At 38.8% G+C, this 270,226-nt stretch overlaps 2 protein-coding genes across 8 annotated transcripts; both read right to left on the bottom strand.

Annotated features, from left to right (window-relative positions):
* Nucleotides 1-15,141: 15,141 nt before the first annotated feature.
* LOC131686182 (transmembrane protein 87A) lies at nucleotides 15,142-18,214 on the bottom strand. The gene is made up of 9 exons (XM_058970407.1): nucleotides 18,028-18,214; nucleotides 17,711-17,771; nucleotides 17,554-17,651; nucleotides 17,309-17,491; nucleotides 17,082-17,240; nucleotides 16,741-17,024; nucleotides 16,473-16,682; nucleotides 16,144-16,415; nucleotides 15,142-16,088 (listed from the first exon to the last, which is right to left on the bottom strand). Exons 1-9 carry the CDS (start codon nucleotides 18,127-18,129, stop codon nucleotides 15,868-15,870), a joined length of 1,590 nt encoding a protein of 529 aa, XP_058826390.1. The 5' UTR covers nucleotides 18,130-18,214; the 3' UTR covers nucleotides 15,142-15,867.
* A 27,661-nt stretch (nucleotides 18,215-45,875) lies between these two features.
* LOC131686181 (dachshund homolog 2) lies at nucleotides 45,876-235,133 on the bottom strand. 7 transcript variants are annotated; one of them, XM_058970399.1, is made up of 11 exons: nucleotides 233,415-235,133; nucleotides 135,642-135,668; nucleotides 119,163-119,326; nucleotides 98,745-98,979; nucleotides 98,562-98,674; nucleotides 98,297-98,491; nucleotides 97,844-98,104; nucleotides 67,079-67,162; nucleotides 66,532-66,678; nucleotides 66,075-66,458; nucleotides 45,876-46,623 (listed from the first exon to the last, which is right to left on the bottom strand). In XM_058970399.1, the coding sequence occupies exons 1-11, from the start codon at nucleotides 234,197-234,199 to the stop codon at nucleotides 46,493-46,495; spliced, it is 2,526 nt and encodes an 841-aa protein (XP_058826382.1). In that variant the 5' UTR covers nucleotides 234,200-235,133; the 3' UTR covers nucleotides 45,876-46,492. The 7 variants fall into 7 exon arrangements, with proteins under 7 accessions (XP_058826382.1, XP_058826384.1, XP_058826383.1 ...); XM_058970401.1 differs by having other exon boundaries at nucleotides 98,745-98,955; XM_058970400.1 differs by having other exon boundaries at nucleotides 119,163-119,305.
* Nucleotides 235,134-270,226: the final 35,093 nt, after the last annotated feature.

Below are 270,226 nucleotides of genomic sequence, written 5' to 3'. Positions count from 1 at the left end.
AAATCTCTGAATTATCTATAACCCAATCAATATGAATATTTCTATTTGATATTCCAACTTGTTTGTATTGTATTTGTTAACTAATTACTGATGGAGAAACGCAAAGAACTTACAAACAATGTTCTAGTGATTTTTTTTTGTTGGAAATCCAAAAACAATTCTGAAAAGGACAAAATTTGGTTTATCTTCTCCATGATGTAATCTTCCCTTATTTGACTTTTACTAATAAAAAATAAAAGAAAGAAATATTTGGGGTCCCCTGTATTTTTTTTATTTAAAAAAAATGCATTTTTAATGTTTATGTTTTAACTAAGAAAGATTAATTATATGCTACTAATTTAAAAAAGTTTTGCTGCATGTTCGATGGTTTTTGTACTTTTTTACATCTATCTATCTATCTATCTATCTATATCTATATTATTATTTATATATTTATTTTATCTATATATATATATATATATATATATATATATATATATATATATATATATATATATATATATATATATATATATATATATATATATATATATATATATATATATATATATATATATATATATATATATATATATATATATATATATATATATATATATATATATATATATATATATATATATATATATATATATATATATATATATATATATATATATATATATATATATATATATATATATATATATATAAAGTCAAAATTTGTATGTATATGATTTATAGACTCCCAAACGGCTTAACCGATTGCCGTCAAAATTTATACGTAGTAGACATTTGTTATGGAGCGTGGTTGTGTGCTATTGGCTGGGGATTATTTGCCCGCCAGATGGCGCTTCGGAACAAATTGTGTTTTACTCCTATTTCGTTGAATGTCACTGCAACGCGCGATGGGTAGTAGCTAGTTTCCTATAAAAGAAATGTCTGGAATTCACTCAAACTTTCAGTATGTTTTGTGAGGCCCGGAGAGCGGAATCTTATACATCAACCGACTCAACTCGACGATTGGGGACAATGTATGTGTGTGTATGTATGTAACAAATTCTCATTTGTGTTTCTCCGTAATGGCTGAACCTATTTTATCTAAACAAAATTCAAATGAAAGGCCTGATACTCGAATAGAAAGTTAATAATTTGTTTTGATTCTGATGTTTAGTATCCATGATATGTATATTTGTATGTGTAAAAAGAGTTTTTTTGCAGTTTTTTTAGATTAACTGTCAAAACTCACAACATGGACAAATAGTCTATATATCGCCAGGAAACTTATACAAATATCTTTCGAGTGAACTATAGTTTGTTGAATTCGGACTGCTATCAAAAAAAAATTAACATTTAATACGAACGAAGGATTTTTATTATTTTCCAATATCTCGAAAGAAGACTAAAAACATACAATCAATTATTTACGCCACCAGGGTTAATTTTAGGCCAATAGCATCTACGGACAATTTAATGGGTGCAATATAGTTTTTCTTTTGATATTGTATTTTCTCAGATTATAAACAAATATTAGACTATAGCATTTTGTACGCATGCGCTTCAGAGGTCCAAGAGTTACAATTTCTGTTCTAGTTCTCGGATCGCCAACACACTGGGCCAAAAAGGCTCAGTTCTCAAGGGAAATCCAGTTTTCAACTTTTTGCATACATATTGCATTGAATGAAGAACTTAGATAATGTATTCATAAAGTATTAGTAATAATTCAATTGTCCGTTCATTTTAAAAGGCCATTTTCTATAACTTTACAACTGATTTAATTTCACTTTCAAAATTTCTCGAAATATCATGTTCTAAAAGTTCTCAACCGATATAATATTCAAAAACAGTTATAAAAAATGTCTCATCACACTGGTAGATGGATTCAACGCGTTTTTTTAAATAAGTGTACGAAAAAACATGCGCCCTTCTAAAACATACTTCTAAATCAAAATGGTTTTACGGTTAGTTGAAAACAAGATTTACAAAACGACCAGAACTGTCAAATATGAATCGGGAATGGTCGAGTTTATTGACATTCCCTATTTATTTCTAGGATTCATCATACACATCATAACGTTATTTATTTAACTGATAATCGATTTTTTCCTTTGAATGGATATCGATATCTTTATCCTCAAGAAACTGACATAACTGGTAGGTGACTATAGGAACATGACTAACATAAGCGACCCACTCAATACGCCGTGTACATTGTGTTTAACTTCATTTTCTAGCCCTAATTTAGTTCATTTGAAAATTTATCCCCGCCCTGTCACGAAATCTTGATTTTATCCGTACTGGTAATATATCAGTAGGGTATCTTAAATAAATTTGTTACGTCACTGTTCAGTTAACCCCAGCATCCATAAGCTACACATTGTCACAATTATTTTTCACCTATTCCACCCTTAATACAAGGCCTCTGTCTAGAATATACTTTTTTGCATAACTAGTAGAATAAAGAAAACTAATATCGTCCGGCGAACATGTTAGCGATGGCCCTCGCGATGCTAAATTGATATAATCTTTCGGTGTTCATGATTCTGAAATACTTCGAGGTAATCTTTTTTCTGTGTTCGCGAACTTCGTTTCGAAGCTCCGTGTAACTGTTTCAAAATATCGATCACACGAACCAAGAGCTTAGCTCGTGTTTGTCGAAAACTACGCAAAAGCTTTTACATATCTTTCCGAACATCAATGAAATGAACAAGAAGCTTCATTTGTCCTCGCCGAAGAGCATGCAAAAGTATCGCCCAAATGTTCGCAATTACGATGGTAAGCGATTGTGATGCGAAGCTTGTGTATACGAACCAGTAACGCAAAGCTTCGCGCTTTGAAAGTATTCGAACATAGGTTCGGTTCGAATATTTCCTGTCCTGCAGTCAGGTCGTGCTGATGCCGTTCTCGGCAGTTGCACAGTAGTTGTTCGACGGTGAGCCGGGTGTTGCAGGAGGCACATTCTAGGACGGGCTCGCTGGACACGGTGTGCGTGGGTTACTCGGGTGTGCTCCACGCGGAGTTGGGAGAGTATTTCTTGTTCACTCTGACTGTCTCGGTTGGTCCAGGTATCGGTTGAGCCTTTGATTTTTTGGTCGTGATTTCGAAATTTCCACCAGTGGTTAGTGAATCCGTTTTGGAAGCTGGTATTGAACTTCCTGATGATGTCAATCTGAACCGGGATCGGGCCCGTCTGTCGATGAAGGTAAATCGTTCGGCGTCTGTATTACTCTTGACGGCGCTGAGGCCCGGACCTCGCAGATGGTAATCAGAGTGTCACGATGGCCTGAACGAAGAGATGTTTGGAGGTCCCGCTAGCGACGCCCCTCAGGACCGAGAGCGAGTCTGTGAAGATGACCGTCGGTGTATCGGTGCGTCTGAGCAGGAGGGAGGTAAGCGGAAGTAGAGCCCGCTCCCTAAACCGCTGATCCCCTCTTCTACACAGTCATCCGTTTTGGAGCCATCGGTGAAGATTTGATTGTGATGTATCTTCAGTGAACTAGCTGTCTTTGCATCACCCGTATGCTGCTGGTGAGGTCGCCGACTTTTATCGTGCGAGTAAGGCTATCGTTTTGGGTCCAGGGTCGTACAAGGCCCGCGGTCTCACCCAGTGCAGACGAGCGATGGTTGGGAGGTCGTTGCTGATGAATTCTTGGTGCAGGTTGAAAGCAATAGCGAGAAGGGGACATTCGTCGCCCAAAGTTTTCTCCAGGTAGCATAGTGCCCGTTTGAAGGCCACCCTAGCTGCTTTCAAGCCGCAGGGTAGTGCTCCGGGCTCAACACAGGTAGCTTCGGCCCGGGTACTCAGTAGTAGACTGGAGTCTAGCCACACGCTGTGGTATAGGAACCCGAGGATGGTGGAGAGTCTGTCTAGGTTTCGGCAAGTCAGCTCGATCCCGTAGAAGATTCTGCTGTGGATAAGGGATCGACCGACGCTCAGCGCTGTTCAATAATTGTTTGTGGGATTGTAGGAGCAACTGGTCCGGACCAGTTCTTCTTTCACAGTCTTTCTTCATTCGCTGAAAGTGTGGTATCATTGTTAGTTTCCGGTCGAGGGTCAAGGAAGACTGGTTCCTTCCGGAACATAACCACTATACCGTTGAGGCGGATTGAACGAGCGTCACCAAGATGATGTCGTTCGCTTACACGAAGACACGAAGAGCAAATTCATCCTAACTAAGAAGAGGGTTACGGCAGTATCGATCCTTGCGGCATTCCGCTGGTCTCGCGGAATTCGTCGGAGAGTGTGCCGCACATGCCTATCCGAAAACGACGGTTGGTTCGGAAGTTTAGGATGAAGACGCCTAGGTTCCCATGTATACCCCATCGTAGAAGTTGTTAGAGGATGCCTTCGCGCCAAACTGTGTTGTACGCTTTTGCAATGTCGGGTATGACAATATCAGCGTGGAGGCCTTTGGGCCTTGCACTGTCTGGTACTTGTCCGAAGGAACCAAGGTGGGCTCCAGTGCCGAATCCCTTCCGGCAAGCGAATTGGCGTGGGTCGAGTAGTTTCTCGTTTTCCAGTCACTGGTTTACCATCCTCTCCAGTGTCTTAGCGGTGCATGACAGCAGGTTGATTGGCCTTAAATTGCTCTAGCTACGGGTACCCTATCATTTTTTGAGAATGGGAACTACGTGGACCAGTGTATCTTCTGAGAAGATCGTGTTGAACGAGTCTAGAAGGGCTCTTCTGCCTAGATTCCCTGACTCATTTCTTTCAAAATGCATCTAACCGATTGTTTATAGACCAAATGAAGCCAAAAATATGAATAAAAGTTCATAATTGGTGATTTTTTTCTTTGGAAAATTTTCCATGCACGATTATGACACGTCATACAAATTTTTTCATCAATACACACCTATGACACGTGTGAGTGCGACTTTTGTTTACATTTTTAGTGAAAACTCGCGACATAGCCAACCGATCTTCGTAATATTTGAGAGATTAGTACAGAATAGGTAGAAGCATCAATTGTCTTCTCTGAATTGTTTCTACCATTTATAATTTTCATGATATTCAATTTCAAACTCGTTTTTCTCGAAATGTGCAAAATGGCGCTTGTCAAAAGATAGCACAACAGCGACGATATGCCGTTTTGTCTGGCAAATTGCTCCCTGGTCGGTAAAATAATGCAAAATGCATCAGCGTCAACTTGGAAGCTGGAAAAAATGCTTGTTAGAGTGATTTAAATGTACGAGGAAATACTCACAGCTTCCCATTACCCGTTTACTGCCAACTGCTGTCGTAGGTCATTCGAAAATCCAAGGCCGATCCCAGTATCTCAGATTACGATTTGATGAAAAAACTAAATGCTACACAAGTTACCGAGCAAGTAAACAACCCAGTCTCAAATAATAAGTAGCGTTCACAACACGGGTTCGTAGGCTGTACGACCACGTGCTGATGAAACTCGATGTATTTGACGATGAAATATGTAATACTTTCTAGCAAATCCCTGGCCTTAAATTCTACAAGGCTCACAGAAATGTTCTTAGAAGATTCGAGTTTGTTTTCGTGAATAAGGTCACGAAAAAAATATGATTTGGCAAGAGATCTATTCTTGTGGCAAGAAAACCAGATTTTTGCGACGGATAAGCCCATGCACTTGGAAGAATTTTATTTAGTCCTTTGACGGTTTAGCTACGTTTTAGCCATATTTAGTCATCTGGCATAGTAGCAAGAAAGGTGCAACGACAATGGAGTTAGCTCATCCCAAAAGAGCTGATTCCGCCAAATTGTTACCAGTTCCATCTAATACAGAAATCTTGAGTGACAACTTAAGGATCTAAAAAAGTGTGTGTCTGACAATTATGCGTTAAGTAAAATTTTGGCTTTTAGAAACTACAATACTATTAAGAACTTAAGCAAATATTTTTGAAATGGCTCCTAGTTTAAATGTTCGACTCATTTTGATTACTTGCTGTATGAAGTCACACCGTGGCAGTTGATGTTAATTACACTAATTTACAGCATTTCTGAACTAAATAAGCTGGTGATCATTTTCAATGTAAAATCGTGTGCGGAATCCGAAAGTGAAGTCCAAAAAATTTACAGTAGAACAGTTTTCGAGGGTCAGCAAAAAAATGAATTTCACCTTTATAATTAAAAGTACAGCCACTTTTTCAAAAGCACCATTCCGCTTGGTCAATTGTTTTTTCACCAATTATTTTGCATAATTTGAATCGTTATAACCTAATGAATCGACTGATATTCTTCTTTTGAAAAGTTTTTATATGGATAATCAACTATTGTAAAAAATCCTTTCTTGAACTGTTCAATAGATGGTAAATCCTGTTGCACTTAGAAACCGGACACTTTATTAATCCAGTAGCGTGTTGTTACAAGATGAGAACAGAGAATTTATCCTGCACACACTCATGTCGAAACCCCGTTTTTTCTGGTTCCCAGACAAAAGTTTTACCTGGCTACAGCACGAGATACCCAACAAATTCAAGCCCGTTTTCACCAAAAAATTTACAGGGACACTGATGATCTGGGAAGGAATTTGCAGCTGCGGATTCAAAACCAAGCTTTTCTTTCCCAAGTTAACGACAGACTTCAAGCTATATAAGCAATAGTGCATGGAGAAAAGTATACTACCTTTCATTAAGGCTCACAAAGGTCCAATGAAGTTCTTGTTGGATTTGGCAAGCTGCCACTACACTGCCGGTTGATGCTACAGTGGTAGGTGACAATAAAGTGAATTCGAGCTTTACCGCAACGCTAATCAAAATCCATGGGGCGATGCCTATAGAGTTGCCATGGCGAAAATAAGGAGACTGGCAGCACTTCCAGCGAGGTGCCCGGTGAGGATGAGAGTCATTGTAGAACACAACATGAACCGACGGCTTGACCGCCCACGCAATGCAGAACTCAATATGACTACAACAAAGAAGCTCGGGTAACCAACGAGGAACTGATAGTGGTGGCAAAAGCCTTGAGAACCAAGAAGGTTTCGGAACCAGACGGTATCCCCAACGTGGCTCTGAAAACAGCAATACTAACGAGCCCGGACATGTTTAGGACCGCGTTGCAAAAGCGTATCGAAGATGGTAACTTCGCCGCTATCTGGAAGCGATAAAAGCCCCAGACATCTTTCAGAATACAAGCTAATATGCCTGTTGAGTACAGTTGCAAAATGCTTGAAAGAGTAATCCTTAGCAGGCTTACAACATATACGGAGGGATAAAGTGGCCTATCCAGTTTGTAGTTCGACCTCCGGAAAAGTAGATGACAACATTTTCACTTTTATCGCATTCCGCGTCCTGTTGAAGTCAAAGGCCGTCGCCACACTGTTAAAAATTCGTTGGAGTCCGGTAACAGCGCTCTGGCAACCATAGTTGGTTCTCCTGAACGGAACTCGCAGAAGGGAGTTATTGCGTAGAGTTCGAACGTGGGCTTGAAGATCCAGACGTCCGAGGATTGTAGGGCAATCCACTCTGGCAGAGAGTAAGTCCGAGACGAACAGGGCTCGAGAGCAGTCCCTCCGAATGCTGAATTAATCGAGGTGTATTAGCTGGCAACGGTTTTCATAGCTCGGCAGCTGAAATCTGTTTCGCCATGGGAGATGACGAAGGGCGAAGCGTATGAACCTGCGTTGGACAGCCTCGATTCTGTCAATCCCGTTCTGGTAGTACGGATTCCAAACAGCTGAACAACATTCTAACGTTGAGCGGACCAACGCGCAGTAAAGCGATTTAAGACAATATATGTCCCTGAAGTTTTTCGCTATTCGGAAGATGAACCCAAGCTGCCGTGATGCCTTATCCACGATGTATGACGTATGTGGTTTGAATGTTAATGCCGAATCCATGATGACTCCGAGATCTTTGATATGAGAGTGTCTTGGAATGCTCGAGCCGAAGAAATGGTAGTTAAACTGAGTCGGTTGGCATTTCCGCGTGAACGTAACGATTGAGCATTTGCTCGGGTTTAAAACCATTCTGTTTAGATCACACCACGTACTAAAGCTGTCCAGTTCCCTCTGAAGAAGCTCGGCATCGGTTTTATCCCGTATTTGTTGAAAAATTTTCATGTCGTCGGCGAAAGAAAGGCGGGGTCCTTGTAATGTGAAATTGACGTCATTAAAGTAGAGGAGGAATATTACTGGACCGAGATGGCTTCCTTGTGGTATGCCGGATGTAGCGTAGAATGGTGCAGATAGACAGTCCTTAATGCTGATTTAGAGTTGCCTTCCATCGAGGTAGGAACGAAACCAGCGCAGAAGTTGTCCATGAATGCCGAGTTTGTCCAGCTTCGCTATTGCAATATCATGGTTGATCTTGTCGAAGGCCGCAGATAGATCCATATAAATAGCATCGGTTTGCAATCCGTCAGCGAATCCATCCATTACATATGTTGTGAACGAGAGCAGGTTTGTCGTTGTCGATCGTTTAGGCATGAAACCGTGTTGGTCATCTGCAATGTAGTGTTTGCAGTGAAAGAAAATAGGATCTAACACAACCAGCTCGAACAGTATTGATACAGCACTTAAACACGAGATTCCCCGATAATTGTCAATGTTCGATTTGTTTCCTTTTTTATGAACTGGAAACATGTGCGCTGCTTTCCAGCAGGAAGGGAATGTACCAGTAGTGAGTGATAGCTCGAAGACTCGCCGAAGTGGTTCAAGAAGCCCGCTGATGCACTTTTTGACAAAAATCGAGGTAGCACCATCTGGACCCGGGGAACAAGATGCTTTCAGTTTGGCATTTGCTGCAAGAATGGCAGCATTATCGACACAAATTCGGTTGATGGTTCGTCCTAGAGAAGGAGTTAAATTAGCGGCGGCAGCGACTTGTTGTGGTGGCAGGCGCTCGTTGGAAAAAACGCTTGAAAATTTGTCGGAGAAAAGTTGGCAAATTTCCTTAGTGTCAGTGCCTAAAACTCCATTAAACGACATACAAGATGGCAAACCGGATTCTTTTCGCTGCTCGTTAACATACTTCCAGAACGACTTGGGCTTGGATTTCAGTTGACGCTCGACGTTTCGCTGGTGTGTGTGTGTGTTAACCTTCCTATCTCCCACTAGCTGGTAGTGATTTACAGAAAAAAGATGTTTGCATGTATTTAAACATTCATGCAAATAACTTGGTTCACGGATTTAGGAAGGTGTTAGCTCAATTGACTTTCCGATGACCCATTTCGTGTACAGTGCCAGACATGTTCCGAGGTCATCGTTCCATCAACTAGCCCCGCCTTACTGTAATGTTTGTATCAATTGGATTGTAACATTACAGTAAAACTTTCGATTCCATTTAAGCAGGAAATCGACGCGTATTTATTATAATGGTTCAATTTGTATATATATAACATAACACATGTGTACTAGAACTTACCATTTTTTCAGTTTTCTACCTTCATTCATATCTTCCATTTATGTCTCCTATAACTCTCATCCACATTTCTTGAATTCCTGCTTATTTAAGAAAGAAAAGGGGAAATAATAAAAAAGAACCGATAGACTCCGTGTTTTCCTCAGCGCTTCCGTTTCTCCTAGTCTGGTGTCACTGCCTGTTGGACTTGTGTAAGTTTTTCCATTGGAGATCTCCAAGAAAGATCTGACTTCTATCCAGAAGTGTCAGTTTTTCACATTAATAGATTATATATGTACACTACAAAACAATCCCGTGTATAATGCAACCATTTTTTAAACATTTATATGTACATATACACACATAAACACATACACATATATACACACATGTATACATAAAACCGATTTAATCCACCCATCAGTGGGATGAGACACCTCTCATACATATAACTGTTGTATTATTCATTAATTTGCCAAACGCACGCAAAGCTGGCAAGCAACTATATGTAAGACAAGCACAGCCTCGAGTCCTGCACGTATAACACGTATAATAAACTGAATAAATTAAAAAAAACAATAAAACAAACCAAAAATCAAAACAATTAGGAAACAAAAAAAAGTTATTCATAAAATGGATAGAATGATCCATATAAATCAAATTAATAAAACAAATCAAATTAGCTCAAATGAAAATCAGACAATATTAAAAAAGTTATGAAATTAAGAGAGTAAACTAAATTGTTGCAAGCTAACTAACTGTCATCCAATAACTAAAAGAACTGACTAAACCGAATTAATAAAATGAAGAAACTGAACAATATATGAACTGGGAAAAACTAACAATTTAATAAAATGATTAAAACAAATGAAACAAATAACATGAATAAAACAAAAAAATTATTGAATTAATAAGATAAATAATATGAATAATGTGGATAACACTAATCGCCATGTTTGAAAAATGCAAAAACAACCAAGTCCATTGCAGCCGCCAGAAAATTTGTCGTCTAAGTATTGAAATTGCCTTTAAATCGCATTCGCAAATAGCATTTGTTCCTAGGGGCAATTAGCACAGGCGAGTTGAGTCAAACATCAAACTATTAAAATCGCCTGACGATCTTAGTCCGCATTTTTTTTTGACCGGGTACTGACTCCATTCAGATATTCGAACCGGTTCCGGAATGAGTTTAACTGGGAATCAGTGAAATCGTTGCATCAACTAGTCAAGTTCAGATGGCGCTGTCGATGCTAAGTGGGAACATTTTTTTGGTAGCTCGCGCACATACATAGTAAAATAATTGTGATGTGACGATAAAATCACTACGTCAAATTACACTATTCCAACGATACTTTTGCCTACCAACACATAACACAACAGGAGAAACGACCTACCGAGCGATTAACTTCGATTTCCTATCAAATATATTACATTTCACTGCAAAATTTTGCAAACTATGGGAGGAACACAAAATCACTTCCGAGAGATTCGACAGTGCTGCCACTTCCTTGACGCTCGACGTTTCGCTGGTGTCTAAAAAAGGCGCGTCTGCTTTGTTGTTTGTATTCGTGATTGAGTTGAAAGTAGTGATTTCGTAATGCAAGTGTCTTATGCTTCGAGAATTTTCTAAATGCAGCTCGTTTGGCAGATTTTAAACGTCTAAGGACGGTTGATTGCCAGGGAGGGTGTTCATCGGTACTAATTGTTCGTTTTGGTACATGGCGGTCGATAAGGTAGTTAAGAATACTAGAAAACGTCATCGCTGCTTCGTTCGCGTCGTCATTGTTAATTAATTGTTGTTAATTTTCGTCCCAGTTTATATCCAACAGCGTGCTAACGATGCTGTCGTAGTCAGCGTTTTTAAAATCGTAGACGATAGAGCTTGAGACGTCTTCAAAATTCACTCCTAGGTTACCAGCGAATACAAGATGTAGTGGGGGATGATGACGCACCTGCTTGACTAAAGGAATCGGTGCAGTGCAGCAGTACAGAGCGCAGTCCCGGGCACTTACAAAGCAGAGGTCCAATGTACGTCCATTCTCGTTGGTGACATTATTAATTTGCCGAAGAGTTGCGCTGCTGTAGTTGTCCAAAATACAACTGGCATTGTTTATAAGCGCAGATTTTTCGATATCCAATCGTAGAAAACCATTACTTGCTTGGCACCACGTCAAGCCAGGTAAGTTGAAGTCGCCCAGTATAACGATATCATCGGACAGGGCGGCGATCGAGGCGATAAAAGAAACGGAGGAAAGATGTACATCGATCAGGCTGGAATCACGAATTCTGTCAGGTTGAAAACACACAACACACAGGAACAGATTGCGATCGGCAAGTTTCACTGATATCCACACTTGCTAGCAGCTCGCCCACTGGTCATTGTTGATCACTCGGGATTTTATACCAAGGCGAACGGCGATAAGCACACCACCGCCTTATGGCTGTTGAGGGCATTGCGGTCACAGCGGTAGACATCAAATGTTGAACCAAAGACCTGGCGAGACAGAGTACGGTTGTCGAGCCACGTCTCGGTCAAGGCGATAACGTCATAACAGCAACCCGTGGTCGCGAGCAAATAGCTGTCCGTTGATGAATTTAAGCCACCAACATTCTGGTAGTAAACCTCGATGTTGTTGGAGGACGGATCGGGTACAGCAGGGAGCGAAGCCATGTTGCCGTGTAGGAAGATCCTTTCGTCAATCCTACGAACAGTATCGGAACGGTTCACGGTCGCCTGGTCGACTGTGGTGAGGGATTCGAGGCATCCCGAATCAACTGCGTTGCGCCCCAAAATATCGTCGTCGTCGAGAGAAATGGTTGGCATCTGATAACAAGATGTCGGAGCAAAAGGCAAAAAACTGGAAGCGAAGAATACATCAGCGCTTGAAGTGTTCGGAGCAGATGTATACTTGCCATTTGCGGCAGGGTGGAAGACCCTTTCACCCATCCCACACACAGGACCGGGACGACTGATGATCGCTGGCTGCTCGACTGTGGCGGGGGGATCAAGGGCTTCCATAGTGCCAACTGCGGTGCGTCCCAGTATGCGTTGGAACCCGATGGCGGAATGTGGAGAGCAGGAACGGGGTGGTAGCAGCTTGCGGTGAGAGTCGTACGATGAGCTAGAAGCGTGAATCGGTTCAACCGTTGTATCGTTACAATTTTTATAATACTTGCCGAGAAAGGCGGCTTGGAAGACCCTTTCTCCACCCACACATACAGGACCGGGACGACTGATGAACGCTGGTGGCAAGGGCTCGACTGTAGCAGGGAGATCGAGGGCTTCCATAGTACCAACGGCGTTGCATCCCAGTATGCGATCGGCATCGATACTCCTTCACAAGGGCGGTGTGGCTTGGTATAGTGGCATGGCCAATCGTTGCGGAGTCCTCTGCAGGACCATTGATGGGCCGGGTTGCATTAGAGAGGTACATGCTTCTTCTGGAGGCGGTGGAAAATCAGTCGGCGGGCTCCAAATGTTCTGGGTACGGTTGTCTTCAAATTCCCTGAACAGTATGCCTTGCGGCCATGTGTCAGGATTAAGAGCTGCATCACGGTACTTTGGGTGAACTCCAACTTTGAAGGATATGAAGTTCAACGTACTGACGCCTATGCCTTTTTTAACAAGCGGAATAACCTTTATCTCCTCGTTACAATTTAGTCCTTCTTTAGACATTTTTTCGACAGTCTCTTTGCTAACGCTAGGATGAAAGCGGGAAAGATACATCCAGAGCAACGGCGCGGGAGGTGGAACCGTAACAATGTTGCTATTATCGACTAGCTTTCGACCACCAACAAGAATATTGCTCGGATCAGGGCTATCCTCGCGACGACGTTTCTGAGGTGGTCGAGAGGTACCGGAGTTTGGCTGGACTGGAGTAGCTGTTGAAGCCTTTCTAGCCAGGCGCGAAATTTCCTGGTTATTTTTAGATAACTCGGCCTTTAGTTCAGCACAGACGTCATCCGTTTTCCCAGCGATAGCAGCGATAACGCATCCAAGTGAAGAAACGGAGTCGCGAAAGCGAGAAAACTTCATCAGCTTGACACATTCATTGCACATCCAAAATAAGTTTGGGTTTTCCGCAAGTTTTTTTTTTTTCAAAAACGGCTTGTTAAGTTGTTTCCCACATTGCATATGTACCACATTTTTGCAAAAACCCATGCATTTAATAAAGTCGTCATCCGATTTGACGGTTTTCGCGCAGTGATCGCATGTACTTGCCATAATGCGTGCCGATCTGAGAATGCGAACAATGAAATATAGATGGCGCTGCGTTCGGTGGAAAGTTTTGGTGGTTAAGTCACAGAAGTTCACTCAGTTACGTTCTTCGCTGATTTTTTCGCAACACAAAAGCAAACAGGAGACACTTTCACACTGCACAATAACAATGTTAAAAACAAAATACTGAGTCGATTAACACGACAAACAACGATAAAAACTTCACAAATCTCGTCAAAAAGTAAAAATAGTTGGAGCGATTTATGTAAACAACTAATCGGTAGGAATACACTGAACCAAAAAAAGCATAGAAACAAAACCATTGCTGCGGAAAGGTTACTATGGACGTAAAAACACCTTTCACAGTGCTAGTTGGGCTGCCGATTGTCGCCGATTCGCTGCACAGACTGAGAGTTCCCAAGGATTCTGAGGAGCTAGTTTCAGAATCGGCAACTGATCTACGAAACTAACGCTAGAAAAGGATGTGGAACCGTAACAGCCTGCATTCCACATGGTTCCATCTATGAACAGACATTCAGATCATGTCAGCGTTGCAGCGCTGGGTGACGAGAGAAGCAATGACTAGCAAGGTAGCAGTAAAGGGTTTCGGCTCGTCGAGACACCTGTGAACCGGAGGTCACTCTTCAACTGGAATCGCCGCACCGACCTTGGCATTCGACAAGTCAGTCTAATGAAGAGATAAGACCTGCGGGCACGAACGGGACGTAGGCTAGATCCAGCGCCGGTAACTAGACTGAGTGTCATGTTTTTTTAAGGGTCATCGAGGTACCTGAGAACCGGAAGTCATACTTCACCTAGAATGGCAGGCCGACCTGGGCATCTGTCCGGGTAGCATTGGTTTCAGATGATCAGCGAATCACCAGCTTGAATCGTCGGGGTACCAGTAAACCTGGAGTGATGTGGCGGTGCGGTAATGAGAGCAGCGAATTAGCATGACCAGTAAGACCTGGAATTAAGCGAAGTGCACGAACAAACCTTTTATGAGTGTTTTGTACAATATGCGTATATGGTGGTGGAGCTAAATCCTTGAAATCAGAGACTTATCCAGAACGTCTGATCACTTCAATACTTTTGTCAATACTCTGTAGTATTAACAAAAATATTCAACTTGTAACTTATGGCACACAGGACCAAGGCTAAAAAAGGGAACAATCAAAACGCAAAAATTTCCCCCTCCCCTATCATGAACAAATTCTTTGAATTTCTTTTTTCTTCAGTAAAATCATGTTACGTAACGTTCTAGTTTACTCCTCAATTTGTTGGAGCCCCTAAAAGCGTTCCGTAATCTATGAATGGTCCCAAAGGCGTTTTTCAACTCAATTTCAATATTTATCCTTCTATTGAGAAAGGTAAAAATATGGAAACATTCTCCATATTGTGTTTACGCCATTATTATGTAGATGTCGCTTTATGTTATAATTGAGCTTTGCAGCATAACGCTAAATGTTAGTTAGTTTAAAATAGCGTGTATTCACCAGACTTTAAAGCTTTATTCGATTAATATTTCCATTACACCTTGCATACAAGTTTGCTCGGATTGCATCAAGGACCATGCTTGCGTGTTTTGATGGTTTTGATAAGAGGGCATGTGAGAGACGAAAAAATGTAAATATTTCATAAATACCGCTTTATTTCTATTTTTGAAAACTTCCAGTAATTTTGCGTATTTTTATTCATTCGGATTAGGTATAATTTAGGATTGATTTATTTTAAATTAAAAAATGGATAATGCAATAGGTGTCTATTTACAAAAAAAAAATATTTGCTACTGTTTCAAATATACTGCTCTAAAACTCCAAGCACAATAGTGGCCTGTCCAATAAAGTTCAACGTTTATGCTTGAGTTGTTAAGTTATTTTTCATTCAACTTAAATTCATCACAATTACAAGAATTTGTAATCTTACTATTTCACCTTCTCGCTTTACCACTAGTACTGTCGTTAAATTATCAAGAGATGGACAGAAAGTCTTCCCCGTAAAGAAATGTGCACATGGAAAGTTCATTAAATTAGTTTTACTATTGCGTTCGTTCGGCAAGTAAGTGGTAATGAACGAAGATAGGAGAAATGCACATTCATAGGCTAATCGTATATCAGATAGAAAAAGCAGCTGGAATACAAAAAAAAATAAACTTCAATCTAATAACATTTACCCACACTTTTGACTAGCGCGATTACTATTGATCTGTTCCATCTATAAAAAAAAAGTCACTAAACCTACTTAGAAAAAAGAAAGAGAAGTTTCGGTCCAACTCTAGCAGTCTCTGCGGAAGAAAATTTACATTTCTTCTAAAATCGTTCGCTAGTTTTCGCCGATGACACCGAACCGGTATCCGTTCACTGCATCTTCGACACCTCAAACTTAGTGTTGACAATCTCCTCGTCGGAATCAAGCACCGGTAGCGCAGCTTCCGCAATCGCGGCCGGTATGTTATCCTCAACCCACTTCAAATCGTCCTCCTCCGTGGTCGGACTTCGGGCGTTCGGTTTCGGCGAGGTACTGCGAGCACCGCGCATTTTCACCCCGTACGCATCCGACACAAATTGCTCCTCTTCGTCTGAAAAGATGGGTGTTTAGTGTTTTAGTTCGAATCTTACGCTTCGGAGACTTACCATCATCCTCATCCTCCGGATTATCCAACAGGGGAGTGAATGCGTACCGCTGGTTGTTGTTAGTCGGACGCCACAAAATCATGATCACTAACAGAAGCGTGGAAAATAGGACGTGCCAGAAAGCGTCATCAACCCACAGTTCCTTCCAATCGGTTAGACACTCGGCAAACCGGTGCGTTTTGATCGAGTATAACATAAACACCACGGAAGCTAACACCGCGAAGATTAACGTGTTGGTGAAGTGTCGGTACAGCGTTAATTTGACCATGTTTCTATAGAAAAAGGAAATTTATAGAAAAGATGGTTTTACATTATGCAAATAGAATTACCTTCGCAACCGTAGTGTTCTTGTAGTTTGAACGAGAGAGGTGAATATCCACCAGCAAATAGCTGAATCCAGCACAGCTAACGGAATGCTAGCTACCAGCAGCTGATCGTTCTTCGTGTGCATTATTCGAAGGAAACTTTCGACGCATGCTAATACCAAATACAGAGCACCCGTACCGACCACACGGTGCAGCATCGGTCCTAATCTGGGTCTAAAAAATCAAAATCGTGATCATTCACAAACACATTCGACGGCGCATAAAAACTCACTTGACAATCCCAAATCCAAGAGAAACAATGATCACCAACATTCTAGCCAGGGTACGCTTGCCACAGGACACCCACTCGGCAAATAGGACCATCCCTTTGACAGATACTCCCGTCGAGTTAATGCTCTGATATTCCCCGTAAAACATAGCCTTCTCCAGCATACCTAGCAGAATAACACCTCCAATCCAGAACTGTATCCGTAGCAGATCTCTCCACTGAAGGAATGACACGGTCAGCCAGATGATACCGAGGACTACATATACCAAGCACATCGCGCCATAGAACTGTCAATAGCGAAGATTAATTACTCTATCAAAACTGCAATCAGATGAAGATCTCACCGGTAAAAGTGGCCAATCCACGGCAGACAGGTACCCACTGGAGCTCTTTATTTCGACATGGACATTAGCAATGAATTCCTCTTCGGAGTCGACCCTCAGTATGAAGATGTACAGTCCATCTTTGGTGATGGTGAAAATAGATTGCGGTTCATTTTGTCCCTGGAAAAAAGCGAAACCAACTCAATTGTTACTTAATCAATAAGCAATAAGCGTTGAATTCGACATACCGTCTCACGCCGAGATTTACTTTTCTGCTCAACTGGTAACTTCGACTTGGCGCTAGGTTCCTTCAGCTTCAGTTCCGGTAAACTGATGTGACCTCCTCGAGTGCACCTTTCCTCGATTGGATCGGAACTGACTTTCGATTGATTTGGTGAGGCAAAAAATGCTTCGTACTGTGGATTGTATGACTGAAAATAAATCAGATTAGATTTGATTAGTTCCTTATTTATGTGATTGTTCACAAACTTACATTTCGAACATATTCTTCCCAACATTTCAGTTCCAGAAGATCCCACGAAATTTTCACCGCAATGGAAGATTTTGCAGGGTCCGCTGGCTCACAATTCACTGAAATTACGATAACTATGTAGCATATGGTTTCCTGCCGAATTCAAGCTTCAACTTACTTTGAGTATATATCTTAAAACCAGCATAAACTGATTTGGGAATCGGCATGTACCGTCCATCCTGGAAGCGACAAAATTATCGATTTATTTAAACAATCAAACAACCCTATCGAGATAAGACGACCACAAATGAGTCACAACCATAACTGAACGCAAACAAACCGTTCAGGTAGTTATGAATTAGATACACTCAGCTCTTCAGATGATGAGCCGCACCAGTGCTAAGGCTAAACGACACCACTGGCTAGCAATATTTGCAAACGTAGCATCATTACCAACATCGTCAAGGCCACACCAGTATTAAACCCGGTACTTACCGTCGCTAATGTGAAATCCCATTTGCCCTGCTCGGGGAAGGCCACCAGTAGACCGAAAAAGGAACAGAAGCAGCCAATAAATACGACTTTGGTGTTCTTCATTGCATCAGCAGATTTTTTTTTCACGGGGACGAAAATCCTGGAAAAAGTTCTAACTCTCCATCACATCACCCACAAACATAACTGACGTTTGACAGCTAGCAAAACATGTTCGATTTTTGTGTTGTCCAGCTGAGGGGTGCGCGGATTGAGATAACATATTCGATGAGTGATTCCATAAATATAATTTGAAAGTCCTAATTCATTGTGAACTGCAAATATCCAAATAAATTGAGCAATCAAAACTGTTGGAATATCAAGAGTCTATCACAATACAGTGCACAAATCCCTCCAGAAAGCAAATTAAAGTAAAATTCAATATATATTCCAAAATATTGTACCAACATTTACGTTGCTAGTTTACAAACCCTTCGTCAGTGCAAGATTTTGGTGGGCGCAATTATAACGATTATACAATCTTGCATGCAATTGGTGGGCGCAAAATGGATCGCGATGCACCGCGCATTATGCAAGGTGCGCACATTTATTCTGGTTTCGGTTGAAAACTGGAAAATCAAATCAGCGACAACCGTATTTTCTCTTTTGTGCTAAACAAGTGAATCAGGGTGGAAGTAGTGCGCATTATTCGTACAATGATCCGCTATAATGCGCACTACTTCCTGCGTAAACAATTAGCACTGAACAAAAGAAAAAGCGATAGCCACTGGTTGAATTTTTCTGTTGTCAACTTTAACGGTAATATTTTCGTTGACAAACACAGGTAAGGGCACGTTCAGGAGCGTTTTATTTCATATACACAGAAAATAATCGACACGATAAAACCATATGCAATTAAACATCACTTTCATGTGATTTCTCACCTTAAAAAGCGAAAGAAATGATTTCCCTTTGAATTTAACATGAAAATCCATTAAAAAACATTTCATGTGGTGTTTCAATTTAAATTCAAACAAATTTCTCGTGAATACGACATATTTATCCATAGAATGTTCATTGCCATGCTATTGAGTCGTAAAGTATGAACTTCCCACATGAATTTCGCATGAAAAACATATAGTGCATTTCTACATGTAAAATAATTGATTTCAACGATTCTTCTGCCAATGAAATCTATAAGTAAAACCAAGTGATATTCAGTGTAATTCATTTGGAAATTTTAGTCAATAGTATTTCTTATGATGTTGATGTGCTTTTCACACCATGTTCGAATGCATTTCATTTGAAAACCATATTTTCCACAATCGAATGGATATACAAGTGGCAACTGTGTGCATTTCATGTGTTTGTGGATTGAAATAATTCAATAGATTTCCACATGATGTTAACGTGTTAAGTTTTTTCAGTGTAGGAATAGGAGTTCTAAAGTAGAACTGGAACTGAAGCATTCACATACCCATCGGAGCGTTTTGTTTTATAGTTTCGAACAGCTTTATTTTAAAATTTAAAACTTTTACAACGCCATTCTGAAACACGTTTAAAGCTGTGTTTTAAATACATGGAGAGTACTCTGTTGAACTGTATTGATTTTGTAGTGTACACTGTATACACTTTGTTGTTAGTTTAACTTTAGTGTGCACAAGCCGGAGAGTAAAATACTTTTCAGTATGAATTAAATAATACGCGGTAATAAATGTGTTCTCGAATCGTTTGCGTGATCTACTTTTCTTTCGACATCACGCGATTTACGACAATCCCGGTGTTACCCCATTAGTCGGGATGTCCGCTGCATAACCTGTTTGCCGTTTCCAACAGGTCATGGGCCCAGAAAATTAGAAGGAAAAGTGTTTTCGGCGAGGTGCAAAGAAAAGTGCATTTCGGAACGTGTTCGTTCATTTGGCTTGGTGATTAGGCTGTGTACGACTCGTTCAGCGGATCTGCTGTTAGCGGTAAAAGCGATATTAGGTTTGTTCCAGTACACGGAAGTCACTCCCTGTTGCTCCGGAGCAAAAAATTCTTCCTCCTTTTCACTCCGATTTGCTACCAGAAGAAGAAATAGAAAAGAAGATAATACAGGAACGATTTTCTCCCTGTTTGCTCCGGAGTACTTCCAGTTTCTCCTGGTACTGGAACAAACCTATTGTTTTCTTTTGGAGTAGCTGTTGGCGATCTGAAATTGGGCTTGTCTGCTGCTGATGCACCTGAAGAACGCCGTGGAATATCCTGTTTGTTTTCTCGTACCTTACCGGAATCGCACATCAAAATTGATTGGAACCAGAGAGGAATTTTGTTTGTGCAGGTGCAGTAGCTGAAATTTTGCGATTTGTTTTGTGATTTCGCGCTATAGTCTGAGAAAATGGCTGATGCAAAAATCACGTTCGAGCGACTGAATAATTTCAACTTGGCGAGTTGGAAATTCCGACTAGAGTTGCTGTTACTTCGAGAGGGTTGGTGGTCAGTTGTGAGCGAGCCGAAACCGGAAGAACCATCTGTGGATTGGATCAGAAAGGACGGAAAAGCTCGCGCGACTATTGGGCTGGCACTTGATGACACGCAGCTATGTCATGTAATGGGTGCGGAAAGTGCGAACGAGATGTGGACTAAGTTGAAAGGTTATCATGAACGAGGATCTTTGACGAACAAGATCCATGTCCTTCGGAAACTGTGTTCAATGGGGCTGGGAGAAGGAGGAGATATATCGGATCATCTGATGCAAGTTTCGAAGTTAACCCATCGATTGGTAGCTATGGAAGAAGGCTTGCAAAAACATTTGGTGATTGCGATAATCTTGTCAAGTCTACCGGAATCGTACAGTTCTTTGATTACGGCTCTCGAAGGGCGTCCGGAAGATGAGCTAAAGTTGGAGTATGTCAAAGGTAAGCTCTTGGATGAGTGGCGACGAAAGAGCGAAAATTGTGACATAGATAAGACTTTGAGAGCGACGGTCCAACGGGTTGATGGAATCAATGTGAAGCGATCCTGTTATAACTGCCAGCAAGAAGGGCACTTCCGGAGAAAATGTCCTAAGCTAGCAGCGGATAGACAGACACGAGATATCGAAGCAGAGAGTCAAGTGAAAGTATCTGTAACGAAGGAAAACTCACCAGTATGTTTTACGGCAGTCCGCGAGTGCGAAGCAGGTTTTGGAGGTTGGATGATCGACACTGGATGTACACGGCATATGACTGGAAGAGCAGATTATGTGAAACATGCATTTAAGCCAACCGAAAGTGTACTTTTGGCTAACGGAACCAAGATTGCTGCAAAAGGATTGGACGAGGGGAAACTGATCGGGCTGAGTTGCAAGTTATAAGCAGAGGCTGGTAAAATTGAAAAATTTGTTATACGTGCCTGCGTTGACAGGTAACGTACTATCTATAAGTCAGATGACCGAAGAAGGCTGCGATATTCATTTTTATCACGGAGGTTGCAAAATTTTAAAGGAAGGTCAGCTTGTGTTGATAGGTGAACGACGAGGTGGTTTATGTTTTCTGAAGGAGCCGAAATCAAACACATTAGAGAAATTTCAAGGCGTGAATTGATAGGAGGAGCTTAATGACGGGATTTTTTTTGTAATCAGATAATGTTAAATTTTGATTGATGAAGTAGAACGTTCCAGTACTAGTAAGTGTACACAAAGGAGGAGTGTTGAACTGTATTGATTTTGTAGTGTACACTGTATACACTTTGTTGTTAGTTTAGCTTTAGTGTGTACGAGCCGGAGAGTAACATACTTTTCAGTGTGAATTAAATAATACGCGGTAATAAATTTGTTCTCGAATCGTCTGCGCGACTTACGACAATCCCGGTGTTACCCCATTAGTCTGGATGTCCGCTGCATAACCTGTTTGCCGTTTCCAACATACTCAATACAGACACTTAGACCCAATAGACTGGGGGAAAATAAATTTGAATGTAGTACTGCTGAAGGCATGGCAAGACATGAATTTTAAACTGAAGAGAACACCCGTCAAAAATGCTACTGGTGGCAGCAAGTTCTAGTTTTAATATTTACGGGTTTCTATTATACATCTGTCAAAATTATGAATTTAGAACTGAAGCACTCCTGAACATGCTCTAAATAGAATGCCTACAGGCCAAAATAAAATAACCTACAGAATAAGTAAATTTAGGTACTTTTGAGCTGTGCGTTGCCGTAATTAAATGGAAACTACCTTTAACACGGTTTACCTAATTTTACCTTCCTGCACGATACCACGAGATTGAGTCAATTGTACTTAATTTTAGGTAGTTTTTCGGTGGCGTGTACACGCAGAATTTTATTTATGCATCGATAGCATACTTTTCTATCTGCCTCTCGTTTCTTCTGCTTTAAATTTTATGCATTGGACATATTAGGTCTATCCACTCATTGAACTGACTAGAAATATATGAATGAAAATGCATAAAAATCACAGTAGAAGAAAAGAAACGGGAATAGAAGGTATACTAACTATGCATCTTTTTGTTTCTCAGTGTAAGTACTTTTTGTAGGTATTTTTTTGGGTAATCCACAAATGATATATTCAAAGCTGACGTAAAAATCCATGACCCCATTTTTTGTTTTTTTCCACCACTAAGGGGCTTTTTTACAATCTATTAACAATATGTATGAATAATTTTCATTGTTCAATTTTCAAATGTCTGGCTGAAAACTAATTCTTCCGGAAACTTCCTCAGTCAACTGAATCAGCCGCGGAAATTCGACCAAACGGCATATTTGGTGCTGCGCACCTTATTCCACGAATTTTCAAAATGTAACTTTAAAAAAAATCAAGAATTAGAAAAAGAAAAATTGAAAATAAAAGAATCGAAAAATCACAATCAAAAACCTAATTAATTTCAAAAATAAAAAACAATTAAAATTAAAAACTAAATGCATCGAAAATTTTAAAAAAAAACATGGACTGAAAAAATAATAAAAACAACACAAAAATTTAAGGATGCATCAATCAAATTCAAATGGGCAGGCATCGCGTAGTTGATAAATCGTTTGCCTTTCTAGAGAGATTTTTCTAACCCGAAAAATAGGCGAATGACCCCAAGGCTAAAACCTCTATAATGAAAATAAAAAAATCAAATTCAAGAACTCACGAAATTTAAAATCGAAGTGTTTCAAAATTTCAAGTTTAATGATTTAAAATCTTAAAATTTGAGAGATTTAAAAAAAATGTTATTTAAAACATTTCAAAATCCAAAAGTTTAAAAATTTAAAGATATGAAAAATTTAAAATTTGAGAATGCAAAAATTACAAAAAATAATAAATTCTAAGGATTTAAAAAGTTAAAAATTTGAAATAAAAAAATTCTAAGCATCGAATACAGTCCTGATTTGCTGATTGGACACATTTTAACTGGACCGCTTTTCAGTTTAGTTGTCCAACTGAAATGCATCTGAGCGTCAAAATCTGATGTCAAATTGACTTTAACAATCTCTTACACTACGAATGTCTTCTTTGGAGGGTTTACAGACATACGCACCTGACCCAAATCGGATCGTCCGGTTATATATTGGTGCGAGTGTTTGTAGGACCGTATCGTTTGCTCTACTAACGAGTACGATGTCGTAGAGAAGACGTGATGTAATGATTGCTGAACCAATACGCAGTAGCGAAGTCCGTTGCCCGCGAGGGGTTCTACCACCGATCAATTTCATAATTCGCAGCCTTGAATCACAGATAGATTTAACCAGCTTGCAGTGTTGTTTGAACGTCAGTCTCCGATCGAGGGTGACACCGACTATTTTAAGCTGTCTCGTTTTCGGTATTAGGCTGTGCACGTAAACACGGCTCACAGTAAAAGTCAAATTTATGTCGACTTTGTCAGCGTGCACAGCCTAATTGTTACCCGGTCAATGCAAATATTTTTACTGGGCTCCCGGCGGGCATTAGGGTTACCGTAGAAGATGCTAGATTTTGCTGCTGAAATTCGGAATCCAACACGTTTCGCCCACTTGTCCACTGCTTTCACCGCGACTTGCAGAGTACGATATAAGGATTGCAATTTGTTCCTTCGTACTACGAGTAGGATATCGTCCGCGTGTACGAGCACAGCGACGGTTTTCGGAACTACTTTAAATATTGGCTGCATTGCTATAAGGAAGAGCGTTACTGAGAGCACTGACCCTTTGGGGACGCCGTTCTCCAGGGGCATTTCCCGAGACAGATGTCCTCCGACGTTAACTCGGAATTTTCTGTCGGCAAGAAATCTGTTTAGTATATTGTACATCCGCCCACCGATCTTCCATTTCAGGAGGCTACGCAATATACCAAATCTCCAGGTGGTGTCGTAAGCTTTCGAAAGATCGAGCGATGCTATCATGCAGTGTTCGTCGTTGTTGGGTAACGACCTATCCATCTCTGCCAAGTACGTGTCGATGCCGCAGCCAGCTCTGAAAGCATGTTATCTTGTGTCAAAGCGTCCTTTTGCTTCAAACTCAGTGGTTAATCTCCAGTTCACGATACGCTCGAACACTTTCGCTATGCAGTTGACTAGCGTGATGGGGCGGAATGCAGCACAATCGGACTCCGATGGATTTGGTTTGGTTCCGCTTTGTCTGTATAACCGTCAGATCGTTTGATTACAGCCGTGTGGTGCTGTCGCTTTCCCCTCAGAGCATTTACTGTCCGCCACATTTCACACAGATGAATTCCTCCCACAATCGATATATGGCATCTTTCACAGTTTTCTTTGCTGCTGCTCTGGCTTCTTGGAATTTTTCTAGTGCGTCAGTTGTATCTAATCGCGCTGCTCTGATTCGTTTCAGTGATCTGAACAATTTTCGACGCTGCTTGACCGCCGTTTCCACTTCAGGACACCACCATGGTACCGATTTAGGACCGACTCGGCCGGATGTTCGAGGTATGTTAATTGTTGCTGCTGACAATAGCCGCTCCACAAACTCATCTACTTCGATTTCGTCGTCTGGTTTGATGCTAGCAGCCGTTAACCGTTCATATGTTGTCCAGTCTTTCTTGGTCATAGAGCCATCTTCTCTGTTTGGTTGTAGCCTGAGAGGGTCCAGGTGGGGAGACGGTGATCGGAAAGTAATCGCTATTGTGGGTATCCGGGAGTATTCTCCAAATAAGTCTGGGTGCTAGCGTCTCGGAACATATCGAGAGGTCTATCGCTGAGGTGGATCCAGTTGCTGGGTCAATCCGAGTGTGCGATCTATTGTTCAAAATAATCATTTGTTTGGCCAACGTTTTCTCGGCGATGAAGCGACCGAGCATGTTCGTTTTTGTGGAACCCCAGGCAAGATGATGCGCGTTAAAGTCACCAAGTAATAACAATGGTGTTGGTAGTAGCTCAAGTAAGTCGTCTAGTTCTGATTGGTACTGCTGAGTTTTTGCCAACGAAGTTTGCTGGAATTGCTCAGTGGTCCGCTTTTGTTTCTTGCAGAGCTATCACACGCGGTTCGTACTGGCTGATTAAGAGTTTGAGCTCGCTGATGTTGGCACGTAAACCACGCACATTCCACTGTAATGCAAAGCACTTAGTGGTTTCATGGTGAAGTGTCGCAGATGACGATGCTGTTGATGATTTGTGCGTTTTTGATGAGAAGTCGACCGGGTTCCAGGAGGAAACAGAGGGTGCAAGCCACTTGGTCCCAATCTCATCCCCCCGGTAACCCACTCCCGCCCAAGGAAGGGGGGAGGTTACTTCATGCTCTCCCTCCCCTCGCCGATTGTGGAACACTGGTCTAGCTCTCACATGGGAAACGAGTGCTGACTGTTGATGACGATGAGGCAGCTAGAACCTTTTCTTGTTGTTGATGAGGCTCACCGGCGGAAGGCCGGGAGAAGAATTGCGAGAGCTGTATATCCGAATGGTAGGGACAGTCGTCTTCCCCCCGGTCGATCCCTTCATGATGAAGTGGGGAAGCTACTTTCTTCTCTTCTTCCCCAAGCCAGCTGTTTGAGCTGTTGGCGATGTTACGATGACGAGCGTGTGACGACGACGGTAATTGTAAAAGCGAATCATTTTCGGGTGGTGGTTGTTGGATGTACGTGTCTGGTCCTGTATATGTGTTTGTGTTAGGAAGTGCTTTAGCAGTATGTAAGTGATTGGTAGGCAGGGGACTGTTTTTGTTATAATCGACCGCAGAGAGAGATTCACTATCAGCGGGTTGGGGTAAGACTTCCCGGATAGATCCTCTCGCCTGCTGCGCTACCACTTCTGAGAGTGGAGGGGGTACTACACTTTCCCTCCCTCCAAATCGATCGTCGTAGTAATCCGTATCGCTGGTTCGGTTGGTGTTGTTCGTCGCTAGTCGTGCACATGAATCAAGATCGTCGAACAGGTTGGCTAGGTGGCGCTTCCTCAATCTTAACATCTTCGTCGGTATATACAACCTCTTTTTTAGAGTATTCTGAATCCTAGTGATGGTGATTTTCTTCAGTGGCGGACTTCGTGGTTCAGGTAAAGTGTCAGGCTTCTGATTCTCTAATATAATTTGCCGTTTCTTTTTTTGGTACTATCTCTTCGTTTTGAATCCGGTATAGCTGGTGATCTGGTGCGGAGTTGCATAGTCGATGGTGCTATTAGGCTGTGCACGCTGACAAAGTCGACATAAATTTGACTTTTACTGTGAGCCGTGTTTACCAACATTGCTTCACAGCTAAATGGCAGTGTCGGTAAACACGGCTCACAGTAAAAGTCAAATTTATGTCGACTTCGCCAGCGTGCACAGCCTAATTTGCAGCGTCGTTCGTGGTTCTCTCGTTGTTTGAGGTTTGGTTCGAGATTACTCGATTTCTGCTCTGACTTTTTGAATGTACGCTGTCATTTTGTCAATTTGTTCATCTTTTTTTTTAGTCGCTTCCAAAAGATGGTTAACCTGCGCTTCTTTTTCTTTAGGCTTTTTCTTTAGCTCGATAAATTTCAGCCGATCGGTAGTTGGTTGTGCTGTGACTGTCGCGTAGCTTCCTCTGCCTTCTCCGACTCGTTTACGTGCTTCCGGGTATGTAATGTTATGATCCATCTTGACTCTTATTACTTGCATTTCCTGTTTGTAGATAGGACATTGACGGCTATTTGGACGATGAGGTCCCTCACAGTTTAGGCAGTATGCTGCTTCCTTGCACTCCTCGATCTGGTGTTCAGCGGAGCAGTTAAAACAGCGCTGCGGACCAGGAAAACGAGCACGAGCATGACCGTAGCTGAAACAACCAAAACATAGCAGCGGGTTTGGGTAATACGGAAGGATCGCAGTACGCAGAAGGCCAATTTTGACGTGGGTGGGATACGTGCACTTGTTGAAGGTTATAATAAGGGCGGGCGTGTTGACACGGTTACCATTCTCATTACGAGTAATCCGTTGGACACGAATCACTCCTTGACCAGTTAAACCATTCAAAATATCCTTCTCCTCGAGGTGTATCAGATCGAAGCAAGAGATAACACATCGGCTGACATTCAAGTTGGGGTGCGGTTGGACGACTACTTCAGTACCATCAATTAAAGCAGACATTGTTAAAAGCTTATGTACTTGAGCGGGATTACGGACTCTGAGCGTATAGCGTGTACCTTGCGCTTCCGTTGCTGCACCTTCGATAGGTCCACCTGCAACTCTTTCGACCGATGTACCAATAATGATCGGGTTTTTGGGTAATGGCGTGTCACCTTTTCCGGTTAACTGCAAAAACGTTAGTTCGCCGTAATGGTTCGTAGGATCCATGAACTGTGGTAACCTTCTTCCTGACGATCCTCCAGGATCGCCGCTGCTGGCGGCCGCCATAGCCACCCTACTCTACCTGTTATACCACTCTAACACCTCGATGGACGTTGGATTTAGATGCGATATATAGTATTTTATAGTGTTTTTAGCACTTTCGAGTATCGCTTTCCACTCGGGTTTCACTAAGCGCACACACAAAACTCGCCGTATAGAGTGCATATGTATTGGTGAGCCGTTGGGCAGGCAAAAATGACAGTTGCATATAATGTATATGGAGCGGATAGATTGATTTATTTTAAATAATTAATTCACAATATTAAGAGCAAATATGAAAAAAATGTAATGTATTATAGGAATCACAATTAAACATTCATTGCGTAACATAATGTTTTCTATCGTTTGAACCGGATACGCGGACAAAATAAGTAAAGCATTGCCAAAGCTATGCTTCATACCCATGGAAACAACGAGCATTCCAAAAGATTTTTGCAGAAAAAATGATTTTTATTTCAAACTTGTGAAATATCTTGTGCATTGAGAGTTTATGCATACAAAAAAGCTTCTAGATTTGAAAGGTTTTAAGGCCTATACGACTCAAGAGGGGGGGGGGGGTTTCAGTATAAAGAAAACACCTTTTGCGATTTTTTAGAAATTTGAGTGAAGCGAATTAATCAAAACTTGTACATTATAATATTTCATTTCATTAACATGCTGTAATTTTTCTATGCAAAAACATCAACAAGCGAGTCGGAGGTGAAGCTTTTCGTAGAACGTCTTTGAAAAAACAAGACTTGCAGTGTTAACTGCCATTCAAAGACTACTGAACCGATTTATTTCAATCTTTGCATATACATTCTATGTAAAAAATACCTAATCCTTACGTTGAGTCTTCGAGATAATTTTTCGAGAGTTTTGCTCGATTCGCTTCAGTTAAATTGCTAAAAAAATCGCAAAGAAAGTGTTTTTTTCATTCTGAAACCCTTTACCCGTACTCCCACCCCCTGATTCAAGTTTTAAACATGTTGAATTTGGCATTCTTATCATAAATAGTAGGATGAAATTTTATGCTATTTCAATGCATATTTGAAAAATGTAATTTGTAAAAAATATAAGTTTTATTTTTATAGGTGAACAAATATGATATCTGAAGTGTCAGTAGATTCCACAGAAGCAAACCAAATGTTTGGAAAATTTGGTTTGATACTAAGTCGGTCTACTTCAGTGCATTTAGTATTGTACATTTCCCTACGATTGAACCGAGCAGTTCTGGACAATTATCCGCCAGCGATAAGCGAAACCATACTTCCTCATCACGATTGTCCTTTTTGCAACCATCAACTACACACGTTCTAAACGCGAGTTTATATGTAAAAATCTTCAAATAATCCTTTGTGTTCATTGCCATATAATCACAGATTATTATTATGAAACTGGGTGGATTTATTGTTGAGAAGAATATCATTTTGCTCGAACTTTTAGCTTGCTGCATGGAACGTAAACATGCAATGTGTGCCCAACAGATGTTTTGACTGTGTGTGTAGCAAGAGCCCTTATCAATGGGTCACACACAGCAAAATAGAGCAGCGGCAAAATAGGTCCGCGTGATTGCGATGAAAATACGTTTTTCGGCCCTAATTCACCGATTTTGATCAAACTTTCACTGTCTCCTCGTTCTTATAGTAGCCAACTAGCGAACGATTGGCTTTGATAAGCGAAGCGACCGCGAAAATCACCCAAATCACAAACGTTATTTTTCGATGCGCGCGCGACTGTTGCTGCTGCTACAGTATCCCGAACTCGAATGGCAGTTAGAAATATTTTTAAGGACAATATAAACAATTTGTAATTTTTTAACACGAGTAATCACTTGATTAAAAATTGAAGCAAGGAGAAACAATCACTAGACAATCAGCAGACTTTGTATAAGAAAGGTAAAAGATTGTTGATCCCAACATCAGTAGCAGAGACCGTATCAGAGAAAAATCAGAGAAAAATGACAAGGAAAAAGGAAATTAAACTTGTAGCCTTGTGGCAAATGGGAGATTACTATCAGGACATCATGAACCGGATCGTCAACTGGCCTCCTTGGATCCGCTTGAAACTCTTGGGATCATATTTGCAGGTACCTGTTAGCAAGTCAACCAAAAGAGTAGATATAAATAAATTTGGAGGATAGCCAGCATATCTCGGACTAGAACCAGGCCGAAGGGATTCGTTTAACGCAGATCTGGCACTACACAACTAGAAAAGATCGTGTAAATTTAAGTCTTTTGACCATGACTATACGAGCATCAAAAATGAAATAGTTTTACATTTGATTTTAATTTAACATGTCGTTGAATTTTGCGAGTCACGTAATTTTACTCTACATATGGCTTTTGTTTAAAATGTGTAATTTTATGGCACTGCGCTTGGAAAGTACATCTTTCATCTAAAACACGGTCATATTTCGTCATTTCGTCAATTACGGTTTGTTAGATTGTGGTAAGTTTCGAAATATCTCAACGGTAGAATTTAGTTTTTTTTGGTGTGTAGAACACTAGGCGCACGACCAGACAACATGTTTAATGTCGCGACAGCCGTCACCGCAAGCGCAGAGAACGCACTTTACGACCCCAATACGCTGGAGATGCGCATTCAACGTATAATGATTGGACATGACCCGAGATGCCACCCGAAGGAAGTCACGACGTTCATCCATCCTTTATAACCAAGGTTGGTTGATGCCTTTGGGATTCCTAAACTTTCATTATCCCAAAAAATTTGCCAATTTTTGAGCGCTCTCAAACTCTAGATCTAACTGAAAAATTCGTTAAAGCTGCGCGATGTTTCACAAATATACCTTCTAATGCCTAAGTGTCCGCCTTCTCATTACCATTCTAATCTAAGTGTCACTTTTCTTATTACCCGGTACAGATCAATGCGAATGAACTCAAACTAATATTTGTATCAGGCAATCCGGAACGATTTCAATATAAAGAATCTAGGATCGTACATATTCTCTCCGGGAAAATTAGGAGTGCTTTGTGGGGAAAATGCTTAGCGCGAGTATCTTTACTGTCAGATAAATTTGTGTGTTTGAAGAACAATTATTACGTTTATATACATTATTATAATTTCATCGCGAAACGTCTATCATTTGAATGTGAATCAACGTGGAATGCTGTTGTCGCCGATAAAGGATTCTTAGTACCATTTATTCCGATCAAAGGTCGAATCGAGTACACAACGTAGAGCCCTGCTGCTGGACGAAATATTATTTCTCTCAATAATCCGTTCACGAACCGGTGCCAATAACCGCGTTTTTCAGTTTCCATCAAATTTTTTATTTGCGTTGCTAACGTCGCGTATATTCGGAAAAATTTCGGCGATCTGAAGTTCAAAAAATCCTCATAGGACCTTTTCGCATACAATTCTGAGCACTCTCTGCCCACTACGGAGTGGGAAATCGTCCACGATTGTTCGCGCCAGGTATTCGTTTCGTCTGACCTTTAATCTCAGTGTAGAAAAAGAAGCCAGTCAAAACGTTGCACACTGCCACCGGAGAAATTTCTCATTTTGATTCGATTGTTTCGGATATAGTGGACGCGTAGCTCTTTCAATCAATGGGCACACTAATGAGGCAGAGTACAACAATAAATCTAACGCGCTTGGCCGCGCTGGTAGGCATTCGTGTCATTCCCACTATATTCTGAATACTGAAATTGTCGCGAATATCATGCAGTAAGATAGATCGGTTATCAGCATGACATGCCGTGGGAGTTGAAATCTTTTCGAACCAGTTGAGGTGCGGAGGTATATGGAAAGAATATCAATAAATCTTTGCCTATGATTCGGATTTAACAAGCGACAACTTCAATACCTGGTACCGAGGAAAGGCTAATCCGATTGAAATAATGGCACGTTTGGATCCCCAAAACGCTCCTCAATATTGTTTTCGGCCATGGCGAATAATGCTAGACGAGCCCCGCCAAAAGAACAAATTTTGGAAGAACAAATCCGGCGAAAGGCTCGAAATGAGGCTGATTGAAAATAAGTTTTCTAATACTCCTCGATTTTTACAGAACACTATGCTTGCATACCCAAATTTACACTGACTGAAGCACAGGCATCTGGAAGGAGTCACCCTCTATTTCGCAATCAAGGCCCTTCTCGGAGACTACACCATCAACCTCTACTTCCCGGGCAGGTACGCAGACAAAATACTTTTTCGTACACGGTCGAGTGTTGTTTAGTTAGATTACGCTATTTATCGATGACGTTAAATGGCTTGTCTTTGGTCCGGAAATAGACCATCCGGGAGCCGGTTGTGTTAGATATAAATTGTATCGAAAATGAGACTTATTGGTATAATTTTTGCCATCGGAGAAATATTCCAATCGACCTCCACTAAGCCTGAAAAGATGTCGGTCGTCGGAGACACCCATCGGCTCACACTCAGCTAGCTTCAAAGCACGGTCAGAAAAAAGCCGACTCGGAATAGTGGTGGAGTATTTCGGTCGTAGTTAGATTGATTTTTTTTTCTATCACGAACGTCAACAGCAAGGTAGCGACTGCACAAAACATAACCAGTCCGTCCCGTCATGTACAGAAAGCAGTGTCAACACTGACCACTGTTTGTGAAAGTTTAGTTTGTTTTCCGCGCTCTTCAATGTTTGTTTATATCATTGTAATTTTTGCCTCGATATCCTGCAAAACCGGTCAAACTTGTTATCCAACCTCCGTGTTCACTTGCCGAATGACGGTGTTTTGCTCACACGCAAGGTAGGACCGCAATATCAAAATATTCTGGACAAGCTGAAGCAGTTTGCTGATTTGTCATACCACCGCTACATCGCCACCTCGCCACTCCGTCACCTCGCCACTCCACCACCATCACTTCCACTCGCAGTTTACAAAAGTGTCACCATCCTGAACAAAATATCAACATAACACACGACCACATACCGCCCATCAATTTGTTTAATTCATCACCCAGCAGAAATAAACATCATCGCCGCTACTGTGTTTTATTTCTGCCAACCGAAAGAACTTATACATCCATCAGTTGTCGTCCGCCTTCCTGAACTCCAGGTGCCAGAACGAGAAAGGTGAGAAGTAATTCGTAGTTGTCTTGGTTAGCTCTTTCTTGCGCTTCTTTGATCTTGGACCTAAGTGAATTTCGTACCCAAAAACATACCTGTCATCATCTTGTAGAGTGTAAGTGGCGCCATCTGTTACTGAGCATTTCAACTAGTAACCCTTATACTACCGCATATCGTAAAATGCCTGGATTTTGTGAGAGTTGCACTGATAAATTTTCCGATGGTCGTAATCCTGTAAAATGTGGCGGTTTTTGCTCTTTGTCATTTTGCGCAAAATGCTGCGGACTAAATGACGAATTGTTTGCCGCTGTTGTTAACAAGTCTAACTTATTTTGGATCTGTAACACCTGCAAAAATATCATGGACAAAGCACGTTTTCGTAACGCATTAGTGTCCGTTGAGTCCACAAACCAAATGGTGATCGAGGAGCTTAAAAATTCAATTCGCAACGACATACTGGAGGAATTAAGGGTAGAAATTCGGACCAACTTCAAAACGTTGATCGACGCTGTACCAAAAACGCCGATTCCTGGACCGCGACAATTTTCCTTTAATTCTGCTAAAAGAAAGAGAGACAACGACGATACAGGCTCCAATCCTTCTAAGCTGCTACGTGGTACTGATGCCGCTGGTTCATTGACATCATCCATTGGTGTGAATCGTGAAGATAAAAAGTTTTGGTTGTACCTGTCAGGAATTTCGCCCGATGTCCCTGATGAAAGCGTTACCAAGCTAGCTGCGGATAAACTCGGAAATTCGAACATCACTGTCGTCAAGTTGGTCCCTCGTGGCAAAGATCCTAAAACGCTGAATTTTGTTTCCTACAAAGTTGGCATGCCCACGGATCTCAAAAAAAAGGCTACGACGGCGTCTACATGGCCAGTTGACATTGCTTATCGTGAGTTTGAAGAGAAGTCGGATTCCAGAAAGGTTTTTTGGAAACCGAATGCGCCCGACTCAGCAACAATGACTGCTTCCACTGCTCTTCGCCCACCTCCCAACTAGTTACATCGCCTGTTTCACATCCTGTACTGCCTGTTTCCGAAGTTGCCGTACATTCCAAGCAGTTTCTTTCCGTTTACTACCAGAACGTGCGAGGAATGAGAACGAAATCACAAGAATTCCATCTAGCGCTTTCTTCTAGTGACACGACGTCATCGTCCTTACGGAAACCTGGCTGCGCGAAGACATATTAAACGCTGAGCTCTCGTCGAACTACGTAATATATCGCTGCGACCGCAACTCAACAACTCTGCGTCGAGGCGGTGGCGTCCTAATAGCGGTAAAGAACAACCTCGTAGGCTCGCAGCTAAGCTTGTCTGGAATTGAACGCCTGGAGCAAATCGCCCTCCCGAATCAATTTGTATATATTAGCTGTGTTTATCTAGTGATCCGGATTTATATCACGCGCACGCTAATGCCGTTCAAACAATTCTAGACAATGCTGGCAGCACCGACACTGTTCTCATCTTTGGAGACTACAATCTTCCACGCCTTCAGTGGTCGCTCGATAATGATCTAAAATGTTACCTACCTATTAATGCCTCCTCGGAACAAGAAATAGCTGTAACGGAGTCCATGGTTGCAGGTGGTCTGTACCTGATCTGCTCATTGACGAATGTGAACGGGAGGATCCTCGATCTTGCATTCGTAAACAACACGGATATCGTAGAGCTGTTTGAACCTCCGACTGCTATTCTCAAAGTCGATCCTCACCACAAACCGTTTGTCCTGCGGCTAGATGTACGTACCAACACTGGAGATGATTCATTTCATTGGATTGACGAGCTTGATTTTGACTTTAACCGTTGCAACTTTGACGAAATCTCCGCACTGATTGCCACTGTCGACTGGACCGACTTAATGTGTTGTAATGAGCTGGACGAAGCAGTCGCGCTGTTTTATGGCAAAGTATTTGACATACTCTGCCTAAAGGTTCCACTGAAACGAGTCAACAGGAGGATGGATTTCAAATTTCCATGGTGGAACGCTGAGATTCGCCGTTTGCGTAATGCCGTGCGAAAACAACGCAAGCGTTATTTCCGCTATAAATCAGACGAAAACAAAGTTACTCTTCGACGGATAGAACTGCAATACGAAACGGCCCGGAATTCCGCTTTTCGTATTTGAATCATGTGCAAAATAGCCTTCGCGATCACCCTGCAACATTTTGGAAATTCGTTAGCAGCAGAAAACGATCTGGTAGTACTCCCACTGACGTTTTCCTTGGAAACGCAAGCGCGCAATCTCCAGCTGATACCGTAAATTTGTTTGCTGATTTCTTTCGCGGAGTGTTCAGAAGCGACTATACCGTCCCTTCGGAAGAGTATTTGGAAACATTACCATCGTACAACATAAATCTCCCCCGTCACACTTGTGACCCGTCAGGGTAACAATTTAGCACTGGGTGGAAATATACCATTTATTGGGTATACACTCCGTAGAGTGTATTGTTTACATAAAATTAGACTCACCGCTGTTCAATATGTTCGTTCATGTTTTGATGTAAATTTCATTTGTTTTTTTTATCCATGAACGTTTTTGTTGACATAGCTAGATTAGATAATTTTTGTTGCATGTTTGTGTATTAACAGTAGGGTTTAGATAGGCTTCAATTTTCCACTTGCTGGCAAAAACGATTGCTGAATACGCTACTCAGCGGGTGACAGCGACGGTGGTGGTGGAAGGTGGAGTGGCATATTGACATCGAGCAAGAGGTACCCATCGGAAAAAGGAGAGTTAGCTTCGAACCACGTTTGTGGACAGTCGTTTTGTGTCTCGATCGAGATAGTTTTTCGAGGAGTCACGGCAGTCCGTGTGTGGTGAGCAGAAATATCTGCAAAAGTATCTGCCTGTGGTTCGAGTGCTCTTGTGTGGTGCTAGATCGCCGTTTGTGGGAAGCTAAGTGTAAAGGAGCTTTCGCTTCCCCGGCTAACCGTGAAGGATCTAGAAGCACCGATCCGCCCTCGCTGGGAAGGATAAGCCGAACGAGCCTTGCTCTCCTTCCCAGCTAACAGCCAAGGAGGGCGAAGCAGGTAGGACAACGGATCCGCCTGGGAAGAACACTGCGGTGTCTTCCGGGATTCTTTGCGGGGAGCAAACGAATCCGGTGATTCGTCACCATCGTCGCTAGGGAGGTTCCAACAAACGAGCCACGCTCACCTCCCTAGCTAATTGCAAAGGACCGCTGCAGGAGCAGCAAACAATACTCCAAGGAGAACTCGGCCGTTGCTGTCCCGGCCGGTCGGACGAGACCACCCACCTTTCCACCCAGCAGTAGCAGCTCAACAGCAGCAGCAGTGGAGATAATCAGAAGGAATAAACACGGTAAAATTTAGTTTATTTGTTTTTCCCTTTTTGTTTGTTGTTACGAAAATCCGAAATTCTGTAGAGGCACCTAGGCCGCCCTGAAAAGAAGGGTACGCCGGGCAAACAAGAACCCGAGTAGTGGGCAACCCCCTACTTACACACTGTAAGTCGAGCTGACGTCTTGAAGGCTCTGACTGCTGTTGATTCGTCGAAAGGGCCTGGCCCCGATCATCTCTGGCCCCAATTTATAAAAAGCTGCGCCCACGTGCTGTCTCTTCCGGTGTGTACCATTTTCAATCGCTCTCTCGCTGAAGGCATGTTTCCTATCGCCTGGAAAGAAGCTGCTATCGTTCCCATCCATAAAGCTGGAAATATTCACAACGTCGAAAATTACAGAGATATCTCATTATTAAACTGTCTCTCCAAAGTTCTCGAAAAGCTGGTCTACAACGTCACGTATGCAGTTGCATCCCACATTATCTCGGAGTATCAACACGGGTTTGTCACAAAACCATCAACAACCTGATAGCTTACACTTCTAAGTTGTTTCCCGCCGTCGAGAAGCGTCATCAGGTGGACGCAATTTACGTCGATTTCTCAAAAGCTTGCGACAAAGTACCGCACAACATCGCAATCTTGAAATTAAAGCGTTTGGGATTTCCTACCTGGCTGACTAACTGGTTGCAGTCGTATCTTTCCGATCGCCCGGCATTCGTGAGTATAAAAAACACGCGCTTAAGCACATTCAGAACACTCACAGGTGTCCCGCAAGGCAGTCATCTGGGCCCGCTTATTTTTATTCTGTTTATTAACGATATCTGTAGTCGGATCAAGTCTGGGAAATTGCTGTACGCGGACGATCTCAAAATCTTCCGAACTATCGCTTCTGCGCTGCCGTATCTTCCTGCAAAGAGTTTTTGTTTTCGACTTGCTGTCAGGTAATATCGACAATCCCGATCTTCTCTCGGGCGTTAATTTGTATGTCCAGACTCTTGTCTGGATCTAAGCACCAAATCTAGGCCTGGTTCAAGTTCTGACCTTGTATGTTTGTTTGTTTGTTTATTAATGATACTTTACATCATTTGAATGATGCATTCGTGTCAAAAGGAAATTTGTAGTTTACAATCTTTTATACAATTCAGTTTTTCGTAAAAATTCCAAAATTTTCTTTTCGTTTTCGTCCTGGTTGATCATTGCATTTCGTAAGCTGGTTGAATCAATGTTGAGTTCTTGTCTTTCTGTGTCGTACTTCCTGCAGTGTAGGATAAGGTGTCGCACATCTAGATTCGTACCACAGCATTCGCAGATTGGGGGGGCATCTCTTGTCAAAAGGAAACTGTGTGTTAGACGAGTATGGCCGATCCTAAGTCGGGTTAGTACTATAGATACTATATTCATAGTTAGGCGGACTCAAAAACCGGAAAACTGGCAGCTCTTATTTCAGGAAGAAAACACTGGCATCCCATGCAAATGTTCAAGCTCTAGCTTAACAGTTTTATTGTTGACGATGTTAGTAAGAACTTTGCATGTACGAATAGCAATACGAATTTGAAGATATGATGTGGTTTCATATTTTTGCGAACATCTCCTGGTGATACACAAAAAATATTGTTTATTTTTGTTTCTCTACGCTCGATAACACAAGGAAAGAGTAAAATAATCATCACCATAATCACAATACCTTTTCCATATACATCCGAAAAGAACATGTTATGTGACGTCATGCTCGATTGGCTCCGGCATTTGACATGTTCGATTGGCTCCGCTCAGTGTCTCCGCCTAACTATGAATATAGTAACTATAGTTAGTACATGTTGGTCAGCTGCATTGTCTCTGTCTCTCCAACGTGTCGTGTCAAATTTAACTTCTCTCAATTTACTATCCCGTGAAGCAAACCACTGCTCCTCCCAATGTCGACGCATTGATGATTTTAGCTGTCTCCACGCATCTTCCGCGGGAATAGGTGCGTTAACTGCCGGTTGACTTCTCGCCTCATTAGCAAGTCGATCGGCTTCATTGTTGCCGCGAATACTGGCATGACCGGGAATCCAGCAAAATTTAACATTTCTACCACGTGCCATATTTTCCACCTCCTGTATCAGTGGATGTTTAGATTTGCCTGATTCTAGGGCCAAAAGGCAGCTCGCCGAGTCCGTAAGAATTAGTATTTTTTTATATTTGGCACGAAGAGGGCCATTCGGATGGCATACGCTTCGGCGGAGAAAACGCTGTACTGCTTTGGAAGACTGCGCGATTGTGCCAATGCAGCTGCGTAGAGACCGGCACCCACTGTATCGTCGCTTTTGGAGCCATCCGTGTAGAATACGGACGTTTGCTGAAATTGGCTGGTTAGCATGTTTTGGATGACGGGTCGAACTTTTTCTGGAGGGTCGCCTGCTTTCACGACTTTCTTCACATCCCATACAACAGACGGTTTTGATATGTGCCATGGTCGATGCCCTTGCCTCACAATTTGTGCTACCGTGCTCAGTGGTTCTCCAGTTAGTTCCTGGATACGAGAAGACGCGCGGGTTACCAGAGGAAGGTTAATACTGTTACGGTCATTTGCTAATAGTCAAATGGCCACTCGCGCAATGGACTGTACAGCCAGCACTTCGAAGGGTAGAGTACCCGCTTCGGCCATGATTGACGATATGGGGCTGGTAACGAAAGCACCGGAAGCAAAACGGATAATCCGATTATATGCAGGAGCAAGTGTCTGCAGGCTAGCTTCACCTCCTCTGCTAACTAGTCCTACTCCGTATAAAAGTTTTGATGTCACAATCGCAGAACCAACTTGTAATAGTGTTGATCGTTGGCCACGCGGAAGTTGAGCACCAATCGCTCTCATTACCCGTAGCCTCGATGCGCATGCTGCCTTCACCATCTTGCAGTGTGCCTTGAAGCTTAGTGTCCGGTCCAGAGTAACACCGAGAATTCGTAGCCGGTTTGTGTAAAGAATGGCGACCCGGTCGATGGTGATGTTGCGCGAAGTATTGCGTCACGCATTGGGGCTACAATAAAAGATAAATGATTTTGTGGCGGAGATCGCGAAGTCAACACTTTTCGCCCACTTGTCGACAGCTTTAACAGCAGCCTGTACCTTACGATGCAGCGCATCCGATTTTCTACCTCGCAGAATTAGAAGGATGTCGTCTGCGTACAACAGAATCTCCACTCTATTTGACACAACTTTGAAGATTGGCTGCATCGCGACGAGAAACAGCGTTACTGACAAAACAGAACCTTGGGGGACTCCATTTTCTAGGCTATGAACGCGCGAGAGTTTTCCTCCTACACAAACTTGAAACATCCGCTCAGACAGGAAACTTTGTAGTATGTTCATCATACGGCCACGTATTCGCCACTTTTTCAACGTTCGTAGGATTCCATATCGCCATGTCGTGTCGTACGCTTTCGATAAGTCCAAAGACGCTATTAGACTGTGTTCATCTACTATTGGCAATGATTTCTCTAGTTCAGCGAAATACGTTTCCGTGCCACGCCCGGAACGAAAGGCGTGTTGTCGCTTATCGAGTCGCCCGCTTGACTCTAATTCGGTAATCAGACGTCGATTGATGATCCGTTCAAGCAGCTTTGCCATACAGCTAGTTAGCGATATAGGTCGGAAGGCTGCAGGTCCGGATTCGTTACAGTTTGGTTTTGGGATAGGGACGATAAGAGCATTCCGCCAGCAAGTTGGGAATACGCCGCTACGCCAGACATTGTTCAGCAGCTCGAGGAGGATCGTTTTCACGGATAGCGGAAGTCGCTGAAGCATGGGATATCCTACCATATCGGGTCCCGTAGAAAGACTCGTTCCTTTATCTAGTGCCCACAATAGTTCATCAATGGTGATATCGATATTATACATGTCATTGGAGTCAGGTGATCGGTCTATACGTTGTCGTTCGGTGTTTCGTTTTCGTTTTTGAAAGTTTGGTGGATAACTGGCTGTTGCTGATCTCTCCTTGTAATATTTCGCTAATTCTTCCGCTACTTCTTCGGGGTCATTCGTAAATCCATCCGCTTGCTTGAGTACCAAAGTGTGCTGACGTCGACCGCCACGCAGGGTATTCACTGTGCGCCATAGTTCAGTAGTCGTGCTGTTCGGTGAGATTTTCTCCACAAAATTCTCCCAGGACTGCCGTTTGGCTGTTTTAACCGCTTTCTGTGCTGTTGCCTTCGCCTCCTGGAACCTTTTCAAGGCTGCGGGTTTTTCAGGATCGGTGGTCTGCATACGACGTAGGGCTCGAAGATGTTTGCGTCGCTGTTTGATAGTTTCTTTCACCTCGGGACACCACCATGGAACCGCTTTTGGACCAACTCGACCGCTGGATCGTGGTATACACTTGATGGCTGCTTCAATGATTTTCTCCGTGAAATTTTCGATATCCCACTCGACGTCTGCGCGGATTGAAGTGATTGTGGTTTGTTCGTATAGAGGCCAGTCTGCTTGGTCAAAAAGCCACTTGCGTCGTGTTGTCGTGGCTAATGACCATCCTGGGATGGAGATTGTTATCGGAAAATGATCACTGTTACATGTATCCGGTAGTGTTCGCCAAGTAAGCCTTCTGGCCAGATGTTCAGAGCAGAATGAGATATCGATGGCCGACGTGTTGCCTGAGACCGGATCGATACGAGTGGGTGAACCATTGTTTAGAATTACACATTTTCTTGTTAGAGTGGTCTCTGCGATGAACCGACCGAGCGCGTTAGTTGACTGTGACCCCCACGCTAAGTGGTGGGCATTGAAATCGCCTAGGAATATTATTGGTCCGTCCAACTCTTCGAAGAGGTCATTAAAAGCAGATTGGCATTGTTGGGCACTTGGGGGAACGTATACACACACAACCGTTGCCAGGATCGGTTTGTGAATTCGCACAGCGATAAGATGCAAACTCGTGGTAATTTGCACTCGTTCAAACGGTATCCCCTCTCGTATCGCTAGTCCAACACCGTGTTGCCAGTAATGATCGCTTTTGGACTCCAAAAGCAAACTGTAGTTTCTGCCCAGGAAGTCCGGTGCTATAACTGCTTTGATAGCTTTGGTCTCTTGGAGTGCAACTATGTACGGATTATGTTCCGCAACCAGCTGCTTTAGTTCATCGATGTTCGCTCGCAGTCCACGCAGATTCCACTGTAGCGCGAAACAAGAGGAGTTGTTTGAAGCAGATGACGATGCCGATTCTACTGACTTGTTACGTGTTGGTGCTCTTCGACTCGATGATGGTTTACCGGCGGAAAGTCGGGAGGAGAATTGCAAAGACTGTGTATCTGAGAGGTAGGGACAGTCCTTTTCCGCCCGATCAGTCCCTTCCATGATTGGAAGTGGGGAAGCTACTTTCATCTCTTCTTCCCCAAACCGGTTATTCGTTTGATGCGTGCTGGTCACATCTGTAACGGGATAAACCGCAACAGAATCCGTTCGTAAGTGGACTGGAATGGAACTGACCTGTGGGACGTCTAGCCCCACAGTGCCAGCCGCTGTCGTAAAAACTACACTATTATTTCCAGAACTACCGACAGCAACCGGCACTGGGGAAAGACTTTGTGTAGTTTTCGTTGGATGCTTCTTTGGCCATGATCTTGTTGATGGGCCTTCTCCGGATGAGGGCGGCGAGTGGTGCCAGGAATCCATGTGAAGAGTATTGTCAATTATATCTGAAAAAACGTTTAGCGCAGCAGTACCTGTGAGTGGGTTGGCAAACATAAAACTGACCTGAGAGAGGTCCGGCCCCACAGTGCCAACCGCTGTCGTACTAACTACACTACTATGCTCAAGAACACCGACTGCGGTCGGCACTGGGGATAGACTTTGTGTAGTTTTGTTGATCTCCTTTTGTTCGTCGATTGGGATTTTTTTGTTGGCTGGTTCGCATGTTGTAGTGGTGAAATCGGTGTTCCTATCGGCCACAGAGGTGAATTGACTATCAACGGGTTGGGGTATGACGGCCCGGATAGTTCCTTCATCCTGCTGTGCTTGCGTTGGAAGGAGTACTACACTTTCCTCTCTTCCAAACCGATTTATCTCGTAGTCAGTATTCGTGCGTGGGTTGTCGTTGGTATCCAAACGTTGATGAAAATGAGAATTATCGAAGAGGCTGGCTAGGAGGCGTCTCGGTAATCTCAATTTCATCGTCTGAATATTCCATCGTTTCGTTGGTGGTAGTGGGAGCGGTTCTTTTTGGTGGCGGGCTAAAGTTATCCGGTGAGGTTGTCGTTGGTTTGCTGGACTGGGTGTGTTGCTTCTGCGATCTTCCTCGTTTCGAATCCGTATTTATCGCTGGTGAATTATTCCTGGATCTCGTTACGGGCCCGATTGCCTGGTTCATTTGCTTCTGTTCTTTGCTGTGCTGCGGTTTTTCTTGACTGGCGGACTGTTGTTTCATCTGATGGATGTACGCCAACATTTGTTCGATTTTTTCGTCTTTTCGTTTGGTCTCCGCCAGAAGTTTTGCGATCGTTTCGTCCTTCTTCTTCATTGCCAGTTCCAACTCTTTCAGCTTGCTAAGGATTTCATTCGGTTGTGCTGTGGCCTGAGCATAGCTGCCTTTACTTAGATGTTCCGCTCGTTTACGTGCTTCCGGGAATGTTAGATTGTCGCGGATTTTTATTTTTATGACCTCCATTTCTTTTTTATAAACAGGACATTCGCGGCTTGTTGGTTGGTGATCGCCTTCACAATTCCGACAGTACGCAGTTTCTTTACATTTTTCTTCGCCGTGTTGTTCTTTCGAGCAATTAAAGCATCGCTGAGGACCAGGACATCGAACGCGTGTATGGCCGTAGTTGAAGCATCCGTAACAAAGCATCGGGTTCGGGAAGTATGGGCGAGTAGGAACGTGAAGCAAACCGATCTTTATGTATTCCGGGTATGTGGTTTTACAGAAGGTCAAGATTAGCGCTGGCGTGTTCACTCTCTTCTCAGCTTCCTTTCTTGTAATTCGCTGTACACGAATCACTCCCTGGCTTATAATTTCTTGTAAAACATCCTTCTCTTCCATCTGAATCAGATCGTAGCAGGAAATTACGCATCTGCTTACGTTCAGATTCGGATGAGCTTCGACCACTACTTCAGTGCCGTCAATGAGCTGGGTCATTTTCTGCAACTTAGCAACTTGGGCAGGATTCCGAACTCGAAGGGTATACCGTGTCCCTTGAGCTTCGGTATTCGCACCTTCGATTGGACCTCCAGCGACAACCTCTACCGATTTACCGATGATGAACGGGTTTCTAGGCAATGGTACACCGTCTTTGCCGGTTAACTGCAGGAACGTCAATTCGCCGAATTTGTTCGTAGGGTCCATGTACTCTGGTAGTCTTCTCGTTCGCGACCCTCCCGGTTCACCGCTACTAGCGGCCGCCATTTTGAATCACACCACCAGACGTTGGAGAATACGCTGTGGCACGGTCACCCGATACCAACCCCAAATGGACAATAAAGGTGAAGAAAAGGAAAGATCTTACCTTATTTGCCCCTTCAACGTCGACTTTTTCGAAATGTTCCCACACTTTTGGGACACACTGTAGGTAAGCAGAATCGCAACTACCTTTTTTTCGCTTCTACGTTTCCTTTAATGAATTAAACGCGCAAAAAAACACTTTGCAATTTATTCCTTTTTTCGCCGTTCCAATACTTTTGGCACGCACTGTGGTGTCCAATTCACACTGTACCACTCTCTTCGGCAGATCACAGCAAGAAAAAAATATTTTTTTGTTAACAAAGACTGTTTCCAAATAGCCACCAGATATTATCAGGGAATTTTCATTTTCACTTAAACACGCCATATCTGAACTTTCGTCAGTACGAGGAGAAATCACTTCGAGTCTTACTACCGACTCGGGAAAAAGGTGTTTCGCTGGCCCTGTAATCGCCTTCTTCATCTTCATAATCATCTTCATAATCATCTTCATTCCAGTCACTTTCAAGAACCTCCTCCTCCGATACATCAGAAAATTAAGACAAATCTTCATTGATTAGAACTTGTGAATCAGAACCAGTTAGGGAAGTGTCCGAACCTAAATATAGATTAAATCATAAAAATAGTAATGCTTCAGGGCTTTCCTCACTTCAATAGTACCCAGGGACATCGAGTGGTCTTAAGACGACCCTGGCCCCATGTTCCTTCGTCGACAAATCGTTAGTCAAATGAGATTGGTATTACCTGACTGGGTTTTGAGCTTAAATGCTAAACCCGGCGGGTACGTGCTGTACCTTCGAAGAACAATGAATTTTTGAACTTGAAACGAATGAAACTCAACCAGCAGTGTGATAAATGTGATCTGTGATATCAGTAACTACCAACCAATCCCAGCATATATTTTTTGGTATTTTATTTTACCTTTCTAATAGCACAGGAGCATCCCATTATTACAGCAGTTTTTTTTTGTTTCTGTTATGTGTATTTCATTATACCATAAATTGTTACCTTTAGAAAACGTCTTCTTCTTTTTAAATGCATCGATCGATTAATTTTTTTTTTCTTTCAAGTCAGATTTTGATCGAATGCGTGTTGTTTTCTCACCATTAACAATAAGCCCTTAAGTACATAGAAAAACAGAAATTATTCGTTGCGAATAATTTAACGTATCTACCGGTCCACAGTGGTTTTTTTTGCCAAAGCCTGATTCGCTAGCCAATAATTTTGCCCCCCCCCCCTTGTTTTATTTCGCCGTGGTTTATTAGCTGTTTAGATGATTTCACTTATGCTTAGTTATTTATAATAGATACAATGTGTATAGTTTCTTTTGATAAATAGCGATTGTTTATTCTGTGATTCGGTTTATTTAGTATTTTAAAAAATACATTTACGGATAAATAAATAAGTCACGTTCTGTTTGCCTTCTATTTGGGTTCACATATAAATGCGGAAGAGAAATTCAAAAAAGTGTGTTGCGTTTGTGCTTCTGTGTTGGCGCGGTTGAATATCCTATGCTTGGTTTTGTACACAATAAAAAAAAAACAAACGAAGGATTAAAATCCAACTATCATCTCGCTGTAGGAGAGTGGAAATAATCGTATAAAGTTGCGCGTAAAAATAAGTTTACTTCCCGAGGTGAGTTTATGCTAACAATCACTATCACTGGTTTGCTGTCTAATACTCGATCGTAAACATATGGATGTTAATCTGGAAGAAATCAACCCGGAAAAAATACTAGGTACTTTTTCATGTGTGTTTGCTGCGTTCAGTAATCTGTGCTTACAACTTACGTGTCTAATTCACCTTTTTTTTTGCTTTCAAAAAACCACGAAACTATGAATATATTCACATTTCTACGCTGATTTAAATATGTTTATCATTCAGTAATACGACTTTTATCAACTACTTATTACAGTACGGTCTCGTTCGAAAGATTGATTTGTTGTTAACGAAGAAAGTTTAACTTTTACAAATAATTTAATAAAAATATGGCTGATTAAAAATGTTTGAAACATCCACTCTGTTTTCTTTTCTTATTTTTTTTGCGTGGGCTTCCTATTTTACAAACAGCGTGGGTTCCATTCACAGAAACTGTACAACGATTCGACAACATAAGGAGACCAAAGGGTGTGTATTTTTTTACTTTCGTTAAATAAACATTTGTGCTAAGTTACAGTTTTACTAAAAATACTTTTAATGTGGGTTTTTACCATCATTATTTCAGCTGCTTCACAATTTTATCTACTTAACATCGAGCGACCACAAATAAATTACATTCCGTTGATCCGTTTGTGTTTGTGTGTGATGAGAGTCATTATTTTGAAAGTTATTGGTTTTGCATTATACGTGTGTGTGTTTGTATTTGAGATCTATTTTCAATGGGCTTTTCCGTCGACTGATTTTGTTTCTCAGCTTTGATTATTTTCTGCAATTTATGTTTTTTTTTGTTTATCTTTTTGTTTTCAATAATCATTATGTTTGGTTAGCGTTAGATAAATACAGTTTTTTTTTCTATCATTAAAATCTTAGTTTCAGTTCATTTTCACTTTCGTAAACTGTGTTCGTATTATTCGTCTTCTTCTATGATCAAAAGTATAAATCCAAGCTGGGTGTGAGTTGTGTTTGTGAATAGTACGGGCAAAGTTCTCCGGAAATGATTTGCTGCACGTGATCCAATTTGTCCGGTGTATCATTTTCTCGTTCTCTTTTTTTTCTCCATGGTGTGATATCAAATCGCTCGGACGTTGCTTTGCCCTTAGTATAATTGCACATTCGATTAACCAGTCCGCACTACCGAATGACTGAGAGTTGGTAGGTGGTAGCACCAGTAGTAGTAGTAGTAGTAGTAGTGGTAGCAGGACTGGAAATAGCAGCGACTGCCAGCTCACCACCAGCAGCGAAGGGAGAAGAAAAAGTAGAACAAGAGCTACTACTGTTGAGAGCGATGAAAAGATTAACCATAATTGCTGGAACTAAGTGGCACTGGTGTACAGTACGGAGTTTTTGTAGTAATTGGATCGGTCCTGGAGAGGCCCTTTGACTTCGCCTTCGGCGGCCTGTTGTCGTACTTTGCGCTCGAGTTCCAGCTCTTGAGCCAAGGATTCTAGAAACGGGAAGAAAAAAAATGGGAAATATTAAAACAACACACATTAAGTTGGAATCTCCAAGGAGTCAGCACTTCAAACGAAAAAAGGATTCCTTCAAAACTTTTCCACTCATTTCGCCCGAGGACATCCGTGTTTTTTTTTTTCATTCGACCGCGAATGCGAATGACACCTGGCATTTGCTCAAATGGAAAGAAAAAAATCAGCTTCTGGCAGTTAAAAAATCAAATTTTCTTCTACAACAGGAAACATTGTTCTCAGGGCGGTAATCTGATTTAAATATTCATTTTTTATCTAGGATGGCAACGGCACTTTCTGGTTTGATGGCACTGGGAAGGGGAGCAGTAAAGTGCTAAGGGAATTCGGCCGAGTAAAACAACAAACGATTATATCTTGCAAACAACTCAAATCGGTGTGGGTATAACCGTCACGAGACAGCGAAGAATTCAGGATGGATTGACTTGGATTTGTGACGAAAGAGAGACTTCCACCCCACAGTTTGGTGTAGCTGCTAGTGAAGCGGGTTCACTTTCTATTGTTCTAAGCGCGAGGGTGGGTGTTAGGCGTTTAAGGAAAAGGGAGAAAAAGTGGGAGATTGGGTAATGCATGGAGGTAATGTACCTACATCTAATTTTGTTTCATTGGGTCCCAAATAATTTCGTAGCTAGTTAATGGGAAAATAAGGACAAAATTTCAAATACAAAAATTTCTAACATCACCTTCTAAATTAAATTTTTTATTGTTCTTTATACCGAGTTGAGTTTGGCGCCATATTACTCATTTTATGCAAAGATTTGCAAATAAACCGAAATCCAAGTTAGCGGCGCTAATTTGGATCGAAAAAGTTGACAGATAGCTACACATCGAGTGTTGTCAATGTTTCAGATGTAGCTGAAGGATCTATATTCGGGGCAAGTAAGATATTTTATTTCATTTTATTTTTTGCTTCATTCCAGATTATTATATGGCTGTTTCTGAACAGCCTACTTGAGTGAATTCAACTTTGTGAGGATCATTTATGAAAGTTTTAAAATTCGTCGGTTGATTTTGCTGAGGCGATAAAAATACGCAAGCTACAGTGGACTTACTACGCGCTTGCTACGGAAGTAACGAAGAAACTGGCTAATCAACAAACAGCAACATTGATGGGGGTTATGGGTGTAGAAGGCGTGATTCTAGTAGAGGAACTACAACTGATCAGTGGCGGCGCGAGGTGTTTTGCCGCTCGGGGCCAAAAATTAAATTTGCCGCCTTTTCAATAATCAATTTTTAAGAGTTCGATTATTTTCCACCTATTCATATGAAACAAATATGATAAAAGTATTAGAAAATGTCTGCATAAAAATCTTCACACTTCTTCACATTTCATTGTCAATATTTTGTTATTAATATTCATTGTGAAGCCATCACTTGTTTATATATTATTAAATTTTTAAATCGTATCTTTCTTACTTTGGCTTCATGCACAAGTTTTACCCTTCTTGTCTATGATTGTTGAAAAATTGAGTTTGTTGCCGTTTTTCAGTTGATATTTTTCGGTGATAAATAATCAAAACCACAGTTTACCGTATACGTTTCGATTTCCCCCCAGCGACGGCAAGACGCGTGAGTGAATAATTCTGAGGATGGCTGAAATTGAATAGGGAAGTAAGCTGAAACGTAAACGGTATCAAGGATCAGAATATACTGGCTTAAATGGCACGTTCCCCGTATGTAGTCGCAAAATTCTTCTTCACAAACCGAGTAATCGATAACCTTCTTCCTTCAACATCCAAGCTTCATGGTTGTATAGAGCAACAGGGAGTATCAGTGATTTGAATAAATCAAGTTTTGCGCGCATTCTTAGGCTATTGGTTTTTAGCTGACTACGCAAACCAACGTGCTTTTTTCCTTTGTGGCTAAAATCGTTATCATATGTAACTAGTATTTGAAGAAGCAGCAGAGGACGAAGGCGGTATGGCAACGGATCTTGGAGAATGCGTACAAGACGATAGGATGCCGGCTCTTCATCTCCAAGAAGTCAAAGAGGAGATCGGTCGGCTGAAAAACAACAAACCTGCCGGTATAGATCAACTACCCAGCGAGCTATTAAAATACGGTGGTGAAACACTGGCTAGAGCGCTGCACTGGGTAATCGCCAATATTTGGGAGGAGGAGATTCTTCCGGAGGAGTGGATGCAGGGTGTTGTTTGCCCCATCTGCAAAAAGGGTGACAAGTTGGATTGCTGCAACTGCCGCGCGATCACACTACTTAGCGCCGCCTACAAGGTCCTGCCCCAAATTCTTTGCCGCCGATTGTCACAATTCGCAAGGGAGTTCGTGGTGCACTCTCAAGTGGGATTCATGGGTTCCCGTGCCACCACGGACCAAATATTCGCAATTCGGCAGGTTCTGCAGAAGTGCCGCGAATACAACGTCCCCACACATCATTTGTTCATTGATTTCAAATCGGTGTATAACACCATCGATCGAGATGAGCTATGGCAGATAATGCACGAGTACGGTTTTCCGGATAAGCTAACAGGATTAGTCAAAACGACGATGGATCGGGTGAGGTGCGTTGTTCGAGTATCAGGGACACTCTCGAGTCTCTTTGAATCTCGAAGAGGGTTAAGGCAAGGTGATGGTCTATCGTATCTGCTGTTCAACATTGCGTTAGAAGGTGTAATAAGGAGAGCGGGGATAGACACGAGTGGCACGATATTCAGGAAGTGCGTCCAGCTTCTTGGCTTCCCCAACGACATTGACATAATGGTACGGAAATTTGAGGCGATGTCGGAAACGTACATCAAACTGAAAGCTGAAACCAGCAGGATTGGACTTGCCATCAACGTTTCGAAGACAAAATACATGAGAGGAAGAGGCTCTAGAGACGACACTGTGAACCTCCCATCCCGAATTTGGTTGACGGTCGACGTGATGGTCGACGAATTCGTGTATTTGGGCTTTAACTGGTAACCACCGACAATGATACCAGCAGAGAAATTCAGAGATAGATCTTGGCGGGAAATCGTGCCTACTTTGGACTCCGGAGGACACTCCGGTCGACCAAATCTACAAGACGCTGATTAGACCGGTGGTTCTCTACGGCCACGAGACCTGGACTATGCTCGTGGGGGACCCACGCGCCCTTGGAGTTTTCGAACGAAATGTATTGCGTACCATCTATGGTGGCGTACAGATGGAAGACGGAACGTAACGCAGGCGAATGAACCATGAGTTGCATCAGCTGCTGGAAGAACCATCCGTCGCGCATACCGCAAAAATAGGACGTTTTCGGTGGGCTGAACACATCGTAAGAATGTCGGACGACGATCCGGTGAAGATAGTTCTTGAAGGCGACGCTACAAGAACAAGAAAACGGGGCGCACAGCGAGCACGGTGGATCGACCAGATAGAGGACGACCTGCGGACCCTTCGAAGACTGTGAGGCTGGCGACAAGCAGCAATGGACCGAGTGAAGTGGAGACGGCTTCTGCATACAGCAAGAGACAACAAGGCCTGAACGGTAAGGTAAGTATTTGAAGATATGTATATGAATTCGTTGTACCGCACCCCACCGATTTCCACCTCGAAACCAAAATGACTACTACGTTCTCTACCAGCTACCATGTACCTTGTCTTGTCAGAGTTTATTGTCAGTCCGATTCTTACAGCTGCCCTTTTAAAAGGTAACAATATTTCTTGCAATGCTCTGCGATCAATACCAATGATTTCGAAATCGTTCGCGAAGTCAAGAAGCATGTGAGATCTCGTGATGACGGTTCCGTTCCTATGCACATCAGATCTTTGTAACGCTTGATTTTATCCTATCCAGCATCATACGAATCAGCTTAATCAGTTTTGTCGGGATACCACGCTCAAGCATTATCTGCCACAGTTCGTTTTGTTTTACTGTGTCATATGCCGCCTTGAATACACAGATGGTGAGTCCGCAAATTGTTTTCCCGGAATATATCCAGAATTTGTCGCTGGGTAAACATTTTGTCCGTCGTCTACTATCCTTCTCGAAACCCGCTTTGATATTCGTCGACAAAGCATTCAGCCAACGGGCGCAGTCCAAACAGAACACGAGAAACTACCTTATAGGCAGCATTGAGGATCATTATGCCTCGGAAGTTTACAACCCTTCTCCAAGATTGAGCATATGAGGCCATTCAACCAATACGAAAGCATTTTTTTCTTCCACGCATATCATCCCAATCACGCAGTGGATTGCTTCGCACAGCCAGTCACTCCTAATTTTTAGAAGTTCAGCCGGGATTCTGCCCTTCCCAACGACCTTATCGTTTTTAAGCTTTCGCATAACCTCCCGTCTAGAAATCACTGAACAAAAAGAAATTGCAGGTTTGTTTACTGCCCATGATCGCATACCAGTCCCATAAAGATAGGAAATCCCATAGAAAACGGGACAAATATGCGATCATGGGTAGTTTACCCCTCGCTAATCGCCGGGTCTACTTACTCAAAAAAATCTTCGGTCGAACAACGTTCGCTACCGCACGAAGCTAAACTTCTATAGAACACTTATTAGACCGGTTTTTTTGTCTACTATGCTGGTACCGTACCCGCAATTTAATAGGAAAGAAAACACCTCTCCAATGGAATTAAAAAAAATGAAAATACAATGTATTCTTTATGAGTTAGAGGCATTAAAAGAAAAACAAATAGTTCACAGAAAAGTTCAATAATTCCGTAACAATTGAAATTTGATTATTCGTGTAGAATGAGAGATTCTTAGTCATGGACCAAGCCACCTGTATATGATAATGCTCCCTGGTTTAATCCCAACAAATTAGTCTGCATACTCCCACTACTACCCTGCAATAAGTATATAGTTTTGTTCTATCGCATTCATCATCCCGATCCCCAACCTTTTTAATCGTCAATAGTTGCCAAAATGAAATAAATTGATTTTTATCGTGATTAATGAAACTTGAACAATTACTAAAAACACTAAAGAAATTTATTGAGTAGGAAATGCCGCCCCCTGATTTTGCCGCTCGGGGCGGTTGCCCCATTCGCCCCCCCCCCCCCCTTAGCGCCGCCACTGCAATTGATTGAAGCAGATCGTGCGACATCGGATGCGATTTTGAGGTGAATCGAGGAGCATCTGACTCCACAGCGAGACAAACGTATGAAAAGAGCAGAGTTTAATACAATGTGCCAAAACGATGAAGAAAGCATAGAAGAGTTCGTGAAACGACTTAAGGTGAAGATATGTGGAAGCCTTGTTGCTAGGCACCGACGCGCTTGTTTACATTGAGAAAAAATGGAATTCGAAGTGAAAATTCAAACGCACAAATAAGAGTTTTCGGACATTTTCCTTCGGTCATAGTCATAGTAAACGATTAAAGTTTCGCGGGTGTTTTTTCATTAGTGTGTGATTAAAGTGCATTTGAAAAAGTGTTCTGAAAACGGGAAGAAGAAAAATAAAAGCGTTTTGAAAAGAAACCCCAAGTGAAGAGGGGTGATATTTTCGCACAAAATAAGAGCAATAGATGGAATCCCGTCTAAAACTCGGGTTGATTGTATAGGAAAATGTTCTAGCTTCCTCAAGTAGCAGCTTCGTGGTACACCGGCAAGGTTAGTGCATTGAAAAACGTATTTTTATATTTGCTCATGTCAGATACATGGTTAGGCAGGGGAGAGGGGTGTGTGCGGCGTAGAAGCTATATTGTGGCTCGCATGTATAATGTCCTTAAGAAGAAAGCGACAGTGGTGTGGCTGTGGTTTTTCAGTGAAGGAACAAAAGGAAGTAATGAAAAGATCGGTTTAATGCGGGAGTTCCAGATCACCAGATAAGAAAAGAGTTACTCAAAGCTGTGGCGGGGCCGTCTCAAGACCACTCGGTGCTCCTGGGCACTATTGAAATAAATTTATATTACCATGGTTCACCATGCCACTCTAAGACTTCCAAATTTGACCCAAGCAGACCAACAGACCATCAAAATAAATGAAGAAAATACATAGTTATAGATTCCGAAACCGAAAACCCCGGACACCCTAATCGTGAAGAATCGTGTGTCAATCTAAGAATTCTAAAATGAGACATTGTAGAAGCCATTGGAAGGATAAAAGGATTTTTGAAAGTTAGAAATAAAGAAACATTGTGTGACGATTCTCTGAATAACAGTTGCCTAATATAACAGAAACCTGACAGAAATAACATGTGGTAATCTGACCTTCATAGTTGCATGACGTTGTTTGAGAATGAAGAGTGCTTTAGGCAAGGGGAATGCTGAAGTATGGCGAGTTTACCGTGCACCATTTGAACGATGGCTTGACCAGTAAAAAAAAATCTTTTGTATCATGAGTTTTGGTGGCTTTCCTAAACAAAGCGCCAAATTTCCTATTTATTAGGTATTTTTAATTGGCCGGTTTGCACATGTTCAATCTGGACATTTTAACATCGAGATTATAGTTGTCAAACGTCGTATATCGGCGAACTTTGATATTTTAGGAGATTAGGTAAAGTAAATTATCAAACATTCTAATTCTCACAATGCTGACAAATTCTTTGTTCTTTTTTTATTGGTTTTTTTTTGTTATTTTTCGGAGTTCTTCGGAGCTTTGGTCAGGCTGTGGTTGTCAAATCACATATATTTTGCGCGTACCCAACATCTCGCCTCGGTCCAGCGCTTTGGACCCCGTTTTTTGGTTACTTCACCCCAAAAAGAGAATATAGGGTAAGCGGTTTCACCTGTCTCGTATCCCGAGCAAACGAAAAGCCCATAATACCCCCATGCTCATGGGGTTTGTCATGGGTGTTTGAAATGGGTTCAACCCATGAAAACACCATCACCATGGTCCGGTAAATCCCATATAAAACACCATATGTTGGTGTATTTATGGGTTATTGAGACCATTTTACGGTGTCTTGATGGTTGTGAATTTTGGTACGGACCATGTTCAAGTTCTTTTCAAGGGGCTATGTGGTGTTTGAACCCATGAATATTTGCTCGGGATACTAGTCGTTGACATATTTGTAAAAGGTATTATTTATTGCTGTTTAACCGTGATAAACAGGTTCGGTCCAGCTGATGTTGGGTACGAAATACTTGCTAGACAGCGTTTCCCTGGCGTTGCTTCGAACTGAACTAACTGAAATTGGGAATGCATTTGCCAAGAAATAATAGTCAAGTACTTCATTCGACCGAGCATGATAAATAGGGTTTTGTAGCGGATATATAGATGTAATTAAGGAGAAGTAAAATTACTGAAAAAGAGCTGGACGAAAATTGTAATAAGACTACCGCTGTACAAGTCTCCTAAAATTGACTCGGTCTTGGATGAGTGAAGGCAAAGGTGAACAATTCTGCTCAATCGATAAACAACCCTAAGAAGCAAGGTAAGATACCAAATGTGATACTACGGTATTTCGTGATACGACGGCTGCCATGGATGTGAGTGTTACATGAGAGCGTGCGAACAGAATAAAAGTGAGAGAAACTCTAGGAGAGAGAGAGCGCGTGGGTAAAACGGGAAGAACGGAAAAACTCACCTGTAAAAGTAGGCTTTGGAAATATTTTCGTTCTTTTGGAAAATAATTCATTTGCGAACGGACGCGTTTAAAAATTCGTGTAAGCGAAAACAGACGTTCTTAAAAAAGAATGGCGTCAAAAAGGAAGTTGCAAAGCATACCCTCATATTTTGAATTCTTCTGATTGGCATATGATAGCCATTTTGATCGCGATGTTAGGTCCAATAATGGAAACAATGAACTTGAATGTTAAGATAACTAGTTTTTAGTTTTGAAACTACGAGAGTTGAAATAACATTAGCAGTAACATTGTCCCGTTTAGATTTTTTTAGAACATCTTAATTGTGAGCAATACAACATTCCTGATGTGCTGAAACTGGTCAGAGTCGACATTCAACTTCGGAAAAAGCCACATATTCTCTTCCATTGAACATTCCACCTCGACAAGTTTTGCCACCTTCGAAATCAATCGATATAATATTGATTCTAAGTGCGCATATCGCCTTGAGGTTTGTTCATGTTCCTTCCTCGCTGTGGGAATAGAAATAACGGCTCCTTTCAAAATCGCTTTGTGTACGAATTTTTTGTCGAGGCAGGTTTTTTATTGTTAAATAATTCAATAGACGTCTTGTTTATTATGACCGACTTGGGCAGACGTATATATAAAGTCTACTAAATGATACATTTTTAATAATAACAAAATTCCAACTCACATTTTATAGACAGCGACAGTGGTTAACTAATAGATCTAACTGCTGTTTACCAAAGCGTGTCTAAGTTTAATTGAAGCCAAGCCAAGTTGAAGAAATCTGCAATCCTCAATGGAGCGGATGACATGAAATATTTTAAGTTGGGCCGACGAGAAGCAACTCGCTTCAATTATTTGGCTCGAGGCACAGTGGCACGGCGTGTGACAAAACCCCAAAAATCAAATATTTTTGATAAACATTTATTTATTTAATATTTCTTATGGTTTCAATTTATTTAATATTTCTTATGGTTTCAATAATCTTTTCTCCAAGTTTTGTGATAATCGAATGAAAATTTTTACATGGTCTTGAAGTATGCAAGGTCGCCAATTTCTGTTCAATTCAATATGATCGAATATTGAAAACCTTCAATATTTAAACGTTAATATTTCCAGAAACGCACATCCGATTGGTGTATTTTTGAGTTCATTGTATAGAAGAATGATATTAGAAAAAATCTTGTTTCGCTTCCTCATTAATAAATAACATTTCAAAGAAAAAAAGATGGGTTGGTAATGTATATGACATAACAGGGGTGTCGTGACCACACTTCGAAGTTATTTCAAACCTTGCAAAGCATAAATTAACATAATTTCAATGATTGTTGCTATATGAATTAAATGACAAATTTTCAGGTTAACACGGCAATAACTTTGCAATTTATAGAACAATTTTATATTTTTAGTTATCATATAATAACTGTCATCTCTTCCAAACAACTTAACCCTCTGCTGCCAACCCCGTGGTTTTGCGGGGTTAAGGAGAATCATTATAAAATGTCCAATATACGATTTTATGCTGTTACCTCCACTAAAACCGCTTCAAAACACTTCCACCTGTCATACAAGTACATTGTCTGCTTGTTGAAATCATTATATGAAATGATATTTGCGTTTAAAATTGAAACTTTGAAAGAAATGAGAAAAATTAGGGGTATGTAATGTCCGGAACATGACCGGGGTGTTGACGTAGGACAATTATTTTGTGTGAAAGTTTTCTGTATAACCTTAAAAGATCTTGACTAAAACGTGCATTCCCTAGCTTTTATCGACATAAATTTACCGCAAAATACTAACTCTTAGTGAGTATTGACAGATGCTTATTGACCTGTATTCAATGCGGAGAACTCGGTAATAAAATTGTTGTACTGAATAGATTAACGAACGGGATCCCCAGGAAAATTTCGCTGAGCCCGGTGAATCGAACTTAATGCGTAAAATTTATTATGTCAGTACATATGTCCCGGACATTACCCGCCCCTAGTTTTTCGCTAAGCGTGATTCATTTCTGTACGCTAGGAAAAAGATTCCGATGGTTGTTTCGAGAGATTTTAACATTGATATTCCAAAACAAGAAAATGTTAAATTTGTTCATTTCTAAAATGAATGTCTTAACGAGCTTAGAATCCAGCGCATCCCCTATCAACGCAAACGCCAACAACAATGGTTATTTTCCGATCCACCATAATTATTATAAAGAATAACTTGAAACATTCCCACATATTTCATTGAGTATCATTCGATTTGAATTACAAGTCACGACACTCCGGTTATTTCCTAGACATTACCCACCCATCTTTTTCCATTATGCATTCGTCCTAATAAGAACGGTTTGTAGATAACTGTGGTGGTACAAGACGAGAATCTTTTGAAACGATTCAAACCTTGCCGACGGTTTGTTTCTACTGCGTACACACATACGAACATTCCCCTTTCGCAGTTCATACCGAATGAGCACCCTTTGCATCAAGGCGATCGCTTTTATTAACTTTTCGGTGCAGATGGATTTTGTGTGATAAATGAAAATATTTTCATCATTCGTTTTGGTGTAGCTGTCACTTAATGGCAGAGTTGCCACATTCACTGATTTTCTTGGAAGGATTTGCAAAAACCTTCGGGTTGGTAAATTAATTTGGAAAATATTTTCTTATAAGATAATTATTTTTAATTATACAAATTAATAAATGGAACTTCCTAATAAAATTCTTTTTCCATTATATATTCATCCTAAGGACGGTTTGCATATAACTATGACACAAATCCATCTACAATTAACAGCGCTAACGGAAAATAAGCACCACTAATTCTTTACAATTATTTTGTTAGTCCTGAAAAGGACTGTTGGCAACATTGGAGACGCGTGAATTTACTTATCTTCTTCGGGCAGCTTTCTTGGTAGGTTTGGCGGCCTTCTTTGGCTTAGGAGTCTTCGGCTTGTGCGCTGCAGCCTTCGATGTTTTGGTGGCATTTTTAGTGACAGTTGCTACCGCCTTTTCAGTGACTGCGTTTCTTAGCTTTTGGTTTTTCGGTCTTCTCACCGCCACCACCTCCACCTACGTTTTTCTTCTTCTCTCCGGTGGTAACCGATTTGATTGGTCGTCCGATGCAGTTTTTCAATGGACGACCCAACACCTAGCACGCACGTCCGTTATGCACTGCGTCTTACACGCTTTGAGAAAAGCTGCGACACCCCTATTCATTAGTTTTGTCATTAATGTTGATTCTCATTTAAAGTAGTTTTTGAACTATTTAAACGAATTTTATATAGCAAACAACGTATCGGTAGCAAGCGTTGAACGTTTTCCTTCCGATTTATGAAACAAGATTAGCAACCCGTTTAGTGGAAGGCTATTATTAAGGTTCAAAATGTACGTAACGCTTTCGCTAATATGCACTACTATCGCTTTCTCGCTTGTTCTCGTGCCGTGTATGAGCCTTTCCTTTTTGTCCGGCTTCTAATGGCATAACCAAAACTTATATGCCGGCTTTCCCCCACCAACTACTCTCGTCAAGCAACCCAATACGAATAGTCATAGGAACAAACATGTAGTGGACCTATATTTAAAACTTTTAATCATTTTATTGTTCGGTTGGTGCACCATATTGACGGCTCTGTGCGGGATTCCAAAATTTAATACAACATTGGTACAAATATTTTTGACAAAATACCGAAGAAATTGATTAAATTCATTCAGTACAACAAAAGATATAAACGTTCTAAACCTGTAAGGTTATTTTTCTTCCGAAATTTTGAAAAGGGACCCCTATATTGAAAGGTAAGTCGTTAGTCACGACACAAAATTATGAGTTATTTATACTATCACGTTTTACAATTTTCGAGATGGGCTCCCATGGATCACGTGGTATGAATTTTACTCAAAATTTAATCTAGTTTCAAGATATCTAGGCCACATATTGCGCGTTTTTGCGTCGAAGGCGCCACTAAACAGGTTTTGAAAAAATACCGTACAATGGTGGCGCGCGGTAGTTTTTAAATTTCGGTAAAAATAGGATACGAAAATAGGTTTACAATGATGATAATTTAATATTTTACTAATTTTTGGTGAAGTACATATATTTATGCTATGAGATTTGATGATTTACTATTATCGATGAGTATATAAAAAATTTAGTTACGCTTTTCATTTTTCTGTTGAAATGAACTAATTAGGAAAACAAGAATTTGTTTTGTTATTTTCTTCATCGAATGGTTTTCAGTGTACCAACACAGTATGCACCAGTGACATATTTCTTGCTTCAAATGTAATCAAAATTTAGAAGAAAAAAAAATACATCCAGCAGCACTGTTCCTCGGAGCGTGCCCACAACCAATCCGTTGCATTTTCCAACACACTTCTTAATGTCAAAACTATCAATATGGACCAGGTTCAGTTTTGAGGTTAGGAATAAGTTAGTTATGAGTCATTTCCGCTTTGACAAATACAAACGGAAGTAATTTACTGGATATTATTCGATAGGATGTGAAAAATGTCATCTCAAAAGAACGGTTAGTATTTCGGTATGATATATTCATAATCAATAATAGTTTTTTTTTACAATTTAGCGATGAATATAACATACATGATTGGAACGAAAAACGTCTGGCTATTCAGAATTACATCAATTCTGTTGTTGAATGCGACGATGAAGATAGCCGAGGTATAATCGATGTTTTTTGTCGCCAATTTCTCCATCGCTGGAATAAGGCACAGCGAAAGCAGGATAGGTTTCAGGAGGAGAATCACCCACGAGTTTGGTTAGGACCAAACTCGTGGGTGATGATAGGTCATTATAAACAAAAAAATATTTGTCTACTTATTTGGTACTTGGCATTCGAAAAATATGGTAATAAAGTATATCCGCTGCAAGTTTGACAATATTTCAATGACGGAATCGAAAGTTATAACGATTTGAATGCGGTATGCGGTCATAGATGGGTTTTCTACCAGATTTCAAGCATGAAGCCATGTCTGTCCATTGACTATTTAAATCGTTTATACGTGTCGCTGTTTTAAAGAAAACCCTTCCCATTGAATTATACATATATAATGCATAAAACGTGTTATTTATATGCTGCGTTGAAAAAAATATTAAATTAGGGTTGTCTACCTAACGTTAACTACAACGTACAAATTAAAAAAAAATGAATAAAAGTTGGAATGTTTACTTAAAAAATCTATATCTCAGTAGTTTGTTGACTGACTCTAATTGTTTTATCATTACTTAACTGGTAAACGTTTCATCAACAATTTTCCTGCAGAAGACTATAAGTTGGTCCATTGTCGAACTAAAAAGCATCTGAATGTCAAATTCTCTTGTTAAATTCTTTTAGACAATAAAACCGACAATAGTTAGAGATGTGAACAGATGCATTTGTATTGATAACATCCCTTTTGACCAGTTTATAATATCTGTCAACCCAACCAGCGAATCACGAATGTACAAAATTTTCAACAAAAACCTTACCATAACATAAATTGATCTCAATCAGCGAATACCTTCATATTTTTATATCTATCTATTGAATTTATGATTTTATTTTCCATGATTTTTAGTTTGCGTTCGCTGCATTGGACCAATGTATAGAAATCGACATGACTATTTTATATTCTTCTGCAGGAAAATTGTTGATAGAACGTCTACCATTTAAGTATTGAAAAAATAATTAGAGTCAGTCAACAAACCACTGATATATGGCCTTTTTAAGTAAGCATACCAACTTGTATTCAATTTTTTTAATTTAATTTTTTATTTAAATGGTAAGGTTTTTCTTCAAAACAGCGACACGTATAAATGATTTAATTAATCAATGGACACACATGGCTTCATGCTTGAAATCTGGTAGAAACCCCATCTATGACCGCATACCGCATTCAAATCGTTATAACTTTCGATTCCGTTAATGACATATTTTCAAACATTCAGCGGATATACTTGATTACTATATCTCTCGAATGCCATGTACTAAATAAGTAGACAAATATTTTTTGTTTATAGAGATAGGACCAAACCCGTGGGTGTTTGCTGGTAGTCTTATGAAACGTGTCATAAAACTTCAAATCGCCATTTCCCTCGAATCTCTCGATGAATCATTTTGATATTCACTGAGAAGATGCTTGGATACTGTATCTTTCGAATGCCGTATGACAAATTTATGGCAAGCTTCGATCAATACCTGGGGATGTGTAGATCCTTGAAAACGATTGGTCCAATATATTTTGATTTATGATGTACACCACAAAGCAAGTTTTCAACGAGATTCCTCCAGAGATTCTGTCACTGGCTCAATTTTCAGTATTCTGCTATCATATTTGAAGAAATATTGTTAAATTGTGCAGTGTTTATATAGAAAGTGAATGAATATACCAACACTCTCTGTACCACCAATTTTTTTTTTAATGTGCCATTTTTTATGAATTAACTTTACCCACGTCCACCAACACTCCGTTATGTCTTCGTATCATTGGAAATATGTTTCAAAAACAGAACTTTTCACTATATGTGCATACTTTTATTGAATTGAATTTTTTGTTAATAACGATTTTAGGAACACCGTGGTTCTACAACAGATTTTGAATCATACTACTTCAAGATTGATCCAGCTATTGATTCCAGCTATCAAGCTATTTGCTCAATACACTTTATTCACCACCATGGTCAATACACATAGTTCTGCGTATGATCAGCAAATATGGACTAGATGGTACAACTTTAAAGGAGTACAATCAAAAATTCAGTGATCCTAACAACTCTGATGCACATGTACTTCTCACGTCTTTTGTGCCGCTACGAATTGTGGATGAAGGCAGAATTATTTGGGAGAACCCACGTCCCCCGATCAGAAACACATAGCAGAAATATTTCAAAACTATATCTCGCATTGTTACTTATTATAATTTTTTGTTATTTTAACAACTAACGAGACCTAATTTATAACACAATATGACACAAAAATTGTGTTCTGTAATAATCTTGTTATTTCATTCTGATCGGGCCCTCGTCAACTCGTTTTTGTCGGCAAATAGCTATTAAACTATTGAAGGAAACGAAACAAACAATTGTTGATGAATACGACCGGGCGGAGGAGGCGATCACCAATCTTCAACCCTTCAAATTGACGATTGAAGAAATCGAAATAACCATGTTGTACAAAGTAACGATGACGATGGTTGACGGCAAAACTGTTAATGCGGTTACAGACACTGCTTCTGCTCAACGTTGCCATTTATGCGAAACATCTTCGCAAGTTAATAATATTGACAACATGCTAAAGAGAAGTATCGATTCAAATTTTTTGAAGTTCGGGATAAGCAGTTTACATTTATGGATTCGCTCATTTGAATGCCTTTTGCACATATCGTACAGACTCGGTTTAAAATATGGGTTAAAACAGCAAACATCGAGCAATGCGAGTACGAAAAACGAAGAATACAGACTGAGTTTGTTACTAAGCTCGGTCTACATGTTGATTAACCTCGAACCGGTTTTGGAATACTGGAAATACAGCTAGGATTCTTTTTAATTCCGCTGAAATATCTGCTGAAATATCCGGGATAGATTTGAACTTAATTCTGAAATTTAAAACATTGTTGATTGCTATATCCAGTGGAGAATCGATTGACACCAACAAATTCAAAGCCCATGCAGTAGCAACAGCTCGTCTCTTCGTGGAATTGTACGGTTGGTATTATATGCCAACGTCAATTCACAAACTGCTGTATCACGGTTATGAAATAATCGATGAATCGTCCATTCCGATTGGTAAAATGAGTGAGGAAGCACAAGAGAGCATGAACAAGGAGCTCCGACGACTACGTGACTGCCACGCTTGGAAAGGTTCACGTGAATCTACGTTGCGGGCGTACTTCATGGTCTTCTTGTTGGATCTGATCCTGTTGTATCCAGTTTCCGGAAGAGCTATACGACTGTGAGCAAAGCAATACCGAAGGAGCTTAAGGATCTGTTGCAAAACGAGAATCAAAAATACGATACGGGCAATAGCTCGGATGACGAATAAATGATTAGAAACGCACAAAACCTCGTATACGTTATTTTCAGTCAATCCTTCCGAAAATAAGAATAAAAATATCTCTTAATAGTTATAATTTAAATTTTTATAATAAAATATATACATCGGTCTTCAAAATCCTGTTAATGCCAGTTAAAGGATTAATATACTTGTAAATTGTAGTGGATTCTAAAAACTAATATCGGAGATGGATTCAGCATCACAAAATTAGTAAAATACCCAATTTTCAGCGATCTGATCCATTTTATATAATTTTGTCACAACTTTGTATGGAGAGGTGTGCGAGGTAACGATCGCGATCTTTACAGTGCATGCAAAAAACGTGGTGGTAGTGTGCTCATTGCAGTCTAACCGACTCTCATTCAAACACAACACATGACACAATTTCTAACAACTGTGGGTAAATATTCGTGGTCCCGATACTAATATCTGTGTGGGTGTAGTATATATTCCCCCGATTCCACAAGTGATGTAGAAGATATTCAGATGTAATTAGACTCCTAACTAGACATCGCAACTTCTATTGAACCTAACACGGCAAATCTATTGTTTGATGTTTATAACCAGCCTGGACATTTTTAGAACGGTGCCCCCTCCGGATATGCTTTCCCAGACCCTTCTGAATCAATCTTTTCGAGGGCAAGTACTATTTTACTGAACGGAATGTCTTTACTGAACATGCGACTAATGTGTACAGTGAATAACAGGTGGAATCGTACCCTGAACCTCCTGTTAATAAATGAAGAAGCTTCGATAAACTGTACCGTTTCAGAAGCACTTGAGCTACAGACGCACATCACCCTCCACTTCTAGTAACGCAGATGTAACGCTGGTTCTTTACGAAAAGCTGGAGGATGTCAGGGGGTAAAATTTTTCCAAAACTGATTTCTCTAGACTTCCAAACTCAATACAGGCAATCGACTGGAAAACTTTCTTGAATTTCGCGGATATTGCCGTTGAAAAACATTTACAGGTGCCGAAACAGTTTTGCTGGACACATGTACCTGCACCGCGTCCATGACCGAAACCAGCATGGTCAAACCGCTAGCTGCGTCAACTGAAGAAATTGCGAGCAGCTGCGCTTCGACATTACACCAGGCAACAAAACCCCATTACAGAAAGAGAGTTCACTTTAACCAGTTCTCGCCAATGAAACGTCCAATACTCCCAGCAGCATCTGTAACTTGTTTGCGAAATACTTCTCGAGTTTATTTAGACATGAATCGACTAACTCAACTCAGATGGATTGTGTCCTTCCCTCGTAATATAATCAATTTTGAAAACATTCAATTTACTGACGAAGACGTTCTAGATGTCATACGAAAGTTAAAGTTCTCAATATCTGTGGGGCCAGCTGAGACTTCTTCCATTATACTGAAAAGATGTGTAAACGCATTGTATACACTAGTCTACGACTAGTTTTCAACCGATCGCTGTCACACTCAGTGTTTCCCGTGTGTTGGAAAAAAATCAGTAATGTCTCCTGTTTTTAATAAAGGTGATATGCAAGATGATGGGAACTATCGTGGAACAAATCTGCGCTAAATCAAAGTTGTTTGAGATCATAGTAGGAAATATGGTTTTATCAACTTGTTAGGTGTACCTCAAGGGAACCATCTCGGACCGTTGCTTTTTTTCTTTATGCTTTAATGGCGTATGCTATATTACACCCCCAGAGTGCAACCAGAGTGTGGTGAATATTGGACCGTATTAAACCTCAGCAGTTTTTCAATATTTCAATAAGTTGTACATGCTTTCAAAATACATCTTTTGCAGAATCCACTAACTCGGTATCTCTTCAGTTTTCGAAAGTATGACTGTTTTCTAGGTTTTTTCTTTGCTCCAAGGGGCTACTGTTTGTAAAATAGCTAGCAGGTTGAAGCAGCTAATTTTCATTTCGTTTTGTTTAGCAATATGTACGTTTAACAAAATAAAGTTTCCACTATAATGCTATCATGGTAAAAGTTTTTCCAGTTTCCATATTTCAAAGGTTTTTTTTCTTACCCTTCTTCACCAATTTCATACAAAAAATTACACCCACTAAATGGCTCCACCTCGTGCCGTTGCGTGAAATTAAATCAACTTTGTTCATTCTTTTCGCGTTTATGATGTCTCACTTGGCATATCAAAGCCCGCATCCCGGGACCCACGCCGTAAAATCTTCCCCCGTACCAGACACGTACCTTTCGACATGATACCGCAAACATTTTTAGCATACCTTTCTCCATCCCACCAAGCACCATCGAAGCAACCCGCGAGCAATAGTAGCAACCTCGCAAGAAACGGGCCAGCAAAGAAAGAAAAAAAAAGTTACTCTTCATAATACATCTCTGTTTGCTTTGTTGGGCTCTGAATGTGCTGCTCCGCGAAAGACCCTGCGGCGTACAGACGCACGGCCGCGCTGTGTCAAGGCAACCGCATGTGATTTTCGGCTTTCTTAACAGTGGATTTTCACCGACAAAAAGGAAAATCTAGTTGCGACCGTACTTGGAAATGTATCAACTTCCTCTTACTACTTACTATATACACGTCAAACGGCTTTTCACTCTCTTTCATCGTTCTGGCTGGACGAGTTTTTGTTACTTCCCGCGTGAGGGGGAGAATTTATACGCCCCCGAAAGGGACGAATGGGAAAAAAATCTGCCACCAACTCCAACCAACAAACGGTCGATCGTCGTTGAAAAAAAATAATAATAACAACATAAACAGCAGCAGTCACATGATGACGAAATGGAACGCATCCCCAGCTTCAGAATAGAACAGAAAAAAAATGTAGAAGGAACAAAATGAATAAATTGGATTATGTTTATGAAAAAACATTTAATACAAATATAGGAACAAGTCGAATAAAACGCTCTGCATGCCTGGCTTTCACTGTACTTAAACATTGTCTGCTGGGGGGAACAAGGAGGTTGTGCGATAAGAAAAGTGGCATCGTTTTACATTTTCTTTTACCACGGGGCAAACAACAGAAAAGAAATTTCGCTTTCCTCACTTTTAATATAAATTCAAATTTGTGCAGAAAGTGCTCATTTGTATCGACATTGCGACGCAAATGTAGCGAAAAGTCCCAGCAGTAGTAGGCTGTTGTTTTTCGCCGATTCACCGAGTTGTGGCAGAAAATTACCCAAGAAGCGAGCAGGAAAAGCGGAAATAAAATGGATTGATGTAAAATTGCAAAATGATTATGAAAATGGATCTAACTTCGTTACGTTACGATTGACATCATTATTGTCATCATTTGTTTTATTCCACTGCTGCTTCGCCTGCTTGGATCGAGGGGTGGCGGCGACGGCGAAAAAGAATCTTATTGCTTACTGTCTACTTGAGTTGACAGTGTACAGGGAAGTGACGACAAATAATTTCTCGTTGAGAGGGTGCATTTGAAAAAAAAAAAACGTCGAAGAGCATCACTGATATTGAGTGCAAAGCCAGAAAATAATAGCAAGCTTCAGCGGTTTTCAATAGCGCTGATAACGCGATTTGCGATGAAAAGTTTTCCATTGCATGCGACGACATTTGCATATCGTACCTAGGCCAAGCGGTGGGTTGTTGCTGGTGCGGGGAATTAAATTGGGTCGCCACAGTTTGTGTTCAACTGTGACATTCTGAAGTAACTGGAAATGTTTTTTTGATATCGATGAAATTAGGGGGAGAGGACGACCGTCGACCGGAACTAATAAAATTATGGAGAAATTATGCCTTACGGTGAAATGGGGTCGTGTACACCGGATGATTTCGTTTTATTTATGGTTTGGAGTGTACTTAGAATGCATTGTTCCTTTTTGAATAGATATTTAACAGATGGATTTCAGAATTTGAAAATTGGTCCAGGAAAAATTGTTGCCAGGATATTTTTACATTCAAGTTCTGAAGGAATCTTTTTTCAGCAAAAACAAACGCAACTTACCGGAATAATTCTGCCAGAACGCCCCGGTAGCCATGATGTCCAACCCCGGGTAGTTCCAGGTCTTCCCCTCGGGGATGTGTGGCTGCGGTGGCGAAACCCCCTGACTAACACCCCTCGAAATTATTGGACTGTCCTCCTTGGAGAACCGTTCGACCGAGGATCCTCTCTCTCGATCGCGATCCCGCTCGTGTTCCCGACTTCGATCCCTGTCCGAGTCCCGTTCCCGCATCCGATCCGACTCGCCGAGTCGTTCCCGTTCTTCGCGAGCCTTGTCGCGATGCTTTTCCCGCTCGCGTTCCGCCTCGCGCTCCTTTTCACGCTCCCGTTCCGCTTCCCGTTCGCGTTCCCGTTCCTTCTCGCGCTGCTGGTCGTTGTTGATGTTTTCTGTCGAATAGAGATCAGAGGGAAGCAAATCGGTTAGAAAATCACGTTTCGCGACTTATCGACAGCGCCTTACCTGCTATAATCCGTAAAGCTTCCGCGGGTGCTCCCGAAGCCTTGATAATCTCTTCCAGCTGAGTGCGACGCTTCCGTTCTGCGTCTAATCGTTCCTTCAGCTGCACCCGCAATCGACGCTCCTTTTTGAATCGTTTCTGATAGAGACCTGCGGAAAATAAGACTCTTCTGTAGATTACTGCTCCCAATTTAATCAAGTTCCGTAGAAAGAACATTTTAATGGTCTTCCTCCCAAAATAAAAAAAAGGTACTGTGATTTATGACGCTAAATCGTTGACGAATTTCATCAATCATTCGAGAATTATATTCCCTTCCTCTATACTCCCGACTCAATCAAACCATAACTCTTAACAAAAGCGAGACGAAATAAACTCAGGTTATCTTCATTTCTGATATGCTTTCTTCGAGGTATAATTTGCTAATCCAATTTAAAATATATTTATTTATTCACTCGGTTCGATGCGACCGCTTTCAACACGGAGAAAGAGATCGAAAAACAGAATATAGGCAACAAACAGCTAACTATAATAAGCAATGATGAAACTTACCTCGGAGTCGCTTTTCATCGGCCAACTGGCGTTCCAGGGAATCTTTGACTTCGCGCTCTCGGATGACGTCCATCTTCAGCTCGGCTGTATTTTGTTGTTGTTGTTGTGGTGGTGTTCGATCGGAGCAGAATATACAATGGCAAACCAAAAAAAAGAGGGCAAGATTTTATTAAAACTAATTACAAATTGAGGCACAGTTTGGAACGACGAATCGATCCAGTGTTTAATGAGTGATTGGGAGATCGATGTAATGAGAATTGTGTTCCCGCCCCAGCGTTATGAGTTTTAAACAAAAGCATATCAAACAAGGAATGACTGATTTGATCTGTTTCTGATAGAAAGAATGAATTTATGACGATGTTACATAAAACAAATCAATTTTATGTAATTCAAATCAGTGTTCATAAACGCTAATCAATCTGTTTCTAAAAAAACAACAAATCTAAAATAGTAAATTCAGTAAAACCTGATTGGTAATAACGTGTTTGCTATTTCCAACTCCCTCGGAATGGTATCCATTTGAATACGAACGATAAATACATTTTTTGACAATGACAAATATAATTCTTACTGTTTTGATTCAAGTGAGAAATGCGCCATGGCGACATGCACTCAACGTGTTTTCTTTTCCCACTGTTTGTGCACCTTAGCAAGTTTGAGTAATTTTAATGTTCCTTTTTGAAAACAATTTTAAACAAACTTTCACGTATCGGTTAAGTTATTGGGCACTCTTACTTTCGAATGGTTAAAATGCTAAGTCTGCACTGAGTGTCTACCACCAAAACCAGAGAGGCAACTCCACCATCCGAATTCTAAGTATCACATGGATTTACTTCCCTCACGAGGGAAGATGTGACCAGAAATTTTTCAACCCAGAAGATCCTAATGATCTTTAATGGGAATGAATTCAAACCCACAGAACTTGGTCAGGTTTGCTCCCAACCACTGGCGCCCGCCGTCTTCGAAATGTCAAATTTGTTGAATAAAGAAACTGTTGTTATTACTTGAATTGTTCAAGTTAGCTTTGTACATCAATTTTGGGTAATTTTTACGTTATGTAATTTATGAAAGGTCCTTAGTGTGTTAGGCCTTTTACCACAATCAGTCAGGTCGTTCAAAAAAAAATTATATCTTTTGAGGTTTACTCAGATCGTCTTGTATTCTGGCGATATTTACAATGACCCCTAGTGGTGGAAATTTGAAATCCTTTTTTCCCAATAAATATTTTTATAACCCATAGGAACCATTCATAAATTATGTAATGCGGGGTTCGAGAAGTTGTGACATGTGGGGGAGGGGGAGGAAGCTAAACCGTAACGTAACATGTTTTTACTGAACTTTTTTTTCGGAGAATTTGTAACGTAATAAGGGAGCGGAGATAGAGAAATTTGTGACAATTTGTTACATGGGGGGAGGGGGAGTCAAATTTGAAAAAGAGTCTTAGACTGGCGTCGAGTAGAAATGGAGCATGCTAGGGATCATTTTCGTCACCCTACTCTAAAGTTTTTATTACCTGGTTAATATATGGAGCCCCTCAGCTCAACAGTACCCAGGAACTTGAGTTCTCGGTTATTTTGAACCATTTGAGCTCTTAAAATGATGACAGGAAAGTGTCAAGGGGGCTCAAAGAATCTCGCATCAAAAGATTTGGAGAGCTTTACTTGTAAAACCGGATTTTTCATACTAGAAAAATGTTATTTATGTCAAAATCATAACTTTCATAAAAAAAATCTCAAAATTACTCCGACGGTGTATGGACGAAATCATAGACTTTCTTTGGAAGTCCTTCCAGCGAGCAGCATCTGCCGCTTACTGGATTGGTCATTAACATTTTTCCAATCAAGACCGACGGATTAAATCGATGATATGGACAATACTACCCACTTGAGAATTTTCAAGTAGGCCCATTCAAAACTTTGGAACAAACCTAAAATTTGTGGGTAAGCTGTTGAATAAAACGCGATCTCGGTAATTTTTATCATCATTTTCAAGAATATTGCATATTTCAATAATAATAACGATTTTGTTGAACATTTAGAACTTTCAAAAAATTTTGGCAAAAAAGGTGTCAAGGAAAAAAAGATTTTTGGTACTTTCTCAAATAACATTCTATACCTCAAAGGCTATTGAAGATTAAAAGTAACAACTTTTGCCAAATTTTCTTGTGGAGGAATTCGAATATACTATAACTTTGATTTTGATTTTTTTTTTATAAGGCGGGCTGGTTAACCATAATAGAGCCGAAAATCTTAAATTATTATATTTTACAACGACATATTGATATTGAGGGAAGATTTGTGTTTCATAATCAGGAAGAGAAAGAACAGGGGAGAAAAGGAGCGAGTAATTATAGGAGTCATAAACCTAACAACTATAACATCATTTTTGATCTAATAATGAATTCATTGAGTAGCTTCATGTATGGCACATCCATGGTGCCTAAAATGTCTCTTATGGGCGTATTCGGTTGCTTTCGTAATCGTATTAGTTCGGAGGCCATCCATATTCGAGTATCTTCATAGCAATTGCAAGCCCAAGTAAGATGATCAATGTGCGCAATGTCCATTCCGCATTGGCATAGATTGGAGTCTACAATGTTGATTCTGTAAAGATGACAATTCTGAGTATAGTGGTTTGATACTAATCTGGACATGTTTTTTATAAACATTCTATTGCAGTCTATATGAGCGAACCAGGGATTTAGCTTCACGGTTGGCAGTATACTGTAACAGTATCTGCCCAATTGACTTTCAGACCATGCTTGTTGCCAAGATTCGAGAGCGAGGTTTTTAAGCATTGGATCAAAATCTTGCGATTCAAGATTTCTATGGTAAAAGTCTCCCCGCAACCCGATCAGAATGAAATAACAAGATTATAACAGAATGCAATTTTCGTAACATATTGTGTTATAAATTTAGTCTCGTTAGTAGTTAAAATAACAGAAAATTATAACAAGTAACAACGAGAGATATAGTTTTGAAATATTCTTGTTATGTGTTTCTGATCGGGAATGCTTCCCTTTTCGCTAGGGTGTCCGCTAGCTCATTGCCGATTATTCCAGAATGAGACGGAACCCATAGAAATGACATTTCATAGTTCAGGCTATTTAGATATGATACAGTATTTAATATCTTGAGAATTGTCGGACTCGTTTTACTGGAAAGTCTGATATTGCTTGAAGCTTCAAGGTTTTTCCTGATGGGCGTGATTTAATGTAGTCGCAGGCGTAACAAATACCGATCATTTCGGCCATATATACGGAACAAGGGCTTAATAATTTGAAAAATGCTTCGTGGTAAATGTTGTATGCTCCGAAACCGACTGAGTTATTTATTTGGGATCCATCAGAGAAAAATATATTCGCTGCTCGATATTCAGCTGATTTTTCTCTGAACAGAGATCTAGCTAGAGTTGCAGCGCTTGGTTTTGAGATGTTTCTCGTGCATAGTAGTAAGGATGTATCTATTGAGATCTTTGTTTCGATCGGTCGTTCGAGAGAATAATAATTGTCTGTAGACACACTGGCTGATGGAATCGTCAAACATTTTCTATAAGATTTTAGTAAGCTAGCCTCTGGGTTCAATTCGAATAAACTATCCAATCTTTTCAATACGTGCGTAGAGTGGATGTGCTGGTTCACTAGATATCTGCAATTTTGCATATAGAATCGCGAGTTGAGTGGAAGAATGCCGCCAAGTACTTCAACCGCCATTGTGTGGGTTGACGTCATTAGGCCCAAACAAATTCTGATACACCTGAACTGAATGCATTCCAGTTTGATAGTTCTTGCCATACCATGAAATACGAAGCATCCAAACTCAATAACGGATAGAATGGTTGTTTTATATAATATCAGCATGTCGGATGGATGAGCACCCCACCAAGTACCCGCAATAGTTCGCAAAAAAAATTATACGTCTGTGGCATTTCCGAATAACGTAATCAACATGAACTTTCCATGTAAGCTTGAAATCATACCATACTCCCAGATATTTAAAGTTGTTAGATTGTAAAATGGCCGTGTCGTAGAGCATTAGTTTCATAGGCGATGGAGGGCGTTTGTTTGAAAAGACTACCATCTCTGTTTTAGTCATAGAGAATTCTAGGCCAAGGTTAGCTGCCCAGTTCGAAAGATTGTCGATGGATTTTTGTAATCGTACCTTCACCTCTTTACTATCTTTGCCCGAAGACCACAGACAGGCATCGTCTGCATATTGAACCAGCACGCATTCATTTTCTATGCCCTCATCGATGTCGTTTGTGTATAAATTATACAATAACGGACTAAGAGACGAGCCTTGTGTTAGACCACCATAACCTGTACGAATGAATTTTATCTCGTTATTTTGGGAGAAATGCATGACTTTTGAAGATAGCAAAGTATACAAAAATGAAGCTAGTTGGACAGGAGCTCCGAACCTGTTTAGTTTCTTACAAAGCAAATCAATCAAGATCGAATCGTAGGCACCTTTAATGTCGAGAAACACAGCGGTGAACTCTTCTTTCGATTTCAGAGCTATTTCTATATCTGTTGCAAGGAGCGTTTGGCAATCCCGAGTACCTCGACGTTGTCGGAACCCATAGATGGCAGATCAGATTTTTCAACCCAGAATTAGAGTCGGGTTAGGATCATTTTTTCAAGAGTTTTACGCATGCAAGAGAGCAAACCAATAGGGCGATATGAGTCAGAGTTATCAGTTTGTTTCCCTGGTTTGACGATAGGGACTACCTTAACGTCTTTCCAAGTTTCTGGAACAGCGTTCTTGTTAAACATCCAGTTAAACGATTTGATAAGGAGATGTTTAGCATTTTCAGGAAGATTTTTGATAAGCGCAAATCTACTGTTGTCCAAGCCGGGGGATGAGTTGTTGCAGACTGAAAGAGCACTTTCTAATTCCCATGTTGAAAACTCCTGGGAGAGAGAATGGTTGCAGTTTGGTAGATCAGTGAACGATGGTGCTTCCACTGGTACAAATGTCGGGCATATTTTCGTGGAGAGTTGGTCTATCTAATCAGCATTGTACTCTACCATGTTCGGGGTACTGGGGTAAAAATTACGTAGCCTTCGTGCTGTGGACCATAGAGTAGACATAGCAGTATCCTTTGTTAAGGATTCGACGTATGTTTTCCAATAGTTTCTTTTCTTTGTTTTGAGAATACTCTTGCTTCTTGCTTCGATTTCTTTGTATTGTAGGTAGAGATCGAACCGCCCTAGCTTATAATACTCCTTCAATGCTGCACTGCGCTGTTTGACTATTTCCGAACATTCTTGATCCCACCATATAGTAGGACGCTTACTGTGACAGAGTAAGAGCATAACAAGGGACGTTAATACCCTCAGAACTTATTTGAAGATTATTATAAGATTAGGTATGTTCGCAGGTTCCCACAAATTGTATAATTTGGGAAATATAATAAGAAGACTGCTGAGTGAAATAAAGTCCAGATATGTTATAATATCTGACATAGCTGAAACTAAAACTTTCGTGTTAGTTTGTGAAGTTATCACGGGACTAGTGCTATTCTGCTTAGATAACTTAGCAACTTTTAATAATTTTGACAAGCAAGAGTTAGTTAAAAGTACACTCGTTCTTTCCGCTTGACATCGACAGCGTCATCTGTATATGACTGGCTGAACCAGCGCTTTGGTTGATCGATGATTGGTATTTTGCTGCAAAGCTCAATTACCTGCTGCGACATCTACAGATTAATAGCACAAACAAGAAAAGGTGGATGTTTGTGCGTTTAATTTTTTAATGTTTTTCCGTAAATACGCGTCAATTATAGTAAATAATGGACTCAGAGGGGAAGAAAAACAAGTTAATGATAATAGTTTTTAGTTTTAGTTAATGATAATAGTTTTTAGTAGATACACTCAAGTTAAACAGAAGAAATCTTCGAAAATGTGTATATAGTGCTTCTAAGTTAGGGTTCACAACCGCCCGATTTAAGAATATTTAAACAACCAATCAAAGCATAATCAGTATTAATTCACTTTTAGCAAGAATTAGCTCTCATTTCGTACATCCGCAACTTTATACGAAGTGGTTTTATACCGGTTCAGAAAGAAAAAAATTAAAAATATGCTATATTATCCCTGTTTTGCATAATAAACCTTTTACCATCTTGAATTAGTTTTCTTCCACTTCATTTTCATTTTTTTATACAACTAAGGCCAATTTTCTTAAAAATGTAAAAATTACGTAAACTTTTAAAGATTAGCTACGGATCTGACAGTTTATTCGCAAAACATCCACCCCAAGCACGTAGCGCCCCGTACATATATTATCTGCGTAAAGATGCCAATAGAGGACAAATGTTACCAATAGAGATCGTGAATCGAGAATCGATCAAAAGAATCGATGCTTGAAAAAGAGAAAGTGAACCACGATTCTTTTTTAAAAATTCTTTTAAAAAACCTGCGGTTGAGCAACTTAGGGGAATATATAATTACAACATTTATAACGAAATACTTTTTGTAAAAACTGCCTATTTCTGCGTGCATTTGGGGGAAAGTCGGCTAATACGGACACGGTGGGCAAGACGAACACTGCGTTTCTCACAAACTGCAAAATTAAATAAAAATATAATGATACGGTAACATTTCTAAAAGATTTCAAATGCTTCTGAAAGATACTGCAATAATCAAGTATGAGAAATATAAGATATACGAGCAAAACAATTTGTTTTTTCGACAGCGTGGTAATGGACATCATTTTTTGCTAGTAGAAAATAGCGATTGAAACCTGAAAATCGTTTATTTCGGGAAATATTTCTAAGTGGGCATGAGGTACTTGGTATTTAACACTTGATTGGCGAAAAACAGATACTGTACATAATCATGCTGAATGTAGACATATTTTTCAAAATTTGTGTCATGTATGACGGAAACAGTACGGTAGGGAAAGATGGACATATTGTTTACGCCAATTTAAAGCAGAATGCCGTCAAATGGCATACCCTTGGGCTATTTTTTGTTATCGCTACATTGTGATGTACTGACAGAAAACAAAATTTATTGGTCGAGAAGCGTCTCACTCTGCCCTTAAGGTTCAAGTTACCTTTTTTAAGCATGTGTTAGAATTGAACGCTTGGTAGTGTGCGTAGGAAAATTTGTGTTCAGCTTTGCCACCGGATTATCCATTTAAACCTTTTTAAAACTCTAAAAGAAGAATATCAGTCGATTTATTAGATCATCACGATTCAATTCATGCAAAATACCTGCTGGAAAAACCATCGGCTTAGCTAAATGGTGCTTTTGAAAAAGTGGCTGTGGTTTTTTCATTGCGCAGTTGTGTTGCGTACCCCAGCTCGGTGTGGTAGTGTGATAAAAAATCACAGCCACTTTTTCAAAAGCACCATCCAGCTAAGCCGATGGTTTTTCCAGCAGGTATTTTGCATGAATTGAATCGTGATGATCTAATAAATCGACTGATATTCTTCTTTTAGAGTTTTGAAAAGGTTTAAATGGATAATCTGGTGGCAAAGCTGAACACAATTTTTCTTACGCATACTACCAAGCCTTGAGGTAACTTGAGCCTTAATTTATGTCCATCTTTACCACTTCTGCATGTTTATCTTACCCACCCCAGGTGTCCATCTTTCCCATACCACTTTTGAAATGACGATTTTGGGCCTCTTTTTCAAAACCATTTTAGACATATTTCTGTTTGAAATTTTAGTGGTATAAATTCTTATATTGATGCAACATAATCTCAAATCATGGTTTATGTGCAATTTGCGCAAAGCATCCATGGATAAGTCGAATTTGCTATGTATCCTTAATCCACCGTTTACTACCGAAACCAGCATTCAGTTTCAACGCCTCCCTCATTCATTAACTTCCAAGGTTACTAACGTTTCACACAGAATCGAATGCCTTCAGTTCAGAGGAAATATGCAATAATTCACACACAAAAGTATTAAATTGTTATATGTAAAAGGCAGAACGTAGCATCTTTTAACTTTTAGAGCATAAGTGAACAGCGTAATCTGTGTCTCCTGCATTTTTGCTAGATAATCTTATTTAGATCCAGCACCGAACCAAAATTCACTGAAATTGAATTTGTACCGAAAATAACTGAATGAATGCACTACACCGAACTAAAGAAGGACGATGGTCCTGAAACAATGCTAGCAAAGCTAGAGTTAGCTGTGGACATGAATCACATAAACAAGCGCAATCAACAAAGGCACACTTATTTGTCTATATGGAATTAATATATCTACTCGAAATCAAAATCAATCAGCTATTTCTTGAAACTTCCCAAAGGAATCGCTGAATCGATCAAGAGTCGATTCATTTTTTTCGAGTGAACCGGGCACGATTCGTTCACTAAACTGAATCGGTTAGCCCATCTCTAGTTATCAATTCAATCGATATAGAGCCAATTGATAAAGAGCCGGATTTTTATGAGATTGTTTTATGTTGTTTTTCGACTAATTTATATAATTTATTTAAATATTTATGTTAAACTAAATGCATGTCAGAATTAAAAATGGTATCTATCATTCTGGAAGTATGTTTATATTTTACATATCCAAATGTAACGTAAATATAATCGTGCGGGCTTATTATACATGAAGACGATCTGAAAATGTTCGCGTGAGACCTCTTGAAATGGATCGTTGGATGCATAATAAACTTACATTTCCAGGGATAAAAATCTTTGGATCTTGGATTTCAAATTTTCCTTCACCATTGGATAGGTATATCTTTCGCAAAAACGGTGATCAATTAATAATGAAAACAAATATGTCCAAGTCTGAAGATGTCTCTCATAATATGGGATAAGAGTGAAAACGACATCAGAGTTACCATTTTTTTTTCGCAATTTTTGATCACAGATTCTTTTTTACAGATGACAGATTTTTGGCATTTTGATGAAAATTTCCCAGATTTCCGCGAAATTTTGTAAATATTGTGATTTTTCAGATCTTTACATTTCTTACAAAAGAAATGTATAGGATTCGCTCAAAATTTGAAAACTTTTTCTCATATGCCAATCGATTCAGCTCGACAAATTGAGACAATGTCTGTATGTGTGTGTATGTGTGTATGTATGTATGTACAAAATGTTATGTGATTATCTCAGCAATGGCTGAACCGATCTTAACAAAACTAGTTTCAAATGAAAGGCCTAACGTTACCATTTGACACTATTATTTTTGTTTTTCGATATGTTGTTTACTTTCTGAAATATGGGTGATCTTGTCAAAACAAGACAGGTTCTAAGCAAATAACTATCAAACAAAGCGATCACGTCGCGCAAACTAGATAGAAGTAAAAAGCCTTTGAATACCTTTCTAACAAGCTATAGATTATCAAAATCCGTTCACGAGCGGTGGAGATATTAAACATTTTGTATTTTCATTCCTTCTTTACTAATTTCCACTAACTAAAAATGAGATTGTTTCATACAGAGTATTGCTTTACTGGTTTTTTAGGGGCAAAACTAAACCGATTTTGAATATCGGGGTATGAAAACACATCTACGTGATTCAAGGAATTCGATATTGAAAAAAAAATTGTGAATTACCTCTATAATAAACGAACTATTTCTCAAAAATTAATATGTAAGTTTATTTCAAAGACAAAATAATGTGTTCATAGTGAAATTTTTTCTAGAGTTCATGTATTTATCCCTTGGATTAAGCGTTGCATTCAATCGTGAGGTAAATATTGATGGTATCTTAATACATAGATCATCAAGTAAGTCACTTAGTAGTGAGATAAAAGATTTCTCATATAATTATACTCGCGGCATCACCGAAAGCAACTGTATTTTTGAATCCCAAAACTCTAGCGAACATTTAGCTCTTTTGCAAGATTTTGGTTATTTATACTGGTCATGGCGTAAAAATTACTACTTGCATTATTTATAATAAGGATGTAAGGAATCTATATATCGCATAATATACCTTTATATATAAGGTCACGGCACTAAACATCATTTTCCATTTTTCACACGCCCCCGCTCCCTTTCACACTCTCACTCACTCTCTCTCTCCCTTCTTTCGTGTTCCTGGCAACTGTCACGACTCACACATTTCTTGCTGTTTCTCAATCCATTTCTAAGTTGTGTGATAATATCTTCTGATAACCTGAAACATTTATTAATGTCCAATCATGTGTGCGATGTAATTGTGGAGGTTTGAGAAGAAAATGCCATTTTTCTGCCGTTACTCTGTAAATAGATTTTTGCAATTTAGTGTATGAAAAAAGTTTATTACCTACTTGATAAGTAAATTATTTTATAGTCCTGAGAAAATTTGCAAAATGTTTGTATTATGAGAAAACTACAACTATTTTCAAATGTTCACACCCTCAAGATGAAACGTTGAACTATGGGTTGGTAGGCGACCAAAATTCGAAAACTACATCAACTCCAATTCAATTCAGTTCTATTCAGAGCTTTTATATAGGATAAGGTAGGGCAAATCCGACCTAGTAAATAGTTTTGGCTGTAAAATGCTCATCTTACATCGGAACAAGTCGTTTTATATACCAAATTAAAGTCGTTTTATATACCAAATTCTGGGCAACTTTCTATGTATAGCATTTTAGTCGCATTTTGGAAAAACTTTGAGATGCAAGCGTTTTACGAAAACGTTCATTTTTGCTGTTTTCAAAAATGGTGGGGTAAACCCGACCGCCTATGTTTTTGGTTGATTTAGTACAGATATTACCCAAATTTTATGGCTTTTTTAATGATAAATCAATGAATGTTATGTTATTGAATTGTAACATGAAGAAAATGGAATTCAATGTCAATCTTGGAATGTCAAAATCACGAGCAGTAGCACGAAAAGATATTCCCATTTGTATCGGAGCAATGGCTCGACGGATACTAAATAATAAAATATAACAATAAAAATATGCTTCAATTTGATAAATAATCATTTTCTTAGCAAAAAAGCGGTCGGATTTATCCCACTGTTTAGAGGTCGGATTTGCCCCACCGCGTCATTTTTCATTAAGATGCAATTAAAAAAATTAGAAAAAATTGGACTAAATTCATCTATGCACTTTGTAGGACTTTAATCAAAAAAATTAAATCCGCTTTCATTTTTTATGCTGTCACTTTAACAATCAGAAATATCCTGTAGTCAATGATGCGCAAAAATCAAATCAAAAGTTGTAAAAACACACTTATTGTCGTTTGAGCATCTCAATGTAGACTAAAGAAATGCTGTCATGTCACCATTATGATTATTTTCGATGCTCTACACTACAACATTAATATTAGTTCGCGTAGTGCTTCCGATTTTCGATAACAGAGGGGGGTCGTTTTTACCCAACGGTCGGATTTGCCCCACCTTACCCTACACTATAATTAAGGAAGTTTATGGCTCTCTAGAATTTTTTTTATTTAACTAGGTAATATGAATGTTTGAAGATGAAAATTTTAATAAGACACATTCCACATGCGTTATTTTAACTTTTCGTATCTGAATTGCATTTTAAAATGCTCAAATATGTCATGTGAAAAGTAAGAATATCTTTTTTGTGATAATATTATTGAAAATATATCATTGCATTGGTATGAACTATTATGAAGAATAACGGATCAAAGCCCAAAAATATCCACGAATTAGATCCGGGAAAAAAATCTCCTGAAGACCCCATTCTCGATGGGGGATAAAAGTGCAATGTTTCTTCTAACTTATCGTTGTCCATTTTTGCTCTATACTAAGTAAAATTCAATTGATGTTTCAATGGCAGTCACAATTAGTAGAGAGGCATTGGATGTACTGTGTACTGAAACGTTTGATCTACATTTTTGTCATACATATTACTGTGTAACAACAAATGAACACAAAGAAACTTATTTATTCGCAGAAAATTAAGGCTTGTAATGTCAAGCATGCCTATCCATCTAGAGCAATTTTATATCAAGTGACACTTTCAATGGCGCTTGCGTTTCCAACAAATTAAATACTTATCCTGAAAATTTGAACCATTTCTTTTTCGTAGTATTGGTTTGTGTAGGACTCATTTATCCATATTTCCTGAACGAGAATTCCGAACGAAACAATATACACGCTATAAGGATGACTGGAAAGAGTACATTATTATCTACTGAATGCACGGCTTTTGTGCTATCGACATAGCCAAGAAACTTCACACTATTTATATCAATGCAAATGAAAATTCTACTTGTCTCATTCACGAATCGCATTCTTTCTCTGTCGTTCTCTGTTTAAGGGGTTTGAAAGCATATGTGACCTTGTCTTACTTTACTATTTCCAATTGCGCATATTTACGTATTCTGCAGATAAATCTTTTTTTTGGGAATATGTAACCAAAATGATAACTTTGAATTCCAAAACAAATTGAACGTTCCAGGTTCCTGATAACTAATTAAGGTCCATCAATAAAGTAGAAATACCAGATAATCGTAAACGACGCCGCCAAGAAAAGAACAACGAAAACAAAAAGGTTAAAACAAAAAAGAATGAAAACTTTAGAAAGTTTATTGCACATTAGCCATTTTTCAGATGATGGGATTATCAAAAACAATGTATAACTTTCCGATACAATAGTTCTTAAATTCGTACAATCCAGTTTATTCATTTATTTTATTCAAAAATGGTTTTTAATTTCATTCTAAATAGTCATTTTTTCAGTTTCTTCATTTCATGGATTTATTCGTCTTGTTTATTTTATTCATTTTTAATATTTGACTAGTTTTAAGTATATGGTTTTTGCATTTTAATAATTTATTTCATTCTGCATTCTTTTTATTCAATTTGTTCATTTGGGTTCATTTAAACCGTTTCATTCATTTCATTCTTTGGACTCACTCTGATCAGTTGATTTTTTTGTACATTTTATTCATATAATTCATTTAACTTATTTTATTCATTGTTTTCCTTCTATGCATTCTCTTTGTTTTTTTCAGTTCTTAGTTTTTTCATTTTAAAAATTTGACTATTTATCAGATTTATTCATTTCATCCAAATTATTTATTTGACACATTTTTTTAACTTTTTAGCATCGCCTTATTTTTCATTTTAATCAATTCGTTTTCTTCTTCTTTTTATTCATTTAATCAATCCTGTTCGTTTCGTTTATTTGATTCGTTTGTTTTATTTTTTCATTTTATTCAATTCATTTACCCTTTTATTAATCTTATTCTTTTCATTCATTCCAACCATTTTAATTATTTTATACATTTCATTCATTTGATTTGATTTTCATTTCACTGGATTCATTAAATTCGTTCTATCCATTGGATTAATTTGTTTCATTTGATTTATTTGATTTAATTGATTCATTTTGTTCATTTCTTTTATTTTAATAATTTCATAATCAGTCATTCCACTTATGCATTTCATTCAATTTGTTAGTTTGAGTCAATTTAATTTATTCAATTAATTTTATAACTATTTATAAATATTTTCATTTATTGAGCTAATCCAATTAGATTTATGTATTTTATTAATTTGATTTATACAAATCATTGTACTCATTTTATGAATTTGAAAACATTTTGTTTTGCATTTTTTTCTTTATTTTTTTATTTGGTTCGTTTTATTGATTTTCTATATTCTATTCAGTTTATTTGAGGTTTTATTCGTGCAAGACCAGAAACTGCAAACTAATAAAGGAGTTCTGCAAATTAATAAATGATCCAACAGTGACATGTGTAAGAAATGTCTCATCTCACTGCTAGGTGGATTAAGTTGGTTTTTTTAAATTAAACACAGTTTTTTTGCTGTTTTTGTCATCACATATGGAAAATAGATTTTTTTGACCGAAACACAAATTTCAACATGGTAACCCTTGGCCACATATCAAGAAGACAGTTCAGTTCAGAATCTGGAGACAGTAACAGCAACATCTCTTTTAGGTAAGGGTGGTACTGTCTATATCTACTTTTATTTAGCTTCCTATCTTCGTACAATAGACAGCGTATAGCGATTCCGAAATTTCTCCTCAAAGTGAATTATGACGGTAAACTTTGATACCTTTTCCCTAAGTTATGTAAAATTGGTTCCTTTCCTCCTTGTTTTTTTCATTTGAGTAGAAGAAAACCCTTGCAGCTAAATAATTCGATTCAGAGAAGAGCTCGAGCTTATCCAAAAAGTTAAAAAACTTGAACCTAAACCTCATCCAACTATTTTTCTAATCATCTTCTCTATATTAATATTGAAATGGTCAATAAGGAATCTCAATCGGAATCAAGTCAAACGACTAAATATCTGAATAAGTTCAATCAAATATAAAGGTTGAAATTGAAGCCAAATGTATGTTACAAGAAAGGAGATTGATTCAAGATCACATCAATCATATTTCAGAATGAGTGAAGACATGGAAATGAATAAACTAGCATATTTGTGACAGAAAAAAAGGTTACTTTCCATTATATTATTCAGTATATTTTTTATGTTTTAACGAAATTAAATTAACAAGGGACTGAAAGGTACGAAAAAAATTTCAACATTAAGAGCTTAATAGCAGAGCAGGGAGTTGAAAAAAGAAAGTTTAGGAAAAAGCTTAGAGTTTCCCGGCGACTTTACTTTTTGTCTGCTACCGCTGGAGACAGGAAATTTTGTCATTTGAAATGCGAATCACCTGAGTCTACAACATGTTCTGGTCGAGTGTAAAATAACTTTGTACTTTATGCTATCGGAACCGAGAGTATCTTTGAAAAGAGTACCAATTTCGTACAAATTTTATCTACACTTCTCTATATCTTCATGTTCATAAAATATAATTGGAGCACATAAAACGGTGGATTCTGGAATTATTTTTTTTCCGCTTAAAAGTGGAACTTTCTTGGCACTTTTTCTGTACACACTGTTAAAATAAGACAATCTATTTTTACAAATGAAAATGATTTTGGAAATCGGTTTCTTAACCAGTAAGCCCTGTGCGAATATAGAAATGCTGATACAATTTTAATAGCATTCTCGGGCGATTTTTGATCACCCTGTTGTTTTCTACGAAGTTGTAGATAGTGAAATTGTCTATCATATTCTCACTTTTGATAATATTTGAATGTCTATAGTACATAGGGACAAAAATGTAAAACACGTTTCATTGTAAAACCTATTTTCAAACAAAAATCTTTAAAATAAAAAGTTGTTCTGGAGCCCCCCTACAAAATATTTTACTTTGGCTTGCAAATAAAAGATCAATCTTAGATCAATCCAAGATCAATCCTATCACATACTGAAGTTATAGAGATGCCGTTTTTTTAATAAAATTGTTCTATCGTGATATAGTTAAATGGAGAATGAAGGTCATAAATTTTGTGGAAAATATGAAAACCTATTGCCTTTATCAAGACTTTTTGATGACTGCCAGAATGAATCAAGCGGAATTGGTATTTAACTTCGATCAACTGCTCCTCAAGTCTACCCAAGTCTCAGAAATAATCAACGAAAACCACATGCCTACAAAATATCCACCCAGCAATAGATCTTTGATAACATTGAACACAATTTGACTGCGCCTAAATTCGACATAAAAACAGTAAATCGTCGATCGATCCTACCAATCATGTTCTCTAATCAACCCGAGGCAAATTAACCGAAAAAACCACATCACATATGATGCGATTCAAATCCCAGACAGCAGACACCATTCCAACTAATATCGTATATACATATATTGTAATTCAAAATGTTCCCCAAGCTATTATTCGGCACTCAGTGGAATGCACAAAAACAGCCCCCCTCTTAAATCGACTCAGACTCCAGACCATGGTGATCTATAGTTTTCACAATAATTTCGATCATTTTCCACCACCCACCTCCTGTGCCTTTGCCCACCACATTAAAATTTTCGTTCAACATTGCTCGAAGCGTGTTACATTGAGTGGCTATATTTTTGTTTCGATATATTTTGTTTTTTTCGTTCGTTTATTGCCATCCAAACACACTCCACCAGGCATCACTGATTTCGTTCGGGGTGATGATCCATTTGTGTTTAATATAAAAAAAAACCTAAGCAGGAAAATTGAGAATCCAGTAATCCATCACACAGCGTCAAACAAGTGAGTGAGAAGCAGACGGACGGACGGACGGACGGACGGACGAACGGATGATGGAACGAAAGGGGATTCGATTTGTTGGCATCACATTTTTCTGCGAGTGTTTAGTTCACTATCAAACCGCAGGATCGCAACTTGAGCGCTTGCTTCGATCGAGCGCGAAGGAGACAACGAAAAATGAATTAATATAAACGTAGATAAACGTTTTCACTTTATGGGTCCATAATTAAAGATAATTTTTATCGATTTTGTGCAGTTTTTGCTCCGTCTTCGCTCTCGCTTTCCGGTGCATTTTTCCGAACCAACCGAACGGTGTGAGGAATGAGTGACTGGTTGGCTGGCTGGCTGGCTGACTGACTGACTGATCGGGTTCGTCGCTTGTTGTTGTTGTTGTTGTTGTTGCTGATCCGTCATTTGTTCGGTTATCATTTCTCTGGTTTCAATTCGCGACCGCACATTTCCAAAGCAGACAACGACGGAAACTGCATCGTCCCGTCCCAACAATGAATGTTTAGATGACCCCGGAGGGGGGACCCCAAATACGGAGAAGGAATGCATAATGATCATGTTTTGGCAGCGGGGCTTCTATTTCATAAAAGCAATGTTTAGTTCGATTAACCTATCCTTTAATATTTTTTCGATTATATTTTCGCTTTGATTTCGGCATGTGGTTATTGTTTTTTTTATTCTTTGTCTCTCTCTCAGACTCACTATCGGCTATCTTTCACAATGTAGACAATTCTTGGACGGCGGGGAGGAGGAGCATTTGATGATGATTCGATATGCGATCGATCAATTTATTAAATCGATCAGGTTTGCCGTGAGCCGTTTGAGCTTGCAGCTTGCTTGCTAAACGAATCGAAATGGATTCTCGCTAAATAGCAAACAGATCGACTGGTTGGTTGACTTACTAACTGACTGACTGTCGGCACCGTCTGTAATTAGATCGTTTATCGCCCTAGTGACACCGTTTTTGAGACGAGGAGCAACGCTGGTTCTTCCCATTGCTGGTTTGTAATGTCAGCTTGGATATCTAACCAGCCTGTGCATATTTTTCCCGCAAACAAACTTCTGTATTGGTTGTAGATATACAGAGTGTTGCTGAACTTATTGATGCATAAGTTTTAGAATGAATTCATTTATTCTTTAAAGTTCAATATTTAAGGATTCTTAATTGTTTTAGGTTTACCAATTTTCAAAATAGTGAATCATATATACCAGATTTAAGGATTTCTGAGTTTTTAAAACTTTCACAAATCGCCATTTTCTAGAATATGAATTAATAAAATACCTCATATCTGAATTGAAGTTGAGAAAGCACTTAATTTCTGATGAATTTCATTAAGGCTATGGAACTTTTTGAATCAGAATTTGCGACTACAGTCTAAAGGAGTAAATGAATCATACACCTGGTGCATTATTTTTCAATGACTTTTATCAATTTTATTTTGAGCTTTGCAACATTTCGTCTATTCACCCTTTCAACACTGCTACCAGTCGACTTTGCATGCTTTTGATGAAGTTTTGGAGATATTTCGGATCAATTTCTTCTCATACTTTATTATATTTCAAAATATCTTATCATCGTGTCCCCTTGTCCACAGGCCCACAAATTTACGATTGGATTCAGGTCAAGTGGCTGTGGAGGCCATTGAAGCATTTTAATCTGATTCGATTTGAAGAATGCAGTAGTTTTCTTCGCAGTATGCTTGTCTTGTTGAAAAGTAATGTTGGTTTCTAAAATAGTTCTCCGACTCTAAATGCTCACACAGCATCATCCTCTTGATGTGTTAATATGACGTTCTTTTCCAGATAAATTAATCACTAATCTTTACGTCTTATATTGTTCCATGCTGTATGCTTAGCATTCCCCGAAATAAAAGATCTTTTTCACGGTTGCGTATCACCAAATTTCACCAAGTGAAATCTACTTTTCAGACATTTTTGATGTTTAAAACATATTATGCCGAGTAAAAACTAAATCTATCCCGTTACTGTTAAATGTTACAGTGATACCAAAATTGCAGAATTGGTGAAATCGGTTTTATTGTAAAATGTGATTTTGTGTGCAATGTGATAGGATTCCATGAGCCCTTCGTTCTTAGATTTGAACGACGCGTACTATCGTCAGCACTACAACTATTGACGATCTCAATTTTGACGTTAGTCAATCTCCACGGCGATCAACGTTATAGTGCATGAGATAAATATTTCAACCAAGCTCTACGAGGCGTTCGAAATGATCCTTCGATGTTTGACGATAAGAGTCAAAGTTCCGGAGGATTGTTTGTCCTCCATCCACAATTCACAATCAGTAAAATCGTGGCATCAACTACTCAAGTTCAGATGCGGGATCCTAAGAGTAAAAGTTCCGGAGGTATTCCAAAAATGTGTATATGAGAGATACCAGTTCACTATCCACAGTCGAGTCATTGGATACTTTTGCAGATCACTTCCACGATGTATTTATTAGTTCTCCTGTTCTCGTCGCTAGATTATCTTGAAACACTTCCACAGTGCCACCTTACATCGCCAGTCTACCCCACCTCAACGTAAATAATTCCGATGTCTGGCGTTGGCCTGTTGAATAAACCAGGTTTGTTTAGAAAATAATGAACCCGAGTGCTCTATCTAGAGATGATTACATAGAGATGCGCGAAGACGGAAGCCAAAAGTTCCAATCGAACCCAAAACAACGGTTCCAAACAAGCAATGTAAACAAATATGGCGGATTTAGGAAGTAACTTGTGGGGAGTATTGAGATTTAAATAAAAAGAAATGCATGTAATTATGTTTACATGCGAAGAGTGTAAACTTTATATACATACATACTAGATAAATTTTATGATACAAATAAAGTACGAATAAATTCAAAAATATTTTAAATTGTCGATTATCTAGTCCCTCATTTTAAATAACTGGTAGTTGCAAAATCTGAACATTATAAACTTATCGACCGAATGTTAATTTTCATAAATACAGGTCGGACTCGATTATCCGGGGATTTCAAAAATCTCACCCCGGATAATCGAATCAAACTTTTTTTGCGTTATTTTATGAATTTAAATTTCATTCGTGGAGAAAATGGAAACAAAATGGTCAGGTTCAATTTTCCTATTATGGTATATGTAGATGTACCTATTTCGGCCCTAGTCGATTTTTCAAACTTTCAGGGTGTGATTTGTATTTTCAGTTGGTTTTCATTTATTATTCATATTGGTAACGAGTTAACGGTATGTATCAGTTGTTTATAGCTATTTGTGTAAGAATTCCAAGATAAACTTTTTAATAAGGCGTCGCTTTTGCAATGCAGGTCAAACTCGATTACCCGGGGCTTCGATTTTCCAAAGTAAATGATTCGATTACTCGAATTCCAGAAAAAATAAAGTTAGTAAGTAAACTGGGGGTCGTCTGTTTCTTGGCTCCAGTTTAATTTACGTGGTGGTGTTACATATCATAGCTAACATGTCCTTTAACCCTCATTCTAGTTAGAAGAGTGCGTGTTGCGCCCCCACAGATCCTTGTCCTTGTAGCACCAATATCGTACCGGATTGTCAGATAATAACAACGCGTGTAGTCTTCGCAAACTCTCCCACTCATACTTATCACTAGCGAAGGACTGCCAGGTTACGTAGATGATGGGTTCCCGGCCGCCTCAGCGAGAATTACTGCTGGCGACCTCTTTACATAGCCTATCCATCTTTGCCTGAGCTACACAAGAATTGAAATCACCTCCAGTGACGGCCTGGTCTCTTTTCAGAATCACGTTAACCATTTCTTAACCTTTTTTTCTACCCAAAACTCTTTTTCCTTAGAACTGTTAGCGACAAGAAACACGAAAAACCTGGTTTAATATAGATAGGTGCTTCTTTTGCAGTGCTAGAAGTTGCTCAATATTTATGTTCCGCTCTAGTCCAGTGGCACGAAAAGGTAATTGAGGGAAATCTAAATTGGAAAATTTTAGCAGTTTTCAATAATGTTGTCAGGCTAAGAAAATATTCCAAAATTTCATTTTCACCATTAACAGAAACTATCCCTGGCAGCACTGCTTCAGCGGAACCCAATCAGATTGGTTGTAATAACTTCTGTTCTACTGATAATATTTATAACTTTTAGTGCTCAAATAAAAGATCTTAGTCGCTTATTAGCCTTACTTGTCATTGTGTAAACCAAAAGTTATAATCATTTTGAGACGTGGTTGTTTATCAACAAGAAGGGCACGAGGGGGTTAAAGATACCATTGGAATTCTGAGCAGGAATCAACTGTTGAAGGAGATAATGGGAGAAGAGCATTGTGTCAAAATCCACTGGAACTTAGAGCAGAATATTTACACCGGATTTCAATGAAAATAGGACCACGATTCTATCAGTACTTGGAATAAATCATAATCTTCAGCGAAATTCTATCTAGAGAAGGATTCCATCAGACATTTAAGAAGCTTTTCGCTAGAATCCTGCATCAAAATTCAGAGAAAACCCAAAGAAATACGGATAAATATTCAATCGAAATTCTGAAATAGATTCCATTGGAATGCTAAGAAAACTTCGATCAGAATCCTGGAAAGCATCATTATCCCAAAAGATAGCCAGAAACCAACCGAGCAATGTAGGTATAATGACATTTTATGTGGCCTGCAGTAACCGATATGTGTATTACGATAAAAATGAACTCTTAGTGTAAAATTAAAAAGTTACATATCTGGCAACACTGGTGTATCTTTGAAAAAAATATCTTGCTGATTAATTCTAATGCAAACAGTACCAGAGCTATAATCCGAAAAACAACAATTTTTTAAACAATTTGTTAAAATTAAGACTGTTCCAATGGATTGAGGGAGGGGCTGTTCAAACGTCACAACAATTTAGGTTATTATATATTGACTCTAAATGAATAATTTCTTCAAAACTGGTTCCGATCCATGAAGGTCGATTACAAGTTTTGGTTTTTTAGGGCATTTTGCGCTGAATAACCCGTATATAAACTATTTTTGGCGTAGGTCAAAATTAGAGAGGAGGTTAATCCTAAACCCCTCAATTATCCGAAAAACTAGAATTGACTGCAATAATCGAATTAGCACTATAATAAGACTTTATAGTTGAAATTTGATTTTTTTTTTCAAAACACCCGGATAATCGAATCATTTTCCCCGGATAATCGAATCACGGATAATCGAATCCCCATATAATCGAATCCCCGGATAATCGAGTCCGACCTGTATTATTTGTGAATTGCATCAGCAATTGTGCCAATTTTGCGATTTTTTTTTTTTTGTTATTACTTATCAACTGTATTTATTATATATCCTCTCTACTGCAACGAAAAATATTTAAAAAGTTTTCAAAAATGCCTTGCAAACTGCATTTGGTTTTTTACCCCGGAATATATATCAATTTCATTTTCTTCTAAATGTTTTAAAACTAATGCAGGAGTTGTTTCATCAAGAATTGGTTAGAAACGACCTTCATATTGAACATCATATGAGCTTGACACCAAATGGCCAGTTCCTGGGAGCGTTCCCAAAAATGTGCATACGTGAGCGTTCTATGGACATGCCCTGGTTACATCAGAATTGCTCATTTACTTCAACAAATCATGACAAATCGTCGATTTTGAGAGTAAAAAAAATCATCGCATGGATTTTAAGTACAAATTTGCCCATTTCTGACCAGTGCGGGAATTCCGAAATTTGGTTCCCAGTACCCAACATAATATTTTTGGATTAAATTTTGAACATCAGCTCGATGATGTACCGAGGAATGTAATTAACAAATATGATGTCATCTAGATACATGCAGACACATAATGACCGGTTGCTGGGACTCCGGAACATGGTTCCCAGGACCGAAGTTAATTTTTTTGGATTTTCATATCATGCATGTATTTCAAAAATCTTCTACTCGATGATCTACGAAAAATTCAGTCACAGTAGAAGTTATCCGAAGGCATGCAGGCATTCAACGGCCGGTTCCGGGTATTACGGTTTCCGGTTCCCATAATACATTTTGAAAGCCCTGATTAAGTAGCGAATCCCGAAATATCAACCGAAGAACCTATTAAGAATCATATAATATGATGATGATAGCCGAACACACGTGGACCGGTTTTAGGTATTCAACAATTATGATCTCCGGGCCGACGGATGATTTTTAATATTTATGTACGAGTAGGTGCTTTTTCATATTTGGTCTAAAAACGAAACTAATTCTATTGTTCCAACAGAATTTGCGGTCGATCTCTTTTTGTACATAATAATTGTAACATTTTATTATACATAATGGTCAAGAACAATCAGGATTGCTTAGCTTCACAACAGTTATTAGTGTTGCCACCTCTAGTGAGGCTTTCATCCGAAGATTTCCACTGACCTAGGATAGGATTCAAAAAACCTGAGTATATGCTGAAATCAGACACGAATATGAATCAAAGCGAATTTTTGACAATTTAAAGAAGTTTAATCGGTTATTATTACCTACTGAAATTTAACTTTATAAACTTTTTCATTCCATCTGTAATTCGTCATGGTATCAATTTAGCACTGGTTGAAAAACTTCCAAATTGACATTCACCGTTGAGTGTTTTGTATTAGCAAAGCATAATGCGTACCACTGCTCTGTTCCGTTCACATTAAGTTTTGTGAACACACATTTTTCGCGTTAGTGAACAGTTTTGTTGGTTTAGATGGGTGTAGAATTTCACTTCCCCGGCTAACCGAAAAGAATTCAAGAGCACCAACCACTTTCGCTGTAGTGGATAAGCCGAACGTGCATTGCCCTCTGCCACAGCGGAAGAGAAAACACTGCAGTGTCTTCTAGATTTATTTGTGGATTATTCGCCGCGAGGGAGGGACGTTTCATGAGGGAGGTTCCAACAAAGAAGTCAATCTCTCCTTACTGAGTTTAGAACCGCTGCAGAAGCAGGCAGCATAATACAAGAAGAATTCGCTTGAAATAAATACATTCAGTGCTATAAAAATTTAAAAATGTGTCATCTCACCGGACCCAGAAAAATTGAGATGAAACTCGGGGGCATGGAGATCATTCCCAAAAACCGGAGTCTCCGGGTTAAAGCTGAAGTGTTTCAATGACTGATGCTCAGTATTCTAATATATTGTTGTATCGTGTTAAAAGTATGTGACATTGTATTCTAGAATCACGCTTCGACCGTCTATATCATTATCATTAACAGAGAGAAGCAAGGTCATCTGTAATTCATGTTTAAAATCTGTAATAAATTAACGACCATTTCTGTCTTTGTTCATTCTAGTGTGCATTGGTACGATCCAACCAAGAATCCAACTCAATAGTATGGTATCCGTATCCATGTGAATAACCAGAATTGAAGCATTATAGAGCAGAATTGGAAACATTCATCTTCAATATCCAGTGACGCTACCGAAAATCATGAAGCTGCCCATCCATTTATTGCAGGTTTTAAATTGTCTCCGAATATTGCGCAAAGCGATCGTGCAAGAACGAACTAGGCCCTGTTTTATAAGCTTTACCAACTTTTGAAAACATTTCCCAGATATTTGGAGAAATTAATATTATTGTGCAATGTTCAATTGAATGAATAACACGGATTTTTAAATGAATATTTTTTCTATTCATCACCTGTCACATCAGGTTAATTTTCAGCCATCAAAAAAGCTTCGATTATATTACAGAGTGAATACATTTGCCACGCAATCGTGGTAAGATTTTTTCAATCTTCCGCCGTACAAAGAGCGCTGTAGATTCCCTAGTAACAACTGGGCTTTTATGGTAGTTTTTAGTCACTTATAAAACATAAATTGCACTTGCAGCATACTATAAAACTTCAATTGTTATTTGCGTTATTAGGCCTGCTCACGCTTGTAAGAAAGAGAAGAGAAACTCTGGCTATTATTCGTCGCCATAGGCGGCTTTAGCCTTTTTAGAATTTAGAAAATTTAGAAAATTAAATTAAATTAAAAAAAATAAATTAATATTTACGGAATCTTGAATTTCAATTTTGAAAACAAATACTGATAATTATATTGTCTTTCGAATTCAGTTCAAGTTAAATTTTCCGTTCAGAATTCGATGAATACTCTGATCGGGTTTAACAATGCAAAACAGTATTTTTCAGTAGTGCTAGTGTCAACGAGCAATCTTACGGCTTTGGCGATTGTATTTGTACGATGTAGATTGAAAGTGCGCACCATGGGAAAAAATTATAACTTAGCATTTCGCAATGCGACACTAGCTAAAGAATGTGCAACTTCAAATCATCAATGTAAACTAGTTTATATACACGACTATGGCAGCAGCCTTGAATAGTAGCCTTAACGGTAATGTTCCTGTAGTGCTTCCTTGTGGAATAGATTTGTTGCCAAATTTTCAAGATTATTTGTTTAGATAAGAAGAAACGTAAAAGTCGAGGTGTTCATGTAGAACTCTTCTATTTACACAATTTTAATTTGTTCAATCACATCAAGAAGATTTAAATTGTAGTATGAAATACTAATTATTAAGAACTTAGAGATTGAAAATTGACGAAATTTGTGTATGTATAAATAATTAATTCGAAAATTTCCGAAAAATAAGAGAGATTCTTGAAATGTCGGTCAGATAAAACATTTCCGGAATTTTGTTCTGTTATATAATTTTGGATCATTTAGACCTATTTTGCGTAACGGGCAAATTTGGCCAATGCCAGCGCCAGGGACGCCACATTGAAATCTGTGTTTCGGCCAAAAAAAATCTTTTTACCATCTGTGATGACTAAAACAGGAAAAAAGCTGTGAAAATCTGTAATAAATTTCCAAAAAATCTATGAATAATCACAATATTTCCAAAAATCTGAGAAATTTTTATCAAAATGCCAAAAATCTGTCATCTGTGAAAAAGAATCTGTGATCAAAAATTGTGAAACAAAATCTGTGACATTACAGAAAAATCTGTGAATATGGTAACCCTGGCCAGCGCATAGACGTTAATAATTGTTTTGGCTTTTGCCAATTAATTTGTATCAATCAGGTATTTTTGTAGTTCCTGGATTATACCGAATCAGACATTCCGGAAATAAGTCGGTATTCAAAATTAACAATTCACTCTGCTCTAGATCGTTCTGATGAGGTTTGTGCACATCAAAAGCATAGCATAGCCGTGACTCCTGCTCCTGCAGTTGGAGTAGTCTAAAATATAGCCCTACTTCAGAACATCGTCCGGGGTGGTTGACTTTAACCCTTGTGAAGGCAAGCTAAAATCCTAACATTAAAGGGCAAGCCGGGCCTCTAAGGCCCGTCTAAATTCAAGCTCCTTTTTTGCCGTTCTCATATAGAAAGGTTATGCAATCGGTCGAAATTTCGACTTTTTAACCGAGACCCGCAGGGCCAAATCTCTTATACCATTCGACTCAGTTCATCGAGATCGTAAAATGTCTGTATGTGTGTGTATGTATGTATGTATGTATGGATGTATGTATGTGGCAAACAATCTCACCGATTTTTCTCTGAGGTAGCTGGACCGATTTGTACAAATTTAGTCTCAAATGAAAGGTGCAGCCTTCCCATCGGTCGCTATTGATTTTTTTTTATTGATCCGACTTTTGGTTCTGGAGTTAGGTGTTGAAGAGTACAATCACACAGCAAATTTCCATAGAAACTGATACCACCATGATGTCCAAATGATGCAATATATATTAAAATATGTGCAACATTACTTGGCTTTGCATGTCTAGATCATTAATGACCCACCGAGGGTACTTCGACCACATTGGCCAGCTATGGCGGTTCTTGATGCCCCGGGGGAACTTACCAAGTTCCTAAGATAATGTCATACCTATCTCTCAGCGAATTCTTTTCCGATTTTTACAAACTTGGTTTCAAATGAAAGGTACAGCATTCCCATTGGCTGCTGTTGAATTTCTAATTGATCCGACTTCCGGTTCCGGAATTACAGGATGATGAGTACGAACACGCAGTAAATCCCGATTTCAGCGTATAAGGCGATGAATGTAAAAAGCTCAATTTTTTTCCAAAAGGGTAGTACTCGGAAGATCACGTCGACTGTCGATTGGTTCTAAGCTCCATTTCGTTTGAACACGACCAATAAATGTTTCTGGGTTGCTATCAATTTCTTCTGATGCATAACCGGAGTACATATTCATATTTTTCTACATCAGATTCATCATCGGAAGCAATATCATTCACATCTTCTTCCTCGCTTTGCAAATCAATTTCGGAATCGTCTGCTGTTGAATTTGCTCGAATTTCTTCCATTACTTCAGATTCTTTGAGACGATTGAAAACATGGGCATATCGTCTTATAGCCATTTCAATTTTTTGTTGTTTTTAGATCCTACAATTTGAATTATTACGAAAACTATAACAGAAAGAATAGACAACAAATAGACAATAACGACAGAGTTAGGTTATGTTGTATCCAAATAATTGTCAAGTAGACCACAGTGAGTGAAATAAAAGTATTTACCCAAAAAAATATGACACACGTCATTATCGTATGCTATTTCTACATTTCTTATAAAAGAAATGTATAGAATTCGCTTAAACTTTCAAGATTTTTTTCTTAAAAGAAAAGGTAAAAAGATAAAATCAATCAAAACATGAAAAAATTCCTGCTAATATGACGATGAACTCATCCAAATGTTTTTTTCAGATAAATATTAATGTATAAAACCCGTGGTATTCCTAGTAGTAGTAGTAGCCTAGTATTGCATGCACACCGGGCCTGCCAGACCCGGCTTGCCTTTTTGTGCATGTAAAAAATTCAAACATAGCTGCGCATCACTCCATAGATGAAAATTTCACAATTCTTTATTTTTGTTATAGATTTCAAAGCTACTTATCAAAATTTCCATGCCCAAGCTTATACTGCATACACATTTTTTTGTAACTAAAAAATTGTAACGTACCGGGCCTCTTAGACCCGGTTGCCTTTTTGAGGGTTAAAGAATGTCCTGTTCGGCCATCTGTTCGTGAAGTAGAATATTTGATGGAGGTCATATTTATCTCTAGTAGTAGTAATATCGTTCCAGAGTTTGGACAAGACAGAAGGTTTTACTATACGTATAATGACCTCATCGTCGGGTACGATGGTGTTAGGGTCAAGATTTCCTACCTACGATAAATACCTATCAAATTCAGATCTTCATGACAAGTTCTGCAAACAGACGACACACATTAGTATTTTAATTGGGCTCAACTCCAAATCAAAAAGTTGATGTTGATTGTATTATATATTTTTCCGTTTTTTTGGGAGATTCCTTCGCCGAATTTCTGCCATTTTCCTGACATTTTATCGTTTGAAGTGAATACTACCTGTCAAAGACCAAAATAAATTTGTTTGGTTGATTTTCATAGATCAAAAACTATGATGTTCCCAAACCAACACAGAAAAAATTACATTTTCTGCCAAACCACGATAAGACAACAGAGCCTACAAAACAATTTGCGATGACTTACGTCTTTTAAAAATTGAGGTACTTGAGAAAGTATTATTCATGAGAATACGAAATATTCTACTTCAAAAGGAAGATTTGTTTTTTCAAAGAGATTATTTGCGTTCTATTAAATTAATTTGAGTGATGTTTGCAAGAAACTTGAATAAATTCCTTTGAGATTAGTTTTTCTTATAAAATTATTTCGGTTAAATTCTCATTACATCAATGAAAGTTTTGCGCATGCTTTTAGGGAAGTGTCGCCCACCAAAATTACACCAACCCAACAGTTTTCAACTTTACGGTTACTCAATCCGGAATGTCTGTTCAGGCAGCAACAAGTGCTCATTCAATTACAACTTTGCCTAATATCCCGAAATCATACATCCTACACTCTCAGCGAAGCAGCAAATGCTAAACAAATCAAATACACAATCAAAGTCCTTGATAAGAACATCCGACCTTTAGCAAGAAGACAGCGACTGGACATATATGAAAAAGTGGGCTAACGCAGACTGAACGAGCCACAAGTGGCAGTAGGCGATGCTTCATATCAGTTCATTAAGGTGAAGATATGTGTAAGCCAGGAACGCACGCTTGTTGCTAGGCACTGAGTCGCTTGTTTACATTGAGAAAAATGGAATTCCAAGTGCAAATTCAAGCACACAAATGAGAGTTTTCGGACAGTTTCCTTCGGTTATCTATACAGTGGCAGAAAATTTGAAGTGTTGTTAGTAAACGATTAAAGTTTCGCGGGTGTTTTTGCTGTGGTGTGTGATTAAAGTACATTTGAAAAAGTGCAATGAAAATGAGAAGAAGAAAAATAAGAGTGTTTCGAAAAGAAACCACAAGTGAAGAGGGGTGATATTTTCGCACAAAATAAGAACTACAGATTGCATTCCGTTAAAAACTCGGGTTGATTGTATAGGGAAATGTTCTAGCTTCTTCAAGTAGCAGTTTCGTGGCACACCGGAAGGTTAGTGTATTGAAAAACGTATTTTTTATATTTGCTCATGTCAGATACATGGTTAGTCAGGGGAGAGGGGTGTGTGTAGCGTAGGAGCTATGTTGTGGCTCGCTTGTATAATGTCCTTAATAAGCAGATCCACACAGCAAGCATAGCACGAACACCTGCACAAATCGTAGATGGAGTTGCAGAATTGAGCATATCCATTGTCATATCAGACTTCGCCACGATCGACAATGACATAGACCCGCTCAACTCCAAACACCTGGCCACGTCCTTACAAGCGTTTTTATTTCACAATAGTCCTATCATCCGCTCACGGAAAAGGCCCGGAACCGAAAGAGTCTTCAGAGATGACGGATATATCAAAAGGGGAAAAACGTGAGCTGTGGATTACATAATTCTGCTAAAATTTAGTAATGTTATTTAAAAAAGCAAAGAAAATATTAGAAACGATATCGCCGGTGTCCAAAATGTGAAATTTGTCCCTGCCTAAAGGCTTTTGATGCCACTTCTTAGGGATGAACGTTGTCGATTCGTTGAGTAACTGCACAAAACACTAGAGGTTTTTTATTCCGTTCATTATACACGATTGGCTTTGAATGAGTTGCACTGCTTATATCTATACATTCGAGTTATTCTGATGTTTCACGGAGAAAGCAATTTTGACCAAACTTCACCAAAGAAAGGTAGTGATTAGGCATCTTTCGATTGGTGAAAATGTAAAATAGCCAATTGTGGAATGTTATTCATTGAAGGGCTCATTTTGGTTTAATACATCTGCGTTAAGTAGTTACAAAAATGTTCCCGTCATGCAGAAATACTTAAAACAAGTAGAACAGTTTTCGAGTTAGAGTGAAAAAGTGGATTTCACCTTTAAAGAAAAAGTACGTTTTGTCAAATCCATATATCTTCTGTTATAGCGCATCAATATGAGATATAATTATGTTAAATTAAAGGTAAATGCATGTACTTTCGGTCGTCTGAACATTTTGTTTTTATTCGACAAATAGTTCAGCGTTATTTAAGAGTTTGTTGAATTTTTTTATTTTTTTCTCATTTTTTTAAAGAAAATTGAGCGTTTGGTCAAGATGTTGGGCTAAATAAAGCTATTCTAAAAATTATATATAGCCTGCTAATAACCAATGAAAATAAGCACTTTTTAGTTTAAATTAGATGAAAATTGTGAAAGTTATTGAACTGTCCCAAACCGATTTTTTACTAAACGTACTTTTTATTTCAAAGGTGAAATTATTTTTTTAGCTTAACTAAATTTGTTGGACTTCAGTTTCTGATTTAGCACACGATTTTACATTGAAAATGACCACCTGGCTTACTGAGTTCAGAAATGCTGTAAACTAGTGTAATTATTGCGGATTGCAGATTTAACATATGGAAATCATACTACTTGAAATAATTACACAAACACAAATAACAGAAAACGAAAACAACCCCATACACGTTACGGAGTATGAAAAATTCAACCAGTCCAGCTTCTTAATTTTGATTTGGGAAAATGCATAGTTCACTACTCAAGCAACGCTCCGTAACAACGTAGATCAGATTGCCGTGTGTTAATTCTGTCAGCATCCTGCTAACTGTGGATTACGTTCTGCGGATGAATTTAAGAGAAATGTATGCAAATGTGGGAAAATATTTTTATTTTTTTTTCGTTTGAAATTTTCTCTATATTTGGCAAACTTTTTAATGCTGCCAGCCATTTGCTTTAGGAGTTCACATATGTTGTGTGAACTGTTTGGATTTAGTGTCTAACTGGCGCCAATTTGGTGTTAGTTGTGCCCTCATGCGCAAATTGGTTCATAATTTTTTTCCTCTGGGAAAAATATATGCTGCATTCCCAATACTGTCGAGTAATCTACGCATAAATAAAGAGATCTATAAAAGGAAGAAGTATGGATTGTCATCTCTGAAAGGATTCGAAAATTATTATGGTATTGCATCATAAGCTTTAAACAACATGAAGAACGAATGATGTGTGTCATCAGATGACACGGCAGTGAACGAACAGGTCAATATTAAAAATACCATTTTCATGTACCACTTTGATAATATTCTTAAACAATAAGCATGGTAAAATTTCCTACATTCAACTTACAGTGCAGGAATGAAATTTCATAAATAATTTTGGAAGTTTTTCTTTCCTTTTGGATATGAGTAAATATCAGTCCCAATTTTAGAAAGTTATTGAGTCCTGTCAAAAAATTCAGATCATATCCATAAAATAGTTGTTTCAGATACTTTCCCCAAACTGATGATCCTGTCTAAGTACAACTTCTTATATGGGAAAAGATTCAGAGACGAAATCATAAAAATTCATACTGACCCCCAACAAATGTGAAAAAATATAAACTCACCCTTCTCGTAGCTAGTCTGTCGCTCCTGCTGCCGAGCGTTGTCGGCGGCCACCTTCAGCAGCCCCTGGATGTTCCGCAGGAGCGTTTCCGTCGACGAGTGCGTCGGATCCTGGGCCGTCGGAACATTTCCCACGGCCACAGCGGCTGCCGTGGCCGCCAGGCTGGAGTAGTTTAGTGCCTGCTGGCGGCTTTCCATTTCCTGCGAAACCGGAACCGTTGCCGGCACAGGTGATGAAATGTCCCTCTCGCAATCGCTGATGTCTGATGTGGTTGAGGATCAACGGTGTAGGAATGTAGCAATGGAGAACGAGAAAGCAACGGACACGATAATGGCACACATTCATATGTTTTCACTGTTCTTTCGATGGGGGATATATAGTATTGGGGTAGGATCGGCCGGGATCAGCGGCAGACATGAGAGATGATCATTGACCTTTGGCTGTTGCTGCTTACCTTCTTCCTTCTCGTTCGGTTCCTCGGTGTCCGATATGTTGGCTTCGCTGATATTTTCGTCCTCTTCGTGCACCGAGGGTTCGGGTGAGTTTTGATTGCTACGCTCACTGGGGGCGCCACCGCTGGTCTGGTCACCACCGGACTTGGACAGGTTCAGCACCGGACTGGCCCCGTTTGGTGATTCGGGAAGAGGAGCTGGAACAGAAAGCGTTAAAAACTTATTCTCAGCGATCACAACAAAAAGGTTAAATTTTAACAAACGTACCACCGCTCTGGGAACTCAGGTCTCGTGGCTTCTGTTCTAAACTGACAGTGCGATCCTCGCCTCGTTCCTCACGCAATCGTTCCAAATGCTTGACAATGTCCTCGTAAGCAGCTCTGTTTCGGGGTTACAAGAATCGTTATTGTTTTTGAAACATTTTGTCGCAATAGGGAAATTAGTTTTTACCTAGCGATAGCTTCCATGCCGGGAATATTCTGCCCCTTGATGATGGACCCATCTGGTCGCGGGATACCATGCGGGTTCACGCCAGGGCTCATCAGGGGGTGACCACCGCCGGGATGCGGGTTCATCTGCATGAACGGAATGTGGTTGAGGTGCGTCGGGGGTGCGTTGTAGCCATTCGCCAGCAGTGGTGACTTATCCAACCGCGGAAGATCTGTAATGGCAGTGAGCCATGAGGCTGCAAACCGTTGTAACGAATGAAATGCTTACTTGAGAAATGTCACAAGCATTTGTTTTTTCTATTGATTCTACTCTGGTAACTTGTGGTGTTTCTCAAATAATTGCTTTGAATGTAATACGACTGGAACAGACTGGCATTGCAATATACCTATGTATGGCGCATGAATCGATTTAACTGGAACCAATGATTTGCTGGGTATAATCACACAACCCACGAGAAATAATGGCAACTAGTCATTAAACTAAATTTGTTCCAACGTCCTAGTAGGCCGTTTTTTCATACAACCAACAATTGCAGTGCTCACAGTGGAACTATATGGGAACAAAAAGCACGCCGAGACTGTGAAATTACACCTCTTTCAAAGTTAATGGATTACTACCCCGAAAAATCCTCAAAAAAAAACATAAATGAGAAAATCAAACAACGTCGTCAGCAGTGTGCAGTCACCGTGGAGTATCGGCTCAGATAAGGCACATCGACCGCTCGCCCGTCAGCCAGATTATGTTGCATCGCGTGAAATTCAAATCGATTCGGGCGCCGCCTCCTACACATTCATCAAAATCCACCAGCCTGCTGCTGCCAGTATCGGTAACTATTGGTACCGCTGACTGGCTGACAGCGAGAGTGAGGGAATGATCTCTATAAAGCTGTCAGTCTCGAGTTGGTAGTATTTCAGACCCGTACGCAAGCTATTGTCTATAATATTTATGCGTGCCATACTTATAATTTGCATAATCGTAAATGCGGTTGGATTCTGAGCAAATCGTTCATCGAGACTGGCGGGGATCCGCCGGGGGACGGGTCGTTATCAAAAATAACGCTCAACGGCGCTGGTTATCCCGAGTCCCGAAGAAGGTATTTATGCTAATCGCGTCAAATAAATGGCAGGTCTGCTGCAATCTCGGCCCCGCGGCCTGCTGGCATCTGCGGCGGGGGAAAGATTCCTAAATTCTAAACTACGGCCCCAGACCGCCATACGCCAGACCAGACGGCCGACTGACCGAAATGCATCACAGGGGCGCACATTCCAGTGAAAATTCATATTGATCAAAAATGCATAAAAGAGCTCCGACCAGGAAGATCCACAACTACTACTATAGAGATTGCGCTTTTTTTAAACATGGAAATTAAAGTTGGGGAGAAAAAAATGTTGGGGGAATTTCGAAGATGTTCCCGAGAGGGGCGATCGAATCAATAGGTAGAGGAGTATAATAATAAATAACAGCTGAAATCGTTTAAAATGATTATATGGAAGAGAAATGTGGTTCAGCAGTCCGTGGCGTGGCGATAAGATACGAGAAAGAAAATCGACGGAAAGTGAAAAAGTGTGTTTGCGTAAACGGCTTTGTATCGAAATGGTTGATCAGTACTAAGTTTTTTGGAATATTTACAATTCATTATGCGTGAGGTATTTTTTGTAATACTAATACAGAATCTTTTAAAACATAACAGGGTTTTAGAAAACATTAAGCTTTGTTGACATTACTCTTCCCATTATCATGATCCTAAAATATAGAAACTCAGTAGAATCATTGTCACTAATGCCATCTAGTGGACGGTTCCGTATACTTCTTTGTATTGACGTATTGACGCCTTCGAACACTCAATAATCTTAATCCCAGGATTCTAATAGCATTGTTATCCTCTCTTGATTGATATCCTTCGCAGAATTGGGGTGAAATCCTGTTTAGGATTTTGTTTGAATCTTAGCAGGTTTTTGAAGTAAAGTTTCTTAGGGTTTTTATGGAATCATTCCTAACAAGAGGGTTGCCAGTATTTTTCATAGAACATCTGGCCGTTCACCTAAAAATCTTCAAGGGAAGATTTTAGAAAGTGACTCAAGTGCGGGCAAACTTTCGTCATATCCTGTACACATTCTGCGTGGGTTTTTCCTAGGCGTTCCCGAAGGGAAGGCTCGAAGTATTTCCCGTGCAAATATACTGAAGAATGCCTAGCGGCTCGTACTTTCATAAAATCCTTTTGCTTGCTTGTTTTCTGTTGAGTCTGATTCTTACATATCTTTTGTAATTTCGAAAGCGTCTTAGAAAGTGAGGGAGCGCAAACTCCCGTAACGTAATCAATGGAAGTGCTGTTATAAAACCTAAGCAAGTTGTTCCTAGATTTGAAAATTTGAGATCCAACCAGGAATCCCATTTATCTTCTATGACATTGTGGGTTAGAATCGCTTTGCTTTCAAAATCGACTGATAACTTTCGTCTTTACAGTTCGAAAATGTTTGAAGCAGTTGACTATTAAATGTCCTTGTAGCAATCGTATCCGTCGGTGAAATGCTTATAGATCGTAGTATCATTGATTCTTTATTCTTGATAATCTGCATTCTGTGATGCTTGTAACACTAGCCACGCAATTGTCCTGTGCGCCAAAAATCGGCTGTGATACCTGTTTAAACAGAAGACGAATATTCCACAAAGAGATTTTAGTACCATGGCTTTGCTTTACCTTGGCAGGGTACCGAAGGCTTAGTGATATCTTGGAATACCTATTCCCACCGCGGACAATTGTAGGAAACGGCAACTCCCACGACGTAGCATACTACTGGAAAAGAAACATTTGAAATTCTGGATCGTGAACACCTGAAACAAAGTTTGAGATATCCACTGTGATAACGTGTTTGACACGGATCGAATAGATATTAACGAGAATGGAATTATCACCGTTTCATTCGAGCTCAATTACCTTCCTTCAGTTTGCTTCAAAAACCAATTGCTATTCCGTATATTCTTGGAGACAGTTCTATGAAGGACCACCACTCGGTGAAGTCTTCAAAGCAGTTTTCGTACTTCCTGGGAAAAATACTGAAGTATCTGAGCACTTCAATGTTGAATGCGGATCGGAATTGCATTCGTATAATGTCCCGGTTTATTCCCAACAACTTCGTGTTGGATACAGCATGTTGGAGTTGTAGAAAACAATCACTGCGTTTGTAGTAACAGTTATTACAACATCGAGCATGTTGGTTGGTCATGCGCTTGGTATCGTGACGCTAGTTAATGAGGTAAAGAAAAAAAACATTCAGAAAAGAACGAGTTCAGGAAGACCATTTCAATCAGGTTATACCGTGATGCAACAATCTCCTTTACATCTCTCTTGTTAAGCTTTCTTTAAAATATTTGAAAATCAAAATTCATTTCTCTTTTCTCTCGTTTCAATAATTCTAAGAAGACTCTGTACGTCAGCCACTGTTCCAAGTTAATTATTTCTAGTAAAAAATCCAAGAAAACCCAATCGAAAGAGCCAGGCAGCCAGTTGACCTCACCGTTTTTCGATTTGCATATTACTTATGACGTATTCTCTGGCTGCTTATCACACTAAACAGGTATTTTGGTTATTTACATACACCAAAAGTTAGCTTTCACGAAAAAGATGATATTTTGGCACCAAATTGCGAAAAGTTTGCTTAACCAAACCGTTAGTATTGATCGAAAACTCTATTCTTGTTTTAAGAGTACTAAAAGCGATTCTTTCTTTATTTGAAAAATCTAATGTTCGGCCACATGGTGGCGCCAATGAGTAAAACTAAGGTAATACGCCTATCTGTAAAATGGTAAGAGGTTGCGCAATCTAATGTTCAGCTATTGGAGACACTTCGTTGATGACTTGTCTAGAAAAGCATCAATAAGTACTTTTTGTACCACAACCGGAAGAGTACGGAATCGCGACGTGGTAGGCACAAGCTCTCGAATCGTGGGATTTTTAATTTTATCAGAAAGTTGGCCCAGATTCTACGAAGATCCCACAACTAACGTTTTCTACCGACTCACCCCTGACAATGATGAAATTTCTGGTAAACTCCTACTATGTCACAAGAATGCTCCAGGTCCGAACAGAATTAAAATCAACTTAATAAAAAATCTACCTGAGCTTGCGAAAAAACGTGTTTCATTCAACAGGTTTTTTGAACCGAATATTGTCTCGTGTGACTGAAGACAAGTGAAAGTCATCACTATTTCAAAACCGGAGAACAACCATCGATTATAATTAGTAACTCAACTAAAATTGTTGGAGAAAATTGGGTTGAGGCAAACGGCTTGTTATTAGATAACCCCTTTACGCAAGAAATAGCCTGTGGGTTATTAGGCATAAAAGGGGCATTCGACTCAGATTCCATTGATGTTCTTTCGGAGAAGATACGTCAATGTGATATTTTGCCAATATTGAAGTGAATCATATTGATAATTGTATTGTCAACCCATGAGCTCTAAGCCAACTTGCGGAAAATAGTGTGGTTTCTGTTATAGGACCCAGCACTACAAACTTGTAAAGACCATGACTCGGACACTATATCAATTTGAGATTTGAAGCTGGGCACTGATTTCTTTACGGATAAAACAGATTTAATCGAAGAAGCGTGATCTAGCTCAGCTTAAGCTTCAGTTGGTTGATAGAATATCGATATACCAAAATAACTCGAAGTTTGGCTCGAATCATGAGGATACGACAGTATATATGTGACAATATGCCAACGAAGGATCAATTTTCTTTGTACAATTACTGGGGCTTTGTCGGGTACATATCCACGTGACCTGAAAAGATTGTACCACAAACGATGTTTTCGGTAGTGGGCTGGGAACACTTACATCATTCGATAGGAACGAATACAATACAGTTGAATACGTATCGCCTTAGGTTGTACACATTCGACCCATAAGATGAGTCTTGAAGTGCTAGCGGGTGTTCTTCCGATTAAAGACAAACTTCCAATCACATGACACAATAAATGACACGATCTAGTTCTGATATATCAGTATACTAGATACCATCGATTGCACGTGGAACTCGCGGAATCGCTTACCGCCTACGCTCGTTGGATATCCTTAACTGGCTACTAAATGTCCTACACAACGGGTATGGCTATGCGGAGAAATTCCGCCACCGAGAAACTCTCAGTCTCAGAATTGGGTTGAATTACCAGCGAGTACTACCTGCCGAGCAGATCGCGAAATCTTCCTCCACCTAAATGGCTTGCGGAAATTGGAGCTAAGTGGCTCATTGAAACGGGAGCTAAACGGCTACAAACACTACGGAAGTTTTCAGATCTAGACTAACTGACTTGAATGGTAAATGACACTCGGTACTCCGGGTCTCGGTCGAAAAGTCGGGTTTCAGAGTGATCTCATAGACTTTCTTTGTATGAGAAAGACGGAAATGCTATACATTTCATGCATTTGTTCGACAATCAGATGAAATTTTAGTTCTCTGATGTGGATACATATTCCGCAACCAGATGGGAAAATACACGGATTTTGAAGATGTGCATGAAACAGAATAAAATGAGCCAAGCAAGCAAACCAGTAAGTCTTCAGGTGCAAACAATCAACCAAAGCCGCTGATATAGATGAGATCGATAAATACATAGACGAAAACTGTCGTGGCCTGATTTAAGGGCACTCACCACATCGAGCGTGTGACTGTAAACACTATTATGGAAATTGTACCACTTCATTCTATATGTACACATATAAATTGTTTTGCACTTGTATTGAATTATATAAAAGGGGAAGGGAAATATAAATCGCTCTCTTAGTAAAACAAAACCCATCGTTGTACGTTAACCGATATTTCCATACCGAAACGCGCCCTTTTTTCGACGGTTCGCTATCGCTTTGGACCTCACAGAATCAAAAACCTTATCTTTGAAGTGCATAACTCTCTTTTCAGATAAAGCTGATTTTTGGTTAAATAGGTATGCAAAAAAACTGGGCTTTGAAATAGTATTAGAGGACACTACATCGACGAGGAATGTGAAACAAATCTTGTATAACCGGAAAATCTTCAAATTTGAACGATATAATATTTGTACATATTCGAAGAAGTTGTTAAGATATCTTCATGAGTGTTTGACACTCTTGAAATTTAAAGTAAAGTGATGTTTGAAGTGCTAATAAATGTAACTAACTGAAAATTCAACAGTGCTGGGTTTTCTGCTATTTTCACACGGAACTTGATGTCAATATTTGCTCCTTAGAAGACAAACTTTGGATCCGGAAATCACAATTTACGATCTCATCATCTGTTTGTGGATTTCAAGGCAGTGTACAATTCAGTGCAACGAAACTAAGAATACCAAAAAAATGCTTGAACATGGCTTTCCGACAAACTGAATAGGTTGATTCGTATGTCGTTGCATGGGTCAGGAAAGTCAAAGAGACATTGGACTCTTTTTTGACTTTAGATGTATTGAAGCAGAGCAATGCGTTTGCTGATTTTATGGTCCGGAGTGCTCAAAAGTGCGCTACTAATAGCTGGTGTGCTAACAAACGGCACTATCATTACGAGATCTCACATGCTTCTTGGCTTCCGAGTGAAATAGATACTATTGGAGTCGATCGTAGAGTAGTTGAAGAGGCTTTTGTGCCTTTTCAAATAGAGGCTGCCAAAATCGGAATGATTATAAGCTAGCCGATAGAAACCAGGCAGCCCACATATCGTTGGTTCCGACGTAGGAATGGATGCGGTACTTTATTGTCAACGAGTTCATATATCTTGGAACACAAGTGACATTAGTGACATGTGATAACGCAGATATCCTTGAGAAAAAAATCGGTTTGTAGTTGTACATGGGATCTTCCACGGTTGAAGTATTCCACTTAAAGCTCTTAGATTAAGAACGCGCAAAAAATACTTCTCTAACAGAGACAGATTATAATCGACTGGTTGGTGTGTACAAACAAACAGTTCAAGTGTACAAACGTGCTGCTATCGCAATGCTTATAAAACACGGCAGACTACAGTTGGCCGGATATGTAACTAGAATGCGGAAGAGAGGAACAACTAAAACTATGTTCAGCAGTGAACCTGGAGGCTGTTGACAGTGGTTAAGATCCCGCACTAGAAGAACAAATGAGGAATATTCGACTTTGCAAGAAAGGTATGTCCGCGCACGACGTGTCGTCGGTGAAGTAAACAATTCACTCACATTTACTGATAAATTCTCAGGTGCACTAGTGACACGCAAAAACAATGGTCTTGGGTCAGACAGAATAAACTCATTTTTTAAAGAATCTGCCGTATCCAGCAAAGAGTCGATAATCGAAGACGAGTAACAGTGATTGTTATTCTAAACTGGAATAACCAGCTTTCGACCACAATTCGCGTTGGCCGATTGCAATACTATTCTACTGCGGCTAGACAATACGGTTAAGGCATAAGATTCATTATCAAATATCAATTTGCATTTCACGTGAGAAAGGTTACGAACGAATTACTTACGCTGCTTTCAACAAAAACGCAACTAGCATACTTTCTAAACAGCAAATGGCTTCTAATTGTTATCTAGACTAAACTTCACCCTTAATTCTAAGCAACTATTAGCAAAATTTGTTGTCAGAAAAGCTCTTTCCTTTTCGTATACCGATATGGTAACGCCATGAAGCGGCTACATGGGTTTTCCACGAGGTCCCTATTTATCCTCTTCCTTATAAATTTTACCTGACTGGCATTGATGAGTATTTAGCCAACTTATGAACCAATAAACAATAAACATGGCAAATGATGGCACATTTCTGTCACAGAGCTCACTACACCTACACTCACATTATCAACTTGGAACGAATAGAGTATCATTGTTTGTGTATTGCCCGAGATCATATTCCATTTCTGGGATATCTCTTTGAATCTGCTCATCCGACGCGAGATTATGAACCTATTCAAGATTATTGAAAATTTGATCGTGTACTTCAGCAAGAGTTAAAAATATTCAAATTCATTCAATGAAAATTGATCCTATTCGGCCGGATTCATTTTCAATATTCAGTGGCACTACCGAAAACGTCAAACGAACCCACTGCCCATTCATTCAATGCCGATTCTCATTCGTGTCCGATTATTGCCCGAAGCGAACGTGCAACAACGAATCAAACTGATCAAAGTAGGCCCTGTCACAAAGTAAGCGTTGGCAATAATTATTTTATATGCTTTACCAGCATTTGAAAACATTTACCTAGATAAATAGTGAAATGAATATTATTGAACGATATTCAATTGAATGAATTACATGGATTTTTGAATGAATATTTTTTCTATTCATCACGAGTCGCATCAAGTTCATTTTCAGTCGTCACTAAGAAGCTTCGATTATGTTTAACTCAGTCTTCAGCCATGTGCGGAAGATAATAATTCTTTAACTTACCTTTCTCCAACATTCAGAATCCCCTTTCTGTGTAGAATACACGTCCAGGAAAGAGGATTTTCGTAGAATTCCAGACCATTTACGTTCGTGGGAGATCCGAAACATTTTTGCAAATAAATACAAACACATGGACTACTAGAAAATGAATGCGGGTTGTTATGAAAAGCGACCCACAAGGCATACTGAAGGTTTCTGATGATCGAACAATTGTCGAAAACCAAATCTTGAAAATCACGTTCTTGTGAGATCCTCATGACTGTGACTAGGAATCAAAGTTATTACTCTGGTCGTAAAAGTTGTGTAAACACTCAGAAATGAGTGTTTTTGTTTTCTTTTCGCGAAAATAGCACAAGGCTTCTCGTGACCCTCTAAATTTTGATAAAGACACTCCGTAAATGAGTACGTTTAATACTGAGATACTCTTTCTAATTTTCGACATTGTGAATATTTCCAGCCTTATGGATGGGAACGATGGCAGCTTCTGTCCAGACGATTGAAAATGATGCACACTGGAAAAGACAGCACGTGAGCGCAGCTTTTTATAAATTGGGACAAGAGATGATCGGGGCCATGCCCTTTCAACGAAACAACAGCAGTCAGAGCATTCAAGGCGAGGCGAGGAATATTTATATTGTACTATGGTAATGTTTCCAAATACTCATCTGAAGGGACGGTATAGTCGCTTTTAAACACTCCGCGAAACTTAAATACTATTTTTCACCGCAAATAGAACACCACCGCCTCGGCACAGATTGCGGTCGAGGAGTATATTACGCAGTTCAGCGTTCAATATATCTTCGCGCAGCCAGGTTTCCGTTAGAAAAAAATAACTTCGTAATCACTAGAAGAAAGCGCTGGATGGAATTCTAGTGTTTTCATTCTCATTCACGTTCTTGCAAACGGAAAGAAACAACATCGGGAACAGGTAATACAGAAAGTGAATCAGGCGATGTAACTATTAGGAAGGGGACGAAGAACAGCGGAGGTCATCGTGGCTAAAGGGCAAATACGCAATTATTGCGACACATTCAACAGGGCATAACTTTTTTACCATTGGGTAAAAATCAACCAAATTTTGCACACCCTCTCATTGATGTGTATTGTTTACATGCTGTCAAGTCGTGTTTTCCGATTCAACGAAAATGGAGGTGAACCAACGCGAGTCGAGAGAACAAATTCTTTCCAAACACCTGGAATTTCCTGACCTGTCACACCGGCAGTTGGGAAAAATGTTGAACATTCACCATTCAACCGTCTCCAGAGTGTTGAAGCGGTTCTAGGAGCGGTTGACGTTGGACCACGGCAAAGGAGCTGGAAGAAAACCGGGACCGGAGAACAAAAAGACGGAGGGAAAGGTGAAGCGGATGATTAAAGCAAATCCCAACGTCTCAAGCCGTGATTTGGCTAAAAAGATCGGCATGTCGCAGAGTTACGTCCAAAATGCAAAGAAGAGAGCTGGACTACATACATACAAGGTACAGAACTTCCCAAACCGCGATGAGCGGCAACAATCGACGGCTAAAACTCGAAGCCGGAAGCTCTACGAAAAGATGCTGACAAAATATGGCTGCTATGTGATGGACGACGAAACGTATATAAAAGACGATTTTAAGCAAATTCCGGGGCTGGAGTTTTTCACCGGCAATAGCAAGTTCTATGTGGACGACAAATTTAAGAAGAAGAAAATGTCGAAGTTCGCCTCCAAATATCTCATTTGGCAGGCCATCTGCTCTTGCGGACTGAGGAGTGAGCCTTTCGTGACAAAGGGCACAGTAAATGGCGAGATCTACAAATCTGAGTGCCTTTTGCCGTTCTTGCAGCAGCACGACAAAGCTCCGCAATTTTGGCCAGATTTGGCATCATGCCACTATTCTAAAAGTGTCCTGTAGTGGTATGAGGCCAATTCTGTCCATTTTGTTCCAAAGGACATAAATCCGCCAAACTGTCCGGAGCTGCGCCCGGTGGAGCAGTACTGGGCAATGATGAAGCGGGAACTTCGGAAGAGCAGGAAGACAGTCAAAGACGAGTCAAAAAACTGAGAAACTGGTACCGGATGACACTGTAAAGACTTTGATGGAGGGCATCAAGCGAAAATGCGTTCAATTTTACACTCAAGGCTCCATCGATTAACTTTTCTTTTGATTTTTGAAGTAAATATATGTATAAAACTACCCTAAAATTTTGGTTTGATTTTAAACATTATAAGAAAATTGGCATGACATTTTCGGTGTCGCAATAATTTCGTTTCGTCCTTTACTTGTTCGTACTCTAGAAACCCACGTACCTCGAAGTGAATGAGCTTTTTCGTATGCCGCTACTGTAAGTATCCTTTTGTATTAAAGATTTAATTCAAGTTACTTGAAAAACCAAGTAATGGAAAATACCAAAACTTTCGAAGATATCTCAGTTTATAAATTATGGATTTTAATATAATACAATACCTAATAAAAAGTTTGATTGCACAACGAATATATATTATTTGTCATATAAACAAGATTTTGTCTGGTTATATTTGAACTGAATAGCTAACTTATGTATAATCCAATCGGAGCATAGAATTGTATATAACACATTATTTTTACTAGTATTTGCTGATAGTATTAAATTTATGACTAACTTCTCCACTTTTCATCACTTTCTCTTCTTGGCGTAGATATTTTGCAGGTTGCAGGATCACATAAAAATGTAGGATGCTGAAAAACTCCCCCAATTTTACCACCTTCACGCGTATTAGTGAATACCGTTTCACACCCAAAAAAAAAAATTATTTCTGTTCATCGCTTTGAACAATGGCCACAAGTCGATTTGCTGTTATGTGGTCTTCTTCGAAATCGGCAAGTATATTAAAAATCGCACGGGACATGGCTAAGGACCACTCAACAAACCAGTTTGATTGCTCCATGAGTTTTACGCAGCTCTAGTGCGTCTATGTTCCCGTCAGGAAGGTGAAAATCAACGGTGTAATCAGCGCGCCGGATTTGAAATGTTAGAATTTACTGAAATACGGTGTTGGCTGCTTCAAAGACTCCCCACATCGGGGAATGATCTGGATTGCAAGTAATTGCATTCAGCAAAGATCGCGAAAGATAAGACAATATCTTATACTTCATCAAACTCGTTCAGGGTAATCTTCGTCGGATGTTTTTTTTTTCTCTAAGCTTTGTCGAAAAGTTCCACGAGTCATGAACGACCTCGTTATTGATAATTTTATAGTCAATTGGGCCGCGCTGGTACCAGGTATTATAATAAGAAACAATACGACAAATGTAGGGGCAACATTCGGAGAATTTTTAGGGAAAAGATTATGGAGAGTGCCTTAACTACGAGTGAACTATGTGTGAACCTTCATAGTGTCCAGCGCACAATCAGCGTGGGGTAAAACTTAGGCGTTCCTTAAGGGTTGCAGATATTCTGTTGAGTGCCTCGTACCTCCTTTCATTTTACAAAATCCTTATGCATGCTTGTTTCTCGTTGAGTCTGATTCGAATGATCCACACGACGGGACGCATCCAGGAAAACGGAAATCACCTTTCCGTAGACCGTCGAGCTTTAAAGTGTGCCACTCTGTGGGTGCGCGAACTACTCCAAGATAACCAATGGAAGTGCTGTGGTAAAATCGGAGCTTCTCCTAGATTTGAGATTCAACGAGGATTTCCATATACCTTCGAGGGAGATCAAGATAAAAATTGTACTAGACTACAGAAATTCTCCGACATTGTGGGTTAGATTTCCTCTGCTTCCAATATTTCTTACCGTATTCAAAGCCGTCTGATAACACAGCCATATTTACAGCGACAAAATGTTTGAAACAGTTGACTGCTAAAAGGCCTTGTATAGATCGTAACCGTCTATGCCTAACTCATAGAACATGTATGCAGATATGATCACTGTTCTAAAGTGGCATTGCAGAGGAATCATTTAGAAAAACGATTTTTTGAAATTCTAAATAATTTGAAATGCGATGCAGTTGCATTTTGATATGCTCTGCATGATTTTAACATTTATTAGCCGACTGAATACCTCTACGGAAGAGTTCTTTTGGGGGTCATAAGATGCTATTCTTTCTATCGTATCAACCTTAATTCGTTATCAGACATTGACGCTGTCGTAGGTCAAAATAAAATCAAAAGCATCGCTTTCATCTACATTCATTCTGGAGCTTTGGTAAGGCACCGAATGCTTTGTGATATCTTGGAACCCCCATCAGCACCGTGGATGATCGGCATGTGTTTGTTTTCACAATGACAATCGGTCTACTACAAGAGCACTACGTGACGCGGAATCCTACACCAAGCATGTTAAAATTATTTTACAACACTTCGATAAAATGGATTAATTTTGACGAATTCGCTGGCTACTAAGCATGCCTTAGGAATCAGTTCTATGAAGACTCCTGCTCTGTGAAGCCTGGAAAACGCTTTCCGTATATTCTTACGAAAATACAGGAGCTGCAGAGGGCTTTGTCTTAAAAATCTTACCAGACTACCTTAGTGCTCCATCTCGGGTAGTAATAAGACGGACTGGCTGAAGTCGGCGCATATAAAAGCGCCATATTGGAATCCTAATTTGAGTCAAGATTTTGGCGCCGAATGCTTTTTATGATATTTTCAGGGAAGCCATAGGTCGAAATTACATTTGTGTTTAATCCCAGCTCATACCGCATCACATCATGTTGGATGCAAATATACAGCACATTGGGATTGTAGAGAGCCACCACAACATCGAGCATGTAAGTAGGTCATGCGCCTGGTATTTTGGCGTCAGTTCTCAGTTAATGAGTATCGTTTAAGCGCAAGAAAAACATTCAATAATATCCTTTTGCATATGCAGAGGCGTAGCGTGCGGTTAACCCTCGCCATGGGCGCCAACCTTAGGGGGCGCAAAAATCTCGATCTGCTTTATAAAATAATTTTAACATTACTTAGGAATTAAGTCAGGATAGGTGTATCATTCCCACAAAATTATTGTTTGAAAGTCGAACTGAAAATGAAAGCCGCAGCAAACAGCAAAAAGGCACATAACTGAAACCAAACCCAACGCGACACAACACTACGGTCCTGTTAGTCCAGAATAAACAACGAACAAGACAATGACTTCAAATTTCAACAAAAATAGCGAAAATTATTGCAATTTTTTTCCGCTCGTTTTCTTAGTTTCATAGCAACAAGGGAAACGGAAATGTGATTATTGGCAGTAAATCAGGCCACCTTTTTAAAGCTAGAGCAAAGGATCATAGAGTAAGCTAGATCAATTATCATCGAGAAGATAAACCCATGCCGTATCATAAAAATTGAAGTCTCCTGGATGCCGGGAGGAGTTCCGCAATATCAAAAAGTTTGCCGGTTTCCACCCTAGGTCCAACCAATCCTGCACTAAGTTGAATTTCTGGTTGAAATGTCACATGAGATTTTTGGTGTTCCTGGAAGCGTGGGAAACTCTTTGTTTCTTTTGATTTGTATAAGATTAGGTTCTGTTTGCTTCGGCTCTGTGGTAGAGCTTTTTCTTGTTGGTATATTTATCAACTTTTCCAGAGAGGAAAAATAAATATTCCTACCCATAATACCCATTTGTTTGTAATTAGTGTAATACTGCATGCATGGAGTGCGGCATAAACAACCAACCATGCAGACGATCCTTGTCCAAGATGACGCAAAGCAGTCTCTTCAAAGGTCACCTGACACTCCACTTTGCCCCGTCCGGTGCTATTGTCACTCAAAATCTTCGCTCACTGGAGCAAGGGGTCATTGAAACAGACAATCCAGTTTTTCAATAGATCAATGCATGCCAAGTTCGAATCGATAATCACACCATCGATCTAAACTTTGTGAGCGGGCATATAAACGCGTTAGTTCTTCATTAAAGTCTTGTCGCCAGTAACGTCATTTGTTTGCTTTAGACAAAATATCACAATTATGAGCTTATCTAGGCGATCTATCGAGATATCTGGCACAGCTGAATATTTCTGCGTCTTGCGGAATATTAGACTACTTCGCAGACTATCTTTGATTCGAAAAAAGATCGGATATGGTCTAACCCAGTTCAATGTGATTGATTTTAAATGGCAGCTCGGAGTCTTTGTTCGACGTTCATTTTAGGATTATTTGGGTGAATTCATAAGAGTTTATTCATGCACGGACCTAGAGCCAGACGTTAAGTGAAAACTGAAAAATAGGAAGGAAGAGACAGAAATCATGAGTGAAATAATTTGAAACACAATTCTGAATATGATAGTAAAGGAATAATCTGGTCTTCTCCCTTCACACGATATATGGCTGGATGCAATATATTTTATTAAAAACTGGAACATAGGATATGTGAAAAATTTAATCAGCAATAGACCATAAAAGTATCTTTGTTTCGTTTGCTTGTGCAAAAAAATGGGTGGGTGCTGTCTGAAATATGACCGGAATGCCGTGACTGCCCTTGGAATAGCAAATCAAAGCTAATGATATGCACCGCAATCAACAATCCATCAATCATTTCAAAATTCCTCCTCAGTACACTTGATGTACGGTATAAAGGTGCAAACACACTTCAAAAGTATTGGCACCTCGAAAAAAGTCCCCGTGCAAAAATTGAGCGCAATCGAAAAGCAATGGCAGGAAGCGTCGAGAACTGGTGTAATGTTGAAAAAAATGACTTTGTATGAATTCCATAAAGGCTATCTTAAAAAAAAATTCAGGGTGGCAGTGATATCGATGTTTCTTTACGTCCTAAGCCATTTAGCATCAAAATTTTGAATTCAGTATTTGAATATTCTAAGGATAATTTTATGTTTGCACTTTGGCCGTTTTGCGCAACCCCTTAATCATGTCCGATTGAGCTAAACTTTTACAAAATGACTTTTTTCGAGGTGCTAATGCTGTTGAGGTGCGTTTGGTTATTAAATTCGATGATCACCTGTTTTCCATGCATGTCATTGGCACTCTAATATACAGTCTTCTGAATAGATGCTCCCTCCGTCGCCTTCAAACACCTAGCGTCAACTGATTTCATAAATATACAGTAAAAGATTTGTGGTTGGAATTTACATGAAATGAATGACAGTCAAACATGAATTAAGTAGGAAGTAGGTGTGCCATTTCCATGTACACAAATTATTGTTTGAAGGTCGAACTGAAAAAGAAAAAACACCAAAGGGGCGCATCACTCCGCCAAGGGCGCCGGAAGACCACGCTACGGCTCTGTGCATATGTAGTCACATTTTGACATACTACCTTTAACAAGTTTTTATATAAAAATTTGACCCTCCCTCTCTCTGTCTTCTCATGTTTTATATCCTCAGTAGTCCACTGTTCCCGATCAGAATGAAATAACAAGATTATAAAAGAATGCAATTTCCGTAACATATTGTGTTATAAATTAGGTCTCGTTAATAATATGAATAGGGTGAAAGTGGGCACAATACTCTACAAATTTGAAATTAATGACATAGAACATAAATCGAACGATTATTTGTGGAGTAAATAAAATAATAACTACACTTCTCATTGTTCGCATATTTGTTCCGTTTTCTATGGGATTTCCTATCTTTATAGGATTTATTTGCGATCATGGGCAGTACATATAGCCATAATAAAATCTGTGATTTTAACACATGCTTTCATGAAAACTGAATAAAGCTATTATAACTACTCCAAGCATTCTAATTTGGATAAACTAAATATCGAAATTTACGATTAGCAGTATCGAGCAATGTTTTGTTTCACGATCTGTTTGTTATTTTGATGTACTTATTTAACCACAGTACCTTAGCACATTAATATTCACGAGTTTATGCAGATGAAACCCAAAATCGTTTAGAGTGTGTTGTTTACACAATTTTTTTATCGCTGTCAGTTTTGCGAAAAACGAAAAAATGGCGTCAATCGAAAAGCAATGTCACTAACTGATTTTGCGCAAGCGCCTGGAAAATCCTCAACTCTTTCATCGTGCCATCGGAAAACAACTTGGAATTTTGCAGTCAACGGTGTGTCGTTTGAATCAACTTTACTACCAAATTTTGAGCATCGCACGGAAAGAAAAATGCGGATAGAATGTATGTTCTATTAGTGATCAGAATCACAAGCATGTAGTGAAAGCGTTTATGCGGAATCTCAATACTTCGATCAGGAATGTGGCCAAAAAGTTGAATCTTTCGTTCAGAGAACTAAGGACCAGGCGAGACTACAAACGAACAAAGTGCAGAAGGCTCCAAATCGTGATGAATTGCAAAATGGACCTGGTAGCTGTACACCCAGATGCTAACGAAGCCTCATTGTCTCATCATTACGTCAAAGTGGGCTTTCGGCAGCTTCCGGTGCTACTGTTCTTCACCGCCCAGCACCAGTTTGATGTGCCGGATAAAGTAATACTACATTCACACTACGAGTTAAAACGTGCTTTAACGCTATCTTGATGACTTTCTTGATGCTAATTATTATAACGTGTTATAACTCTGTAGTGTGAACATAGTATAAGGAAGCAGAAACTTTCAAAGTTTGCCAATAAATACATGATTTGGCAAGCGATTTGCTCATGTGGCCAACGGAGTGCGCCGTTCGTGACTATCGCGACTGTAAACGGGGATATCTACCTCAAGTTGTATCTACAGAAGCGGCTGCTTGCTCTGTTGAAGCAATACGAGGGCCCTAGGATCTTCTGACCGGGTCGAGTTTCGTGCCACTATTCAAATGTTGTCCTGGAATAGTACGATGCGAAGTACGGGGTCACTTTCGTATCCAAGGAACTAAAGCCCATCGAAAAATAGTGGGCAATTATGAAACAGACACTACGGAAGCATCCCAAAGAGGTCAAATTTGAGGGAGACATGAAGAAAAAGTGGGTTTCCGTACAGAAGAATCTGTAGCCAGATGTTGTACTGAACTTAATGAGTGAAGTTATGCGTAAGGCGCGAGAGTACGGTTATGGTATTAAAGTTGAATGAAATAAATATGCCAGAAGCTTACTAATGGGATATACTTTATTGTCTGAAAGTTTGAAAAGGATCGGTTCACTAGGTAATGTTCTACGGCGTTTTCTTCGTGATGCCATTTGATGTGAAACACCCTTTAGATTGACGTAGGACTATTTTAGTTTTAAGCAAAAAGATACCATTATTTGTTGGTTACTAAGAACGAACACTTCGGTAAATTTCTTCGCTAATTCTATGTAAATTAAATTTTGACATCTTGATCACTTGATCATGATTACTAAGAAACATAGTTTCTTCGCAAAACTTTTTAAAATGTCAAGGATTACTTGATCACGGACAGAGTAATTCAGTTTAATTCTATAAGCTGGGGCTTGTAACCATGTATATTTTTAAATCTTCTGAGCCAGAGGAGGATATGATCGGCATTGAATGAACGAAACCCACAAATCAAAGAAAAATGGCACCCACTTGTAAGAGATTCCTAATGGTACAGTTTATATCAAGATATCTATGTGACTGTATTCATCAACTCGTAACTTCCAAGCCAGAAGTCGGTATCTAAGCCAGAACGATGTATCTAAGTTTGAAAAAATTGGTTCAGCCAACTCAGAGTTATCGAATTTACAAAAAAAATCCTTATTAAGCCGATAAACTGGGTATTGTGTACTAATCTATTAAAAGGAATCGCGATTTTTCCACGTTGAACGACCGAGCACGTTTAGTTTGGACTGAGCGTGTGACTAAAATCGACATATAATGGATTCACCGGGACACCCAGCGTTCTGTACATAAAATGGCCGCCAATCTTTTGAGAATATTTTAGCATAATATATTTAAATTTGATCTGTAAATCAAAACTTTTAATATACGTAAGATAAATAGCGTTTCGTAGGCTTCTAAAAAATACGCTCGGAAGAGCATTTCTTGGGGAAAAATTTGTTTTTTCCGGACGAAAAATTCCTTGGCTAACTATAACATTCATAACGATATGGATTATGGACTTTCACTTTAAAATTTGTTCCGGATACTGAGCGAAATGGGGTAAATTTTCGTTTGACCTTCGTTTTGGCTGAAATTAAATCGACGATTTGCCCAAAGATGCTCGCCGTATCCGAATGCAATGGATTAGTCGGAAGAACAGAATACCATTCGTAAAGCCCTTTTTAAATATATTAGAATGTAAAAGTCGGATATATTTCAAGCGAAAAAAGCGGGCTGGCATTCGTTGATTTTCCTCCGCACAAATTAATAATTTTAACCATTGTTTATACTGGCGGTTCATCCTTGTCGACTGTTCGGGGAATAAAATTTTCGATTGATTCTTGTATTGAAAGACTTGCGATGTGCGATGGGAACTTCTGACGTGAGATAAATGCATTTTGAATTTGTATAAGAAAATTTCGACACTGTATATTTTCGTACTGATGGTCCTTTTCTTTGAAGAAATTGTTCTGCAATCAAATAATCAAACTGCTATCATTGCACTTACTACCGGCAAATACTGTCAACACAAGTTTGAATTAATTTGAATCAGCTACCTTGTGAAAATTACTTACATTCCAATTAGAGCTTACATTCTGGGATTTTTTCCCGGGATTTTCAAATTTCCCGGGTTCCCGAATCCCCGGAAGTTTTGTTTTCTCATTCCAGGAATTCGGGAATCCAGAGATTTTTTTTTAATTTATTCCCAAATAAAGAAAAGATCTCGACCGCAAACATTTAGTGAGTGGTAATTGCAATTGGTTTGCAGATCAATGGGCTATATATCATTAAACTCGGTAAAATACAGATATTTTTTCGTGAATTCTTGAGGTATATAGTCCAAGCCTTACTCAAGCCACTGCTAAAGAGTGTTAATTTTTTCATGTCAAAATAGATAAATTTTCCTATCGTTGTTCCGAAGCATTTCCTTACAGTACTGTTAGTAGTGGGCATGATATCTCCGCAACCGATGAAACGATTGATCAGATTTTTAACAGTTTTTTTTTTCTTATTTTAGTAGTTAAATCTTGAATGAAAGGGTTTGGAAACAAAAAATAGGTGTGGAAATGGCGTTGCATTATTCAAAAAAAAAAATCGAATCGCTATTTAACATAAGGAAAGTTTCTAGAACGTCGTCTGCAGAAATTGTTGGTCGGTTTATTGAATGCATATTTCGTCCAATGTGTTATACCGGAACCGTAGTATGTATTTTATTATGACTTATGTATACAATCTTGACTACCGAGATATTTAAATCTCTGAAGGTATGAAAAGAAATATCCTGCGAATCCGAACACTTTTGATGACGCTTTCAAGGATGCGACAGGATGTAGCTGAAAAGAATACATGGAACTACATATATCCAAAAAAAATCATCAAAAGAAGTTTATGCTTTATAAACTAAGTGACAAGTTATCAAATAATTCAATGATATTTAGTCCACCTAATCGACATCTTCTGATAGTTATTTTTAGTTCAGATATACATGCAATCAATCGGGTTTGAAAATTCCTCGAAAAAGCAATTTATTTTTTTAAATTTTTATTCTGTATAAATCCCGATCCCGGGATTTATCGGGAAATTTCTAATTTATTTTCCGAATTCCGGGAAGATCAAAACGTCTTTAAATCCATTGTAATTCCAATCCTAATAAAATTAATGCGATTTTACGAAACGTGGTCTGATTTTCCGACTTTTACTCTCAGTCGCTCAGCTCATCAAATCTTCAAAACGTATAGTTAAGGAATACGCATTTCGGTTTTGATTTGTAGTCTTCATCAGTGAAGATTACAAAATCTTAGTCGAAATACTTACCCATCTGTAACTTTAAAATGTATGTGAATTTCAAAATACAAGTGTATGTATGAAATGCAGTACAACAGTTTATAAGTTGAGTATACATTGATAGAACTAAAACAGAACACTTATTCCAAATCTAGAATATAATATTTTTTGGCTTAGTACGTTTATTTGATAATGTTTCGTTTTTTCGCCTGCTTCGATTAACTCCGACCCAAAAAAAACCCCAACCGAACACACATATTGCAATGCTAGCTGAGAGTGTACATCATATTCGAAAAATACTAATCACAGTAGGCCTATATAGGTATAGATGCATTCACAACAGCTACTCACCATTCAGATGTCCGTTCTCGTAGACGAACTCGCCATTGTCCAGCCGGTGCTTCTTGATCTGGGAGGCGGCGTGGTGCGACATGTGCGACGCCGGCATCGACAGTCCGACGGGGCCTCGTTTCGGGGGTCTGCCGGGCCTAGAGCTGTGCGATAGCAGAGAGTTACTGGTGTTAAGAAAGGGTTTTCGGTTAGTACTAGCTAGGCGCGAGCTTGTTGGTTGTGTAGCGGGGAGGATGGGGAAGGTTTTAATAAAAAAGAGGCAAGATTTAAAAAATAATAAGCGTAATGATTTCCGACTCATTGATTTTTTCTGTTCTTTTCCATTTGACGTTCGACGTGTGATAATTACAGCCCCGTTTCCAGTGCTCAGAACATACACGCCAAATCACCGAAGTCGATTGAAAAGTGATTATTTGATGAGCACCTTCGGTTCGCTGTTTGGACAGATTGTAAAAGATAGCCCCCTTTCGCCACGATCGATGACTTGACCTTCAAGCGGACGGCGAGGGAACTTCGAACAATTTACCGTTTTGTACGTTTCCAAAGCTCAAAACAAATCCAATGTGGGTCTTCGCGAAACCTTTACCAAGCTGCTTCATGCAGGTTTCGCGAGAGCGGAAATTTCGAAAATACTATACTACTGAAGGATTTATGATTTCTGCGGAAAAAAGGCAGCTTCAACACACGCCGGGAACGGAACCCCGGCAGAGAAAGAAGCCCGGACTCTCGGAAAGGTAGAACACCAAGTACTTGTAATTGCAGGTTGAAAGTTTGATTTATGCATTTTATTATCTTTAGGTTTATTATACGATTGCGCACCTTTGGCAGGGAGCGAACAGAAACCGAACAGTCAGAGTTGGATCTGATGTTCTCTGGACGAAGTTCGCCACCGTGAGGAGCCTTCAGCATATAAATAAAAGAAACTTTTCCCTCCGACTGTGAACTGCAACGGCAGCAAGCAGCAGCACTAATACGGAACAAAGACCTTTTGCGTGGCATCCGTGAATTACAGGAACGAAAAGAATATACACGTCGAGCTTGATTTATTTCGGTGTGTAATAAAATATTAATTATATTTTCTACAAATTAATTTTGAAACATAAATATTCCATTAAAGCCCATTTCCCCTATTCACATAATCCTTAGTAGCCAAGCGCTGCTAGCTGGTCCACAATCCCGACGGTGGTACGCCAAGTTGAAGACAACTCGGACGCGGAGATCTTTGGGCGAGGAAATCACCGAACAGATTATACCGGGCGAGTAAAGGGACTGACGGCCACCAGGAAAATGCCACCCACAGATTTTCCATCCCGAGTTGATCCCGTTTTTTCGCTCGTTTTGTTCGGAAGACCATGGTATGATGGTTTTAGGCAGCTTACTTTCTTACACGCTTTATCACCCTCCTTCAGCAACCACAAGCAGGAGAGGAAAAAAAAACACCGGCGCTATTCCGTTACCAGCAAAGGTGGTGACGATGGCGGTGGCAAAGGAGGATTAATAGAATTAAAAGTGGGTACGTGCGGAGCAAACCCGGGATAACATAGCTGGTTATGGTGGTAAAGTGAATGGTTCACAAAGAAAAAGAAGTTTGGAAATTAAAAATTAGAAATGGATACATAAATAAAAATGTTTTCTTTCACTTTACAGGGAGGAAGCGAAAAAAAACTTTTCAATGCATTGGGGAAAAGTGTAAATGACTGCGAAGGGAATGAATTGGGTCATAATTCAGCGGGTTGTAATTGAGCTGAAAGGACTGGACTCATCGTGAACCGGCAAAATGCCTGTTTGCAAAGGGTTCGAGAAAGTGCGATATCATTTGCGGTGTATAATTCAATTATGAGGGACGAGTATCTAGCCAAACAAGTTTAACTGAATAGAAAGTGAAACAATCGGTTTTAAGTAAAGGATTCTAGAAATCTTTCGCTAGTTTCGCTAAATCTTTTCTAGAATAACTTTAGCAAAATGGAACGAGAATATGGTTTCAAATCCTGGTTTATACATAGTGGAACGGGTACTGAAAATTTGATTTCGTTCTAATCTAGGGCGATCGGCTGTTCTGGTTTCCCAGCACATATCCCGTTTTTAATTCCCATAGTAAATGGACAAATATTTTTAAATCGGCAGTAAATCTGTTTTGTGTTCCAATTTTATTCATACGAATCCAAGAATTCTGAATGATCACAGGAGGATATATGAGAGCTAAATCGAAATATAAGTATACAAAGCCTTCTATTAGTGTAGAATAGTAAAATGTGTTGTATAAAATACGCGCACTTATCATACATGCATCTAGTATACATATATGTAATCCAATTTGACAGTTTCTTCCACTTGCAAAGAGGCTAATTCGAAACAGTGCCTGTCAAATTATGTAATTATTTTACTCTCCTGGTAATACCTTAGAAACATGAGAATATTAAGTATTCTGCTTCAAGTCGGATCACACGCAAAAATCCCTCCGCTAGCTACCAGCAAGCGCAAGAATCGTTACTAATCAAACCAACCGTATGCATCGAATTTCTAAATGATTAAAACACAGAAGAAAAAAGTAACACAACTGTGCACAGTGGGACGAGCCCGGACTTAAGTCCAGATATGAAGATCGATATGTTCATCATTATTTTTCTTGTGTTGGCTTATATGTCGGAGACAATTTGGAAAAATTTTAGACTATTTGAATGAAAAATTTCACAGCTTTTAGAAGGGTGTAACTCTACGATTTTTGCATAATTTGCTCACAGCGACTTTATGCGGTTATTTAAGTTTTTCGAAGAAACAATTGTTTTTATGGCATAGGTTGCTTCGGCAAAATGATTCGTTTGATTAAATTACATCGTAAAATTACCACAAATGAGTTACTAGTTTGTTTATTCATTGTGTAAATAGCTGTTTATCGTGATGATTAACAAAGTACGAACTTCTAAAGCCATAACAACTACGACGCTCGCGAATGCCCGCTATCGCACTATACTCATTCGAAAGCTTTTAATTTTCTCTCTCACATGAGCCCATGGTAATTTTGCGAAAACTTGCGATAAGCAATCCAAATTTAGAAAAACTACAAATGGAGACGCGAGGTAATTATTCAAATAATTATTTTAAAGCTAGCACAGCTTTGAAATAATATTGATTGGATGATCCACGATGCTTATACAGTGCACAAATGAAAGGAACCGAGCGGAGTTACTGAGATGTCGATAGTATCTATTCTATGAAAAAATCGGATGAACCATCATCAGAATCGGACGGAAATTAAATAAATTATGCTTGAATTTTTTAAATATATGAATAAACATAAGAATTTTTACCGACATTAAATCAAACTGTATCTGTTTAAATTATCGCTTGCTCAAACTTTTGTAGATAAATTGGTTCAGTATCTCAAAATAACCCAAGTAAAATAAACTCTATTTGAATAAATCACATGTGATGTGATATTAAGCCATAATAATTTAAATACTTCTCTAGTGGATGCGAGTAGATTTACTGTGGCTCCGAAATACTTTATTATAAAACATTTACTTAATTCCTGTAGCCAAAAAATATGTTGGAAGCATTCACATGAGCAAAAAAATTTGAACCATGACGAAAACAAAATTATGCATGAACCAATCTATTATTGAAATTATTTTTACTTACCAATTCATGTTAAAAATAAATTGAACGTTCCGAAGTTACTCAAAATCATCTTACTTGAATCGTTAAGATATAACATTTTTTTAAAGTAATCTAATGAGATGGAAATTAACTCTTTTGAATATCAAACATAATTGCGGCGTACCAAAATTAACATAAAAATTAAGAACTTTAACGATAAGATAATTGTTTTTACCTCCCTAACAAGTGGCTTTTTCTAATATGTTTTAATACGGCAAGAAATGCAGTGTACAAATATAACTACTAAAAATTATTAAATGCTACGACAAAATAATTATTTTTGAGCCACCCTGATGCGAATAGATTTTTTTCTAATATGTTTTAATATTAAAAGCAAATTCAGCGCACATTTAGCCCCTCTCTTTTTATTTCTCGTTTTTAGAAGTTTCTTCTTGCCGTGTGGAACCGATAAGCTTCAGACTGCCACTATGTAACCGCCGTCGCCCTTATCACTACGGAATCTGAAGCGAGAGCGACTCGAGGTCCGAAGGATTTCCTTTGAAGGATTCCCCGCGGGTCCGAAGAATACCATCCGCCAATCCGACCTACTAGACTGAGGCGCAAATTTGTTTCGCTGATCTCCCGTTTGCCCGAAAGTTGCAAGTTTTGCTCTTCTCTACCGGTCACCATCTACGCCTTCTCTCCCCTGTCCTTGATACAACTACTTCTACACCGATTTTGGAAATGACCAAGCATAAGTATCCGATAAAAAATCAAATTTGTATTCCGTATTCCTAGTTTTAAGATAGTTGTAATTTCTACTCTTTGTTAAAACTATTGTCCCCCATCTTGTAAATAGAATTGTATCCCTAGTTTTAAAACATCTGTGAAATTTTTCATAAATATTTGTTCCCCCTTTTGTGTACCAAACTATATTGTTAGTTTTAGGATAACTGTAAATATTTCCTAAAAAACTATTACTATTGAATTCCTTGTTTTAAAATTTTTCATAAAAAAAAATCTTTTGCCCCCTCTCTTATATATAGAATTTTTTTTCTAGTCTTAAGATAGCTGTAAATTTTTTCTCTTTTATAAAAAAAAATATTTCAACATTGTAACCTCCTAGTTTTAAGATATTCAAAATGTAAAAACAAAAGAATTCGGCACCGCCAAGCTAACGCATTTGTGCCTATCAAATAAACGAAATGAAAAAAAAAAAATCAGCGCACGATCGTTACAATTCAACAATTTTATGAACGTTTGAAAATATCAAAATAATTATTTTTGAGCCACCCTAATGAGTGAGGATTTCTTTTTTTACATGTTTTAATATCAAAAACGAATCTAGTGCCCAACGGTTACTTTCAAAATTATTTATGAACCGCGTCGTCGAAAAACTATTTTTGAGTCACCCTAATGAAGAGTAAATATTTTTAATGTATTTGAATATCAAAAACGAATTGTACGTACCCAAATTACATAAAACCGTGCTACTCGAACTGATACGACCAAGTTTTAACTTTAGTCCACCTTTTGCTCTAAGCCGAGCCACTGTGCTGCGGTGTAATTTGGTGGCTGTGGACTTAAGGTGGTGTAACGTACGCTATAGTGTTCGTGAGGTAGAACTTTGGTTGAGGGTTAGAATTTATTTTAAGATTAAAGGAGGAAGTGGGACTTGAAATGTTGTACTTAAAACGTCCAATAATTCAGCAGTTCTTTGTTATGTCTAACCCGTATCATTGCGTAGAGTTCAGCACTGCTAGATTCAGCACCTTCATGTATATGAACGATGACAACATCGATGTCCAACTACATGATTTGATTCCATATACTAGTGAGTAGGATGTCAAACACTGTCAGAACACAAAGATTTTGTTGGATTCATTGCGGTTGAGGTTATGCAGGTCAGGTACGTTTCGTCAGGAATGCGCCTCAGAGCAAATAAAGAGAAGAATAAACGCGCTCTTTACACTCTTCTTGCGAGGTACAGCTCTTCTCTTTTGTAACAAAGCTTTCCCTCCGTTGGGTGTTACTCTCATACGAAGACTTTTTTTTCATTAGGTCCAATCTGCAAATGAGAGCCCTCTTTTTTCGCTTTCTCTTTCGCTTATTACTGCGAAACCATAAAACGTTTTAAACATTTATCAGTATGTTTCGAAAGACCAAGGTTGTTATTATTTTATTATGCATAGAGTTGAAGGGAAATCAGAAAGGTGACCGAGTAATTCGCGGAAGAGAAAGTAAACAAAGAGAGGCTCTCTTTTGCAGATTGGACCTATGGAAAAAAAGTATTCGTATGTGCATTCTTCTCTGTGGTTCCACACACAAACCAGTAGAAATGGAGAGGCTCTTTATGGGTAACCTTGGACTTCCATGTATGGAAGCAGAGCAGACAATCAACAAAAATGTTGGCACAGTTCTTCCGATCAAACTTTATCTGAATTTTGTCTTGATTCCTCTTTTCTTCCTGTTTTCCAATGAGGGGAGAAACAAAAACGTGGCTCTTCAAGATGACTATTTGTGCATCTTCTAGAGCACACTTTCTTTCACTTTTGCGTGATCAAGTTTCTCTTTGTGCGGTTGATGTGCATTGCAGTGTTACTCTATATTTATCGGTCTATTTCGTTCTTTGTGCTCATTGTGTGAAAAAATAAGATGCAGAGTCTCACTAACTGACCATACATACAAACCAAAATAAAGGATATGATCTCAGACCACAATACTCAGACCACGCTTTGACATATCAAGACCAGAACCGAATGTGTCGGTTCTGTTCTCAGACTGCTTACCACGGAAACCTCTACCCAGATAAATGCTGTTCAACCACTAGCAAATTCACTATAATCAAACTGGACATGAAACTTAAAAATATTATCCTAACCCCATTTGAAGTGAGATCTAAGCACAAAACTATTTGCTGAGTGCTCGGTTGAAGAGCTTCCAACCACTTTCTTTCTGTATTAATGTATGTTGTGCCGATTTATATCACATCCATTTTGCTTTGATACCTAAAATACAAATAAATCCGATACGAAGATTTCCTGTCCGAAAAATTTAAAGTTTACTGCAGATTTGAACATTTCTCAAATTCATAAAATACAAAACATACCATGGTAATAAGTATAGGAAGCTTTCTTAGAGTAGTTTAAAAAAGCGTTGGAACAAAAATTTCCTGCCCAAAAGCTTTTTGTATGAACATATTTGTTTCGATGCACACTGGTAACACAATAGCGTATCGTTTTCGTAATTTTTCCAAGGACATATATTCATTGAGAGTCAGTTTTACCTCGGAAAAAGAAGTATAACTAAACGTTTCAATCTAATAAAGTTGAAAACGCCTTCTAGCACAATTGACCATCAGGGTGGGACAAAAATTAGATTGTTGCCGGCTGCGGTGGGCTGGGCATGTCGTCAGAATGGTGAACAACTCGGTAAAAATCAAACTAATCCGACAGCTACAGGGAGGAGAGATCGGCCAAGATTAAGGAGACCTGAGAAGTCTTCATACCCTGCGAGGTGACAAACAGCCATGGACGGAGTGAACTGGAGACGACTTCTTGATACAGCGAAGGGAAACATGGCCGTAAACTGATTGGTAAGTAAAATATTTAAGTGAAAGTTTAGCAACAATTTTCCCAACATATAAAACATCTTCTGATATAATCATTTTAGTGACAAATCCTCCTAGAAATAATCATGGAAAATTAGGTAGTAAGAGACTTGGTGTCTTCAGAAAAGTTTTTGGGAATTTCATTTAAAACATCTTTATTGAAGATATGAAAGCTCTAGATATGCACCATATTGAGATTTAAAATGATATTTACGAAATTATTCTTAAATCCAGTTTTCTTCAATATTACTGTAAGCTTAAAAGACACATGGCTTGGATAAAATTATTTTGTTGTTTATTAACAACAGAAAAAATTGATCATATACAGTAATATCAGAATAACTTGTTTTAAAGGTTCACTTTAGCAAATAGCCTGATATATCTCGATACCGTGAACACATGTCTTCAGCCACGTTATTTGTAATAAAATTCTCGAAAACTTTATTGAAGACACTAAGTTTTTCGACACTAAATTTGTTTGAAGAATTAATGCATCCAGCTGGGAGGATTATTAACCAAAATTATTTCATTAGAAGATGTTTTACGTTGCAAAATTCGTTGAAAATACTAAACGTCCAAAGCTGACGGTTTCGAAGCTATGTAATATTGACCGTTAAAACGCCTTTCGAGCATTTATTTTACTTTTCTTCGATAACTTAAGAACGAGTCCTTGTATACGAAATTTTATTACGCCTTTTAATATAGTATTTAAATGTACTTCATAAATAGCCACTAAGTTGACTTTTTTTTAATTTTCACATTTCCTGTCTTACTTGGTGGCTATTTAAATAATAGATAGTAGGGGATGGTGGGTAGTTGGGAAACCCTGACAATTTCCACGAAGCAATAGATAATAAAAATGTGGTAACTACTGATAAATGTTTCTACTGTCATGACGTCACTTTCTCATTAGCAAATGTTGCATTAACTCATGTTCTTTATCATTAGGTAACGAGAGACTAAATATACCAAACAAAAAGTTTTTTTACTCGGTTGTATTTGTGGTATGTGGAATCCCGTTATGTAACTGATTTCAAAGTAAATTAGAGCAAAACGTTCCTTGGCTTTCATCGACAAAAAAAAATTGGAAGAACCTTTAGTGTGTCGATGAAGATACGTTTTTTTCGAAGATATGTAAAGTGGAGAGTTATGAACCACCCTTAGTGTGAATACATTTCAGTGGGTTATAGTATTTTTTTAAGTAGAACAGTATCATAATTCGAAAATCAGGGATTAATCATACATATTATGATATAAAAATGTTCAATTTTATGCGAAGAACAGGATTCTGCCACAATTTTGATTTCCTCGTGCCACAACCGCGAATTCAAGTGGCTTGGCGCGAGTCATGTTGTCGTCGACTCATTGCGAATCAGATCACTTTTCCATCTCATCTTTAGTTTAGAAATATCTAAAAATATATCTTCTATAGCCCTAATAAAAATAAATAGCAAAAATATTCCATCTCTTCTACTTTTTGCGATGGTTCACAACTCTCCACCAAACTAAAATGCCGATTCCACGCATTCTGTCATATCTCAAACAAGGCAATGATTTTTTTTTAATTGCTCATCCTGCGGATGTATTAAGCTGTACTTAACAAATACAAGGTCTAACAATGAAAATCGACCAATGTTTATGGCAGCTATGCTCCGAAAACAAAACGATGTTCACAACTCCCCACCGTCCCCTACAAAAGAAAATCAAATGCTCATAAAAGCTGATCCTGACCACCTAGGGGCCAACGGAAAACGACATTTTTCATCAGTTTCGATGTGGATGTTTTCATGTAGGTATATTATTTGATATTGACATATGGCAATTTGACCTCGGAATGGCCACTCACGGCCCCACGGGAGCCTTCCCCGGAATGTCCGTTCCGGAGTCAAATCACCAAACGGTTAAAAACAACGAGATACAACCAGCTAATGCAAGTCCAAGAATTTTGATACCCATGTTGCCAGTATTCCATTGAAATTCACAAATAGTATCCCAGAACTGGATTACAATTCCGGAAATTCGAATTCCCGGGATACGAATGAATCAACCCGATTTTTTCCAATACTAAAAGTGGATGAGTTCCTGTTCTGAAAAGACTAGAAAGTGTCGAAATCGGTTGAGAATTGCCTTAGTTATTGACATTTCAGTTTTATGGGTACCCGGGTACCCTCGTCGGCCTGTTACGTAGTAAAAAAATTCAAGTGCCTCTCCTCACTCCCCCACTTACTATATCAGCAATATTTTTAACCCAAAAGCTTGACTTAACGAAGTTCTAAGATGTCACGAAATTTCAATTTACAGCTATAGATAAAACATTGGAATTTAAGGTACCCGGGTATCCCGTCGGACACATAACGGTTAAATAAGACAATATTACAACAAATGTAATTGGACACAACAATTTGTGTAACCTCAGCTTGGAAATAATTGAAAATAGTAGTGTTGCTCTCATTATTGGCGCAGTCATTTGGGACTACAAAACATTGGTGCAAAATTGTCCAACACAGGTTCAACAATGGACGCCTATTGGACGAAGGATGGCACACAGTGGCCGAAGGCCGGTCAAAAATTAAATTATATTTTAATTATTGATATTTTATATTTTTCCTAAATTTCTCATCCCTCATGTATTGAGTGATACATAATAATATGATCATTGAATAAGTACACGATTTTTAACAGCAGCTTAAACGTATGTATATCCTGAATTTTTAATGATTTTCGTATCCTAAACCACAATTTCTATGTTCACTTCAAATGAATGTTGCTATTTTGATTTTGGCCCGATTTTTGCACCATTTAATTAATTTTGTAGGAAAACAAAAAAAAACTTTGTTTGCTATTATAATATATTCGCTAAGTTTGACTTTATCGTTTAATTATGACTGAGGTGGTGTGGTCAAAAACACTTTTTTCACTGATGTATTCTGAGCAATCAGGAAAAACAGTTCGGAACGGTAAAATATTATGCATTTTAAGGAAAATTGCCTCCACCTTTCGAATCTCATGGTCTCGTTCTGCGCCTCTGTATGCCAACGAGATTAATGAGTTTAAAAATGTTTGCTGCTGGTATGGAGACGTATGGTATATTGTACAAGATAATCAGAATAAAATCAGATAAAATAAACCAACATGTTATATAATGCATTGAATAAAATGAATTAAAAGTAGTGTTCTTCATTTTTTATGATATTGTTGATACAGGAAAATCTATTATTAAAATGGGATCATAGCCATAAGAAAGGTTCGATGACACTGTATGGAAAAATGAATCTTATTTTATGACTTTTGACATCAAAAATGATTTCAGCACCTCAAAATTAGCTTAACTTGTGATTTCAGCCGAATTAGGTAACATTTAAAATTTTGTCCGAATTTTGTTCGAAGATCCGCCAGTGTGCGGCGTTGATCCCATGATTTTGCATCACCATTTCTCAGTGGGATCCAGGATGAAAAACTAGCTCGTTCCTTTCAACACTAGCAGGGCCGGCGGAATACGTGGGTTGTATGGGTAGTACTACCCACTCGAAAATAACCGAGAGGGAAATTACCCACTCGAAAGTTTGGAACAAACCCAAACCTGAGATTAACCATGTATGTGTCTCGCGCACAAAATGAATGCGTCCGAAATTCTCGATGTACGACAATTTTATGTTTTATTTCAGATACAAATTTCTTTGCTTTACAATTTCAATTTCTTCCAAATTTGGGATTCGATTGAAATTTGAAATTATTTTTTATTTCTAAAAACGAGGAACTCTTATCGATATTAAAAAAATATTAACGCGATTTTATTAAGAATAAAGGATTCAGTTAGAAATATGTTAAGAGACTAAATATATAATTCGCAATTTTTCAAAGATAATTATTATTTCATTAAAAATTGAAACAAAAAGAAACGCTTTTATAAGGAAGGCAAAAGAGGGATTGATTTCGACATCAGAGTAGCAGAAACCGTGTCAGGGGAAGTGAAGAGAGGGTGGACAACAATGACAGGAAAAGAAGAAATTTAACTTGCAGCTTTTTGGCAAACGGAAGCACACTGTCAGGATATCATGAACCGGATCGCTGACTGACCTCCTAGGATCCGCTGGGAACTCTTTTGAGACCTGGTTGCCAGGTAGATGTTAACTACCAAGAGAGAAGAGATAAATAAATTTAGATATCTATGGTGGTTAAAAATATGTATATGAGAGACATATAGGGGAGATCAAGGATAGCCAGCACATGTTGCAGTGGAATGAGGCCAAATGTATTCGGTTAGCAGAGATTTGGTGCACTAGGTGCACGCCTAGACAACATATATAATGTTGTGATATCACACTGTTAGATAGATCGGTAATCATCGTGAAGACAATTCCATGGCATACCGTGAGAATTGAAGTTTTCTAAAATCAGCTGAGGTGTGATGTGTATGGAATCAATACTAATAAGTAGTTTGCCTTTGATTCGGACTTGGCAAGCGACAACTTCAATACCTGATACCGAGCACAGGTTAATCCGATTGAAAGAATAGCACACTTTGATTCCCAAACATACTCTTCCATAGTGTTTTCTTGGTCCTGGTGAATAATGTTAAAATTGTGGAAGATCTACATTGGAAGTTAACCTGTGTAAAATCTGGGAACAAATGTAGGGACTGAAATGTAGGATGTGGAAATTCTTGCCCTTTTCTACTCGAGACTAGGAATCACTTATTTTGGTTTTGTAACAGCACCCTTCAAGGGACAGGCTTTTACGAGGAAGCTAAGGAGAGAAAACGATTTTCCTCCTTCGAAAGCGTATATGGCACACTAGAAAATGTTCCTACAATGGGATGGTCAGACTCTCGCTCTTTAGTGAACGAGGAAGCGTACAAATTCATCATGGCCGGTAGCGTAGCCCTATTTAACAATTTTTCTCGGCGCGTTCTTTAAAAGAGTGCTTCAATTTTTTCCCAAATAATTTATATGTGGAATATGTTGAAGGATCATACGGAGTCTTCCACAGTAGGAAAACTTTTCATAGTTCTCTCCGCATTCTCCACACCGTGCCTTGTTTCTACAATAGGTAGCTATAGGCCCAATGGTTTGTGACGAGGGCAGCTCATGCCTTGCGGCACAAAAAGACGAACAGGTGGACGAGCCCCGTTCAAAATAACAAAGTGTAGACGAGCAGATCCTGCGATATGAGGCTGATGAAAAATTAGCGGTTTTCTTACATTCCTCGATTTTTACCGAATGCAATTACTTGCAAACCAGAATTTACACTGACTATAGCAAAGGGTTCTTAAAGAAACCAACCTTCGCACTATACTTCGCAATAAGGACCCCGTAAGAGACTACACCATCAATCTCTACTTCCCAGGCGGATACGTAGACTAGACTTCTACGTACATGGCCGAGTGTTGTTTAGTTAGATCCCGCATATATCGGTGATGTTAAATGGCTTATATTTGGGCGGGAGGAAGACGTTCCTGGTGCCGGTTGTATTAGATGGGTATAATGTGTATCGTAAAGTGGACTTATCGGCATTATTTTCGCCACCGCAGAAATATCCAAATGGACCTCCATTGAGCCTGAGGGGATGTCGGTCGGTGGAGATACCTTTCCGTTAGCCAATACTATTATGTAGGCTTCAGTACCTGCGAAAGGTTTTATCGGTGGGTACGGAAAAATAATGCAACGAAATTTAAAAAAATGGAGTAATTGGTAGTTAGCTGTGGAACATTTGAAGCATCAGCAATAAACGAACAGAATTTCCAGACACCAGATATTATTCGGGAGTTTTCCTGTTCACTTACACACGCCAGGTCTGAACTTTCGTCATCACGGGTAGGAATCACTCCGAATCTTAGTACCCACTCGACAAAAAAGTGTTCCGCCGGCCCTGAACACTAGATACAGACCACTAGATTAGGTTTGCCGCTAGTAGTACCGTTTTCAGCATCTATTTCGCTCTTGTAAACCTTCTTATTACATCGTATTCATACCTTCATAAAACTAAAATGATTATTTTATGAAATTCTTGTCGAAGCTTTGAGAATGCTGCCATAAAACTTTCTTAAAACTGTACATTATACAACTTTAACGACGTGAAAACACTATTTTATAAAAAAAGTTCTGTAATAAACAAACACACTGTTATGACTGACGGGATATTAAATTATCCCGACGGAGAAGACGTGAAATGTAGCTCAATCATGAATAAACAGCAAAATCGACAATTGTAGTTAAAGTATCTGTACTTATAGCGAGGTATCGTTGGTTCGTTGCATAGTTCTTTTTAACCTACGTTGTTTAGAATAACCATCCATTTTTAGATGGAATTGTGATTACCCTAATAATTAATCATTTGAAACATTGACATTTTTAATGTTAAATGGACTAGATTTGTGTCGATCTTCCGTAGAACCTTTCTGTCCTTAAAAATGCTAATTAGTTTTATTCAAGTCCAACTGCTCTTCTTCAAGAGTAAGATAAATAAAGATGAATTTATGACAAGTAATGGCGTCATGGACTACTTTGGAATGGTAGTCATTACCTTGTGAAATGCAATTTTTACTATGCTGAACTGATTCATACTATTTCAAATACATTTCTGGAATAGATAAATGTTTTTTGAACGCAATTTTATCAAGAATAAAACAATTACAAACCTATATATAAATTATTGAATTTTCGAAAAGATTTAATATTTCCTACAAAAGTCCATGTTTTAGCAGATGTTCTAAGGCGCGTTGAGTTTTTCGAACTTTTATATTGCATATCATCAGAAAACTGGTCGTGGTAGGAAAACATCCTGAACTAAGAGCTTTAAAAGCTAGCCACTTATATTACCGATTTTCATTCGTATCCATTTAGATAAAAAAATGTGAGATAGATTTATTTCCTCGAACAGATTCTTTTCGACTACAAACAGTTTTATGGCATACTGTTGTTGAGGAAAAAAATATCATAAATCTATCAGGTTTAACAAAGTTTTAAGTAGATCTAGTCAAGACCGCCTTGAACACTATTATAAGAATATATGGATAAAGCTTAAAAGTTTTAAGCGTACTTTGGAAAATACACTTGAGAGCATTCATAAGTATGGGCTTTGTTTCGTCTTAAAAATGATTTTTGGCTGTCTGGAAACATTTTTGTAGAATAATAAGTTTTTTTGTTCGATTTTATGAAAATAGTCTTGAAGACAGAAATCAAGACTAGTTTTTTATATAAATCTGAATTTATTTAATAGAATATAAATCTCGGTATAGCCTCAGAAAAATCTTATACTAAAGGGAGCCTAATTTTTAGGTTAATCAAAGCCAGCTATATTCTCTTCTGGTTCATTGATAACATGTGATAATATTCTGAAACCGATTTTGAAAGGTACATCGACATTTTAAACTAGTGGTGCTAAAGATCGTAACTTACGAAATGTCATCAGAAATTTGATCTGACATATGTTTTTGTATGTGCGATTCTAATGACTCTAATATGTTTCAAGGTAAGAAGATAATTTTATTCAATAAAAGAATCCAGAATTTTGGAAAAATGGAACCAGCCAATCAAACATTAACTTGTTTAGTAGGATCAAGGAATCAACATACTGAATCAAGATGTCGATCATCGTGAATCTAATGCACAATATGCTTGCAAGGAATTTTTACCTATGTGAAAGCATCTAAGGTTTTCCGGGACATGTTGAACAGCTGAATAATTTTTCGAAGAACTAACTTTTGTACAACCTCGTTTGCGCAATAGTGATTCATCAGCTGCGTAGTGCACAACAAACTAATCTGTGGTTATATATATTTAACATGTAATTTTTTTCAATGTATGGCATTAAAATTAATCGTTTTCAAAAACTTTATTTGTTTGGTGTCATAGGACCTCCATTGGAGAGGCGTGTATCTTCTCTGATGAAATTAGGGTATTTATAAAATCCAACCTTCGGCAAACACTTTGAAAATTCTTTTGACAATTTTGGAATATGAGCTACACCAAAGCTAGTGGCGGATCCAGGGAGAGGTCACTAATTGACAGGAATGCTGGCAAAGATAATTCACAGCATTGTCGATGAAAAGAATATTCTAGAATGTGATGAAATTTGTACTTTCTAAATAACTAATTCATGGAAACTACTGGGGCAGTGGAAGTTGGTGGTCGATTATCGAGCTCTCCTGTATTCGATTCCTAATCCCGCACATAGGGTAAAAGAAGCAGCAATTGACCATAGGGTTATAACGATGCAGTGTACTGTGAGCTTGAAGAAAAAGCGGCATTGGAAAGGAATTTATTTTAAAACTGACCTCATTAAAAATTTAGACTTCAAGCTCATTTTTTCGATAGAGTAATGATTGAAATAGTGTGGCATTCCACTATTGAGATGAATAAGGGATCGTCTATCCTTTGTGTTTGAATTGGATTTTTGTCAAACCAAAAAATACATCTAAAAATGAAAATGCTTCAAAAATGACTACTACACCGTTATGAGACTTCGTTGACTGAGTGAATTCATGACTCGCTGACAGAAAGAAGCTCTATACTTATTCTAACAACGTCCTTCACCTTGCGTCGTAAAAGATTAATCAAAGAAGAAAGCATTCAAAGTTAATTTACAGCTAATAAATCATTGTTTCTCTACTCATAGCTAGTAATCAAACCCCCTTCCCAATGATAGATGCATTTGTAATCGTGTCATGTTTGTTCTATTGGCTAACGTATTAATTTCATCTCGATGTTTTGCCCAAAGTCACCGATCAAAAGGTCGAATGATCAACTAAGCGCGCGCGTTTCATTTGATTCTATATACACTTCTCAATTACCGAGTGGGAAATCATCACTGAATGAGGTGCTCAACGGGGGATGGGAGGTGACAGCTGTCTTAGCTAGTGTACTAACTTTGCTTGATCGTGTGCACATAAAATCTAGTGATTGATCGCGTGAGCCTACACAATGCAATGAGGGGAGTGGGGGGAGGTACGGGCAAAGACAGCCAGACAAAATCATCCGCTGAAAAAAAGGTTGACGCGTGAAAGCCTCAACAGAGATGCACAGCATGCTATGATGGCTGATCGAAATCGGATCGCGGCTACGTACGTCAGCACGTCTCTGATTTGTTCAAATTGTGTGTTTGTTTTTTTTCGTACCTACTGTTTTTTGGGGGGTTTCGCTTCGCGCGGATGATCTTGCTCGCTGGTCTTTCGAGTCTTTTGGTAAGTATTGTGAGGGGGTGGGAAGCTCAACCACACACATACACGCACACGCTCATTGGATATAGGTTTTGCTAAACTTGTATGCGCCTACCTCTCAGGTGGTTTTATCGATAAGCATCTGAAATTAAAAAAGAAAGAAAAATCGTCCATTCGTTCAGTGAGTCTCGCTTTTTCGGGTATTGTTTTTTTTTGGTATTGCAATAAATTTTGATATCTTAGAGTGAATTGAACATAAAAAACAGTGGATGGAAGAAAAACATAGCGGAAAGAACAAACATTTACTGAATAGACACGTAACATATATAGAAAAAACATCTATCATTCGTTAGTACAATGGATACACAAAAGAACTGAGCGCCAATTATTTCATGAAAGGAAAAAAAAGAAAAACTATAGAAATCACACATTAGAGCAAACTTTTACATGAAATAACATCGATTGAAAGGTTGGACTATAAAAGGCACATCTATCTTTCACAGAGCAAACCACAGACAGCACAAAGCAAAAAGGTACACTTATTTAGTTGAAACTCTTCAATGGCTGTTCAATTTTCATTCTTTCCCCTTCCGCCGACCACAATCGGTTTATTCGTTCCCGGTAAGGGGGAAAGTATTGTACATGCTACAAGTCGCAAAATTATATGAACTCCCCATCAGCCTGCTTCGATACGCCTCCATAATAGCTTCACCGACTGGCTGTAGTAGGCGCAGACAGCAAGTACAAAGGTCGTCCGCCAATTTTTTTTGTTTCATTACGTCGCAGCCTACTACTCCTTCGTTCTCGGTTGTCCCTCCCATTTACACATACTCGAAAAGGGGGAACAGGTTATGAACACAAACTGTTGTTCAACATTAATTCGCAATAAAATAAAACCCTCCCTTCATTATACCCCTCCCATGAACGCCAGGGAAATGGTGTGGTGACCTTTCCAACATTCCCATCCCTCATACCGGTTGTCGGTACAAATGTTAAACGGTTCCGTTTCTCCCTCCTGGACACAAGCCCCAAACATAAGCTGGCAGGCAACAAAATAAAAAAAACGATACGATGAGCAATTTCCACTTGCCAAGACCCTAAATCCTGTCAGCGCGCCACAACCACTAGCCAGTGGGAAAATTCTGTCCCTCGCCACCGGTAGCCATTTATCACCGACGGGAACGGTTCACAGGGCCCTGTCCGGAGCGGTGGGACATTTTTCTTACAGCTTTTTATAGCGTCTTGACATCCACCCGGGTTTCCCCAATCTTGATGGGAGGTGAATTTGTTCTTTAAAATGTAAGAAGAAAAAATTAAAGAAAAAAAAATAATGGCGGAACGTTTTGTGGAAGGAGTAGCGAACAATAATGGAAAATGTAGCGAGAGTATTTCATTCTCAACTACAAATTCATGCATAATTAAGCTTTATATGTAATAATGAAAATGAGTAAAATTGCCGGTAGCTCCTGTCAGGGGTGTAGTTAATGGGTCGAAGGTTGTTTTGTTGTTTAAAAATGTTGTTAGAGATTAAATACTATCGGAAAGTAGAAGACAAAATAAAGCTAGATTCAGAATACAGAACATAACAGAAAAATATACAGAAAAACAAAACAAAAAGTAGATAATAGAAGACAGAAGACAGAAGACAGAAGACAGAAGACAGAAGACAGAAGACAGAATACAGAAGACAGAAGACAGAAGACAGAAGACAGAAGACAGAAGACAGAATACAGAAGACAGAAGACAGAAGACAGAAGACAGAAGACAGAAGACAGAAGACAGAAGACAGAAGACAGAAGACAGAAGACAGAAGACAGAAGACAGAAGACAGAAGACAGAAGACAGAAGACAGAAGACAGAAGACAGAAGACAGAAGACAGAAGACAGAAGACAGAAGACAGAAGACAGAAGACAGAAGACAGAAGACAGAAGACAGAAGACAGAAGACAGAAGACAGAAGACAGAAGACAGAAGACAGAAGACAGAAGACAGAAGACAGAAGACAGAAGACAGAAGACAGAAGACAGAAGACAGAAGACAGAAGACAGAAGACAGAAGACAGAAGACAGAAGACAGAAGACAGAAGACAGAAGACAGAAGACAGAAGACAGAAGACAGAAGACAGAAGACAGAAGACAGAAGACAGAAGACAGAAGACAGAAGACAGAAGACAGAAGACAGAAGACAGAAGACAGAAGACAGAAGACAGAAGACAGAAGACAGAAGACAGAAGACAGAAGACAGAAGACAGAAGACAGAAGACAGAAGACAGAAGACAGAAGACAGAAGACAGAAGACAGAAGACAGAAGACAGAAGACAGAAGACAGAAGACAGAAGACAGAAGACAGAAGACAGAAGACAGAAGACAGAAGACAGAAGACAGAAGACAGAAGACAGAAGACAGAAGACAGAAGACAGAAGACAGAAGACAGAAGACAGAAGACAGAAGACAGAAGACAGAAGACAGAAGACAGAAGACAGAAGACAGAAGACAGAAGACAGAAGACAGAAGACAGAAGACAGAAGACAGAAGACAGAAGACAGAAGACAGAAGACAGAAGACAGAAGACAGAAGACAGAAGACAGAAGACAGAAGACAGAAGACAGAAGACAGAAGACAGAAGACAGAAGACAGAAGACAGAAGACAGAAGACAGAAGACAGAAGACAGAAGACAGAAGACAGAAGACAGAAGACAGAAGACAGAAGACAGAAGACAGAAGACAGAAGACAGAAGACAGAAGACAGAAGACAGAAGACAGAAGACAGAAGACAGAAGACAGAAGACAGAAGACAGAAGACAGAAGACAGAAGACAGAAGACAGAAGACAGAAGACAGAAGACAGAAGACAGAAGACAGAAGACAGAAGACAGAAGACAGAAGACAGAAGACAGAAGACAGAAGACAGAAGACAGAAGACAGAAGACAGAAGACAGAAGACAGAAGACAGAAGACAGAAGACAGAAGACAGAAGACAGAAGACAGAAGACAGAAGACAGAAGACAGAAGACAGAAGACAGAAGACAGAAGACAGAAGACAGAAGACAGAAGACAGAAGACAGAAGACAGAAGACAGAAGACAGAAGACAGAAGACAGAAGACAGAAGACAGAAGACAGAAGACAGAAGACAGAAGACAGAAGACAGAAGACAGAAGACAGAAGACAGAAGACAGAAGACAGAAGACAGAAGACAGAAGACAGAAGACAGAAGACAGAAGACAGAAGACAGAAGACAAAAGACAGAAGACAGAAGACAGAAAGTCAATGATTAAAGACCATAGCACAGAAGAAGACAACCATGATGCGAAATTTCTTCCAATCATAGATATTTTTATTACGGCGCCGAAGCCCTGAATGTTTATATGTGGCGGATATCTTTCAATTTCCCTTTCCTCGTTCTTACATTACGCTTGGATAGATACTCTACAATGTATTTAGCTGCCAGCAGTTTCAGTGCGGGGCAACCTTATTATGAGCAATTTTATTCAAATCACAGTATATAAAAAAATCTCCCACTTTCGAGTCTGTCTAGCAGTAAGGTGTTCTCGAACACCAAGTCCGACTTCAGGGGCTCAGGACAATCGGGAGCATGTTACTACGTATGTTATTATATCATACATGCACAGCAACGTTTTTCACAGACGTTTTTTTTTCCTGCAATCGGCGGGACCCCCAGACAGCGAGAGACCCCTTCGCTTCGCTTCACTCCCAATGCCACGGCCGTTTTCGATTCCCTCATATTTTTTGTTCCGAAACTGCTCACCTTCATCATGTAACATGATAAAAAAAAAAGAATAATATCAACACTCTCCGCTTGTCGGGTCAAATGAGGCGTTTTGCATTATTTTTTTTTTCTCGGCCTACTGCCTACCCGATATGTGAGAGTGCGACTCTATCAGTCATTGCCGGTCACCCTCCCCCTGACCGGGTAAGTCTTTGCTAGCCACCGCGCGCCTACTAAGTGTGCGGGATGTGTTCAATCCGGGCGGTGGTGTGGAGACAGGAAGCAACAGCGAAAAAAGAGTGGTACATCGTGTAACCATACTTCAATAAGAGCAGCACTTTTATTGAATTCAGTAAAGCAAAGCGAAAAAATTATGCTCATGTAGACGGAAAATGCGCACACATACAGAAACATGCAGATTCACACATACACACATACATTTAGTCGTGGTCAGTTGAAGCGCAGGGATCAAATATAACAATGTATTTGCTAGCATTGCTGTACTTTTCATTACAAATTATCTCTTCATGTAGAGTTGTTGGTGCTTCTGCTGGATTGCATTATGCATCAGTTATGAAGAGGGGAAAAAAATACGACAGAATCAAATCGACCGCCAGGTAGCGACGGTGATTTCAACGCGATGAGTGATTTTTCCAAGAGCTCAAGAGCTGTTGGTGGTCAGCAGCGACGAGAATAGTTTGTTAAGGTGGAGCGGATGATGATTATGACCCTGAGATTCGCCCGCGGCTATGCGCTAGTGTGTATTATTAAATTTTGCTGTTTGCAAACTAGGCTGAGTTTTTGCCTCGGATAGACAGAAGGCATGTTTAGGGAATTAGCGCAGTGGTCGGGATGCCTACCATTTTTATTGGCTTCGAACCGAGCGCGGTTATTGGTTTTTGCATGCATTAATTGACGAAGTAGAGTTTTTTTTTATAACAGGTAACAATAATTGAATTTGTTCGGAGCTTCTCACTTGAGTAAACGCTACTGTAAACATGCGAAATGGTCCGAGAAATTGGTTTTGTTTAGCGAAATTCAAAACATTTGAACTAATGAGTCGTGCCAAATGAGCGACTTGAATATATGAAAGAAGTTCACTTGAGCTTGGATTGGAATTCGTTAACTGTTGCGAACTGTTCATTGTAAAGACTGAGCTTGAGATCACGAACGAAAACCACACTGGTAATGTTCTTGAATTCTACCCTTCTTTAATGTTAGAAGTGAGCAATAAGCTTACTTCATTCATTCATAGACATCCAAGCTGGCCATGATATTTTCGTCTAAACAGGATTGCCAACGCTCAAGAATAATTGCGTCGAAGTTTGATTATTTTTTAAGTCAACCTTTTTTCCGACAAGCAATCCAACTTATCGAGATTAGATACGTTTAGTATGATTAAGCATACCAACCGTACAGAATTTAGGAGTTCAGTACGAATTTTCGAAAGTGTGTCCGGAAAAGTACCTGTACGGATTTGTCCGGTGTAAGTGCGGGGCAACCCTTTGCACTAGTTTCCCAGGATACAAAAATGACAATTCTACGGACTAGAATAGCTAGAGTGATAAAAAATCATGCGTTATCAATTTTATACGCTTTGTTCATAGTGTATGATAGGCAAACCTGTGCAAATTGTATGCCATTTTTTGAATTAGGTGTCTGGCGACCAAGTCGGTCTGTCAGCTACTGAGGGGACGAAGTCGAAACACAAATATTCGACTAATTCAAGTTAAACATAAATTTGAATTCAACCAATTTGTTTCCTATGGAGATATATCACTGGTCTAGCGGTTCTGAGTGTAAGGCATCAAAAGTTACTCCTCGAATACTGAACTTCCAGTAAGAAAGGATTCTTAGTGGGCAGGAAGATCGTAGCACTAATCCTGCAACACTACGAATCGGCCGGGAAGTCAGTTGAAACAGAAAGTTAAGCTTCGCGAAGAAATCTAATACCTACTGGGAATACATATTGTTTCTAATGCAGCTCGAATGTATACTGTAGTTTTGGGACAAAAAATAAAAAATAATGGATTCTGGAACTGGTTGATTTGGTTTTTGTACAAATTTTTCACCTCAGGGAAAAATACAGCACAGTGAGTATTCTGTCGCGATACGGAAAATGAAATCAGAAATAACACATGAGAAAAAAAACCATTCCTGGTGGTAAAACGCAGTCTATCTACCTGATATTACAATACAATACAGTGCGAAAGACACTACCATTCCAAGCTTTACACTTTTCAAGGAGAATTTTCCACCCAGCCGTTCGTTGTAATAATGGCTCACTGTAGTACATTATAAATAGCAGCCGCTAGCAAAACTCATTTTAGCAAATTAAATCCAACAGGCAGTTTTCAATACCGTCACCCGATCCACAAACCGGTGACAAATTTGGGACAGGACTGCTGCACAGACAACAATATCAACTTCAAATCTGCCACAACTGTTCTCAGTATCTCGTAAACAAAAGCCAGCGTCATTAGCCGAAGAAGCAAATACTTAAGAAGACGGATTCAGTGCTGCAGTTATTAACTATTATTTACTTTCTCTTTCTTGCAGATCTGAGTTTTTTCGACGTACAGTACCCGTCAAAAGTTTAAAATCGCTAAGTCGGACGCCAATTCCAATTCTAAGTCGGACGGTTTCTTGTCTAGACCTGTACAATGCCCACTCCTCTGCAGTTCAACAAATTCTGGATAAAGCTAGTAGTTCAGACAATGTACTCATAGTAGGTGATTACAACCTTCCCCGTCTCAGATGGATATTCGACGATGATCTCAAATGTTACCTGTCTGACAATGCCACAACCGAACAAGAGATAGCTACCACGGAAACGATAGTCGCTGGAGGACTGTGTCAAATCAAATGGACGGACGCTCAATCTGGCATTCGTGAACTAAGCCGATTCAATCGAACTTCTCGAGCCTCTGACCTCTATACTCAAAGTTGACGCTCACCATAAACCCTTCGTGCTGAGGTATAATATGCAAGTTGAAACAGAAGACACTTTAGCCGAATCCGTCGACGGTTTCAATTTTGACTTCAATCACTGCAATTTTGATGAAGCATCTGCGGCCTTCGATGCTGTTGACTGGTTCGATCTGATAAGTGGAATCGATCTAGATCATGCTGTCGCGGTGTTCTACGGAACTGTATACGAGATACTCCGCCGCTTAGTTCCTAAGAAAGGACGGACACAGAAAGACGGACTACAAGTTTCCGTGGTGGACTGACGAACTTCGTCGTCTGCGCAAACTTTCTCCGAAAACAACGCAAGCGATACTTCCGTCACAAGTCCGACGAAAACAAAGCTGTTCTTCGCCGAACCAAACTTCAATACGAAACAGCCCGGAATAGTGCATTCGGCGAGTATATAAGTCATGTCCAAAGCAACCTTCGGAACAACCCTTCGTCGTTCTGGAAGCTTGTAAACAGTGCAAAACGAACTGGTGGCATTCCCGTAAGTGTTTATCTTGGAAATGCCAGTGCGCAGTCCGTAGACCTTTTTGCAGAACATTTTCGTAGGATATTCACCAACCCAGTTATCTCTCCTTCACAAGAGTATACAGACACATTACCATCATACAATATCAGTCTACCTTGCTTGAATATGACTGAAGCAGACGTGTTGAAAGCTTTATCCAGTCTCGACCCATCGAAAGGACCAGGCCCGGATTGTTTGCCTCCAATATCCATAAAAAGATGTGCACGATCATTGTCATTGCCAGTTAGCACTATTTTTAACCGCTTAATCACTGAAAACGTCTTCCCGAGTGCACGGAAAAAAGTGACTATAATTCCGATTTACAAGGCTGGCTGTTGTTGAAAATTACGGAGGGATCTCACTTTTGAACTGAGCTGGAAAGTCCTTGAAAAATTTGTTTACAATGAGATGTACGCTGCTGCTTCTCACATCATCGACGAATGTCAGCATGGATTTGTGAAGCAACGTTCTACAACTTCAAATTTGATGATGTACACTAGCATCTTGGTACCCTCTGTTGAGAAGCATCAACAAACCGATGCAATATATTTTGCATTCTCAAAAGCATTCGATAAAGTACCTCACAACATTGCTCTTCGGAAACTTCAAAGACTAGGATTTCCTCCGTGGTTAACTGGATGGTTGTAATCATATCTGTCTAGTCGGAGTGCTTTCGTTGGAATTGGTTCAACACGTTCTAGCTGGCTCGATATGCCAACCGGAGTCCCTCAAGGAAGTCACCTAGGGCCGCTAATTTTTATTTTTTTCATAAATGACATTTGCACTCGTATCAAATCTGGAAAACTATTCTTCGCCCACGATTTAAAGATGTTTCGTTCTATTGCTTCTGAACTTGACTCTGCTGCACTTCAAGATGACGTACTTAATGCTGAGCAATGGTGCCTGTTGAATGGTATGCAGGTAAACGTTGACAAATGTAAAATGATAAGTTTCAGACGATCATCCACTCTATATCATTATGAGTACTTGCTCCAAGGCCGCGTCATCGAAAGAGTGGACTCCATTCGTGACCTGATTAGAAAACTTAACTTCTCGAATTACATCACCGCAACGACGGCGAAGGCATTCGTTTCCTGAAGCGAAATACCGCTGGCTTTGACAATTTCTAAAATTTCTATATTGCGGATTGGTGCGAAGCATTTTGGAGTATGCAGTGCAAGTGTGGGTTCCATATCACAACGTCCAAACAAACCGATTAGAACGCGTACAAAGATGTTTCGTGTGATATTTGCCGTGGCATGACCCTGCCCATCTACCACCAGGCCCGACGAGAGGGGGAGGGGGGGGGGGGGGTTAGGCAGGGTAACTGCTCCGGAGGCCGGGTCTATCTTGGGGGCCCGCTTTTTTTTCTAAATAAAACTGGATGAAGAGTGTAGAAAATTTAAAAAGAATCATGCGAGACAAACATTAATTGCAATATCCTTATACTCATTAGCCCATTGAATGTTGATAGAAGCGTATTGAAATAGGAACTAGGGTGATGAGCTTATTTACGCCATGTTTCTATTATCACCCTACCCATTTGAAGCCGTTGGTTAGAGCAGCGTCTGCCATCTTTGTTCAACGCATTAAGTCAAATGGTAGCGCAACAATAGGGGCACTTGATTCGAGCTTTCATTGTGCTCAAACAGGAAAATTTCACTGTTTTCAACGCATTTGTGTTATCATCTTGGTTGTTAACAACGAAGCAAAACCGTTGACGCCAATTTGTACGCATTGCATTGATTATAGACCGAGTAATTAATGAATTAGTGAGGAACCCTGCTTAGTATGGTGAAAATAGGCACTTTACCCTATTATTGTTTTTTTTTTAATATCTTTCGATGAAATAAAGAATTTAGTTATCTTCCCCAAAAATAATTTTGCGGTGTGCACAATATAACCAGATTGAATCTTCATAAACATGGCAATAAAATATATTTTGTTACTATATAGTAGAGAACATTGGAATATTGGAATTAAATAAATTGAGTTTAATCAGCAAAACTATTATATTTAAATAACATGCAAAACCGGATTGGTCGCCCAAAGTATTCATTGAAACAATTTGACATATTCTGCTATCTGAGCATTTCGAAAAACGGCATAATTATTGTTTATTCCAAACAAATCTGTAAGTAAAGCAAAAACTTTCAACTAACTTTTTAAAAAATGACTGACATTGTTAGGTTGAAAGAATTAAAGATAAATCTGTTCAATTATTATCGTGCGGTTGACTGCAAAATTATCATAAAAAGGTGCTTTTCATAACATTCTCTCGCTACTCACTGTTGCGACAAAGCAAGACTAAAAGTGAGTCTGTAAACTGAAATCTTTTGCCAGAATATTGTTTATTCTTCTACGAAGAATAAAACATTCTACGGTACTCTTTGACTCAGAAGATGCTTAACAGCTTCATCATTTCTGTATATAACGAAGTTTTCAAAACGACAATTTTTTGAATGTAAGTACACCTTTTGAGCCATCGGTTTCCACACTGTTATAGGTCTTGCGAAACCAGTATAATTTAAAGTTTTAAAGCATAAATGAGACCAAGGATCCGAAGTGCAGAGCTGCTAAGGGTTTACCGGGCGAGGAGGCCGGAAGCGGCGGCCCCTCGCAAGCAAACCTGTGATCCACTTGTTTGCCAGGATTACTCAATCATAGGTGCTATGCATTAGTTCAAGTCCGATGGAGCGGTAGCGCTGTCGGACCAGTGGTAAAAAATTTCTTTTTCAAATGTAAACTTTCAGTTCAATCAAACCCAATCATGATTCAAATTCAAAGCCTCCCTTAATCATTCACTTTCAAGTTGGCGGGATTTTCATAACTAAACCATACGTCTTCATTTCAAATTGATACTTTTTCATTCACCAACAAATGTTGTCATATGTTCTGTAGAGGTCAACTTAGGTTAAATGTTAACATGTTTTACATTTTTAAGCTTACATGCACAGTAAGAAGTAGGGTGATGTGCCTATTATGGCAGTAGAGCCTATTGTGACCCTATTTCGTACCCCTTGGTTTCGAACCAAGCATATGAGATAATGACACTATCGATTTGGCTAAAACAGGTGAGAAAAAATAAGCTCAAGTTATATTCTTTATTTGTTGTGCACATATGTATTTAGAACTATCCTCTAAATCCAACTATTAATTAAAACAAAATCACCTTATTGAAATATCTACTAATCCGCCTCACTCACGTAGTGAACCGAAACTGGATGCAACGGCGCTTAGCAAAATAAACACTTACGAGCCAGCATTTACCGCCTCATATCTCGTTATTCCAGCACAAATATACTAAACATTGCACTGATACATACCTTTATTTTAGCTGGAGAACCTTTTTGCGATAATTTCACTTTAAAATCACTCGTCAAACACTAGAATAGGCCTAGTGTTATAATAGGATAAAACTAAATACGGGGGTTCCTATTATTGGCATGTTTTGCTGATACACTACCACAATCAAAACCAACTTTTTGTATCCATCATACAGAAAAGAATTACCAGTGCGGCCAAACCAAAACATGAACTTGTAAATATAATGTAATGCAATTTCAGGTATAAGTAATCAATTACTTCAAGTTATTCAACTAATTGTTGATTGCAGATATTTTATTTTCATCTGCACATACAATTCGGATTGGGAGAAAGCAATTCTTGTCATTCCAGTTGCTAACCTTCGAATGATTTTTTTCTGCGTGCGCAATTCTGGGCGCTCTTCTACTAACAGCTGATGAGTTTCATTGATGTGCGTGATGTTTACGTTTGTTTTGATCGGTTGAAAAAAGCAGAATGATTCGTTTTACAAATCACACGTTAGCGTCCATGATCTGGATACCCAGTTAGAATCGACGCAAATGGAATATGAGGCATTGCGTTTCAACTAGATTGTTTTTCGATGAGGTGGAAATTGGCACACCCATGAGGCGATAATTGGATCGTTGAGGTGGGAATAGATGCACAGAATGGAACATTTATTTTCATTTATGCTGAAAATTGAGGCAATTCTGCTAAATAAGCATTATATAGATGTTTAAGTAACAGTACACTGATACTTTATTCTGAGAAAGGTTATAGATAATATGGCTTCTTTTAAAGTTGTTCAAAAAATAGTGCGACCCTCTCCCTAATGGTGCCAAAATAGGCTCATCACCCTATGTTCAGAGTAGTTTTGCTTGAAAAACCTAGTCAATACCCCAGTAGAGAGATATTCACAGGGACAATGAAATTGAAAATGAATGGAAAATTATTGAGCAGCTCGGCTGTTTGAATAACTGATGCAAACAAACAACTGCGAATTGAACATAGTAGGGTATGATTTGAGATTTGTTCGTTCTTCAAGTTCAAATCAACCTGTTGAAAATTTGTTTTAACACAAATCATTTTTCCCAAAATTTAAAATTTTCGTCGAAAAACAAATTGACGACAGCGAAAAATTTTCGCACCCGACGCACATGGTTACTACGATCCTGCCAACTCTGAATCCACTACTTTGGTGTTTACATTGGCTTTCTTTTTCAGTTCGATTTTCGAACAATAAGTTAGTGTTTGCTTGGAAATGGCTTATTCTCACTTGTTTTATAAATAGATCACGATTTAAGCGCCCCCCTAAGCTTGGAGCCCTTGGCGCGGGCTAACCCGGCCAACCGCACGCTACGGCTCTGGCCCTGGTAGAAACCTTCATTGCAAAGAATAGCAAGAAACTCAAATTAGGTCAACATGACAACGCTAAAATCCAGATCCCTGTTTACTTCGATGTCGAAATCAAAGTACTTTCACCTAGCACCGCGCACCAAATCAGACCACAATAAAAATTCATGTTGGAACATGGAGAAGTGGCACCCGTTACGAGCATTACTTGTAGATAATTTTTCACTGGCGTGCACAACGGCATTTGTGTGATTGATGTTTTGCTGACCAAACCTAGCTCTTCCTATCTGTCTCTTTTAGTCAACATTAACATTAACTATAAGCAAATAATGCTTTTTTATAATTTGTTTATTTGACACGGCTCATAGCGGTAGCTTAACGGAGCTGTGGATCTTTTATATGTTTACAAATGTAAAAATAAAAATATAAACAAATATTATTATAATGTTGGATCTCGTTCGCGCAACTTTTTATTGCGAGCGGAGACCTTCTTTCGCGGGGTTTGCTGGCAATCTGCATCTGGGGAGTCATTTAATTATTTTTTGTTTTTCACGTCCAGGTCGAAGCCATCTTGGTGTCCGCGATCAGATGTTTTTCCCTGTTTCTTGCACTTATTGTTGACCAGCGTAAATCCGTCACTGTTATTGTTATCCTTGCCAATGCTGCTTACAGTTGATTTTGCGGTACTGGATGATTCTTTTGTGGTTGTCATTATGGTCTGTGCAACTGCTGCCACAAATTTGGCCACCGTTTGTAGTTCAGGCATTGGTATTGAAAACTCTGTTTTGGGTTGGTTTGCCGTAGATGAGCTGGCGGTCGGTTGAGATGCGTCTTCCTCTGCATCTTCCGCGCAAGGTTGTCCATGATGAGCTATCTGATTACAATACTTGCACGTAGGAGTTTGCCCCTCATGGGTGCATAGCGTAGTTTGCATAATTGTAGTTCCGTGAGTTTTGAGTTTTATTGTCAAGTAGGAGGGTATAGGCCTTTCAACCCGCATCCTCACTACAAAAACGCCGTTAGGAGTACCCGGGAAGAAATTTCTCCAAGTATCAGGTGTAACGGATTCTACTTCTCCGTATTGCGACATGCATTTTGCAATTGGCTCAGGAGGGGTAAGAGGTGATAGGTCATATAACTTTACATCTATATAATCATTCTCAATATATACGGGAATCTTAATTCCAACGTTGTCACTTTCAACCACGTATTTTAAGTTGTTCTTCAAAACGAAACGCTCGGCTTGTGCTAACGTGTTGAATGATATTAACACTGCACTGCGAAGATGATGATACTGAAGGTACGACACTTCCGTAAGTCTAAGTTGCATTTTTACCTTCAGAAGGTATTCCACTTCACTAAAACTCGGTCGTTTTAAACAAAATTTAAAGTCAACGACCGCAGCGTTGGGTCGGAGTAGAGCTTTTTCGTCAACTTAACTCATGATGACAAGAATAATCCGATGTTTCCTTTGTTCTCAAGACAATGCACACTGGATCGAGAGGCCTGTTGTTCACTTGACTCGATTGTACGTCTGACTGCGGCAGAAGTAGAAAGTAGACTGTGAAGCAAATAATGCTTGGCATATACTCTGGTTAGATTTCTACGTACCAGTTCTGTAGCCAGATGGCACATGACGGAGAGTCATGCGCCGAAGGCGAGAAGAAAAATCAACCTACTACAGTTAACACCATCAAACATCCTTTGACATATGCTGCTAAAACACAATCAAACAATCAAAAAGCCACCCAATAACTGATGAATTTTGTTTCTCGAAACCTACTGCCAGTACCAACTGAGCAGTAACAAAGATTGCACCCAGTGCCTCCAAGGCAACAACCAGCAACCGCAATAAAGAAACAAACGTCGATAACATAACGACAGATACCATTGTCATAGTGTAATGGCCCGTTGTTTTGTTCGTCTTCTAGTAACCCGTTGTTGTAATACCTGGCAACATATTCTGTCAATAGACCATGTCTACTAAACAAAATACAGAAGAGTAGTGTATAAACAAAATTATGTATCGCCATCCAACCATGCAAACTGTTTCATCTAACATCATGATCAGGTGGTTGAAAGCCGTGTGATATTCGGCGAGCTGAAATCTCGCGAAGTATTTGAGCAATTATCATGTCGTAAGAGGCGACTAACAACAGGAGGCGTACGGGAGCTCAGGTATCTCTTCATACCGAAGGCTGAGGTTGACTAAAGGGACTAAAAAATTTAACCTACGGTCGGAGGTTTATGCCCTTTCGCTGGTTAGCGATTGTCTACGTGAGGAGATATTTATTTCTTCGCAGTTCATGGGATTGAAGTTATGAGCATCTGTCAGGTTCAGCTTTCCTGAGCCGCTAATGGTGATTATAATACAACGTATTTGGTCTTTTCCGGTTGTTGCACAAAAATGGCGACATGCAACATTTGGGATTTTCCGAACGATATGTTATTTTCCAGTATGAACGTCATCACAGTTCAGTTGTGGAAATAGATAATAAATACTACTGTTTTAGCTATCCACATGTATATTTAAATATGCATATTAAAAATGAATCATACAACACTAATGCATTCATGAGAAAATTGGTCTTAGTGCCATGGCTAGCTGATCTATCCTACTGTGATAACCTTTTATGTAGAGTCCCGCATATGAGACAGACTGGAAGCAGGGAATGGTGGGGCGTGAGAGAATATGGTGCGCCTGGTACGCGGTCGGGCAAGCACCTTCCACTCTTTTCGTGTCGATGCTCCCACTTTGCTGGGATTCCCTTGATTTTGTTTAGGTGGCCTTAGAAAGATGGTGAAATTGTCTGTCAGACTCCTTGCAAATTGCCGGATTATATCCATCGACAGGTCTTCTCGGTCTGCAGCAATGTGCCGCTCAACAGTCGGCGTTGACGTTTCCCTTAATGTTGCAATGTTCGGGGATCCAACGGGATCGTATTGTAGCTCGCTGGCCTCTATGAAGTGGTGCGGAGACTTGTCGACTCCCAGTGCGATTAGAAGTTGAGTTCAAGTAGATGACTGTACCGGTGTCTGCGGACCTCCAGGATAAGCTAGTGCGACAGCATTGGGCGGACAGGTGGAAAGAGAGTCGTTCCCGGCACTGCGGAGTCTTATATCGACATCGTTGTCTCTTTTGGAGACGTCGGTATACATACAGATGTGATTCGGGAAGCGGTGCCCGAAGAGTGCAGCTTCAGGTGGTACTTCTTCTCTGGCCGTGAGAGGCTGTAAAGTGTCGATCTGGGGTGCCCTGACGTTTCAGAGGCGGAGCCATATATGGTGGAGGCGGGCGACGGCTGTTGGAAGGGATCCCGCCAATTCTTGGGGGATTCCTTTGGTAGTTTTCATTGTTGCCGACTCGTCATTTCTAGTTGTGCGTTTAAGGATGCTGAGCACGCGCCCGGGGGGTCTTCAGAGTGATTGTCCACTGGGATGCGAGTAGTCCGGCTTCGACGCAGGCCCTTTTATCTGGTATGCGGGCAGAAGTTTGGATGCGGTCCTGATAGACCCGTGGTACTGTGAGATCAGGATGCGGTTTATTCCGTCAATGTTTTGTCCAGTACTCCATGCTACTCGGTGAATGTGCCTGACTTGCAGCGAGTAGGATTTTCCTGGCCTGGAACTCGAATGAAAGCGAAGAGGTCGCAGAGAAAGTGAGGGACAGTACTGACCCAGCTCGTCGGCGATCTCGCAAGCCTCCAAGGTTACGACGCCTCCGATTTCCATCGAGAACCGGATTTTACACCTGATTCCGCTAAGTGCATTTACTCGTCGTCTAATTTCTTCTATGGACGACACGGGGTGAATTCCGTCCAGAATTGCATACCAGCTTGCCGATTTGGCCTCGGCGACAGCTTTCCTCAACTTGTGTCGTTTCTGAGCTGACCAAAATTGTTGGACCCGGTGACCCAGAGCAGAAGTTTGCAGGTAGGTTCCGAGGGCTCGTAAGCGGTTTTTGATGGCGTTTGTGACCTCTGTGCATCGCCAGTGGAACGCTCTCCGCGGGTGGGAGGAGTACTGATTCGGGAGATGCTAACTTCAGCGACGTGGTGGATGATCCCCGAAAGGTCGTCCGTATACTCCTTTTGTGGATCAAAGTTGTCCAGGGCTGCAAGAGTCTTGAAGTGCGGGCCAGTGATAGAGTTTTGTTTGGCCAGCTTTCTGGCTTCAGGGAATTCGATACCGTTATTGGTTTTAATCCGGATCATTTCCTTTTTCATCGCGTAGATCGGGCTCACGCTTCAAAGTCCACCGGTGGTTGAGTTTTTAATCTTCTTGCGAGTACGTCACAAGCAGCGCTGAAGTTGCTGCCGTTTGGGATGATAACGGTGTCTCTATTTGGGGTACCTTCGATACACTCGGTCCCCAAAAATCCTGAGAACGCTGTCCATCATCCATTCACTCCTTTTGGCCAAATGGAGGAGTCCAAAGCTATATTTCAGACCGACACCGACTTTGAAAGACACAAACGCTAGTGTTTTCAAATCTGTGTCCTTTTTTACCAATTACTTCACAACAGGCTGGCAGTCAGGTAAAACTCGCGAACCAAGGCAGCAATATCATCCTCCGAAACCTACGGTGCAATACGGGATAGGTACACCAAATACTTGTCCGCTGGTTTTGGTATTGTTTCGATGACTTTCGGTAGATTTTCAATTAATCGAGTTCCACTAGTAAGGATGAGCGCCGCGGGTGTTCTATCCGGCAAATCCTTGGTGACAAGTTCACGAGGACGCTCTATATTCGGATAAATTGATCTTGGAACCGGCAATTGGCTCGAGAGCAACTTATCTGAAATAGCTTTGACTACAGAATTGGTAGGACGTCCTTGAAGCATTTATTGAAGCAATCCGAAACGCGATGTGCTCGACTACAGCGGCAGACGCATTCTGCGCTTTCGACTTAATCACCGTGATGCTACAGTCGGCGCAAAACCATAGCACCATGGCGTACTATCTTCTTACATTGACTCTCATCATGACGAGGTAGACGTATTTGGGTAGATAGGAGCCGTACTTAGAGCAAGACTTTTGTCGAGATCTCCAGATCGTGGATTATTGAGGAGCTGGTGTGAAGTTACCTCAACCTTGAGTTCGTTGGGATGGGTACTGGTAATTTGCTTGGTCGCACGTAGGACCAGTATCTGCTGCTTGATTTCGTCACCGGAATTTAGGAGTTGGTAATGTATGACTGAGCGATGGTACCGGTTATTCGTTGACCATATTAAAACAGAAATGCCGTCTTCATTTTGTCCCATACTTTTTGTTAATTTCAGTGCATCTTGCACTAAGCTGTAGTTGTAGCTCTCCAGATGATAGCCAACAAGTTCTATTGCCGAACGAGACTTCTTTTCATGTACATGTTAAATAATCTTGAGGTTATAGCACTAGACTTGATACGTCAGGGACCTTTTCTACGCTTTGTTCCAGGTACGTCCAGTTTAATCGGGTGTGGTGGACCAAGAACTTATTTCATTTCAGATGGCGAATCCAACCCGGTGTAGATATATGCAGACAAGGTAAGTTCACAGAACAGAACTGTAAAGTTTAAGTCATTCACCCAATTTATGCGTGCACTAAACTAACGCTACCACTAAAAGCACCTTATAGGTACCAAAGCTAATTTGCAGCAACTGATGCGCACTCTATCGTTCGCTTAAAGAGATCGCTAAAGCCTTTCGCGTGAGTTTTCCTTTGAGTTCCATTCGGATCTCATTCAAATCGATCGCTAGGTTTGGCAAAATCTACCCGCTGGTTTGATTTTGCAATTACACAGAACAATCAGCACAAAGGGAGGCTGAGCAAACCTGATGGGAAACCTTACTGTTAGAACGAGATGGTATTGAGGATCAGTAGCGTTATTTCGAAAATTGTTGTCGGGTAAAAAAGCGGACAATAGCTTCGAGATCATGCCATGTTATCGCGTTTCTCTTGAACCATTTGATTGGAAGCTGTGATCTCGATCAGTTCACAAAAGGTGCCAAATCCACGCTGTAGTGCCGTATCGTGGAATTGACACGTGAGTTAGCTAGAGTGAACCTAAAATTAAGAGTATTAACGTGCTATTTAAAAACTCTAGGGCCAATACGCTTAGATTGTTTAAAAGGCGATTAGTGCCAAGGTTTAGTCCTGCAGGAGAAACGTGCTCAGTGACATATGGTAAGCTTGACGCTTTGTCGGTATATTCGGATAATTGAAGGTGACGCCCGTTGAACAGCATTAAACCCACTACTGTTCAACGTGGGTTTTTTTCCTTGGCAGGTTCCAAAATCGACGATCAACGACACAAGGGTGCCTGTCTACACGTGGCTCGTCATTGAGGGTTGCGAATTCAATCTGGAAGCGCGCGCAACGAATTATCCTTGCGCCTTTCAACAGACCCCTCTCACGCTAACCACGTGCGTGAGTGCGCTATTTTCCGCCCGTGTGACCCCAGCGCATCGCCACCACCCCCTTGTGTCACATCAGTCTAGCCAAAGCATCGCGCAAAGTTGCGCAACGAGATACTGGCATCCGAAAACGCAGAACATCGCACCGGATAGACCGCGTGCCACGCCATCTGTGCGCGAATTAAACATCCGGCGGCTCGTCGAGCAGTGTCATCGCTATACCTCCGAAAACGGCTCATTCAGCACACGTAAGCGGCGCATACTACGGTTCAGCATAAAACGCCTCTACATACCGCTCCCACCGATCAATTGCACCAGTAATACCAGCAAACACGTGGTCATCCCGACCGCGAGTCATCGCATGAAACACGCTTTCGCCGGAGGATGCTATCAACGAACGACATGCAGAACGTCAGCAGCATTTAGCTTTCGCACCAGCACGTAAGGTCAAAACTATTTTAAATTTGTAAAACCTAGTCTTAAATTAGCCTGTACCAGAAAGATATCAGTGACGTCACGTAGGAAGCATAGGCCTTAGTCGAAGATGAATATATCGAATTGCTCTTCCGTTAATTTGGTTCAAGATTTAGATTATCAATTCCGCTACGTTAATGATCACTGAATATCCTCTCGTCGAAGGTTTGAATTTGGTCCATTGCAACAATTTTAGAATTTGCCTCTCTTGGGGAGCTTTTGAGTGAATTCGAGTGTTTGAACAACTTTTCAACCCGCCCTAGATAGGAGCCTCAGACGGGCTCGCAAATAGCCGCAGCAACCTCTTCTTGACGAAGAGTGGCGCTTAAGTTGCTGCTGGTTACGCAGTTCAAGTATATTCGTTACAGACCAGGTGGACGAAATAAAACAATTTTATTACAACTTTTCCTCTAACACAGAGTAGGTTATGAACCAACCGCCTATGGCGGTGGTCGAGATTTTACTTAAACTACAACTCAATACATCAACATAAAATCTTATATATAAAATATTACAATACTGATGGCAACCCGGTTGATCACATTTGATTATCTATCTCACTTTCCTTCATGGTTTCTGACTACATGTGATGATCGAACGATGTAGAAAATAGAATACAGTTAGAGGGAGCTTCCAAAAATGTTGCTATGCCGCAAAAAGACTCATAACCTATTGCAAAGTATTGAAAAGTATACTATTTGGTTAATACATAAGAACAGAACGATAATGTTATTTTAAGTTTTTGACGGTGCGGACTGGGACTTGGATTACATAATCTACTTTGATGTTCACCAAATTTTGCCCTTCCTCAATGTTAGAAGTGACGCTAGTTTACTGCATCCTTCGACATCGAAGTTAGCCTTGAAATGTTCATCGACACGAGATTGGCAACACGCATGAAGTATTGCTTTAAGGTTTCATTATTACGTTAAGTAAACCATATAGGGTTGACGAGCCCATATTCATCTCATTGTTCAGGATGTCACACTATTTCGTTGATAACTCGACTTAGAGTGACTGGATTGCGCTTAAATAGGTATCATCGTCTTTGCTTCGTTCCTAAGAAGCAGCACAGTTAACCTTCCGGAAGTCGCGTTAAAAAAAATTACACGAGCACTCGCGTCGTGCACTGAGTGCACATTTCATTAACTTTATAATAAATCATTAACTGTTGCATATATAACCAATTGATGTTCTACAAAGTTATAAAGCAAGTACAGTAAGATTCCGTTTTTGGCATGCTCCCTTTTTGGCACACTCGGATTTTGGAAACAAATGGGTTCCGTTTTTTGTGGGTCATAACAAGTCTTTTAGAAATGTGCAAAAGATATTTTTTTGTATCAATTTACATCACATTTGACTTCATTTCCAAACATGGGAGTAATATTAACCATCAAAGGCGAAAATCATTTTTTTTTAATATTGTGAAAATTTTCTCATAGCTTCAATACATTACTGTGATAATTTTGAGATGTTTTTCGCAATGTTGTTTTAAAACAGTGTTATGTATTTAAGGGTTACGTATATTTTACACAATACGTGTTTTATTTAATCATTACAATAAGTGTAGAGATGCATTATTTATGTAGGGGAAAGTGTTCGGTTGTGTTTTTGGCTCACAACATTACTCCAATTAAACAATATATGGGAATAGAAAACCAATAGAAAGCTAGAGGCCGTAGCTAATAACTTATCGAAGAATTTAATTTCATTTGTCAACTTAAAAAAAGTTATTAACAATTTAGTAAAATGATAACTGTTTACCATTTTGAAAAATGTGGTCGGTTGTCGGCACCCTAAAAAAATGGAAAAATATGAATGATGATCATCACGATTCAACGCGAAAAGGAAATTTATTCAGTTCAATACCCATCAAAGGCATTATGAACATCATTCTTCATCAGAACCATAATATGTGTATGTGAAAAACTAGTGCGAATATTAAGATAGAAGTCAGTCAAAACGGGAGGGGGACTACAGGGTAATTTATAAATTTTTAAAAAGAGCTATGTTTTTTAAACAAAATTGTTCAATAATTTTCAGAAAGACATAACAGCCCCAGGAGCGAAATCAACACTACCATTCAGTGAATTGGTCAAGTTTTGACGTTCAGTGGGCCGAAGAAAAGCGATTCGAATTAAATGCTATTTTACATCTTCGTAATAAGGGGAATTGCACTCGAGAAGTGCGCGAAGATTGTGAGAATTCTACAGGACGGCACAGTGGGCTGAATGCTACTTTCGACGCTCAAATTCTCTAGCGCCCTGGGTATGTATCCTGCAGGATTTGTGTCTTCGGAAAAGTATCTTGGATGAAAATGAGCATTATTTTGACAACTGACTGATAAACGTTTCTTGCAAAGAATAAGCACAGCCTTATGACTAAACTACAATTCGGAAAACTGCAGAAACTGCAGGACTAGACACAGTAGTGATTTTAATAAGATTACTTTATAAATTACTTGATAAATTTATTCTCAGTTCGAAATATTATATTTGAATTCGAAAACAAGAAAATATTTGCATATATTTTAGTTTTCTCAAAAATTCTCTAGCGAAGTGGGAACTATTTAACTTGAATTATATTTTTTGCCTGATTTCATTTGTCTGCAAAAGGCCCACCTTGCCCCACTTTTTTCTCTTCGTGGTTATAAAGTTAAAGGTTTTTACTAATCACAAGCAAAATTCCAGCAGCCGCCATCTGCCGCTTCGTGGGTTATTACAAATTTTGTGGAACATTTTTTTTAATATTTTTGATCAAAACAACCTTAGAATGTCATAATAACATCTATCACTCTTTTAAGCATTTTTATTATTATATATTTTCGACATTTAAGAATAAAACATTTATTTCTAGATATATTTTTCATAAACAAATGTTAAAATTCATTTTCTCGAGTATTTTTTTAAATGTCATGTAGCGCCATCTACATAGGTTATAAAGTATAAATATCTTCAGTACATGTGTTAGAAATATCAAAGCAAACAACTTTGCCGAAGAAAGTTTTTTGATAGAACACCTCTATCAAAAGATAGAACTGATCTAGATCAGTTTCTACTTATCTAGATTAAAACCAAAGTTGTCAAAATAATGATCATTTCCATCTAAGATGCTTTGCTAAAGACACTAATCCTCCAGGATATATACCCAGGGCGGTAGAGGTTTTGAGCGTCGAAAGCTTGCCCCACTGTACGACGTTTGAATTTGATAAAATCATGAATAAAATTGAATTTGCATATTTTTTCTTTCATCTCATTTCATTTCACATATGATTAAAAATTTTGAAGTCGTAAATTGAAAATCCAAACTTTAAAAATAAGGTTCCATTTTTTGGCACGGTTCCGGTTTTGGCAACTGAAAAAAATAAAATTGTTGCCAAAAACGGAATCCTACTGTAAAACGTCAGTTCGAAATTACCCCGTTAGGGGGCGTTGGTATGCATCTAACAACCCCAACCCGCATTAAAATAAATAATAAATTTCAAAACGATGGTTTTCAGTCGTGTCCCAACGATATTTGATGGGCTTTTTTGTAAACGATCACAAGTATGCTGGAGGATAATTTAAAGGTTTTTTTGGTCGAATTGGCCACACCCCGGGGGTATTTCAGGAACCTGGTCCACCGGTAATGGGGACAATTTTCGACCCGTTCTAAAAACCGTCAAACTTCATGATTTTGTAAACAAACAGCACTGAATTACATTTTCTAGGCCTTTTGGTCGAATTGGCCATATCCCGGGGTACTCCGGGAACCTGGTTCCACCGGGAAGGAAGACTATTTTGGACCCATTCTAAAACCCATCTTGCGACATATCAAACTTCATGATTTTGCAAAACAAGTACACTAATTACATTTTAAAGACTTTTTGGTCGGATTAGCCACATCCCGGGCTACTTCGAGAACCAGGTTCCACCGGGAAGGGAGACAATTTTCGAACCATTCTAAAACCCCTCTTGCGACATATCAAGCTTCATGATTTTGTAAAACAGGTACACTGAATTACATTTTGAAGGCTTTTTGGTCGAATTGGCCACATCCCGGGGTACTCAGGGAACCTGGTTCCACCGGGAAGGGGGACAATTTTAGACCCATTTTAAAACCCGTCTTACGACATGTCAAACTTCGTGGTTTTGCAAAACAAGTGCACTGAATTACATTTTCTGGGCTTTTTGGTCTAATTGGCCACATCCTGGGGTACTCTGGGAACCTGGTTCCACCTGGAAGAGAGAAAATTTCCTCCCATTCTAGAACCTGTTTTGCGACATATCAAACATTATGATTTGACAAATAAAGTGCACTGGAGAACATTTTTAGCTAGAAAAGAAACCTACACGATAAGTCGCGCTGGTGCATTCCGTGCACTTGTTCAAACTTGCCATTTTTAAAAATTCATATAATTTTTTTTTGTTCTATGACATATTTTTTTATATGATTTTCCGAAGGTTAAAACTCCAACTTGAGCATACATTATGGTTTTTGAACAATTAATTCATGAAAAATGACATTTTTTTTTAAATTTTTTAAAGCTCGTGCACTGAGTGCACTAGCGCGACCTCCGGAAGGTTAAAATGCTCGCGTTTGAGCGAAACGAAAAACGAGTACAATGCTCCTACCATTTGAGATAATGTGTTCAAATGGGTGGGATGAATAGAGGAGCTAAGATGAATTACGGCGCAGTAACCCTAGTTCAACTATTCACAGAAAGTTTAGCCAGTTAGAACTAATCATCTGTCAGTGTTTGGTATTCATGTAAATAGATATCAGATGAGTTGTCCATGAGTGATATGCATGGATACATGCAGTAATTAAAATTTCTTTTGTACGAACTGTTGATGCAAGACTACAGTACTAAATGAAAATATGTTAATGATAGCGTTATTTTATTCATTGATTGTCATTTTCGGCTCCAGGGAAGAGCACGGAGGGCACGGATCACTCATTTTCACTCAGATTGCAAAAAACGTATTTTTTCCTGCCATGTTTGAATAGTTTTTGGTTCATACACTCAGGTGCAAAATAAACGGCAAACAAAATGTACTCCCAGTTATTGCTTCTTCAAACTACACCCGTAACCTTTGGTACAGTTCTCGTTCAAAAAGATGAACATCGAAGCACCCGAATAATCGGTTTTGAACCTAAAACCCTAACTTATACCGAAACGAGGTTCCCTCAAATTCATCAAAAAGCGTTGGAACATTTAGCGTATTTTTTGTTAGAAGGATGATCCTCAAGGTGTGGATTTCATATTAAAACGAACCAGATAGGACACTAACGGCCAATTTCTCCACTTGGGTGAAAACCGATTTTCGTTGAAAACCGGTTTTCGGTTATTTGGCCACCAGCAACCCGAAAACTGGTTTTCAGCGAAACCCGGATTTCATCTAGTGAAGAAATTGGCTGGAAGAGGAATCTAATATGGGATACTGACTGGGCTGTTAAATTCAGTCCTCATAATTGGGAAATGGAGTGAGTTCGCGGCACAAATCCCTTTTCACGTCTGTATAACGGCTTCTTTCATGAAGATACTAGTACTTGAAGCAAACATGGTTGGTTTCTAAAATCGAAAATGAGGTTGAGGAATAAACACCTCAAGATGCAATTCTTCAACAGGTTGCATAACCTTTTGGATAAACATGACCAACTGGCAGAATATTAGGTAGAACGCATGATGTCAAATTAGGTAAGCAGCAGACGGGTGCGTTGGTATATCAATAAAAAGCTGACTCTTGCAACATTCACAAAACGTTAAAATAATTTGAGGTAAGTGAGATAAATTCAAAATAACTATTCCAAAAGATCCATCGTTCGCATAACGATCACCGGACAGTTAAAATAATTCTTCTGTCAATATCATAATTGTAAACATAGCCAAACAATCCAAAACTTTCCGCGAAAACGATGAAATAGCATTACATACCCACTCGTTGAGCATAATTGAATTATTCATTTGCATTCCGTTTTACACGTTGTACGGTGCGATAAATTCCATAAAAAAGCTGTTTCCCGTTTAGCCCACAAGGCTCCTAAATGGTATCATTGAGCATAAGCAATAATTACCGGTTTCTTCCCAGCCAGGAAACAACATCCGAACCGCAAACTGACAATCGTCACTGACAAGTTAAACGGTTCGAGAAGCATTGTGTAATTTTGTGCAATTCTTCCTACCACCACCGCGCCCGCTGGAACCATCCCTAGATGGTGCTTCTTCCACTATCTCGCGAGAAGGACAAAACAATGGAACTCACGCGCTACTGGACTTTTCGGTTTTTCAAATTACCCCCGGGGGCAGGTGTAGGTCGAATTGTTTCCATCATCAATTGGCACGAATGCGGGGAGCGATACGGGAAAGTGCAGAAAAAAAAAACGGTAGCCACGACCGATATCAGATCGCGCAATGCCCCGCACCAAAATGCCATATCATCAATGCAAATACTCTTGTTTTATTCTTTTTTTTGCTCATTTTGCTCAGCGAACCAGTCAGTTTGAAACGCCCTCCACTCACAATTGTACAGATAGTGGCTGGGAACCATCCGAAGGGGGTTCTGTTCTCCAAGGAATCTGAATTCGCATTTGCAATGTGAACCACAATTCAATTCTCGTTCTATCCCCCTGAATACACAAGACGAGGGCCGGAGATAGGATGCCATTACATTCCCGTGGTTTGAATGCCGGTGGAATTGGCATCTCCCGGTGATCGTGATCGGTACCCTGATCAAACCGATAATAAACGAGAAATCATAAACCATTTGCTTCCATCATGGATGTCGGTTCTTCTCCGCTGAAACCGCCCAAAGGATTTCGATTGAATTGCGAATCAAATGATAATTTGAATTCTTTTTACCTCCGGATCTGATCCAGGCATCATCGGAATCGGTGCATGAATCGGTACGAGTGGTACGTTGCGATAAACTCTAATCATATACACTCCCATCGAATCTAATCGCTTTTGTGATGGCCGATCGACGTAGTCTGCTTCTCTGCTGGTCGAGGATAAGTTCTGAACACAAGACTAATTGCCGCCCGAGTTCAGGTGTGGAGAGTGCGCCTAAGCCGCGATCAATCGCAACCCTTTCTTGTCGGAGAGGTCATTATAATAAATCAGTCAATCTTCCGAGGCGCTTCTTCGATTCCAAACGCAACCGTTCGATTCACTGATTATCCCGCTTCTTTCCTTTGTACCATAGCTCTTTTGGGTAAATCCAGTTCGATTCGGTAGTGCCTAGCTGCTTTTAATTACATTCCGAATCTTTTTTTTCTCCTCCAAAATGAACTGGAACTAATGCCTGGAAATTCGAAACGAAGATTTCAATCAGCAATATTATGACCATTTGGGATTTATCTTCTGTTTCACCTTTGTACTCGGCCTACCATTCCAATCGTAATTTACAAATGAACATCCATTACAATGTGTAGACTCGCCGAAGAAAAGCCATTAATCATAGCAGGCTTTGCGCCTCTTCGAACGGCAGTCAAGGCAGTTAGCAGAAGCCAATCGACATGTTTCCAAACAGTTAGTCAGTCATTTGAAGCATCGGTCGGTGAGAGACGGAAAGGTGCTGTCGGTTGAAGAAGCAGCATTTGTTGAAAACATTGTGAGAAGCGTGTGCAGTTACCAGCAGCAGCAACAACAACAAAACAGATCGGCGTGGTGAAGGTTGTCCTAGCAGTGCAGTCGGAAGCTTTCTTGTGTTAATAATTTTCCTTGGCGAAACATAGTTGCAGACACTGTTCAGCTTGTGCGGTGTATGAAATAAGAACTCTCTGAGTAGAACGGGGTGAGGCAGCCAATTACTTTTCAATCATGTTACGTTGCTGTTAAAGATATATAAATGAACTTTTTACGCTTTTTACTACGTAAAATGATAAATAAAATTTATTCCGCAAAATTAAATTAATAAGACCACACATTCTGTTTAACCACCTTGATCCCTATCCTTTTACTGGGTAAACTGTCAAAAATGCTAACCCATGTGGCTAAATGTGTTGTCAAGTAAGACCGATAGTGACGTGTTTACTAGACTGGTTCAATTTTTGACTTTTAGCTCCACCAGGCTCTACTGATTCCTTTTATGGTCCTTAGCAATAGTGCAAATTTTGGTACCGATTTGTTGTATCTACGGATCCTCCAAAAATTTCAAAGTTTATATGAAAGTTTGTATGGAAAATCGGTTAACATTGAAAATAAATTCTTAAAAAATCACATCATCAATCAATTAATGAGAATACTATATATTTCTAAAGGTATTCTTCTACTACTATTAACTATTACTACTATTAACTACGCTGCCAACAGACAGATATTAGAAACGCTTCAACGATTATCTTCGACTTCGTTATTAGTTCTACACAGTTTCGTAACCGTTCGTTGTAACATTAGGCCATTTTTTTAAGTTTAGTTCTTTGAGACTCAGTGTCAATAGAATGTCGAAATTCGCTAAGAATCTTTTGATCGGGCTGGCGATTTGTAGATGCGGAGAAACGGTTCAAATCCTATTTAACTCAAATTTATAATATTTTCAATTTAAATGATCACAATCGTCTGAGCTCTCGATCGAAGCAGATCGTTTTCTTGCATAGAAACTCTATGCATTTTGTGCATAGAGTAAATCAATATATATACATTGTGAAGGTCAACCATTGTTTAAGGCTGGCTTTGTTCGCCGGTGCCTAGGTTGGTGAAGTGAATAGTGGAATAACCGGACAAGCCGCTAAATAAGCTAAGTATCTTTTTTTTCATTTCCCTTTCCCCCGATCGGTCGCTACTTCTTAGATCCCTTTCCCCTGAATTTAAGTTTCATCTCTCGTTTACACCACGTGCTATCCTCGTGCCTAAATGGCCGAGGGCGAAGTAACATTGGATGGGAATGATATTCCCATGGATTTACCGGATAAACCCGAAATTACTCCCTCCCCTGATTCCCCCAGTCCTCCTCGCATTAAAACATACCCACCCAGTTCAAATGGACCCTGGGTGGTCTATTTCCGGCCCATCACGAAATCGCTTAATATTTTAGAAATCTCACGGGAGCTGACTGCTAACTACCCGGCCATAGCTCAGATAACACGTGTTAGAGCTAATAAGATACGCATATTAGTGAATGACCTCGACCAGGCAAACCTGATTGCACGCAGCGAGCGTTTTACAAAGCAATTTAAAGCGTATATACCTTGTTTAGCAGTGGAGATCGACGGGGTCGTCGCCGAGCCGGGTTTGAAGTGCGAAGACGTGTTGAAGTACGGAGTTGGTTGCTTTAAGGACCCCTCACTTGAACATGTGAGGATTCTGGAATGCAAGCAATTGTATTCCGCAAAAACTGAGAATAATAAGACAACTTATTCATTGTCAGATTCGCTTCGGGTGACTTTCTTCGGGTCTTCCCTCCCCAACTATCTCCTCCTGGATAAGGTTCGTCTACCTGTTCGCCTGTTTGTACCGCGAGTAATGAACTGCCGCAATTGCAAGCAGCTGGGCCACACAGCCACCTATTGTGGCAATAAGAAAAAGTGCGGCAAATGCGAGGGAGAACATGAGGATGACTCTTGCGGTGGAGAAACTGAAAAGTGTATTTACTGCGGGGGCCTTCCGCATGATCTTAAATCATGCCCCGCGTACAAACAGCGTGGGGATAAAATTAAGCGCTCCCTTAAGGAACGCTCGAAGCGCTCTTATGCAGAAATTCTTAAGAATGCTTCGCCATCTGTCCCTTCCGAAAATTCCTTTGCTCTTTTGGCTGGCGTTGAGCAAGAATCTGACGACCCACAAGAGGGAACATCTTTGGTTAACTCAGGGGAGTCCAGGAAGAGGAAGAATCTAGCCTCCCCTACATTGCCTCGTAAGAGTGCCAAGGTGTCGTCCACTCAGAGTGCGCCATCTACAACCAATAAATCCAACGGAAGTGATGCACAAAAGCTGAAGCAATTTGCTCCAGGACTTGGAAATATTAATTCTAACAAGGAGTACCCACCACTTCCAGGGACACCAAAAACCCCAAGTGTCCCCGTTTTTCAAACAGATACTCAGTCCAGTAGCGGACTAATGAAATTTTCTGACATAGTGGACTTAATTTTCACAGCTTTCAATGTTACTGATCCTCTTAAAAGCCTTCTGATACATTTTCTCCCTATGGTGCCAACATTTTTAAAACAGTTGGCTGCTAAATGGCCCCTCCTTGCAGCGATCGTATCCTTCGATGGCTAAATCATCAAACGAGGTCACTGATTCGATCACTGTCCTACAGTGGAATTGCTGAAGTATCCTCCCGAAAATCGATTCCTTCAAATTTTTACTAAACAGTTTAAAATATGATGTTTTCGCATTATGTGAAACTTGGTTCACTTCCGATATAAATCTCAACTTCCACGACATTAAATATAATCCGTCTGGATCGAGAAAACCCTTATGGAGGAGTACTTTTGGGGATCAAAAAGTGCTATTCTTTCAACCGAATTAACCCCCTTCGACACCAGGCATTGAAATTGTCGCTTGTCAAGTTTTAATCAAAGGTAAAGACTTTTGCATTGCTTCCATCTACATTCCTCCTAGAGCCTCGGTATGGCACCGAACGCTTTGTAATATCACGGAATCCTTACCGGCACCGCGGCTAGTTCTGGGAGACTTTAACTCGCACGGTACGGTATGGGGCTGTCTTCATGATGATAATAGATAAACATTAATCCAAGATCTTTGCGATAATTTCAACATGACCATCTTAAACACGGGAGAAATGACGCGGATTCCTACACCACTAGCACGCGCAAGCGCGTTGGATTTGTCGCTGTACGCGGAAAAGTCCACTGCATATAAGGCCTTCCGGGAAGACGGGTTACCCGCTAGCTATCTACAGTACGCGTCGTTAGAAAGGCGAATGAAGAGTCTAATGAAAGCCAAAAAACGCAGTTATTGGCGCCGGTTCGTCGACGGGTTAACGAGAGAAACATCGATGAGCACTCTTTGCGGTACGGCTCGACGTATGCGTAACCGTAATAGTACCAACGAGAACGTGGAATATTCAATCCGTTGGATATTCGCTTTCGCCAAGAAGATCTGTCCGGACTCGTATCGGCCGATCGCAATGCTGTCCTGTATTCGGAAGTTGTTCGAGAACATGATCTTGTTTCGCTTCGACAATTGGGTTGAAGCAAATGGCTTACTGTCAGATATACAATTTGGCTTCCGCAAAGGCAAATGGACGAACGATTGCCTTGCGTTGCTTTCTACAGAAATCCAAATGGCCTATGCTAACAAAGAGCAGATGGCATCAGTCTTCTTGGATATTAAGGGGGCTTTTGACTCAGTTTCTATAAACATTCTGTCAGAGAAGCTGCACCAGCATGGTCTTTCACCAATTTTAAATAACTTTTTGCTAAACCTGTTGTCTGAAAAGCACATGCACTTTTCGCATGGCGATTTAACAACATCGCGATTTAGCTACATGGGTCTTCCCCAGGGCTCATGTCTAAGTCCCCTGCTCTACAATTTTTACGTGAATGACATTGACGATTGTCTTGCCAATTCATGCACGCTAAGGCAACTTGCAGACGACGGGGTGGTCTCTGTTACAGGGCCCAAAGCTGCCGACTTGCAAGGACCATTACAAAATACCTTGGACAATTTGTCTGCTTGGGCTCTTCAGCTGGGTATTGAGTTCTCCACGGAGAAAACTGAGTTGGTTGTTTTTTCTAGGAAGCGTGAGCCGGCGCAACTCCAGCTTCTATTAATGGGTGCAACGATCAACCAGGTTTTCACATTTAAATATCTCGGGGTCTGGTTCGACTCTAAAGGTACCTGGGGATGTCACATTAGGTATCCGAAACAGAAATGCCAACAAAGGATCAATTTTCTCCGAACAATAACTAGAACATGGTGGGATGCTCACCCAGGAGACCTGATCAGGTTGTACCAAACAACGATATTGTCGGTGATGGAGTACGGGTGTTTCTGTTTCCGCTCCGCTGCGAACATACACTTCATCAAACTGGAGAGAATCCAGTATCGTTGCTTGCGCATTGCCTTGGGTTGCATGCACTCGACCCATACGATGAGTCTGGAAGTGCTGGCGGGCGTTCTTCCGCTAAAAAATCGATTTTGGGAACTCTCATATCGATTGCTCATCCGATGCGACATTCTGAACCCGTTGGTGATTGAAAACTTCGAGAGGCTCGTCGAGCTTAATTCTCAAACCCGATTTATGGCCTTGTACTTCGACTACATGGCACAGAGCATTAATCCTTCTTCATATACTCCCAACCGTGTCCGTTTCCTAGATACTTCTGATTCTACTGTATTCTTCGACACATCCATGAAGGAAGAGATTCGTGGAATCCCGGATCATATACGCCCACAAGTGATCCCCAATATATTTTATGATAAATTCCGAAAAGTCGACTGTGACGAAATGTTCTACACTGACGGATCAAACCTCGATGGGTCCACTGGCTTCGGTATCTTCAACAATACTATCACCGCTTCATTCAAGCTCAATGATCCCGCTTCAGTTTACGTCGAAGAGTTAGCTGCAATTCAGCACATTCTTGGGATCATCGACACTCTGCCCACAGATCACTACTTCATCATTTCGGACAGCCTCAGCTCTATCGAGACTCTTCGTGCGGTGAAGCCTAAAAAGCAACTCCCGTATTTTCTGGGGATGATACAGGGGTCCTTGTGTACGTTATCTGAAAAATCTTATCAGATTACCTTTGTTTGGGTCCCCTCTCATTGCTCTATCCCGGGCAATGAAAAGGCCGACTCATTAGCAAAGGTGGGCGCATTAAATGGTGACATATACGAAAGACCAATCTGCTTCAACGAATTTTTTTACTATTTGTCGTCAGAGGACACTCAACAGTTGGCAAACCTCGTGGAGTAATGGTGAACTTGGACGATGGCATTCCATTATCCCAAAGGTATCAACGAAGGCTTGGTTCAGGGGGATGGATGTGGGTCGGGATTTTATTCGTGTAATGTCCCGACTTATGTCCAACCACTACACCTTAGATGCGCATTTGCGGCGTATTGGGCTTGCGGAGAGTAGTCTGTGCGCTTGTGACGAGGGCTATCACGACATCGAGCACGTTGTCTGGGTATGCGCCGGGTATTTGGACGCCAGGTCTCAGTTAAAGGATTCCCTTCGGGCCCGAGGTAGACCACCCAATGTCCCAGTCCGAGATATGCTGGCAAATCGTGATTTCCCCTATATGTCCCTTATTTATACTTTCATAAAAACGATAAATATCCCAATTTAGCCCCCCTCTTTTTATTTCTCGTTTTTAGAAGTTTCCTCCTGCCGTGTGGAACCGATCAGCTCCAGACTGCCACTGTGTAACTGCCGTCGCCCTTACCACTGCGGAAACTGAACCGAGAGCGACTCGAGGTCCGATGATTTTTGAAGGATTCCCCGCGGGTCCGAAGAATACCATCCGCCAATCCGACCTACTAGACTGAGGCGCTAATTGGTTTCGCTGATCTCCCGTTTGTCCGAAAGTTGCAAGTTTTGCTCTTCTCTCCCGTTCACCATCTACGCATTCTCTCCCCTGTCCTTGATACAACTGCTTCTACACCGATTTTGGAAATAATCCCCCCTCTGAATATCTTGACCAAGCATAAGTCTCCGATAAAAAATCAAATTTGTATTCCGTATTCCTAGTTTTAAGATATTTGTAATTTTACCTCTTTGTTAAAACTGTTGTCCCCCATCTTGTAAATAGAATTGTATCCCTATTTTTAAAATACCGGTGAAATTTTTCATAAATATTTGTTCCCCCTTTTGTGTACCAAACTATATTGTTAGTTTTAAGATAACTGTAAATATTTCCTAAAAATTATTACTATTGAATTCCTTGTTTTAAAATTTTTTCATAAAAAAAATCTTTCGCCCCCTCTCTTGTATATAGAATCTTATTTCTAGTCTTAAGATAGCTGTAAAATTTTTCTTTTTTAAAAAAATATTTCAACATTGTAACCTCCTAGTTTTCAAATATCCAAAATGTAAAAACAAAAGAATTTGGCACCGCCAAGCTAACGCATTTGTGCCTATCAAAAAAACGAAATGAATAAAAAAATAATTGAATGCAATATGGAAATCATGGAAAAATAAAACCATAAATTCACACTTGAAGTCTGGTAGAAAACCCATCTCGTCGCTGTTGTGCTATCTTATGACAAGCGCCATTTAGCACATTTCGAGAAAAACGATTTTTAAAGTTTGAGATTGAATATCTTGAAACTTATAAATGGTAAAAACAATTCAAAGAAGACAATTAATGCTTCAATCTATTCTGTATTAAACTCTCAAATATCATGAAGTTCGGTTGACTATGTTGCGAGTTTTCACTATAAATGTAAACAAAAGTCGCACTCACACGTGTCGTAGGTGTGTATTGATGGCAAAATTTATATGGCGTGTCATAAATGTGCATGGAAAATTTTCCATAGAAAAAAAGCATCAATTATTAACTTTTATTAATATCTTCGGCTTTATTCGGCCTAGAAATAATCGATGAGATGCATTTTGAAGGAAATTGAGCAAGCAATCTACAAAAAATAGTAATTTTTAATTACAGTGTTGCCAAACATGAAATATTGCCAATTTAAAAGTAAAACTGCATATTTCTCGCAATACATGTATTTTTATTTTAAAATTTATTATGCCATTGTGTTCCTCAGACATTTTTACATATAAAAACATCTAAAACTTCTACATTACTTAAACGAATCCCAAGATACAGTGATTTAAAGCAAAACACTGACAATTTCTCATCACTTTTTTCGCTATAACTCAGTAACCAAGCAAAATTTCAAAATTCTGAAAACGCCATTTTGTAGAGAATTTTCAGATTAGTAATGTTGCATATCTAACTCAGTTTACCCCAAAATGGCGTTTGTCATAAGATAGCACAACAGCGACGATCTATGATCGGATACCACATCCAAACCGTTATAAATTTCGATTCCGTCAATGAAATATTTTCAAACTTGCAGGGGATATACTTGATTAGTATATCTTTCGAATGACATGTACTAAATAAGTAGACAAATATTTTTTGTTTATAGAGATAGGACCAAACCCGTGGGTGTTTGCTGGTAGCCTTATGAAACGTGTCATAAAACTTCAAATTGCAATTTCTCTCGAATCTCTCGATGGATCATTTTGAAATTCACCGAGAAGATGCTTGGATACTGTATCTTTCGAATGCCGTATGACAAATTTATGGTCATTTTTTTGTTAATAACGGTTTTAGGAACACCGTGCAACTAGCTTATCGTAATTCTGTGTGATAATGGATGACCATTTCCCTTGGAAAATAACTCCCAAAATCATGATTTCGTCTGTTTCCTTGAATTGCTGTGGACCACTTTTTGCGTTTTTAAGACAAATGAGTGCTGATTTACGTAGGTTAAAGCTTTATGCAGGATGTTTCTGCATAGAAATTGATAATTTGAACGATCAAATCAAACTCCGCGGCATCCCTGATGAGTAACACTAAATCGTCCGCGTACGCCAACACCCGAATGCATTTCCTAGACAGTTGACAACAGTGTTCCACCAAGTACTTTTATTAGTCGAGTAAATACGTCGAGCTTTCAATTGTTCATAGGCCGCAACGTATCTGGATGCGATTTCATCGTTCGTGAGGAGACTGCTGTCAAGTTTCCAATATCCTCTTCCCTGCATACAAAGATCTGATTGGTTTACTTCAAATTTCATCACCCCTGCTGAATGATCTTAGAAAGCGAAATCTTTTAAACCGGCACAAAAGTTCGTCGTTGTGCTCCGACTGTCTCGTTTGTTAACCCTTTTATGTTCAACTTTTTTCTAGTGCATGTAGGATTTCAAAACTAGCTAGAACCACGCCAGAAGGCAAACTTTAACGTGTTCAATCGTACTTTTGACTCTGCCATTCCAAAAAACGTGATCGTTTGATTATAACCTCACTTAGAGCACACAATACAGTTTAAGGCAACTGATTATTCACACAATGAACGAATCCACTGTTCCGGTTCAGACAAAGCGTGTGGATAATTGGAGATAATTAAGATCACGTCCAACTGCGAGGACAACTCGTTGTCGAAACATTCTTCAGTATTAGAATTGTGAAGCAGCAATCTTCATCTATCTGCAAACGAAGCTTGGCATCTAGCCTCGATGATAAGGAATATATATTCAAAATGTGAAAATCGCACAACCTTAAATATTTAAAAGCTTATAATTATATAAGAATATAATACAAAGTGCAAAAAATCCTTTGTTGGCCTTAACAATGGACTGCATATAGTAAATATGCATTCCACCCGCTTACTCCATCATTCCTCATTATTGGCCAAGACACTCCTCATCCTCAAACAATAGCCTGTAACTTATGCTTTATATTGGGGTTTCTATGCCTTGTATAAGTACAGGTATACCTCGATTTAACATACATTTTCCGTTCAAAACATGTAGGTAAAATCGAATTTTATGTTAAATCGAAACATAAAAGAAATTTATGTTTTCGAACAGAATTATTATTTTATTCATCTCTCGAAATATTTGCGAGGATGAATCCACCTAACAGTGACATAGAACCCATATATTAAAAACTAAACAAATAAATTTCTCTTCCAAACAACAACAAAATATTTATCTTAACCCTCACAAACATACGCCAATTCTAACAAATATTCGCTTCCAAAAGTTTGTCGTTATTATTTAAAATTTTCTTAGAATTCAGGATAATTTATAGGAATTAATAGTGTTAATAGCAGTACAGTATTTGTTAAAAAATATTTTCATCAGTTCCTTTCTAACATCAACAAACCATTTTGTGCGCGAAGAATGCCTAGTAAGTTAGGGAATTTGTATTTCGATTTCGTCTCACCTGTATCATGGCAGACAAACTTGATTCAAAAGGAAAAAAAATATTTGAGTTCACGAACAAACGACTAGTCACGAATGCAATCTCGCACTTCTGAAAAACAACGATATCGAACAATGGCAGCGCTATATTTCACCTTAAGCAAAAGTATGATTAAAACATTTTGTGCACAAAGAACACAATACCTCAGTTTAGAAGTCGAAGAATTTACGTCAACTCGTCAGAATCCATAAGTCATTTTCGTTACAATTTAATGAACTATTTAAAAAAATCTGTTTGACACACACCATAAGGGAAGTACACAACGAGCAGGTTGAATTCGAAAGTTTATTGATATAATTGTTACACACTTAATTATTTATCCACACTTTCGCCAAAATCTCAGCAGCTGATATCTCAGCCAACATTTTTTTGGCTGAAATCTTAGTGAAAGTGACATTTGATAGCTGAGACTCGGAAAATATTTCGCTGAAAATCTGTAAACAGATGTTATTTTTCTGAAATATCAGTTTGCAAATTTGCTGGCAAGACCACTCTAGAAACCGCGTTGCATTTGATGGTTGAAGCTAAAAATTGATCCACTACCTCTTCTTTACATTTTTTGGATGAATCATCTGGATTTCTATTTAAACATAAAGATTAATTATGGTGAGTAATATAACTCCTAGGGCCTAATACCCAGAATCTTTAAACATCTTGATACGTACGCAAATGCCAGTACAATTTGTTTGAACCGCTATACCTTCTCCATTTGTTGAGTACGCACTAATATATACGGAATCAAATCACAACTTGTGTCGGACTAACATCGCTTCTATGTCCTTCCTCTATCTACATTAACTCATGACCGGCTCCTGGTAAGCTCGCAATGTTTGTTTAACAATACTAATAAATAAACGCCGTGAACTTACCAGGAGTCGTGCATTGAAGGATTAAGGATTGTGTCTTTCATCGTTATCGTCTATTGATTTTCTATGCAATTGCAGGAGGTGTCGATCCACAACGAATTTTCTTTTCTTCAAAGCTCGAGTTGGTTGCGTTCACCACTCCACCAACGAGAAACTATCATGATCTTATTACAAATTCCCAATAGTTTCATAATCACCGTTATGGTCTCAATAAGAGCCTAAAATTCTCATACCTATTCAATGAACGACGAAATTCAGAGAATTCATCTTCGTCCTTTCCCTGCCTCTTTCGTCGCCAAATGCACGAAAAATAAAACAATAAAGGCGATGTCCCCTCCGCTCTCGATTCTTCGAAAACGAGTAGCAGCAGCAGCGACTTTCGTTTTCCTATGACAAACCGAAGGTGCAATTTCGTTTTGATGCATGCTCAGTAATTTGCGATTCTCATTCATTAAATGAAATTAATGCAATGTGCATCTAATAATGCAACTAGAACATAGTTAAAATGAGAAATATGCACACCGATCAGTCTTCCGTCTTACAATACCATCATTAGCTCGCAAATCTACAGAATCGAGCATCGACAAATAAATATCATTGCTAGTGTATTTTCGTTTCCCCAGCAGTAAGTTCAATATCGAAGTTACCAATATCATTCTGAATCTCAAAGCGAAAACGAGCGTGCGGAGAGAATAATGAAAACGCTCTGCTACATGCTTGCTTTATCCTAGCCCGTTGTCTCATTTTCGAATTCGCAAAGTGCTAGTGGTATGGAAAGAAGCTTCGTTCTTTCGTCAGTTTCGCCTGATTTTGGCAAATGAAAAAAACATTGTCGGACTCTGGTCTCAATACCTATTAGTGGGACTCACCGAGCGTCAATGTCTAGTCACTGCTCCATTTCTTCGATCATATCCTTCCAGTTATCTATTTTTGGCTTATACGTAAAAGCTTATAAATTTTTTTATCAGAAATAACCTTGCACCACGAAAATTTTTCGTTTATTCACCTTGTTGTGCGTACCAAAATAAACATAAGAAAGTTTTTGGGTCTTGAACATAATCTAGCTTAAAAACGAAGATAAATTATGTTGCTTTAAGCATTAGAAACGATGCACATATTCCCTCACTGAAGCGGATCAGAAAATAAAATTAGTATTGATTCTTACCATTTCACTATAGTAACATGGATAATGAAAAAAAAATTAACTTGTATGTTAAATCGAAGTAAAAGTTATGTTAAATCGAAGTACGTTAAATCGAGGGTATGTTAAATGGAGGTTTGATTTGTTTATATAAGACTTAGAAATAACTATAATTGCAGATTATCATTATCATAAAATCAACAATTATCTTCGAAACAGTTGGCATAGCACTATTGACTATAACTACAAACTTTAAAAAAATACAGAAATCTTCTGCCGAATTTCTTGTGAAGAATATGCTTCTTCTGCAAAAAATAGATTCGTTTTTCCGGGATTTCCGTATCCCGTAAACAAATAATCCAAAATGACAATTCGGAACTTCGTCGATCTACGTGGTTAATCTTTGAAGTTCTACAGGGACCGCGGAGTCAACTTCAATTAAGTAGGACGAAGTTAGAAAACTAGTCGATTGCGATGAGAACACTAGTACGAAGCTTAGAATAACTTTATAACTGGACTGATGCATTTCGCAGATCTTGGCAACGGTGCTGGAGGAAGACTGGTGACATTTATGCCCTAGATGACCCTCAGCACAACTTTTAATATAGGGTGGTGGTCTTTATCCTGATTGTTAAGCAAGGTTTCCATCGCAATAAGCGCACTGTTCGCCTTCTTGGATGTCCGTAAAACGTATCTAATTCTTTTGGCTTCCTTAGAGATTTTTTATATTAATGTCCTCTTATACATAATTTTCATTGACAATAACAAACACAACCAATATAATTACTACATGCTGGTTAAGTTTCACAAAATTACACCGCCTTTCTTCTCCGTCACAACGGAAATAGTTGCAGCTTGGAGAAAACTCATACAGCATCCAACGAGCGAGACAACACAAAGTACCAGCAGATCAATAAAATATACCACTCGCATAAAAACACAAACAACAACGGACGGACGAAGACAACGATGACGCTGAATGCCTTGTATTTTTATGCTACCGGCATTAAATCTGTTATTGGCCGGTGCAACGAAAGATGATTTTCCTGCGTATTTTATTGCTTTACCGAAGACTGCCGCTGACCCCGGGCTGGCGATGCTTTTGGGAAAGGTCAGGGGAACATTTATGGGCTAGCTGGACGGGAACATAATTTCGGCACCGGAGTGTTTGCAGCTACTAAATAGCATCGACTAGACCATGTTGCGATGAGCGTTGGTAATGGAGAGAAACGTCAAACTCTAAACGAGGTAGGCGAGATTTTTCAAACATACTTGTGGTTACTTGGTTGCCCTCTCTGTGTCAACACGGAATCTTCGTTCGAGAGTACAGTGCTTGTTAATAGTTGGTTAATATAATTAAGAGAAGATTTAAGTTTGGTGAACGGGAGAAACACTATTGCTTTCTTGACATGGTGGGTAAGTCCTTTCATTTGATAACATCGATAAGTACCACCAGAGGGGAATAAAAAATCAACAAATTCAGACGATTTCGCCACAACCATAAATCGTTGCCAAATATTCCCTTCGGAAAAGGCATAAAATTCAACCCTTCACAATCGAACCGTAGTGCACCCTAAACAACTCACTCGATCTCCTGCAAGTGCAATTGTTCGAAACACGGAAAACGCAAATTCACAAGTGGCCTGTCCAAGTGCTTAGAATTATCAGCAGCCATGGATCGCGATTCACCTGCGGCATAATAGCTACTACCATTTTCTACTGAATTTTAACATACACCCAATCTCGCTTTGAAGGTATAGAAGAAAACAACAGCCCAGACAGCAAGGAACGATGAAAAATGGTCTTATCAGTGTGCGATCGAGCAGTTATTCGCTTCGCTGTACGGCTTTTACTGCACAAAAATCTGCATCTATCAATTGCATTCGTGCTAAGCGGTGGTAGTCCATCCGTCCGTCTGTCCGTCAGTCAGTCAGTCCGTCTGATTGTTGCCACCGTCGTATCGCCGAAAGGAAAGAAAGAGCCTTTACACGGTGGGTGCATGTAATTTTGCGCAACACTTATCTCTTGCCACACTCGGCCTCGGATTCCCCCGCATGCTGTGAGCTCGGCTATGATTTAAATATATCGCTTTCAGCGAAATAGAATCAGTCTCCTACTCGCAGCCTACTACGACTACTACAATTTCTGCCAATGTTGCTCCTGTTCCCATATAACATTAGTGCCTTATTGTAGTGTTCAAATGCCCCCAAGCAATCGGTGGGTTGATTCTAGGATCGATACTGAAGAGACGGCGTGTCCCCCCCCCTTCATTATAAACCGCAGCTAGCACTCAGTTCCTCGATGCGATTAACGAAAACATGTGCATTCAATGTAATATATATATTTTTGCCCGAATGGCCTTTTGTTCGTTTGATTCATGGCTCATATGCAGATACAACATTATTATATACGGCAAAATAAAATAATGATAAACAAACAGGGCCCCGGAATCGACGGTCAGTTGGACGGATTTTGCTATAATAATATTATAAAGCTAAAGCAGCAGAGCGCATTATTTTGAGTGCAGCGAGCAAGCGTGGTGAGGAATTCCAAGTTCCCATTTCTCACTGCAGGCAGGTTCTATCTAGTGCTGTTTCTTTCCTACTCGGGAGTTCCTCCGACTATACGGCTTATGACAACATGTTGTTTGAGTTGAACGAAACAAAAAAATCGAACGAAACAAGAACAGTAGCTGCGCGTGTTGCAAACCGATGTATCGAAATGGAATATTTTATAGGACCGCAGCGTTTCGAAAAAAAGCACCACAACACAGCACAATATAAAATATGCGTTCCAGGAGGTGCTGTGTAATCAAAGATGAATAATGAGTGCGGTCGAATTAACGCAGCAGCATTGCGCTACCTACCGGCGAGCGTGTGTAGTCAACAAATAGTATCTGCTGTACTTGCTTGCCAAGTTGGTGTGCATTGTCGCCAAAAGATTGACTTGATTATCAATCAAATCATTCCCCAACGCTATCAAAACTGTATCTCTTGTTAATAACTGTGTTATATTTTTTTATTTTTGATACATAACACCCTTTGCATTGATCAACTTGAATTACCATAGCTAAATATAGTGAAAATGCCACTGTTTATCGGACGTCGGATGATCAGACTGCTTCACACGTGAACAATGACGACCGTCGCTCTATAATCAAAGTTAGCCATGACACTGACCGGCAATTAAAAATCGAAAGCGCTCGGCTAGGGTTGCTCGAATGATAACAATGCATTATTTTCGTGTTTTTTTTTCAAGTAAACAAGTTTTTTCTTCGATTTTATTCTACTATGATATTAAGAAAAAACGACCAATTACAGGGTGATTCGATTGAACAGATAATTTAAATTTCTGTCAGTAATGTTAAGCTAAATACAGATTTGAAGAAATCAAAATACATAATACACAGGTCATGTTTAGGATTACATTTTATAATGCAATCTAGTGGATTTTCTTTGAACTTGTTTATTAGTTCGGTTGCGATTCAGGAAGTCTAGGTTTTGTGTTCTTTGACGCACAAACAAAATGGAGGTTACACGTAGAATGGTTGGGAGAATGAAATCTGCGTAAGCCTACTTTGACCGTCAATTTTTCAACTTTAAGTGAGTCGATTTTAAGTCCTAATTATTATCAAGTTGAAAAATGGAATTTATACATCTACATTAAGTTATGGTTAAAGTTGTATTTAGCGGCATATTCTTATACAATCGATTTGAATCGATGCTAGCTACAACTTCTGGTGGAACAAAATAAAATGTATGTATTTCTGACACCTGTTTCTGGTATATTTTAGTGTAAAAACGATCTAATGAATATAAAAGATCAACAATCTAGCTGAAAACAATATGCCAAAAGAATTTCAAATGTATCAAAAATTAACTTATATTTGAGTCGATCTTAATCGAAAATATTTTATTTTTTCATCTTAAAGTATAGTAAGAAGATTATCCTAAATTTTTATAGAGTCTAAATAGTAGAAGTAAAGTTATAGCGATTTTCATGTTTCTCTCCTACGGGGCCTTCTCGGTAAAATCTAATTAAATTTGTTTGGCTTTACGTTTTCAGTTGAGCTGTTGGACTGGAATTGTAGTAACGGTAAGCCTCTTTGAAAAAACGAGGAAGTTATTATAAGTTTGATGATTATTAGTATTACTTCAAGTTCTCAAACTGATTTTACTAATTAGATATTGTGCTATGCAAAACGTAAAACAAGTACATGGACCTAAATTCAAACTTTTCTCTATTTTCCCGCACCTCAACAAATAAAACTTCTTAATGTGGTGTACATTTTAGAATTATACATTATTATACGATTTCTGTCTAGATCAGTGCTGCAAAATTTCAAAATCAGTTTCTTATTTCTGCTTGTCTTAACCGAAACCGACATTCAGATTCACCGCCTCCCTCATTCATTAACTTTCCAACTGACTGAAATTTCATGTAGAATCGAATGCTTGAGTGCAGAGGAAATATAAATTAATTCACCAACCAAAGCATTCATTTGTTACTATTTGGACAGTTTTACGGCAGAAGTTGGCATCTTCTACATTTTCGAGCATAACTGAACAGTGTGATCTAGATTTAGTGCACTTTTACTCAATAACCCCTCTCAGAGCTAGCATACAAACAGTTTGCTTCTGAAACCGAACATATCCGAACCTGAAAAAGCGCTGTGTCGGGAGAACGAATGACGAAGGAAACGAACCAAACATTTTATTCATCGCGGCGGGCATGAAATGAATTTCGTTTCGCTTTCAAGTTCACGCAGGGATGTCAATTTTTTAAGCTCTTGTCTAGATTAGCCAAAATACTAAGCAATATTAAAGTTTTTTTTGCGATTCTAGTGTCGTTTTCAGAGTAGAGTACTTTTCCCTAATACGTATTGTAATCGTGAAATAAACTGTATTTGTTTGTATTCAATGAAGAATACAAACGTCTATTTCACTAGGATTTTCGAAAAAACTTAACAAATCTTTAACAAATCGAATTGTGTAATAAGTCTATATTGTTACCATATCTGTATTATTTCTTAAAACGGTCGTATTAAATGCTGCTGAAGACAGGTACTCCAAGACACTAGTAGACGTCATTTTATTTTATTTTTTTTGCGAATAACACTGATTTTTCATTCTACATTGTCAGAGATAAAATGCAATATCTGCATGGATTTTTTTTTAAATTTTAGAGTGGATCTAAAATTGTCACTCGATGAAATAAGTGCTTAGTTTTTCAGCGCTTGGGTGCTCTAGAGCTTTAACAGAAGATCCGGTTTCACTTGACGCCGAAATTGATTCCGGTTATAACCGCAACCACGGCCTATATTTTGCCAATAGTTTCAGAAATCAGATCACTGTCGAGCTTCCGTAGATACCAGATACAGTTTAAATGAGTTTTCGTTCCCTACGACGAAGTTTGCGCCAACTCGTACAAATGTTGGCAGCACCCTCTCAGATTTTATTGAAGCTTTCTGTACTTTTTCACCATTTTTATAACAAATCCTATAAAAAAAGCTGTAGGAGTGATTTTCACAAAATTAGTCAAATTTTTGAATGATTCTGCAAAAAAATTTAAAGTCGATTTACAAAAAAAACCATCTCTGATTTGGATGAAATTTTGTTCCAAGATAGGTAATTATGTTCCCAACCCACCGTCAAAAATTCAAGTTGGGCACTTTCAAGGAAAAAAAAAGCATTTGAAAAAAAACATTTCCTTATCCATACTTTTTTTCAGTGTATTTTTAACGAAAACTAAACCAATGAAAGTCATAATCATCTCTGAATCCTATGTCTCAAATGCTAGTTGCCTGATACATGCAAAATTTATCAGTAGCGAATTTGGTATATATTCATAACAAACTTGAATGAAGACTGGTATACTGGAATACTGGAAGACTGGAAGACTGGAGAAGACTAGAGAAGCTTGGAGAAGAGTAGAGAAGACTGGAGAAGACTGGAAAAGACTTGAGAAGACTGGAGAAGATCGGAGAAGACTGGAGAAGACTGGAAGACTTGGAAAAGACTGGAGAAGACTGGAAAACTGGAAGACTGGAGAAGCTTGGAGAAGACTGGAGAAGACTGAAGAAGACAGGAGAAGACAGGAGAAGACTGGAGTATACAGGAGAAGACCGGAGAAGACTGGAGAAGACTGGAGAAGACTGGAGAAGACTGGAAAGGACTGGAGAAGACTGGAGAAGACTGGAGAAGACTGGAGAAAACTGGAGAAGACAGGAGAAGACTGGAGAAGATCGGAGAAGACTGGAGAAGACTGGAAGACTTGGAAAAGACTGGAGAAGACTGGAAAACTGGAAGACTGGAGAAGCTTGGAGAAGACTGGAGAAGGCTGGAGAAGACTGGAGAAGACTGGAAGACATGGAAAAGACTTGAGAAGACTGGAGTAGATCGGAGAAGACGGGAAGACATGGAAAAGACTGGAGAAGACTGGAAAGGACTGGAGAAGACTGGAGAAGGCTGGAGAAGAGTGGAAAAGACTGGAGAAGACTGGAGAAGACTGGAGGAAACTGGAGAAGACTGGAGAAGACTGGAGAAGACTGGAAGACTTGAAAAAGACTGGAGAAGACTGAAGAAGACTGGAGAAGGCTGAAGAAGACTGGAGAAAACTGGAGAAGACAGGAGAAGACTGGAGTAGACAGGAGAAGACCGGAGAAGACTGGAGAAGACTGGAGAAGACTGGAGAAGACTGGAGAAGACTGGAGAAGACTGGAGAAGACTGGAGAAGACTGGAAAGGACTGGAGAAGACTGGAGAAGACTGGAGAAAACTGGAGAAAACTGCAGAAGACTGGAAAAGACTATAGAAGACTAGAAAAGATCGGAGAAGACAGGAGAAGACAGGAAGACTTGGAAAAGACTGGAAAAGATTGGAGAAGACCAGAGAAAACTGGAGAAGACTGGAGAAGCCTGAAGAAGCCTGGAGAAGACTGGAGAAGACTGGAAAAGACTAAAGAAGATTGGAGAATACTTGAGAGAACTGGAAAAGACTGGAGAAGACTGAAAAACTGGAAAAGACTGGAGAAGACTGGAAAAGACTGGAAAAGACTGCAGATGACGGCAGAAGACTGGAGAATACTTAAGGAAACTGGAAAAGACTGGAGAAGACTGAAGAAGACTGGAAAAGACTATAGAAGACTGGAAAAGATCGGAGAAGACTGAAGAAGACTGGAAGACTTGGAAACGACTGGAGAAGACTGGAAAGAACTGGAAAAGACTGGAGAAGTCTGGAGAAAACTGGAGAAGACTGGAGAAGACTGGAGAAAACTGGAAAAGACTTGAGAAGACTGGAGAAGATCGGAGAAGACTGGAGAAGACTGAAGAAAACTGGAGAAGACTGGAGAAGCCTGGAGAAGCCTGGAGAAGACTGGAGAAGACTGGAGAAGACTGGAAGACTTGGAAAAGACTGGAGAAGACTGGGAAGGACTGGAGAAGACTGGAGAAGACTGGAGAAGGCTGAAGAAGACTGGAGAAGGCTGAAGAAGACTGAAGAAAACTGGAGAAGACAGGAGAAGACTGGAGTAGACAGGAGAAGACTGAAGAAGACTGGAGAAGACTGGAGAAGACTGGAAAGGACTGGAGAAAACTGGAGAAGACTGGAGAAGACTGGAGAAGACTGGAGAAGACTGGAGAAGATCGGAGAAGACTGGAGAAGACTGGAGAAAACTGGAGAAGACTGGAGAAACCTGAAGAAGCCTGGAGAAGCCTGGAGAAGACTGGAGAAGACTGAAAAACTGGAAAAGACTGGAGAAGACTGGAAAAGACTGGAGAAGACTGCAGAAGATGGAAGAAGACTGGAGAATACTTAAGGAAACTGGAAAAGACTGGAGAAGACAGGAGAAGATCGGAGAAGACTGGAAAAGACTAAAGAAGACTGGAATAGACTGGAGAAGACTAGAGAATACTTGAGAAAACTGGAAAAGACTGGAGAAAACAGGAGAAGACCGGAAAAGACTGGAGAAGACTGAAAAAGACGGGAGAAGACTGCAGAAGACTGGGGAAGACTGGAGAATACTTAAGAAAACTGGAAAAGACTGGAGGCGACAGGAGAAGACGAGAAGACTGGAGAAGACTGGAAAATACTTAAGAAAACTGGAAAAGACTGGAGAAGACAGGAAAAGATCGGAGAAGACTGGAGAAGACTGAAGAAAACTGGAGAAGATCGGAGAAGACTGGAGAAGACTGAAGAAAACTGGAGAAGACTGGAGAAGCTTGGAGAAGCCTGGAGGAGACTGGAGAAGACTGGAGAAGACTGGAAGACTTGGAAAAGACTGGAGAAGACTGGGAAGGACTGGAGAAGACTGGAGAAGACTGGAGAAGGCTGAAGAAGACTGGAGAAGGCTGAAGAAGACTGAAGAAAACTGGAGAAGACAGGAGAAGACTGGAGTAGACAGGAGAAGACTGGAGAAGACTGGAGAAGACTGGAGAAGACTGGAAAGGACTGGAAGACTTGGAAACGACTGGAGAAGACTGGAAAGAACTGGAAAAGACTGGAGAAGTCTGGAGAAAACTGGAGAAGACTGGAGAAGACTGGAGAAAACTGGAAAAGACTTGAGAAGACTGGAGAAGATCGGAGAAGACTGGAGAAGACTGAAGAAAACTGGAGAAGACTGGAGAAGCCTGGAGAAGCCTGCAGAAGACTGGAGAAGACTGGAGAAGACTGGAAGTCTTGGAAAAGACTGGAGAAGACTGGGAAGGACTGGAGAAGACTGGAGAAGACTGGAGAAGGCTGAAGAAGGCTGAAGAAGACTGGAGAAGGCTGAAGAAGACTGAAGAAAACTGGAGAAGACAGGAGAAGACTGGAGTAGACAGGAGAAGACTGGGGAAGACTGGAGAAGACTGGAGAAGACTGGAAAGGACTGGAGAAGACTGGAGAAGACTGGAGAAGACTGGAGAAGACTGGAGAAGACTGGAGAAGATCGGAGAAGACTGGAGAAGACTGAAGAAAACTGGAGAAGACTGGAGAAGCCTGAAGAAGCCTGGAGAAGCCTGGAGAAGACTGAAAAACTGGAAAAGACTGGAAAAGACTGGAGAAGACTGCAGAAGACTGCAGAAGATGGAAGAAGACTGGAGAATACTTAAGGAAACTGGAAAAGACTGGAGAAGACAGGAGAAGATCGGAGAAGACTGGAAAAGACTAAAGAAGACTGGAATAGACTGGAGAAGACTAGAGAATACTTGAGAAAACTGGAAAAGACTGGAGAAAACAGGAGAAGACCGGAAAAGACTGGAGAAGACTGAAAAAGACGGGAGAAGACTGCAGAAGACTGGGGAAGACTGGAGAATACTTAAGAAAACTGGAAAAGACTGGAAGCGACAGGAGAAGACGAGAAGACTGGAGAAGACTGGAAAATACTTAAGAAAACTGGAAAAGACAGGAGAAGACAGGAAAAGATCGGAGAAGACTGGAGAAGACTGAAGAAAACTGGAGAAGATCGGAGAAGACTGGAGAAGACTGAAGAAAACTGGAGAAGACTGGAGAAGACTGGAGAAGACTGGAGAAGACTGGAAGACTTGGAAAAGACTGGAGAAGACTGGGAAGGACTGGAGAAGACTGGAGAAGACTGGAGAAGGCTGAAGAAGACTGGAGAAGGCTGAAGAAGACTGAAGAAAACTGGAGAAGACAGGAGAAGACTGGAGTAGACAGGAGAAGACTGGAGAAGACTGGAGAAGACTGGAGAAGAGCGGAGAAGACTGGAGAAGACTGGAGAAAACTGGAGAAGACTGGAGAAGCCTGAAGAAGCCTGGAGAAGACTGGAGAAAACTGAAGAAGATTGGAGAATACTTGAGAAAACTGGAAAAGACTGGAGAAGACTGAAAAACTGGAAAAGACTGGAGAAGACTAGAAAAGACTGGAGAAGACTGCAGAAGATGGAAGAAGACTGGAGAATACTTAAGGAAACTGGAAAAGACTGGAGAAGACAGGAGAAGATCGGAGAAGACTGGAAAAGACTAAAGAAGACTGGAATAGACTGGAGAAGACTAGAGAATACTTGAGAAAACTGGAAAAGACTGGAGAAAACAGGAGAAGACCGGAAAAGACTGGAGAAGACTGAAAAAGACGGGAGAAGACTGCAGAAGACTGGGGAAGACTGGAGAATACTTAAGAAAACTGGAAAAGACTGGAGGCGACAGGAGAAGACGAGAAGACTGGAGAAGACTGGAAAATACTTAAGAAAACTGGAAAAGACTGGAGAAGACAGGAGAAAATCGGAGAAGACTGGAGAAGCCTGGAGAAGACTGGAAAACAGGAAAAGACTGGAGAAGAGTGCAGAAGACTGAAGAAGACGGATGAAGACTGCAGAAGACTGGAGAAGAGTGGAGGAGACTGCAGAAGACTGGAAAACTGGAAAAGACTGGAGAAGAAGATGAGAATTTTTTAAATATGTTTGTTCAAAAATTTGACTAATTCTGTGAAAATCACTCCTACAACATTTTTTGTAGGATTTGTCATTTTGAGACTATATCAATTTGAAAAAAATTGGTAAAACAGTTTGACCCTTTTCAAAAGCAGTCTAGATCATTTATAGAAAAACAAAGTATGCGAAGTGGCTTTTTGTGACAAAGTCTTCATGTACAGAAAGTTTCAATCAAATATGACTTAAAAAACCACGGGTTTCTCAACTTTTTTTACGGGAACATGGGAATACTTCATTTGTACTTCTACGAAAATTCACAATCATGCACAGATCATTGAAATGTAATGCGTAAAAGTCTTGTTCATATTCATGGTTTGATTTTTTACTCATTACTTTAAAAATCGTGAATTTATTTGTGTAATAGTTGTTCTTTGATCAAATCTTCCCACATCGGAAAGGGCCAAGGGCTGACGAGACTTGCCCAAAAAAATTAAAAATTGGAACAAAAATACTAGCGTTAAATATCACGCAACATTATTTGTCGTAGAAGATATAAATATAAAATATGAAATGCGATGAATTTTAGTTAATTTTTGGATTTTTTTTAAATAATCTGTTGGAGATCAAAATTCTTATAAAGATTTAATTTATATTTCCTCTAAACATCAGCTCCCAGATGATTGAACGCCCTTAAGTACTATTGGGCCAGTGAAAATTCTGACCAAATTTTACCAACATTAGTTCGTACGCGTAATGTCGTGCAGATAATGAAAGATAAGAGCTGGATTTCGATTTATATAAAATAATTTCTCTACCTGATAGGAAATAAGTACCGTAAAATTATTATTCATTAATTACTGAAACTCGAAAAACGTGTAAAAATATTTTCAAGAGAATGTTGAGAACTAAATAAAACACACTATTGTCAAATTTAGAAACTCGAGCTTGGCCAACTCTACCCAAAAACTGCAAAATTGTGAATTTCGGTCCGGTTTCGCAATTTACTAGCAGCAGTATACAATTTTAGGGTATATGTTATGGTGTTGTAGAATTCCAAATAAACCAACGAATCACGGAAATATGTCGAACAGTTTTTGAATCTCGTCTGAAAGCTTCAAAAACGCGAATTCGAGAAAATGCACTGATTTCGCAGAGCTCATCCCTGTTTGCGAGCAGCAGTTTGAGCCTCCATCCTGCTATTTATTTCGCGTCCTTGATATTGAAGATAGACGCATCAAAAAATACAAATAATTTTCGATTGTTTAGAATAGGACGTCTGCTTTACTAAGCGTCATTCTTCGATGGACTTAGAAAAACCGTTAACAAGCAATTTAAATTTTAAAGTTCGGTCAAATAAAAGCTTTTATTCTTTGTAGGCTAATGATATGTTACATCCAGATCACTCAATTTTCAAACCCACTAGAAAAATGACTTATTAAAGCATCTTATGAATTTCTGTCAAAAATATGTTGTCTGTAGGATTGTATTCTGAATCACCTGTAGTTACCAATGCACCAATAAGACTTTCAGGTTTGCTTAAAAAATATCAAGCAAAATACCCAAACATGTGTCGTGAAATTTAATTGTTCTGTACGAGCTCTCCATAGCGGTTGCGTCCTTTCGCGTGAAACGTATTCGAGTGAATGCCGGATTTCGCTTTTAATTTTTCGCTCGTCTATCCATATACCTCATACAGTGTTTTTCTCACGAAAAACCTTACCTCCGCCGTGTTTGCAGTGCAAATAATTTGTTCTCCACACTACTTTTACAGTATACGAAAAAAGGCGGCGGGTAGCCCAAAACAAAGTTTCAGTAGCCTATCGATCGCAAGCATCTAGTTCAACCCGGCTAGCCACCTTTTCGTTTTCTGGAATCCCTCACAAAATAATTCGGTACCATTCAAAATAAAGTATGTAAGCTTTATATTCGGAGCTTAGCAACTTCTGGAATCCTATACGGTGATTAATGTAGTCAAATAGACTTAGATTTGAAAGGTGACCAAGGGGGTTGATGGGGTATTTCTGTGCTGAAACTACAAATTCAAATAATTTAGAACATACTTAAAAAGGTTGCATCTTTCAGACAACATAGTGGCTACAGTTTATGTGGGAATTTCGTGTATGGCAACAGTCTTTAACCCGTAATCTCAGAACAAGAACCAGCCATGTATGAGAAAAATGATTCACATTGTTGACATAAATTTTCATATGTATAGATATTCTTTGAACTCAGTGAAGTCGAATGGTAAAAGTGTCTCTTAACTCATAACTCTGGAAGCACAACTCCGATGCAAATGAAATTCGATAGCATTTTATAAGGATACTATACATTTGTGGAAATCGCTTCAACCGATCCGGAGAATGAGATGCGTATTTAATTTAGAGATTTTATCACTTTCTCGAAACTTCTGATTCCATTGGAGGTGGCCAATGTTGTCAAAGAGGTCTTAATTGGACGTCAGTGAGCCAGAATTTATAATTTTTAATTAATTTTAGCGCCATCGGATAACAAGATGAAGAACAAGAGAAAATACTGGTATGCAAATATCTGCATTTTCTCAGATAGTCAGGCTACGCTCAACGCATTAAGGGCTCCTATATGTCGCTCAAAACTAATATGGGAGTGTATTCTTACACTCTGACAATCGGCAGAGAAAAATCATTTTAATTTTTACTGGGTTCCAGGGCATTCTGGAATTGCAGGGAATGGAAAAGCCGATGAGCTAGTAAGAAGAGGGCATTCCACTAATTTTATCGGCCCTGAACCATTCTGTGGAGTCTCATCGAGTGCCCTCAAAATGGAATTGAAAAAGTGGGAAATCACAGCTATAAAGAACAAATGGAGTACCACACCTGGAATACGACAAACAAAGAAATTAATCTCACTCAACGAGAAAAAAAGCCTGGAGTTGCTTAGACTAAACAAAAAAGAGCTACGCATCATGACAGAACTACACGGTCCGAGTAAATATCATCTTTAAAAAATGGTAAGCTTACAAACGATACATGCCGCGTCTGCGGATCTGAAAGTGAAACATCAGAGCATCTGCTCTGCGAATGCAGTGCATTGATACAACGCAGACTAAGAGTCCTCGGTGAAGGAAGGTTGGAGTCTTTTGATATTTGGGCTGCAAATCCCAAGCAGGTAATAAACTTCATACGAAGAAGTGTGCCCAACTGGGAAAAGTGTGTATCTCAATAATGACAATCACTCATCACCAGTGATATGTCATAGTAGATAGTACACTTAGATTAAGGAAGGGGCATACGACAATAGATCTAAATTCTGTTCGCAGTGGTTTGTCTCCAACAAACAAAAAAAAACAAAATGATACCGATTTATAGAGGGAATTTGATGTGTGTCCGAACTCTTCAACCCGTTAGTCCGGAACCAAAACTCCGATCGAAATAAAATTCAATAGCAGTCTATCTGCAGTCAAATTTTGACGTGCGAATAAGCTCATTCAATGCCATCCAGTTCGCTGTGGATTGCTGTGCTGCAATTTTCAGGCAGATTATTTGATACCTTTTAAAAAATCGTGATCGCGAGGCGACGAAGCAACAATACCGCATTATTGATACACGGAAGTTTTACGAAAAGGTGAATCGTAAAGGCTACCTGTTACAAAGCGGCATGCGCAGGAACGCTATAATGGGAACCATATCGCGAATGGGTGTGAAGTTATCGGTTGGTAGAAGTAGTGCATTGACGAACACCTAAATATCAAAACATTTAACGATGATTCAGGATTTACCTGATATTCAGGTGCTTAGGTATAAATTTGATGGTTTTTGGACAAAACCAACTGGAGAGAGACGTGTGCGCCCATAGATAGTAGTGGACGACGGAAAAAGCGTTTAGAAAGCGAAGGGTTCTATCAATAAAACAATTCAATCTACGTTTTTTTTTAATATCTCTACGTTCACATCATATGCAAAACATATTTCTGTTTTCGCAAGAGTGTGTACTGAGAAAAAGTAGATAATTTAAATGAGATTGAGATGAATGATCAAATCTATTACAATCCGATTGAACCAATTAGATTCGATTAGATTCAACGGGAGTTTCTCATAACTCTAGCTAAACAACTGATTAAAATATAACTAGATCGAGCGATGAATAGATGATTGGAACGATTTTGATTGATTTCTGAACAGATAAACCAGCACCACTACATGATTTAGTGCCTCACATGCAGCCAATTAGCAAAGAGTTTTTAATGTATAAGCGGATATTCGAATAGGTCCTAAAGGAGACTTGGTTCGGTAAAAAAGTGACCTTGATTTTTGACCAGTAGGAGCTTGTCTTAAAAGTATTAATTTTTTCATAACTTTTATGATTATTTGATTAAGATTTTGAATATATACATTTGTTTACGATTGTGCAATATTTGAATATTGGTTAATGTTAATTTTAATGAAAATCCAGTTCAAAGCTTTATCCGTTTTATTTTCTGGTTAGTCTAATATAGCAGGATTTAGCTCAATTGAAAAAGTATGTATTGAACTAAAAGTACAAAAGTAGTATTCGAATAAGATATTATAAGAAAAAGAATAATATAAATTGTGATTACTGTTGATTACAACCTATTTAATAATATTTTACCATTATCTAATTCGACATCAAGTTCACGCAGTACTTTTATGCTTAGTGTTGATGGTAGTATCTAATTTATTCCACGCAAGGGATCTGCAAGTGGTGAAACTAATCACTAATAAAAAGCTTTTGAATTAATCACCATAAAAGAAGAAACATCGCCATGTTGTGTAAATGTAATCTAATAAGTTACCACTATAATTCTTAGCGGTCTTTATTTCTATATATTTCATAACCGACTACCGTTGATAAATTACTGACCACGGATACACCCCCCACTCCCCTCCGCCTTCTCACAGCGATCGGAAACCCGTCTATAGGGGAAAGCAGACGAAAAAATGCTCCACCGACAGCAACAATAGCAACACCAGCAGCAGCAGCAGCGTCAAAGTGCGTATCGCGAAACAAAGAATGAACAATTTCACTGTTGAATTGCACAACAATGGGTCTACAAAGCAACTAAATTAAACCAAACAAAAAAACTTGCAAATAATATGCCCCTCACACGCAGAAACACACAAACACACACACACGCAGCCGCATGTCGAAACCACGCCGCACCACCAACGGAAAAAAGAGTTGAACAGGAATAGCAGGCGCAGAGAACCAACGCCACCAACTCGCGCGTCGCATCGCTGTGTTTTCAATTTGCATGAATAAAGAATGCACTCGATAATTACTTATGATTCGAGGTTGTTTTTGCTTTCTCACCTGTCAAATGAAAAGCTTGTAAAGCCATTAAGCATTGCTTCCCCCGTTTGATACCGCGGGCCCGCGGTCTGCTTTCCGAGTTCGACTGACGGACTGGACTGACTGACTGACTGCCGGTGGCTAAACATTTCGGTATCGAGAGCGGGTTCAAAGCGCTCGCACAATGCTGCTACTGCTGCTGCTGCAGCAGCAAGCAAACAGGGGGCTGTTGTTTCATTGCGTGATGCGTAATTCGACAATTCTATAGTACCAACTGTTTAAGAGTTTTCGATTTTGTTAGATAGCGAACGCAATGTTTAAAGCAAAGCACTTACCGCCCTCCGATCCAATTACATCATACAAGAACAACCCCACACGCATGCATCCGCGCACGCAACGATAATCAAAAGAGGCATCCGCGAGTCCGTTTGTGTATAAAGTCACTTCGATGTACAGTTGGTTCTCATAAGTGTACAACTTACTGCCCATTTACAACATGCCACCACCATGAGCAAGCAGGCAGTCAGTAGTAGGCCTTTGCGGTGTGACAGGATAGGATCATTTTTCTGTCAGGGTGGTTCTATGTATCATCGAACCCTCCGTTGAATCTATTACAGCTCAGGCAACGAAAAAATCCACAGCTTCCTATGGTGTAAACAAGGGATTAGAAGCAGAAAGATTTCGCGCTCCAATGGTTTTTCTCATTACAGCACCTCTCATGACTTTCGGGTGAGGATAGATACAGTATTTTATTATCTGTTCAAATGGTCGAGGGGCGGATGGGGGATGGAGCGGTGAGTGGAGGGTGAGCTGTATTTTTATCGCTCATTTGAGCCAGGGCAGATTCAGCGGTCGCTGAGCATAGAAATGTTGGGCATCTGCGAGCACTAGAATTATGCTTATTATGATTATTATGGGCGGTAGAAACGCAAGGAGGCATGAACGAGAGTAGGCAAAAAATTTGGAATGCATGTTGTGTGTGATTTTTTTTTTGTTTAGCTGCTTCGCTTGGAGGACACCCTACATTTGAAAACGATTTGCGTGCACTCTTAGTGCAGGGGTCAGGAGAGGAAAGGGAATTGAATGCCACGGATCTTTGTTTCCGAATTTGTTGTTTCTATAGTTGAGGTGAATTGTATGATTCGAATTTGTTCACGGTGGCAGATGGAATGGCCGCCGAATGGCGGTGCACGCTAAATCCGAATTAGGGTATTGTGAGTCCATTTTCGTTGACACAGGAGCGGAAAATGGTTTACCTTGTGATGCGAAAAAGTGGCATTTAGAAATAGATTTTTCAAACATTTTTGCACGCACTTGAAGCAGGTTTGTTCGCGGGACACGCTCGTGGTTGATCCATGGTTATGGAGGCTTCAATGAAGGTGAAGGAAAATTTACTAAAATTGATGCCAGTGTTTTGCACAATAACTCTACCAATGAAACAGTTTTGTGCAAATCAGTATGGATGTATGCGTTTTCTGCTTGTTGTGATTTCTGTTCTCATCTAGCAGTTGCAGAATTTTTACTGTGGTGGTAAGGTAGATCCTATTGTTAAGGTGTACCAAATTACAGAAATATTTTCACATAATCTTATAAGCTGAGTCAATCTCTCAAGTCTATTCTTGAAAACATCACTAGAAACATAAAAATCGAAATAGACATACTTACTATTGAAAACATTACACATCGCCCTTATGGGTTCGTTCTGACCGTTCTCGGTGCGCTGAAAGTCAAGTCTTAAAATGTTACGTGATCTGAGGTTTCTAGGGGGTACGTTGATGTTGATTTGTGAGAGAATATCTGGGGCATCCATTTGGCCAGTCAATATTTTCCCAACAAATACCGCTCTGAATGTATTTCGCCTTTTTGCCAGAGTTTCCATATCGTGCAGACGACAGCGATCAATGTATGGTGGTAGCTCTGTTGGGTTACGCCACGGCAAAGTTCTAAGAGCAAAGCTGAGGAATCTTGCTTGTACTGCTTCAATTCTGTTAGTCCAAATGCTCGTATAAGGACACCAAATGGCTGCGGAAGCTTCCAGGACAGACCGAACAAGTGAAAAATAAAATGCCCGCAGACAATATGGATCAGTAAACTCGTTGGCGATTCTTATTATAAAGCCAAGGTTTCTATTTCCCTGTGCTATAATGTGAGAGCAATGGTTTCTGAATGTCAGTTGCGAGTCCAGGAGTACACCAAGGTCTCTGATAACTGACACTCTCTCTAGCAATTGGCCGGCGATGTTGTAGCTTCAGAGAATTGGGTTTTTTCTGCGCGTGAAAGATATTATAGAGCATTTGGACACACTGAGAGCCAACAAGTTGCGATTACAACAGTTACAGAAAGCATCTAGATGTCGCTGAAGTTCGATGCAGTCCTCTATTGACCGCACAATGAGAAAGAGTTTGAGATCATCAGCATATATGAGTTTGCACCCTGGGGGTATAACATAGCAAACGTCGTTGAAGAATAAAGAAAAAAGCAACGGTCCGAGATTGCTCCTTTGAGGTACACCCTATATAAGCTATATGACACGTTACTTCCTAATTTCACAGACAGAGAACGATCTACGAGATATGATTTAAGCCATCCTGTAAAATTTGATGGAGCTCCCAGCCGCTCGATCTTTGCCAGAAGAAGAGAATGGTCTACACGATCGAAGGCAGCTTTAAGATCAGTGTATATAGTGTCTATTTGTGATCCATCTTCGATGTTTTTAATACAGTACGATGTAAATTGGGCTAGATTGGTGGTTGTTGACCTGCCTGCAAAAAAGCCATGTTGGTCCTTCGATATGTATGCTTTGGTCTCACGAAAGAGCATATTTCCTACTAGGATCTAAAACAACTTTGATCCAGCCCAGAGCAAGGTTATGCCACGATAGTTCGCAACATTTTGCTTATCACCTTTTTTTAAAAACGGGAAACATTACTGATGTTTTCCAACACACGGGAAACACTGATTGCGACAGTGATTGGTTGAAGATTAGTCGTAAAGGCGTACACAATGCGCTTGCGCATTTTTGCAGTATAATGGAAGGAATCCCATCTGGCCCCACCGATGGGGACTTTAACTTGCTTATGGCAACTAGAATGTCTTCGTCAGAAAATAAAATGTTTCCAAAATTGATTACATCGCGAGGGACATCTTGAAGGCCACAGTCCACCTGAGTTGAGCTAGCCGATTCATTTTTAAACACACTCGAGAAATGTTTTGCGAACAAATTACAGATACCGCTGGGAGTATTGGACGCTTCACCTGCGAGGAACATACTGCAAGGAAGCCCATTTTCTTTACGTTTCCCATTTACAAAGGACCAAAACTGTTTTGGGTTTCGTTTTAGGTTCGATTGGGTTTGTGCTATGTGTCTTGAGTAGAGAAAGCGATTATATGTTTTGTAGCTGTTACTGGCTATAGTGAACTACCTTTTTGTGATCTGATTTCTTCGAATAGTGTAATGTCGAAGCGCAGCAGCTCGCAATCTTTTCAGTTTACGTAGCCGGTTGTTGGACCATGGTGGTTTTGTTCGGGGACGAGGTACAGTCTTCGAAAAGTTGAACTTTCTGACATCCTCCATTTCGTCATAGAGAACCAGCTGCGGACAAATCTGCGTTACCAGAATTGGAGGATGATGTGTGGCTACAGCAACTAAAGGCTCAAGTGTCTCTGATACGGTACAGCACATTGAAGCTTCTTCATTTATAAAGAGGAGGTCCAGGATTCGATTTCGTCTACTATTCACTATGGACATTTGTCGCATGTTCAGTACAGACATTCCGTCAAGTAAGATAGTACTCGCCCTCGAAAAGGTTGATTCAGAAGGGTCTGCATACCCGGAGGGAGTGCTCTTCCAAAGAAGTCCAGGCTGGTTGTAATCGTAGATGTGCCGTGTTGGGTTCAATGGAAGTTGCTATGTCAAGTGCGGAGTCTATGTGCTTCTGAATAATTTCTACATCACTTGCGGAATCGGGGGGAATATATACAACACCCACACAGAGATTAGTATAGAGGCCACGGATATTTACCCAGAGTTGCTCGAGATTTCGAGTGTCATTTTTGTGTTTGGATGAGAGTCGGTTGGAAACAGCAATGAGCACACCACCACCACGTTTCTTCCCTGAACTATTAGGATCGCGATCGTGACGATATACCGAATACCTTGAGCCAAATAATTGGAGCGAGTTGATTTGATCATTCAGCCACGTTTCGGTCAGAACAATAACATCATGATCAACATCCGAAGCAGCGACGAACAGCTCATCAATTTTTGTGCGTAGCCCTCTCACGTTCTGATAGTAGATTTTGAGATGTCCCTGCAAGTTTTCTCCTGACGGTTGAACGGTGGTAGATCGAGTGGTGGTGGAAGCAAATGTCTGTAATTGGGATGGGCTTTCAACATGTGCAGCATCTGTATGTCCTATTTCTGAAGCACATATACATTCATTGTATTTACCTGAGAAAAGGGATACAAGAATTCCATGTCCTTCGAGTTGGTCTGACTTGTTTAGAGCGTTGTTATCTGACCGAAAAAGGTTGATGTCGTGTCCTTCAAGTTCTGTGGTAAACAGGTGGGTATGGGTGACGGAGTTGACCTGATAACGTCTGTTGGCAGGCTGCAATGGTGGATCAAATTCAGGGCGCGCAGTATCTCGAATAGCTTCGGGAGGAATTAGCTTTACCTGACCGGGAAAGGTCGCTGCTATAACATCTAAGTTCCGTGGCAATCATATGGGCGTCGGTGGCAGAATCGTGCTGATTATATCGGTTGTTACACTAGTTGCTATGTACTGTATTCAATAATGCGGCGTGACTGCCTAAGTACATATATATGGTATTGGTACTATTTGAACCTGATCGGTTTTGAAGTCAAGCAATATGTAGTTATTTTTGCTGTTTTTCCTGTCTTGTTTACTACAATTTTCCAAAAATGATTTTACGATAAATTATGTCTATGTTCTGCAATTATTTAATAGAATCGGTGCAATTCTTTAATTTAATAGGTCCTATTGTTTTGGCAGCGAGTTGGTAATTTCATTTCGTTTAGTTTCTCCCAGTCTTCGTAGCACCGCAGCACGATTGTCTATTTGGCGAAATCTTTCTGGTATAATTGGTTCTTCTATTTTACCTTCCTCAGGGATGTCTTCTGTTGATTCTTTGCTGCTTCCAGACTTAGCCATATGGTCATCTGCGCAAAAATTACGCAGAATGCAACAAGCGAGTACAGAACTATTTTCTCCATGGGAATGGGAATCAAGACACATCAGTTTTTCAAATTGTATCTTTAATAATCCGAAAGCGTTTTCGGTGGTGACCCGTGTCTGACTAAATTTCAAGTTATAGTGTCTCTGTGAACTGCTAATATTTCCGCATTCCTTGTACGGTACCAAAAGAAACTCGCGCAAACTCCTTTGACTTGACTTTGCGTCTATGGTCGTAGGTAAGCTGTCAGAAATGTAAGCATTTTTATTCCCGGTAAGAAAGATATGGTGCCGAATTATTTTGTGAGCAAACTCAGTAAACAAAAAGGCGGGTTGAACTAGATGCTGTCGATCGGTAAGCTATTGAAACTTTGTTTTAGGCTACCCGCGATATCTTACTGTAAAATTAGTGTGGAAAACTAATCATTTGCACTGCAAACTCGGGTGAGGTAAGGTATTTCGTGAGTAAAACATTGTATGAGGTATATAGATAGACGAGTGAAAAATTTAAAGTGACATCCGGCATTCAATCGAATACGTTTCACGCGAAAGGACGCAATAGCTCGCACAGAATAACTGAAATTCATGACACATGTTTGCGTTGTTTTCTTGATATTTTTTAAACAAACCTGGAAGTCCTATTGGTACATTTTGAACTACAGGTGATTTAGAATACAATCCAAAAGATAACATATTTTAACAAAAATCCATAAGCTGCTGTAGGTAAAAGTCATTTTCCGAGCGAGTTTGAGAATTGAGTGATCTGGAAGTGACATATTATTAGCCTGCAAAGAATAAAAACTTTTATTTGGCTGAACTTTAAAATTTAAATTGCTTGTTAGCGATTTTTCTATGCCCATCGAAGAATAACGCTTAGTAAAGCAGACACCCTATCCTAAACAATCAAAAATTATTTGTATTTTTCGATGCGTCTATCTTAAATATCGAGAACACGAATAGAGAGAAAGAAATAACAAGATGGAGGCTCAAACTGCTCGCAGAAACCAGTGCTTTTTCTCGAATCCGTGTTTTTTAAGCTTTCAGGCGAGATTCAAAAATTGTTAAACATATTTCCGTGATTCAGGGTTTGTTTGGAATTCTACTACACCATTGAATTATTTTTTGGACGCCCTAAAATTGTATACTCCTGCACTGCCTTGCGATCATGTCCCATAAAGATAGGAAAACCCATAGGAAATGGGACAAACATGCGATCATGGACAGTGCAGTAATTTGCGGAACCGGAACAAAATCTACAGTATTGTAGTTTTTGGGTAGAGTTGGCCATTCTCGAGTTTCTACAATTGGCAATAGCGTGTTTGATTTAGTACTCAACATACTCTTGAAAATATTTTTACACGTTTTTCGATACCTTAATGTTATTTTAAAAGTTTCAGCAATTAATGAATAATATTTTTTACGATGCTTACTTTCTATCAAGTAGAGAAATTATTTTATATAGATCGAAATAATGGAATCCACTTCTTATCATTATCTGCCCGACATTAAACGTAAGGACTAATGTTGGGGAAATTTGGCCAGAATTTTCATTGTCCTAATGGTACTTAAGGGGGCCAAAACAATCATCTGGGAGCTGATGTTTAAAGGAAATACAAATTAAATCTTTAGAAGAATTATAATCTCCAACAGGGTTTATTTAAAGAGTCCTAAAATAAACTGAAAATCCCATTTTATATTTATACACGTACTTGAAGATCGCGACTAAATGAAAAATAATGTTGCGAGATATATAACGCTAGTATTTTTGTTGTGACCCTTAGTCAAACCTTTCCGATGTGGGAAGATTTGACCAAAGAACAACTATTACACAAACAATTTCACAATTTTTAAAGCAGAAAAAAATAAAAACATGAATATGAACAAGACTTTCACGCAGTACAATGCAATGATCTGTGCATCATTGTGCATTTTCAAAGAAGTACAACTGAAGTCTTCCAATGTATCCGTATAAAAGTTGTGTAACCCGTGTTTTGTTCTGCAGACTATTGAAATGAGTGCAAATTAAGCTTTTTCACAAGAAAATCTAAGTTTGATTGAGTCATTTAACTAATTATTAACCCATTCTATAAACTATCTTATTGTATAGTTTTAAAGATTTGACGATAATACTTCTTTTCTCTCTACCTTAGGCAAAAAAAAATAAAAATTATTTTTGCTGGTATGTTTCGTGGAATGCGACAACATCTAAACTCCGTTGATCCTTCAAAAATATGTTGAAAATGTCAAAATACACGTTTTACTACAAAGCAACTGCCGAAAGATAGAAATAATCGAGATACGTTTCAATATATCCAGATCATAATCAACTTTGTGAGAATATAGCTATAGAGAATGATTCCACTTACAGAAAACAATCTGATTGGATTCTATGCACGCTCAAACACTGGTAATATAAATTCGTAAATATACTTAAATCGATCATACAACGAAGTATTTTCGTGCATTCTAAATAGTATGTTTCGTTCATTTCATGAACAAGAATGGCCGCTTGGTGAACGAAATCTTTCGTAAATTTTACACGTTTAATGTATACTGCACGAATGTTATTGTTGAAAACGGCATTATTTTTCGGGAATGAAACGAAATGTTTTGTTTATTTTAATAAACGTCTATGTATATTACGAACAATCTCGTTGGTCGCACGAATTCATTTCGTTCATCTAAGAGAAGTTTTCGTATTTAATAGCATATTCTTTTGACATTGCTCCGGCAGAGAAAAATTCAAAATTATTCATACAAAACCATCTTCCTGAAACCGGCGGACACGGATACGGCTACTAAATAGTCAGACCGAGACCGTCGTGATCATCAACAGTTATATGACGTATATCAACAATGACTCCATATTGAAGCTCTGTTGACGTTGACGGTTCGACGAATGGTGCTCGTAAATATTATAAAGATATTCGTATATAACAGCGAACAATTCGTTTGCCGAACGAAGCTGTTTCGTAATAAGCCAACGAAAGTCGTTTCGTGGTTTTCACGAAAAACTCGTAATAAAAAATAAATGTGTTTCAATAGAACTACGAACGATTAATTATATGTACGAAAAATTCGTATATTTTATGAAAATTATCTGTACGAAACTAATGCATAGCGATTTACGAATATATTCTATCAGTGAAAAGACTGGACTTTCGGCTTGAACAAACCACACCGACTTAAGGGAGCGACTTGGCATTTATCCCAAATGATTGGTAGAGCGAGACAATAAAAACGTTACCAATGAAATGCGTAGTTCAGATCTTGTTTCCTTAATCAGCCTCATGCTCAAGGTCAAAAGAGTCGACAACTAGCAAGAACTACATGTCGTACTACTCAAAAGAACTCATTTATTGATTTAGTCGATGATATATAGAAAAAAAATGTATTCAGTTATACAATCAATGCATAAATTTAGTGATAGGTCTCGTCAAATGAATTCCACCGTAATATATAAATTAACGTATGAAGAAAACAGTCTAACAAATAGCTGACACTTTCATTCATGAGCTAATCAGTGGCAAAAAGATAAGCAATAACAAGTGATACCAATTACCTGGAAGGGTAAAACGACCACTACGCACAAAGTATAAATAATAACGCTTGTTATCGAGCAAGAAAATTATCGACAGTCAAAATTAATCAAGATTGGTGCCGCTTAAATAGATAAATTTCTCCTTGGGTTTCAGCGTGTTACCGGCGCATGACTTCAATCGTGTGATGGAAATGGTCCATGGGCCGGGATAAAATTAGTTGATTTAAAGTAAAAATTAAGTATGTGGTTAAATATTGTGACCGAAGTGTTCGCCGGAAAGCATTGATTTGAAGGAACAGTCAGAAGCAGAGCTGCAAATTTTTAACAGGTTGGTTTGAACTTGAAGTTAGAACAAATCTCAAATCATGACCTACTATGTTCAATTAGCAGTTGTTCATTTGCATCATTCATTCAAACAGCCGAGTTGCTCAATCATTTTTCATTCATTTTCAATTTTATTGATCCTGTGAATATCTTTCTACTGGGGTATTGACTATGTTTTTCAAGCAATACTACTCTGAACATACTTCTTACTGTTTATGTAAGCTTTAAAATGCAAAACACGTAAACATTTAACCTAAATTGGCCTCAACAGTGCAGATGATAACGTTGGCTGGTGAATGAAAAAGCATCAAGTTGAAATGAAAACGTACGGTTTAATTATGAAAATTTCGCCAACTTGAAAGTGAATGATTAGGGGAGGTTTTGAATTGGAATCCTGGTTCGGCTTGATTGAACTGAAAGTTGGCATTTGAAAATAAAAATTTGCACGACTGGTCAGAAGACAGATTAGTTCCAGTGTTCGAGAATGAAGCGCTGCTAAATAGGGAACGAAAACTTATTTAAACCGTATCTGGCGTGAATCACGAAAGGTATTGCCGTTACAAGGGCATCATTTTGAGACAATGTATCTGACGTTCATTATTTGACACTGAAAAATAGAATTTAACAGATTTAAAATTAAACCAACAGAAGGAATTAATCTACGGAATTTGGACAGTGGTCTGATTTTTAAAATTTTGACCACGCAAAGGGAATTTCTAAATAAAAGATACAAGAAATATTGTATGGAGACATATATTGTCGAATTAATTTGATAATTAATCTTACTCCATAGAGTTCCAATAAATTGAATAGGTAAAATGTTCCAGGTTTTCCTCAAATATAAAATTTGAAGTAAGCTTCCGCTTACTGCATCTTCAAATAATCGAGCATAATAACCATGAGACGTATTTTTTCCTGTGCTGTTTTTTTAAATTGAAATTCTTCTGATGACTGGTTGAATCATATATTTTTTTCTTTTTTGTCTTTAAAACGTGAAAGAATTTTTGAATAAAATTTTGTTTAAATACGCATGCAGAAATTTATGCCGTTTTAGCTTGAAATAAAAGTGAATCAGGTTCTGTTATATCCAGATATCAGTTTCGGCGTCAAATAAATCGGCTTGAATTTATTTTTAATGGAACCCATAATAAAACGGGATCTTTGGTTAAAGCTCCAGAGTACCCAAGCGCTGAAAAATCAAGCGCGTATTCCATCGCGAGACAGTTTTAGATCTATGTAGGTATCGTTTTATCGTTTCTCTGACAATGTAGAATGAAGTTCCGTGTAATTCGTAGAAATATAAAATCGCGTCTACGAGTTCCTTGGAGTGTCTATTGTCAGAAGCATTTAATACGACCGCTTTAAGCAATAATACAGATATGATAACAATATAGACTAATTACATGATTCGAAGAACACCATAAAGATTTGTTAAGATTCTACGAAAACCCAAGCGAAAAAGACCTTTTATCGGATAGTTGCGACAGTCGTTTTTACAGTAAACCTTTCCTCTTCATATTCAAAAGCAGTCGCCCTGTCTGGTAATTTGATTAGTGCAATAAAATGTAGAGATTGTGTGAAATATTCATTTAGAATAAGTTACGATATTTCTGTTTATGATAAATCTCTTCGCTGTTTCTCGTCTCAAGTAATGTGAAATACATTTTCCAATGTGTTTATGTTGCATAACGTTTTGTTTTGTAGAAGTTGTAGGCGTTATTGTGTTTTCGAGCATACTAAGTGATTTTTTTTTACTTTAAACATTTAGTATTATTATCACCTTAGATTTTTAATCTATTCCACGAGGGATTATATTTTTCGATAGTATATGAAAAGAGCTTTCAATATCCGTATAACTATTACACCCAACCACAAACAAAACTTGTTTTCAAATACTTTTTTTCGGGAAAATAATCAGTTACGGTAAGTTGGCGATACTATTCATAGTGCAAAAATAGCTATAAATTATTTATTTGTGGAATTCACTCCAAAGCAAGAGAATGTCAATGCAGGGGACATTTGCTTCGAAAATTAGCTTTTGAATATGGAGTACGCGTCGAAGTCAAAATGCCGTGGTTGAGATTGTAATATAATGGCAAATGTCGCTTAAAGACATTAAGCACGTTCCATAAGGACCGAAGAAGTAATTAAATTTTTATATAAATACTTATTTTCTGGCGTACCGCTAACACCCCATACATACGTCCCATATTTTTATGTACACAAACAAAAACAATGCAACAAACACTATGATTAAAATTAAAGAATGTTGCCACTAGTCTGCCCTTTCATGTGACGTGTTTTATTTTGCATGATCTACCAAAATCAAAGCGGTAAAATAAAAACTGAAAATACCGCCAAGTATTTCCGCTCTCCCCTACAAGCTAAAGTGCATAAGGGAGCTAATCCTACCTTCTCCTTTATGGAAACTCGAAATTTCTCGTTCGTTTTCCGAAAATTTTACGAAAACGTAGTCTATCAATTCAGCTATCGGTCAATTACTTGCTATTCGTGGACATTTTCTGTCTAATTTATTTGATTGAAAAATGAAAAACCGCCGCATCAAGTATCTTTCGTTTCAGAGTTACGGGGTCTTCGCAAATTTGCTAACTGTGCAGCTAACGCTTTATTTGATTCAGTCGATAGGGCGCCGCTGTTATCAACTTTTTAATAAAGCTAGATAGAGACGATGTATTAGAGAAAGTTTGTGATCTAGCTACTAGAAATCTATCTTTCGAAAATGCGGACTTTATTGGTCCTGTAAAATTTGACATCGAACGTATATTTTCAAAACATAATCTTTATAATTATTTTCCACCTATAGCTTGCTTATTTGGATATCATTATTCAGCGTATTTCTTCATTAAAGCCTGAAGAACTAGTTGCAGTGATATAAAATGTAGAGGAAAAATATTTCACGACTGTTTCAGATTTATTCTGGTTCAACTATTCAATGCCTACTTAGATGCAGAAAGTTTTAACAACGTTTTACTGTACTAAATTACGAAGTATATTTTTAGAGTTAATTTGACAGACTTAAAATTACATTTGTGGAAAATTTTTCAAAAACCTTATTATGAACAGCTTGATTAATCAACTATCTTGGTTGGAGAAAATAAATCCAAAACGCCGAGAATTGAATAAACGGTATCATTTCAAATCCAGCATGCATCTGTAAGAGCCCCGTCGATCGCAGTGAGCCGGTAGTTCAGTGCCGACGGGACTAATACCAAGCGCATGATATTTTCTCGCTTCAAATTGATCCGAAGTCGATTCAAATTGAAAACCTTGTAGTCATATTATAACATATGAGAAATACTCAACATTAGAACCAAAACGTCGATCAAATAAAAAAAAACGAAAAGGGTTAATTGCAGTTATGAATATCGGAGGAAAATGTGGGGGACCTTATGAGGTGGTTTTACTAAACCAATTGCAAGAAAGAGATTTTTTCTCATCTTATTATTTATCAGTTTTCAGTGCAGGCTATGTGGTAAAGAGATAGTGTAAATGTTAGTAATAGTAGTTTGACTCTGGGATTTAAATTTTTCTTTAAGCTGATCGTAAATGACCAGTCCAGGCGCCTTAAAGTGCTCAGCAGTTATGTCAAATTTTGTCCTAAACTCGAACCGCGTTCGTTATATCGTCTTTATCGTAATAGTATAATATATAACGTAGCTTATATATCACACTTATAAACTACGAATCCTAAGAGGGGTGGTGGTTTAGCAAAAGACTACACAGATTTTGATTTTTTGTTCATCTCCTATTATTAATGATAAAATATTAATTCGAGTGTGTATCTTCGTCGCGAGCGGTTGACTCTCGTAGAGCTCCCTTCGAGTCAGTTAAGTTAGTCATTTTCGGCACAGTTTACTACCTCCCGGTTATCAAAAGTGTGAATAACGGTGCAATTTAACGATTATACAAAGTGAAGTGGCTTATAAAAGCATTTCTCGGTATATTTTCGACTGACGCGAGTGGTGACAGTTTGTGAAAATCGAATTCCGGCAAATGAAAAAAAATATTTTCTTCGCATTACGGGCCGTCGATTCCCTATGCAAGGACAATAAAAGTGCACAGAAAACATCTAGAAACACAGTGTACATTCTAAAAATAGTGAAAAATGGTTTTTCAGAGAAAAAAATTCGATCCGAAAAGTGAAGAAATACGGCAATAAGAAAAATTGGCATATTCAAATAATTGGCGTTTCACCGGCGCCTATCGACTACCAGGTGTCGCCCCAAAATTCTTCGCCCCTAAAAATAGGTGGCAAACCAGCCGGTCGGTGCTCAGCTAATTTCGTCCACGTCCCTTGTCACCTATTTGTATTGGGTGTTTCATCGACGGTGCTATCTTTGAAAATCAGTTGCCTTGGATATTCAACTGTTTTTTGCGTTCTTGTTTTGTTGCAAATGAGTAGAGGTTTTGATTCTTTTATATTCGGGATTGCAGATATTTTGTCGCATGTAAATTTTAGGTGCATGTTGATGTAATGGCACTGTAAGGGAACACGTATCCGCCGGTTGGCCAACTTTTCTTTGGACTGAGCAAACTAATTTTTATGTTTATTTAGGGTTTTTTTACCAACGGGGGAACTGATCCAGAGAGCATTCAATGTGCATAAGGAAAGCACATGACCTTATTTGAGTGGAATGATCACTTCAATCATATATAAGGTTTGAGAATTGACAATTCGCGATAAGTGATTTGCTGTCATGTTCATTGGTAAGCTTTCAATTCTATCTCATGCCTCCATGCAAGTCTAGGTCTATTGATGACATTTGGTCCTTAGACAAGCGACGACTGGGTGCTGTCGGCTTTCTGCCGATAGTGGGTGCGAACGGATCTAGCCGAGAAGAAAATACCGTAAAAATGAATATTTGTTCGGAGGTCGGCTCCAATAGGACTTTGATTTGACTGGTATCGATGATCGCGGGTCAATACGTACTGAAATATTCGATATAATCGTTCGTATACGCGTATGTCACAAACATTCCAATATGGAAAATAGGGAATACTTTCGTCGATTTATAACGTCTAGAGCTATCATAACTCTTTGTCTGTATAACGTGTTATCACTCGGTAGTTTGCAACCCAAAAATATATCGTAGAGGAGGAATAGCGAAATTAGTCTAAATAATGCCGCTATAAATAGTGATCCGGCCCATTACGCAGATAAGATTAGCTTTTCTAAGCAATACTCCCACGGTCGGCGTAGTTGAATTTGCTTTTGTTTACAAAACAGAATACTCTCGGTAGCCGGCTACCCAGAGTTTAAAAAGAACCGAAAACTAAACAAGATCTTCTTTTTTGAGCGATCGTGTTCGCGAAAACCAACTAAACTACTACCTAACAAACTACGCTTTACGGGTCGCATCGCTTGCTTGGAGCGAATTCTGAACTCTATTCCCTTCCAAACCACTAACTCCGCGACACCTATGGAAGAGTCTGATGAATCGAGAAAAATCGTCGCGTGATCCGGAGTTCAAGTTGCTTATTTTGCTAATCGTATTAATACAACAAATGATAAATTTCCCAAATTCTCGGCGGCCGGCTGTCAAGAGCAATTATTACATGATAACGCTATTGGAACACTTACTAACAACTCTCCCCTTCCCGTGATACATGTGGAGATGCAGAGGATTCCTCGGTCTCTAGTAGCAACATGTATCGGACTAACATTCCTTCCTTTCCCAGAAGATCTGCATTCGGACGTGGCCGGCGTCGGTATTGATCAGCATGCAGGGATCAATGTAGATTGTACAATGTGGCTCATCATGTTATTCCCAATCATGTTGTTCCAATCAACATTTTGCAACCTAATTTGGTTCTGGTCAATAACGGAGTAGCTATTAATGATAAAATATTAGTCAATTCAGCTAGCTGAATTTATGCGGATACTTCGAAGATAATTTACTATTGAGGTACCCCTCTATCCAGAACCCCGCAATATTTTTGGACGAAACAACAACACGACACGTTGTTGTTACATATTTAGATATAAGTTTGATCTCACGAAAAAAAAATCTAGGAACAGGTGGTCCTAAAGACGGTCTCCCCAAATTCCTCTCTGGCAAGATTTGGACGGTGAAAATTCTGCTGTTGTGAATTATAATCTGAGACACCATTAAGATCAGGTTATTAGTTGGCAGGTTTGCATGACTCATTAAATGTATGAACCATCAAAAGTTAAAAAAAATTGACAAAGTTAAGCATTAAAATCGCCATGTTAACGAGAAAAAGCCCGATTTTTAACTGTAAGTCGTTTGATTTTTTTTTATTTTGTTAATCATTTTGATGGCTCAAGCAGTGCTGTAGTTAAACTTCTACAAACATCGGTTGATCGGTTTAAATTTTTTTCACTGATTTTAATATCTTTCAGACCCGATAAAGTTGACGGCGCAACTCTGTACAAATCGGTTCTACTATATCTAATAATACTTCGCAATAATACTCTCAGGCAAATAATATGACTCTTGATACTATAAAAATATATTTTTTTGAAAGATTTGATTGGTGTCATCCTCTTATTCGTATAAGGTAATTTAGGTTATCTAATTGAGTTAGGAATATTGCCTGGATTCGTTGTGAGTGATGGAGCATAGCAAGTATACGTCAGAGCTTCTGTTTTAGAGATCTGACCGTTTTCCATGTAGATTGAAATAGCAATGCGCATTAATAGGGCCAAACTATAATTAGTTTTCCATAAATGTCTGGCTCGATCATTCATTCGTGCATCGCATTATTCTTTTAAAATAACAAAAAAAATAATTTCTTTTTTAAAATTTTCCATGTCATCTTCAGAATCATCTAAATGTTCTTGCCATGCAGGAATATTCTTAAAAATTTAACAGTATTAAAATAAAAGTGGAAATCAACTTTCTTAGCTTTGGGATTGGTAATTTTGGATTTTGGCATTTGGATTCCATGGTTTGAGAAACTGGATTCAAATATACTAAACCACTACTTTTTCAAAAGAAAGTTTTTTTGGGAAACTTAGTGGCAACTTACCCTATTAAGCAAGATGTTTCCATTTCATTCCACTATAACACATTGTAATGGAATTAAACGGAAGACTTCTGTATATTGTATCGATTTTGTTGGTTATTTCCGGCTAATTTGAGACTAAGAGAAACGAAAGCAATGAAATTGAAAGACGTATAGGTACTCTAGAGCGAATCAGTTATAAACTTAGAACGGAAAACTAGGGCTAGGCAGGCTCATATGGACATGATCGAAAGGAAATGTGACTTCTGTCTCACGAGGGTTAACACAAGACTAGAAATCTCGGGATGGTGTATTTTTTCCAATCCAAAGAACTTAATGGTTTGTTCGAATTTTTAAATAAAACCCTAGAATAAAGGAATAAAGAGAATGTTTTCTATTCTTCAGATCCCCAAAAATAGCTTCCTCAAATTCACAAAAATAACTGGATGCTATACAAAGCGATTGATTAAAACAACCTTCAAAACGGGACGTTTATGTGTTTGTATTTTCGCACATTTTGTGTAAACATCCAAATAACTGGCTAATCCCGAGTGTTGTCTCGAGAAGCACCCACAGAACCTGGTGAGAAAGTGCGTGCATATTTGCTATGGTGCGTGAAAATCCTTTTTCGCAGTAGGAGAAAATTTACTTCCAGTTCTTCTACATCTTTTGGGCCATTAATTTCTCTTAAGTGGTTGTATACTGCTTGAGGATCGCAGTAGGCTCTTCTTTTTGCCTTTTTCATATAGAAAGGTTATGCAATCACTCTAAAAATCGTCAACCTAATTCAGGCCCGGAGTGCCGAGTGTCATATGCCATTCAACTCAGTTCGTCGAGATCGGAAAATGTCTGTGTGTATGCATGTGTGTTTATTATAGAGGTTTTAACCGTGGGGTCATTCGCCTCTTTTCGGGTTAGAGAAATCTCTTAGAAAAATCTCTAACCCTATGTGCGGGGTTGGGAATCGAACCCAGGTGAGCTGCGTGCAAGGCAATCGATTTACCAACTACGCTATGCCCGTCCCCCATGTATGTGTGTATGTGGAAAAAACAAATATAGCCTCTGTTTCTCAGAGACCTAATCCCGGCCAATTGTTTAACCTATATAGGCTTAGGTAGGAGTATGCAATGATGGCTTGCTACTTTAAAATTAAAACTAGTTTAAAATTCCTTAACAAGTTGAAAATTTTCGGCAGTGTCTGGACCCACCAGATCTTCCTCCTTGATCCGCCGCTGGTTTCAAGCGATGTTTCAGTGTCGACACATAATATCTCAAGATCTTGGCTGTCGATTCATAGTATGAATGTGCAAATCGCACTGAATATGTAATACACATTTCCATCATTGCATTGTACATAACCAGCCATGGAATCGTAGTTTGGACAAATGAGAAATGCACAATTGCACCACTAGGTGGAATAAAACAGGTTTTTACTTCTGGCCACTACAGCCCATGAGTGTGACTCCGTCTTTGTTGACAATTGCACTAATGACGTTGACTGTTGATTTGAAATTGTTGAACAATTTTTGCAGTTTTACAGTTGCCATTATTACATGAACAACAAGTTTGGCAACCATTTGTGGATCAGGTGACAGTATTGAAGACTGTGGGTTAGCTTTGACTGTTGGAGATGAGCTTTTCTCAGCGACTGCTGTCCATGGTTTATGCTAGTCAACCATTTAATCGTAGAACGGGTAGGTAGCAATCTTTCATTGATAAGTGCAAAATGTTGTTTGCGGAATGGTGGTGTCTTGTATTTTGTATTGTATCACGTAATCTTCATTGAAATATTTAGCAAGATTTTATTCCATATATTCTTTGTAACAAATTCCACTTATCGAATCTAGATTTTGCCACTATCAATAAACACGAAATTATTAAATTTGATTCTACCCCTGTCACGACCAGTGTCGTGTTGAAGTTTGTTATACAACATGACTTTATTTGCTTGAGATAATATATTGAACATTATCATTATTGACTGCTTGATATGATGAAATTAGATAGAAGCGGCTTTCGTATACCTAAGCTCTAAATACTTGTAGCAAATGTTACACCTCATGACAACTCAGTCTAATATAAAAAGACCTAAAGTCAACGACCGCTTTACTTGAAATCATATTGAGTTAACTCAGTGCATTAATTAACAACAGTTAATACTAGTTTAATTATAAATCTTTTAATGCTACAGCTAGGAAAATAGTCATTCATATTCCTTTGATGATAATTGTTGCTCGGCGTATTGATCTGTAACAGAAAAATACTTTCGCCTTTCGCGATGGTGCAAACCCAGATACGAATGCGATCATTCACACCCACGATTTCTCAATCATGAAAACATAGGGCGAATTTATAAGCGCAGTTTCAAGCGCCAAAATACAAACTCTGCTCTCGTGCGCTCATGAATCGTACTCGTCCGGAAGCTCCCACCCAGAAATACACAACTTATATACACTAGAAAACAAATCTTCGGCAACATTAGTTGGAGCCTTCAGTGAGATGAAGGAGGTCACTTTCTTATTTCAGCCGAACTGTACGCTTCAAAAATTAACATTAAATTAAACACGACGGCCCGCGTGAGCATGCAAAAGCCCACGCTAATTTGCATACACGGTTATACAAACGAAGTTACATAAACGTGACATATACATGCCTACGCATCATATCTGTTAACATACAAACGCTCAAGTCCTGCCCGATTATAAGATAAAAACGCCACTAAAATTAAGTGAACATTTTAAAACCTACGAATTTATTAAAGCTATTTCAAATGCGATACACGACCATGAATCGGTCACGTTCGAAAACCTTTACCCTCGATATGCGCAACCTAAGACCTTGACTTCAGTTGGACCATTCATGAAATAAATACATGATACTCATTTACACTAGACAACAAGTTTCAAGATGACATTGCCGGGCCCTCTAATGATATTCCGGCACTCATTCTCTTCTAGTATCTGAAACGCACACTTAAAATTAAAGACCACACTCGCGATTCTAGAACTCACGCGAATTTACAAATGACCCTACCATACGGTTATAAAATCGGATTTATACACGCGATGTTACGTACACACTGGCGCACGCGACAAACAAACGCCTACGTGATCAAATACGTTAGCATAGAAACGCTCGTACCATTCGTGGTCATACACACATACCTACGCCGGGGTTCCCGCGAACGTGAAAACACCGCGGTGATAAAGTGAACGTCTTAGAACTTTTAAATATTTAAACGCGGTCTCAAGTGTGAACTTATAAATTCTCATTCCTATGAAATCATGAAATCTCCACGCTCCCACATCCGAATTGTGTACTCAATGTCACAATCAGAATCAGGGTTACCAAAAACACAGAATAATAAAGTTCAAGTTTCTGGATGCAAAATATCAGAACGATTTGTAGTGTTTTTTTACGAAAATGTAAACAGGTCCTTGCTTGACTGATTTAAACCACAGGAATTAATATCTTCGATAGATAATCCACCAAAACGTTAAACAACTCAACTGATTCGTTACAGATATCGACACAGATTTTTCGAAGAGTAAATACAGATGAAAAGATTTTTTAGGACAAAAATACAGATTTAATTTTGGCAACCCTGATCAGAATCACAACCTGCTGCACTTGGCCTTAAGCAGTGTTTTAGTGGATGACATTTACCGTCCTGTCTGCAATTGTAGTAAGTGATTCTGAATGGGATGAACCACTCTAAAATGAAGAGTTCTGCTTTTTGCTTTTGATATTCGCACATCGCGACACTAAACGAAGAAAATTGAAGTTACAGTTTCATTAGTCCTAAGGAACTGTTCTTTGTCGTTCGTTTCGTTGATTCGGATTGTAGTGCACAATATACTGGACACAATGACTGATGTTCAAATCGCCATTACACTTTTTGCGAAGACGCCACTTTGAGATTTTTTGGTATTTCCAGTGTTAACTGGTTTCCCGATAATAGCATTTCGAATGGTACTTAATAGCTCGCTTCCAGGGGTGGGCTCCGGACCCTTTGCGAAATATTTATTTTGTTGAGAAATTTTGAACTAGTTTCAATTTCAAATCAGTTTTTTTTTGTATTGTTTAGCTCCCTCGGGCAAAATGGCTGATCTGTGTTCTTCGCCATCTTCAGTTAAACTTCAACATCTCAACACATGTTCTCGCTGGTAATCTGATAGCGACGCGATGTTAATGTAACTCCGACTGTATTTAATTTTCCTTGAGCATTTTCTCTGTGCGCTGGCTACGCTCGTTAACAAGTGAATATTTAGATTAGAAGATTTCTCATTCTCGAGAATCCAACAGAAATTCGGATTTCGTTCACATTTTTTATTCTGGATCCCTTCCTGACCATTTTTTGTGTAGCAATTCATAGGATTAACTTCACCCTATTATCAAAGCTCAACGATTTATTTTGAAACAGGTTAAATATTTTTTGTGTTCTATACTGCAAATCATGCATATTTATCAGTTTTTTTCTAATGTGAAAAAATCTCAAGAATCAAACAGAACCGCGACTTTGGCAGAATACGAGAAGATGGAGCATTTTGTCATTCATATGAAGGTTTACCATTTCTCGTGCCTATATATCTATTATTCTATAATACATTTTTATTAAATGCACCTTTTTGCACCGTTTTATCAAAATCCGGTACTAGCTAAGTTAGTGTCGGATACTGATGAGACGATGTCGAAACGCAAATTTCATGACTAATTTCAAAATTCTCCTGCTCAAATCCTCCCGAAGTGGGGAGACTGGACAAAAATAAATTATCCCAAAAAAAAACTTTCACAACTTTTGACAAAGTAAATTGAAAATTCTGCAAAAAAAATTGAAATACTCGCAAAACTTTTTCACAATACTCTTTATTGATTATTGAAGTAATGAAATTTTTTTTAGAGATTTACCTAGACTTAACTGAACACCTGGTCAGGTCTTCCCAGGGTGTCCCAGATCAATAATTTCTTTTGTATCCCAATCCAACGCTAGCAACACCAATTTTTATATTTAAGCTTCGCAAAATCTGACTATTTTTAGTTTTCAACGAATTTCATGTGACATTAGCATCGTGTTGGTAACAATTGTATAACACTTTTGTTGTGAAACGAAATGTTTTCCGCTTTCTTTTGTATATTTTGACAAAAGAAAAAACAAGATAAAACGAAAAGGTGCAGTCAATGAAACAAAGATTTAAGTTAATAGTTGTTAATACTTTAGGAAGCTCTGTACTTCGATCACTGAATTATGCACTTTGGGACGCAAAAGCTGAATAGTTTTTAAATAAGTGTGAAACCAAAATCTGATAATATTCACTGTTGATTGTTGGGAATTATGTCGCTACCATTTTCAAGAATAGTTGTAAAAATTCTTCATATTTATTTATCGGGGTATGTGCGCTTTTTGTTTTTTTCCCTAATTTTAGCGACGTGTGGCGTCCAGCGAATGATTCAGGAGTCTTTCCTGGGTTCCTGCTCGCAGAAGCGACAGATTCATTTCATCTCCAGTTTTTTGTAAAAAATTGGTACTTATTCATTCGTTGTTTATCGATCAGTATTGTTTCATTTTTATCTTTTTGTGAGTGGATACCTCTTACAAGTGCATCTAACCTACACTTATTTAAATTAATTAACAATTCGCATTTAAGACTCCGAATCTCCGTATAAAGACTCGACATCTAAGCCTGTTGATTGTCATTTATCTGTCCAGGGTTGCTACCCCTCCGGATTTGACCCGGAGACTTTGGTTGTTGGAGACGCCTCCAGGTTTTACACCACTTTCACCGGGTTTAAAAATTTTAATTAAATTTGTTTCAAACTTGCTCTTCCTCCTCCCATCAGAATCCGACATTAGCTTAGTGACAGGACTAAATTAGCACCGTATTGCTGCTATCTCCAAATACGAAAACACCTTTTGTGTTTCTGAGCAAGAAAAGGAGTTCGGATTTAAGCTGATGAGAATTATTGAAACCTCCCGAATGACGAACAACTGTATTTTTGCGTCCAGCAAAAGCAACCCTACTGAGAAAAGCTACCAAATGAAAAAGTTTATACTTGTCTCATTTAAACTCAGCAGGGAGGTCCGGTTTCAACGTATACTCGTGTTTCTATAAAAACTTATCCCAACTCAGTAAGAAGCTCCGGGTGAAAGTGATGAAGGAGGAAGGTGTAAGGGCAAGGCGGGGGGAGGGGCGGCGACGCAATACTCAACTGCATATTTTGCCTTCCATTTGAGACTTGGTTTGAGAAAATCGGTTCAGTCATCACCGATGAACCGATGTGACTTTAATTGTGGAATATGCCCGGAATTCCGGACTTCCGGAATCGTCGATAGTGGACAATATATTCAAAGAATGTTTGATTGGCAATCAGTGATCTAGATCTGCGGTTAGAAGTAATTTGGTGACCATTTCAATAGTTTTTAGCCTCTGAGGTATTACGATTGTACCGATTTATATGGGAAATTCCAGTGTATCCTTACTAACACCCCTGTAACTCCGGAAGCAAGAGTCAGAACCGAATGAAATTCAGCAGCAGTCAATGGCATTACTATATCTTTCATTTGAAATTAAGTTCGTAAAAATCGGTAGAGAATTCGTTGTGGAATGGGTGTGATATTAGCTTAGGAACTTGGCGGGTTCCCCGAGGGCGTCATGAACCGTCATAGGTGGCCAATGTGGTCAAAGCTGCTTTGATTGATCATTAGTGATCCAGACCCGCAAACTAGAGTAATGTTACATCAATTTTAATATGTTTTACATCATTTGAACATTATGGTGGTACCAGTTTATATGGGAATTTGCTGTGTGACCGCACTCTTCAACCCGTAACTCCGGAACCGGAAGTCGGATCAACTAAAAATTCTATAGCAGCTTATGGGAGCGTTATACCTTTCAGATGAAACTAAGTTTGCGAAAATCGGTTCAGCCATCTCTGAGAAAATTGTGTGAGTTTAAATGACACACACACACATACACACACACATACACACACACATACATACACACACACAGACATTTGCCGATCTCGACGAACTGAATCGAATGGTGTATGATACTCGGCCCTCCGGGCCTCGGTTAAAAAGTCGATTTTTACAGTGATTGCATAGCCTTTCTTTATATGAGAAAGGCAAAACGAAAACTGCGCTGAGCGCCAAAATCGTGCTCGTGATATAGTTTACAGAACAAGATACCGCGAACCAGTCACACTTTTATGATCCAGTTCACCTTGTCACGTTACTTCGAGTAAAAAACCGATAGTAACCAAAAAATAACAGATCGCGATAAGGCGAAGATAAATTACGAATACCTCGATGAAACTGCAGATATCATGCCACATTACTCCACGTGTCAAATTCGAAAGTAAGCTCTAGAATAAAATATCACGATAATCTGAACAGAAATTACAAAAATCGTAACTAAGGACCTGAAATCATAAACATGAATCACACAACTCGTGATAAAAATATCAAAAATCATCACTAAGATTCTGAAATCATGAACATAAATAAGCATGAATCCCTACTTGTGACTAAAATATCACAACATGAACAGAAATTTTGAAACCCATGGCAAAGTTCCTGCAATTATGGACATAAATCACATTACTTGTGATTGAAATATTCAAAATCGTGACTAGGATCCTGAAATTATGAACATGAATCACTTTACTCAAGACTGCAGTATCACGATAACGTGAATAGACATTACGAAAATCGCGACTAAGATCCTGAAATCGTGTTCATAGATCCCGCCACTCTGACATAAAAATCGGATAGTAAACTCACGAATAAAATAGCACGATAACGTGATAAGAAATCACAAAAATCGGCGATTAGCTCTTGAAATCATCAAAATTACTTGACTGTCGATTGTGTATTCCCAAATTATGAACAAGACTTAAAAACAAAAACTAAACATGTCCAGCGAACAACAGTAACCCAACCAAGCATTCGCATCTAACGCCATGTATAGAGTCGGGGCGAACTAGTTTTGTGGAAACACAAATAGTTTCATGGATACGAGGTTTATTATTCATAATTTCAGGAACTTAGTCACGGTTTTCGTAACTCGTTCAGTTCACGAAATAGCGATTATTTTTTCATGAATTTATGAACGGAATTCTCGCGTGTAAGCACTACTTCAGTTGGGATGGTACTCTTGCTCTTTTTATTTTGTGTTAATCGTTCATGTTTTTTCCATTGCTGCTTTTTTCTTGCTTGCTGTCTTAACCTTCTCGGTATACGTGACCTGCTTAGGTCTGCTGCAAATATCGTCACCTGTCACCTATCACCGTTGAGACACGAACCATAATGATTTACATCTCTTTACGACCACCTTCACAGGGTTTCTTATCCTTCTTGGCGCTATTTATTTGCCAGCTGCTGGTGAGAATTTCTCGGCGACGGTATTTCTCCCGATATCGATTACCATTTTCGCGAGGCATTTAGCTGTCAGTCACTCCAACAGAGAGATCATCTGCTGTAAAATCTCTACAGATAACGATATCTCGATTTTCTCTGACATTATGCTTTTACCTTAGATCCCGTTGCTAGCTCGCTGACCGACCTTTGCTGTGTAGCTGATCTACTCATAACCAGTGCAACTATCGAAAGATGCTGAAACATGACCCGGCACAGAGATGCCGACTAACATAACTTACATCCCTTTCCAGCCACCTTCGCGATGTTTCTTCCTTGGTATTTTCAACGACTTGCTTCTATATAATTTCACTCCTGAACAGAAAGTCAATAAATTTTTAAAAGTAATTTAAAACCCTCATGGGAGGGGTTTGATCCTCTAAAACCCTCCCCTTACGCACGGGCCTGCGTCCAGCAATTTGAGAACTAAGGATCTGGTGTTGGATTGTCGAATAAAAGAAATTTTTTCTTGTCTGTCAGTCGAAATTGTTGGGTGACGATAGGCGTCTTTGGATGTTTCTTGTATGATTCTAATGCAGTAGGCGGCATCTCCATATAAATCTCCGAATAAATTGGGGTGCGCACCGGTGTACTCCATCGATTATGATTTCTGTTTAGGCACTGTTATCCCGAGCAAACGAAAAGCTCTTGTTCATGGTATTTAACATGGGTGTTTGAAATGGATTCTTCCCATGAAAACGGTATCATCCGGCTGATCCCATAGAAAAATTCTGATCAATAAGTCGGAGTCGCAGGCGATATTTTATGCTTGTGTTCATGCACTCTGAGGTTATAGTCTCATGAGAAATTTAAAGATGCAATCAGTAACAACATTATAGTCGCTCTTCATGATTAATAAAAATGGCACCCAATATTCGTAGCTTAATGTATGCTATATTGACCTATATGTGAATTAGCAGCAATGGACATCCGACCGAAGGATTTTGCGTAATCGAACCCGGACAATCTGTCCTATTGATGCAGCTTACGTCAAATCATATTGGCAAAGTTATTTAATCCACCCGAGTTATAAAGTCGTGGATAAATTAACCCGCATCTGAGTTCATTTTTTTACCAGTATTTTGCACAATTTATTTTTATAATATTTCCACTTTTGCATTTTTTTAATTTTTTTTTTCACAAAAACACAAAATGTATTTAGATTTCAATAAAGATTAATTTGCTAAACTCAGTAGAAATTACAACTTCATTAAACATTAAACACAAAAATATAAACTTACTTCTCGACAAATAAATAGATGCTTTACCAAGTGAGATTGGCGAACAATGATAAGAGCTTATAAATGGAAAACGTATTGAGTATCTGATTAACCATCACATAAATCTCAGATTTGAGCAAGAGTAATAAATTATAAGCGAGTTTTTATTTTCCTTTAGAGTGGGATGTATCAAATTTACTTTTAAGAGTTTGTTTATTTTAAATACAATTTTGTGTGAAACTAGTTGGCAATTATTTCAATTTATTTTAAGCTAAAATTCGCATCATTTTTTATTGTTCAATATTCCAACGTATTAAAGCGGATGAAACTTTTTGTACATTGATAAAGCACTGAAATAAAATAATTTTAGCAGTTTTAAAGGTTTTCAGAATCTTTTATTCTAGTTGGACACAAATTATACGAATTTTGGTTACTCAAATGTTGCAGTACATTGAAATACTTTGTATAATACCAATTAAAATCTATTGGACAATGAGTATCTTTCCAGAATTAGTTTAAGCAAACATTTGAATGAAAAGCATTGACATCAATAACTTAATGTGGGTGAACATGCAGGTTATGAAAGTTACCCCGGAATGCGAAAACGGACTTCAACTTGAAATCATTTTTAAGAAAATAGCTGTAAGCGGACAATTTTAGGTAGGTGTTCTTCATACATCAGTACATGGTTTAAAAATATTAAACTTGAAAAAAATGTGTTGCGTCTAAAAATATGCAATGATTACTTCAAAAAGTGATCAATGTCAGCCCGGTTTACGGTACAATTTTGTTTAACATTCTGGTGCATTGCCTGTGGAACTAACATTCATTTTCACCATATTTAACTGATCAACAAATTTCAGCACCCCTTGGTTTATTTTTTGGAAATGTTTTTATCATCCAAAATACGTAATTAAATCAAGTTCGGTTTTGTTTTAACTCAGATAAAGTAAGACTTCGGCTAGTTACTAGCGAGATTAATCCGAAGCACCAAAATCCACTTTTTGGATTTTAGTGTCTAACTGGCATCAATTTGGTGCTGGTTTAGTATCAAGTTGGGGAATCCGAAACACTCAAAAACCAAACCAAAATTCAAGTTCAACAAAAATTTCAATTACCGAATGATTCAAATTAAATTGTATTACACAACGATCAGGTGTTTAATGTTCGTTTAAAAATTGTTCAATGTTGCAACGTTTTCGAACTTGTTCCGCAATGGTTCTTTGTCTATTCTCATATCCTGTTGATAGTTCTCTTGTAGAACATGCAAAATAGTTAAAGTTCAGAAAAAAGTTCTGTTGCGTTTCCATCGGTCCCAAATCGAATCTTTTTTGTTGTGTATTTACTGAAAATTTAATTAATTTCAAATTCAAATTCAAACGCTTGATCATCAAGTAGAAGTTTCGCAGCATAAATATGAACCATGACAAAAAATAAAAGAACTGTTGGTTGAACATTTGATACGCCTACCTGCAAGTAGTTGTTTTATTATAAGTTTGTGCAATATGGTTGCACTGAAACATTCATGGATTCCTATCTGCTAGCGTTCGTTTTTCTGTCCCCACAGTCGACTTAAATACTATGCACACTATAAAACTGGTAATGTTTCAATTAAATTGATTGATTGATCAACCTATCCATTTTTTACAAATTTAACTATTCTGGTATATCCTAGAACCTATTAACAAAAAATCCGAAACGAAAAATCAATCAATTCGGATTCAGCATTCATCTGTCAGTACCCCGATCGATCGACCACAGTTAACCAACAAAATGCATTGCCGACGGGACTCATACCAGACGCATGATTTTTTATGCTGGGTATGTTCCCGCAGAAATTTGTTTCAGCTTGGGCTTGAACCGAAAATGATTCAAACTCAAAATTGCTTGTAATGATATTATTACATATAAGGTAAACTCAAAACAAACTATAATCCAAAATGGCGGTCGATTGAATTGAGAATTGTAAAATTTATTTCTATTTATTTAGACATTTTTTAACCTGTGGAAAGGAGTTGAGTGTAGTTACGAATAACATGCAAATATGGAAGACCTTATGATTTATGAGGTGGCTTTTCTGAACTTTTTTTGGAAATAGAATTTATCTTCTCATCTTCGCAGTATTACAGTGAAGACCCGATTTTGTCAGCCTAATGAATTCAACCAATTCATGGAATATTACAAAGTCTGTCACAAGTCTTAGATTCATTTGGATTCCGAAATGGTGTTTATGATTCATCCATAAACTTCGACAGGTTTAAAGGAAGGAGGTTTCTTCGAGATTTTTCTAAACCTTATGTTAAATATATTAAACAAACAATTAATCATACGGAAAGGTGTGAGGGAATCTCACTTACATAATATAATTTTCATTCGCGTTTAAATTGTATAACTTATAGAACTTAAAGCTCAATACAAATTATATCGCAGCGGTATGTTTGATGGTCTCTAGCTGTCGAATTAAGTGAAATTCGTGTAACTTTTTCTTGAGCATATTTTGTTCATCCTATTGGTGTAAAATATATAAAAAATACATTTTTTTAAAAATTTTCTGAATTATATTTTGTAAGCTTCGATTTTTTAAAAATAAGGTAATAGTATATCCCGATTTAGTCTGCCAAAAATGGCATTTAGGTTTTCAGTGACGACAATCCCCCCTGTTATGTCGTTACAGTTTCGACCCTCTTTTATAAACTCCCGTTTTTATGCACCCCCGATTTTATGACCTTTTTGTACCCAATTTTATCAACCTGCCGTTAATTCATTCTTTTATGCCAGCAATTCAGGCCCACAGTCTTACATTTATATTCAATCAAGGTAGTTGGTCCTGCACTGTTAGGTAGTAGTCAAAGTGTAGGGTAGTTTACCCAATTTTGATGCTATTTAAGGTAATTGATGAACTAGAATCGCATTTTCCTCAAATTTTCAGAAAAGCAAAATTTTCATAATAAACTAACAAATTCTCACATATATCCATGAAAAACATAACAATTGAAAGTGACGTTGTATGCAATACCAATTGAATACTTAATAATATTGTTTTTTATGTTGTGAGCATGCCAAACTGCAAACAAAATTTATTTTTGCGAACTGTCTATAAACACCGGTCCGGAAGATACAATTTAGCGCATATTAGTCTCTAAGATTGTGATATCTGTTCTCTACTTTATCTACCCCTTTAAAACGATCTCCTGCCAGCGCGCTTGAATCTTCACTAAACAATCTTCGAATTGAATCAGCTAATAAGATTCCTGTTCTCGTTTGTTATCTTCTATGTCATCGAAGCGTATTAATCTATTCACTTGTAAGTAGGAACACACCAACCTGTCCGAACCAATGAGAACGGACGAAGCCTGTCGAAAGCCACAGAACCAGGCTCAAACCGCCTATCTCTATAAAAATACGTGTGCCTGATTCAAACTCTTTGAAATCTGATACGGAATATTGTTTCATGACGAAAAACCATAATAAATAGAGAACCTGTTTATCCCATTGTTGAAATTATTCGCATAACTTTCCCACTAATAAAATAACCAAAAAAGTAAATAGTAAGTTTGTGGAAAGAGAAAGTTTCATTGATTTAGAAATGGATACGATATTAATAACTAGAATAGTGAGATCGATCCTGAAAAACTATTCATCACTGTCGTTGCTTACAAAAACTTAAAACAGGGCAAATACATCCATTTCCGATTTAAGTAAAACTAAAAGTCGCCCGCTCAACAAGAAAGCTATCAGCGTACACGTTCGTAAACAAAATGAATAGACAGCATCGTGGATCGTGGCTAGACCAACAGGCTCAGAATTTTCTGATTTCTATCAGATTTTACCACTGAAAATTTTTCGTCAAATATTTTGTAAATTAAATTTTTCCTAATGAAGAACTGGACTAATTACATTAGAAACGTTGGATATGAAAGTAATTTTAGAATGTAAAGCTTTAATTGATGTAGCGTTTCTCTCCAGATCGCTAATTTAATTTTCAACTTCAATCGCGTTTTTCTTAATTGTCATTTTTGGAACATGGGAGTAGAATAGTTGTGAACTACCAACGCCCTGTGTCTAATTAATTAAAGAATAAATTCTACATTGCACTTTTAAGAAGATTAACTATTAAATTTCGTTGGCAAATTACATTGTCATTCATAATGAGTCTATCTGCAAAATTTCAGATCGATCGAATGCTTGGAAGTTGGATTAGACAACTGTCGGACGGTTCGGTTAAATACAATTTTTTGCACTGATAGGGCATTAGGTTTAATTTTTCTGCCAACTAACACCTTGAGATAGTTCTCTGGTTGCTTCTAATTATGTAGGATGATAAAATGAAGATAAAAAAAAATTCCCGATTTTATCAACTTCCCCGTTTTATCAACCAAAATTTTTCGGCTGGTTGATAAAAACGGGTCATTACTGTATTAGTTTGTGAAAAAATTAAGAACGGGAGCTCGACTCTGAGCTTGAAATTTATTTCAAATTGAAACATTTAAGAACAGAACAATAAATGACGAGTCGAGGCAAATTAAGGTGATCTGTCATGAATCCCAGTTTCGTACAGAAAGTAGGTTATACATCGGATAAAAGTTATCCAACAAAAGATAGGGCCGTATAAAGGACCATGTAATCTACACATATGAAACATTCAATGATCAAACCAATGTCTCCGTAAAGGCTCATCTGTTCCACACAGAAATACATAGTAAAATAAATCGGTTTTGAAAACATATAGTTCAGCCGGGAAAGCTTGTAAATGCGGCCATTTTTGAAAACGAAAAAAGCAGTTTTTTGCACACCGTTGACAAAATCTTTATAAAAATCAGTCAGTGTTACTCTAACAATGATTTTCATGAAGATTTTGCCAGCGGTGTGTAAAAAAACTGTTTTTATTCGTTTTCAAACATGACCGCTTTTTGAGGCTTTCTCAGTTGATCCCTAAAAACAATGAGTACTGCATTCCGTTATGGACTTATCTTCTATTCCGTCAAATTTCGCTGCTGTGTTTTGTGTACCGGACAGTTTCTGAGTTTGTGTATAGGATAGTACTTCGATCCGACTGACCACTAAGAATCCTTACTGGCTAGAAACCAAACCTACGAAGAATTGCCTATGAGACCAGCACCTGTACCGACAGAAAAGGGATTTGGAAATCTTTTTGATTTCAAGAAAACTGTATCATTTTCATTCTGTATTCCCGAATTTTCCGGGAAATAACTTTTTTACTTCCCGAATCCAGAAAAACTGAAAACCATCGGGAGATGGAAACTCTAATTAAGAGTGTCATTAATATACTTATTTACGACTCTTTGCCACTCTTTTAAGATTCTAACAAACAATTTTAACCATTTCTATGGAACGGTAATATCAAAAATTCTTACCCCAAATATGTAATTTGTAGAAAAAGTTCCTAAAGCAGTCCAACTCCTTACGTGTACCTATTAATTTAGGATACTTTCTTAACCTAAACCAACCAAACAAATTAACAACAAAAACTGTATTCGGAAACGGACGCGTTGTTCCGTTTGATGCGTGAATTTTTTGCACTTCCAAGAACAATCGTATATCAGAGTGACAAGTGGAACAAAATATTATTCCAGATATGGATCTTCGCATCACACTTGTCGATACGGTTCCATTTTTAGGGTTTGGTAAGCAAAATCAATATCACCGATATATCTGCTGTGGCTGCAATATACACTGCGGCTAGTGAAGTAACCCTAGTAAGTTCGTCCACATCAACAGCTTGCAGTAGTACTATTGACACTTTGCAGACGTCCTTTTGTCTTCATAGTCGTCATCAGAAGCGAAACATCAATCCGTAACTTACACCGCCAGCACCACAACGCAGTGTGATGTATCTGCAATTACGGGTGAACTCGTTTTGATCTACTATCTAGTTTAATTATATATTTTTTGGTTATTTTTTCTATATTGGAACATTTTTTATTCCCTCTAAGCTTTTCATTATTTTTAATTCCACTATTTTAAATACATCAATAAGACTCGTTAGATGCATTTTATCCATGATATTTATTTCATTATTTGGATAGGGAGGGTACATCAGGGCATCATACGAACTGTGTCATAGATTAGGGTCTGCACTTACTTCCTAATTCTTCGGAATTATGTAGTTATTGTTAATATTCCTATCTGACATTTGGCACTTCTCACACAAACCATCAGGCAGTGCCTTAAAAACTGTTGCAAAATGCCGCTATTCAAACGTTTGGATTTTATTGTTGGAAGGAGATCTTTGGTCCCTCTGGAGTGCGCATAAGAACTTCTGCTTATGGATCCAATATGGATAAATAGAATATCGTTTGCTAGCAATATTACTGTTAAAAGCAACTGCGCCCACTGACGTATCCATTGCACTGATGGTGGGTTCACCACCTCATCATCATAAACTAACCAAACAAACAAACCGGTAAAGTAATCTTTTAAATTTGGTGTAGTTCAATGCAATAGAAAAACTATATCCTCAAAAATAATCCTCAAGTTGACTTCGATAACCTCTATATTCAGCCACCTTAAGTATTTGATATCAATGTTTTTCATTCCAATGAAAGGATGCTCATTTTTAAATAGGTGTCAATTTGTCCAAAATTCGTATACTTCGAGTCTAATTAGAATAAAAGAATCTGAAAACATTTTCAACTGCTAAATTAGTTTTATTTCAGTGGTGTTTATCAATTTACAAAGAGTTTGATCCATTTTGACACATTGTAGCAGTGGATGTAAAAAAAGTGAATTTATGCTTGAAATTATTGCGAGTTAGTCTCACATTGTTTATTAAATTAGGAAGCTCTTTAAATTTGGTACATCCGTATCTAACGAAAACTAAAAACTCGCTTGGGATGTATTACTTATACTATTATCTAATGTTTGTTTGTAGTACAAAAAGACGCTTAAGGAATTTGCAGAGAAATAAGGTACGGAAAATAAAATACGGAAATTTTGCACTTCGATCACTAAATTATGCACTTTAGGACGCAAAAACACAATAGTTTTGAAATAAATACTAAAACACAAATCTGAAAATATTCTCTGTTGATTTTCTTGGAATGATGTCGCTACCATTCTCAAGAAAAGTTGGTGAAATTCTTCGTAGACGCTGAATCTCGTATAATGACTCGACGTATCAGCCTGTCGATTGCCATTTATATGTCCAGGGTTGCCACCCCTCCGGGTTTGACCCGGAGACTCTGGTACTGGTCTGGTTTCTCCGGGTCTAATAATTTTAACTGAATTAGTTTCAAACGAATTCTTCCGGTGTTAATGTTGGTTGCTCCTGCAGCAGTCCTTAACTGTTAGCCATGAAGAAAAGCTTTGCTCCTCTGTTGGAACCTCCCTGGTGAATTAGATATTGAAGAGGCCCTCGAGCTCCTCTCATAAGAATCCGACATAACCTTGGTGACAGAAGTACATTAGCGCCGTATTGCTGCTATCTTCAAATACGAAAACACCTTTTGTGTTTCTGAGGAAGAAAAGAATTATTGAAACCTCCCGAGTGACGAACAACGGATTTTTTTTGCGCCCAGTGAAAAATTCCGGAAGACACTGCTTCGCTCTGCTTCTCCTGTTAGCGCCGGCAAAAAGCAATGCTTATTCGGCTTATCCTCCACAGCGAGAGTAGCCGGTGCATTTAGACTTTTGTCGTTAACCAGGGAAGTGAAATGGCGCACTTATCTAAATCGACAAAACGGTTTACAAAGGCGAAAAATTTACAGCTTACTGAGAAAAGCTACCAAATGAAAAAGTTTATACTTGTCTCATTTAAACTCAGTAGGGAGGTCCGGTTTCAAAAAGGTCCTCGCATCCTTGTCGAACGAGGGCATCGACAGTTCTCATGTTCGATTGAAATGATGCCGACAGGATTACGGTGGGCGGGAAATTTAGAAGTTTTTCTACAGAGATTTAACCCTTTATAAGGCCGAGAGTTTGGGGCTATTAATGGATGTTATATTAATAGAAACGCGGTTTTTTCACTTAGTTTAGAATATATTTACATTTACATTTACATCGTAATAAAGTAATGTTTTGAAAATATACTTGATACCGCCGTTAGAAAACATCAGTCTTCGTAATGTTTGATGAATTTCCAACGAGATTGGTGGAAATATAAAGACAAATCGAGCTGGATCGGAAATTCAGAAAGAAATTATGGTGAGTTACTGGTTATTACCTGATTAACCCCTGGATTCTGAGGATAAGTTGAAAAATGAGACCACATATTATCTCCAACTTATAGGGTCTATAGTATTTTTTTTCCAAAATCGAGCTAATTTTATTATCCAAAAGGAAATCGCCGTATTTTTTTCAAAAAACTCTTCACCAATCTGCCACATTTCACTGTATCTCAATAAAAAGTAATAAGAAGAGTTGCCAGACTCCTAACAAGTAGACTTCATAAGATTGGAACACTTCTCACTTCATATTTCTGCGTTATGAACGAAACGAAAAGAAAGGTGGCAATATAGTTGCCACTGCCTTATAAAGGTTTAATGTCTTCAGTTAATATACATATTTCAATGTTAATCGTGTATGAGCAAAATTAATTGGCAATTAAAGGCCGCCTAGCGATTTGAAAACTAAGGATCTGCTGTCGGATTATCGAATAAAAGAACCTAGCCGCAAATAAATTGTGGGAGACTATTTAACGGCAGTTGCATTTTCTTGTCTGTCAGTCGAAATTGTAGGTCGGCGATAGGCGTCTTTGGATGTTGTTTCTTTCTTGTATGATTCTAATGCAGTAAATATAAATCTCCGAATAACTTGGGGTACATACCGGTTTACTTCATCGATTATGATTTCTGTTTAGGCACCCTTTATCCCGAGCAAATGAAAAGCTCGCAAATATATTCTTGTTCATGGTATTTGAACTGGATTCTTCCTATGAAAACGGTATCATCCGCTTGATCCCATAGAAAAATTCTGATCAATAACAGAGTCACAGGCGATATTTTATGCTTGTGTTCATACACTCTGAGGTTATGTTCTCACGAGCAACTTAAAGATGCAATCAGTCACAACATTATAGTCGCTCTTCATGATTAATAAAAATAGCACCCACTATTCGTAGCTTAATGTGTGCTATTTTGGCCTATATGTGAATTAGCAGCAATGGGCATCGGACCGAAGGATTTTGCGTACTCGAACCCGGAAAATCTGTCCTATTGATGCAGCTTACGTCAAATCATATTAGCAAAAGTTATTTAATTGTTTGTTGCTTTGTTTTCATCACCGCTAGCAAATTTGGAATGGACGGACATCGATATTTTTCGGTGAAAATTAAAACAAACAGCATTTTACCTAGGACCGATACCCGGTTGACAGTGGAAATGTTTCAAATAAAAATTAAAGGCGAGTCGAACACGTTCAATCTACAACGGGATTCTATTAAGTTTAGATCTGCATACAACGGCTTAATAGAGAAGCTAAAGAGCATCGTGCGTCCGTAGAAAGCACCAACGGAGATTGAGTGTACAAGACAAGACAGCAGTTGATAATGTGATTGTTCATTGTGTAGACGTTGTTAGCATGTAAGCGATGTTGTTTAAATTTGTGTTTAGTGTTAGATTTTAACAAATATTATATTTTAGTGAGCCGCTGAGGATGACTGAACACGTTAGTAGGTCGAAACGTCCGGTAAAACGCAGTTTTAATTTTCACCGAAAAAAATCGATGATCGTCCATACCAAAGTTATTTAATCTACCCGAGTTATAAAGTCGTGGATAAATTAACCCGCATCTGAGTTCATTTATTTTTTTTTTACCAGTATTTTGCGCAATTTATTTTTATACATATTATCACCAACTTTATTTTTTTTTATTTTTTCATAATTATCCATTTTACGATTAATCAAAATATTGTGATTTTCCATATAATAAAGTTTTTAGCACAAAACACATCCCCCGTTCAAAAATGTATTTAGATTTCAATAAAGACTAATATTCCAAACTCAGTAGAAATGACAACTTCATTAAAACATTTAACGCAAAAATGAAAACTGACTTCTCGACAAATAAATAGATGCGTTACCAAGTACGATTGGTGAACAATAAGAGCTTACAAAAGGAAAACCTATTGAGTATCTGATTAACCATCACATTCTGGTAACCATTCACGAAAGGTCTGGTTTTTGAGAAAGTTTTTTGCTACATTTTCAAACACCTATTTGTTCGAACTAATTTCACGAGGTACAAGCTGTTAAAAGTCGTCGTGTTAAAGTTCTTTTAGAATTAGTTGAAGTTTTTCCGTCCACTGACCGCTCTTTACTGCTACTGTTTATTGACTATCACTAGAGCTCGAGTATAATTTTGTTTAACAGCGTTATTCTGGTGAGTTGCCCGTGGAACTAACATTCATTTTCACCATCTTTAATTGATCAAAAAATTTCAGCAGCCCTTGGTTAATTTTTAGAAATGTTTTTATCATCCAAAATATGTAATTAAATCAAATTGGATTTTGCTTTTCAAATTCGTCTCATCAGTAACTGGTACCGTCCTCGTAATTACTTAGACACTAAATCCAAAAGTCACACGACTCGTGTGTTAATCATTTAGGCGTTCACGCAAAACGTGATTTTTTGGATTTGTTGTTTAACTGTTGCCAAATCAGCACCAGACACTAATGAGATCAGTTAGAAACGGAAAATTCAACTTCATTTAAGTTTCTATACCTTAACAGAAGACTTGGTTATTTTTCTCGGTTACCAAATTCTTAGCAAAATAAACAAGTGAAAAAAGTGCAATTAATGAAAACAAAACATGCTCTTTTTCCTGTTCAAACGCATCTTCAAAAATCATAACCGCGAAGAATAATGTTCTAGCGGTCAGTTTGATCGGGAGACCAGTATTTTGAAACATTGTGTCTTGCTTGTAATCGATCTAGTTTATGGAAGAAGCTCGAACTTGTCTATATCATCTCGATGTTGTTCAATTTCAATTGCTTTTGTAAGTGATCATAAGCTTTTTTTATTAATTATGCGAAGTACATCACATCCTGGTAACCATTCAAAAAAAATCTGATTCTTCGAGTTTTTTTGGTACATGTTCATATCAATTTGTTCAAACTAGTTTCACGGGACGCAAGTTGTTAAAAATCGTCGAAGTGAAGTTTTTTTAGACTAAGTTCCGTCCACTTGCCGCTGTTTACTACTGGCGTTTGATTATTACTAGAGCTCGAGTACAATTTTGTTTAACATACTTATTCTGATGCGTTGCCTATAAAACAAGGTTAATTTTTAGGAATATTTCACATTAGTCAATTTTTAGGAAAGTTTTTACTATTCAAAATCTTCAACTTAATTAAATTAGGTTGGATTTTGCTTTTCGAATTTGTCTCATCAGTAACTGGCTCTGTTTTGGTAATTACTTAGACACCTAATCCAAAAGTCAAACGTCTCGTGTGAAAATCATTTAGGCGTTCACACAAATCTTTTGACTTTTTGGATTTGTTGTTTAGCTGGTTGCCAAATGGGCGCCAGGTTCCGATGAGATAATTTTGAAACGATAATCTATCTAAACACATCTTTACAAACAAAAACCTCGAAGAATAATTTTCTGGGGGCCAGTTTAATCGGAATTTAAAGAATACATCTGTTGAAGTTGATTGTTTAAACGTGCAAAATTTGAGTGCGGATAACATAAAAAATCAGTTGAATTAAAAATGCTTGAAATAATTGCGAGTTAGTATCACAAATAATTGTTTATTAAATTAGCAGGCTCTTTAAATTTGGTACATCCGAAAACTAAAAACTCGCTTGAAATGTATAATTTTTACTATAATCTAATGTAAGTTTGTTGTATAAAAAGACAATTCAGGAATTTTCAGAAAGATAAGGTAAATGAAAATTTTATTTTTTTTGTGGTTTTTGCACACAAAATCGTATAATATGGGGGAATGTGGTATGTTGTCGGCAAACTTTTGTTTATTGCTTACAACATTACTCCAATAGCGTTATATAGGGACATAAGCATACCAATGGAAAGCTAGGCGCCTTAGCTAATAACTGGTGAAAGAATTTAATTAATTCTGTCGACATGAAATTTTTTTCTAACAATTTAGCAAAATTATAATTTGTTACCATTTGCAAAAATGATATCGGTTGTCGGCACCCTATGAAAATTTACTAACAATTCAAAAAATATGAATGAATCGTCAGGATTAAAAGGAAAAAGAAAATTTATTCATGTGTACTAATTCATTCTTCATCAGAAGCACAATATGTTTGTTTTTCTTGGAATGATGTCGCTAGCATTTTGATTTAAAATTTGATTTATTATTACTTTTTTTCATCAGACCTTTTTTGTCTTAGTGAAAACTAACCTAACACTTAATTAAAGTTGACAATCCATACTACAACAAAAAAATAGCTAAACATTACAGAGTAAGATTTTTTGCTTGAAAGCATTAGTCGTTTCGTTTAATTCAAATAGATTGTAAAAGCCGTTAAATTTCCTGATCATTGCTGTCATCGGTTCGTTCGTGGCATAGTTGCTTCTGTGTCGGGAGGTTTGGAGCAGCATAATAGTACGCCTAGGTAGTAACGGTATAGCCAGTAATAGTTAGAATAACAGTGACGGGGCGTCGATTTCGGATATCAGAAGTTTGGCTATGAAAACAGCTTGATCTGCCTTTCTTCTTCTCTCAAGAGTGTTCATCCCAATCAACCGGCACCTCTCGACATATGGCGGTAGATTAAGAGGATACTGCCAGGGTAAATTTATTCTGCACTCTCTCAATTCGCTCGACTCAGGCTATCTGATAGGGTGTCCATACGACAGAGGACGATTCTAGTATTGGTCGCACCAATGAGCAGTGCAGTGGTCGCTAGCAATGTGGATCTTTGAATTCCCGCGAGTTTTAGCATAAAGCCTAACTGACGATTGGCTTTATCAATAATCGCATTTCGGTGTTCGTTGAAGAAGAGAGCACAATCTAAAGTCACGCCGAAGTTCTGTACAGCAACAGACCTCAAGAGGATACTCCCATTTGTTTGGTAGTCAAATAGGATTGGATTTTTTTTTGAGGTGATAAGAAATGACGACGCACTTTTCAATGCTAAGTATCAGTTGGTTACAACGGCACCAATCGGCGAATGTATCTAACATTCGCTGTAAAATCCAGCAATCTTCGATTCGGCGAATAGCAAGGTATATCTTTATATCATCGGCATAAATTAGTCTACACCCACGAGGTAGAAGATCCACAGCATCGTTAAAGAAAAACGCGAATAGTAGTGGTCCAAGATCGCTGCCCTGGGGTACACCTGAGCCGTTATGGAATGGTTCGGAAGTGGATGAACCAATACGTACACGTAATTGTTTGGCTACTAAGTAACTTCGAAACCAGCTAATTGATGTTTCGGAAGCACCGATTCGCCGCAACTTTTTCAGGAAGATTTTGTGATCGATTCTATCAAACGCCGCCTTAAGATCAGTGTAGATAGCATCCGCCTGATACCCGTGCTCAATTTGTAATATACACGTTGAAGTGAAATTTACTAAATTGGTGGTTACAGATCGACCCGGAAAAAAACCCGTGCTGATCATATGATATATGGGTTTTCAAACGGGAAAATAAATACTCATTAACAATTAGCTCAAATAACTTGGGGCCAACACAAAGAGAAGTGATCAGTGGTGGGTCCAGGGGGAGGGTCCTGGAGGTCCGGATCCCTCCCCCCGAAATTTTTTAACTGGTTGGGAAATTTTAAAATAGTTTCTATTTTAATTCATTCTAAACTCAAAATCAGTCCAAACCAGATTCGACCACCGCAACTGATTTTAATTAAATTAGGTTATTAATATATTACGTATTGTACAATGAACATTTCAAAATCGAAATTTCGGACCCCCTCCGAAATTTTTTCTCTGGATCCGCTTCTGGAAGTGATTCCACGATAATTCGCAATATTTTGCTTATCGCCTTTTCTGGAAACAGGAAACATGAATGACTGTTTCCAGGGCTTAGGAAAGCGGTGCTGGCTGATGATTTGTTGAAGATTGCAGCAAGCGGTACCAGCAAGAAAGGGATGCATTTTTTGTATACTACAGCAGAAATTCTATCGGATCCAGGAGAGAATGAGGATTTAAGTTTACTTGCTGCTCTCAATATCGCTGAATGTGTCACATCGAAAAATATCCAATTGCAAAGAGTTGGCCGCAATATTCTCTGCAGCTCGTCGAGCAGCGTCATCGGGGGTTGTCTCATAGCAGAATGCACTGAAAAAGTGGTTGGCAAACAACGATCTGTGTGCGAGTAGCAAAAATATCAGACTAATATGGAATCAACGGTCGCTAAATTCAATTTTTCCGGAAAGAGTGTCAGAGATGCCACATTTAATATATAATTTACCCGGTAATGTGATGTTTATTTCATTTTATTTCATTTATTTTCAGTTAAATTTTCTTTGCAATTTTTTAAATTTAATTTTTCAAGCCAAAAATGCATTATTTTTATTAATTTGAGCTAAAATTAGTCTTTTAAGTAGATTTTCACCACCATAAAAGATGGGCCGGTTTGAAAAAATATGAAAATCGGCATTTTACGAATGATTTCATAAGTATAACTTCATGTTTTCATCGTATAAAAAGGTTATTGAGTGCTGAAAATCGTTTAGTGTTGAATTTTTAATTTTAGGGCGCTTTTTATTTTTGACATTACGCTAACAATAAAAATTCAGGAATGAAAATATAAAGCAAATTTAATACATAAATGTTCAGTTACAATCACAATCAATAACAATACTAAACAAAAAGTATTTTTTTTAGCATATTGATTATAGAATTGTCAGGAAATGGTATACGGATTGGAACTATCAGGCCGTCTCGACTTATACGTATTCAATTTCAAGTGGTCGTATTTTCCTCAATTTAAATCGCAACTTCGATAAAATTCGTATTACTTTATAATGAACATATAATCGTGAGTTTTCGTGATCACCGCAAGCTTCTTAAATAAAAAGAGGTTTCAGGAAAAAAAAGCTATAACTCTGCCAATTATCAATCTAATATTTGTTTTTTCACTGAAAAATGTACTATCAAAATACTACAACTTTGATGTAATAACATCATTGCTTCATAGCTTCACATAAATTCAAACTTTTTATTTTCAATTTTTTTCGCAAAAAGGTATGTAACCTCTTGAGTGAAATATTCTGCTTCTCGGACCTGTAATATTTGTTAGATTGCAGGATTGTTTAATAATTACTATTTGTCAGGGTGCCAGGGAATTTTTTTTAAAGAGTCGAGCCTAATCGATTATTTCGATATAAAAAACAATTGTGCCAAGCATCGTAATTGTATCACGAAGTGCAGTATATTTCTATTTTTTGACACAAGACTATTAATGTTCCATCATATGAATTTATCATTGGTCTCTAAAGCTATGTTCCATCGGAGATCGCAGTAGCTGTACTCGTCGGACGAAAACACAGTTTTTGCTTCTACTTGTGTATGTGACGTCCGGTTGTTGAAGCAGGAATTTAGTGATTGGGTTTCTACTCGCAAAGGCGACAGATTCATTTCATTTCTCGGACTTATTTTTCGTTTTTATCCCATTTTTGTATAACATTTCATGTATTTCATTCTTTGTTTAGCGATCAGTGTACTTTCATATTCATATTTTTGTTGAGTTGATATCTTTTGCCTGACTCTATTGGATACAAGTATGTACAACATTTGATCAGTGCCTTATTTACTCTTATTAATTGACAGTTAGTATCGCTGAATACGCTGAATCATCCTATAAAGACTCGTCGTCTCAGTATGTGTATTGTTATTCGTGTGTCGGTGTCGTTCTAGTCAAGCGCAAGTCCTGCCAAAAATTTTCAAATCATTCAAATCGAGAAAAATTTCATCGAATCCCTATTGAACGAGTGCATTGACAGTTCTCATATTCCATTGGAATGACGCTGGCAGGTGGATTGTGGAAGGGGGATTGATATGTATTTATACCGAGATTCAATATCTTCAATTAATATAATATCAACCAATTTGAAAAATTGCGCGTGTACGATCAGCATCAGTATTGTACAATATGAAGCAACATAGCTTCTAATGAACAATTTTTAATATATATATATATTTGATCCAGATCAATAGCGGAGTAACGGGCAATCTCTTATGCTTATGTGTATGCACTCTTAGGCTATGTTCCAACGAGCAACTTAAATATACAATCAGTCGCAACATTATAGTCGCTCTCCACATGATTAAAATTGATACATTAATGTGTGCTATATTCTGAAAGTAGATACTTCACAAATCTCTGTGCGAATCTTCATCCAGATCGGAGCACAGCCGTTTACAGCGCGCTAGTTCCATCCACAATAGAAGTTAACACAAAACTTGGAGCGCAATTATCTCGGAATGCAGTTTCTTGAAAAGGACCGTTGCGGTGAACGTGATATCTTAAAAACTGCTCAAACGATTTTCATATGTTTTATAATTTGTTCGTATTTAATTATTCGTGTACTTGAATGGTTTATTTTTCATCCAAAAATTTTCGATTCTTTGTAATGAACTTTTGTTTAAAATTTTGAACACCGAACATCGCCTTTATTGCCAACACAGTTTTTTATTGTATATATGTTTTTTTTGGGAAGCCGAACCGTTCAAATATACCAAAATACACTTTTCTTCAATAATTTGCTTACTTTATTTGATTTCAGTTCAGCGACTCGTGTGGGATAGTGTTCACCGCAAGTCTCTACGAAAAAATGCGATTTGGGGGAGTGGCCAAAACTCCGATAATTTTTTTGTTTTTTTTTTATTTTCTTCTATAGCACTACCAACAAATTACATTTCGTCTTTTCAAACAAAATTTGCATGAAAGCCTCTAAAAAAACTCGAACATAGCTCACATCCTTGTAACCATTCAAGAACGATCCGCTTATTAGAAAGCTACATTTTCCCAACCATTTGTTCGAATTGATTTCCTGAGAAGCAAATTGTTAAGAACCACCGAGTTAAAGTTCGTTCAGAATTAGTTGAAGTTTTGCCGTCCACTAATCACTGTTTATCGCTGAAACTACTGTCGCAAGACTATCACTAGAGCTCGGGTACAATTTTGCTTTCACCATCTTTGACTTATCAAAAATCGTACTGCACCCCTTAGTTAATTTTTAGAAGTATTTTTACCATTCAAAATGTCTAACTGAATTACATAAAGTTGGGTTTTCCTGTTCGAACTCATCTCACCAGTCTCACACTAAATCCAAAAGCTTCGTGTGAAAAACATGCAGGCGTTCACACAAAACTTGTGACTTTTTTGATTTAGTATTTAACTGGTTTCCAGGTACTGATGAGATCAGTTCGAAACGTAAAATTAAAGTTTATTTAATTAAGTCTCTGCCTTAAATGTATACTGATTTATTTTTCTCGGTTACCGAATTCTTAGCTAGATGAACAGCCAAAAAAATGTCCAAATAATTGAAACAAAATATGCTGTTTTGGTTGTTCAGGCGCATCTTCGAAAATCATAACCTCGAAGAATAATGTTCTAGGGGTCAGTTTGATCGGGAGACCATTTTGAAATATTGTGTCTTGCTTTTAATCGATCTATTTTATGAAAGAAGCTCAAAATAATCTATAACCTCAGGATATTTGATGTTAATTTGATATATTTTTAAATGTATTTTTCATTATTTAAGCGAAGTACCGTGAAATACCACCGTTAGTTTGAAAAGAAATTTATCCTTAAGTTAGGAGATCGATAAATCTCACATTGTCTCGCAAATTTGGCGAAACGGACCAAAAAACAATTGCAAAATATTGCAAATTCAAACGAAAGTTTGATTTATGTTTTTTTCGTAGTTTGTGTTTCACACAGAAACATTGTGGGAAAAAACCCTCTCTTAATCGGTTTCCTTCACTACGAATGAATTAAAATTCTGTCCAAACAGAATGTAAAATTTCCAAATTTTTTTTTGACTTACTTAGAAATTTCACATTGAATTGAGAACGATAACCGTCCCTACATAAAATCGTAACCTTAGTGAGCACTGTATCCCTAACACTTTTTAGAGTAAAACGATTTACTCACACGCACGGTATCTTCAAAACCTGCGCTCACATAGCAAGCCAGGACTAAAATGTTACCATGGCTATATCATACAGAGAAACACTATCACCAGTCGCAAATTAGAACATCGAACCGAACAGCCCTGGCATTCTTCCCTGCACGTGTTCAAGCGCAATCCAAGAGCCCACAGGCAAGTTTCGCGCGTTTTAGTCGACCGGTCAACCCTTTTACCCGTGGCGAATCATGATGAATGATGATAGAGTTCATTCATACAGTGCCGTAATAATGATATCGAATTTCACGCACCAAACTTTGCGTGTTCGGTCGATGCTGTACGATCGTGTACGCACTATGATTGCACCGTTTTTTTGCTTGCTACACCCGTGGTTTCTTCGTCTTCTTCGTTCTGAATTCGACTTACATGTACGTGTCCTTCATTACAACTAATTACACTCTCAAGCTCAAGCCACATTCCGTCCGTTAGGTTACCGATCAACACGGTTTCACATCCTGCCATGTTCACAGTTTCGTTGGAAATCACTAAACGGTGTTAATAGGTTCAGCACCAAACAAGATTAAACTTTTCAAAAAATTATGCCACACTACTACGATAACGGTGAAAGAGCAGCAGCAGCATGCAACCGAATGTGTTCACCTTCGCAAACAGGTTTCGCAATTAGTCAGATGTTCCAACAAAAAAAGAGAGACACGAGAAAGGAAGCATTAAACAAACACAGGAAAGTCAACTACCGAAAAACGGAACGGAAAAGGAACAGAAGGAATAGCAAAAGTCAAACAACGCCACACCGTCTAAGCCAAATATGTAACAATCTAGCAGATTAAAATCAAGTTGTAGATATAGCACAAAACAAATCCAGCCTCACCTGGCGGTGGTACAGTCCCGATAGAGGACGTCAAAGTCCTTGCAGGCCAGCAACTTGCACCGGTTGACTCCGGGTTGGATCGCACCAAGCCCCCGGAGTATCCGCACCTGTTCGACGTTGCACACCAACGGCACAATGTCCAACCGTTTCAGCTTGGTATAGACCGTGTGGAGACCACCGACCAGATGCTTCAGAAACAGTTCGAAAGCCTGCGGAAGACAGAGCATCGTTTCGCCCTGGATGATGAAGGCAGCCACTTTCTGACCTCGGTAGTCGACCAGTTTGCACTCGTTGGCCGTTGGATCGGAGCTGGAGATCGGCGGTGGACTATTGTAGGACCGAGGAGGTACATGATGATGAGCAGCGGCCATCAGATCCAACGGGCTGGCATGGTGCATAAAGGAATTCAGCAATCCCAGTCCGTGCGGCGGAATGTGCGATAGATTCCCGGCCATTCGCGGTGGCATCCCAACCATCATCGCATTCGGTGTCGACACGTGTGGCGGACTTAGCGGATGGGCCATACTCATCATATGTTGCTGGGGTGTTGCCCCCAGGGGACTAGAAGCCATCTGACGGCCAGACCCGTGATTCAGACTCGTACCGTGACTGTTGTGGTGCACCGGACTCACCGGAGTAGGAGTTCGTGTTTTGTCCAGCGGATGACCGCTGCCATTGTGCGTATGGGGCATCGCCGGAGATGACAGGTTGCGACCCCGGGAATCGTTGGACGACGCAATACTGTGGTCACTGGCCGTCGATGCCGAATCCATTGCACTGTCCATAATATCTTTCCGTACACGCAACACTTTTTCGCTGTGGTCAGTAATTTTGCAAGCGCTGAAGAAATCACTCCCCCTTCAAACTAACATCTTCAATCTTCCGAACTCTCGCACTAATTCTAATTTTTACACTCAATCTTATTTTCTCATATTTTCCTACGATTTTTTCTCACTTTTAAGTAAAAACCTTTTCTCGGTTTTACACCAAGTAACAATTCTTCTTTCTCACATTCTCGGCCCGAGAGAGAAAAAAAAAGATCAACTTAATCACCGTCACACCTTCTTAACTAAATTTTCTTCACCACATTTTTTCCACCTCGATCGAATCGGCCCCCGGAACTTACAGCTTCGTATCTAATTCGAGTGCGGGCGCGCGAGTGCCAATTGTACGACTGAATGTCCAACTGTTTTCGGGATTTGATTTCCCCCTCATTCGGTTGGTTCTCGGGGTTTGCCAATTTTCTCCAATTGCTAGCTGAACTAACTCCCGTTTTCTTTGGTTGGTAAATCGAATTGTTTGGTGCAAGTGGCGGCGGCGGCCGAGCAGAGACACACAACCGACTCAGCAGGCTGGCAGAAAAGCGCACCGGATTGCACACCTCGCGCCAAGAAGTAGCAACAGCAGCAGCAGGCGAGCCAAAAAGCACCTTCTTCCAGCACGGCAAACAGCAGTACCGAGCGGAGCACCGAGAAACACACGAGAAACCGTCGCCGCAGTCACACGAATAATAAATAACAGTTTTAAAAATATATATTAGAGAACGAATCACTTAATCGTATAACATTGAAATGAAACAAAAATAGGTGGGTTGTATTTTCATTTCCATTTCATTTTCAATTCAACTCCGACTTCATCTGTATCTTACATATGTACGACGAACGGGGCGCGCACCAACACACACAGCCGCGTGGGTCGCCCCGTTTGAAAATACTGCATGCAGCGGCACTGCGAGAGCGAGTGAGCCAACGAACGGCGCTCCTGGCCGAGGCATACATGCAAAAGCGTGAGGGCATACGCACACACACACACTCACACACACACAGCGACAATGGTTTTGTGTCATTTCGTAGCTTACGTCTCTCGCGCGCGCTTTCCCATCGCTTTCTCTATCGCTGTGTGTGCGATCACATCCAGTGCACATCATTGCTAGTGGAATGGAATCGGAACGGGGTGGTTACCTGAGAGAGGGTGGTAGGTTGATTACACGCACTCATACACCCTTCCGGTGGGTGGTAATGGACGAGAGAGAACGAGAATGTACTCAGGGAGCGAATGCTATAGAGTTGAAATTGAGAGACGTTGAGATGCATTCAAATGGAAATTCTACGATCGAGTAATGGCAGGGATGCCAGTTTGTATAAACGAAAATAATATGTTTACAATAAATTTAAATTAGATAGTTATTCAAATGCAATCGAGTTTTCTGTTGAATCAAGCGGTGAAAAATATATTTTTATTCATTATGTTTATTTGACACGGTACTATACGTTAACTTGTAGGTTTCAAATTTTTTTGCTTCAAATTTCAAATTTCTTAAAACTAATGGTTAACAAATTTTTTATTGTTTAAAGGAAGTATCAATTTGGATACAATTCTAAAAATGTTCAAAACTATCAGAATATCGTTATAGAGCGTAAAGTACTATTAAATTGCTCAAAATACCGAGCTCAAATCGGCATCGAGAAAAGAATAGATGATCTGTCGTTAAATCAATTCCTAAGGATGAAACGCATGATTTATAGCTTCTGACGATTTATGAAATATCCTCAATGATTATTACATTATTTTAACCGGTCTTCGAGCACAGTGGTCAGAAGCCGGGCCTAATAAAATGTGATATTTTATATTTTTCCTAAGCTGACACAAGCACAACACATTTTCAATATTTTATGATCACTGGTTAAAGATACTACTTGAAATACATGTTACTATTTCAATTTTGAACCGATTTGGACGCAGCTTTTCGAGTGAAATTGAAGAGTTTTGTTGTTTGTTTCTTCGAATTTTGATTCTTTAACAGTAATCAAAAATACTTTTTACACAAAGGTATCCTGCACAGACTGAGCATTCGACGTGCTTTTCAAATTACAAGCCTCGTTCTGTCCCTCCGTGCTAAGTATTTTTTCAGCACCACAAAATAAAAGAAATATTACATCTTCATCTATCATCGAATATTCCAACTTACCGATCAATTATAAATTATTGAAAGTATTAATTTTTTTTCATATGTTTATTTGACACGGCATTTGCACAAGCTTTTTACGCCAGTTTCTTTTTTTACATAGCACGTTACAAAAATCCTTAAGACTAATTTTAACTATACTAGTAATTTGTCTAAAACTAACACTGAAATCACTTTATTGTTTGCTTTTTTCCTTACATTGTTGTATTGCATAATTATCTAGTATTTTCGGGTGAATTTATTTACTTTTTTCTGTTATTGTCTAAATTTAAAAACTGAATATTCTAGGACACTTTAATTGGTGAATGATTAGCCTTGGATGAGAGTATGAGGAGATGAATTTAATTAAATTTTTACAGACGCTGTTTTTAGAAAATGATAGATAAGTTCCATGTATAGAGGATCGCGATATGCCAGGATGTCCCTTGGTCTTCCTCGGACTTGTAAAGAATCTACTAATTGTGATCTGGCTTCACGATATTCAGTGCAGGACCAAACAACATGCTCAATGTCATGGAAACCCTCTCCATAAGCACAATGATTACCCTCAGCGAGCCCAATACGACGGAGATGTGCATATAAAGTATAAGGATTGGACATGAGCCTAGACATCACACGGATGAAGTCCCGACTTACATCCAATCCTTTGAACCATGCCTTCGTTGATACTTTAGGGATAATTGAGTGTAGCCATCGTCCCAGATCTTCATTGTCCCAAGATGTTTGCCAACTAGCAAGCGTTCTCTGTCGAGAAGCGCTATAAAATTCATTGTAAGCGATGGGTCTTTCATATATTTCACCATCTAGTGCACCAATCTTGGCTAAATTATCAGCTTTCTCATTTCCCGCAATAGAGCAATGGGCGGGGAGCCACACTAGGGTAAATTTATAACATTTTCTTGTTAGGTTACTCAGAGATTCTCGTATCTTCCCCAAAAAGAATGGATCTTGATTATCAATCCTCTTTGAGCGTAGAGCTGCAATTGTGCTGAGACTATCAGTGAGGATAAAGTAATGGTTCGGGGGTAAAGTATTAATTATTTGCAAACTATAGTGAACTGCTGCTAGTTCCGCTATATAAACAGAGGCGGGTTCTGCAAGTTTGAGAGAAATTGAAAAATTATTGTTGAAAATACCGAAACCAGTGGCCTCACTGATTCGTGACCCATCAGTGTAAAACATTTTAAGGCAGTCTATGTGTTGATATTTACTTGTGAATATTTTAGGGATCTCCCGCGAGCGTTGATGATCCGGAATTCCACGAATCTCTGCTTGCATGGACGTGTCGAAGAATAAAGTGGATTCAGGAGTATCTAGTATATTGACGTATGTGGGAACATACCTAGCAGGCGTTATTTCTTGTGACATGTGATTGAAATACACTGTCATGAATCTGGTTTGGGGTTGAAGCTCGACAAGTCTTTCAAAATTTTCAATTACCAGTGGGTTCATAACCTCACATCGAATAAGTAAACGAGAAGAGAGATCCCAGAATCGGTCTTTTAAGTGAAGAACTCCCGCTAGTACTTCAAGACTCATCGTATGTGTCGATTGCATGGAACCTAAGGCGATTCGTAAACAACGATACTGTATTCGTTCCAATTTAATAATGTGAGTGTTCGCAGCTGAACGGAAACAGATGCACCCATATTCCATTACTGAAAGTATTGTTGTTTGATACAATCTTATCATGTCACTTGGATGAGAACCCCACCATGATCTAGTTATTGTTCGCAGAAAATTTATCCTTTGTTGGCATTTCGTTATTAGATACCTAATGTGGCCTCCCCATGTGCCTTTAGAATCGAACCAAATTCCAAGGTATTTAAAAGTCAGGACTTGGGCTATTGTTCTACCAACCAAGTGAAGCTGAAGCTGAAGCTGAGCTGGATCACGCTTCTTTGAGAAAACGACCAACTCTGTTTTCTCCGTAGAGAAATCGATGCCCAGCTTTAAAGCCCAAATTGATAAATTATCCAAGCTATCTTGCAATGGTTGTTGTAAATTTATGGCTTTAGGTCCTGTGGCAGAAACCACCCCATCATCTGCAAGTTGTCTTAAAGTGCATGGGCTGACAATACAATTATCAATGTCATTCACGTAAAAATTATAGAGAAGGTGGCGTAGACAAGAGCCTTGTGGGAGGCCCATGTAACTTATTCTGAGTGTCGCTAAATCGCCATATGAAAAATGCATGTGCTTTTCTGACAATAAATTGTATAAATAATTATTTAATATCGATGAAAGACCACATTGATGTAGCTTCTCCGAGAGAACATCAATGGAGACTGAGTCGAATGCTCCTTTTATGTCTAAGAACACAGACACCATTTGTTCTTTTTTTGCGTAAGCGAGTTGGATTTCTGACGAAAGTAGCGCCAGGCGTCCCCTTTCCTCTCCGAAAACCAAACTGGGTATCTGAGAGCAAGCCGTTCGCCTCAACCCAATTGTCGAGATGTCGTAGGATAATTTTTTCCAACAATTTCCTGATGCAGGATAGCATTGCAATCGGTCGATACGAGTTATGATCGCAGGCTGGTTTTCCCGGTTTTGGAATGGCGATAACTCTCACTTATCTCCAGTCACGCGGGACAATATTCTGCTCAAGAAACATGTTGAATAAATTCAACAAGCGTCTTTTTGCTAGGTCAGGCAGATTCTTCACCAAGTTGTATTTAATTCTGTCTAGTCCCAGAGCATTATTGTTGCATGAGAGGAGCGCAATTGAAAATTCCATCATTGTCAAAGGCGAATCTATGGAATCGTTACTAGTGGGAGCATCGCGAATGATTTTCTGCGCAGGAGCAGAATCTGGACAAACTTTTTTGGCAAAATTAATTATCCAGCGATTCGAATAATCTTCGCTTTCATTAGTTACGTTTCGATTCCTCATTCTTCTGGCTGTGTTCCAAAGAGTACTCAATGATGTTTCTCTAGACAAGCCATCAACGAAGCGCCTCCAATAACTAGATTTTTTGGCACGACGTATACTGTCAATGTTGAAATCATTTAAGTTGAAATTAATGTTTGAGGTAAGCCATGTTTCACATAGAGCAAAAGCATCGCATTTTAAATTATGCAGTAAAATTTTTAAGGAATCATTTTTTGGTATGATACTTCTGCAATTCCACTGTAAAACAGTGATGGAGTCTTTCACCTTAGGAGTTGAATTATCCATCGAAAGATATAATTACTGCAAGGATGGGCCATTGAGCAATCAGCTGCTCTAAAAATGTTCTAATTGTTGGGAAACAAGCTGAAAGTATACTCTTTAATGGTTCAGAAATATTGAATGGTTTAAAAATCCAATCAACAATTTCAGAAAATTTCAATAATCCTACCCCCGGCTGAGGCTAAGAGGAAGTCGAAATTTTATTATTTCCAGTAATGGTGTTCTGTTTGGATTGTACATTCCCAAAACCGGACGGAATTGACTTCGGTTTTGAATCGGAATTTTTTGGTTTTGGGCGCAGTTTATCTATTGGTGGAGAAATTTTAAGGCCCTTTCTTGGTAGCTTGGGAAAAGAAGACTGTTTTCTTTTTCTGGAATTTCCGGGTAAAACAAATGATGTGCCTTCGCACGCTCCGTCAGAGTCAGACTGTTCCGAAAATAGAGATGTGTAAGTTTTTTCTAGGAAGATGGGTTTAGGGGTAGCATTTTTCAACATTTCTGCATAGGAGCGCTTAGACCTCTCCTTCAAGGATCGTTTAATTTTATCCTCGCGTGATTTATAAATGGGACATGCAAGGAGCTCATGCGAGTTTTCTCCGCACATTAAACATTTTTCTGAATTTTCATTACATGTATCCTCTTGATGAGAACCCCACCATATGTCACACCGTGCCTTATTGGAACAGTAAGTGGCTGTGTGGCCAAGGTTGTTTACAATTAAGGCAATTCATTACACGGGGGATAAAAAGGCGAACAGAGAGACGAATCTTATCGATAATGACATAGTTGGGCAGCGCAGACCCAGCGAAAGTCACTCGAAACGAGTCAGACAGTCAATAAACTTTTTTATCTCCTTCGTGTGATACTGAATGCAATTGCTTGCATTCAAGTATCTTTACGTCTTTAAGTATGGTGTCTTTGAAACGACCAACCCCATGCTTAATTAGGTCGTCAACAGTCAAACTCGATTCTGTGATGACCCCATCAATTTCAATTTCCTTTGAAGGAATATACGCTCTATATTCACGCTCGCAAGAAGCAATTGCATTGGCTTGTTTGAGACTACCAACGACAATGCGTATTTTATCTTTATTAACTTTGACGATCTCTTTTACATCCGAGAATCGCGAAGTCAAATCTTTCGAAATTTGAATGATATTTAGCGCCTTTACTTTACGCCTAATAAATACAATCCATGGTCCCGTTGACGACTCTGGGTTAATTCTAATCGGGTTTACATTTTCAGCAGAAGGCTTAGGGGGAGGGTCTGTTACTCGTTCTCCCATCTCGTCATCCATTTTACCTAGAAAGAAAAACTATCACAAAAAGGAACGAAAAATAAACCTGTTATTTGCTATCTCTTAGGTGACGAAGCCACCGGTAGAACACACCTCATGTGTTACGTTGTAAACTCGATGCCCGTTGTTTGACAAAGTGACACTTGCTGTCGTTCTTCGTCGCGTTGTTTCTTCAGCAGAGAAGTAGGCCTTCCACTTCAAAACTCTCCCCGGTTAAGCTGCTCGTCGGTATCACCACCACAAGCGCGCTCTCTCCGATTCCACCACCGCGGTAGACAATTTTTTACTTTGTCCTCTACTGTGAAAATCTATAAAGATCGATACTGTCGTAGAACTCTGTTAATAGAATCGATGCACTACAACCGAAGATATTTGGATTTTACTGAACGTACTTTTAATTTTATAGGTAAATTTCATTTTACATATTGAAGTTCAGATTTTTATTTTATTTTGTAAACTAGTGTAATAATGCATTTTTTTCCATTCGGCAAGTGACGTCAATTTACGTGTAGTATCTACGACAATATTTTTCGTTGTATACTCGGCACAAGCCAATATTACGAAGGCAAATGCAAGCATACACACCTAGAAAAAATAGTGTAAATTTACGTCTCCTGACCCTGACATATACGAGCATCAAAAATGACTTAGTTTTACGTTTGATTTTAATTTTACATGACATTTAATTTCGTAAATCATGTAATTTTACTCCACATTCAGCGTTTGTTCTGAATGGTAGGTAGTGTAATTTTATGTCATTGCGCATGTAAAGTATATGTTTCATGTGAAATTGAATAGAACACGGTAATGTTCCGTCATTTCGTAAATTACGGTTTGTTGAATTATGTCATTTTTGCAATTACGTCAACGATAAAATTCAGAATTTTTTGGTGTGTATCTACCAGTTGTGATTCGAAAGTTAAAGTCAGTGAAACAGAATTGGGTGTCATAAATGTTGTTCTCTTATTCGTGGTGAATAAATTCGACAATTGGATTGGGATTTACACGCATTACCAACTAGAGAAACGAATCAGGAATAGTAGTAATTGATTCTACCATTGAGTCCAGGCAAAGGTGCGGGCGTTTATGTTAGGAGAGAAAGTGCAATGGAGCAAGACTGCACACCTAGAAAAAATAATGTAAATTTACGTCTCCTGACCCTGACATATACGAGCATCAAAAATAACTTAGTTTTACGTTTGATTTTAATTTTACATGACGTTTAATTTCGTAAATCATGTAATTTTACTCCACATACAGCGTTTGTTTTGAATGGTAGGAAGTGTAATTTTACGTCATTGCGCATGTAAAGTATACGTTTCATGTAAAATTAAATGAAACACGGTAATGTTCTGTCATTTCGTAAATTACGGTTTGTTGAATTGTGTCATGTTTGCAATTACGTCAACGATAAAATTCAGATTTTTTTGGTGTGTGTCTAAACACAACCATACAGTAGGACACACACGCCGCACTGACAGATTCGAAGAAACACTCGATCGCCCGGTTTATTAAGTACCCGCTTGCTGTTGTCTTAGCTAGTTTTTATCACTTAAAGCTCTTGCATGCAGGACCTCAACTTCAGCTAACCCTCGTCAGAAGTTTTGGATGCGAGGGGGCAGAAATCTCGTTGAATCCCGCTTTCACCGTTCCCACACTTGCTTGTCCAACAGAGCCCAGCCGATCTCCTGGCATAGAAAGTATTTCTAACCCGCTTTCTGTCAGCGGAGCCGGCTATTTTATTTGAAGTCTCCTACCATAACCGTGGGCCAACGAAGGTGTACGTGACCATATTCGTCTGCTTTTCTCGGCAGTTCACATCGAGATAGTGGACGAACTGTCTATTCCGGTGTTTCTATCTGCACTCCGTCATCTGGTCGTCCGCAGAGGAAAAGTGGTAGAGTAACAACGCTACCGCTTTCAAAGGTGCTTCGAATGTACTTAACCGCATCAATCGCAAGCTGAAGCGAAGATCGATGAGCCTGATCGGTGCTCCAAGATGACGACATAAACAGACACTCGTTTGAGATGTGGAAGGATCTCTTAATTGATTCGATGAAGTTGGCAGGGATTGAGGATGAAGCTACTCAATTTATTCTCTATAGAATCAAAGCTGGACCCCGTCTGCTGAGTATATTTAAAAATACAAGGAGCACTGAGGATGCCCCAAGAATAGAGACCAAACCATTTTCTAACGCATTGTATCGTTTGAAAACATATTTCGGCTCGGGATCAGATATCATGCTGCAGCGAAGGAAGCCGGCCTTGATGTCGCAAAAATCAGAGGAGTCCGACTTTAAATTCGTCAATTGAGTGGCTGCAACGGCTAGATTGTGCGAATTCAACAATGGAAAAGAGTTCGAAGAAATCATAGGAACCATCACAGGACAGGCGCGATACCGCGAAGTACGGATGGCTGCTTTGAGAATGCTGAACAAAGGTGGCTCAATAACCGACTTGTCGATAAAGTGCGCGAAGTCGAGACGATTCGGCTAAATAAGGATTACTACAAACAGACACATATACAATCTGAGCCGGCTGTTATCGCAACGTAGATATAATACAACTCACAATCGTTTTCAACCATATCAACTGGCACCGGCGCGCCAGTCTTCGAGAAACTCGAGGTTTTCCGAACTAGCTGGATGGCGTAACACTAACCGTGACGTGAACTACAATCGTCGTGGAATGAACTACAATCGTGGAGAAAAATGTTGGCGACGTGGAAATGTGTACCACTCGTCGTCGGAGTCGGAGAGCCCTGCTATTGACAAGCCACGCAGAAACTGCAACAAAATCGGTCACTTCCAGAGAGTTTGTCGGTTTTCTCCCGAACAGATACCGCCGAACGCATCTAAGTCAGAACCAATTGAGCAGGGTGCTAAAGAGATAGCTGTGGTCGAAAAGGCCAAAACTCGAAAATGTAAGTTTTGAACCAGAAAACTAAAAAAATGTGAGTCTATTTTGCGATATCTGATCTTTGATTTTCATGACTGCTTGTTGACGTTTAAGTTTTGATTTATAATATGAAATTTAAATATTTTCTCTAGACCAATAAAATGAATTCGAACTATATGCAAAAATAATCTTTAAATTAGTTGTATTAAAGGGTTTTAAATACGATACAATGAAAGTGAACATGTATAGAAATTAATAGATATCAACATGATCAGTATTCAAAAATAGGAATTGCTTTATTTTCATTAAATGATTGTTGACCCAGCGCAGGTCAAAATCATGAAACACATCAACGTTGTATCATCTAAGGCTTCACTTAAGGATGAGGGAGTTATACTAGCCAAAGTAGCTGGAATGGAATGTGAATTTTTGATTAATTCAGGCGCCCACTAACGAGCTGTTCCGGAAGCAATTCTATATATAACCTTCAAAATCGTACAGACAGATCGCTTAGAGCGCATGCCTCAACTGGGGAGATTTCTGTTATAGCCACTTTCGAAGCATATCTTTGCATTTCAGAAAATCGACCAATATTGATGGAAAAGTTCTATGTTGTAGACGAGCGACGTTCATTATTGAGTAGACCAACAGCAATTCGCTATAGCGTACTGATGCTCGGATTAAAGGTTCCAGTAACCAGTGAAGTGGATAATTATTCGAGTTTCCAAACGATGAATATCTTGTATCTTTGAAAAAAATATCTTGGGTGGCTGCAAGGGTGTAACAAATTACTTAGATGACATTTTAGTACATGGAAAGACTAAAGAGGAACACGATGCTAGCCTTGCGGAAGTCTTATCTCGCCTTCAAAACCACAATGTTCGACTCAATCAATCGAAATGCGTTTATGGAAGCCAGAAAGTCAAATTTTGTGGGGTTTATCTTAACTGCAGACGGTTGGATGGTAGAAAGCGATAAGATGGATGCCATCAAGAATTTCAGAAGACCAACAAGCTGTGCAGAGGTAAAAAGCTTCTTGGGTCTGGTAACATTCACAGATAAATTCAAACGAAATCGCGCTGATAAAACAGTATGTCTCCGAGGGTTGGCCAATTCAGATAGATTCTATTGGACTACTGAAGAGGAACGAGAACTCAATTTCCTGCGAAACAATGCGTTGAACGACATTAAGAAACTTGGATACTATAGTGCCACAGATGAAGTTGAGTTATTTGTGGACACCTCTCCAAGTGGCTTGGGCTCTGTTCTAATACAATACAACTCTGATACCATCCCAAGGATTATCGCTTGTGCGTCAAAAGTTGTAACAGTAACTGAAAAACGATGCCCACAAACGCAAAAAGAAGCGCTATTATCTGTTGGGACGTTTCTTCGTAATTCGTACTGACTCGGAGGCCAACGAGTTTATATTTAGCTCACATCACCGTATTGGTAAAAGGGCCGTTTCTCGAGCTGAATCATGGGCTTTGAGGCTTCAGTCGTATAATTTCAAAATCCAAAGAGTACCTGGAAAACATAACGTAGCAGATGCTTTATCTAGGTCAGTACTAATCAAACATGCTGGTTAAAACCAAGAAAGAAATGAAAGTACTATTTCACTCTTTGTTTGTTCTATTTACTCACGTCCCCTTTGAGGAGGAGGACTCCAACAACTACCTCTATACGTTGGATTCGGGGTGTATGGAGATCACATGGGATCAAATTGAGAAGGCTACTGAACAAGACAATGAACTTATGGATGTAAAGGAAGCAGTCGAAACAAACCGTTGGCCGGTGACTCTGCGTAAATTTGAGGCGCGTAAGAAAGAATTACACTTCCTTGGATACCTAGTGTTTAAGGGCTAAAATATGGTCCTGTCTAAGGCACTACGTATTAAGGCATTGATTTCGGGACATAGAGGTCATGTAGGGAAAGTCGCAATGAAAAGGATCATGCGTGGGTTCTCCTGGTGGCCCGGAATGTCACAAGATACAGTTCAGTTTGTTAAAAATTATAAAACGTGTGCGGTCTTGGCTCGCAAATATCCACCCCTCCCGCTATCAAGCAGAGAACTCCCCGAAGAACCTTGGGAAATCATCCAGATAGATTTCCTCTCTATACCTGGAACCGGAGCTAGTAAATTTCTGGCGGTCGTTGACACCTATTCGCGATATTTGTCGGTAATAGAAATGCATCATACCGTTGCAAAAAAAAACACCAATAGAGCCCTTTGTCAGATTTTCCGGACTTGGGGTTGTCCAATGATTATCCAAAGCGATAACGGCCTGCCGTTCCAGAGTTCTGAATTTATTGAGTTTTGGGAAAACAAAGGAACTAAAATCCGGAAATCAATACCCCTTTACCCTCAAACCAATGGAATTGTCGAACGGCAAAATCAGAGCCTTATCAAAGCGGTAGCTTCGGCTAAAATTGAAGGCGAAAACTGGAGACCAGCATTACAGCGCTACGTTCACGCTACATCATAATACATTGATTCCACATTCGCGACTAGGTGTAACGCCTTTTGAGTTGTTAGTCGGCTGGAGGTATCGTGGAACATTCCCCAGTCTATGGAATGATTCAGAAATTCGGACATAAGGGAGCGAGATTGTGAAGCCAAGCTCACGAGTAAACAATACGTGGACGCAGCACGTGGAGCTAAAGATTCCGATATTGGCATCGGAAATACTGTGTTCATGGCTCAACAAAAAGTCCAAGCTTGATCCAACATTCTCGTCGGAACGTTTTACGGTAATAGCAAGAGAAGGAGCTAGGGTTGTCCTGATGAGCAGTGGAGGTGTACAGTATTCCAGAAACGTGTAACCGTCGGTTACCATTCCAAATTGTTGGCTCTGCCACAATGAAATGAGCCTTAGACTCGCTTGTGAGTTCCCACTCCCTAAGTCCGACCCTCACTTTGACTAGCAAATCCTCTCTCCATACCACCGAAGGTACTCACAGTCGCATTCCAGCAAGAGTGGCATTTGTTTACAGCGGGTTAGGGTATCGGTCGCCGAGGGCAATCCACGGGTGAAGCGACCAAATAACGGCTGCTGAGCGGAAACACAATCATTGTCAAAGTTCGGGTGATTTCGTTATTTCGCCGAATCAGACTCACTGATCGCGCTTTAATACGCTCAGCCAAAATACTGAACCTTCTTTCTGTCCGTGAATACCAACGAAGTTAGAAGTGCGCGACGGTTCTAAAATTTTCTGCTTAAAATATTTTTGAGTCTAAGAATAAAATTGTTACGAATAAAAGGAGGTGACATATACATACGGTGTTAAAAGTAAAAATTTAAGAGTGTAAAATTGGCTAAAGCTAAAGGCACGAAATTTGTTAAAAGCTAATTAAAAAGTGTACTAACGATAAAAACGTTCCCAGTGAACCTTTTTATCTCGGGCTTCGGATCTACGTCCGTAAGTCGCTCTATTCACAGAAATTATCATCAGAGACCGTATCTGAATGAGCCATCTATCACGGCGAAGAAGACTCAACGCATATAAGGACCAGCGGACAGATTGTACACGGCTCTCAGACGCTATTACGAGAGCAATATCGCACCTGCTGATGGAATTCGGCCCTACACCACGTGGTCAATTCCGTCACGACAAGGCAGCTTTCACATCACATCCACGTGATTGCCTCCGAGAAACGACAACTACATCGGTTCCCGTAACGACACGCTAATATCCAGTATCGACTTCAACTACTACAAGCAGTCGACAGCAGTCCCGGAAACCTAGCCCGAGATCACCCTAGCACACCGGCATAACTTAAAACCCAAACCGCAAGTAGAACGTAGTGACGTCACGTAGGTTATAGAGTTCATGTTAGCAATTAAGAATAAATCCATAATGTTACCGAAGTGCACCGTGAGTTAGTTCAAATAGTATTGGCCCTTATTAGCAAGTTACACCACTAGCTTTAATATTCGCTTGCGAACTCAAAAAGGAGTTATCAGCCCTCGTCATTGTTATTCCACCAGAGTTTTGTTTCAGTGTAGTGCTTGTGAGCAACCTGCAGTGAGCGTTTCCACTTTGCCCGCCTTATGTTGGTTTGCAACATCGGTGCTTGCATGTGTGTTGCTTGATACCCCCCCCCCCCGCTCAATGAATGAGTTCCCTCTAGCGCATAGGCGACTGCTACCAATTCATCCACCCAAGCATTATTTCACCACCCTGAGCAAGTCTAGGGGCTACAAACGTTCAGGACGTCAGGAGAGCTCCATTCGAACATCGCAATTCGAATCCAATCTTAGAATCGTATGTTTTACCTGACAACACTGAAAAGACGAAACAAGTTTCTCCGAGTTCATTATCTGACACAAACTTTACATCAAGAGCTTTACGAGAACGAAACAGCCTTCAGAAACCATCTCGATACAACGATAATTTTTTGTATACCATTTACTGTTAGGAGTAGAGAAGATAAGCAATGTGGGGAATATGATGGATAAATAAAATAAAATATTATATGAACTCAAAACAGTCATCGCTTCACATTCAAATTCAAATTCGAAAAATATTATATTGATTGACTTTATTTTTGAATAAAACGATCGAAGTGAAAATTTAAGGAGGTTTCTTTAGTGAATCAATGAGAACATGCATTGAATAAAACTTTTAAATAAAAATAGATAACTGCACAAAAATCATCAATACTAGAATAATTGAATAAATTACATTCGAGAACAGCAAACACACAATTGATTAAAGCTATATGTTGTTTATTTCATTTAGCAACGAAAGTCGAAAAAAATTTCATTCTCTTGGCGAAGCTTGCAACAGACAGTTGGGAAATTGGAACCCACAATGGAACGACGGCAGCTCAAGACTGATGGTCACGACAAAAGCCACATAAACATTGACTATAGTTAAACATGTAACATATTAAAAAAGATTTTACTAGCTTGACACAAATTTGCTGAAGAAGGCGGTGTGTGCTGGTGATGTCATAATGTTTTCTGGATAATCAGATACTGCAAATCAGTTTCTAGGTCCTGGACGGTCAATCACTTCGGTCTCGTTGAAGATCAAGATATTTCATGGTGGAACAATATTCATATCCTCATATTCATATTCACTTGGTAAGAATTCAACTGTGATATCAGCCCAGCTTTGCTTTATATTTGCCAATAATAAATAAGCGACAAGTCTGTCTATGCCAGGAGACATGCTGTGAACTCGAGTGATTCGTAGTTATGCTGCCTAAGCTCGACCCTTATTAGCAGAAGACAAAAGTTAAGCCCGTACGATATTAAGCCTGTTCCCATGACCCTGCCACTTCTAGTTTCCCGATCTGTATACTTCACATCCTTGCTCTTACTTGAGTACTATGGCTCTAATTTTCATAACTTTCCCTATCCAGTAATCTCTAGTAAAAATATTGGAGAATTGAATGTCGTTAAAATGTAAAAAGGAAAAATGTGACTAACATAGTCGAAAAAACTTAAAAAAACGAAATTTTAATGTGATATTGAACATTTTTCTGCACTCCGTGATGCAACTGGATGCACATAATCATTAATAAAATTTTCGTAAGTTAATAATAAGGATTATTTTACATCTCCAATGTTGTAATTCTTCAAAAGACAAATTCACAATATCATATTACCGTATAAAAGTGACCATATATATGATATATGGAAAGTGCGGCATCTCACCCGACGCGGCATCTCTCCCGAAATGGCCATATTCCACTTAGGCCACTTTTACAAATTGATTAGAATCCCAAGTTAAAACTCAGGAATTTCAAGAATATCTTAGCAGCAAAGCAACAATTTAGTTTTGTTACTAAAGCGCAATTAATATTTACCACCTCTAACCACCATGGCTGGCAGCCCGGCTCGTCTACCACCGGCCTGCAATGGCACATTAACACGCTGCAACTCTAGTAGAGAGCAAAACACCAGCGGCAGCGTGGATTGCCAACATGATTGCTCTCCCCGAACGTGCGATAAACTCAAAGCATGCCATGGGCCAGCAAAACCTCACACGCGGTGGCAAAAGCAAGTGCGCTACGATCAATCCCAACCCAACCAAGCAGGCAGTATCAAGAGCGAGAGAGAGAGAGAGAGCGAGAGTGCAAGCAACCGTCAGCGAGCAAGCAGTAGCAGAGCAGCAGCAGCAGCAGTACAAAACGGTGTGTACAGAAAAACCAGACCCGATCGAATTGTATGTATTTAATGCTCTGCGGGCTTTTATTCCGTTCTCTCTGTATTTCGTTTATTATTCGAATTGGAAAATTTTATTTTATTTGTATTCTCGGTGAGTTCTGTAAATGTTAGTTAGTTGCCTCTCTGTTACGAATGTTTCCGTCATGCGCTTGTAAATATATGCTACTGCCACAATCGTACTCGTGCCGTCGTCGTCGTCGTCGTAGTCGTCGTCGTCGTCATCAACATAGTAGGCGCGCTTCGGCTTCTGCCTGTTTCCACGTTTGCAGCAGCAGGGCACAGAAACAAAAAAAAAGAAACACCGTGGCGAGAAGGGCGTGGCCTAGCCGCATTCGCTGCCCAGGCATATGGAAATGGAAATGCGGTAAACACACCTCTCCCATTCGGGCTTCTTCGTGACTTGTTCGTTGTGTCGTGTTTCGTTCGCTCGCTGTGCGGATCGTGTGTGGAATAGTTTTTCCTTCTGTGCCGCGTTGCCTTCTTTTCTTCATTATTTGCCCGAAGTGTATTGCATATTTAATGTTTATTTTATATGATTATTTTTCTTCTGTTCCTCCTCACGCTTCTGCCGATGGTTTTTCGCTGCCATTTTTCGGATTTGAAAACGCAAACAGCAAAATAAGTACCTATCGGGATCTCTCTCCGGTTCGTTTCGTGTGTAACGTTGCTTTTTTTTTCTTCGATTGGTATTTGCATGTTGTGTGTGTCGCTTTCATAAAACTTGTGCTCAGGAAAAGAAGGCTCCCCCGACTCTCCGCATCCGCTCCGGTGTGTAATTGGCAGAAATCACACCCAAACGCCTCCCCTCTCCGTCTTTCGCTGCAGCCCACTCACGTGACCTGCCGTCGTTCGCTCCAATGCAGTTTATACATATACATTCGCATCATTTTTCTCGATTTAGGACAAAGTTGTTTGAATATTTTCCATTGGTTAATATTCCGAAAACAATACTTTATCAAAAAAGTTTGTTGATCGCTTCCCGAAAAAAACTTCCCGAGGACAGGAAGCCAACCACGTTGAGCGTAAAAACGTATCGGGAACCGTAAATTTTGGATTATTTTCTTTATTTCCATAATCATTACCCTCACCCGGGTATCGATGAAAAATCGAAGATTTTCGGTGCTTCTTTATTTTCAGGAACGGCGGAAAAAAAGAAGAAATAAAAACTCACCGCGGCAACCATTATTGGAAGATGAAGTTAACGATAGGGATGGAGGAATTTCCGCAGAAAGCTTCTGGGTAAAATATTGGAGAATGCATTTTTCAGGCCTGTTTGGGCCGCGATTGGTTGCGGAACGAAAGAAAAAAAAAGCGATACGCGAAATGCGATGCGAAATTGGCCGCAGACATGTTTCTGTAATTCCTGGGAAACAATAATTTTTCGAACGTGATGGGCCATTTTGCTCCGGTAAAGAGTAGGCCCTGACACGAAATGGGGCAAACCAAAACAGCGGCAGCAACTAGCCATGACAACAACAACAACAGAAACTGTTTTCGACATAATGGATGCTGATGACAATCATTAGGAGGCTTTAAAACTGAATGACTGCTGGCGCATTTCAGTTTGTTGGATTTTGATGGAGATTTCTGGTCGAGTCGATTGGGATTGGAGTGGTTTTTGGTTCCTTTATGATGACAGATAATTGCATTCGTTACAAAGTGACAATTGGTAGTGTATAAAGTTGATTCAGTTACGTAGTGTTTGTTTGAAGGTTGTGTTGTGAATATAACGAAGAATTTGTGAAACATGTTTTGTGAATATAAATTTAAACTTTATTAATTTATTAATGCAGCTCTTGAAAAAATATGACTAGCGCTTTGTTTATGTAACATTTAGATGCTCCGGATCTTATAACATCGGATAGCAAACTTTTTTTCGAAAAACATTTCGAATCCAGGTGAACAGCATACAAGACAATAGAAATATCAACGTCGTTAATTTATTAATATTAAATTTCGTTTCCTTGTTTCGCAAGCCGTTCGTCGTATGTTCGAGAATCAAGATTGTCACAAAGAACTCCTTGAATTATCGATTATATTCAAAATAGGTTGGGGGTGTCCGAAAGGGTAAAGGTTCCGACAAATAGGATTTTACAGTCGTGCAATATGGATAAGACGACAGGGTCACGATTGATACTCCAACGTTTTGTACGAGTAAGCATTTCAGTTTCTCCCTCTCAGATGAATCTGGAGTTTCGGAAGATCCTCTTTTTATTTTTAGAAGTTGAACTACGCACTGGAATCAATGAAATAATCTGAAAACAAACCGTATGAAATATTTGGCAGAGTTGAAAAATGAGTTATCTTGATGCATATTGCTCCATGAACTATTTTTTATGCATGCAATATGATTCTTCCACCACCGGATAGAGTGCTTCTTGCGGATCGTTTTTCCCGCCTATCCACCAATTTTACTTCATCTATCTTAATAACTTTTTCTACAAGCATCAGATCGTTTCGTGGTCTTCTATGCTTTGTTTACCTGACAAATTTTCTATAAAAATCAGTTATCTATTTATTTTTAGGAGATAACGGGCGAGTCTTGGAAGATATGATAATATGCATATGAATGTAAGTATCTTTAGAACGGTAAAAAAAGTTTTTGGTTTCGGAATGCCCCAAGCGAATTTCGAAAATATAAACAAAAATAAGAAATTCATACTATTGATGTCCTGCATAATTGAAGGTATGAAATGTCGCATTCAAATCGATGTTATGTACACCAGCCTAACTGCCGTTTTTGATAAATTGAACCGAGATATAACGATCGCAAAAATGGAGAGGTTTTGAATGAGTTTTTTGCGGTTGTCTCGATCCTATCTCACAAATCGAGAGATAGTGGTTAATATTGCAGATTACCAGGCAATTTTCCTCTACGTCAGCAATGCACCATAGTAGCCACTTGAGCCCGTTGATATTTCTTCTTTACATCAATGATGGCATCTAGTGCTGAAGACTCAACATCCGTTCTTCGCAGATAATCTGGAAATATTTCGTCTCATCGGCTCAATTGCAATTTTTTCCATAAACATCTTGAAGTTTTCGCTGATTGGTAAAGCACGAAACGGTTGGTTTTAACTACCGTTTATTGAATACAGAAATTGAACGCGTTAGTCACGTGAAGGATCTGGAAGTGATTTTAAATTTTCAACTTACGTTTCAACAGCTGGCCTTCCATAGACAGTTAGCAAGGCATCTCGAATGCATCTGCAGGATATATCTTCAGGATAGCTTTGCTACGCCTGGCTTGTGAGACTGTAATGCCACGTTATTTTAAACGTGATACAATCGCATCCAATTGCAGGCTTCCCTAACAAATAGAATATCTCTTGAAAACTTTCCATCAAAATCGCTAGGTATTTAGCATCTTGAATCAAATTTTTGGTTCATGTTTTTGCTTTTCTCATATAGAAAGGTTATGTCATCACTCGGAAAATCGTCAACCCAATTTCTATTTGACTGTACTAACAAGAAATGTTAGCCCGACACTTATTATTACTCGAGGCCGAATATACTACTGCGTACGCCACATGTGTCATGGATCCCTCCTTCAGAATAGGGATAGATATTCGATTAAAAATTGTGTTGAAATTTGCGCTCAATTCAAGTTTTTAGGAATATCTGGGCGTCTGGGAAACTGAAGACTCATTAGGTGCCTAACAATATGTTTTAGGATTACCGATGACGAAAAGCGAGTAAATCTCTAGCGATATATTAACTTCAAATAATATTATTGGAAAAGATAAAGGAGTCAAGCATAACACACCAAATAATCTAGAAAAAAAAACTTAGATTGGTAAATAAATTGAGACTGCAAGGTAAAAAGGTACCGATTGTATTCGCGATGAGAATCTGAAATGATTTTGAGCGGCCCAAAATGAGCATTAACTTAAGTTAAAACCTTTCTTTGTAAGGCGCACATTCTAGGACCAGAAAAAGAAGCAACGTGGTTAATTAGGAATAGATAAGAAGAAATATAAGAAATCATTTGCTAATTTAAGGGGACTTTCTTCTCGTTTGAAAATTATAAATAAATAATTACCAGTCTTAGGTATGAGTCATACAAAAAAAGTATATACTTCCAAACATTATTTCAATAAAGGAAATCAGATCAATAGTACAAGCCTGTTGTAGCCGTTAGAAGAAAAAACATGTTTTCAAGAAAAACGCCATTTTGAAGCCGTCATTTTGAATTTTCGAGAAAAAAAAATTATTTTCCAATTATCGATAAATAAGGAATAAAAGATCAAAAGCAGAAGTTCGTATGTCTTTCAATTTTTCCCCAAAAAAATCTCGTATATTGCCTTACCGAATCCAGGAGAAGGTCCCCTGAATACACAAAATTAGGAAGTCTAAAAGATGCAGGATATGAAGAAGTTGTCTTGCTTTTGGAACGCAGTGGATCAATCCTTGGGTTTCTGCCGCCGGATGCAACACGGCCTCTATGCTTGGTTTGCCCGGGGCAAGATAATTGTGATATCAACCTCCTAGCGCACACTAGTCCCTCTACGATTATCCGATATCTAATAATCGATAAATGATTATCCAAGGATTCCATTTTGGGAAAATTATATGATAATAGAATTGTTGATAAAAATTTTATGTGGTGAGCCACTCGAGGAAAGCCATCCATGCTGGGAAGAGATAGAACAAAAACAACTTGATTTACTGCTTTATTCGTTGTTGCAGCTTCGGCTCAAGCGCGTCCGCTGCGCCAGGTTGCATTGCTTTACCTTCTATGCAAACAGAATGTTTATGTGAAGAAAGCTCCTTTTGTCGAAGGAGAACTAACGGCTCGAGATGCGATTTTTCCCTAAATTATTATAACGAAATTGGTCCGTCCATTCTCGAATGAGCATGACAGGAAACTACTGGATTATACTAAAAGAAATTTTATTCGAGGATTAAAAAGCAGAAGGAAACAAAGTGCAACTAATGCGTCGGAATGGAACCGTTTATTATCAACTGCACTTCTGAGCAACCTTAGCTTATTCGGAAAAGCAAGCCTGTTCCCAACAACTCTGACAACTATTTGGAGAAAGAACTGAATACTAACCGCTGTACTGTTAGCGAATACGTGTCCGAAAATCACTCGCGGAAAGTTTCTTGAAAAATTCAAGATTGTTTTCACGAAAAAGAATTATGGTTTGGCAAGGGATCTTTTCCTGTGGCAAGAACATCAGCATTTTTGTGATGGATAAGCCAGTTGCTATTATATCAATGGCGTGCGACTCAACAGCAATGGAGATCCTAAGAGAGCTGAATCTCCCAAATTATTCTCAGCTGCGTCCAATAGATGGAATAAAATAGATCCAATAGATGGGCAAAAAGGAAGATTAAATCAGCGGCCTCCAGCGTTACATTAATCGGATTAAGAATTAGTCTAATCAACTAGTCAAGACGAGAAACTGAGAAAGTAATCGCCGATTGGTAGGCGTCCCTATTGCTGGCTACGTCCTTAAGTCCGAAGTGCATGCACAAAGTAGGGTGGGAAAGTGTGCAAAAGCCAGAAGTGATGGAGGTGACTCAGTTAAACCTCAATCATTGCACAGCAACTGTTGTGGTAGTCTACATCAGAAATGAAATGCGATGTTGCAATTAATGCGGAGCCGTATCGAGTCCCTATCGACAACGGCAACTGGGCGGCGGGTAGAACAGGAATGGCTGCAATTCATGTGATGGACAGAAAGTGGTTTCAAACTTAGCTTCGTGATTGCCAAAATTAAGGGAATTTTTAAATGTAGCTGCTACGCACCTCCTGGACGGTAGACCAGTTCCACCGAATGCTAGATGAGCTAACTGGAGAGCTGGCCAGACGAAGACCGGTAGTCATCGTGGAATTGGGCAGTGATGTGGGGAAGAAGATATACCAACACAAGAGGGTATAGTCTGTTGGAAGCTCTAATCAAACTGGATGTTATGCTGTTCGATGAGGGAATCCTACGTTACCTTTTTATAGCCCGTCGTTAGTGGCAAACATGAACCGGAGAGTTGGCGAAGATAACACGCATAGCGGCCACCTGGCAATCCGGTACGGCTTTCGTCAACGATATCAAGCGTCCATACAGATGGCGAGAGCTCACTAGCGGATGTGGACGGTGAAGTGCAATTATTTGACAACGATCTCTTTGTGGAAGCACTTCAGCACTTGCTTTAAAGGGTTGTGCCAAGGTGCTGACGCCAATCCCTGAGGTGACGCATATCGTATGACAATGATAAAGAACAGAAGGTCCATGACGCCTCCGGAAATATGCCCTGATAAACTGAAGTTATCGTAGAAGTGCTACGGTCGATTATAACGTACATATGAAGTTAAGCGGGACAATACCGAAGTGAAAAAAGTTTCCAATGAGGAACTTGTCGCATTGGCAAAGGGTTTAAAAGTGAAAAAATCGCCCGGATCAAATGGAATCCCCACAATCGCATGGAGAGCGCCAAACCAGACATTCCCGATTATGTTTCCCTGACAAATGGAAGATACAGAAGTTAGTGCTACTACCTAATCCAGGTAAGCACCCCGCGGATCCATCGTCGTATAGATCAACACGCCTGCAGGATACGCCCAGGAAACTCTTAGAGAGGATTGTCCTTAACCTTCCGGAGTACATGCTGCTCTGAAAATCTAGCGAAATCATCTTAGCGCACCAGCGGCAGCTCGTTCAGTGGGTCATTTGCGCGACTTCCGGAGGGTTATCAAGCCCAACAATATTTACGGAGGGTTGTCGAAGGACCAGTTAATTCGGATTCCAGACGGGTAAGTCAACGGTGTACGCCAGTCGGATAGTGATCGAGAGAGCCGATATGATGTGATGATGTGTGTTACTACCACCTATTGTAGCAAAACAACCGTTTTATTACAATGGCCTGCTCTTACACTACTACTTGTTCAATCTTTGCCCATTGATCATAGTCAGCTAAACACTGTATGAAGGGCCAAAAAGGAGAAAGGTGTCCGTTGGGCAATTCGCTTACTCGAGAGTAATCACTTCGCTTATACGGTCCACGGGAGTGTTTAAGAATCGCCTTCCAATGTTTAGATCTCATCAATCAACCGTAAAGAAAGCCATTGTGTTGTAAAGCATTCCCAATAGGTGGGGAGAAGAGCCCGCCCTTTATCCACGAAATGTTATCGGCAGGAAGTTGGCATTTCCACTCTCCCTGTCCAAATCGTTTCAATCGGGTGCTCTGGTGGTCCCTCCCAGTCCCAATATATTGTTATGTTGGTAGTGGTACATGTAATATGATTTGGTTTGAAAATTATCAAAATTGTATACATACGCTTGTGGTCTTCACTATCATCAATACCCAATGTGTATCCTCGGCAATGCACTGTAGTGTTCGCATGATACAGTCGTAAATTGGGTCGTTGTCGCGATTTAGCAAATCAAAATGCGTCTCTCGTACCCTCAGCTCCATTTGGATTTTTTCTCCGATTCTCACTAGTAGTACGCCTTGGTGATTCCAATTGTCAGTTCTGTTCTCTTGTGTTGTGTATCTATATTTCCAGTACTAATCGTACTGATCGTCGAGGCTACTGGTCAACATTTCAGTCCAGTTTATGAAATTCTCGTTAGAGATCCTGAATTTGAAGAACTAATAGCGATACTAGTATATTTAGTCTACCTATCCTGAAAGAAGATAATTAGTAATAAATATAAGGTTGTCTTTATAGTTCTGTTTTCGAAGATTCTTCCGCCTACTGAAAATAGAGAATGAAATAAAGGAAAGAGATCGGATTAGATGCAACGGGATTCTCGAAACGTCAATGAGCTTCGCAATTTCACATTTACCGAACTACTGGAGAGCATATATATCGTTATTTGACAGACCAACTTGCCCGACTTGACTGCGAAGACGTAAAACGTGCGTTTTTTTTGCTGAATTGTTGAATGTTTTATATCAAAACGTAAACAACACTGAATCCAATTGATGTTTTGTAAGTTTTGAAGCAATATGGACTCCAATACCATAATGCGTCCTATTTTTGATCATTCCAAAAACGAAAAAAAGATTCATTTATGCTTCTTTTATATTTGTTTATTTATTCACATTTCTTTATTTGATTATATATTTACTTAGTATGAATTTTATTTCTTTATGTAGTTATTTGATTGTTTACATTACTTAATTTATTTTGTATAGGGAAATTTGGTATAAATTCTCCCCCCCCCCCATACATAGACATGCATATACACAAATACACCCATACACATATACTATTTAAATACTAGTTTACTTTTTCATTGAACAGTTTTTATTTATTTATCTATTTATTTAATTATGTATTCCTTAAGTTGTTTATTTATTTATTTGTTTCATTATTTAGTTATTGATTGTTTGATTCATTTGTTTATTTATCTACTTGTTCATATTTAAAAAAATTTATTTTCAATCAGTCAATCTTCCATCTAACCTAACAGTCATCAATGAATCAACCAATTAGTGCAATAGTTAACGCATCAATCAGTTAGTCCTCGGACCCATCAGTGAATCGATAAGCATTCCATTGCCTGTTCACCTTTCCATTCGCCTAGCCACTTCTTAGGTCAGTCAACCAGCCAACAAATCGCTCAACCAACCAGTCAAATAATCAACGTTTGTTTTTTTTTCCGTTTTCATCATTTTTTTTGCATTTTATAATTTTAGTTTGTATGTTTGTTTATTTAGTCTTTTTCTTTACTTTTTATTGCCTGTTTATTTATTTACTGTTACACCCACTGAATCATATACTAAATTAGTTGTTTGTCCTTTTAATTAATTAATGTATCCATTAATCTGTTAGTTATACATTCCTTTATTCATTGATCGCTCAATTAGCCAATCAACCAACCAATTGATCAGTCTGTCAATCGCTCAATCGATTTACAAATCATTCTATCCACCGACCTATCCGTCCATCAATCAATCGTCAAGTCAATTATTCAATCTATCAATCAATCAACCAACCATCCTAATATTCATTCCCCGCAATTGGCCAACCATCAGATCATTGGCCACCATCACTCATCCGATCACTCCATCAGTAAGCCCATCATTCTATCAATCCATCCACCATTAATTCACTAGGATAAACCTCCATTCCATTAGTCAGCCATCCATGCATTCATTCAGTAAATCAGTCTGTTAGTCAATCACTCAGCCAATTCCTCTGCACAATAATCATTAGCCACACATCCACACCTCTGTTTGTGTAATTCTTGTTTCCTATGCCTATCCTTCAGTTTATTCTCCCTTTTCTCTTTATTTATTTGTTCATTAATTTCTTTGCTTCTTTTTTTGTTTGTTATTTGTTCGTTCAGTATTTGTTTTTTATGCACTCATTCAGTGTTTTTGCTTATTTATTCATTCTTCGACGAATTTAATAATTTATGAATAAAATAATTCATTTATATTTATTCTCTCATTCATCCATTTATTATTGTTGTTATCATTTAGTTCTGCGCTCTTCAACCTCCTTTATTTACTTTTTCTGTATATAATTGTGTATTCGTCTATTTATTTATTTCTCCGCTCTCATTCACTATTTGACATCGCACCAACTAGCTGACCATCACATACTGTAACACACATCCTACCTTCCATACAGGAGAGCCACTAGTATACAGGTTAGAATAATTCACACCACCAGACGTCTTTACAGACAAACTTGATTACATAATGAATATGCAAAAGTACCGGAATTTATATTCCACTTGCGACTTTATGTGATGTTGGAAGGGTTTTTTTTAATTGTATTATGATTCCGAACTTGATTTCATAACCCTGACTTTGATATTCCCTTATTCTATTTGGTTATTCTTTATACATATATTTTTGCCTTTCTCATATAGAAAGGTTATGCAATCACTCTGAAAAACGTCAACCTAATCCCGGCCCGGAGGGCCGAGTGTCATATTCCATTCGACTCAGTTCGTCGAGATCGGAAAAAGTCTGTATGTGTGTGTGTGTGTATGTATGTATGTGTGTGTATGTGTGTGTGTGTGTATGTGTGTGTGTATGTAAGTGCGTATGTGTCAAATAATGTCACTCATTTTTCTCAGAGATGGCTGGACCGATTTGCCCAAACTTAGTCTCAAATGAAAGGTGCAACCTTCCCATCGGCTGCTATTGAATTTTGGATCGATCGGAATTCTGGTTCCGGAATTACGGGTTTCAGAGTGCGGTCACACAGAAATTTCTCATATAAACTATAGGAAAAATTAAAAATAGTATTTTTATTTTTGATGCTAAATGTGTTCAAGGTGCATGAAACGTCGAGATTTGATGCAAATTCGAAAAAAAATTTGACGACGATTCACTTTTTTGGATTTTGGCACATTTTTGCCTTTCTCATATAGAAAGGTTATGAAATCACTCTGAAAAACGTCAACCTAATTTTTTTTCGACTCGCATAAGGTTTCTGGATTTTAACAGGGGCGTAGTTGATGGTTTACGGAGAGGGGTTACATCCCCCCCCTCTACTGTTCACTCCCCTCCTTTAAAAATCTCCTTAAATCAGCCCTCAGACCACCACCCCATCCAGCCCTCATACCCCTCCCTTTCAACTCCATCATCTTTAAACCACCACTATATCACAAAGCATACCAATTTAAGCTGGGGAGTCGTTCGTTCATGGGACTTTCGTCCTCCTCACATACCCACCCCCGCATGACAAAATGAGTTAGCAAGCAGATAACATTGATCTAATGCTGATTAGGCTAATGGAGTATGATATTTCTAGAGAATATTTTCAATAGGACGTAAGTAACATTGAGAGCCTCTCTTTGTTTACTTTCTCTTTCGTTTATTACGACGTCATTATAACACTTTGTACTAATTTTCCAGTACATATCGAAAGCCGACGGTTTTTACTACAATATTATGCAAAGAGTAGAGTAGTAAATGTTGAAATGGCCGAATAATGAACAGAAAAGAAAGACCTCAAAGAGAATCTCTCATTATTACTTACGTCCTATTGAAATTTTTCTCTAGATTTTTTTTGTTTCAAGTGTTTCACCGTCGACACGTAGCTCATCAAGTTCGTGGCTGGCATGTCATTGTGTATAAGTGCAAAGTGTACTAAGAATGTAATGGACATTTCCACAAGTATGTTGAACATAAAAAGCCTCCGTGCCATAGTTTAGAGAAATGAGAAAGGCACAATTGCACCGCTAGGTGGATTAAAACAGGTTTTTAGCTTTTTCTTCGTTTCCAGTGTTTGTATTTTTTACCTCTTGTTTCATCATCCGATGATTCTCCGTCTGAGATTTCGCTAAAGTTGCTGTTGTATATTTCCTCCGCTTGCCTTTTCAATTTGTCTCTATCCTTAGCCAATTCTTTCCATTCACGTCTATTCAGTTCATATCTATCTAGATCCTGTTTTAGTGAATCGTTCCATGTTAGACATGGTCTTCCTTCTTTCTTATTCTTAAATTTCATTCTCATAGGCTTTCGTAGTGGATGATTATTTTCCCTACGTAAAATATGTCCGTAATAATTGATCCTACCCACTCTAACTCTCCTGTTAATAGTTTTGCCTTCCAACAGCTTCCTAGCGTTAAACTTTAATCCTGGAGGTTTCTTGCAGCTACTAAAAATGTTTCTTAAGATGGCTTTCTCATATCCGCTCAATGACAGTCTGCTCTTTTTGGTTAGAACTGCAACTTTGGTACCATATAGGATTGAAGGTGCAAGTACTGTTTTATAAATTAATTTCCCTGTTTCCCACGATGGTTTAATTTTTTTACAAAACTCCACGACCATCCTAGAAGCTCTATATACATTTGTACACCTTTGCCTATTGGTCATTTTTCTGTCTAATTTTGCAGTAAGGCATACTCCTAAATATTTTATCCTGTCACTAACTTTAAACGACATTCCGTTCAATGTTATCTCTTTTGAGTGGTAGGCATTATTATTTGGTAAACGAATCATTATCTGACTTTTCTCGCAATTAATTTTTAGTCCTACTAACAATAATTTGTCTTCAATAGTTTTCAGTATTTTTTCTAATTGTTCTTTACTTTTGCTAATTATTAAAACATCGTCTGCAAAAACCAAAATGAGTGGAAAAAGTAAGCAATCTATATTCATTAGTTTGACCTCTGGAATTTCTGCTGCTACCTTGTTTAATACATCCTGCATTATTAAGTTGAATAGTGTTGGCGACAGTGGGCAACCTTGCTTGATTCCTTTGCCTCGTTTCACTTTACCCGATAATTGGTTCTGCCATAAAATTCTCGTTACTTCTCCCTTAACGCATAGCAGTATCCTATCCACAAGCCTTGATGGAACGTTCAAATCTAATAATATATTTTTCAAGCTTTGTACATTAACTGTGTCGAACGCTTTTCGGATGTCTAGCGCTAGTACATATAGTGTTTCTCCCGAGTTCCAATTTTCTTCCATTACTCGTCTAGCAACAAATATATGGTCGTCTGTTGATCTGTTAGCTGTAAAAGCAGCCTGGTGCAATCCTGGTTCACCCGCAAATTTTATTATTTGTTTGGTTATCCATTTCGCATATATTTTATATGCCACGTTGCACAGTGATATTCTGCGGAAATGATCAGCCTCCGAAGCTCCTGGTTTCTTGGGGAAGTGATCGAGAGAGCCGATATGGTGCGCAAACAGAAAAGAAAAACAAATCGATACTGTGCCGTGATAATGAAACGTATGCAATAGCGTTAGTTGGGAATCCATTGCGGAATCACTACCAAAAATGAGGGTCCTGATTTATGAGACAAACGGGGAACGAGATTTCGTTTTTGGAATCGAATCGCTCTAGGTTCGCTCGGCACTGTAACATTTGTATGGACTTTGTAAACATTAGAGCGACTCTGATCTAGAACCGCAATCAGCAAGTCTCGAAGCAGGCGCTGAAACAACTAGGCGACCGACTGAACTTTAACACCCATGTCGACTATGCTTGCGAGAAGGCGGCCTAAACTATAAATGCTTTATCCAGAATCATGCCGAACAACGCTGGCTAACGTATCATCGTCGATATTTAGGTACAGAAGCCCGGTCTGGGTTGCGGCGCTGAAGACACAGCAAAATCGAGTAAAGCTGAGTAGTACGTTCAGGCTCATGGCCATGCGGATCGCGAGCGCGCATCATCAGAGGCAGTCTGCGTTATCGCTGGAATGATCCCTATCGGCATCATTCTAATGGAAGATAACGAATGCTATAAGCGAAGGGGGACCAGAGAAATACGGGAAACTCTGAGAGCTGGTTCGATGGCCAAATGGCAGCAAGATTGGGACTCGGCAGACCCATACCGGTTCTCCCGATCTGGGTAAATAGGAATCATGGCGAAATAACTATCTATCTGACGCAGTTCCTGTCTGGTTATGGTTGTTTTAAACAGTACCTACATCTGTCCGGATACGCGGTGTCACCCTTTTGTCCGGAGTGCATAAACGTCGAGGAAATACTGGAGCATGTGGTCCTCGTCTATCCTAGATTCGCCACTGCGCGAAAAGGATAGAGCATTCATGTCTTCAACAAACTGGTTTGGAGTAGCACTCTCGAAAGCTTTGCTGAAATCATTAAATCTCGAACTAAATTTGTTTGAAGAGTAAATTCTCCATAATCACTTTATGGAATTTAGCACCAAAATTATTTTATCAGATGATTTGCTGTATTACGTTGTAAAATTGTTCGAAGATACTAAACCTCCGAAATTGGCAGTTTGAATGATTTTCGAGCATATATTCTACCTATTCACAGAATTGATAAAACAACAAAAATGCTCTTAAAAACCGATCAGCATCTGATAGAGTTAAACGGAAAATTTTCGTTCTACTTTCGGAAAGTTTTATTCTCGTTATTAATCATATTAAGTTTGCGTTCCAACTGTACGCATTCCCAAAACATAAATATTTTCAGCGAATGTAAATGTATGCAATGTTTCGGTGAGCAGTTCTATGTTTCTTAGATAGTCAATCTATTCCAACTTCGCTTCCCATTCGAAAAATTGACTCGAATCCATGTTTCGGTACATCTCTTCAAAAGTGTGCTCGATATGTTCGGAAATCTGAGGATTATGATGATGTGTTTTCATGCAGGTAATTGATGTGATTTGATAACTATGGGGATTCCGACTAATAGATCAGTTAAAGAGATCCCTTTCTTATAATTTTCCAATAGTCCTCATGATACTTCAAACAATAGATCTCAAGGCACCGATGACAACTATTTAAACAGTCTGCATCAATTTTTTATTCAATCAAATTTATTTTGATTTGAAGCATGGGGGAGTTCCCTCATGACACGAAGTCCCTCCCTCATGGCTAAGCCAGTGAGGTTACTTTTTTCGTTTTTCATTTACTGAGATATATTATGTTGTGTTTGAATGTATGTATGTTTTTGTTTTTTTAGCGATGGTAGATAAAAAGACTTTTCCGTTTATCCGAAATAAAATTCGATTTATTTAAACGGATTATTCCCACTTTTAACAATAAATAGGTGACAACGGTTAATCCACAACCAACATGCCTTTCGTTTTATAGCATTCAAGATAGAGATTTGACGTCTTCAGTAAAGCTGCTCGCCAAAGTAACAAATTAGCTGAAGGCTCATCTCAATATAATCACTTAAAAAAATAATGAAAATATCTCAGTTGTGGAGGTATTAATCTGCTAAAACTCAGCATCAAATGAAAGGACTTATTGTATCCATTAACTTCTCCGAAGATTCTATTGGCCGTTTTGGCGTTAATAAGAGATTGCATGTTTTTGGTACTATATCTAATTATGGGAAAATGATAAAAAACTTTCCCTTGAATTCAATGTTAAGTATCTCTTTTGATAATAGTTCGTTTACAACAATCAATAGCTTGTTAGAAAAGTATTCGTAATATGGTCAACGCTCCGAAAATGGCAACCACAGGCGAAATTTTTTTTTATCGAATTTTGCGTCAAACTGTTTTTTTCCGTATGTATGTAACCTCTAATATTAAAAAATATAAATGGTGAGCCCAGAAAAAAAATCCATGTCTGTTATTTATAAAAGTTTGTTGATGCTACTTGCGTGACCTGAAAATGACTAAAAGACCGTAAGGAGTTTTTTTTATTTCGATTATAGAGGTTTTAACCTTAAGGTCATTCGCCTCTTCGGGATAGAAAAATCTCCTATGAAAAATTTCTACCCCTATGTGCGGGGTCGGGACTCGAACCCAGGTGCGCTGCATACAAGGCCGTAAGGAGTTAAAAATGTACACAAAATGCATATTTTCAACTTTTTTTTCCTGGAAACACATTTTTTCCATCGTAGTCTAATTTAAATTTGATGATATTGCTTAAAGAATTGAGATGAATATGGATAAATGCTTATTTTCAATTGTGAAGTAAGTAATGTCTAACCTAAATTTTTTCTTACTACTTTGAGTCTACTTTTTGAAATTGTATTGTGAAAACCTTAAACTTTTATTTATTTTTGAGAAAACACAGTTGATCTTATGTAACGTGACAGATGTTTGATTCAATTACATCAAAATGGTGACCATCTTCGATTCTAATGAAACCTTTTACGTTTCATCTTTATGGGAGACTTAATATTTTTTTTAAACAAACAATTTTTATTCAAGAGTAATATTTAAAAAGGACGTATCAGACCTTGAATGCACTACATTCAAAATATATTGATTGCATTAGCATTGGTGTAGCAAAACTATATGATAGCGTGTTCTAGGGATTCAAATTCTTCTGTGTCAATATTTTTTGGTTAAATTTATCAATAAGAAAACAAAAAAATGTTAAAAAATACAATTGCAAAAAACAATGATTTTTTGTTAGCGGAACCTAAAATTAAAGAAACTGCAATTATTAGGAAGTTATTAGTAAAGAAGCATTTTTAACTTCAAGTATGCTTCTAAATTTCTTAGTATTCGCCAGTCATAAATACAATTTTCTTATACAATACTAATACTAAATATAATTTCGAAGCAAAATGCTCTTAGGAAAAATTTTCCGAGATATTTTCATTTTTTTTCTTCAACAAAAATATCTAGTAGTGAAAATACGCACTTTTAACAAAAATATAACACGTTTAAGATTTAATTGCAAATAAAAAATATTTAAAATTTAATTGCATTGTGGAGAAAATAACAATAAAAGGATTTAACATATTTCAAAAATTCGTTTAATTTTTAAATTTTAATTTTTTTATTTTAATTTAAATTTTTTTTTCTTTAAATAATTTAGTTTAGTATTTCAAAATGGTTTTTCAATTCAAAATTCTCATGAAAACGTGTGCTTCAAAATGCAGATGTTTTTAAGTTATTTTAGATTTTTTTCCACATAATATATTACTTCGTGAAATTACGACCTTTCCATAAGTTATTCATTTTTATTATTATTATTTTCTTCAGCAAAACTATATTTCAAACTCTTCCCTGTTTTCCAAGCTTCAATTTGAAGCAAATTTGGGGGTTAATGGAACAGACTTTTTCAATTTAGTCGGGCAACTTCCAAACTCACTGCGAAAATTGTGTAACGTGACAAACGTATTAAAATGACAATAACACGAAAACCGTTCATGATAGAAAATAACTTTCTGTAGAAAAAATGTGCGTTTTAGTGACCTATGCAGTTGGGATAGAATCTGATATTATCGTTTTTGCTGACTTATCTTATGAAATATGCATAAAAATGTAACGTAACAGACAGAAGCCTTGACCATATGCAGAATTTTCAATTTTGAAAGTAAATCCCCAAAAATTCTATAATTTCTTACAAAATTCAAAACTTTTTGAGCGACTTAGTGGAATGTCACATTAAACTTGTTGAGACAGATGTCTTCCGTTTAATTCCACTATCGATATAATAATGAAAAACTGTTGCTTTTCGCTATAAATCAGATACTAGTATTTCAACTATTACTTATAGTCTTGTTCAGTGTTCAATATCAGTCTAAAGAAAATTGCTATTGCTACAACCTTTTATACAGAACAACAGTTAGAAAGGGGTGTAGTTAGTGTAGGGTCTAGATGCGTGAAGCTGGCCGTTTTTGTATACGGGTAGTAGTTTGAAAAGCCATGAAAATCCGTTATCTTGATCTCGATTGAGTAAGGATAAAGGGGACTGTTTGAAAATTTCCAAGCTCTCAGCTACATCTTATTTCCAGGGATTGGAAATTTGTCGTTGAGTTTTTATATCTTCGGTGGTTAGGTCGTGCTTTTTGAAAAAGGCGTGTTCCGCTACCTTAGATTTGAAGTGAAATGATACATCTTTGTCCGATTCCCTAGAAGCATTAGTAATTTCTGCGATGTGCTCCTTAAACCGGATTTCTAATAATCTCTTAGTTTGCCCAATATAAACTTTATCACAAAGTGAACATGATATTTTGTATATCCCAGATTTGCTTAGAGTGCCTATTGGATCTTTTGTGGACCCTAGTATTGATTTTAGTTGGTAATTTCTACTACTGAAAACAAGATCCATACCAAACCTTTTTTATTTTGTTCTGAGAGGATATGCCATATTTTTGTTGAAATCTACAGCTATCCTTTTTAAACTTACAGTTGTTGGAGTTAAGGTTGTGAGAACTTGTTTGTTAAACATCTTGTTTTTTGTGAATTATTGATTGGATGGTTTGCTCTGGATACCCATTGAGCCTACTTATTTTGAAAATAGCCATTGCTGTGAAACAGGAATGAGAATCTGCCACACACCTGCGCACATAGGCGTTGTCTCAAATCGTCGGATTGAGACTATGGTTGTCCCTGAAGAAAGAAGCTACAGAGATACAAGAGGTTTTGTTTTAGTCGGTAGAACTGCTAGGGAAAGAGCTGTAGTAAGAATCAGACAATATCACGGCATAGCCGGCAGTGGCTTTTGTCTGTCACGATACAAGTTTACGCAAATTTCATAAGATAAGTCTGCAAAAACGATAAAATCCGATTCTATCATAATTGCACATTATTAAGGTCCCTAAATCCTGATTTTTTTTTTCTACGGGGAGCTTGCTTCTAACATAAACGTTTTCGCTTTATTCACATTTTAATACGTCTGTCACGTTACGCAATTTTCGCAGTGAGTTTTGAGGTTACCAAACAAAATTGAAAAGTCTGTTCCGTTGGCCCCTAAATTTTGCGTGAACACAGTTTTAAGTTGAAGCTTGGAAAACGAAGAAGAGTTTGAAGTATGGTTTTCCTAAATTAACATTTTGTTTTCGATTGTATTGAGTATTCCCAATGATCTGTCACGTTACATTTGTGTATTTATATTGACGGAAGGAAATCAGTGCAATCGCTCACAAAACACCCTTGATGTGCAAACTGAGTATTTACAGGAAATTTCATGGTTATTTTGAAAAACATAACAATTTGATCAATTTTACTCATTGACGAAAATTTTATTTATTATTAATGACTATATTTTCCTGTAAATATAGCAATACAGCCAAACATCACTTCACTATCCCTGCAGTAATATTTCCTATTGTGCAAGCCTCCAGAATGAACCAATCAGCAGCTGGAAGATTCCAACGTAAATATGGGACGAAAACGCCTCCCCCTATTATCATGTCTTGTCTTAGAATATACCGTGATATTGCTGCTACTACTATAATGTTGCTGGTGCGCTGTCCCGGCGAGAAGGGTTGCCAGATACGTGGATTTTCGCAAAACGGATTTTGTGTGGAAGAAATTCATTGTAGTACATCAAACCGCACCTCTGATAGCCAAATGAAGACAGCCTATCGCTCCTCGCCGGAGGGACCAAATTTAATCCACGGCGTCCACAAATTTTTCAACACAAGCGATGAAATTGATCTCGCTTCTCCTGGGCAGTTAAAAACGACCAAGTATTGTACATCATTTATCCTGGATTGCTCCTTGGAGATCGCTAATGGAATTATCTACACAAGTCCAACAGGTAGTGATATCATGCTCAATGAAACGGGGGGGAAGACAATTATTTTCAAGTATATTTAAAACAATTCTTTTTAATATTTGATATTTGTCAATAACTTATGAAAAGGGCATATTTACATTACATAATATTTTTGGTGAAAGAATATCACAATATTTTAGAAGATTTTTCTTAAGAACATTTTGCTTTGAAATGAAATTTAGTATCATATTGCATAAAATAGTTTTAATTATGTCCGGCGTTTTTTTTGAAAGCAGTCAATTAAAGATCTCATACGCCCTTTAAAATATTACTCTTGAATAAAAATAGTTTGTTTGTCTGGGAAAAAAAATTGTCTCCCATACAGAAGAAATGTAAAAAGTTTCATCAAAGTCGAAGATGGTCACTGTTTTTGACGTAATTAGATCAATCTTGATGAAATTGCTCTACAGCAGAAAATATCTGTCCCGTTACATAAGTTTAACTGTGCTTTCTCAAAAAAAAATAATGACAGTTTAAGGTTTGCACAATACTGTTTTAGAAAGTAGAACCAAAGAAGTACAAAAAATATAGGTTTAATATTCCATGCAAGCTGTTGGTGTGATCCGAAAAACTTTTTCGAATTTTCGATCTGTCACGCTACAAGTTATTTGTTTGCCACTACTTCCCAAATAAAATAACCGTTAATCCATTTTCATCTCAAATTTTTGAGCGATATTATTAAATTTAAATCAGACTACGATGGAAAAATGTGGTTCGAGGCAGCAAGTTGAAAATATGGACCAAATTTACCTTATCATCTCCTTACGGTCTTTTAGTCTTTTAGGTCGTGCGAGAGTCATGAACAAGCTTTAATAAATGACAGGCATAGAAAAAATATCGTTTGATATTACGGGAAAAATCAGTGTGGCGCAAAAATTGTCAAACAAAATGTTTTGTCTGTGGTTGTCATTTTCGGAGCCTTTAAAACATATTCGTAAGAAAAATATTTTATTATATGCTACTGTATTTTATCTCACGTTCCCATAAATAATCGCGAGTTGATTTTTAATTAGGAAAACAAGAAAAAATAAGATTTCCGATAAAATCTAATGTACTGAGAAAATAAACGAACGAACACATACCGCTACAAACAGATTACGTTTCATTTGAACGGCTCACTCAGCCAATTATTGTGAAAACAGCTATTCTACACTGTAAACGATAGAAATCAATAGATGAGGATATTAAATTGAATTAAATTTTAATACAGAACACGCAGTCGGCTTTGATAATATACTGGCCAACTGAGCTGCGTTCATTTAAGTTGCAGGCATCAACACTGATTTCGTCCACAGCACACTGTGATTGATTAATCGCCGTGTACCACGAGAGAATGTATGAAAGAAAAGATAAAAAAATCAACTACTGCAGGAGCCGTTATCGTGGAATGCAAACAATCTTTTTTATTTTTTCTTATAATGAGT

This window comes from Topomyia yanbarensis, chromosome 2, assembly GCF_030247195.1.
Source record: "Topomyia yanbarensis strain Yona2022 chromosome 2, ASM3024719v1, whole genome shotgun sequence".
Lineage (NCBI taxonomy): Eukaryota > Metazoa > Arthropoda > Insecta > Diptera > Culicidae > Topomyia > Topomyia yanbarensis.
This window is presented reverse-complemented; position numbering and strand designations above follow the sequence as displayed.

What these genes read in the sequence shown, in the direction of transcription:
- LOC131686182 (XM_058970407.1), bottom strand. Translation starts at nt 18,129, where the DNA reads ATGAAGAACACCAAAGTCGTATTTATTGGCTGCTTCTGTTCCTTTTTC. An exon ending in GGGATTTCACATTAGCGACG is followed by an intron (nt 17,772 to 18,027) that starts GTAAGTACCGGG and finishes TGTCGCTTCCAG; the next exon opens with GATGGACGGTACATGCCGAT. An exon ending in AGAACACTACGGTTGCGAAG is followed by an intron (nt 16,416 to 16,472) that starts GTAATTCTATTT and finishes CTTTTTCTATAG; the next exon opens with AAACATGGTCAAATTAACGC.
- LOC131686181 (XM_058970399.1), bottom strand. Translation starts at nt 234,199, where the DNA reads ATGGACAGTGCAATGGATTCGGCATCGACGGCCAGTGACCACAGTATT. An exon ending in ACCGAACGAGAAGGAAGAAG is followed by an intron (nt 98,105 to 98,296) that starts GTAAGCAGCAAC and finishes CAACCACATCAG; the next exon opens with ACATCAGCGATTGCGAGAGG. An exon ending in GTTCTGGCAGAATTATTCCG is followed by an intron (nt 46,624 to 66,074) that starts GTAAGTTGCGTT and finishes TCCCGTTTCTAG; the next exon opens with AATCCTTGGCTCAAGAGCTG.